General features: G+C 36.6%; 6 protein-coding genes across 14 annotated transcripts in view; 2 read left to right on the top strand and 4 right to left on the bottom strand.

Annotated features, from left to right (window-relative positions):
• Positions 1–6,829: 6,829 nt before the first annotated feature.
• LOC106076725 (uncharacterized) lies at positions 6,830–23,483 on the bottom strand. Its single transcript, XM_013237546.2, has 9 exons — positions 23,094–23,483; positions 20,264–20,522; positions 17,653–17,712; positions 16,858–17,065; positions 16,524–16,631; positions 15,958–16,174; positions 9,883–10,019; positions 9,046–9,180; positions 6,830–8,142 (listed from the first exon to the last, which is right to left on the bottom strand). Exons 1-9 carry the CDS (start codon positions 23,269–23,271, stop codon positions 7,900–7,902), a joined length of 1,545 nt encoding a protein of 514 aa, XP_013093000.2. The 5' UTR covers positions 23,272–23,483; the 3' UTR covers positions 6,830–7,899.
• A 3,917-nt stretch (positions 23,484–27,400) lies between these two features.
• On the bottom strand, positions 27,401–35,178 carry LOC106076717 (pyridoxal kinase-like). Its single transcript, XM_013237537.2, has 10 exons — positions 34,877–35,178; positions 34,188–34,242; positions 33,545–33,649; positions 32,894–32,977; positions 32,643–32,677; positions 32,429–32,514; positions 32,136–32,284; positions 30,558–30,676; positions 30,153–30,219; positions 27,401–28,810 (listed from the first exon to the last, which is right to left on the bottom strand). Exons 1-10 carry the CDS (start codon positions 34,967–34,969, stop codon positions 28,698–28,700), a joined length of 906 nt encoding a protein of 301 aa, XP_013092991.2. The 5' UTR covers positions 34,970–35,178; the 3' UTR covers positions 27,401–28,697.
• LOC106076718 (dehydrogenase/reductase SDR family member 6-like) lies at positions 34,222–55,653 on the top strand. 3 transcript variants are annotated; one of them, XM_013237538.2, is made up of 10 exons: positions 34,222–34,256; positions 37,430–37,514; positions 46,949–47,027; positions 48,121–48,217; positions 48,327–48,435; positions 49,035–49,098; positions 50,465–50,578; positions 51,781–51,839; positions 54,091–54,183; positions 54,368–55,653. In XM_013237538.2, the coding sequence occupies exons 1-10, from the start codon at positions 34,237–34,239 to the stop codon at positions 54,419–54,421; spliced, it is 774 nt and encodes a 257-aa protein (XP_013092992.2). In that variant the 5' UTR covers positions 34,222–34,236; the 3' UTR covers positions 54,422–55,653. The 3 variants fall into 3 exon arrangements, with proteins under 3 accessions (XP_013092992.2, XP_055887601.1, XP_055887602.1); XM_056031626.1 differs by lacking the exon at positions 34,222–34,256 and adding an exon at positions 35,992–36,139; XM_056031627.1 differs by lacking the exon at positions 34,222–34,256 and adding an exon at positions 36,802–36,990.
• LOC129926617 (uncharacterized) lies at positions 37,885–42,283 on the top strand. The gene is made up of 2 exons (XM_056031617.1): positions 37,885–40,947; positions 41,818–42,283. Exons 1-2 carry the CDS (start codon positions 38,141–38,143, stop codon positions 41,954–41,956), a joined length of 2,946 nt encoding a protein of 981 aa, XP_055887592.1. The 5' UTR covers positions 37,885–38,140; the 3' UTR covers positions 41,957–42,283.
• Positions 55,654–60,343: 4,690 nt separating the features above from the next.
• Positions 60,344–228,150, bottom strand: LOC106076703 (potassium voltage-gated channel subfamily KQT member 1-like). Of its 7 annotated transcripts, none has more exons than XM_056031618.1 (17): positions 227,545–228,150; positions 168,548–168,717; positions 132,762–132,943; positions 130,998–131,652; positions 115,419–115,509; positions 101,365–101,491; positions 100,248–100,326; positions 80,562–80,658; positions 76,257–76,385; positions 68,117–68,227; positions 67,919–68,014; positions 66,480–66,717; positions 64,869–64,977; positions 63,667–63,742; positions 63,464–63,558; positions 61,057–61,159; positions 60,344–60,715 (listed from the first exon to the last, which is right to left on the bottom strand). In XM_056031618.1, exons 4-17 carry the CDS (start codon positions 131,546–131,548, stop codon positions 60,614–60,616), a joined length of 2,004 nt encoding a protein of 667 aa, XP_055887593.1. In that variant the 5' UTR covers positions 131,549–131,652; positions 132,762–132,943; positions 168,548–168,717; positions 227,545–228,150; the 3' UTR covers positions 60,344–60,613. The 7 variants fall into 7 exon arrangements, with proteins under 7 accessions (XP_055887593.1, XP_055887600.1, XP_055887594.1 ...); XM_056031625.1 differs by having other exon boundaries at positions 66,486–66,717; XM_056031619.1 differs by lacking the exon at positions 227,545–228,150 and adding an exon at positions 180,397–181,270.
• A 16,548-nt stretch (positions 228,151–244,698) lies between these two features.
• The window catches only part of LOC106076721 (toll-like receptor Tollo), an 18,960-nt gene continuing 18,253 nt past the window's right edge, over positions 244,699–245,405 (bottom strand). Inside the window, exon 7 of the mRNA XM_013237541.2 lies at positions 244,699–245,405. This exon is cut by the window's right edge and continues 275 nt beyond it. The gene's annotated coding sequence lies outside the window, so the exon portion shown is untranslated.

Here is a 245,405-nt window from a genome sequence, read left to right as displayed (position 1 = left end):
AGAAGTCCCAATTGCGGAACACGGTAAAAATGTCGAAACAAAGCCTATATAAAGCATATATTTATTAGTCTTAAATATAATACTAACTCATTATCCTTTACATTAATTGTATTTTATTAAAGCTTAAGACAACACATTGTCACTTTTTTTTATTCTTTATCTCTTAATTTAATTGACGTCACACTACCCTGATTTTCCTAGCAAGGTTTTATTTTTTATTCTAATTTTTTGTTATATTAATATTATATATAAGATATTATTTGATATTATGATTTGTCCTCTTTTTACTGGTAATCATAAATTCTATATTATATGTAATATTATTCTCTAAATGTTTTTAAATTTATATTACTCATAAACTCATAATTAAACTCCAATAATCTAAATCACTATGTAAATGCGCAGGTCAAATAAATAACATCTATAGTATTCCACAATCGTGACTATCTTTAAAAAGATAAAGGTAAAAAACTGGGTAAACATCTCCCAAATTTAAAAAAATTGAATTCTTATAGTATATGGCTATGAAATGAAGTGTTTCCACATCCATTTATAAACCGAAAATTAGGTGTATCATGCAGGTGAAGGGTCATTATCATTTTTAAAAAGCCTTAAGCACTGACCCTTGCGGTTCTCCTGGTACGTGATGGATGCCTGGTCGTGCGGTTTGGGCGCTCGATGGTCCAGGGTTCAAACCCTGCCCGCTCCCCCCGTCGTCCTGCGGGAGGTTTGGACTAGGAAGTAATTATCTTCAACTCTGAAGGAACATCCGAAACATGTAAAACATTTTACGTGAAAAATAATGGACGATTCCACACCTGTCAACTTTAACCTGGAGTCAAAATTAATTTTCTGCTGTAAAAGGAAAACCCTTATATTGGAAATGTAGAGAAATGGACCATGCGCAGTGCCGTTACAGTAGTTTAGCAGAATGTAGATTTTAACTAATTTCGACGAGCTGTTCCGCAAACATGCCTGTTCCGCAATAGTGACTCTACTCTATATAGATCTATAGGGCCTACTACTATAAGCCAAAAATTCAAAGTTTGACTTTGTCAGCGCATTAGAAACTATTTTTATTTTAAAAACTATTTATCTCCGAGGAAATTAAATTACATATTTTTAATCTGCATTTTTTTCTGCATATTCTTAAAATATAAGAGAAAACTGATTTAGCGTTTCTAGTCATGTAAACTAATACCCCTGTTTGATAATGGTTTGAAATAGAAAAGAATATGAAGTATCAAAATCTAAGGATGACGGTAATCATGAATGTGAGCATCAAAAATTATTTTTCGCGACATTAGAGTAGGCCTATATATGGGAAAGGACCAATGGCGAACGCTTTTGTGCCAATTTTTTAGTTTAGAATTTATAACTCCGCAATAGTTAAACTTATTTTAAAAAAATGAAAACATCTGCGGACTCCTCAGCTATTGGGCGATAAAACTAAATTTGACTCTTTTTTCCATATCAGCTATTAAACTTATAATTCAAGTCAACTTGCGGTAGGGGTCGGACATAATCAGCGAATGCAATTTTCGCGGGAGTCATAATGAGCGAAAGGCCGTAAAAAATAGCGAAATAGCATGTTAAAATATAGGAAATTATGCTTCAATTAGTTCTATCATCTAACTTCTTCCATGAAGCATTATAACTATTGTCCTCCTTGTGGCATAGGTCTAAATTTGTTTTCACTTTTCTCGTGCTCCACATCTTCTTTCTCTGCTTGTAACTGATGTCTATATATAGCCTACGAAACTTGCGATCAATTTTTTTTCTTAAAAGAAAGAAAGAAACTACAAAATTCTATCTCGCCACATTCTTATAGGCTAGTCCACGTCGTTTTACTCTCCATTTCATAAACTCTCGTTACTGCAACTATTTTTTTTAAAGAACTTATGTTCAGTGCACTTAATCACCATCAACTCGATCCCCCTCCCCACACACACACACGCTGATTGACCCAAAGGCAGATCCCGAATGCGATGGATTGATGATGTATGGAGACAACAACTTGGGTTTCGGTCAAGGAGACGAAAGGCTCAGGCGAGATCTTGTAATTTTATACATGTAGCCTATATTATATGGTAACTCTTATATTTATTACTAAATATATAGTTCGCGTTTTTTTCCCATCCTGAAATCGAATATTTTCTCCTGGAAAACTCTTGGAAATCTCCTGAAATCCTAATCTCAGAATGGTGGGGGAACCCTGTGAAAATGAATTCTGTACTTCTTTTAAACATTTATACACATATTAATATCGTTAATTAGTAACAAGAGGTTAACCAGCCAGATGAAAAAAAAGGAGGACGGCAAAACAGAGCCCCCCCCCCCCCCTTTTTGGATAAGCGCTGTTAAGATCCACTGAAGCGTCATTTCACCCTCACTGGCATAGAGGAAAGTAACTGCCAGCATATGAACTCTGAGAGACTGTTGGAGAGCTGCGAGTCAAACATTTTAGACGGAAAGAAAATGCGGGAAAATATGCTGGTTGCAACTAGGCGTAGTCATGTGAAACACATACTGCACTCATCCTTAATCTTCGAAATCGAAGACATTGGGTTAAGGTTAAAATAGGCCTATTATTTTAATATTTCAGTTTACAAACAATAACAATAGATAAGACAAACAGAAAAACAGATTAAATCAGTAACTAAACTATTATTAATGGCTTTTTAAGCTTATATAATAGGGGTTTCGCTGAATAGGTTTTCAGTTAAAAAGGTCATTTTGAGCGAACACCCCATAATATTTTTTTTCAACGGAACGAATAGCCTCAGCTATTCTAGCTAACTATTTCCTCATCTATTTAGAAGCATAATATGCATTTTTTTTCGGCCGATGTCCATTGGTGCTTTAAAATCGCCTTAAGTTCGGACCTATATTCTCGTTTATCCGGAAACGTTTTGAGAATGAAATTCCCATACATGTCAACTTTGACCTTCAGCTATACTTTATTGTATGAGGGAAAACGAAAGTGACTATGCGGGAAATGTAGAAAAATGGAGTCTTTGTAATACCATTTTATTAGTTCTGCAGTTACTTTTGAAATAAATAAGAATGGATAAAAATTATGGGGAGGCGTTCGCTTTATATGCCATTTCGCTGATGGGCCTGTTGTCACTGCCTAACCCAGGGGTCGGCAACCTTTTGAGTCGGAAGAGCCAAAAATTACAATTAACAAAATATCAACGTTTCTAAAGAGCCACAAGATTTTTTTTTCCGAACATTTGGTTAAGAATTCTTTAAACTGACGGTGGTAGAGTGCTTTCGACAAGATGCTGTTAAAAATATTGATTAACAAATTCATGACCTCAACTACTTTGTCCAGAAATGTTTGGACACAAAGCGCTTCTTGGTATATTATGCAGTGAAACGTAAAAATTTCATGGTTTAATTTTGCGCCAAAGAATCGTAGTTGCCCCATTATTTTTTTCCTGTCATACTTCTGGCTCCATCAGTTGCTATTGAAATGATTTATTTATATCGGTTTTATTGTCTTCAATGTATTTTCGCACGACTTTAGCTCTATCTTCTCCTAAAGTTTGTCACGAGTGCGGTAGCAATCCTAGAAGTTTTTCTTTTGGAACTTGGGAACACATATACCTGACAAAAAGACCAATTTGTGCCATATCAAGTAATAAGGCAGAAGAAAATTGAATCTCTTCCACCTGCAAATATGTTACATTCCAAGACATGGAGAGGGGTGCGCTGAAAAGCGAGTACAAGTGGCTGAGAGATAGAATCGAATCAGAACAATTTTTAAAAGTTTTTTTTTCAATACAATAAATATTTGCGCATGGAACTAAAGAGCCGGAGCTTAACATCCAAAGAGCCGCATGTGGCTCGCGAGCCATAGGTTGCCGACCCCTGGTCTAGTTGTCTGTTTGCTTAGGCAACTCTAGCCCCTTGCTACCTATACAGTATTAATTAGCGACTTTCTCCTTAAAAAATGCTGTTAACAAAGTTTATGCCAGCATCGAAATACAGATAATATCTGTCCTTCGAGCGCAACATTTAGTTTAGGAAAGAAGTTCTCTAGTCCTACTATATAGATAGGTTGGAGGTGGGTGCATTGCTGGGAGAGGTGAACAGATATTTTACAAATATTATTTAGAAAAAAATAAACATTATTTTGAAGAAAACCCTACAGCTTTCCTTGTTAGGTCCAAAACGTTTCAGAACCTCCACATATGCAGCATTCCTTCACGACGACCAGTCATGGAAACTACTACAAGAACAAAGTCTCGACTAAACATGATATTTCTTTTAGACATAGCAAGATATGGTGATTTTTTAACGTGTGACATTTTACCACATGCCCTGTATCGAATTTATTTCATTTACTCTAGTTGTTGTCTGAATGTTTAAGTTACAGCATGTTAAGTTTGGTGAGAGTCATTGAATTCTAAATATGTTTAAAACATCAAAATTTGAAAATTGTGACAACAAGCCCCACCTTCCCCTATTTTTATTAATAAGGGGAATTTTTTTTTTTATTAAACTCTGGTGCTACAGATCCTTTTTTTTTCTGAAAGCGAAACTTTAAATTTTTGAAATGAAATATGCAATCAGTTGTTGTTTTTTTTTCATGAAAACAACAATTTTACATCAATTCACTGTTAACAGTAAAAACAGAAAAGACTATAATATTAAGGGAGGTAATTATGTGTACATTATTAAAACATTTATGCAAATGATTTTTTTTTTAAATGTTCTAAAAATTTTTTTGCATTACTAGATCTAAATTGCTTACTGTTACACAGCTACTTACATTATAAATAAGCATTTGATAAGCAGTGTTTCATATTATACAAGTGGAGATTAATGCACAGAAAGATATATTCAGACACCTAACACTTAGCAGTTAAAATGTTGTGATTATCAAATTGAAAATATTGAAATCTGCTAGAGCAATAGACTCCAAAACAAACAATCTTTGTCATCTTGTTTTATTTTTATTTTGAACAAAGCTATTAATAATCAGATTTAAAAATATACTAGATGTAGAACTAACCTAGATCTATATACACTTGTAAGGCATAGAGATCGATCTAGTTCTTTGTAAAAATTTAGATTTTAGTTATCTATCGTGTAGGCCTACACTTCTAGAGAAGATAACTCGATCAAGATCCAGTCTTGATGTATTATCACAATCATGATCTAATAGATTTCTTCTGTGAAGATCTGAAAATATCCTCAAACTACAAGGAGAAGAGGGGTTGCTGTAAAGGGGATGTCTGCTTGTTAAAATTTTCCTACTATAAAACTAAATTTGTTCCAAATTTCCAAGTTTAATAGATCTAGATCATTTCTAACTTATTAAAAAAAAAAAAATTCTGATTTCCTCAATATGCAACATTAGGCCTATTAGATGGAGCCCTTGTTACTAATGTTTAAGAAAAATGTCTAGTTCTGGGTTTAAACTCAGGATTATTGTGACGAAAAGTCAGTCATAAGTGTATATCACACTACCAGGCGACAAAGAGATCCACCTTGTTCCACATCAAGGAGTTTATTTAGATTTATTTGTTTCAAACAGTAATGGATTGCCTAGCTTTTAACTACTAATAAATTAATAATAAACGTTTAAATACAAGAAAAGGAATAATTTTTTCCCCACATTGAAAAGGGTGCTGGTACACCGTACCAGTGCGTACTGTCACAATAAAAAACACTGATTATAGTCATAGGATGAAATATTAATATTTGAAGTAATATTTATATTCTAAAATCAAGACAAACACATAAGCAGAGTTTATTTAATATAACAGTATCATTGAAGAGATAACTTCTAATATTATTGAAAACGAAAACAATAATTATTAGAATAATTAGTTCTTTTCTGTAATAAGAAATTCTTGTCAACTTATAATTACTTATAACACAAATGAATAAAGAATATTTAATAAAGATTACTAATGAATTAGATTTTAAAAATCTGGTTACAAACTAATAAAGGCACTTCACAACAAAATTATCTTTAAGCATGAATCAATTCAAAGAATTAAAAAAAAAAGTGTACAAATGGTAAAGATATCTTTTGATTCATGCGAGTGTTGGTGGCAATGTCATGTAAATAGAGCTGACCAAAAATACTACCTGAATACAAACTCAAAAAAAAATGTATTACATCAACTGGTATTGTGGAGATATAAAATCAATTGTAAGTCAAATGATTATAAATAAAAAAAATACCATTTGAAATGTGATTATTATTAAACATGAAAAATGATATCCTGATTCATAAATTGTTAGCACCAATGTACTAGAAAAATAAATATTGCCAAACATTCTGCAAAATTAAAAATAATGTGCAGAAAGAGACCTTTAAAGAATAGTTGCTAGTTGCAGCTTCAAATGATTTAAAATTACTAGCTGTAAATGATTATGATATATGATACATTCTTTCAAAGTAGCTTAGAAAATTATTTTTTTTAAGGATTTGAAAATGATACATCTAGTTTAATATAAAGTAAAAAAAAACAAACATTTATTAGCTCTATAACTGAACTAAACATAATGCACTGCACAACCAACATTTTCAAATTTAAATTTTTCAAATTACATTAACATAAAAAAAAAGATTAAAAAAAATATCTAGTAATTTATTTGGCTGGATTGTTAACCCACAAGTTTGTAGAGGAAAAAAAGAAAAAAAAAAATTGGTTTGTCAATTTGTATTACTGTTTCAGGACTCTAAAGCTGTTTCCATTTATTCACTTCATACTGACATCATATCTTCTCTATTCCCATCAACATAAAACCAATGTCTCTCATTGTGAGCTTTATATTGCTGGTAACATAGTTTTTGTAGCTATCAAGTTCTTAAGCATTGAACTGAAGAGTCCAGAACAACTCATCATTGACCTTTTTAATGTTAGTCATTAGTCACTACTTAAAAGTCACTATATTCCAAACATGTAAACAATTAACACACTTTTTTTAATGCACAAATATATGGGTCATGATTATGAAAAGTTATCTTGCAAAATTAAAGACTTTCTGGTAAATGAAAAAAAAATAGCCCTTATATGTCTTTCAGTGCAAAGAAATTGTTCACAAGTGAAGACCAAATTTATGACTGAAATAAATGGGCAAGGACATGAATTAATGAAAAATTACATGTACATATATTTTTTTTCCCAAATATTCAGCTATTGCACATTTTAATGCAATTTGAGTCATTTTGGTTAAAAACTGGAAAAAAACCCACATCACAATGGGACTTAAAACAGTCTCAAAATTAATATCAACAATTTAAACAAACCTTTGGGCAAATGACAACTTGTAAATAGAAATGTACATCAGGCTGTCTTGTAAAAATGTAATAAATAAATGCACAACTTCATAATAGCAAAAGGGCAAATTGAGAAGTTTAAATATCGAAAAGGCAAAACAAAATTTTAAGCCAGCTGCTTGTAGTCCTGAAAAAATGTTGAAATTACTTAAATATTTATAATCATATTTTATCTGATTAGCAATGAAAAGAAATGCTTAAAACATTTATAAATTTTATTAGAAAAGAAAATCTTTAATAAACGGTATAACCCCCAAAATTAATTAGTATCAATCTAACTTTATAAGAGTACATTTATTTCTAGAGAAATTGTAAACTAATTGGGGAAAAAAAAACGAATATAAAAAGAAAATTACTAGATCTTGTGACTTTATTGCAACCTCTATAAATGTTAGGACAAACTAACATTATTCTTCATAATAAAAATTATTGTTGACATTTAAAATAACACTAAAACTATGGTGTTGAAGCTCTAGAAATAAATGTTTCTTAGACAAAGCTGACCCAAAAAAAAATATCTTGAATCTACATTAGAATAGAAAGTGCAGGTTAGTTTGAAGACATGTTGAGGCTGGAAGGCTTTGGTGTAAGAGTCAAGAGAACCTGACTCTGCTTTCTGATCTGTGAGGAGGGGGAGGGGTGGTAATTTGAGCTTCTTCCTGTTCTTTACTATGAGCTTGCCTCAGAGCTTCCATCTGTCTGTCTAACTGTTCTTGAAGAGAGCTAGACACATGCCTAAGCTCAGGGTTGTGGTGGCCAGAGCTCACCGCAGTATCCAGCATGCTAGCACCAGTCCTTGGCTGTGGTTGGCTTCGACTGCGGTGAAGAATATTTAGCTGGAAGGAAATTTTTACAAATAAATATGTTGTAGCTGTTTGAATTTAAATCTTACTTATGAGAAAACTCATACACAAGCTTAGTACTTATCAACATGTTATGGTGGTAGAATAAAAATGGTAGCATACCTGTACAGTAAATGTGTAAGTGTGTATTAACTCATGCCTTTTTTTGAAAAATAGATTGCAAGTGCTGAGTTTAAAAAAGGGGAGTGGCTAATGAAAGGGGGCCAGAGACTGGAGTACTTTTGAATGAGTTGAAATAGAATTCAAAATCCTTTAACTTGTGAATAAATATATAGTTTGAATATTAATTATCTTCATAAAAAAAGACACATTTCTTGTGTCTTGTGTTTCTTGCTAGGACAAATTTTTACAAATATTCCTTCTTCCCACATGATATTAGACATGGAATAGATTGGCTGAATCAGCCAGGAAAACCAATAACTTGGTAGAGTTTAAGTCATTGATTAACATGCACAACTAGGTTGACTTAGGGACACGCGTAGGACGTAATCATCTTCTTCTTTTGAAATAACGTCTGTATTTTATAAGATAAGATAATGAACGGTGCATTATAGTTTTCCCTATTTTCCATGAGTTGTACAACTTTCAGATTGGGATAACTGCATATTATTTCCCGATGCACAAACCATTTGCCAATAATGTTAGACAAGAGACATGCAAACAGCATAAAGATTGAGAGAACTCTTGAGAAATTTGACCTCAATAAGAATAGACAACATAACAGACAATGGAGGTGTGGTGTTGTTGTTTTTTTTTTATCCTTTTCTTTGATGGCTGCCATGATAAATTTTTATTGTTAAGTCAAATACAAGGATAGACTGATGTGACTGAAAAACTAACAACATACAATTTATGGAGCAGTTAAAGTTAACTCACCAAACTCTTTTTTCTTTTGGCCAAAGAGAATTGCAGTTTTTGGGATATCTCTTGCATTATGTCTTTCTCATCCTCAATTTCTTCTTGCAAGAGTTCTTCAATGACATCTTCTAGTGTTATCATACCAATCACTGTCTGCGTGAGTGGTATCATCAAATGAATATTTATCTTATAAGTAACAAAGTTTTCTTCAAAATAATGTATTATGTGTACCGTATACATTTGTTAATCAGATGTCACTTCTAGTACAAAAGATATCAAATCCAATGATATGACCAACAAAACATAGAAAATGAAAATAAATCTTTCAGGATTGTTGCAAAGAATAGAATGACAATAAGCCTAATGTAGTTTCAAGAATTAAGAAGGTATGTAAAAATAAAGTTCCATTTTTAGACATAATCCACAGGCTAAATGATGTAAAGCTCATCTATTTCTCTTGACAATAATTAACAATTGTGTCAAGTGATTGGTAAAATCAATCAAATGTCTTTACTTTTCCCAAGTAGTCATTATAGTTGGGTGGCCTCGGAGATATCCTAAAAACATCAAAATCTCTGGTCAGTTATTTCAAGGGTGTCAAGTGATCGGCACAATCAATCATCCCATATAATCATTATAGTTGGGTAGCCTCAAAGATATCCTAAAAATCTCAAAGTTAAAAATCCCAGCATTTTCCAGGACTCAAACTCATACTCAATATTTTACCAAAAACCACCATAAGAATCATACCACCTGCAAGGTTTTGTTACAAATAAAGTAAGCTTAGTTATGATACTCATATTTACTTAATAAAAATGTGTACTATAAATTTTACAGATAAAATATTTAATTCACCCCTTCAGGTACATCATCAGCGCTTTCCTCAATATCAATAAGCAATGGGGCGGCGTCACTGTGATCTAAAAGCTTATCATCATCATCATCATCCAGTTCAAGTTTCCTTCTTTTTTGTCTCACAATAGCAAGATGGCCTGACAAAGTTGTTTTTTTTTTTAAATATGAGAACTTCCATTAAAAAAAAAATTGCATTCTGTAATATCTTAGATATTAAAACATAATGATACTATAACAGAACTGAACCAATATTATAAATAGTCCTCTAAAACAAAATGTAGCAGCAATAATTTTATTTTAATTAAAAGGAAAACCCTGACAGTTTTTCAAATTTTAGTTTTTGATATATTTAAATTCTGCGTAAAAAGTTTTAAAAGTAAACATTATACCATTTTTTATTCTTTAAATCTAAAAAAAGGATTATATGAGATTTTGTTTTTAGGGATCGCCTACGTCACTCCACTCAACAATAGTGAAAGCAAATCTAGATCTAACCAGTCAGATTGCTTTATTCTTAAAGGGGCTGTTAACCCTAGTAACAGTCTAGTCCATAGTCTATGATAGTCATTGGTACAGTTGTATAGATCTAAAAGCATTAGGATTATCAACTTAAGAACAAAAAAAAACATGTAACATTTTCATCTACACCCCTCCCTGAGATGAACTCCTATTGGTGACAAGGCAGGGAGACCTAGGTCTCCCGTAGTGCCCTGGTAAGGAACTCTGCTGTGTGGCGTAGTGCCTCATAGCTTCCATACAAACATAGTGAACCACTGGATACGTCCTCCCGCAGCTCGCGGAGATGCGGACACTCTTGCAAGACGTGCGCCATCGTCTCTTCTGATTCCCCGCAGTGTCGGCAACGGGCATCAAAGTTTGGCCGGAACCGGGCGAAGTACGCACCTATGGGGCAGTGTCCCGTACGCCACTGCGCTATTGTTGTTTGTTCCGACCTTTTTAGCCTCCACCACGGGTCCTCTCGATTTGGGCGACGCATGTGCTGCCAGACTCCCCTGGCAGTGTTGGAGTCATCCCAGGATTTCAACCACTTTTCATGTACCCACTCTCGTATTACTGTCGTAACCTGTTGGAACGTACTTGGCGATTCGAAAGTGGGCACGGCCAGTGCTCCTTCTCGTGCTAGAGCATCAGCCACGGCATTGCCCCTCATGCCGCAGTGCGAGGGCACCCACTGCATAACGATGACAGCTCCAATAAGTAGGCGGATGTTATTTGCGGCGCCTAATGCCTCTTCCACCAATTTGGACTTTCCCCCTAAGCCAGCCATGGCTTGGAGGCAGGACTGGGAATCGGTAACCATTACAACGGTTGTCGCAACGGTTATCTTTTCGCGCAGTTTTTGGAGCACGTGATTTAAGGTATTCGTAATCGCCGTTAGTTCAGCATCAAAACTACATGCGGCCTCGCCCGCATGTGCCTGACAGCTTTTCAGGGTCCAGGTCTGGGTAACAGATATAGGCCCCATACCCAGCTCTTACGGGGTCCTTCATGACCGACCCGTCCGTGTAGCAGTATATGGCATCGGCCGGGTAGGTCTTTAGTGTTTCCAATGCCATTTTTCGAAGTAGGTCCGGGTGTGTGTGTCTTTTTGTGGCCCCCTCCAACCCATTTATAGTGAAATTTATGGGAGGGATGGGCTGTCTCCTCCAGGGCGGGCACGTGCTTATCCGTCTAATTGGGACCCGGTCAGTGGAGAGGCCAGCTTGTGCACTCAAATTTGTAGCGCAGTGCATAAATGAGGTCCGTTTGATCCTATGTTTTTCTCTCCAATGACTGACTAAAGTGTGGGTCGGGAGCCCTGGTTCGCCCCTTTTGTAGCGTTCCAGGGCAGTTAGCACGGCGCGCTCTCTCCTCAGGCTGAGAGGAGCCACGTTGGACATAATTTCTGCAGCGGAAGTTGGGCTCGTTCTATAGGTACCGCAAATGAATCGGAGAGCCTGGGCCTGTACACGATCGAGTGATTCGAGGGCCGTCTTGCTTGCGTACACCTGCACGGGCAGGCTGTACTCAATTTGGGACCTGACAGCCCCTGTGTACAGTGTGCGGAGCGTGTCAGCTCGGGCGCCCCACTTGGTATTGGCTAGCTTTCTGAGTAACCCTAACTTCTCCGAGGCCTTTCGTTCAACATCCTGGATGTGCAAGTGCATTGAGAGCTTCCTATCTAGTGTGACTCCTAGATATTTTGGCGTGTTTTCACGTTGGAGTCGCAGCCCACCGAGTTGGAGCTCGAATGGGGCCCCAAGAATGTCGATTCCTAGGCTGAAAAGGCTCCAGGTCGTTTTGGCAACGTTTATCTGAATCTGCCATTTTGAACAATACGAGGAGATGGTATGGAGGTCGGCTTGTAGTGCTGCCTGTAGTTGGTCAGCTTTCTTCCCGGTTGACCAGAGGACAATATCGTCAGCATATAGCAGTTTGCGACACCGGAGTGAGCTGGGCAAATCATTAAGATAGGCAATGAAAAGGATACATGAGAGGGCGGATCCCTGGGGTAACCCTCTTATAGGGGTGTTTTCCCCACTTAGAGAGTACTGGAACTGTGTTCGTGTTTTCCTCTCCGTTAGGAACTGTTTTATCCAGTTGTAGGTCCGCCCGCGTACGCCCATGGCTCTAAGCTTAAGATAGAGGCCTTGCTTCCATACCCGGTCATAAGCCTGTTTTAGGTCAATAAAAACTGCGTATGTGCTCTCGGACCTCTGGAACCCGTCGGCCACCTCCTGCATGAATATCGTGACCTGGTCGATCGGGCTCAAGCCTGCCCTAAAGCCAGCCTGCTCTGGCGCTAGGATACCGGCACTCTCAAAGCTCCACACGAGTCGCTCGCTGACCATCCGTTCTACTATCTTGCCGATAGTGGATGTCAGGGATATGGGTCTGTAGGACTCCACGTTAGTCGCGTCTTTGCCCTTTTTTAGTATTGGAACAATGGTAGCAGGCCCAGGTCCGATTCGCAAACTCAAGGAGTTTGTCTTTCGCAATACCCCCGAGATGTTTTACCATCTCAGGAGTAACCTTGTCTGGCCCCGGAGCCTTTCTGTTTTTACACTTAGCTGTTCAGCTCAGCACGGCAGAAGGGCGCATTGCACGTGTCCAGGTCTTCCAACCCATCCGACTCCCTCTCGAGTCTCTTACGCTCCTTGTTGAGGGCTATAGACGTGGCAGACTTCTTTTCGGACTTGCTTATCGAAGCGAAATATTTGTTAAGCAAGTCGGCCATTTTTTGATCTTTTGCCACTAGATCCCCACTGGGTGACAATAATGGGGTGGCTGTACGCGCCGAATCTTTGGCCTCAAGATTACGAAGAAGACGCCAGGCTTTGGAAGTATCCCGAAGATCCAGCCCTGCACAGGCATCCCTCCAGTGGCCCGTACACGTTGGGCCACCTCGCTGGCCTTCCGGCATAATGCGTTAAACTCCCTGCGGCATTCAGGAGTCCCCTTTTTTGTGCTCTGCGCCTCGCCCGTTTCCTGGCCCTGACTATTCGATCTAATTCTCGGGACCAGGCGGGTCTATGCCTTATGCCGGGATAGGTCCGCGGGATATACTTCCTAGCCGCACCCAAAATCGCTGCAGTGATTTCGCCGTATTTTGTGTCGACTGTCCCTTCCTCCATCGCGATACTCGACAGGGCGGAGTCGACAGCCGCCCCGTATGCTGGCCAGTCAGCCTTAGTGTAGCTCCATTTCTTGGGCCGTTTAGTGGCTACACCCCTGGCCTCTGAGAGGGCAATAGTAATTTCTATGGGTATATGATCGCTTCCAACATCCTCAAGCACTTTAATTGTGGTTTTCCCTCTAGGTCAGCAGAGATTAGTGTTAAATCAGGTCTCGAGAGAGACCCGTTGCCAGTGTGTAGGAGGGTTGGCGGGCTGTGTTTATTCTGCATGCAGAATAAGTTTGTAGTGTTTAGAATTTCATGGACTTTTTGGCCCGAGAAGTCGGTTGAGTCATAGCCCCATGCAGGAGATTTCGCATTTAAGTCCCCAGCTAATAGAGTTTTAGATAAGATGTTCTTATTGCCGAGGTTAATGGCAAGTTCATGTTTAGGCGGGTTATAGCAGTTAATTACCGTGAGTTTTCTGCCAGCTTTGAAAATATCTAGCGAGATGGCGTCGGTTCGCCCGCTTTGAGGGCCAGGATTTTGAGAAACTGTCATGCCGTTTCTTACATATGTGATAACTCCACGGCACTCATCGCATTTGCATTTATAAGCCGTATAGCCGCTGATGTGGCTACTTCGTTTCTTGCCTACAAGAGTCTCCTGCAATAGTGCGATATCTATTGCCCTCTCATGGAGGAGTTTCGTGAGCTCTAATATTTTAGGTACTAGACCACAGATATTGAGCTGAAGTACTTTTATCTGGCTAAGTCTATCGCTCCCTAAGGTTTTAGGACTGGTAGCGACAGACCGTTGTAATGGTTGGTGATTTGGAGGACCGATGGTCCTCGCTTCGTTGGTCGTGTTTTGTTGGGCCTTTTGAGTGGTAATGGTTGGTTGGGCCTGGTGCGGGACATGATCACCAGGTTGGTGTGGTTGGCTAGCCACACCTTGGCTACCGTACTTCCGAGGGAAGAACGAATGCAGTGTAGCCTGGGAAGAGGGCTTCGTCCTGAGAAGGGGAACCTTCGCTGATTTTTCGTGGTTCGACAGGTTCCGCCGGATCGGAACCAGGAGGAGGATTTTTCGTTGTCGGGCCTGCCGCCCGCTACCCGCGCGACGGAGCCTGTTTGGGTCTGCTCGTACCCGGGTTTTCTGGTTTGATGTGTATTATTCATGTTTGTATAGAAGTCGAAGACCGTTGGCGGCCTTAGTTATTGCCGATTAGAAAGTAGTGTACACAGGGCCTGCAAGAGGGTCCGAGGTCTTTGGGTGCGGGAAGTCCGCACCACTGGTCACCACCTCCGTATGGCAAGAGCTCACCTACAGGAGGAGTGGTTGTGTAAGGATTGTTCGATATCCCCAGTATCGAAACTGCTTATTGGGAAGCGCGTTCCTCTACTACCTCACAGGGGACGGGCTAGATAGAGCCTAGCTCGTGGACGCCGACCAGTCCGCCCGACGCAGCCCGCTAAGGCCGCGCCAGTCAGTCCAGTCTTTGCCCAATGGGAGACCCGCGAATCAGCCGAGTCCCAGGAGAACCCAACCAACCCTCGAGTTGGTGTCCAGCGCTATCCGCTTTTCGGAGAACTAACCGTTGCCCCGGGGCCCCACAGGGGGGGGGGGGGGGGCTGGACATAACCCCTTTGAGTTCCTTTTACACTTGCCGGCTGCTCATTCATCAGCGGCAAGCAACCAGTACCCTTGGCCACTCCCTAAGAGCGGAGTGTTCACGCGGCGACCACGATGAGGTGGTACTGGAACGCCGCGTACACCCCTCCCTGCCCGAAACTCTAGATAGACTGTGTGTCTGACTGATTCTAACAAACTGGTCAGAGTAGGCATAGCCTAACTTAGCATGTGTACTCGGTCAGGACAAGATGGCCAGGTGTTTTTCCGCTCACATTACACAATGGTGTCTGTTGTAAGTTTAGTGGTCAAGCAAGAAAATAACCCACTAACATGGTTAGTCAAGAATGTATATCTACCCTTACACTAGTTACACGGATCAAATGTTTCTTAACACATATTTTTCTTTGCTTACTAGATCTAACTTCATAGACTTTGATCTATTCTATTTCTATTTTTGAGATTTAAAGCTTTACTGTATGTTTTTTCCTGCCGAAAATTAAATAAGCTGCAAGTGATGATGTTAACAGCATGGTCAGATTTCTGGCTTCACATAGATACCAGGTAAAAATCTGTCTTAGATGTGCAGACAAATTACTACAGAAAAACATCAATTACTAACTTATTGTTGAAAATAAAATGAAAAGAATAATATATTCCTTTTCTGTAAATGAAAATGCTTTATATTTAAAAAATTGTCAAAACCATAGAGTTTCCGTTTAAATCTTAATGACAAGAAATTCAAAATATTAACATTTTTCTAACTAAATTATCCAAGTAACATTTTTAGTTTGAAATATGTTTTAAATAATTGTTTAATGCATTACTTCTTCCTGTCTGAAACAAGTTCAGGAGATCAAACAAAGGCATGTCAGAATCAATGAACAAGGCTGGTCTAGAGTAGCGTTCATCTCCCACAAGATCACTGACAGGCAATGCATCATCTGGACTCAGCTTAATGAGAGTCTTGGTCAGCAACAGGGCCACAATATTGGAGCGCTCATTTTCATAGACAGGAACTCGTGAATGGCAATGCTGAGCCATCTTAAGGAAAAAACAAAAATTGAGTTATAAAAACTATAAATCTAGAAACTAAGTGTACCGTTACCTAGTATTTTTCTTTTCTCTTATCTAATAATTAAAAACATTCCTTCAAAAAAAAAAAAAAAATGGGGCCAACACATATCCATCTGTCAATCTAATCTTGCATGTTAGGCAATTATTATTTTTTCTAACAAGAAAAAGTCTTCTTGTTTTCAGTGCCCAAACCAAAATGTACATGAAAGGACAAACTTTATGCATTGTGTATCCAAGTTCAGATATCAAATATTTCTACTAAAATAAAATATTTAATGCTGGTCAGAGTAAGGTTAATAGTGCACTGGCCACTTACATGAGAAAGTGTTTCATAATTGAGCTTGGCATTAGTGCTTATCATAAAAGCTTTATCAATAGTCAACATGGCGTCTTTGGCAGTTTTATTCTTCATATCCAGGCAGCCCTAAAAGTAATAATATACCGATACTTTAATGTTTTCTTTTAAATAGGACAGCTGCATTGAAAAATGTAAATTTAGAACACAACAGCTGAAGTAAACTTTTTAATTCAAGCATTATAGATTCAAATTACCTTTAAAAAAACAACAAATAAACCAAAAAAAAAATGTTCTTAAAATTATAAAATAAGAATATAGAAATCGATATTGAAATGTGACAACTCAAAAATACCTTTATTATAGCCACTTCATCATGTGACAGTGATTCTTCTCTTTGTCCTAAGCCCTCAGCTTGTGAGTCCTCCCCATGAATTTCAATTAAAGCTTTTAACTGAGCTCGTCTAAAAAATGTGCCATGCTCAGTTCCTAGGCAACAGTCCAGAAGAAGGGAAAGTGGGAAGGAAACAATGAAAAAAATGCCCATCAGTAGATAGACTAATCTGGAAACAAAAAAGTGTCTTTATTGCTTTTCTGTATGTGAAGAAAGATATGCATATGGTTAGAGATAGAATTAAATTATAATAGATACTTTCATTCAATAGTTAGCCATCCATCTAGGCTTTAAAAAATGCCCTCTTGTTAAGTCCAACGCTAAAGAATGTTTACTGCCACTTTTAGTCTATGGCCTTTTGGACATCATCTTTTTTTCAATCAGCTCTAACAATTTATATTCCTCAGTTTTTTATGTTTTAAATAAAGTAAAGGTATTATAATTTCTGCTTGATTATCAAGATATATTGGAATGAAGTAACAGGGAATTTAACTTAATTATTAAAAAAAATACGATTGACTGGTCATAGTTCTGGTCACTAGACATCTCAATTAACTGATGGCAACAGGAAAGGTGAACTTTAATAAAATAAACTGTTCAATTGACTTCTACAATCTAAAGGGAAACTTAAGCAATGATTTAAATGAAATAAACTTTTAAAGTTGTTGTTTTTGTATACAAGTATCTCTGAATTACCAACATAATGAAATTATAGACTTTTTAATTAACAAGGAAAAAATAATATATTCTACGTACGGAGATAAGTATGAACCTATGGCTAAGCCATATCTTGTGCAAACTGCTTGTGGAATTACTCTGAAAAAAATATTAAGTTCCATACAGAAATGAAAGCTTTCAAAGATAATTCCAGTTCTTTTAAAAACTAGACCATTAATTACAGTTCAATTTGCTCAATTTGTACTTGGACCAATAGATTATCATATGAACTGATCCCAGAGAAGTAAAAACTAATCTTAAAATATGAAAGTTGTTTTATATTACATAAATGTTATTTTGTTTCTTTGGACCTAAATTTTCTTTTCACTGAACCAAAGAATGCTTAAGAGCAGCCAATGAACATGGATTTCAACTACTGTAGACCCTTTTTATTAAGCATGATTAGATAATTAAGTACCAGTACTTGAAAGAAAGGAAGACAGTTTGCTAATCTCAAGATCAACAGCCAGATAAGAAACAGGTAAAAGATCACAATGTAACATGTATCTATTGAAGTTTTTCATAGATGATCGGAAAAATAAATAAATTAACAGCTAGCTTTTAGGAGTATTCAGCGTAAAAAAACAATAAATATGATAATCAATATTATAAATGATTAAGTCCATCCATCCCAGTGGCAGTACAGCCCATGGAGGTTCCTGGCCTGATCTAGCACATCTTTCCATTCTGATCTATCCTTGGCTTTACATCACCATGCCCGGACACTTAGCTGTTGTGGATGATAGATCATTAAGGCACCATATTCAGGGTCTGCCTTTTGTTTTTTGACGTAGAACAATCTTTGCTGCTCTCTGACATTCTTTTGAAGTGACCTGCCCAACGCAATCTGTTTCTTTTTATTTCCATTACTATGGAGGGGGGTCGTAGTATAACTGGTATATTTCTTGGTTGGTCCGAATCCTCCATCCGGTTTCCTCATATATGACACCATAAATTTTTTCTGAGGATTTTCCTTTCTCAAGTATTTAGCAGAGTTTCTGTTGTCAGCGTCCAGGTTTTACTTGCATACATAACAACTGGTCTTATGATAGCTTTGTGGATAGTTTTCTTTGTTTTCTTAGATATAAATTTGCTTTTAAGTATGTGTTGTTTGTTATGAAAAACACTGTTACCTGCCACTAGTTGTCACATCATTGCTAGAGCTTTCACACAACTGGAAGAAGCATCTCAACCAGCAGGACTTGAAATAAATAAATGATTAAGACAATGTTGACAATTCAAAGCTCATGATCATCAAAAACATGTTCTGAATTTGAGAGGTTGATTGGAGATGCATATGGCTTCCAGACATGTGGAATCACCAATCCTAAATTTTCAGCAGATAAGCATCTGTGCTTGGGACTGAATTTTATCAAGAGGTTTGAAAGCAGTACATTTGTGTAAGCAAACTGTAGTCAAATTACGATAGGACTTCTTTAAAAAAAAGTTTAATTTTCAGCCTTAAGTAACCTCAATGTGGTCAGATACCTTTTCTGCACAGAGAGCTACCTATTCCAGCCTTTAGTGCTCAGGTAGTTTTCCTCCACAGAGAGCTACCAAGATGCCAGGAAAAACTTTGAAACTTTGCACACTATTTAATTCAGAAAAAAATAAAGTTAATCCCATTGCTGCAATAAATGTTTGTGGACTTTTTGTTTTCAATGGCAGTCTGTCAGCATGCACTGGATTAGTGCTTATTCTTTTTTTTTTAGGCTGCATTATTTTTGGCTAGGTATCAAATGATCATCATCATCATCATCATCACTCCTTTGAGTTCCTCATGGAACATAGGGCCTCGACAAAAACACGCCACTCTCCAGGATCTCTTGCTAGTTTTTTGATGGTTTCCCAGCTCTTCCCTGCTTCTTCAAGTACACTGCATCGTCATGTTCTTTTTGGTCTTCCTCTGCGTCTTGTTCCCTGGGGGTTCCACTCTAAGGCCTGCCTAGCTCTGTTGCTGCTGGTATCTTATCTAAGGGTGTGACCAATCCATCTCCACTTTACTCCACCAAAATACACTATCAAATGATAGTTGTGAACAATGTGATTCAATGAAGGAATTTCCAAAGCAATATTAATTATTAGCTGTATGTTTGCTGTACACTTACTTAGACTTAGGTCCTCCCACGCCGTTTGGCGCATTGGGCGGCAAGCTGTCTCCATAAAGATCTGTCATTGGCAATGTCTGAAGCCTCCTCCCACCTGGTGTCCACTGTTCAGAAGTCCTCCATGAAGGTGTAGTGCCAAGTTATACGAGGGCGTCCCTGTTTGTGCTTTCAACGAATTGGATGTCATTGCAACTCTTGGTATGCGTAGTTCATTTTGTCGTAGAACATGTCCCGCAAACCTCATGCAATGCTCTGTCACAACCTCACTAAGTGTTCGACTCCCAGTTCAGCATAGGATTTCCCTGTTTGAGACCTGATTTGTGCAACTGACTCCCAAAATCTGTCTCAGCCATTTTTGTTGAGCCACATTTAGTCTTTTATGTAGAAAAGACTTGCTGCACAACAAATGCCATAATGACATGTTAATACTGTACAGCAGGTACATAATGCATGCATGTGTTAACTGGACCAGCTGGTAATAGGAACAAAATCTTTGCCTAGCAAAATGGTGTGATCAATCTGTGACAATGTTATTTACTTACTCTCCAAATATCAAAACAGCAGTGACTGAAATTACAATGGCAATTATAGGGTTGGAGATTCTATCTAAGAATATAGGCATGGCTTCAACAGCAGCTGAGTTGGACAGTAGTAGCGTCACTAATAAAAGGTGATGTCTCTTCACCACTGGAAAAATACGCTTGGCATGCTTGCGTTCATTTGGAGTTCCCCCATTTATCATGGTAGCCAAGGTAGTTGAATCGAGAGACAACAGGCCCATTGTCAGCCCAGACATCAGACCTAAATAGGGCAAACATATTTTTATAGTTCAAAATTTGTCATTTAATTTTGTGCTGCAAAGATTTATATTAAATAAGTTACAGATGTTTCTTCAAAAATATCATAATATATACCGGAATTTCGTAAAAGAATGGTGGCTGAGTGGTAAAAAGCTTGGCTTCCGAACTGAGGAGTCCCGGGTTTAATCCTGGTGAAGACGGGGATTTTTAAATTCGGGATCTTTAGGGCACCTTTGAGTCCACCAAGCTCTAATGAATACCCGACATTAATTGGGGAAAAGTAAAGGCTGTTGGTATTTGTGCTGGCCACCATTGCTAACCATGGGCCACAGGAACAGATGACCTTTACATCCTCTGACCAATAGAGTGCAAGGTCTCAAAGGGAACTTTACTTTTACTTTTTATTGACATATTTAAATTCTGTGTAAAAAGTTTTAATGGTAAGCATTATACCATTTTTTATTTAAATGCTTAGAAAGGTTTATATTTTTAATAAATTAGACACTTTAGAAATTCTTGGCGTCTAAAAACCAAAAAAAAATAAAAAAGGGATTATAAGAGAAACTGTTTTTAGGGATTGCCTATATCACTCCCCATAACAAATACTTAAAGCGGATCTCGATCTGCCAATTGTATACCTTCATTCTTACAGCAGCTGTTAGGCCTATAGGCAGGGCCATATTTAAGTTATTTAGTAAATATGAATAAAGTGGAGGCCCCAGGGCAGGATTTTTGTTGAGGCCCCATACACTTTTTCCAAACTTTTAATAAAAATACACTTATTAATAATAATACTTTTATCTATCATGCTATAATAATGAAAACACATATTATATCAAAAATTGCCAAAACCATCAGAGTTTCGCCTTTTATCTCAACTGTCCTTTGACTTTCGTATAGTGGTGCTGTGACAGTTCACATAACCAAATCTCTCCACTTTATCTGGTAAAAGCTGTTCTTAGAGGGATATCAAGAGAGGCTTGTCCATTATTTTATGCTATCCAGCCAGCTTTTTATTGGATGACCCTTTCTTCATTTTCCCTCCTCTGTACCTTGAAGAATAACTTTTAATAGTGAGTCATGTCCTACAATATGACCTTTAACCTTTTATAATGCAGTTTACTTTTTCTTCCTATCTGAGCTAGCACTTTTGAATTAATTATAAAATAGATCTACCTATATAAAAAATTAATTTAAATTGACAAAGTTACAATATATTCCCTTGAAAGGTAACATTAATGGAATCGATTAATATTCAAAAGCAAGTTCCCTTTCAGACTGGTCTATAGGGCAGACGATGTAAAGGTTATCTGTTTTTGTGGCCCACAGTTTATGAGGATGTCATATGGACAGTATTATGACCAACCATCTTTACTTTTCCACAATAATGCCAGGTACCGTACCCATTAGAGTTGGGTGGACTTAGAAGCCTCCTAAGGATCTCAAAATAAGGAATCCCAGTCCTCACCAGGATTTGAACCCGGGATCCCTGGTTGGAAAGCCAAGCACTTTACCACTCAGCTATTATGCCTCTCAATTAATATTCAAAGGGCACTAAATAGACCACAAAAAAAATCTATCTAGGATACTCTCCGTGTGTCCTAAATATATATTATATATCTAGAATATATTTATTATAATTAAGCTTAAGAAAAGGTCTAGACATCTAAATCTAGATCTAATAAAATTGGATGGGCATGAATATACAGGGTGCATCAGAAAAATGTATACACACTTTGAACTGTCATAGACAATTGATTTCCCATTCTACAAGGTTAAATTTCTGTGAAAAAGTAATGTTATACATCTTCAACATGTTGCAGCAGTGGCAATGAAGTAACTGCAACATGGCGGACGTGCGTTTGAGTTTTGAAGAACGGAAGCAGATAATTACGTGGTACTGGAAGTTTGAGAATGTAGCTACCGTTTGAAGACAGTGGAGACATGATCTTGCTGGCTTCATATTCCCTGCCATTCGTGCATTATACGGTAATGATGAGTTTTATTTCCAACAAGATGCCCCCCCCCCCCACCGCACTATCATAGGGACGTAGGAGCATACCTGGATCACAATGTGACAGGCCAGTGGATAGGACGCAGGGGACCAATCGAGTTTCCTGCACGCTCTCCAGACCTCACGCCGCTGGATTTCTTCTTATGGGACACAGTTACAGATGAGGTGTACAAACGTAAACCACATCACCTGGACACACTGTGAATGAGATTCAGGTGGTGGGCGCAGAAATCTCAGTGGACACTTTGGTACGATGTTGACAGTGTTGACTCGTACACAGCAATGTATTGATGCTGATGGCCACCAGTTTGAACATTACTCACATTTATTTTTCCAATCAGACATTAAGCTTTCCATGTCCAGAAATTTAGAATTGTAGAACGGGAAATAAATTGTCTATGACAGTTCAAAGTGTGTAACATTTTTTTGACGCACCCTGTAGTGTAGATATACTACATACTATAGTTCATATAGATAGAATATAATTCAATATAGATCTAGAAAAGATTGTAATTCTAACTAATCAAAAATGAATATTAGTATTATTACAAAGCTAACCAGCAAATATGACTAGACCAACATATATTCCAATATATATCCAGAACCATTCGTCAGTGTATGTTAGAACTTTCTCATGTAAATCATAAGTGGTTCCATTGCACTGAATTACTTCGTCTGATATGATAGTGCAGTTGATATAATTATTAATATAAAATTTATAACTTTGATAAGACATTCTATTTTCTATTCATTAATCCTTATGCATATGTGAGATGTGATAATAGGCTAGATATAGAATTAATGTACACCAATAGACTATTGCCAATACTATAGCATCAAGACAAGACTAAAGTAGAGTCTACTTTTCTGGCTATAGATCTTGATTCTAAATCTACTACTAGACTCTAGATCTATATATCTACTAGAGTAACTAGAGAGCTAGGGTAAAATAAAATAAACAACAAAAAAAAAAAATAATCGTAAGTAGCCTCCCTTATGATAAAGGTCAATGTCAAATAAAAAAAAAGAAAAAAGAAAAGTTCGCAGAATAATTTTGTCATGAAAACATAATATCTCTAGTGGGAAGACTATTGATCTTTAAGATATAGAGCTAGATCTATCACCCATTAATCCAATAATTATGAATTTAGGGTGTTAGCATTAAATATATTTTCAATGTTGGCCTAGTTGTGATAATTCTTTATATTATTATTATTTTGCATATAGATCTATACGACTTAATACGAGTAGATATGTAGATTGTAGATTTATATACTTTATATAACATGCAAGACGATTTATTGCAGTTAGCAATAGTAATAAAACGCCTTTGCCAATTAGATCTAATTCCAATTTGTATTTCTAATACGAAATTTGATAAGCATAGAGGTTTGGTAGGTACACAACACCTGGTGATGAAAACAAATGAGTCACAAATTCATATTTTTATTTGGCATGAATTGAATGCCTTGATTTGGATAAGTACACAAAACTGATGTATTTAACAATACACACACACACACACAAACACTCACACATATTTATATCGTGATAGCGTACTTTTTGTTTCCTTTGTCGCATTTCTCCCCTTAAGAGGGGTTCACCTCCCCCCTTGAAATAAAAAATCCCCCCCCCCCACAAACGCCGCAGTGTGGATTTGATAACTGTAGTTTCACTCAAATATTTTAAAAAATACTACAGCAACATTACAAATACCAAATTCCATGACCACAGGATTTTAGAAGTTAAAAAAACAACTTCAAAAACAAAAACAACAACTTTTATTTAAAGAGAAGAATTAAGGACTCAGAAGAACTGTGTATTTATAGCCATAATATATATCAATACTGTAAGATTTATTTCCCTTAGTAATGGTGTGTATGTGTGTGTGTGTTTCTATAGTGACGATGGGAAGAGGTTGTGAATGATGCAAGATAAGCTGCATTTTCATCATTGGTCTTAGTTAGGAGAGACGACTCCAAAACGTGAGGCTGTAAGGTTGTGTTATTGAAGTGAGTTTGATTTTGTTAAAAAAAAATATTTAAAAAATTTAGTACATAGATTTTATTTCATATCAACTTGTAAGATGCTTAATGTTCGACAGTTACGCTAAGCCGGGCTATCTAGTACGGAGACCACTTGAATTGACATAGAAGAAAGCACATGAACGCAAATGGATTCCGAACAAAACAGTTGTAGATTTCTTCAAAAAAAACAACATCGTTTTATGAATAGCAGAAGCGCCCATCTTAATAATATGTGAGCATATAACACAAAAAAATTTGAACCAAGTCCTATAAATCTGTAACTTAGCCTAAAGATATATATTGCAAGCGCAGAGGCAGCGCAAGGCGTTGGCGACGTGGGCAACCTCACATAGCCATGCGGTCAGAGTGATCTCGCGTAGACAAGCTCCAGGCAGACATAAGACAACACATGCTTGCGACATGAAATGGGTGCTAAATGGCCAAACAAAATCTCCAAATACAGTCTTAGGGAAACAGACTAGCAAACACCAAACGGACAGGATATCCGAAGATGCAAGTGGGACTGGATTGGCAAAGAATATCGGTGAACAAGGAAAAACCTTACAAAAGAAGCTCTGAACTGGAACCCACAGGAGAAGATAAAGGCCGTGAGAACAAAGTAAATCACGATGAGATCAAAAGAACAAAAGCAAAGATGACAAGATGGAAATGGACCCGATGGAAAATGCGGCCCTATGCTACACTAAAAAATCTAAAGGTCTAAGTCAATAAAGTCAACAGAATGCATTAAAAGTTAAAAAAAATCATACAGAATAACCAGCCACACTCAGTGATTGCGTCTCAATTATACACAAGAGGTCAATTTAGAATGTGTTATATCTAGGATATGAGAAGTTATCGCATGTCAAAATATGCCATTCCATTTATTCCAATATTTTTTAGTATTTGTTGATATTTCTTGATTGGATTAGACATAATAAATGAACTTGAAGTACACCGAGTTTACTGTTATTTGTGTTGATTTAGAGCCATTTATTATTTTGTTCTCTCTCTATCGGAAAAGCTTTGTAAGATTTGTTAGAATCAGCCTTTGTCATTATTACAGTGAACTCGCCATGATATGTAAGTAATGCACCCTTCCCATACCTTACGATCAATAGGCAGATATTATACTGTATATATAATCGGTGACAGTTATCAAAAGTGTCGTGTGGCCTTCACAATGACTAACTACCTTTACTTTCATCAACACATTCCAGATACCCTCCAGGTTTGTATGAAAATTCAAAATTCCAGTCTTCAACGAGATTTAAACCAGAAGCTCCACTGTTTGGAACCAATCACTTAAATTTACCACTCAGCCAGATAGTAACAGAAAGAATCGATTGCTAAAACTACTAATATTTGAGATATAAAAATGGTTGGTTATTAATATAGTGATAGACCTACTAGAAGTTTTAATGACATTTGGAAAGATAGTCGCTATCTGCCTTGATTTCTTGTGACCTCTTCACCGTGACACCAGGTGGCGGGGTCTACAATGAATAACATGCACGTCTAACCCTACGTTGTAGCCGCATGAACTATCAACATTACTTCGATTATTAACGCATTTCCCACAGGGCCAATGAGCTTTAACCTTGTTTAGACAAGCTAAGGCCTAGAGGCTCTTATAGCTTGACTGTTGGACTTATTTTTTTCATTAGCTCGTATAGTTAGTAAATATGAATAAATAAAAAATATATATCAAAGCCCCCCCCCCCTCCATTTTTTTTTCTCTTTTTGTTTAAAGAATAAACGTTCGTAAATGAAATGCGAGGTAGGCCAATAGTTGAACTGGACTTCAATCCCTGATACCATGTACCAGTAATTAACAAACACAAGGATTCTTTTAATCATCGAAATAGTGTTATGCTGAGAGAGCAAAATCTATAGTCCTAATTCAGACACTACTATATTTATATATATATTTGTAAACATTTACTAAATGTTATCGTTAGGGGTTGTAGACTGTGTACAGGTGATGTCAAGGCCGATTTTAACACCATTCGTCTCGGGCTCCCCCCCCCCTGTTATTTGACTTACAATATATATATATAGGCTAGCTATAGCCTATATATATATATATATATCGATTTCATTCAGGGGACTGAGAACTTTGCACTGGGGTTTTGTACCTTCTTATGTTGTAACTGGTGAGACCTATGTGAGCCCGGAATGGTCGGCTGCACCCTGGCAGGTTATTCCAGCTAGTGTTTTTTCTTTGACGCTTTACTCTGTCCTTTGTAATTTTCGCGCCAGTTTTCACAGGCGTCGCCATGATGCTCTATCATGTAGTTCTGTCCCCCATGTGGCAGGGTCAATGTTGAAAACTTTCAGAGACGCTTTGACGGTGTTACTAAAGCGATTTTTTTTATGTCCACCTTGTGATCGCTTCCCTTTTTTTAATTGACCATAAAGGACATATGTATACATGGACTCAATAAGTAACTCAAATACAAATATGAACTTTATTACAAGTACATAGCTAGGTCACATGTAAAGTTTCCCTTACGATCTTTAGGGCAGATGATGTAAATGTCATCTTTTTCTATGGCCCACAGTTAACGAGGGTGTCATGTGACCAGCACAACGACCAACCGCCTTTACTTTTCCCAAACTAGTGTCAAGTACCCATTAGAGCTGGGTGGACTCCCGAAAATCCCTAAATTAAAAATCCCAGTCTTCACCAGGATTTGAACTCAGGACCCCTAGTTCGAAACCAAGCACTTTACAGCTCAGCAACCTTGCCTCCCAGTCACATTTAAGGCAGTTAATCCTTCACTCAGTCTTTATTATAAACAGTTACTTTAACAAGGAAGTGTTCAACTCAAGAGATGATATACAAACAAAAATAATTTATTCTATAGACTTTTCTGAACACATAATGTCACATTCTCAAAACTGGCAATAATTTGAAGACTGAACTGTCTTTTTTCATGCTTGTAATGTGAGGAACGTTTCTAATGATTGTAGAGTTTAATTTGAGAATTATAACATCAAATATATAAATGAAAGACTTGAAATCCCAATGATCATTCACATGTTAAGGGAAATGTCCAGTCTGTATGTAAAGACTAGATATACTCACAGACAGTGCCTAGTCTTTCTATTTGTCCAAACATAAACATGTGTTTGACTTCCCACAATGTCAAATAAATAATTTAATACTGAGGGGTATTGCCTACAGCGGACACACAATTTCATAGTAGACAGTTTGTATGACTGAAGTCTTTCACATGGAATATCAAAAGGAATAGTTATGGACAGATTCGATTCTTGCTTGTAATGTTTTGTGAAACAAAATAACTGACCTGGAATGTGCAATGCATGAATATGGGGAAAAAATGTCACAAATATAATAAAATGTATGTACATAAGTCTACATCAAAATTTTTTTTTTCCAATTTAACATGTTTGTGAAGCCTGTCAGCAATGTTTTGGGTTTAGCGACCTGAGGACTGGGTCATGCTGACACAGATCTGTATAATAACATTAAGAATTCACATAAAAAAAAAACAAGAAACAGTATTTTCGATACAATGCCAATAACAAAGATAAATAACAAAGATTATAGCATTTTATCCTCTGATTGTAATTAATGTGAAATATTGCCCTAAGAAAATTTAGACAGTGATATTAGCTCAAGACTTTCATAGCAGTGACTGTGATGTAAAAAAAAAAAAAAAGGTACAGTACCAAAGTTTCAATGAACAAGATCATAAAAACAAATTCTACTTAAAATAAAATTTGTAAATACCTATATTCCATGCTTGCGAAACACTGCTGGACTGGCATTGTTTTCTTCAATACAATTAAATATTTTTATTTTATTCAACCAAGAGCAAAAGTAAAATCAAAATTTTAAGACTTCACTTAAACTAGTATATATTTCCAAATGTCTTTCTAAACTAAATATTCCTTATAAACTATATTTTCTATTTCATAAAAAAAAAATTACAGGCATTATCAATGAAAAAAATAATTAAAAAATAAGACAATTAAGATTTGTTATAAAAGTAGAAAAAGAAAATAACAGCTCTGCATAACTAAACATGTGATAACTTAATCAATGTATCCATCTCTACAAGTGGAACTCATGTTGACCAAACAGATTACTGGCTGACAGCAGCTGCTAAATCTCCTCAGCTTCAAATATTACATAAGGTTTCTCAATGTCAGTTTTACAGTTGACTAGCTGCAACTCCAAATGTTCTGGAGTTGGTTTGTTTTCAGGACCGGCAAGGGCTATTTAAAAAGAAAAAAAAAAGCAATCTCAATTGTCATTGCTAGTATATGTTGCTTGTAAAAAAAATGTTGGTTTGTAAAATGTTTTAGATGTTTCAAATATTCCTTCAGAATTGAAGATAATCTAGTCCAAACCTCCTGTAGAACAATGGCATGGCAGAGGGCAGGATAAGAACCTGGGACCATTGACCAAATAACAGTCTCGTGCAGATAATGACCAGGCAGCCATCTTTGTAGACAGGTATATATATTTTTTAAAATAATAACCTATTCTTTTTATAAAAATTCACACTAGGCCAATGTTGAAAATCTAAACATCAACATGGCAGCCAACCAATTATTTTATTAATAGATCACAACTTTTTATTTTTGAAAGGCCAAAAATAAAAAAATACAAGTGAACCAAAACCCTTAAAGTTTGAAAAGATCTCTAAATACACTGCAACAGAAAACTTTCCAAGCAAGAGTTGTAAATATACTTATGGGCAGTGTCTTTGATTTGTACTTTCAATAAAACTACCTGTATTTCATCAACCACCTGCCCCTCTTTTGGTCACTGTATTATAGTATACATTAAGCTGGAGCCATTCACTTTGAATTGCTCTTACCAAACACACTCACTTCTGGCCTGTGAATTCTATATCACTTTTCTTTTCGCCAACCTTTCTACCCCCCTCCAACCTATAAAACACTTAAATTTATATTTGTTACCAGTACATCTAATTGTCACAGCCCATTTTATAACCTAACTCATCCTAAATACATATCTTCTGCCAGTGAATTCAATTACCAGCTTCATGTATTCCCTCCTTCAACCGTACGCCTTCGAAAATAGTGTTACATATCTTTGAGCATTCTTTGACATTTAATCAAAATAGCTGGAAGGCTCTTTGATGCTTTCAAACACCATCAATTTTTCATCAAATTTTTAAAATCATATTAAGACTGAGGTTATAATTTCCATTTCAAATTTTATGTAGATAGAATCATTAAAATTGAATTGAATTATTTAAAAAGTAGTTCAAACAGGAAAAAAGTTATTTAGCAAGATTGGAACTTGAACCCTTGACCCTCATATTGCAAGTCTGATGCTCTACCGGTTATTAATATAAGATGAAATTACCCATATAAGTGCTAATTAAAAACGGAAGTATAATCTTGTTCCTTTCTATGTGTCAGCTTAAAAAAAAACATGTTGGGTTGAAATTGCAAATAAAAAATATTTTTTTGAGGGAAATGTAACTGTTTCGATCACAAAAATATCTTGGTAGTTGTAGACCAAAGGTAAGTGAAGAAAACACATACACATATATAGAGAGATATAGATATAGAGAGCTGTTACCTATTGCACGTTCATAAGTTTTCTTGATAACATGCTGCACAACACTCACTGTCTTCTCTAGGGCAACCTGATATTATAAAATATAATACTTTACTTATAAATCTTTGAACTAATTCACAAACAAAATAGTCACATGCATAATTAATGGCTACATTAAAAAAATCAACCGAAATGTTGGAATTAAATAATAATGCAACACACTTTATTCTTCTGGACAACCTGATATTTACAAAATATACAATGTAGGCACATCTTCAAGTCCACACATACACAAACTTTTACAAAAGCTAATCCATTCTTAAGATAGGTGAGCAAATTTATGAATAAAAAACAACAACTCAAGAACATCTAAAAATGATTAATATTTGGATCACAATTTCTTTAAACATTTAAAGATAGCTATACCTTAAACTCATGTTCTTTATCCATCCATGTCAACAAAGAGGCCGCAAACAAATCCCCAGTGCCTACAAATATGGCTGGTATAATAGGAATTTTAATTCTGAACCTCTTAGATATTCCATCTACAACAAGGAAAAAAAAAACATTAACATCTTGAGAGTGTTAGTCTGTATAGATAAATGTAGAATGAATATTTCAATGTATCTTTTTTTAACAAACAAATTTAGTTATAAAAATACATAGATAATATGGTTGGTTTGTAGCTCCAAACATCTAATACAAATAGACCAATGTATTAAATTCTTAGCACAGAACTTTAAATAATTAGCAGACTTTTTCTAAAACAAATTTGAATATAATGTTTATTGTACAAATATGCACAGACACTCCCAAACATCCTCTCCTCTTTCCTCATGGTCACAGCATAACCATCTACATACACTCCATACCAATGGTTGAGCAAAAAAAAGTTTTCTTCTAAGATATATGGTTCACTTGGATGTGGTGTGATAGGCTTTGTCTTTTAGTTGTATGATGGCTGTCTGGCTTTGAGAGATTACTCAGAAGATGTTTGAGTTTCTTGTACAAGCGTATTAGATGTGCTTAAAACTACTAAAGAGCAAGGCCTTTAACAATAACTAGATGAAGCACTAAGTTCAGATCATTAGATACTTGAATGAAGTTTAATACAGAAAGGCCATAGTCGAGTCTGTCTGTAATATGATGTTGTCACCTTGAATCCCTAATACCAACGGAATAATACTAACATAAACAAGCTAAACCCCACTATCCATGATGTCGCTAAATGTTGTGTTCAAAGTCTGTCAACTGTGGTGTGTCTCTATACTAACTAAGTGCATAACAGTGACCTATTTCTATATTTTAAAATGGTTGCTATGTGGCTACCATAAGGACCCACTGTTATTATTGATAACAGAATATTCAATGACACCGTGAGAATTACAATCCCATAAAAACAATGGCAAATGGCTTTCATGCTGTCTCCTTTCTCTCATATCTCAAGTCATCACTTGATCAAAGCATTTGCATTGAGCTGCAGCAATGAACCATAAAAAAAGTACATGAAGAGCAACTAAGGGAACAGACTTGTACAATGAATCACAAACAAACTCAACGACATTGCTTTCATGACACCCGCCACCTATACTTTACTTAATATTATGATGTCAGGTTATTTTTCAAAACAATTAGATATCAGATTACTTTCCTAAACTATGTCAGGCTACTTTCTCAAACAACATGATGTCCAGTTTACTTTCCTTAGCTATCTGATAATATGTTCTGTTCCTAATAAAGTTAGACTAAAGAATGATCATGAATAAAGTTAGACTAAAGAATGATGATGGTATATATATAGATTGAACAGAGACACGATCGCCACTCTATGACTCACTAAGACAACACATCCCTTAACCATATCATTCAAAATGTAATCGCAAATGCTAAAAGACCCATTAAGAAGCTTTTCAATGAAAGTTATTGCAGAGAGTGATTAGTTTAATGAAGAGATGTCCAATGAACATAGAGCACTAACTGAAAGTATTTAACTTAAATGCCCACCTTGTCTTATGCTGGCCAGACATAACATAATATCCTTGTCTCCTAAGTTACTGCTACTCAGTACCACAGTGCCTACTCCTCTTTCATGTAATTTATTCATAGCATTGAATGCTTGCTCTTCTGTTTCCACTGGTAACTGTGTTAACTGTCTGGCAAATTATCAAAGAAAAAAAAAATGTGTAAATTATTCATAACTTATCATATGATAAAGCAACAAAACAATCATACTAGATTATTCAAAATGTAAAAGATGTCTTAATGAGTAAACATGAATTTATTCAATTTATACTAACTCTAATTCAAATTGATTAGGTGTTATGACATCAGCTTGCTCTATTATCTCAGTTCTGTACACTGGTACCAAAGCCTCACTGACATACTGAAAGGAAAATGAAAGTCCATAGACATGTGGGCTTAAGACGTTTTCAATCATGATACATGCACTTAAAAGAAAATCTAAGTAATAAAAATATATATTTTTTAAGAATTAAGATAAAGTGAACTTACAAGTTTACCATTGTCTCCCATGACTGGATCACAGACTGCCATTAAAAAAAAATAAATCTATATAACAAAAATGAACTAAACACCTACATAATTATCTTTTACTTTATTTTTCTTTGATAAATGATAAACTATATTTTAGTAATTATAAAAGTGTATTTAGATTTTGTACTATTAAAATTAATGCTAAGATATTTCTTTAAAAAAAAAGACTATAATTTAAATATCAGATTTTAGATAAGCAAAACCTTCACCATATTTTAAACTTGGATTTCTACTCTTCATTTCCTTGACAGCATCGCCAACTGTTTTCAGGAATGATTCAGAACCAATGTACCCTACACAAATATAACATACATTTTATAACAACCTCATGATTTGAAAATTATATTATATCAAATTGATAACTAATTAAATCCACAAAAGTAGAGCAGATGGGTGGTCAAGTTCTTCACCACCAATCTGAAATATGCTTGTTAACAGTTGACCTTAACATTGTCTGACCTATAGATCGCAAGGGAAAGGTAACTTTACTAATCTGAAGTATGAGGATTTGAATCCTGGTAAAAGTATAAGTATTTATATTCTTGATTCTTAGCTCTGGACCAAAGTACCTGAGTACCAACATTAATCTGGTGCTCCAGACAGTAGAAATTATTTCTTAGGACAACCTAGCTCAGATTTTACAAGCTTATAGACTTGGTGGATGACAACAATTTTTAAAGCTTCATGGCCTGAGCCTAGCCTAAGTTGGACAATGTGTAGGAATTTGTTCTTTTAACATTGAAACAACCATAATAATCATTGTCCTGGAAACAGGTAAATTAAAAACTTCTGCACCATAGACTTTTTCTACAAAAGTTATTAAACATTAACATAGAAGTCTTTGTACATTGTAATTTTACCTGTTAAAACATGTGAGAAGTTGAGCAGGTTGTTAATTCTCAGACCATCAAATAAATCAGTCACTTCCTGCGCATCAAGAACTTGACCTTTCCATTTTCCATAGCCTGTTTAAATACATGGCATATCACTAAAAAATGTAGCAGCTTATAAACTTGAAATTCATATTTTTTGGTGCATTTTACATTTCAAACATCAAAATAATTTTTAATATAAATCTTATAATTTACTGAGATTTTTTTTATAAAAATGGTTATTATCTTAGACTGTGGTAATCTAGATATAGAATTTTTTTTTATTTAAAGATATTAATTTTTAAACCGCTTTCCAATGCTAAATAAGACAAAACAAAATAACAACAAAAAAACAAAACAAATACATATTCTATTTAGTTTTATGACATATTCCTACAAAACTTTACCCACGAAGTCACAAACACTGCTGGTAGCTACAATGTTTAGATTTTGTCAGATGTTGGTGAAAAAAGAATAAATGATTGAAAGATTCACATCTTTCAGTATAAAAGTATTTTAAAGCCATGTAAGGAATTTATTGCAGCCTTACATTTAAAAATGTCATACAGTTCAACATTCATAGAATTAACAGTCAAGAAATAAAATATGAGACACTTTTTCAATGACTTACCAGTGTGATTTGAGAACTGGACAGAGTTAATGGTACTTACATCATAGCCATGAAGCTAGAACAACAAAGGTAACAATTATTACTAACTGCATTATTTATTTAGTAACAATAGTCAAAATTACTCTTCTAAATAGAGACAGTATCTTATAAATTACAGAAATTCTATTATGTATATATATATATATATATATACAAAGCTTTTTTTGTGATCGTACGCACTGGTACGGTGTACCGGGCACATTTTTTGAAAAAAATTATTATTTTTCTTGTATTTTAACATATATTATTAATTTTTAGTAGTTAAAAGTTAGGCAATCAACTACTGAGTACCAGCACCAATTTTTTTTATTTTTTTTTTTTACAAAAAAAAAGCACTGCATTATATATATATATATTATATATATATAATATATATGCCTATAATAGATTTCGAATCTTGTAGTAATTAATAATTAAATAATATTAATATTAAATATAATTATAATATATATATTATAGTATAATAATATATATATGCCTATAATAGTATAGATTTCGAATCTTGTAGTAATTAATAATTAAATAAATAATGTTAATATTATTAATAACAAATAAATAATTTTCATTTATTTTAGAATAATTAGATTAAATCTAGATCTAGCTCTAGATTAGAATCTAATCATTAGATCTAATCTATCATCTAGATCTACCTGCAGAGGAAACGCTGCGCTTTTATTTCCAACATAACCGAATACAACAGTACTCTGAATTGAAAGTACTTTTTTATCCGATGTTTCAGACATTTATTAGTCTTACAATGCGTACTAACTGTAGATCTATGTTTACTATAGTAATAGAGATTGTCTAATTTACTACTAAGGGTAGTATTTAAATCTAGAATCTAGATCTAGATCTAGAGTTAAATTGGAGTTGGGTACAAATTCTAATGACTGCCAGAACGTGAGGCACATAAGACTCTAGTAGAAAAGGTCAAAGGTCACAACCCTGTGCTTTTTAAAGATAGCTAGATACTAGCGAGAGGTAGATCTATTATCTATATATCTGATAGAGAAGTACTATTGCCAACTGTTGGGGTGATTTCATATCTCTAGACAACAATATAAATATGGTAAAAAGACCAATAGTAATTCCAAGAGATATTTAAACGTACACAAATGCTAATAAACCGTATTTTTAAGTAGGCCTAATATATTTGCATTTTCTAAAATAAATTATTATATCATAATTTATGAATTACTATTTTTAAATTAAATGTGTACAACTAGCAGCACATGACCATAGTATAATAATCTCTAAGTAAGGAATTCCAAAATGCCATTTATGACTAATAAAAAAAAAAAAGAGTCTACGAATAATTTATTTAGGGGAGGGCAGGTGGGGCTACTCGGCGCCTTCACGGAGGTCACGGGCTACTACCCCGGGAAACCCCAATAGAGATGTTTTAATGGATCCTAATTTCGACGGTTAAATCGACGGCTCAGCAACTTTAACACTTTTCATTTTCAAAACCTTTATATATATTGAGCTAAACATTTCTTAAATAGAGAGACATAGCCTAGTTTTAAAAAATGCATTAGATAAGCCAGTCCGTCTAAGCCTATATTAGTCTATTAAAAGGTGCATATGTAAAAAAAAAAAAAAAAAGAGACATAAGAGGCCGGATTTCGCCATCCTCAGCTCTTGGTGTATGCCAAAGAAAGTATAATTAAATCCCTTAAGCTCTTACAGAGGCCTATAATTCTAATTCTAAATTCTAAATATTATATAGGGCATAGAAGCTTAAATAGCGTAAAAGGAATGATTCTAACACCAATGCGTTTTCATACTAAATTGAGTTAAAGTTGAAAGTTCGAAGTTGGTTATAAAGCTAAAGTTCATGACCTAGATCTATTAAAAGAAAACAATCTGTTAGACATTGCCTTTCTTTTTAGCATTTATTTGCTTGAGATAAGGTAAGTTTTCAGAACTATAGACTAGGTAAATTCAAATTGTAACCTAATAGCATCAATTTTTAAATAATAGGCCTATATAAGATACGTGTGTGTTAATTACTTATTAGTTTGTTCAATTTTATAATAGACACCTATTATAATTCTAGCACTACTAGCACCTATTTTTTAATAACAGAAGGATAATGTAATTTATTTAAAGTTATTTACTTAATAATTATTTGTTCAGATTGACCCATCTTATATTTGTGATTTATAAATCAGATACATCTTGGTATGATCATGTTTTAGCTGGTTTTATATTATAATCAGATTAAACATTCAAAGCAAATTATTATAATCAAGTACAATCTATATTTCTATATTATTATATCTATCTATCTGTAACCTTTTATATCTTTATCTTATATTATATACATTTGTTACTTCAAAAAAGAAGATAATAGTAATATAAATAATATATAATATAACACACACATATTTTCTATCAAATTTGCCATTACGGCCGTTAGACTAAGTGGAATCTTTATCTCTTATGATAGATGACCTAGATACATACATGTTGACCCAACAAAATGTTCGTTTTTAGATAAAAAGCATCCCCAAGCCAAGACCTATTATATAATACAATAGATTTAACCCACTTTACTATGTGAAGTAGGCCTATATGCTTGGATTTAGATCTAGGCCCAGAATCTAGGCATATAGATCTAGTACAGAAAATCATGTGCACAATTTAATCATATATGTCAGCTAGCGCTTATAAACCAGTAATACCAGTGGTTAATTAAAATTAAGGCGCTTAAAAGTGTGTACGAAAAAACAACAACATAGAATCTAGTAATCTGCATAAGGTATGACTTTGGTCTGAATCTAGAACTATATCAATTATTAGGCTATTACTGGAAAACTGTTAAATGAAACATTATATATATATATATATATATAATATAATATATATATATATATATATATATATATATATATATATATATATATATATATATATATAGAGAGAGAGAGAGAGGAATATTAAATTGGGGTCAGAATATATAACAAATAAAACAAAATCTCTTTTATGATTGTTTTGAAAGCCATATAGAGTCTAATATTTGATACATTTTATAAGCCTACTGTATGATATATATATATATATATATATATATATATATATATATATTGATATTGTCTTATTGAAGCCTGTTAGCTCATAAAATAGCTATATAAATCTAAATTTTCCTTTTCAGGCTATTCAATAAGCATAATTAATTTCTTATAATTGATTTCTTATAGAGTCTATTTAAAAATGGGACGTTTGGATGGGAAAGTTTTTGTACTGTCAGCAGCTGGCCAGGGCATCGGTAAAGCAGTTGCTTTGGTAAGTGAAATATTTAGTCATGGTGTGTCATAGTATCTTACTTTATTTATGTCACAATTTACAACATGAAAAACAATGATAATAAACAAATTAATTATAGGCTACATATAACTTAAGATTATAATAGGACTAGATCACAAACATAAGTTTATATAATCATTTTTTAAAATAGTTCTGAAGATGAAGACACACTAGTCTATACTCTATATCAGTGATGCCCAACCTTACTTGGTCTGGGGCCATTTTAATTTTCGGCATTTGTGTCGCGGGCCATAACACCAAAAAGGAAAAAATATATATAATAAGCTATTTTTAATAGTTTTATTTGTGGACCTACTTACATAAATGTGGTGAAATAGTTGCTATTTGTTTATGTTTGTGTAATGTCGTGAGAATGTGTTCACAACATTGATTTAGTGTGCTACAGTCCAAGTCTCTTTCGTCAGTTCATGTGTCGTTCTAGTTTAATAAAGCCTTGTTTTAGGTTTATCTTCAGTGTTCTTTATTTCTTATTACAATTTATTAAACTAGAAATTTTCAATTTCATGGATCTATGTGCCTCACGTATCTTTTTTGGATTTTCGTTCAACACTATTCTCAGTCTGTAAGTAAAAGTAGTAATACAAATGGAACGTCTATTTAGGCCAAAAGAGCTAGACATAGAGCCTAGCTCGCCATCGGCTGCCGAGAAGTGGCTGCACTGGCTGAGAACATTTGAGAATTTCATCTCCTCAGTCTCTCATTGCGAGATTGACAAAAAGAAATTACTAGAAAACTACGTTTCTTCGAGCGTATTTCAGTACATAAGTGAGTGTACAACGTTCGAAGAATCAATCAAAGTTCTACAAAATGTCTACGTGAAGCCTAAAAGCGAAATTTTTGCACGGCACATGATAACTCTTTGTCGACAAGAGAACGGACAAACCGTTGACTCCTTCCTACTTAAGCTTAAAAGTATGGCCAAAGACTGTGACTTCAAAGCTGTCACCGCTGAAGAACACAGAGATATCTTCGTAAGAGACGCCTTCATTACTGGACTGGCTTCAAACAGCATAAGGCTGCGACTCTTAGAGAAATCTACTCTAACTCTACAGTGCGCCTATGAAGAGGCAAGACAACTCGAATATGCCCATAACCATGCCATGGCGTATAACATCCACTCTGAAATTCCCTGTGGAGCTAGCGCCGACGAGGAGAGCCTTTCTCCAATGACTAAAGTAGAACACGAGGTGAGTGCGGCGACTAGTAAAAGATGTTTCTTTTGTGGAAACAGCCCACATCAACACTTTAGATGTCCGGCCCGTGACGCTACATGCAACTTGTGCGGTAAGAGGGGCCATTTCCAGAAAGTCTGTAAATCGACCAGACAGACACTCAAATCTACAACCTCAGCCATAGTGAAAGCAGATGATGACACGTCTCGGACTACAACCGTTGGATCTTCCTGGGCATCGACACCAGCGTCCGGTCTTACTAAATCTACTATTTCAATACTCGTCAATGGAGTACCATTGAAGGCTCTCGTAGATACGGGGAGCAGTGAAAGCTATATATCTTCTTCAATTGCTAAAAGGTACAAATGGAAATTAGAAACGTCCAGAAACAGAATCTACATGGCCTCTACACATCTTTCTCGCACTACTCACGGCCATATTTTCACTAAAATAAAGTACAAAGATGAACAATATGAAAGTGTTAAGCTCTCACTACTAGATGGACTAGTATCTGATGTAATCTTAGGGCTAGATTTCATCAGCCAGCACGAAAAACTGATGATCCCATTTGAAGGAAAACGAAGCACTCTCCAGGTCTGTACGCTGAAAGCTGCACGAGTTGAAGCCCCTCGCCTCTTCGCTAATCTGGCTCCTAACTGCCATCCCATAGCCACTAAATCTAGAAAATATTCTATGCCTGACTCCAAATTCATTCAAACTGAAATCAAGAGACTTCTATCTGACAAAATTATTGAGCCTTCCACGTCCCCGTGGCGAGCCCAGATAATTGTAACAACGAATGAAAGGCACAAAAAGAGAATGGTTATCGACTATAGCCAAACCATCAATCGATTCACTTACCTCGACGCGTATCCCATGCCAAAAGTGGATGAACTGGTGCAGGAAATATCTAAATACTCAATGTACAGTACATTTGACCTCAAAAGCGCTTACCACCAGATACCTATCAGGGATGATGAAAAGCAGTACACGGCGTTCGAGGCTGGCGGAAAGCTTTATCAGTTTTGCCGCATTCCTTTTGGAGTGACAAACGGAGTCGCCGCATTTCAAAGGACGATCAACACAATAATTGAGGAGGCAGGGCTACAGGACACGTTCGCTTACGTGGATAACGTTACCATCTGCGGACTTGACTCCATTAGCCACGACCAGAATCTACAGAGATTTCTCAATGCCGCTAAAAAGTACGGTATCACCTTCAACAATGATAAAAGTGCTATTGCGACTAATAAAGTATGCCTCCTAGGCTACGAAATCTCACAAGGGCAATTAAGACCAGACCCCGAAAGATTTCAAGCATTGAGAAACCTACCTCCACCACAAGACATGAAATCACAAAAGCGGGTGATTGGACTACTGTCCTATTATTCTCAATGGATCCCAAATTTCTCCAACAAGATCCATTTATTGGTGAACAACAAAGCCTTTCCTCCCCCTGAACAAGTACAACAAGCTTTTAAACAGCTAAAACACGAACTTGAAAACGCTGCTGTGTCGACGATAGACTACAATCGACCACTAACAGTCGAAACAGATGCCTCTGACATCGCGATTGCCGCCACTCTTAATCAAGACGGCCATCCTGTCGCCTTCTTTTCAAGAACACTCACTAATAGTGAACGCAGACACTCAGCAGTGGAAAAGGAAGCATACGCTATCGTAGAAGCCCTGAGAAAATGGCAACATTACCTTATCAGTAGACCCTTCACATTGGTTACAGATCAACGCTCAGTGTCTTTTATGTTTGACCAGCAGAACAAGGGCAAGATCAAAAACGAAAAGATTCAAAGATGGCGACTGGAGCTTAGTTGTTTCCAATATGACGTCGTATATCGACCCGGGAAACAAAACGCTGCGGCGGATACCTTTTCAAGGAACCACTTTGCGTCAGCAATGACTGGAGAAGACCTCAAACTGTTACACAACAACCTCTGTCACCCAGGGGTCACGAGACTCCTCCATTTCGTTCGGACTAAGAACTTACCTTTTTCCTGCGAGGACGTCCGCAAAGTGGTAAACCAATGTAAAACTTGCGCTGAACTGAAGCCTAGATTCTTCAAACAGTTTTCAGGCACCCTCATCAAAGCTACCCAACCATTTCAGAGAGTAAGCATTGATTTTAAGGGGCCACTCCCATCTGCTACTCACAATAAATACTTATTAACAATGGTGGATGAGTACTCACGCTTCCCATTTGCCTACCCATGTCCCGATATGTCCTCATCCACTGTCATAAAGTGTTTAAATCAGCTGTTTTCCTTTGTTGGGATGCCAGAGTACGTCCATTCTGACAGAGGTACGTCCTTTATGTCGAGGGAGGTGCAATCCTTTCTGCACGAGAGGGGAATAGCTACAAGTAGAACAACCGCCTTTAATCCTTCAGGCAACGGACAAATTGAACGACTAAACAAAACTCTATGGAACGCTGTTACTTTAGCACTGAAAGACCTCGATCTCCCGATCTCGAGATGGGAGCTTGTCTTGAACCAGGCCCTATACTCGATTAGATCATTACTATCTACGGCAACAAACGAAACTCCACATGAGAGAGTTTTCCGGTTCAACCGGAAATCCTCCTTCGGGATATCTATCCCCACTTGGCTATCTAGCCCAGGTAGAGTGTTGCTGAGAAGAGAGAACCGATCTTCAAAGTATGATCCTCTCACGGAGGAAGTCGAATTGCTGATGTGCAACCCCCAATATGCTGTCGTACGGTTGCCCAGCGGTAAAGAGGAGACGGTCTCTCTAAGACGCTTGGCTCCCACCCCCTCCCCATCCACAACAACAAGTGAACCTTCGTTCTTCCCTCAGGGTGAGGATAATGAATATCCTCCAGAAACTCAAAACACGGAAGTACCAGTCAACACCCCTACGGTGATACAAGAAAGGAAAGAACCCCTGGTAGGCTCTGAGGACCTCCGAGCGCTTCCTCTTGAAAATACCCCACTTGACGCTCAGGAACTCACTAGTGACTCCCAAACTGTAGAACAGGATAGTCAACCCCGTTACAACTTGAGAGAGAGAAGAACCAGACCGAACTATAGAGTCTAGAGTTGTTCCTTTATTGCACTACATATGTTCTACATAAACTGGCATTGTTTATCTCTTGCTACTGATACTAGAGTTTACTTTTCACTTACTTACGTACATGTCTACTTACTACACTATTTGTTAATATTTAAAACAGAAACTATTAATTGTTTATAAGTCATACAACAGATACTGGTTTTTAGGTTTCTTTGCATCACCATTCACTATTGTTTACAAGAGAAATTAATATTTCGACACTATTTATTGATCTATTGTATTACAGGCACTGGCATTCTCTTTTATTTATGCTATTGGCCTACTATATTACTATACTTGCTATTTTAATTCTAGGCGGGGTGAATGTGGTGAAATAGTTGCTATTTGTTTATGTTTGTGTAACGTCGTGAGAATGTGTTCACAACATTGATTTAGTGTGCTACAGTCCAAGTCTCTTTCGTCAGTTCATGTGTCGTTCTAGTTTAATAAAGCCTTGTTTTAGGTTAATCTTCAGTGTTCTTTATTTCTTATTACAATAAATTAATGTGATGCATGAAGTTTATCCAAAATCATCTTCTGAATATCTGGCTGCATAGATGAAACACCAAGTCGGAGCACTGAATCAAGATGTTCATCTGTGAGGCGATTACGTAACATGGTTTTCACCCGTTTCATCAAAGAAAAAGTTTGTTCACACAAATAAGTGCTTGAAAACATTGTGATCATCCTTAACGCTTGTTTTTGAAGATTTGGAAATGCTTCTGCAGGTAACATGGAGTAGAAGTCAATAGTCTGTATCACTTGAAATTGGTCAAGCAGGGATGTCAGGCTTTGTAAGTCAATCAGTTCCAGTTGCAGATCTGTTGTAGCACTTGACACATCGGCAGCAAACGGATTTTGAAAAAGACGGATATCATTTTTTAAATTCTGAAAATCCACAAATCTTTCACTGAAATAATTCATCAAGAGCCTCATAAGTTGGATCATTCTTTCTTTCTTGGATCATTCTTTCATATTTAGATGCTTATCATTTTGTAGAGTGGTACAGGTTGGAAAGTGGACAAGATGCACACTTTCCACCTGTTGAATGAAGAGTTGCAATTTTGTTTGGAAAGCACATATGTCTGCATACACATGCAAAATCAATTTGTCTTTCCCTTATAGTTTGGTGTTGAGTTCATTTAGATGTGATATGATGTTGCATAAAATAGCCGAATCCCACAACCATGAGGGGTTGTTCAGTTGTGGCACTTGTTTTGATTTGTCCATCATAAATATTTCAATTTCGTGTCTCAAATCAAAAAAAACATTTTAATACCTTTCCTCGGCTTAACTAGCCCCCCCCCCCCCCAACTTTACTGTGAAATAGAACGTCTTCATATTTGGACTCTATTTCTGTCAAAAAATCTTTGAAAGTTCTGTGATTCAACGCCTGTGATTTGATGAAATTTACAGTGTTGAGCACAATCATCATCACATCGTCCAGATTCAAAACCTTTCCACAGAGATTTTGTTGGTGAATGATGCAGTGAAGCCGCAGGGGTTCAGTTCCATTTGACTCAACAACTTTTTTAATAACTCTTGCTGTTATTCCGCTGTGACATCCAACCTTATTTCTAGCGCCATCAGTAGTCACTTTAAACTAATTTATTCCAAGGAAGAGCAAGGTCCTCTATGATGGTTGACACTTCTTTGAACAGGCCTTCTCCAGTTGTAGTCCCATGCATGCTCCTCATATCTGCTAACTCCTCTGTTATATCAAAATTACTGTTTGTACCGCGAATAAATACTAAGAATTGTGCAGTATCAGTTATGTCAGTGGACTCGGTAGCGGCAATAGAAAATATTTCGAATTCTGCTGCTCTGTCTTTTAATTGTGAATAGAGACTTTCACCCACATCTTCCACTCACTGTGTAATTGTCATGCGAGAAAGACTGACATCTTCTACTGTATTCTTCTTTTCAGGACACATTTCTTCCATTACTGCTAGCAAGCACTTTTTTACACATTCGCCATCGGAACAAGACTTCATTGCTCTACTTAAGATGTGAGCAACTCTGTAGATGGCCCTTATCGCAGACACATTTTCTTGTCTCTTTTTGTTAAATATTCTTGTTAATCCCCCAATCTCTAGTCTTAACTTGTCTTCGCGGCTCAAACCAAGAATGCCACCATATGTGTTTATGTGTTTGGCTTCATAATGCCTTTTAATGTTATTTTTTTAAAAAACAGCCACACTTTCTTTACAAATCAAACATGTTGGCTAACAACCATATTCCACAAAAAAGTAAAGATCTGTCCACTTTTCATGAAAGTTTCTACATTCAGAGTCCACTTTTCATTTCTTAGGCTCTCCCATTTCATTAAATCACTAACGTCAGACAATACGGTACCAATTGCTTTGACATCAAAAGAACACGACCCAAAGTGATGCATCAATGATGCTCTATGTTGCACACACAATGTGTCAAGGACACGGCTAGCTCAAGACAGTAGCGGAATTTTCCAAGAATTAAAAATAGCTGTCTAGTTTTATCGCCATTGAAAAAAACACTTGTGTTCTTACAATACACAAAATATTTGAATATTAGAATACCAAATATAAAGATGGATTTCATCAAAGAATTAGTGAGAATCCTAACTGAATGAGAATATTTTTTCAACATTCTAATTTTTTAATTTAAAATTTTTTTGTACATTTTTTATTTTTACATTTAAAATTTTTTTATTTTTTTTTACATTTTGTTCCAATGCGTTGGCAGGCCGGATAGAAGCACGTAGCAGGCTGGATCTGGCCTGCGGGCCGTAGTTTGGGCATCGCGGCTCTATATTGTCATTTATTAATTTTCAAACAAGAAAAATGATTGTTTACCTCTATTCCGGGCTCTAGATCTATATGTTTATTGTATGGATTTGAACTTGTTCTTCAAGTACTGGTGGGTCAAGCAGCTTCAACTTCCAAAGGTAGATTTGAATGATAGTGGTAGAGGAACCAGCTAAATTTTATTTGGCATTCTTTTATTCTGGGACCAATGTTTGTTGTCCATAGCTTTCATTGTCATCATATCTCTCTCCATATACTCAATCATATAGTGTGGTCTACAGCTATTTCTTCCCAGTAGTCAACATTGATGTCCACTGATTTGAGGTCCTGATTGATATTGGAGGTGGGTACAACCAGTTTAATTATTTCCACATATTGGAGGTAGGGACCACCAGTTTTCATTGTGCTTATCAAGAGTTGTCAGTAAAGGATCATTTTCGGGATATTCAGGGCAGACAGTGTTTCTGATGATGGTAAAGATGCTTGGAAGTATCATACAAGTATCTTAGTGTTAAACAGTCTTTCTTGCAATGTGACTTTCAGGATCCTTCTGAGGCAGTGCAAGTGAAATGAATTAAATATATGCTCTTGCTTTGTGTAAGTAGTTCTTGACTTACTGTCATACTGTACTGTGCTCAAAATACATGTCTTATAGACCTTCATTTTTGTCTTTGTAGTGTGCTTCCAGTTTTCTCAAACTCTTGGTCTGTGTCTGGTAAAGGTCGATGCAGCCTTGCATATGCGTTTTTTATCTCCTCTTCTAGGGACTTCTTTGTGGAACCCAAGGAACATTATTCATGTATGGCATCTAGGTTGTTTTCATAACTTTTGTTTTCTTCATGCTTTTAGTTAGCCCATACTCTTTGTAGGCCATGTCCTGGAAACTTCTTTCAAATCAAATTCCACATACAAAGCATCTATTTCTCCCCCCCCCCCCCCCCCCCCCAAATTATTTTGTCTTTCTGTAAATGGACATTGCAAAACCAGTTTTTACTTCTTGTCTGGCAAACAGATTTTTTATCTGAATGGATTTTTCATGCACATATATTTCATATGGAAATTAATAAAAGTCACAATGCTCTTTATACCCTTGGAACACAACTATTTATTTAACCAAATCATTTGGCACACTTTTACTGCTAAAAATAACACAGTGGAAGAGGCATACACATCATCATCACATGATTGATTGTGTCCTGGAATGTGTTACAGTGAACTAATTTCAGTTGACTATAGAGAAAGGCACATTCCTCGTTTCATATGCTAGGACAAATTTGTACAAATGCTCCTTCTTCCCTAGTGCTATTAGAGCATGGAATGGGTTGCCTGAGCTAGCCAGGAAAACCAGTGACTTGGCAGAGCTTAGGTCATTGATTAATATGCATGACTGAATGCATGACGCATAGAACATAATCATCTTCTTTTTTCAAGTAACGTCTGTATTATATATGTTAAGACATCATCCATCCATCCAGGTGGTGCTACAGCCCATGGAGGGCTCTGGCCTGCTTCAACACATCCTTCCATTCAGATCTCTCCCGGGCCTTTCGTCTCCATGCCCTAACCCCAAGCTGCTTCAGATCTGCTTCCACATCATCAATCCATCGCATTCAGGGTCTGTCTTTGGGTAGCCTGCCTTTTGGTTTTTGCCTGTATACGATTTTCGCTCCTCTGTTATCTGATATTCTTTCAAGGTGACCTGCCCAACATAGTCTTTAACACTTCAGTAAGTTGGGTTAGTGCACCTGCTGTATAAAGGCTTAGCACGTTCCATGTCGCAAAACTAAAATCATGTCCTTTTCCAGGCCTAGGTCGTTTTCCGTTGAGATCTGTCCGGGTTTTCTTGTGTGTATTAGCTTTCGTAACAGTATTTTTTTATATGACAGAGTTGTTAGCCCTGTGCATAACCATCTGGGGGGCTGCCCCTTTCAGCTCTCTGGATAGCTGCCTTTATTTTCGGGTAAGGTGCCCTAGCTTTTGTGGATCCCTCTACTTCCTGCAAGGCAGCAGGTTTGATTTTGGTCCACCCCGGGTATTTTATTTCCCCGGTACCCACCATATCTGGAGGGCATTCCTCTATCCGCCATCTGGGGAGGCACTCGATGGGAGATCAAAAACTCCACTCGAGTAAGATAAGACATAACAATTACTAATAAAAAATATCTGTTGTTGTTTTTTGGTCATGACTGTCGCCAAACCAAATTTGTCATTGACAATACATTTTAGGTTTAATTGGAAAGTAACTATGTCAAGTAATATATATTGCAACAAAATTATGTGTGAGTCAATCATATCATTCCACATTCAAGGCACTTTATTTACTGATGATATACTTATGATCTTTCAGATGGCAGCCAAAGAAGGTGCTAAAGTAATTGCTACTGATGTAAATGGTGAACTTCTGAAACAGTTAGAGGGTGTTCCTGGTATGCATATTTTTTTAAAATAGTTTCTAAATCAGTGGAGAGTAAGAGTGAATTTAAAGTACTTTGCAATGGTCATGTCAAACAAATATGAGATTGGCCAGAAGTTTCTAAAAAAAAAAGGCTGTCTAGAAAATGCATCTTCCAGAAATGTCACTTGTAAAATGTTTTTAAATAGTTTTACTTGTTCCAGATGTTCCCTTAGAGTTGAAGATAATTTTCTTCATAGTGCAAACCTCCCACAGGATGCCGGGGGATAGCAGCGGGTAGGGTATGAATCTGAGACCATCAAGAAGTCATAATGACAGTCTAGCGAACATACCACATGACCAGGCAGCCATCTTGGAATCTATATAAGGAGGAAGCAAGTTATTGGGCATTTGGAGCTCAACTATTATTTTAATTTAAACACATTGAGTTCTTTTAATATATAAACATTTATTACATTTAATCTGTGCCAAGCAAAAGACTTACAATCTCACTATAAAACTCAAGTCAGTTTCAGTATTGAAGCAGCTGTGTTTGTATTATACATTGTGCTTAAACTAATTCAGTGTTTCATTATTATTATCTCCCTTACATTCCAGTGTGTTCTTTAAAGTAAAGAATGAGCTGCTCATATGTGACATCCTGATTATTCTCACAATATTATAATAGATCATTTTTTAAAATATTTATTGACATTTGCTCCATGCTGTTTTAGATATGCTCCACATATCTAGATTATGGGACTTGCTTTTATCATATCAGCTTTGTTAATAGCTTGGAATCTTCATAGCTTTGGAATAAAGATTTTTTGTTTTCATTTATTCATAAACACATTATTGAGTTCAATTAGCTGTAATAAGTAGACCTTCTTGGTATCTTAAGATGAATATGAAGGGCTCTCATTCCTTAGTACCAGGCCACAGGATCACAACTTTAACCAATAGCCTCAAAAATGACGGAATCCCTCTTCATCTATAAACTTTGTCATCTAAACAATAAACCTTTAGCTCACAATCATACTTTAATGAGTGGAGCTGATAAGCCACTTCTGCTAAAATTGCAAGGTTAAATAAGCAGTATGAAATTAATTTATGGCAAATTTATACAGGAATTCATACCCAAGTTCTTGACGTGCTGAATAAACAGGAAATTGAAAAGTTTGCCAATTCACTTGACTCCGTTGATGTTCTCTTCAACTGTGCAGGGTAAGAAAGTTTTTTGTTTTGCTAGAATTTATCTTTTGAAAATAATATAAAATCATATATCTATGTGTTTACATTTGTACTGTAACATTTTGTTTTCCACTAACTACAGTTTTGTTCATCATGGCACTCTGTTAGACTGTGCTGAGAAAGACTGGGATTTCTCCTTCAATTTGAATGTTAAAAGTGTTTACACAATGTGTTCATATTTTGTTCCCAAGGTAACGTCTATTTTAACATTCTTTACTAAGGTAACTTATTACTTCAAATTCATTACAAAGTTCAGAAAAGAAAAAAGGAAAACAAATTACATTCTCATTGAAAAGTATTATACATCCATCAAATGTTTAGGCTAAATGAGATTTATGGGAAGAATCAAACTATTGTTTTATCAGATAGGACAAAGTTATATTTTATTATCCATTTGTTTTTAGGGCAGTTTAAGTAGATTTGACCAAGTTATAAAACCCTCATTAACCATGAAATTTTTGTATACAGCAATAGTGATAGTCACATTTATTTCCATAACATAGAATTAGAAGTAAATAAATGGCAGTTCAATTTGTGCTCAATAAACTTTGCAACTCAATACAAGATGTAACCTTTTACGTCAAACTTGAAATCTGACTCAAAGCATTGTGATACTATTTAATGACTTTTTCCTCTTGGGAATACTCTTTTCATAGTTATCAAAGTAGACTTACCAAAGATGTGGAAAAAAAATACAACAGACTTTTATATTTATATTTTAGAATTATGTTGAACATCATTTTTACTTACAAAAATATTTCTCTCATCCCTTCTTGTTTATTTCAAAAAGTTGATAGCACAAGGTCGAGGTGGTAGTATCATTAATATGGCCTCAGTTGTTTCAAGTATCAAAGGTAATGAAATCAATATAAGTTAAACATTCTGTTCTTTTTTTTTTTTTTGTTTAATTTCTCTCTATTATATTTTCCTCAAACATTTGAAGATTTGTAAAAACATTTTAAAATGAGAGAATTCTTTCTTTGTATTTTGTTCGTGTATTTTTATTTTAATTATAAATATATATTAAAAAAATTATTATTACATAGCTTATATCAACTCACTCTGTCTGTCTGTCCGGTAAAAATTTGAATATATTTTTTCTCCCATTTCCCAGTCTCGGATCAAGTTGAGACTTTGCACAATTATTTATTGTACCTGGCATGACAAGAATAAATTTTTAAAAAATTAACCAGTTAGTTAATTAATTAATGGTGATTAATTTTTTTTTTTGATATCAAAATAAAGGGAATAACTGCTATTTAATGAGATATGTGGATATTGGTTTAATCCCCTTATTACGTTTTGTCACATTTTTTCTCCCATTTCCCATTCTCGTATCAAGTTTTGCATGAATCAATCTAAAAATTAAACCAATTAATTATTCAATTAGTACTAATTAATTAATTAATTTTTATATAAGGGGGGGGGGTAGCTAATCTTTGCCAATAATAGAATATGCATCCCCTGTTTGGGACCCCTCAACTCAAGAAAACATTAAGAAACTGGAGCAGACACAAAATAGAGCAGTGAGATTCATAACAAATTCATAATCACATTTGACTAGAGTAACACCTTTAGTAAAATCACTAAATTTAGACAGCCTTCAGGATAGAAGACTCAAAAGTAAAGTAGCAATTATACATAAAACACTGAACCAAAATCTTCAAATACAAAAACAAATTTTAATAAAATACTCAGAAAGACACAAAGATAAAGGCACACTCCTCGTTCTAAATGCTAGGACAACAACTTGTGCAAATACTCCTTCTTCCCTAGTGCTATTGGAGAATGGAATGTGTTGCCTGAGCTAGCCAGGAAAACCAGTGACTTGGCAGAATTTAGGTCATTGGTTAATATGCAGGACATAATCATCTTCTTTTTTGAAGTAACGTCTGTTTCATATAAGATAAGAAGAAGATAAGATTTTCAGATAAATGGCGATAGCTAGCAATTCTTCCCTTAGATTAGTTTTTTTTTAAAGTAATCTTTTTTTCTATTGCTTGTTTTATATTATTAAAGTTGCTAAACAAAAACATTTCAATTAAATGCTAAATAGCCGACTTTTTTTTCTTTTGTAGTTATTTAGTTTTGAGCATAATTTATTGCTCTTTCTTTCTTTTGTTTTAATAAGCAACTTTCATAAGATGATATTTCACAATGAAGTCGACTGAAATAATAGCGTACATTAGCTTTCTTAGATAAATTTCTTTACTTTTCCAGGAGCACCAAATAGATTTGTGTATGGTGCAACTAAGGCAGCAGTTATTGGTCTGAATAAATCCTTGGCCGTGGACTTTGTACAACACAAAATACGATTCAACACTATATGTCCAGGTTAGTAAGTACTAGTAAGTAAAGTAATGTTCCTCTTTCAGACCTTGCGATCTATAGGACAGAAGTGTTTCTGTGGCCCACGGTTAACGAGGGTGTCATGTGGCCAGCACAAGTACCTACTGCCTTTCCTCAACTAATGTCAGGTTAATTGGAGCTGGGTGGACTCAGATACACCCAAAATCCCAGGTTTAAAAATGCCAGTCTTCACCAGGATTTGAACCTGGGACCTGGGTTCAGAAGCCAAGCGCTTTACTGCTCAGCCACCATGCCTCCTAGTAAGTACTAGATTCCCAGAAATCAACAGAATGATATATGGATGCACACATATTCTAGATTTCTTATCATCTCTGTTTTCTAAAGTTATGCTCCTGTTCTGACTATGGCTCTTCCTACTATGTATGTATTTCTTTAAATTTTCAATACAAATAATGTTGTCATAAATAAAAGTATATCATAGAAGTAGATTGTTGAATCTATAACTTTCAAATTAAAAAATTGTACACATTCTGCTTGTAATGGACACTCTAAAATTAACTATAATCTCAATTAACACATCACTTTATTAAGTTTTACCTTCTTATCCTTCACTCCAGCATCCTGTTGTTTTTCTGCTCCATTTCCACACAGTCCTGACTTACACACTTTCTTAGCTGTTCACTCAACTAAGTACAATGAAGGTCAAATGGTCTTTCCATACACAGTCACACACAATGCACTTCTACTCAAAACAAACACACTTACTATAATGCTAGTTGTCCTAAATATAAAAGGTTTCATTCTAAAACAAAATTGAATATACTTAAAATTTAAATTACTTTTTATTTCTCAACAATTCTTTTCTGAATCCATTATATCTCTGCATGTTCCATACTGGAGGATGGGCTTCTGACTATATCAAAACTCCTTGCCATAAGGCTTAAGGAAATTGGTTAAGGAAAATGATCTTATTCATATAAGTCAGTATCTTTATTCAAGTTTTTTTTTTTTTTGGTCTTTGACTCTCTCTGACTCCTGCAAACTGTTCATTTTTGTGAGTTGAATGGATCTTGTCTCATACCATTCTGTAGTGTACTGCAGTGTTAGTCATTCACTCTGTTTACTCATTGATATTATTGTTACTAAGCTATTACAGTAGGAAATGGAATATTTCAGATTCATTGAGCATCATGTTTAAATTTATGTGACATATGTCTTCCCAATAGGTACAGTAGACACACCATCATTGCGGGACAGAATGGCTGCCCAAGGTGATCCTGAACAGGTTAGGTTTTTATATTTTACTGTTGAAAAGTGTTCTTCCCCCTTCTCCTTTTTAAAATTAGTTACAAGTAGCAGTAGAGAGAAAGTTAGTTGAAATTATCAGTCAAGAGAAGTTAGTTACAAGTAGCAGTAGAGAGAAAGTTAGTTGAAATTATCAGTCAAGAGAAGTTAGTTACAAGTAGCAGTAGAGAGAAAGTTAGTTGAAATTATCAGTCAAGAGAAGTTAGTTACAAGTAGCAGTAGAGAGAAGTCAGTTGAAATTATCAGTCAAGAGAAGTTAGTTATAAGTAGCAGTTGAGAGAAAGTTAGTTGAAATTATCAGTCAAGAGAAGTTAGTTACATGTAGCAGTAGAGAGGTCAGTTGAAATTATCAGTCAAGAGAAGTTAGTTACAAGTAGCAGTAGAGAGAAAGTTAGTTGAAATTATCAGTCAAGAGAAGTTAGTTACATGTAGCAGTAGAGAGAAGTCAGTTGAAATTATCAGTCAAGAGAAGTTAGTTACAAGTAGCAGTAGAGAGAAGTCAGTTGAAATTATCAGTCAAGAGAAGTTAGTTACAAGTAGCAGTAGAGAGAAAGTCAGTTGAAATTATCAGTCAAGAGAAGTTAATTGAAATTATCAGTCAAGAGAAGTTAGTTGAAATTGTTAGTTGAGGTTGTAAGTTAAGTTACAAGTCATTCAAGTACAATAGTCGTAGCAAGACAGTATAAGATAGCAAGACAGTAGGTGGTAGCAAGACAGTAGGTGGTAGCAAGACAGTATGTGGTAGCAAGACAGTATGTTGTAGCAACTTGTAATAAGTTGAATGTTAAGAAGTTGAAGCAAGTAGTTGTATTGAAGTTGATGTGAACTCATGTAATGGACTTCGTAATGGGATTGTATTATAAGTGAAGCTGGAAAATTATTATATTCATCAAATATCATCATGAAAATTGGATTGATTGTATTATAAGTGAAGCTGGAAAATTATTATATTCATCAAATATCATCATGAAAATTGGATTGATGTCCTGTAAATAAAATATTTGATCACATTCTACAAGCAGTTTATTTTAATTAACATTTCGCAAATAGTTCCTGTAGTTGTCATCCAGTCTCCGTACTGTAATACTGCTTATGATTGACATACCTATGAGAAATATGCCTACAAGCATCTTACCATTAATGTCATCATGATAATTATCATTATATACTGAAAAAAAAACACTTAAATTCTCTTCTTAAAATAAGCAAACAGAAGCTTTTCTTTGACAATTTTAAAAAGTTGATTACAAAAAATTCAAGACTTTAAACAGTCTTTATACAATTTATAATTTTTTTCATTTATGAACTTGACATATAGCTTGAATTTTTCATCATAATTAAACATGACACATCTACTCACTGGAGACTCTGCTCTGACTCATTTGAAAGAGTCACCATTTTCTTTTAAAGTCAGACCCTTTTGTTTTATAAATCATGTTTTTATAATGCTAGCAGTTAAGGAGGGCAATGCTTTTTCTCTCATGGCACAGACTGCATAAGAACAACATGCACAGATGGAGAAAAAAAAAAGACTTTTATTGCTTAAACTCTAAACTCTAATGTAAAAGATTGCAGTAACAGTCAAAAGTATAAATCAGTCCGAGGCTCATAGAATAATAAATATCCATCAAAGAATACTGAACAGTCTCAGAACAATGACCAATGAGCCTGATAGTAGTTTACAAAGATTTTTCTAGATTGTTTGTGTCACTGTTTGTATTATCTTCAACTTTCTTAAAACTTCTATCTTGACCTTTGATCTTTTCTAAATATTTTAAAATTAAGTTTGTTTACTTCAATATTATTTCTACTAGGTATTTGAGATGGTACACTTAGGTGTGACAAGTCCAACGATTAGCTCTCTGGCTTATACATTATAGTGTGATGATTTCAGTGGCATAGCTAAGGATTTGGGGCCTGGGGCTTGACCTCTTTTGGGACCACTGCATTTTGACATTCAACATCATGTCATGAGATAATGGCATAATATTCAATATAAAAACAAATTTTGGACATTAATTTGGCAGTCCCCCTCAATTTGGACCACCCTCCTCGCACCCTGGCTACGCCACTGAACAATTTGAATTAAAATAAAGAAAGATCACTTTTTAAAATGCTCTTTAAAAGTCTTGAATTCAAGTAAAGGTAACTATAGTCATTCCAATATAAATGACCAGCAACATTAAAACTATTTCTCTATATTTATAATTTTGTATAGTAATTTATTTCAGGCTTATAAAGATTTCATTGCAAGACAAAAACTGGGACGTCTGGGCACTCCAGATGAAATAGCTTATTTGGTTGTCTACTTGGCATCAGATGAGGTATATATGGATTATATAGTGGACTTCATATTTGCTTATGACTTGCATCTCTCAGACTTGTGTAATTGTTACTTATTAGGCTACTATAAATTGTTACTTATTAGACTACTATAATGTTTACTTATCCATTGCATGTCTGTACAAGAAGGTTAACTCATTTTCATGTTGTGGTTTTGTTTTTCAGTCTAATTTTGTGACTGGTCAAGACTTTATCATTGATGGAGGATGGAGCATTTAGTGCTTTGAGTTAATCTATATGATTCTAAATCTTCACTATCATGGTACCCCTTCTGCTAGTCATTTTAAATCATGCATTCCACTTTCAAAGACAAGATAATGAGATTTTGTATATTTAAATATTCTCTTTTTATATGCCAAGATTTTTTTTTTGCTTTTCTCTAAAATATATTTAAGAACTGTAACCAGATTTTAAAAATTTCATTTTGTATTAGACTTTTCAGCACAAATCTTTTTGTTGTGTGTGTCAATCTGTACAACTTACACAGAATACTTTGGAATTACTAGGAAATATTCCTTTTCTTTAAAGGTTAAATTAAAATAATTTAAAAAAATATATATTTTATAAAATGGTGAAATTTGAATTTTATTATTATTATTATTATTTTTTTTTTTTTAAGATGTAATATAAATAATTTTGCTGTAAGCTGTTTTCCTCATGTAAACCTTAAGTGATACTTTAATGTAAGAATCATGATAATTAGTAAATCTATTAGTTAACAATCATGATAATCATTGAAACTGCACTACTATTTATAAAAGATATGTTATTTTTTATTTTATTTTCAAGCTTTAAATTTGATGACTTGTGTTTGAATGTTTAAAAATGTTTTAACAAGTAGTTTTTGCATACTTACATATTTACAAGTATATTTAACAATTATTGTGTGTTTGTGCAATTAATTATACATTTACATTTACTTGTTGAGGCATTTAGTTTATTTAAAATATCTGCACAATATAATAAATAATGTATTTAAAAAAAGTGCAGATTAAAGAGCTTATTCATTTCTCGTTATACAAAGAGTAGTGATATAATCTTATATAATAATATTTTTAACAGTTTAATATAATAAATAATGTTTTGCACATGTATGGCTATCAATTTTATTTTCTGCCTTTTGCTTTGTGAGTTCAAGTAGTTTGTCTGGCTCACCTATGTTATTAATTTCTGCTTCATGCATTGCTATGCATACTACTTTTGTGCCTTTAGCATTGTGTTCATAATAAGGTCATTATGACTCTATTAACTTGCCTTACAAATTGCACTTTTAGTTTATTCTTGAATTAACAAAACAAATTTTTACATCCTGTGATATTTTTCCTTTGTTCTGCTTACTTGAGTCATTATGTTCAGCCATTTAAAATTATATTTAAGCTATAAAACCGCAATTGGAACAGGACGCTCTTGTACTTGACAACCTCCTGAATTAAAGAAATGTTCATGCATAACCTTGATATTTGTCTGCATTTACTAGAATGAACATTGACTTAATGTAGATTAAGATGCAGCATATAGTTCATAATTGAAGATGCCATTCTTATTTTTTCTAAATGTCAGTATTATTCAATCACTAATTAAAAATTCTAGTCCATTCATGACAAAAGCCTAAATTGAATTTGTTATTTTCTGAAAACCAATTGACAATTGCTCAATTAATTTTTTAAATTTAAAAACAAAATTGCTTTATTTATTGCATCTCTCATGCTTATAGCATGCGTTCAATCTCTTTTGTGGATCTGTTCGGGAGGATGTATCTACAACAAGGTTTCTGGGTTGCCATTAGGCACCCAGCAAACACAACTCTGCTCGAGTCAGGATTTGAATTGAAGCCATTTGTTAGATAGCCGTGCCATAGCCAAGCAGTTTTGACCTCTCATCAAAACATCCCCACTCATCAGCTGTTAACAAAGTCAGCAATTTAGTAAAAGTAAAGTTCCCTTTCAGACCTTGCAATCTTTAGGGCAGATGATGTTTCTTTGTCCAATGGTTAACGAGCAAAGTGTCAGGTACCCATTAGAGTTGGTTGGACTCAGGAGCACCCTGAAAATCCCTGTCTTCATTGAGATTCAAACCCAGCACCCCAGGTTCAAAAGCCAAGTGTCAAACCACTCAGTCATCGCGCTCCCCCAGCGATTTAGTAGCAAACTGAAATCTGAACATGTCATCAAGGTTCTATGATTGTCTCCAAATGGATTTTTTAAAGATTTATTTTATCACCCATTGGCACAGATATTGGAATTAGATGAAAAGTGATTTTTTTACCATTATATATTCTTTTCAAAAATTCACAAACAATAAGCAACAACAACAAAAAATCAACAAAACTTTCTTCTGTTGGAACTGATAATGTAATAAGTAACAAAACATCAGTGATTATATGCAAAGTTTAAATAAAAAATATTCTCTCATATACAAAGAAAGTTTTCTTCCAGACATGTGTTTCAATCACACATCAATAACTTAACTACATTCACATTAGCAGCCATTTGTTTTTTTGTGAAGCACACAAATGTAAGCGCACTATTCACAACCTAAAGTTTGCCTTACTTAGACACAGCCCTAAAGTTCTGCTATTAAAACACAACCTTTTGACAATGTGCACATCAGCGGAACAGTGTGTTTTTAAAGATTTCAACCATAATTCTTTTCCAGTCTTTAAATTTTAATGAGTGCTTTAGATGATTGTCACCTTACAAATACTAATAATAATTGTGTGATCAAGGTGAATACATTTTTTGGTAATTCTGAATGACTGCATGTGTCAGCCACCTTTGTTATTGATTTGACTATAAATCTCTCAGATTTGGATTTTTATTTTGTATTTGTCGCTACAAATTTACTAGCTCTAAATCTATCATCTAGATCTAAAGCCTATTGACTCTAATAAGTACTAGGACAAATTAGTATGTTGATATGACAAGGCCATTTAACTTTTGGTAATAAACGGTTCTGAAACATATTCTCCATGTAATCAAATCTACATACTGTATTTAGTACTATTGTTATTGAAATTGTTATTTATATTTATAAATAAGTAAGAGGCCTTCCAAATTATTTACCTAGCAGTGCCTAGCACTGAAAATCATAAAAAGGCATGTAGGCCTATATACTAAGAAAAAAAGCAAATTATTAAACTTTTAATTGTTTATAACTGCTAAACAAGAAATGTATTAGGCTATATAGACACCAATTCAAAATTAAAAAGAAATAGCATTGCTTTGAAAACACAGAAGTTATGTTAATTCTTGGGATTTTAAGGTCCCATCTCGGGATTTTTGTGGAGCATAAATAATAACAAAATAGTAACAAAGATGGCTGACCCATGCTGTCATTCAGAATTACCATTTTTTCTAAAACACTAGCCTATATAACATAAGGGCATGTGAAAGAGAGGTCACTCATTGCATTGCTGTGCTTATAGTTTACAAAGAAAGTGTTTGACCAGCAAGCAGCAGGAGTTTAGTATAACAAGTTGGATACAAATATAAACTCATTTTCCAATTTTGTTTTACTTGACATTATCAAGCAAAAGCCAAAGTTCATATAGTTAAAATCTATATTGAACCCAGTCAGAACCTCAGTCTCAGTAGTGAAGTGACCCACTTCTCAGCCAATGTAGTCTCAAAGAAATAAGCAATCTTCATGAAATGTACAGCATTTAAATGAATCTTGTTTTGTTTTTCTTGGAAGCCATTCTGTACTTGACATAATGATAGACATTAAAGTGTATATAATTAAAATAATGGACATAACAATCAAGATTAGATAATACTTGTGTGCAGTTCTGGGGGGTAGAAATGTGATAAACATTACTTCTAAAAAACACCTGTACATACCTCACATTGGTTTCGGTGCAGAGACAGAATAAATAACTTCTTCATTCTACATGTTAGTGACAAAAAAATAGTGCCTTAGTTCAAAATAAAACAATAACACATTTCATCTAATTTTTAAAATAATATACACAATTTTTTTTTTCCTTTGTTGTTAACTTAATTATAAAATAGAAAATATTTTTGTTTGACAGTAACTATATGTATTTGAATGCAAATTTATAATCTTTTGAAGAAAGGGTCATCCAAAAAAAAAAGCTGGCTGGATAATGTAAAAGAATGGACCGGCCTTTCTCTTGATATCCAGCTGCTTACAGGGAAAAGTGGAGGGAATTTGGTTACTTGAACTGCCATGGCACACCTATGTCAAAAGTCAATGGACAAGTAATAATGAATTAATAGGTGTGAATATATACTTAATAATCTATTGATTTGGTGGTTAAATCTATAACGTTTTGTTTTGTTACAAACTATTTATTTTATCACTTAAAAAAGTTTAAAAAACAATAGTGTAAAATTGAATAAAACATTAAATTTTATCATAAAATTGCAGATTTAACCAAGACTATATTGTCTTTTATAATATATATATATAGCAGAGTAACTAATTCCTTTAAAAATGTTAGCAGAGTTTTAAAGGTTTTAAAAAAGGTTTTTATAGAAATGAATTATTTGTTTCTTAAATTGGCCCTTTAATGCTAAGGAGGTAGATGAATTAGCACAAGTAATTTCCACATAAAGAATGCTATTTACACTGTACAGCACATTGAATTTAATATCAAAACTAGGAACCACAATTTGGTGAAATTGGGACCATGATACATTCAAACACAAAGAAACACTCATTTCTATTCATAGTGTATATAAATGTGTGAAAATATACTTTTGAGTAGGTATAATATGAATTACAAAGTGCTGTGTCTTTTTCAAACAAAATTTTTGACTGTTAGAAAAATACAATGCTTCTGGTAAAACATAAAAAATAAATATCAACAAAATACATTCTACAAGAGATGGATAATGTGAATATCCACAACAAAATAACATTGTTTATGTACAGTTAAAGTATAGAAAACCTCAACAAAATATCTACACATATAAAAACAATCAAGGTCATCTTGTCATACTGAGTTTAATACCAGCAGTGGTTTGCTGTTTTTACCGTATGCCCACACCAAACTTTGTTTTGGTAAGTAGGCTCTCGGTATTGATCTGTGAACGAGAAAGAACATTATCGCATACTAAAACATAGTAATTTGCTTTAAAAAATTGGTCTGATCTATTTGCATGCATCTATTGTTAGAAGTTTCATATTTTTAGATAAGTTTCTTTGCTCAAGTCTCCTCCACAATGGCAGAGATTCATTTTGAGATCATTGAGTCAATAGCTTCAAATGCATAGCACAACTGTGCAGTTTGAAATATAGAAGCCAGAACACAAGATCTCTCAACAAAATTTATAAACTTTTTTGCAGCCATAGGGTCTTATGTTTATACATTTTTTACTTTAAATTCAGTGGTATCTTTAAAGTATTGCTAGGGGAGCTGACCACTTGGGGTGACATCCATCAGGGAGCTGACCACTTGGGGTGAAATCCATCAGGGAGCTGACCACTTGGGGTGTCATCCATCAGGGAGTTGACACCAAAGTGATACAATTCAAGAAGCAACCTTATTTTTAAAAAGAATCTGCACACATTTTACAATGATGTCCCATTCAATGTTTATGTTTTTATGTTTCAACAAAAAGAATAAACAATTAACAGATTTTATTGGGAAAAGTTCATTTAGGCAATAGGTGAATGTAAGGTGCTGGCACCAACCCTATTGATGCCTCTGGGCCTATTTATTAAGTTGAAAAATTCTCAAGTTCTTATTTTGCATCACCAAGTCTATCTTAAAAAATCAGAAGATCTAGATGATCTACAACAGGGATTCGTACTTTCAAGTCATGTAAAGATCTAATGACAGTGTGTATTGGAAGGGGGGTGTCTGAAAAATGTCAATTATGTCAATGTTACTTCACTTATGAATACGTGTTGGACCTATGCCAGAATTTGAAAGTGATCCATAAAGGTAGAAAAAGAAACTATACATAGTTCAGTAGTGATGGCTAAGAAGGATCCTTAGCATAGTATATCAAGATCATGTCACCAATTGCATGGCCACTCACCCACTAAGCAAAGTGCAGATCAAAACATTTTATGAGATTCGCAGGACATATCCTTAGACAAAACAAAACATCCCCTAAAGACATTTATAACATGGAGGCCAAAAAGAGGAATACTAAAACAGGAACATCCCTGTTTAACCACCTTAGAAGACCTTAAATCTGTAGGCACTAGCTGTGGAAGTAACTTGGGACCAATCTCTGTGAAGAAAGCTTGCTGCCCAATGCTCCAATGGTGTACAAGAATTTCAAGTCGTAAGTAAGTAAATGGGTTAGTGTGTTTGTGGTGCGAGGATGAATCATCCCTCAGTGGAATGCTACTAATTTTTTTCAGGCAGATTATATTCATGGAGATTTAAAATTACATAAAAATGAGTGCAGGGATAAAGGCCCAAAAATGTATGTCTTAAACTTCCACTTCTTTGGACTCTTCATTGCCTCCCTTTGACTTCAGAAGGGCATTCAGTAGGAAAAGTACTTGATCCATTTTCTTATCCATATGATTCACCTGAAATATGGATTTTTTTATTTCTTTAATATTTGTAAAATGTTTTTAAGACATAAATGATTTAATACAAATACAGTTACGATGAATATAAAAAAAAATGAGTGAAAAAAAAATCCTGTGCTAATTCTGGACATGTTTAATTTGTCTTTTGTGTTAATTAGAGAAATACACCAGTAAACAGCTGATGAGTTGACATTTTTTCCTCTGTTTTTCTTACCTTTAAATCAAGACCAACCCCCCCCAACCCGCCCCCCCCCCCTGTTCCCACTCCTTCTCTTTCAAACAAATACAAATTCATGTTGAAGATTTTTATCTAAGTTTTAATAAGAAAGGTCTCCAACCTGAGTTTCCACTCTGACCATCCTGGCACCTATTGTCATTTTTTCTCTGTCTCTAGAATTACTTGTGTATAAGCTGCTAGGTTTTCCCAAAGTCTGATCCAATCTGAAATGTGTATCACATTGATTTGTCAACTTTGATTGTTTTGCAGGAACATTATTTATAAAAGTAAATATTGTTCTACAAGGTAAATATACACAAACATTGTTTAAGGACATATTCATGGGAAGAATCTTGTGGTGAACAGATAAACACATCCTAGTAGTTCAGATTAAACAAATGAGATACAAATTGTTTAATAAATAAACAGTGTTGTGTGTTATATCCACAGCCATTTATCTTATCTTATATAATACAGATGTTACTTCAAAAAAGAAGATGATTACGTCCTACGCGTCATGCATTTAGTCATGATTAACCAATGACTTAAATTCTGCCAAGTCACTGGTCCTCCTGGCTAGCTCAGGCAACCCATTCCATGCTCTAATAGCACTAGGGAAGAAGGAGTATTTGTACAAATTTGTCCTAGCATATGGAACGAGGAATGTGCCTTTATCTTTGTGTCTTTCAGAGTATTTTATTAAATTTTGTTTTTGTATTTGAAGATTATGGTTCAGTGTTTTATGTATGATTGCTACTTTACTTTTGAGCCTTCTGTCCTGAAGGCTTTCTAAATTTAGTGATTTTACTAAAGGTGTTACTCTAGTCAAATGTGAATATTCGTTTGTTATGAATCTCACTGCTCTATTTTGTGTCTGTTCCAGTTTCTTAATGTTTTCTTGAGTTGAGGGGTCCCAAACGGAGGATGCATATTCTATTATTGGCCTAACCAAGGTTAAATAACAATTTAGTTTTATGTTCTTATTTGATTTATAGAAATTTCTTTTAATAAATCCTAATGCTTTGTTTGATTTTTTTGTAGTTTCATCAATATGTGGATTCCATGATAGTTTTTCATTTATTATAACACCTAGGTATTTTGCGTTTTTAGTCTGTGTTACTGGTTTGCCATGAATAAGATAAGTGGAATTAATTTGTTTTAGTTTTTTTGTTACTCTTAACAACTGACATTTTTCTGGGTGGAAAGACATGCTCCAATTTGATTCCCATTTCTGTAATTCATCTAATTCTCTTTGTAAAATATCTGTGTCTTGTGTTGTTTTTATTGTTCTATATATTATGCAATCGTCTGCAAATAATCTGACTTTTGTTCCTGAACTAATGCAATTTGGTAAATCATTTATGTAAATTAAAAATAGTAGTGGACCCAAGACTGTTCCTTGAGGTACACTTGAGTTTACTGTTATCAGTGTTGATTTAGAGCCATTTATTATTACAGTTTGTTCTCTCCCTATCAGAAAATCTTTAATCCACTGATGCAGTGGACCATTAATGCCGAAATATTTTAATTTTTTAAGCAAACTATGGTGGTGAACTTTGTCAAAAGCCTTAGAAAAGTCTAGTAAGATAGCATCTATTTGTTCACTATTATCTAAACCTTTTGAAAAATCATCAATTAGTCCTATTAGTTGTGTTTCACATGATCTATATTTCCTAAAGCCATGTTTGTCATTTATATTGTCCAGAGCTTTCTTTTGTTTGAACTGATAATGTAATAAGTATCAAAACATCAGTGATTATGATAGAATTCATATTAATTGTTCTGTTCAGATGCATTTTTTAAAAATATACTAAGTTTCAAATCTTTTCTCCAGAAGTGGATAGCTAGGGAAAGTAGCAGGTTAAGTTTAAACTTGGGGCTAATGTAAGAACAGTCCAGAGCACTTATCACATGGCAGCAACTAAGCAGTGCTTGTGAAGATAATTTCGGAATAAATGGAAAAATTAAGATTGACAAAAGTAATTACCAGAAGATGTGATTATTTTTAAAGGCTAAGGAACCTCAATTTAAGCTCATGCGGTGAGCACTGTCTTTCCCCAATCAATTTCTAATATAATTTAAATATAATATATAATTTAATTTAAATGATATTTACAATAATTTATTTTTTTTAAAGTTAAAAACTATTTGAGATTTACATAGAAAGCAAGCATACGAACTTAATTTTCATAAAAATAGTAATTAGTTGTTTGTAAAAATGAACATTATTGTTACTTGTGCATCTCGTTGTGGTATTACCCTCCTTCACTCTTTCACCTTTTTTACATTCTACTCAAATGAAGTCAACAAGGTTTTTTTAATATTAAAGATAACTTAATAGAAAAGTAAAGAAAATAATCTAAGTTTTTTTTGTTATTTTTACTTAATGACAAAATGTGTTTATTGAACACATAACATTTTCTGCAACTAATTGCTCAGTGTCCAAACAACTTGTGATTAAATAATCACCATACCCTCACATTTATTTCCCTTTACAATTATTTTTCTTGTTTGAAGAGAAAACTGACCTTCTTTGCAGTTCTTTTATTCTGACCATCATGTTGAGGTGACCTTGAGAATATTGTTCAATGACATCACGAACATCATATGGTTTTCTTGCTTGCTATCAAAGTGAATATAAACACAATTATTAGGTTATCTTAGAGATAAAACAAACATAACACAATTCAAATATTTAGAAAATTTTAAACCTAACAAAAAAAGTTTTTACCTGAAACTTTCTTCTTGAAACAAAATATTTTATTTTCCTGATCACTCTAATAGCTGTTTTATGAGGCTCAGTTAACCTGGAAAGAAAATAAACTTTGAATCATTTTTAAAAACACCAAAAAACAAAACAAAACAGCACTATTTAACACCCATAAAGTTATACATTTCATTAAAATATTTTTTAGGACAATTTTTTTTTTTTTTTCTTTTAAATTTATCATTTTTCTCTTTGAAAGTTTATAACACTCAAAATGACACTGATGTCCAGAAAATTCTATTGTTAGGTGAGACATGCATAAATGTTATTTTTCTGTAAAGTTTCCCTTTCAGACATTGCTATAGGTAAGATGATGTAAAGGTCATCTTTTTCTGTGGCTTATGGTTAATGAGGGTGTTATGTGGCCAGCACAATGACACACTCCCTTTACTTTTCCCCAACTTAAGTCAGGTACCCATTAAAGCTGGATGGACTCAGATGCACCCAAAGATCCTGAAATTAAAAATCCCAGTTTTCACCAGGATTTGAACCCAGGACTTCCAGTTCAGAATCTAAGCTCCTTACCACTCAGCCATAGTGCCTTATTTTTATGAGCATTGCTAAAAACACACCATAACAGTGCACATAGGGCTATGAACTTTTTCCCACACTGGATTGAAATTCAGGTCTATTTTTTTTAATCATGTATAGGAAATATTTCACTAAATTGTAAATTATTATAAATCAAAGTACTATTATTTTTACTAACCCTTTACTTTAATATGTAAAAAATATTGAGCCTAGAACTATTTATTTTTATACTAATTAACATATGTCATAATTGAGCACTAAAAAAAAGAGGCTTCGGAGTATCAGTTACATTTAATTAAACAAAGCTCCATCTCAAATTGAGTTGTCTTTTTTTTTGTTACTAAATAATAAAAAAAATATTTAAAAAACAAACAAAATCCAATTGTAAACTATATTTGTATGTCAACTGTTTATGAGGCTGTTAGGTGGCCAACACAATGACCAACAACCTTTACTTTTTCCATCTCAGGCTAGGTACCTTTTTTGAATGTTCAAAACCTCAAATCACAAATAAAATATTCTTCCCAAAAGATTCAAACCCATTAGAATGGCAGCCAAGTGCTTAACCTTCAACAACCTCCATTCATGCCTGTGTTCATTGGTCAGATAATCTGTAAAGGTAATATTAGTCTTACTGTTGAACTTTCTCAGGTTCTTCTTGGTCATAATCTGTGTCATCATTGGCATTACTTTCACCAACACAGATACTGGTGCGATGGCTGTCTTTCCTGTTGGATTTATTCACTGATCAGACAGAAAAAAAAAGAAATTTTATTAGAGCAATAAAGCAAAAGTAAAGTTCTTCTTTCAGACTTTGCGATCTATAGGGCAGATGATGTAAAGGTCATCTGTTTCTTTGGCCAGCAGTTAACAAGCAGGGTGTCATGTGGCCAACACAACGTCTGACTGCCTTTACTTTGCCCAACTTAAGTCACGTACCCATTAGAGTTGGCTGGACTCAGCAGCACCCTAAAAATTCCAAAATTTGAAATCCCAGTCTTCACTAGATTCAAAACCAGGACTCCAGATTTTTAAGCAAAGTGCTTCGCACTACCCCCCATTAGAGCAATAGATAATTTTTTTTTATATTGAGCTAGCTACAAGAATAACAACAAAATAGACAATTATTTTTTTTATATTGAGCTAGCAACAAGAATATAAAAAAATAGACAATTATTTTTTTTTATATCGAGCTAGCAACAAGAATAAAAAAACCCCCAGATAATTAGTTTTTGGTATTAAAGACAAGAATAATAAAAAAGATTATACATGTTGGTTTCACTCACTGGAGGTGACTAGCAGGCATTTTTAGGACTACTATCATATTCACTGAAAACAATAGCTGATCTCTTTGTTTTTTAGATATTAATTATTAATGAAGATGATGAAGAGATGCTATAGAAAGAAAGAAAATAAATACACACAGAGTAATGGAAGAGAAAATAAAGTAAGAGAAGGAGAAATGGGAGTAAGAGAAGGAAAAATAGAAGTAAGAGAAGGAGAAATAGAAGTAAGAGAAGGAGAAATAGAAGTAAGAGAAGGAGAAATAGAAGTAAGAAAAGGAGAAATGGAAGTAAGAGAAGGAGAAATGGGAGTAAGAGAAGGAGAAATGGGAGTAAGAGAAGGAGAAATGGAAGTAAGAGAAGGAAAAATGGAAGTAAGAGAAGGAGAAATGGAAGTAAGAGAAGGAGAAATGGAAGTAAGAGAAGGAGAAATGGAAGTAAGAGAAGGAGAAATGGAAGTAAGAGAAGGAGAAATGGGAGTAAGAGAAGGAGAAATGGAAGTAAGAGAAGGACAAATAGAAGTAAGAGAAGGACAAATAGAAGTAATAAGGAGAAATGGGAGTAAGAGAAGGAGAAACAGAAGTAAGAGAAGGACAAATAGAAGTAATAAGGAGAAATGGGAGTAAGAAGGAGAAATGGGAGTAAGGAGAAATAGAAGTAAGAGAAGGAGAAATGGAAATAAGAGAAAGAGAACTTTTTTTGGTTTCCAACAGAAAGGAAATAAAATCTTTAAGAGAGCATGAGAATGAGGAAATAGAAAGGAGTGGAATAAAGGAAATGAGAGAGGAAAAAAAAGAGGAGGAAATATAAATGTAAGATAAAGAGGAAACAAAAATAAAAATGTTGAAAAAAGAGTCAAACAAATTAAAATAGGAGTCTAACAATAACCTCCTTACACTACAAGAGTATCACAGTGACCAAAACAAAACAGATAAAAGGTGAATGTCAAATAAAGTCATTTACTTTTACCCATTCTTTCATCAGCATATGACATTGAAGAAGACATGGATTCTCTGTACAAATGGTTGGGGACAGTGCTGGTGGAGTCCAGGCGAGACATCCTGCGCTTGCGCAAAGACAGGCTGGCTCTTCTGGCCATGCGTGTGAAGACAGTCTCTTCGCTGGATGGGTCATGAATGTGGATTCTCCAGGTAGCTTCAGAATTGGAATGTGGTTCTGCTGCATGACATCTCCACAAGCACTGAGAATACACAAGCATTTTCTTTTCAAGTGACCATGATTTTGAAGCCAATAACCCTCTACCTAACAGAAACACAAAATAATAATAAATAAAGGAATGAATAAACAAATAAATATAACTTTAAAAGTCGTATGTTCTCAGTTCTGAATGTAGTTCCTTAAAAGAATATAAAAAAGGCTTTGGGAAGTATAGTTCATATAAAGCCCATATGAATGCACATAATTCTCTAGATCAAACTATATATATATAATGTCATTTGTTGAGTAAAATTTTATTTTTATGTACCAAAAAATGTATTATCAGGCTATGCCCAGTAATTTGAGACCAAAAGAAAATCCAATGCCAAGGACAGATTTAGACAGCAAAAAAGAAAATCTAAATGGACCAATGGCAGACAATTGTGATGTCTGCACTAGCAATATTTGTAGGTTGCAGCTGAGGCTGCATAGCCACAGGAAATACTGTATTCCTCATTAAACTTTGGAATCAAAGACAAGTAGGCCTATTATTATGCCCAGTAATTTAAACAAGATTATTGTGTTTTAATTTCCTTCTCTTTGCCATACTAATTTTGTTTCTCAATTATCTTTTTCTGAAACCTGTTTTAAACTATAGATGTGAGATTACTTATTATTTTTCCATGTTGAGTTTACTACACACAATATAATAATACACAACATTTGATCTATTTATACCTGGCAGTGCATTATGGTGGAAATTTTACATATAGGTTTATATTGGTGGTTCTCACACTTTTAGTCTTGGCGACCTCTTTTTACAATCCCACTCTGCCGCGACCCCACCCGCACACACACAGCAATAGAAGAATGGACAAAAACAATCCATTTTTTTGAAGGTCTTAGGTGACCCCTGGCAAATCATCAATCGACCAACAAAGGGGTCATGACCCACAGGTTGAGAACCCCTGGTTTATATAGTCTAGCTAAATGCTATTTACATCTACAAAAACCTCCATTTGTACTCTTGCTATGTTTAGCAGGAATCACAACAGTTTCTTGGTGTTTAGGTACATGAATAGCTAGGACTATGTATTTTTTTAAAGACCAAAACATAAACAAATATTAGTTTTTTGAAAGTTTATATACTGTAATTTTCAGTCCACTAACTGCACAATCTGATGAGTATATGGCTGTAGGGTCCAGATAACACATAAAGACCAAACACTATCAGACCGACTTACTTGTATAAGAGTTGCAGCAGCTGGGATTTGTCTGTTGAAATGTTTCTGTCTTTGTTTTTGTTGAACTTTAAGTGCAAAACCTGAGCCCAGAATTCCCTGGAATGAAGAAGCTCAAAATATTGTATATTGAATTGAGATCAACATAATCAACTGCGAAATTTTAAAAAATCAACCTAAAAATAAAGTTTATAAACTCACAGCTGGTAAGGCAAAGAATGAAATAGCAAACACAGCAAAACAGGAAGCCACAATTTTTCCCAGCCACGTCTGCGGGACTTTATCTCCATAGCCAATAGTCATCACAGTAATCTGTGAAAAAATTAGAATAGTTTATCAGCTTTGAGAACTTCTCCTTTTGTTTTTAAACCGCAAACAAATGCAGTATTATAAAACATAGTCGCGTGCAGTTCCAAATAAAATTAGGATGAGAAAGTAAACAAATCCGTTCATTTTGTACCTTGAGTGTGACAATAGGCCTACAAGTTATTCAATATTTTGACATTTCGTTATAGGGACATCTAATGGGATCATCTTTCAAATACAATGTTAAAAGTAAAGTTTGAGTTAGATGTAGGGTTAACTTTATGATTGACGAAAGAGTGGAGTCGAAGACCCTTAGAACCAGTGTAAAAGAATAGTGGCCGGTACTCAGTGATGGATTGCCTAGCTTTTAACTACTAATAAATTAATAACAAATGTTTAAATACAAGAAAAGTAACAATTTTTCCCCACATTGAAAAAGGTGCCGGTACGCCGTACCGGTGCGTACTGTCACAAAAAAAGCACTGCTTAGAACTCTAAACACAATAAATCTTATTGCTTGTGTCCTAAAAAAAGCGCGGCCAAAGACCGATAAAACAAGGAAACTCCCTCATATTGTTTCTATGTACCACATCAGCTGTGTGGGTGTGAGCCATTAATCGGCCTCTTGGATAACTCTATGTCGGCATTTGTTGGGGTTCACTTCGATCCTCGTCAATGCAATGAACTCAGTCCTCATACATATGGATGGCTGCCCAGTCGTGCGGTTTGCGCGCTGGACTGTCGTTTGGATTTATCGATGGTCCCGGGTTCAAACCCTGCCCGTTCCAATCCCCCGTCGTCCTGTAGGGAGGTTTGGACAAGGAAGTAAACTATCTTCAACTGTGAAGGAACATCCAAAACATGTCAAACATTTACAAATGGGTATTCAGTTTTGCTATCCTATTTTTCTAACAACTCTCACAACGACCGTTTCCACCTAGGCGCCACTTTGAGGCTGAGAAGCGTTGCTCGGGGTTAGGGTACCAGACGTCCACCAAAAGGTCATTACCAGGTTAAAAAATAAATTACTATTTTAAGTACTTTTGCAGTATTTGGTTTGTCGATATGTTTCATCAGTTTGAATCACGATCAATCTCATGTGTTGTCAACGTAAATTAGAATATATATGATACCTAGCTGGACTGACAATGTTTTGATAGCTGGACTGAAAATGTTTTATGTTTTGCTAGCTAGATGGACTGACAATGTTTTGATAGCTGGACTGACAATGTTTTGATAGCAAGATGGACTGACAATGTTTTGATAGCTGGACTGACAATGTTTTGATAGCTGGACTGACAATGTTTTGATAGCAAGCTGGACTGACAATGTTTTGATAGCTGGACTGACAATGTTTTGATAGCAAGATGGACTGACAATGTTTTGATAGCTGGACTGACAATGTTTTGATAGCTGGACTGACAATGTTTTGATAGCTGGACTGACAATGTTTTGATAGCTGGACTGACAATGTTTTGATAGCAAGCTGGACTGACAATGTTTTGATAGCTGGACTGACAATGTTTTGATAGCTGGACTGACAATGTTTTGATAGCTGGACCGACAATGTTTTGATAGCTGGACTGACAATGTTTTGATAGCTGGACTGACAATGTTTTGATAGCTGGACCGACAATGTTTTGATAGCAAGATGGACTGACAATGTTTTGATAGCTGGACTGACAATGTTTTGATAGCTGGACTGACAATGTTTTGATAGCAAGCTGGACTGACAATGTTTTGATAGCTGGACTGACAATGTTTTGATAGCTGGACTGACAATGTTTTGATAGCTGGACCGACAATGTTTTGATAGCAAGATGGACTGACAATGTTTTGATAGCTGGACTGACAATGTTTTGATAGCTGGACTGACAATGTTTTGATAGCAAGCTGGACTGACAATGTTTTGATAGCTGGACTGACAATGTTTTGATAGCAAGATGGACTGACAATGTTTTGATAGCTGGACTGACAATGTTTTGATAGCTGGACTGACAATGTTTTGATAGCAAGCTGGACTGACAATGTTTTGATAGCTGGACTGACAATGTTTGGATAGCAAGCTGGACTGACAATGTTTTGATAGCTGGACTGACAATGTTTTGATAGCTGGACTGACAATGTTTTGATAGCAAGCTGGACTGACAATGTTTTGATAGCTGGACTGACAATGTTTGGATAGCAAGCTGGACTGACAATGTTTTGATAGCTGGACTGACAATGTTTTGATAGCAAGCTGGACCGACAATGTTTTGATAGCTGGACTGACAATGTTTTGATAGCTGGACTGACAATGTTTTGATAGCTGGACCGACAATGTTTTGATAGCAAGATGGACTGACAATGTTTTGATAGCTGGACTGACAATGTTTTGATAGCTGGACTGACAATGTTTTGATAGCAAGCTGGACTGACAATGTTTTGATAGCTGGACTGACAATGTTTTGATAGCAAGATGGACTGACAATGTTTTGATAGCTGGACTGACAATGTTTTGATAGCTGGACTGACAATGTTTTGATAGCAAGCTGGACTGACAATGTTTTGATAGCTGGACTGACAATGTTTGGATAGCAAGCTGGACTGACAATGTTTTGATAGCTGGACTGACAATGTTTTGATAGCTGGACTGACAATGTTTTGATAGCAAGCTGGACTGACAATGTTTTGATAGCTGGACTGACAATGTTTGGATAGCAAGCTGGACTGACAATGTTTTGATAGCTGGACTGACAATGTTTTGATAGCTGGATTGACAATGTTTTGATAGCTGGACTGACAATGTTTTGATAGCTGGACTGACAATGTTTTGATAGCTGGACTGACAATGTTTTGATAGCTGGACTGACAATGTTTTGATAGCTGGATTGACAATGTTTTGATAGCAAGCTGGACTGACAATGTTTTGATAGCTGGACTGACAATGTTTGGATAGCAAGCTGGACTGACAATGTTTTGATAGCTGGACTGACAATGTTTTGATAGCCGGACTGACAATGTTTTGATAGCTGGACTGACAATGTTTTGATAGCTGGACTGACAATGTTTTGATAGCTGGACTGACAATGTTTGGATAGCTGGACTGACAATGTTTTGATAGCTGGACTGACAATGTTTTGATAGCAAGCTGGACTGAAATAGTTTAAAGAGATCTCCTATTTAAATTCCCAACATGTTAGTCTGGATTCTAATTCTGTAGCACAATTTGAGACAACGATCGTTTGACCACTCAGCAAACATGCCATCAGTTTTTTAATTTCCATTAGGATGCGAAGACATTTTCTATAAACCCATTGACAGGAAATAACGTAACTCTTTCTAAACGTCTGCCGCCGACACAACGTTCTGTACGCTAGATTGATCAGCATTATGTATTTATAACATCAACATATTGTGTTCATTGATTCGAATCGATCAACGGACAACTCTGTTCATTTTAGACACAAAATTGTATCTAAATTGTTAGTTTCTCTTTCACATTGGATGCATTAAATACGTGTAGAAGGAAAGGACGTAATTTTGTAAGAGTCTCGATGTTTTCAACAAGAAATGACGTAGACAGCAAACAAACAAATAATTCATGATGTATTGCCATCATGTAACCTAACATTCTCCATGTAACCTAACATTCTCCATGTAACCTAACATTCTCCATGTAACCTAACATTCTCCATGTAACCTAACATTCTCCATGTAACCTAACATTCTCCATGTAACCTTACATTCTCCATGTAACCTAACATTCTCCATGTAACCTAACATTCTCCATGTAACCTAACATTCTCCATGTAACCTTACATTCTCCATGTAACCTAACATTCTCCATGTAACAAAACATTCTCCATGTAACCTAACATTCTCCATGTAACCTAACATTCTCCATGTAACCTAACATTCTCCATGTAACCTAACATTCTCCATGTAACCTAACATTCTCCATGTAACCTAACATTCTCCGTGTAACAAAACATTCTCCATGTAACCTAACATTCTTCATGTAACCTAGCATTCTCCATGTAACCTAACATTCTCCATGTAACGTAACATTCTTCACGTAAACATAATGTTCTTCATGTAAACATACTCAGAAAGACACAAAGATAAAGGCATGTTCCTCGTTCCATATGCTAGGACAAATTTGTGCAAATGCTCATTCTTCCCTAGTGCTATTAGAGAATGGAATGGGTTGCCTGAGCTAGCCAGAGAAACCAGTAACTTGGCAGAATTTAAGTCATTGGTTAATATGCATGACTGAATGCATGACGCGTAGGACGTAATCATCTTTTTTTTTGAAGTAACGTCTTTATTATATAAGATAAGATAAGATAAGAAACATAACATTCTTCATGTAAACATAACATTCTTCATGTAAACATAACATTCTTCATGTAAACATAACATCTTTCATGCTTCATGTAAGATAACACTGCTATTTATATTAACTCTTTCTCTCCTAATTGACGATGCCAACGTTGATTTGACCCCCATTAAACTTTATGGATTTTTTGGATTTATAAACTTTAATTTGTGTTGTGTAAAAAGAGCATGATTTCTCCTACAATTTAATATCAAATATAATATTTTCTGATAGCAAACAAAAAAGTTATTGAAGTTTAATCTGAATAGGATAGTGAAAAACAAATGAGGAAAATGAATAATACTATCGAAACAAGAAAAATAATTACGGAGAGAAAGAGTTAAGAAGCAGGCAAACTAGCATTTCATTCTTTTCAACGTAAAGAGAAACACAAGATAAAACTAATACTTAGATGAAATAGAACAACGATTAAGACGTTGCCTTGTCTCAAAAAAAATGACTTAACGCAAGAGGACCTATCGATAGTGACACATTGTTATAGTCACGTAAGCACTCTAATAGTAAGCGCACACTGGCTGCCTGGTCGTGCGGTATGCGCTGCGATGTCCTGTGGGAGGTTTGAGCTAGGATGTTGATTGTCTGCAACTCTGAAGGAACATCCGAAACATGAAAAAACGTTTTACAAAACATGAACAAAACTCTGTCATGTTCTACTAGATCTATAATTTGTATAGATCTACCAAAGAATTGAATCGATCCAGTACTTTGCAGGATCATTGAAGCTTGCAGTGCACGTGATCATTGAAGCTTGTAGTGACTACAATTGGAACAATGATCTTTAAACATTTCAGCGTCTTTGTCTTTCAAAATGAAGCTAAATTGAACAAAACTCTAAAGATCTAGATGTTTCCTTTGTTAGTGTAAGAAAAATATTTACATTGTCTTTAATAAAGAAGTTTAGATAAAGTGGAGTGCAACATTCCCATGAGACTTCAATAGTCTATCAACTATTCACGTTCTTGTCTGTTAACATAAAAGGATAATTGTGTTGTGCAATTCATGTTTCAATATCGAACTGCAGAAATTCAACAACCAAAACTAACATTGACATCAATATCAGTTGGGAAAGTCACACTAAACCCAGGAAGGTTAGCCTGGAAGAAGACATGAAGGTAGATTATATGTGAATGACCTAGACTTATCTTGATCTACTTTTTACAAAGCTTATATCTATTCATTCTGTCTGTCTGTCTGACCCAAGTTTGTACACGTTATTTCTCTCACACCCATTCTCGTATCAAATTGAAACTTTAAACAATTATCTATTATCAATAAATTAAAAAAATGAATCAATTAGTGAATTAAATATTGATAAATAATTATTTTGTTTGATATCAAACTTCTACATTATTATGAGATATTGTTGTAAGTGCAGCGTTCTTCCCCCTTAGATAAGCTTTGTTTTTTAAAAAGGATTTTTTTCTATTATTTCTGAACTGCCTTTGAGAAGTCATCCAATTGGTTCGTTTTTTGTTGTTGTTGTTTTTTCTAATGTGCAAAATCCTATCCATTTGGAGTTCTCCCAATTCCACAGATATTCCTTTGTTAAATCTTCCAGAAACAGCAATGATTCTGTGTTAGATGCACATTTGTCTGTGGGAGGTGTGGCCATGGTAGTTTTATCTGAATTTCGCCATATTTCCATAAACCTCCAAAGAATGCTGTGTGGACGCGTGTGGAATTAAAAATTCATCTTGGCGAAAGCTGATTTCTTATTGCCCTTTCTCGCTGCCTTTTGCCTGTGATAGAATCTCTTTTAAATGACAGGTACATCCGTTCTTTCATGTTGTCTTCCCATCACCTTCTCTGTCTGCCTTCTCTTCTTTTCATGGTTCTATTCCCTGTAGGAAGTGTTTTGCGAACCCAGAGGACTTTGTGATATGACATAGAGTTTTAGCTTTTGTGTTTTGACAGTTGTTAGCAGAATTAGCGGGCAGAACATCGTGGGGTCCGATAGCTGAAATAATCCTGACTCTAATCTCTTTCTTTGCGATGCGGTCTTTGTATGTGATACGTAGGATCTTTCTGTAGCTTCAATAGGATTCTTCTCTCTAGTTCTGCAGTCATAGTCCAAAATTCGCAAATATATTAAAATGCAGCCATGACCAGGGAGCGCATAATTCTGATTTAATGTCAAAGCGCGGGGGATGAAAAACAAAACTGCAGCAGCAAGAACAATTTGTTGTGACCTTACTATAGAGCGAAGACAATAGGTCAACAAATGTTATTACTACTTATTACAAACAAAAAAGTGCCGGACCTATCCGTGAGGGCCGTGCTAGAGCCCAAGCAACATTTCTGCGACTTTTTAAACATTTAGATCTAGATCATGTTTCATAATAATAATAATATGCTTGCTTTCATACTAAAACCATAGAAAAATGAATATCGCTAAAGTCATATACTAGATGTCATATAGCTATTTAAACATAATATAGCTTATAAAGCCATATGAACAAAAATAGGATTATATTAATAATCGTAATATGGAACATATAGTCAGACCACTCCTATTCTTCCTGGCAGTTCTTCAAACTTTATGTTATGAATTTTTCAAAAAGTTATTTTGGCAACACCAGCACATAAAAAACCCCTAATATCAGCTCCAGTCACCACCCCACTCCCCCAGTGTGGGCTCAAAATAACATTAAATTTTTTTTAACCATATCTAGATATCGGAGATTGCAATTTTGTTGAAGTAAAGTCTAAGAAAATGTGATTATTAATATTATATTCTTTTTAACACAAACATTCAATAAATGCAACGACCGTGTCTAGAATTTAAATCAATAACACTTTAGACAACCTAATTCCACATTTGGGTTAAAAGAAAAAAAATATCGACCGCCATTAATTCTGTCTTTCTCTTCCTGACGTCATTATTTTATTTTTGCGTCATCACTTTCAGCGTAGCCAAAACAGAAATCTACTTCAAAGGGCGCAGCTTTTGTGTAATAAACTTAGATTATGCCATTTTGCCACTCTCTTAAATTGCATTCTTTAATATATCTGGAGAAAATACACAGAAGAGGCTTTAAATGTAGATAAAAAATTCGCCTATACAAGACCGGCTTTAGACTTGATAAGGCCCTAAGCAATTTGAGATATGGGGCCCCTTGTAATCAATATAAAGCAATTTTTCTTTGGGGGCGGGGGGGGGGCTCTAAGCTAGAGCTTATATTGCCTATAGGTGAATCCATCACTGCGCCTATAAAACTTGGTATTGCTGTAATTACTGCCGTGGAGTGAGAGGAATATGCATTTAAAGTTTATAATCTGGATAAACCAATTTATTGGCATCTTACAGCCGCTTATAGACTAGACTATGGAATATAAAGTTTCTTTAATCTTCTTTTCTTGATTGCTCCCTATCGTTGGAGAAACACTGATGTAATAATGTAGATCTATCTCGGGATCTGATTTAAAATAGTTTAGTGTAAATACCTAATTATACCGCCTTCTAAACTTAAAAAAATACCCATACTAATCATACAAATTATCCACTTATCCGACCTTGCCTTAAAGCATCAATGAATTGGAGAAGTCGTGTAAATAAAAAAAAAATAATGGTCCACTTACCACACCCCACCATAAAGCATCGATGAACTCGAGAAAAAATAAAAATAAAATAAAATAAAATAATGGTCCACTTACCACACCCCACCATAAAGCATCTGCATAGCTGGAGAAATCCTTCCTTCCGTTTTCTCTCTCAGCAAGATAGACGAAGTAGGAAGAGAAAATTAACCCTAAAAACCCAATGTACAGCGTTGTTATAAGTTCCTGAGGACAGACAAAATGTACAGCGTTGTTAGAAGTTCCTGAGGACAGACAAAATGTACAGCATTGTTATAAGCTCCTAAGGACAGACAAAATGTCCAGCGTTGTTATAAGTTCCTGAGGACAGACAAAATGTACAGCGTTGTTATAAGCTCCTAAGGACAGACAAAATGTACAGCGTTGTTATAAGTTTCTGAGGACAGACAAAATGTACAGCGTTGTTATAAGTTCCTGACGACAGACAAAATGTATAGCGTTGTTATAAGTTCCTGAGGACAAACAAAATGTACAGCGTTGTTATAAGTTCCTGAGGACAGACAAAATGTATAGCGTTGTTATAAGTTCCTGAGGACAAACAAAATGTATAGCGTTGTTATAAGTTTCTGAGGACAGACAAAATGTACAGCGTTGTTATAAGTTCCTGAGGACAGACAAAATGTATAGCGTTGTTATAAGTTCCTGAGGACAAACAAAATGTACAGCGTTGTTATAAGTTCCTGAGGACAGACAAAATGTATAGCGTTGTTATAAGTTCCTGAGGACAAACAAAATGTACAGCGTTGTTATAAGTTCCTGAGGACAGACAAAATGTACAGCGTTGTTATAAGTTCCTGAGGACAGACAAAATGTACAGCGTTGTTATAAGTTCCTGAGGACAGACAAAATGTACAGCGTTGTTATAAGTTCCTGAGGACAAACAAAATAATCAACATTCATTTTAAATGCTTTATTTTCTATATTCTCTCTCCCCCACCCCAACCCACAATGAACAAAAAAAAAAAGAGAATGCCAAATGCTGAAATACTAAAATATAGAATAGACCTATATAACAAGAAGAAGCAAAATAAAGCTAGAAAAGAGAGATTGAGAGAGAGAGAGAAAGAGAGACAGAGAGAGAGATGAAATAGAACAACGAATACAAACATCGATCAAGATCTCCACCAAGGGGAGATAAAAAGAGAGCAGCAGAAAGTTCTAGCACTACTTCCATCCATATATGCGCATTTATCTTCTTCTATGAAGGAACGTCTGTAATTTATAAGATAAGAGACACATTGTTATTATATCATCTTGACATCGTGTCGAAAGGCAACTGAATTGTACAACGTTGCGAGCGCACAAAATCACACAAAATAGTCGGAAAAAAAACATTATAAAGGTATAAAAGACCGATGCTGGTCCCTAATCAACAATCTGTAAGCTTATAGCTAATGTACTTTCAAAGTTAAGATTAAATCTAGTAGTCATAATTTAAATAATTAAAGAATCGTTATGGTGACTCTGAGATACCCTAAAAGTTTAAAAAAAACAACAACAATGCCATAGAAGTTTTGCACTTAGACAACCAGGCAGGAGACAGAGAAGAAGATCAAGAACCATCTCCAGAGGGGCCAAGACAAAACAAAAAAACCCACGGACGCGTTAAGACCAGCACGTTGCATCGTTTGTAAACATTTAGTTTTGATCCCTGTTCACAATACAAACAACAAGAAGAATAATTTCATAATAAGGTTCCCCCCCCCCCTTTTCCAATAAATCGCTTTTATCCAACCAAGGCGATTCCGTCGAGACCCGCTGAGGATAGACGATGTTAAACAATATTTAACAAAATATCACAAATATTAACAAATTCTCTAATGCATTTCACCTAGCGCCTCCCTCGCCCATACACACAACAAACAAACATCAAGTGAAAACATCAAGTGAAAAATATTCGAGTCTAGAATCAGTGACAAAAAAAACAAAACAAAATTAATACAACCTTGACCTTCATCTAACCGCAGAACTGATGATGTCATAGTCAGGCCATTCACAAAACATAATATACAATTTCAATGAGGCACTAGAGACGAGATAGCTGACAACTTTTTTTTCTAAGCAGAGCAGGTTATATTTAGTTATCTTTTTTGTTTTGTTTTGTTTGCGAAGCAGTTTTGCTGGTGTATGTTAGCTCTGTCATTTAAATATCTAATAGTTAGGTCGATATCTCGCGAAGTCTCGTCTCCCACGCCATGTCACATAGAAACGTGTCGTATGGTTGGGGGGGGGGGAACTATCAGATTTTTAAAAACTAGGTTGGCAAAGTATACCTCACTGACAAAGGAACAATTGATAAGTTGCATAAAATGCTAAAAAATAAAGGATGTATTTTAATATGAAACTGGTTTCAAGGTTGTTATAGACGAGTAACTGAGTACAAACTCCAAACTCCCACTATTTAAAACTCCAAACTCCCACTATTTAAAACTCCAAACTCCCACTATTTAAAACTCCAAACTCCCACTATTTAAAACTCCAAACTCCCACTATTTAAAACTCCAAACTCCCACTATTTAAAACTCCAAACTCCCACTATTTAAAACTCCAAACTCCCACTATTTAAAACTCCAAACTCCCACTATTTAAAACTCCAAACTCCCACTATTTAAAACTCCAAACTCCCACTATTTAAAACTCCAAACTCCCACTATTTAAAACTCCAAACTCCCACTATTTAAAACTCCAAACTCCCACTATTTAAAACTCCAAACTCCCACTATTTAAAACTCCAAACTCCCACTATTTAAAACTCCAAACTCCCACTATTTAAAAAAAAATATTTTTAAAAGGATATGGATTTCAAAGAGTCTAGGAATATTAAGTTCGGCTCATGACATGCTCGTGTGGTTTGGATAATAAGTAAAAAAAAAAAGTAAAGTTCCCTTTTCAGACCTTGTGATCTATGGTACGATTGAGGTAAAGGTCATCTGTTTCTGTGGCCCACGGTTAACGGGGGTGTCACGTGGCCAGCAAAACGACCAACTGCCTTTACTTTTCCCCAACTAGTGTTAGGTACCCATTAGCGCTAAGCGGACTCAGAGGCGCCCTTAGGATCCTGAACGTAAAACTCCCTGTCTTCAAAAGGATTCAAACCGAGGAAGCCAAGCGCTTTACCCCTAAGACATTGCACCTCCGGCTTAGACAATAAGCTGGACGAACCCGCTATGATAGATGAAAGGGTGCAGCTGGTTAGCTGGCGCTTCTAAAACAGATGATACGGGCAGATGGAACTCGTCAGCCTAGTAAGGGCAATTCATCTGTCCGAGGAGAAATTTGATCTCATTCTTCCCATACTTTGTGGTATTGAAGCTTCTGTCCGCCTTCAGGAAAAATCAGGAAGTTTTTGGATTATCAACCGGTAATGTGCTGCATTCTTTCAGGACCATGAGTCTTCTCCTGTTGGACATCGTCCAGTGTGGTCAGCCCCCGTCGACATTCCCCCCTTTTCCTAATCCAGCGATGCCACTGTGTCCAAAACAAATTTCCCTAGCCTATTACTTCACGTTCAAATCGCATTGTGCTAGAAATGGGGTCAGACTCAAGTCTAGCCCAACCCTGGAATTCGTAGACCGCTTGTGAGACAATTAATTTAGTGAAAATGGTAAATTAGTTAGAAATAGCCCTCGCTGGAATCTATTACCACTCTGCTATTGAGCTATTAAACACATCTAACAATTAATTTAGCTTATTTGAAATAGTACACTTTAATTCATTCCTATCTCAAAATGCTGAGGACCACGTGATAAATGAAAGCAGACAATTAATCGTTTAATTTAAAAAAAGAAAAATGAGCAGGTCGATACTGATTCGCTTTTGGTCTAATTAAATGAGTGTAGATATCTATCTATCTATCTATCTATCTACCTATCTATCTATCTTTCTATCTATCTATCTATCCATCCATCCATCCATCCATCCATCCATCCATCCATCCATCCATCCATCCATCCATCTATCTATCTATCTATCTATCTATCTATCTATCTATCTATCTATCTATCTATCTATCTATCTAATGTCTACTCTAATTGGTTGATGTGTGGTTTGCATATCTTCAAAGGAAAGTTCAAGAATTACTGAGATATTTTAACTATTACCATAATTTATATAAACGTTAGCTTGGGCTTTGCCTCTCCATATAAAGAGTTAAGAATACTACTATATACTGGCAATATACGCAGGTAGATAAATCAGAAGCACTATCATATACGTCAGCAAAAACATGGAGAAAATGGATACGCGATGGCATTTTGGCGAAGCCGATTAGTCGCAGCCGAATTAGGCCCTAACCCGATTAGACAAGAACAAAATAGTTCCGGACAAGTTATTCAATGTAAAGAGAGGGCAGCGGCAACTCACCTGTCTGTGCAGGTATATGACAGACCCTAACAGTCTCCATGTGCCGCCTTGTCTGTCAACGTGTAACATTCGAAGTATCTGTAGGAAGCGAACACCTCTGAGAAGAAGAAAACAAAAGGACATAATTAGAATCGATTCCAACAGTATCTGTAGCCTTTAACTTCAGCAGAAGTAGATCTAAAGGATATTTGTTGAAATAATGTCAAGGTCACTATTATATATTTCTGCTATCTTTTCAGGCCTCGGTATTCTTTTTTTTTTGTTTCAACGTGAAAATGTAAAACAGGTTCCGTAAAATTTATCTAAAAAATCTTTATTTTCAAAATCTTTTTTAGTGGAGATTTTACTGGAAATCCAATAAGCCGTCTACTCCTCTTCTCGGGGCATTAGCTTTGCTAAATCTGGCCTTGTTATTGTAGGGTAAGGGGGGAGGGGAGGCACGCTCTATGCACAGCTTAGTGTTTGGAAGACTTACAAAAGCAAACGAAAATTTTGTGAAAGATTTTCTTCATTTTATTTCTTTCGTTATTGTTTAAAATATTGACATTTCACGTGACCATCTCAATGTAATCCGTTGCAAACATCGATTCGTTCCATCGCCTTGTAAAAAGAAACTGTTAGTGAAGCTATGTAGTGAAATTATTTAGTGAAACTATGTAGTGAAAGTATGTAGTGAAACTATGTAGTGAAACTATGTAGTGAAAGTATGTAATGAAACTATGTAGTGAAACTATGAAGTGAAACTATGAAGTGAAACTATGTAGTGAAACTATGTAGTGAAAGTATGTAGTGAAAGTATGTAGTGAAACTATGTAGTGAAACTATGCATTATACTTTGATGTAAAAATAACGAATACTAGAACCAATCTTCAAATCTAACAAATCTTTCGTAATCATTAAATTTTGAAAGCTCAAAATATTTTCCAGCGCTTGTATGTAATAATGCTTGATGTTAATAGATATAGAAATTTTATTTCGCTAATTCAAGAAACGTTCACGTTGGTTTTCCAGCATCTGTGTCGATGAATATTCTAGTACCAGTGCATCTCCAAAAGTTATTGCTATCACCTAGGCCCAGGTTATGAAATGTGTGCGCCAGTTAGTATTGGCTGATAAATTCTGATTCTTATATGCTTGCAAGTCTTGGACGCTGACTGCAGAGCTAGCAATGGAATTGAGATGCTACAGAAGGATCCTAGGTATCTCATTTAAAGACCGCATCACAAACCAAGAGATTAGAGACAGGGTTACTGCAGCGATTTGACCCCACGATGACCTGCTAGCTATTGTAAAAGAACGGAAATTCAAACTCTATGGCCATATTGCAAGGTCTTCGAGGCTAAGACCTTCCTTCAGGGAACAGTACCAGGAAAATGAAGAAGAGTCAGACAGATAAAGCGATTGGAAGACAACATAAAAAATGGACGGGCCTCCCATTGAAAGAGGTTCTATCCAAAGCAAAAGACTGAGAAGAATGGAAAAAGACGGTTGGCAAATCTTGCGTGGTGCCCCAACGGTCCATCGGACAAGGGGATAGGTGAAGATGAAGGTGAATAAATTCTGATGTAACGTTTGAGTAGAATCAATGCAGGTGATTGGGTAAAAAAAGGGGTGGGGGATGGGACCTGAAAGGTGGATGAAAGTGGAAACTGAACTTTTTATTGTCTACTAAAAGCAAGGGTTTAAAAGTGAGTTCAAGTGTTTTGTTATACTCGTTTGATATCTTATTATTAGATTTGTGTTTCTACATTGAAATATGTAAATTTTTGAATTAGTCAAGTTTATTTTTGTTTCAAACCTATTAAAAGGTTAGTGGACAAGGTGTCTGGAGCTAGTATCCAACGCATCAGCCCTATCAACAACCTACAAGAACATGCCATTTTTTCTCAAACCTGTTTGTCATTATCACTGTTATTGTTCAAATAAAACAAAGAAATATATAAAAAGTGGAAGCACTTCCCTAGATGAAGAATGTCTGTCACGCCAATCAGCAGTCCTAATGTTTACATAGGCTAGTAATTCATTTACTGAGAGGCCTGCACTAACTCAACCCCATCGAATCAATATCCGTCTAATCAATCTATTGAACAATAGCAAGTGTTACTAATAGGAGGACTCACCGGGAAACGCTGGATCAAATGGAAGCCATTTGTTAAAAGTTCGCAAATAATAGACATAGTGAAGTTTTATTTCGATCATGTCAGTGCCAGAGAATAACAAATACCTTATGATCTTAATAATAATAATAATAATGCTTTACCGCATCATATAAGAAACCATTTGAGTTAATACTATCTGCTTTTCATCATAATATAAAAATGGTTTATATGCATGTGCATAAAAAAATATATTTTTTTTTTAATTAATAAACAGCAGTGCAAGTTTTCGTAAAGTTTTTTTTTTAAAGTATCTCTTACATCAAACAACACATAGTTTACATTTTCATTGTTGCAACTTTAAAGATGCCAACGCGACAGACGGGCGGAGGAGTGAACAGCACAAAACCAATAAAAGCCACATCTAGATTTCACAATATTTCCCATGCTGAGGTGAATAGGAGACCACCATTTCACCATACTTATAATCATTTCAATTATGAATGTCAAGTCGACTTTGACCCTATTTACGATTTAATTCCGCAATATTGGGTCAAATATATATATATATTTTTCAATGACATTTCACAAGGAAAATCTAAAGTCTGAGAGCTATCGCAATGTTTGGTCAGGTAGAACCATCCAGGTAAAAGTCTTATCTCTATTGTCTGTACGACAAGTAATGAAATATTCCACCACGGAATTATTCCCAGAGGGCACAGAGGAAGCTGATTGGCAGCCAAACATTTGATGACATTCGTGCCCCAGAAAGCAAATCAAAACGTGTTCATCATTTGTCAGACTGGACCATCGTCTGCCAAAGTTTATTTATAGATTGAGCCACTTGGCCCAATCGGGTCAAATAAAAAAGGAGGCTGTTATCTAATAGATATAGATGAAGGGCTTTTAAGCACGTTTATATTGCTCCAAGTACTTTTATTTGATAACAGTATTTGTTTTGTGCATGTTAGAATTGAAGTAATAGTTATTCTTTTTAAATTCCTATTAACTTACACGTTCGTCACAGTCACAGATTTCTGGTCGTGCGGTTTGCGCGCTGAACTTATCGATGGTCCCTGGTTCAAAACCTGCCCGCTCTTATCTCCCGCCTTCCTGCGGGAGGTTCGGACTAGGAAGTAAATGATCTTCAAGTCTGAAGGAATATCCGAAACATATAAAACATTTTACAAAACTATCTGTACATGAACTAAAGGTTTGGAACCCTCTACCCATTGAGATGTGACAAACAACAAAGTTAACTGCCCTCAATAACAACACAAAAGTCTTACCTGTTTAAAACGTATTTAGATTAGTTTGCATTATTAGCCTTAGTAATTATATCTGTTATGTTCTCGAAGCCTTTGGGTGCTACTTCATGTCTATTAACAGCGCTCTATAAATTGTGACACTAAAAGATCTTTACAAGAGCCATTACTGTAGTGTTATTTTACTTTTTATTTAAAGAGGTGTTTTTTTTTTGTTTCACAAAGCTTATATCAACTAACTCTAGTAAAACGTTTGTGCACGTTATTTCTCCCACACCCAATCTCGAATCAAGCTGAAATTTCGCACAATTATTTCATTTACCTGACAACACAAGAATAAAAGAATTTTTTTTTAACTAATTAGTTAATTAACTATTGATAATTAATTATTTTATTTGGGTATCTTAAACAAGTGAAAGAAATCGTACTTGACAGATGTGGTGATATAAGTTGAATTAATCCCCTTGAGGTCAAACCCTGAGTGAAATTTTTTATATGCCTTTAAAAAACGATCATATAAGCATTCACCCTTTTACAATTGTGCTAGGATCATAGCGCATTGAGAAAGCTAAAAGCTAAACAAAAACAATTTGTAAACATATTTCTAATCGCACAGATTTGTGACGTCTAGGCCGGCATTATATATAATTACACGACCGATACAAACTAATTGCTACAATTACACTTAATATAAGCTTTGTTTTTTAAAAACGTATTTTTTCTATTTTGCTTATTTTAAGTTTATGTAGGCTACCAGAAATTTAGTTATTATAAGAAAGGCGCACGAAAAGAGTTAAAAACTGATACAATTCAGTTGAAAATAAAATATCAAGCTTGTCATTTTTAAAAGACATCCTTCAGATACATGCCGTGTTTGTAGGCTGAAGTAGACAAGGGACTTGTATAAGACAAACATATAAAAGTACCTATAACCAAAAAACCAATTATGTTTGGTTCGGACCATTAACAAAATCTGGTCAACTAAAGCCTGTCATTCTGGGAGGCTTAGCTGTCTCATTTCTCCCTTGTTAATAGGCCGCTAACTTCATGGAAAGTAGGTCTCAATTGGGTCTCAGGGGGGTCTTTCACAGTAAGTTCACTCACCAGCGACTCAACACGTAAGCCCAAGAAAGCTTGTAGGTTGAGAATGGATGTTTAGTGTTTGCAAAGAGATTACGTTGACTTCGAAAGATCTCAACTGGAAAATACAACTATAGGCTAGTCAGATTGTTGTATTCGTATCTACATTGGGATTATTTTTTCGCATTTCTATTGTGTCGTTGAAGTTTAAAAAGTTGGAGTGGAAGGAGACCTTTGAATCATTTCGTCAGGTCATTTTAGTGGTAAGAAATTATTACTGGTAGAGACTTGGTTGATAATCAGTTATGATACTTAGTTTATTAGTTGATACTTAGTTGATGATTAGTCGATAAATAGCTAATGGTTAGTTGATACATTGATGATTAGTTGATAAATATCTGATGATTAGTTGATACATAGCTGATGATTAGTTGCTAGGGCTACTAGGGTGACGCTTGTCTGATTAGTTGTGCTGTAGACTCACCAAACATTGAAGCGAATGAAGGATACAGCGTTAGGTCTCGTTACAAGATTGTGGGGCATTGTCATTGCATTGAGTCTGTGTGGAGTTGGACAATCTTGAATGGTTGCGTATCTCGAACGCTAACTGCAGAACTAGAGAGGAGAATCCTTGCGATGGAATTGTGATGCTATAGAAATATACTAGGCACCACAAATGAGGAGATTCAAAACAAGATCACATTGGCAGTAGGGCAACACGTTGACCTACTGACCATTGTAGGCCTAAAAAAAGCGAAATAAAACTTACTGGCCATATTAAGCTGTCCTCAGGGCTCGCAAAGACAAAAACTTTCCTTCAGGGAACAGAACCAGGAAAAAAAAAGAAAAGGCAGACAAAACATTGGGAAGACAAAAACTAAGATCGGACAGGCCTGTCACTGAAAGAGATTCTACTTAAGGCAAAAAGACAGAGAGAAATGGAGGAAGACTTTCGACAGATAATGTGTGGTGCCCCATCAATTCAGCCGATTAAGGAATTGGTGAAAGTTAAGGTGATATCGCATTTTTAAAAATAATGTTTGTCTTCCTTTCGGTCACATCACTTTAAAAAGTTTTTTTTATCACTCCATAAAATAAAAATCAGATTCCGAAAAGCTCGTTCTATTTTGATTTATTTTTACTAATCAACATTGCCCAAACATGGCATACGCTATTTGACAGGGGCGAACTGGGTATCCAAATCGACCTGGGCATTTTTACATAATTCTGCCCTCTTTTTGTATATAATACAATGGGCATCCAATTCTAGGTCTACTTGTCCTCAAAATCATTATAAATTTGATAATGTATCTATAGCGGAACACATGCGTACAGTGGACTATATATATATCTTTATAAGAAATATATAGGCTTTATGTCGCTTTTTAATAACAAAGTGTGTAGGTCCTAAAAGGATGGAGCCTACTGATAGCACTGTCTACGGGTGTAGGCTATTACATTGTTTCGGAAAGTGTGTTAAGATTTCATTATTATTACACTGTCGAGTCCTAAAAAGATTTTTTTTTTAAACACGACGCTCAAAGGGTCACATTTATACGAGAATGTTTTAAAACTTTTCATGCGGCCCTTTCGGTGGCCCTACCGGCCCATTTGGGTACCGGCCCACCGGGCATTTGTCCGAATGCCCATATAGCCAGTCTGCCCCTGCTATTTGGCACCTGAATTTCTAAAAGGATACTGAATCCTTTTGTCTCAATTTAAAAATTAAAAATTCTCGATAACACCGAGAGTGTGCTGGCCTAAATGCATGCCTGTGTCAGGCTGTGTGTGTGTGTATATATGTAAATCCTTCAGACTTCCATTTTAGCACCTTTGTACAATGCTGTTTTATACCCTTTACCCCAAGTGTGTAGTCTTAGGACTCATTACGTAATTTTCAGGACCTAGTTCAACATTTACCCTCGACAAATCCTCTCCTTCTAGTGGGAGTGCTTGAAGGGGGAAAGGCTAAGGAGGTGAAGCAATGATAGGAGAATCATCTCTACCTCCCCTCCCCTGAATCCTGTGATGTCTATATTATATAATGACTCTTAATCCGGAGTCATTTTTTCCACACATTCTCATGATTGTCAATTTGTTTCCGTTCTGTCAGCTTTTCTTTTGTATCCTAAAAATGCAGTTAAAATCGTTATAGTTGCTATTTTTATAACGTCCCAGATAGCCCATAGCCTAAGGATAAAATATACGTTCCAATTATTTAATTATTTTCAAAATTAAGGTCGCTAATTAAAGATTGCCTAATTTTCAGGTGCCTAATTTTCCTCCTTGTCAAAAAGTGCCTAAGTATCCGGTGCCTAAATTTCCGGGTGTCAAATTATCCGGGTGCCTAAATTTTCAGGTGCCTAAATTTCCGGTACCTAAATTCATGTAAATGGGTAGGACTGTAAGTGTATTTCAAAGTGCCCGTGTTTGTGTTTGTATGATTGTGTATTATTGTGTACGTTTGTTAATGTTAATACGTTTGAACAAATGTGTGTTTATGTATGGAAATGAATGTATGTAAGAACAAGATAAAGAAAATATCACATTAATTAAATAGATTTGTGTCTATAATATAATTTCTGAATATTTTGTTCCAGAAAAAAAAATGTGTACTTTTAATTTTTTACATGGAGAAACCTGTCTCCATTTACAAGTTCTGAAAATAGGAATGAGATTCTGAGAACCACTTAAACAATAAGTGTAAAGTTTAGGATAAAAACATTTGGACTAATCATGTTGACCCTAGGCCTCAATGACCAAATGCTCGGGTTGGATTACAGGCCATTAGCCAGCCATCGTTGGACATCTGGGGTCAAATACCAGGCAAGAGTTGACAAGGTCGCTGACAAGTTGTGACTTGCATGTAACTGTTGGTTTATCTTTCAAGCTAAGAAAGTTTATTTTCAGATCTGTAGCTGATTGCTGCGTCAGAAACCTGGGGGGGGGGGGGGGATAGAAGTGAGGAATCACTACTTGTAAAATAAACACAATTATATCCCCTTTTTTAACTCTTTCTCTCCTAACTGACGATACCAGCGTTGATTCCACCAGAATGTGGTAAATAATTACGGAGAAAAAGAGTTGATTTTTGGCTTTTAAGTTACGACTTTCATCCATCTCTTTCAGACATGGCTTTTGAGTTCCGATTTTCATCCATCTCTTTAAGACATCTGTTTAAGTGATACCGTATACTGCTTTTTAGCAAAACAACAGAGAAACAGGATTGAGATATTTATAAGAATCCATACAAAACAAGACAACTTAATTTCCAGATTTAGAAAAGGAAATTTTATCGATTACATTTTTTTTGTCTTAGGATAATATCATACTGTACACGTGAAAACAATGCTTAAAAAGACTGTCTCTTGGTATAAATTACAAACTTCAAAATCTGGTGTCAACAGAACAAAAAATAATGAATATGAAGTGACTGTGATATAGTGAAACAACGGAGTATTAAAACTTGTCCTATCTATCAAATGAAAGTTGACCACTAACTTCGCCCAGAGTTGAACTAGATCTAGATATAATTGTGGTGTTAAGGGGGCATGGTGGCTGAGTAGTAAGGCGCTTGATTTTCGAATAGAGAGGTCCCGGTTCGAATCTCGATGAAGAATGGAATTTTGATTTCAAGATTTTCAGGACGCCCCTGATTCCACCCAACTCTTATAGATACCTGACTTTAGTCGGGGAAAGTAAAGGCGGATGCTCGTTGTGCTAGCCACATGACATCCTCGTTAACTGTTGGCCAAAGAAACAGATACATTTACATCCTCTGCCCTAAAGATCCCAACGTCTGATGGGAGTACTGTGGCGTCAGTGGTAAGCATTGTTCTTTAAGGTGTACAAGTTGTACAGAGGTATATTTATGAAATAGTTTTGTCTCTAAGTATTATATGTTGTTTATATAGATGTATTCTATTTGGTCGATCTTTGTGTGCTGACTCACTGTTTGGTGAATCTTAGTATTCTGACTCACTGTTTGGTCGATCTTTGTGTGCTGACTCACTGTTTGGTGAATCTTAGTATTCTGACTCACTGTTTGGTCGATCTTTGTGTGCTGACTCACTGTTTGGTCGATCTTTGTGTTACGACTCACTGTTTGGTGGAGCTTTCTGTTTTGACTCATTTTCTGGTGAATATTTTGTTTACATTCACCCGCCTATATACTGTTATATATATATGTTTAAGTGATGTCTTAAAATTTGTGTGCCTAGACTCGGCTTGTAGAACGGTTCTTAAAATTTAAATATTATTAAGCTGAAGTTCAACCTAAAGTTCAATGTTGAATTATTTTTTTTGCTTCTTGAACACTGAAGAAGCAAACATTCTAAGCCAGTGTTTCTAAAACTTTGCCAGTAAAGCCCCATAGACGAGAAATATTTTGGTCGCACCCCCCCCCCCTAGCTAGCTGGGGACCACGGGAAACACTGCATGCTATCACTGTGGGGTCTGCGAAGGTTTTTATAATGTCATGAAAAATAAAAGAAACGTTAAGACATAATTATAACATAATTTTCCGGTTATTTTTTTTTTTCATAAATACACTATGTTTAGAGCTCAAATTTGCATACGTTCATTAAATCTAGTGCAATTATTTTTTTGTTTCGGAAATAGGGCTGATAATAGTTCAATGTTTTGTATGCTAGAAAAGGTTCTTTCTGGAGATAGTATTGGAGAGACAGCAGTTTCCCACTCCATCCAGCAAGAGAGCGCTGTAAGCTATCCAGTGGGGTCCGGGTTGGAGCCCAGGTGCCAAGCATTTTGCTGCGTTCTGAGCTTCTGTAATGGACATGATCTCGTAAGATTATCGTTTTGGTAAGTAAGATTTCTTGCCGAGTCTCTTTATAAAGCCCTACATTTCGATCCAAACCCAAATAATGTAATACATTTTGTTTCTGACTATTTTTGTGTTCATATAAAACAAATTCGAAGGAAGCGAAAGTATAAACAAAATGAACATGTCACACAAAAAGTTGTCAACATAAGATAAAGATGTGCAGTAGCTTGAAGAATTTCTAACATAAGAATATTGGAGAAGAATTAAGTTAAAGAGAGGTTTGGAAATGTCTTCTTTAAAAAATGTTTTGACTCAATATTTAATATAATTTCAAACCGAAGCAGGACGTTTTAGCGCAGCCGTTTGGCGTGGACGTTTTTCGCGCAGCCGTTTTGGCGTATGGAACTATTTTTTTATTGACACATTTCTGGGTTGTACTTCATGAATGAAAAACAATCCTGTCTGTAGTTCATGTCCCAACGTCTCGTGAGACTTATTAAAGAACGAGAAAACTCAAGAATCTGGGGAGAAAGAACACAAGCAGAAATCGATAGTTGCTGGATTTTCCACATCCTCTGGAACTCCCATCACATTTATGTCCCACGTCCGCGATAAAAACTTATCAAACTTGATATCAGGTTTTTTATAGGATAAAGACAATTTTTTGTAAGGTTTAGTTTACTTAGTATTGAGTCAGAACAACTGTGTATTTAAAACCAAATAGTTATAAGAAGGTCGGACAACGGATTTTTCTTCATCGGGTGTGGCAAAGCATGCAGATCACAACTTGGTTTTAGTGGTCAACTGGTCATCTAGTCACGTGAAACACTGCACCCATTCTTAATCTTCGGAATCGATAACATTGTCATTATATGAATAGATACAAAAATGGTTAGACCTATAAAAGAAGAAAAATAAAATTAACAAGGTTACAAAAGACAGTTTGTGTGGAAACGCAAACACAAAATCGACCCCCGAAGAGGTCCACCCAGGCAGGCTTCAATATTTTCAGAAAGAACATCCAAATAAAATTATATCAAAGACAAATGAGAGATAAGCATGGAGAAAGAAGGTTAACATATCTTGTGTAGTGCCCCAAAGGTCCCGAAGATCAAAGGATAGGTGTAAGTGAATGTAAAGTTAGATGTGAACCTGGCCTAACTAGTTCCCCTTTTAGACCTTGTGGTCTATAGGGCAGATGATGTAAAGTTCATCTGTTTTTGTGGCCTACGGTTAGCGAGGGTGTCATGTAGCCAGCACAACGACCAACCGCCTATCCTTTTCCCCAACTAATGTCAGGTACCCATTAGATCTGAGTGGTCTCAGAGGCGCCCAAAGATTCCAAAGTTGAAAATCCCAGTCTTCACCAGGATTCGAACCCGGGACCCCGGTTCGGAAGCCAAGCGCTTTACCGCTCAGCCACATCGCCTCCCCTGGCCTAACTGATGTCTTATAATTGATCTAATTGTTTTGAAAAGGCTGAATCTCTTATTCGAATCCTCAAAAAAAAAAAAATAAAAAAAAAAAAACGGGACGGACGGACAGACGGTCAGACAGACAGACATTTCGCACAAAACTAATAGCGTCTTTTCCCCTTTCGGGGGCCGCTAAAAAAACTTAAAAAAAATCAACGGCTATATTAAGAGTAATTGTATTAATTAGTTTGGATCAGTCATGTAATTAAATTGTCAATAGATCTAGACTCACAATAAACAATAAGAAAGCTGTGCGATCAGAAATATTTGTACCAATAGTTTTGTTTAGTGCTATATCACGCTTTTAGCTTTCTCAGTACGCTTTCAGGCAATCACTTATTAGTTGAGAATAAAAAAAAATATAAAATATTGTAGGACTTTATATCACATTCACGCTACAGAGGTGCTCATGAAAATATATTGGTTTTATAGTAGGGCCTATCTATTGTTAGTTTCAAGCTTTTAAGCGGCGACCTAATTTTCTAAAATAGTATAAAGGGGACTAATTCAACTGTTACCACTGCATCTGTCAAGTACAATTTCTTTCCCTTGTAATTACCAATAGTTAATTAACAAATATTTAAATTTTTAAAAAATTGATTCTTGTTTTGTCAGGTACAAAGAATAATTGAGCGAAATTTCAACTTGATCCGAGATTGGTTGTGGGAGAAATAACGTGTACACATTTTTAAGCAGACAGACAAATAAGGTAATATAGGGACGCAAACTACACATTTCTAAATTACCACATAGGTGCTTGGCTTCAGAACCTGGGGTCCTGGGCACCAATCTCGGTGAAAATTTTGAATTTTGGGATTTTTAGGTCGCCCCTGAGTCTACCCAACTCTAATGGGTACCAGACTTTAGTTGGGGAAAGTAAAGGCGGTTGGTCGTTGTGCTGGTCACATGACACCCTGCTAGTTAACCGTTGGCCAAAGAAACAAATGACATAATACATTATTTTACTTTGTTAGTGGTAAGCAGCAAAATACTTGTCAGGACTTGACATTAGGAAGCAGAAAATCAAACAAAAACTACGATATTCTATAACAAATGTGTTCATGTGAAATATTAAAATCTTATCCTCCAGGCGCAAATATTCGCGTCATTTACCTTCAGTAAAACCCAATGTAAACAATAAAAACAAAATTATATTAAAAACTATTTTAAAACGCATTCGATATGAAAAGCTGAAATGAACATATCATCATGTTACTCAGGATTAATCAGAAAAGAATTTTTACTTTGTATATGTTAAATGGGTAATGTGATACCCAATGAGTGTGCCAGGTATTTTTGTATTTGTATAAGTTATTTCATACATAAAACGTGTGCCAGGTAAACCATAAATAATATCGGCAGTTACGCCGAGGCCATTTTGTTTTTCATTAACTTCATCTCAAAGTAGTCTGTGATTAAATAAAATGTAAGAAGATGGACATTGTTTTATATGTCAATCCAAGTCTGTTCTAGAAGCATTATGACATTCGTCTTTCGTTCAGACTAGATGTCTACAATCTACAATAGTCTACAATAGTCTACAATAGTCTACATTAGTCTGCAATAGTCTACAATAGTCTACAATAGTCTACAATAGTCTACTACAATAGTCTACAATAGTCTACATTAGTCTGCAATAGTCTACAATAGTCTACAATAGTCTACATTAGTCTGCAATAGTCTACAATAGTCTACATTAGTCTGCAATAGTCTACAATAGTCTACAATAGTCTACAATAGTCTACAATAGTCTACATTAGTCTACAATAGTCTAGTCTACATTCTGGAGGCAAGTCGAAACAAGTTTCTGCTCCTTGCTGGACTTTTGATTTAAAAAAAAATTTAAACGTGAACTTTGAAGCTTACGAAAAAATTCATTGCAATGTTGAGTTAGCGGCACTGAAGCTCAATTCAGTGTTTTTGTCATTGTTTAGTTTATTGGGAAAATCCTATATGGCCCATATTTATATATAAATCATATATTGTCTGGCGGGACTCAGCGTCCCAGAATGGAGCTGTAGAGTTCGATCCAAAGCTAAATTAATGTATCTAAAATAAATAATTTTTGACTATGTTCGTTGCATGAATTACAAGGGTAACGGAGTGTTATCGTCATGGAAGAATTTTAGAAAAAAATTATTTTCAAGCAGAAAAATCAGTCGGCACAATGTTTTTCAATCTGGAATTAAAAATTTTTGCTAAATAACTTTTTGTTCATTTTTCGCGGCGCCATATTGGGAGTGTTTTACATGAAACGACACATTTTAACAAAATAATTTAAAATAACAACAAAATGATCTGTAAATGGTTAAAATAAAAGTTATTCTTTCGTAATAAGATTCTGAACCAACGGAGTGGACTCACGGGAGACAACCTGTTCATTAGAGACAATAACAAACTTGTTTCTTCAGAGTTACTCAGTCGCGTGACGTCATCTTAACGAAAAAATTGCCGTTTTTACGTGCGTGTGTGTGTGTTTGAGAGAGAGAGAGAAAGAAAAGGATTAATAGTATGTAAATGGATGGTAAACTTTTAAATTACCCCCACTAATAAAAAGTGTTGTTGGCCTTTTTTTGTGCGATTAGAAATATTTTTACCAATTGTTTTTGTTTAGCGCTATTTCATGCTTTTAGCTTTCTCAATACGCTATTATCCTATCACTTGTCTGGACCAGTTGAGAAAATGGGATGGTGAAATAGTCAGAATGTCCAGTGATCATTCTGATGAAAATAAATTAAAAAAATGAATTATAAAAACTCTTTTACCTCATGTATTTTTAAGAAGTTGTATCGAAAATGTGTTACAATTCAATTTGTTCAACTCTTTTATAAATTTTGTGTAGTGACTGTCTCAAACTCTTTGGTTTGGGTTGATATAGAGTAGAACGTAATACTCAAAACAAGTAGTGAGGAGCGTGCTATTAAAACTATCAGATCGAATAAAATGACTTTTAGAAAAAAGTTATTTTAATTTTATACAATTTTCCTCTATCTTCGGACCCGTAAGTTCTTCTCTCTGGAGGGTCCGCGAACAACAGATTGAGAACCACTTCCTTATAAAATAGGAGGGGAGTAAGGGAGGAGCTCCTCTGTTTATTCCCAGAGGAGCTGAGGTGGTCATCTATTGATAAAAATATTTTATTTCCTAGTGCTTATATCAGTGCACCAGAAGAGAACCCATCTTTTATTTTAAAAAATACAATAAACAAAAAATATTTTTAAAAATCCTAAAATCTCAACAAATTTAAATCTAGTTAATATTAACGAGCAATCAGAAAATTATCTCCATTGGTCCGCCAAGGTCACAATAAGTTTTAAGATACAAGGAAAGAAAAGAAAAACCTCTTTTGTTTCATAATCAACACATATCTAGGTTTCTAGGTTAAATGGGTCTTCTTCATTTGTGCTCTGTATGTTTGTATTGCAATCAACTTTGCTCCAACCTTGAACCTTTGCCATTTTGTTTCTCAATGAGTGCATCGATGGCCTTTATGAGCCGCTTTATTTCACTGGATTGTTTTTCTACTATGTAGGTCGCGCGAAATTGTAGAGCATTTCATCTCAGATCTTCTTAATATTGCTGGCTTAAAAGTTCTTTTAAAACAATAACAGCAAAAATAAAAAAAAAAAATAAAAAAAAAATAAAAAAAAAAAAATTATTTACGAGGGTGTCATGTGAACAGTACAACGACCAACTAATTTTGTTTCCCCAACTTTAGTCAGGTACCCATTAGACCTGGACTCACGGGCGTCTTAAAATACAGAATAAGACCCTTGCCTTCACCGGAATTCGATCTCAGGGCCCCTTAGTACGAAAGCCAAGCGCTTTATTACTCAGCCACTACACCTCATATGAAAAAGTATGAGAATGTTTTTTTTTTAAATTGTAAAATACACAATGGTTTTCAACGTGCCATAACAGTGTACCAGTCAAACAGTGAAGGGATCAGGAAGGGGTCACGAAAGGATCGTTTTACATGTTAACATTAGAATTTTACAAGCCCTCCCTCCCCCCCCCCCGATACCTAATACGTGTGTTTCCTGATGGAACACTTTGAGAGATTGGTTATCGATTAGTTTTTACTGTTGCACTGATGAGTGCAGTCGATCCAGTGCTAGTTAACAATAGGGCTGGTAAGACTGAATACCGCGGCTCCGGTTGGGGGCCACAGGGTCAATGTGTATTGCTCTGTGTTTGTGTGTGTGTGTGTTTGTATGTGTGTTTGTGTGTGTGTGTGTAGGATAACCAGATATGTCTGTGGAAATGTGACTTAAACTGGAAGGTTTGGTCGGAGGGTTTTCTTTACGTTTGAATCCTCTGGGCATTTTTTTAACCCCCACCAACCTAAAATGTCCATGTAAACGGCGGTAATATTACACTAACGTAGAATGTAAACAAATATGGCATTATATTATCTTTTTTTTTAGGACCGCTTTCATAACATTCAAATCTATAGGAAAAAGCTGAATTTGTTAAATTCACTTTTCCAACCTTAAAACTTGGCATTTGTTTTTACTTTATAAAAACAACAACATTATAACAGATGTATCAAATTTTATTTATATAATCTGTCATCTCATCTACTTCACTATATAAAATTTTGGTTTTATTGAATGTTGTATCCTAGTATGCATTTCCACTCAATATTAAAGGCTGTCGCCTACTAAACATTACATCTTAAAACAGAAGAGGTTAAAAAAATTGATTTGGCAAAGTGTAAAATCGTACAAAATTATCATTTTATTTTAAAAACAACAACAACAACAACAACAACAACAACAACAACAACAACAACAACAACATGGCTTATCAACTATTTCGTACACCCGGATGCACCAAAATGTTTGCTATATATAGATTTGCCTCCATGTGTGAAAATCTCCACATTACATATAATACAAATGCCATCTCTCTGGTGACCATGTTAACATAAGGCCAGAAACCTATTAACTAACAACAGAATGCCAGTCTATTCACGCGGAGGACAGAAAGTCCGAGGATTAGGACGCTCTCTAGCGGACTGGCCGAAATTGTGGATGCTCAGCGACCTACGCTGCAATGTGTGAGCTTATTCCCTCCTCTACATCCCCTCCTACTTCACCCCCCCCCCATACGTCAACCCCCCAATCTGTTATTGTTGGTGAACTATTCCCCATCCACCGCTTTGATCCTTACACAGAGCAGTAAGCCTGATCCACAAGTGTCCTCAAGTTCCACGCTTGGGACCAGTGTTGTATCCTTGTCCTAATCTATCTTCTCTTTAAGGGATGTGAACTAGTTCCTCACAGTGCTATCCACAACCACGAGGTTCTCAAACTTTGAATACCTCACATAAATATAACTATACACATTAATATTAATATGTGTCTTGCTAGCCTAGTGTTACAGACTTTGATTGAAGTAAAGAAGGAATTCAGGCTAAATCCGAAAGGCGCCTTATAGCAAGTATGGACAAATATTATTGCATTTGTTTATTATTTAAAGGTATAAAAAATTTAACTTTATATTAAAAATTATGAAAGTTAGAAATAAACATAAATTTGTAAGCGTTTCATTTTGTCGTCTTATTTACACTTGCACTAAAAAAAAAAACTCAAAGTATTGGGCTCTATTTTAGGACCTCCTACTGTAAAAGGCTAGAAAATTGATTTTGGTCGTTGTGGTGGCCACATGACACCCTGCTCGTTAACCGTTGGCCAAAGAAACAGATGACCATGAATACATTATCTGTTGAGACCTAAACAAAAATCCGTTGCCAAGTACATACGTAGACGGTGAAAAGAAAATCTAAATCAACCACCAACGGACAATGGTTATGCCTGTGCTAGTGGTGGCAAAATATGTAGGTCACAGCTGGGGCTGCGTTGCCACGGGAAATATTGCATTTTTTATTATTCTTATTATTATACGGCCCCTAGAAACACGATAGACGCTCGCTTCCACTGGATTCAAAGACCAGGACCAGGGTCCTGAAAAGGCATATAACCAGAAATGCCGAAAAAGGCTGGACATCAGTGGTGGAGATTTTAAGTAGTAACTAAACCTTTTAAACCTTGCAATCTATAGTGCAGTAGATGTAAAGGTCATCTGTTTCTGTAGCCTATTGTTAACTAGGGTGTCCAGAACATCCAACAACCGCCTTTACTTTTACACGAACTAATATCAGGTACCCAATAGAGCTTGGGGACTCAGAGGCGACTAAAAATCCCGAAATGAAAACTACCAGTCTTCTGAATTCGAACTCAAGAGCTTTACCACTCAGCCACCAATCAACCACCTCGCCTCCTTGTGTAGATTAAGGTACACTCAAACTCATAATAAAACAAGGTTATAAAGACAATTTGTGTGGAAACATAAACTCAAAATAAGTCCCTGAAGTGGTTCTACTCATGGCAGGTAAAAAGGCAGGTTTCAATATTTTCAGAAAGAATATAAGAATGAAATTTTATCAAAGGCAAATGACAGAGAAGAATGGAGAAAGAAGGTGCCCCAACGGTCCAGCTGACCGAATGATAGGTGAAAGTGAATGCTGTTGAGTTTAATGTGAACCTGGCCTAACTGATGTCTTATAATGAATATCTTATTGATCTAATTGTTTTTTAAATGGTCAATCTCTTAGTCAAAGCCTCAATGAAAAAAAAAACATTTCCGCAAAAAAAAAATCCTTTAGTTAAGTGTCGTAAGTATTTATTGCTAATCTGCAGTACAAGCGATAATATAAAAAAAACTAATAATTTATTGTTGTTTTAAATTATATGTTCCTTTTATTTGCATATTAAATAATTTTTTTTTGACAAAAAATCTAAAACCGTTTGCATGAATCTGTTAAAAACATGGTATAGTGAATAGTTGTAAAAATGGTGTATTTTAATGAAAAAAAACTGCTTGCATAGTTGATTTAAAAAAAAAAAATTCGTTTCCAGAAAAGAAAAAAGTAGCCGTTGAATCATAACTTTAAAAGGTCTAAAATATCATGATGTCGGATTTTAAATATCTTTTATAGTTTACGAGATCTTAACAGGATGGACGGACGGACGAACTGACAGACAGACCACAAAACTAATATCATCTATTCCCCTTTCGAGGGGCCGCTAAAAAGTAATGAACCATCAGAACTTTTTTTTTTCAGAAGTACCGCCCCTGTTTCAAGGTTTGTGGAGCGATACAGCCATACAGATTTTCTGAATATTTGATATACCTTCCTCGACTATGAATCAAAGGGGATAAAACAGTGGGCTGGAAGTGGATGCTATGCTGATTTAAAAAAGCTGGGTCAGGTCAAACGTCTCAGTCCAGAACTGAATAAATCGTTCCCATCAGGCCTGGAGAAACACATGCGCAAACACATGGCCAAACACACAGTTTATGGAGATTTATGACGACACGGTATGGAAATGTATTGTCTGTTACTGTGAATGTCTTTAGTCTGTAAGGAAACATCAATTTCTACCGTCTCCAAAATGGGAAGGAAGTTTCGTTTCGAGTTTCAAAACAATAACGATAATGTTTTATATGTCTCGGAGGTACAACCGGAACTGACGTAAGTCTATTAGCGCTCTGTAATTTGTAGTTCCCAATAATTTAATTTCTTTAGAAATAAACTAAAGAGTTCCTTTATAAGGAGAAAAAAATGGTTAAGGATCTTTGCACTATAAAGGGAAAATGAGACATGACACTTACCTAAATCGTAAATTTATTAATTATTACTAGGGATTTTCTTTTGGTTTGGTCTAAATATAGTCTATTGCCTTTTCTGAAAGATTTTTCGCCCCTCGGTGTTTTCATTCCATTGTTTAAGAACATTTTGTTTCTTTATTTACGAACAAATCCAAAAGCTCAACCGTTGGAATCGTTGAACATAATGCCTGGTTCCTAAAGTGTATGAAATAAATGCTGACCTAAAATCCAGACTGGGGACACATGGAACACCGATAGCCATTTGAAAGGATCAAAACCTGACAAGAAGAACAGAATCAAGTCATCTGGTGATACAGGGAAAGAGCTACTTCTAGTGTGTGGTCTAGTTTTGAAGAGGGGAAGGCGGATATTTTTAGATGTAGCTGTAGGCGTCATTCCTGGCATTGACATGAACTCTTTCTCAGTTCCAATGTCTGGATCAGGAGTCTTCTAATGTCCGGATCAGAAGCAAACACCAAATTTAAAAATATAGAGAGACCGATAGTTTACCTTTAAGTAGGTATGCCCCAATAAAATAAAAAACTTGAAACAACGGACTCATTCAAAACAAACACACCCACACACGCACACACACACAAAAGAGCGCCTTGCCTAATTTCTCACTATGCTTTTTTTTTTGGAGGAAGGGGCGGGGGTGTTTTGCTATCATCCAATAAAAATGATTATCATAAAGTGAAATGAGTACAATGTCACCAAAATTCTAGAAGCGCACAGAAAACGAAAACTTACTGAAATCTTACAAGATACAATGTAACTTATTATTATTATTATAAATTACAGAACTTATTTCAAACAGAAGATAGGTCTCCTACATGGATTCATGTGTTAATCTGGCCGTGCATGTTAATGAGAGACGCAAATTCTGCTAAGTCTTTGTTTTTTTCTGGCTGATTCAAGCAACCTGTTTAATGATCTAATGGCAATAGGGAAGAAGGAGTACTTGTACGAATTTGTCCTAACATATAGAATAAGAAATGTGCCTTTATCTATTTATGTCTTTCTGAGTATTTTATTATTGTTTGTTTTATGTATTTTTCCTTCTTTACTTTAATAAATTTAGTGATTTAACTTATGCGTTTCTCTAATGGAATTACAATAGTCGTTTATTATAAATCTGACGGCTTTTTGCCTCCATTTTATTTTCTTAGTTTTCTTTTAAGTGAAGAGTGGTCCCAAACGAACGACTCATTTTCTAATATTGAAACATTTGTATATGTCTCTTTAAGTCATTCATATGGCGTCTTGATTGACCTCGTAATCAAATCAAACGTATGACGTAATTAGCTTACCGAATGGCGGAGGTGGCAAACACTTGACCTTCTGAACCAATTGTAAACACACAGATGGAAGCGACGACAACAATTAAATCTAAAAAAAAAAAAGAAATAGACATATGTAAAGAGATAAAATCTAAAACAAAACAAATTCAATCAGTTTGAAAATAGAAAGTTTAATAATAGAACTATCCAACTCACAATTATACTTTTTTTTTTTTTTTTAAAGCCATATGGAATTAAAATATGCCTCAAACATTGTGCTCTCAAGACTGTTTATTGTTGTGTTAGTAAATTACTTAATTTTCTATTTAATAGAAAGAATGACTGGTCAAGCAATGTACGTGAGCACTATTGTATGCTAATGGTAATTCCCTCACGTGAAGGGAAGTAACCAGTTGCCATTAAGCATCGTTGCCCGTCTCCCAAGGGCGCAGGCTGACCTGGGAGGAGCAAGTAAGGTGGCTTCATCCCACACCCAGTCTGGCTAAAATAAGCTATTTCGAAGTTTCAATAGGGTACAAAATAGACTTTCTTTTCATTGGAGCTCAACTCCATTTGACAAAAATTAAAAAACAAAATATGTTCGGCACGCCACTGCTCTCAGTTTACAATGAAGATGGCAGTGTCGAGATAGGACACGTCAGGGAACCAATCTACACGCACTCCTCATCCATAATCTAGTTCACGTCAAACAGATGCTGCTGAATAATAAACTTCCTCTTTTGGAAAATAAATGTAACCCTCCCTCCTCCCTCTTTACAATCTTCTCGAACACTATCTTTCTCTCTCTCTCTCTCACTCACTCTCACTTTCTCTCTCTCTCTTTCTCTCTCTCTTTCTCACTTTCTCTCTCTCTTTCTCTCTCTCACTCTCTTTCCCTCTCTCTCACTCTCTCTTTCTCTCTCTCTCTTTCTCTCTTTATTTCTATCTCTTTCTCTTTCACTCTCCTTCACTCTCTTTTTTTTTCTTCTTTCTTTCTCTCTTTTTCTCCCTCTTTATTTCTCCTCTCACTTTCTCGCTTTAGCTCATGTTTTCTCTCTTTCTCTCTCTTTCTCTCTCATTCTATCTCTTTTACACACAAGTGACCAACAGACACAAAAAGAGGTAATGGAATAGAAAATCGAGTTACCTATGACAGAGATAGGTTTCCTCGCGAATCGTATCCGCCCACGTATCCCCATGTACTTGCTACGACACCCTGCTGACCAGAGGCGGATCACATACTCAAGACCAAAGAAGCACACTAAAAATATCTCCTGGAGAAAGAATCAAGAAATGCAAGTTAATGAATAATTAGTAAACAACACATTTAACAATCAATTCTTTTATTACTTCCTATTCTAAAGTAAGAAAATTTTTCGGTTTTGTTTTCTTCTTTAAAAAACATTTTCCAGACTTCCGAACGGAGGGGTGCCGAGTTCGAATCTTGGTGACGACTGAGATTTTTAATTTTGGGGTCTTTATGGCATCTGAGGCCAACCAGCTCTAATGGGTACCTGACATAAGTTAGGGAAATATAAAAGCAGTTGGTCACATGACACCCTCGCTAACCGTAGGTCGCAGAAAAGACGTTCAGATCATCCACTCCATGAAGGGGAAACTTTACTTCACGTTATTGGGTGGAGGGTTTATCTGGGAGAAAGTTTTCCGTGCTGCCTTTAGGCGCTCAGTAAACACAACTCTGCTGGAGTCGGGTGTCAAACCTCGAGCCCCCTTCATGGGTAGCCAAGCCAAGTTCAAGATAAGATACATTTTGTTTTAAAGATATACAATTTTTAAATTGTGTGTTCATAAGTATTCCGATAAAAGACAAGCAAGGCAAAACTTTGTTAACGAAAGAAGAACAGGATGTCAGATGGGTAGAGCACTTTAAAGAGACCCTAAACCTCTAGACCAGACTTACACATTCAAGGACTCCTCTCCGGATGATGATCTCAAGGTCAAGACAGACCCAATAACTGTAGAGGACGTTACCATGGCCATTGCAGTGCTAAAGAACAAATCAAGCACCAGGGCTAGACATGGTGTCAGCAGAAATGCTAAAACATGGGGGGAGGGCAGTGCGTTGTTAACAGAATGACTGATCTCTTAAATCTCTGTTGGCGAACTTCTAAAGTTCCTGAGGACTGCACTACTCGGGGCTACAAATAAATGCATACAAGAAATGACGGAGAGCCTAGATAGAGAGGCGCCCAAAATTGGTCTTCACATAAACTTGGATACCTTCTCAACACAATCGTCATCCCAACAGCAACATATGCATGTGAGACATGGAAGTCATCTGTCAAAATTAAGAAAAGACGAAATGTGGCTCAACTACAATGACTGAGACGAATTCTGGGAGTCAGTTACCAGATCGGGTCTCAAACTGGGAGTCAGTTACACAGAACGGGTCTCAAACTGGGAGTTGAACACTTAGTGAGGTTGGGACAGAGCGTCTCACGAGGTTTGCGGGACATGGTCTACGACAAAATGAACTACGCCTACCAAGAGTTGCGATGACATGGAAGCCAATACGAGGAAAGCGCAAACAAGGACGTCCTCGTATACTTGGCGCCACACCTTCATGGAGGACCTCAGAACAGTGGACACCAGGTTGGAGGAGGCTTCAGACATTGCCAGTGACAGATCTTTGTGGAGACAGCTTGCCGCCCAATGCGCCGAACGGCGCAGGAGGACCTAAGTCTAAGTCTAAGTAAGTAAAGTCATAAGTATTCATAAGAGTTCTCCAGCTGTACCTTTCGGAAGCCATTTAAGCCAGTGAAGACAAAATGGCGCATGAATTCCGTTTTATAGCGCTTCCCGGGGCACCTTTGTTATGCAGACCACCTTTAAGCAGGTAAAAAAATAGCACTTTTGGCGTGTGGTTGGTTACCCCCCATGCGGAATAGCTGTCTGAACCAGTGCATCTGTTGAATGGTAAGTTGCACTTCTTTAATGTGCATGCCGGCCTCCAACAGATGGCAACAAAAATTTTTATAGACCACCGGCGGTCAACGGTTTGTCTGCATTAGTTATGGAAAAATAAGCAGGTCGCGACTGGGTTTTCGTGGTCAAATGAAGTGCTGCACTCATACTTAATCTAGGAATAGAAGACAATGGCTTATTATTATATCAATGTAGGTCAATATTTGTCACTCTTTGTAGGAGATGGGCGGACAGAGAAACATAGAGGTGCAGAGAAAGTGGAGATGGATTGGTTACACCCTTAGAAAAGATGCCGACAACGGAGCTAGACAGGTCTTAGAGTGGAACCCCCAGGGCACAAGACGCAGAGGAAGACCAAAAAGAACATGGCGACGCAGTGTACTAGGTGAAGCTGAAAGGACGGAAAGAGCTGGGAAGCCATTTAATAACTAGCAAGAGACCGTGGAGAGTGGCGTGTTTTTACTGAGGCCCTATGTTCTATGAAGAACGCTAAGGAAAAATGATGATGATGAATGTTCTCTCTTGCTGAATAAAGCTTTGTATTCTGTTGTTCATCGTATTCAGATTACAGTGTATTATGTTGTATTCAGATTACAGTGTATTATGTTGTATTCAGATTACAGTGTATTATGTTGTATTCAGATTACAGTGTATTATGTTGTATTCAGATTACAGTGTATTATGTTGTATTCAGATTACAGTGTATTATGTTGTATTCAGATTACAGTGTATTATGTTGTATTCAGATTACAGTGTATTATGTTGTATTCAGATTACAGTGTATTATGTTGTATTCAGATTACAGTGTATTATGTTGTATTCAGATTACAGTGTATTATGTTGTATTCAGATTACAGTGTATTATGTTGTATTCAGATTACAGTGTATTATGTTGTATTCAGATTACAGTGTATTTTGTTCTTGAGTGTTTATTCTGTCTGTCTGAATGTCGGACTGTTGTTTTGTTGGCGGGCCAGATAGTTCATTTTGTCTTTCATTGTATCAATAAATGTGCCCTGTGAGTTGGCATGTTATCTTGTTTAATCGTGAGTCTTGTCAATCCTCAGCCTGAACACAAGACGCTCCGTTTGTTCTTCTGTCATTCTTACGATTTGTCTTTCGAATCATTTCAGTTTTACCCATCTTTCTATCTCAGCTGAGATCTCACGTCACGCGTGGCGGTATCCATAGTAATTAGATACACCAACACCCCCCACCCCATCAACTCCGTGAAATGATCAACAAAGCCCTCCCCCTCCCCCCCCCACCCCACGCGAGTTGTTTCAGATGGCCGTCGCGTGTGACAAGAAAATCTTAACTGACAGGGCTTATTTGGTCCTTGTAGATCCAGATCTATGTGAAAATATTGTCAACACAATCTTCCGCTCAAACTGACAAGATAAATAAAGAGAACTAGCCTTCAATCGATCAATGTCTCACATAACAAGGAGATAAAAAATTATATTAACATTTTACTGTCTACGAGTTTATTGTTATTCAGTATTATAAAATGAATACAAAATAGTTTTGCTACACAAAAGTGTTTCGGATAGGACGTCTGTTTGGAGCTCCAAACATCTAGTACAGCTAAACATATGTAGGCGTATTATGTTTAAATGAATTAACTTTAAATAACTTAAAAACATCTTTCTTGAAACAAGATTCAACTTGAGATATAGATCTAGTAGTAGAAAAATGACACCAAGTGAGGATCAAATTACAGCAGAACTAATTAAATATGTAGGGAAAGACTTACATTCCCAAATGCACAGACTAATATCAAGAATTTTAAGCTTATTACTAAGAGATTTGGAAAGTATGCAGAAGAAATCCTAGGTGACTACCAATGTGGTTTGATACCTAATATAGACACAACCGATCAAAAGTTCACCCTAAGATTTATACTAGAAAAATTCATTCTTCGAATATAGTATACCGCAGCTGTGTACCAAGGATTGGCCTCTTTAGTCACACAAAGAAGTTGCAAAGGGGAATGATAATCTCCCGAGACCTAAAATGCCACAAATCAGATAAAATGGCTTATGACAGCACCAAAATGAAATATATATATCAAGCACTACAGGACTTAGGAATACTCCACTAGCTGACAAAACGTATACATATTCCATAAAACGACTCAAAAAGTATGGAGTAGTCATGGGAATTTCGGATTAATCGAGGACTAAGACAAGGAGAGTCAATTTCATGCTTTTTAATCTATTTTTAGAAATAGTAATACGGAATATACAGATAAACACAAGGGGAACAATTACTAACTATTATACTTCTGAAGAGACAACATAGGTCCGCGACCAACAGGAAAAAGATACAGGATAGATCAGAATGGAGAGCTGTGCTAGAGCTGACCAGGGCCCCCCCTGTAGTACCACTGAGATGGGTGGATTGTAATAAAATAAAATGATATTCGTCTCTCAAAAAATATTTCGATTATCACCCACGTGACTTCTTAACATAAATTATGACAGATCCTGGTCCCATCAATCTACACCGGAATCCAACTCTCCCCCCTCCTCGCGCGTTACCTTGGAAACACACACATACACTTCCTAACACTAACACAAGTAGTATACAAATATTATACAACCTATATATCTAGCGGACTGACAGTTTAAAACATGAAATTACAAGTTATATCAATTTAAGTACAAGACACCATATTATGAGCAGGGGGCGCAGAGGCTGAGTGGTTAAGGCGCTTGGCTTCCGAACCTGGGGTCCTGGGTTCGAATCTCAGTAAAGACTGGGATGTTGAATTTCGGGATTTTTGGGGCGCCCCTGTGTCCACCTAACTTTAATGGGTACCTGACTTTTGTTGGGGAAAAATAAAGGTGGTTTGTCGTTGTGCTTGCCACATAGCATAGCTCGTTAACCATTGGCCATAGAAACAGATGACCTTAACATCATCTGCCATATAGACCGCAGGGTCTGAAAGGGGACGTTTACTACTTTTTTTAACTTACTTAATTCCAGCATGAATCCAAAGTCTATAAGTACATAAACTAAGTGTGTGTTATAGCAGGACTCCTCTTTTTCCCTTACTGGCTTTATCTCTAGGTCTAAACTGTTAATTATTTGTATGTGATTTGTATTTGAAAGAAAGACTTTATCAGGATTAGCAAACAGAAACAGCAAGTGAAACTTATCCTTGAGGGTCAGATGAGAATGAAGACCATGTCACCTAAAGCTGATTACTTCCCCCCCCCCAAAAAAAAAAAAAAAAAACACCTCCAGATAGAACAAAAAACTATGGAATATGGAAACTAATGTGCATTTCATCTCAGACTGGTTATCTGAATCCTCCATCTTGATAATGAGAACCAAAAGATACAGGAGCTACGAATTATCACCTGGATAACAATTAGCTAAAAAGCCATGCAAAATAAAGATTGCCTTTGACCTGGGAAAGAATGTTGAGTGGATTAAGTCAGTGAGATAACTTAGAAGAATGAAACTATCCTTGTGATACACGGCGCCCAGTAATGCTAAGACTTGCCATTCTGCTCACTGCCATCGAAAGAGGAGCGCACCATTGGTACAGATTCTGATGTAGAATTATAATACCCGAGTTTTGGAAGTTAATGAGTTCTGCCCAAGTGTGAAAGTTGAGAAGAAAATAGAACTTGGTGTGTGTGTGTGTGTGTGTTATTGTTCTCCATTGTGAAAAATAAACATCCTCCTCCATCTTGCCTTCCTGTAGTTCAATTCCTGGCCTAGATTCACACAAACACTATAAAATTTGTGTATAGTCTTTGTAATCTTGTTTTAAATTAACGTTTAGAGTTAATCTATGTTTCAAAGTGACTATGGATCATTTCATAGAATTATTATTATAGCTTTTATATAGCGCTACTTTCATGCTTATAGCATGCTCAGAGCGCTTTGGTCCAATCTCATTTGTGGACCAGTGGGGGGGGGGGGAGGGGGTATCTAGGAGTTGGTTTTCCGTGCTGCCTTTAGGCGCTCAGTAAACACAACTCTGCCCGAGTCCGGTGTCGAACCTCGAGCCCCCTTCTAGGTAGCCAAGACAAGCCAAGTTCAAGCGCACTCTCGACCACGATGAATTCCTGGGCATTAGCTGGGGTCAGAACGACGTCACCCACACAGCAGTTCCCCCTCTCCACACAGCAGCTGATAGATCCAAAGGAACGGCAAGTGCCGTTACAGTTTGAAATCACTTGAGACGCAGGCTCTGGCAGTGTGTAGCACTGTATGCTGCAAAATAGAATCTCCGACTCCTGAGTTTTCTTCAGGGTTGACTCCCGAAGCCTTTCACATGTTTGGGTACAGCTGCAAGGCAGAAGAGGTTTTGAATTCAGAGTTTTCCTTCTTCTAGGTGAGTGGCCAGTCAAGGCTAACAAGTTCCTTCTGCCCGAAGCTTACCTGTGCCCCTTCTCCTGTTAGTGAAAACAGTTCCACCGGACTCAATATCTGAGTTACACGTGAAGACGTGGAGTTGGATTGATTGTCAAGGCTATTTGAGACACTTGCAATTGGAAGCATTTCTAAGAGTTAGTTAGCTAATATTTGACATGCAACATTTAATAAGGCGTCCTCAAAGATTTGGGGGTTCTTACTATTTTTTTTTATCTGTGGCATTTTATGTCTCGAGAGAAGATTTTTCCCTTTCCATGTGTGACTAAAGAGGACATTCCTTGATACACAGCCGCAGTCACAGGTTGGGCATCTGTATCCCCATACGCGGTTGCACTTTCACCCTTCTTTCTGCTTACTATTGTGTATGGCATCTGCAATCCGGGACACTTCCTTTATGCTCGCTCTCCATGTGGATCTATCTAGTCCCACTTTTTTCCAACAGTTAGTGTCAATTTTGAAGTGCTTCATATCACGTTTACATACATCAGTAGACCTTAGAAGTGGGCAACCTGCACAATGTCTTGTGGAAGTCGATCTACTGGCATTCTATGAACGTGACCAAGCCAGCCAAGGCGTCTGCTGCTGATGACTGCGTGGATATCACTATTCTACAGCTATTTTTAAAATCGTCAAAGAATCAAGGCATGTCTGACCAGATGTTATTTTGTAACCCGAAAACATTTTTGTCACTAACAATTATAATGACGTCCCCTAGAAACATTTTTGGATGTCATGGTCTTACGCATTGACTATTGCTGTCATTGGATTGATTAAAACTTCAAATAATTATACTTGTTTGTAACATCTACACAAAAAAGGGAGCTAATTTCCGACGAAATGGGAATCTTTGGCTAAAGCTGATGAAATGAACGAAATTATTCTAAAATAAATATATTCATTATTTGTTTTAAAATGTTGTGAGAAGACATATTTGTGTTCATATTTTCAGATAATTGTGTTTCCTAATGAGATTGTATTCTGAACGTTTGATCGAACCTAAAAATAGATTTGGTTCAGAGCTTAGCCTTGTCTTTATAACAAAAATAAATGAAGCAATAATTGTACTTTGGAGAATTGATTTTGTTAAATGAAAACATTATAGATTTCCCAGCGGTATATAAAAAGCAGGCATTCTAACGTTCTGTATTTAATATAATAAAACAATCAAATGAATAAGTTACTACTAAGCTAAACATAGGATGAAGTGAGAAATAAGGTGCTCAAAATTTTTTTTTTATATCTATTAGTCAGAGTGAGTTTGTCTACGCGTTGAACAAAGATGTAGCTAATGTAATCTGGAAAATATTGGGAATTATTTGCTGAAACAGGATCAAATGAACTCTTCTAAAATAAATATATTAGTTATTATTGATAAAGCTTAGGCTATGGAGAGCCACAAGTATTGCTTGTGTACTGAGTTGTCTACTTGCAAGTATTGCCTGTGTACTGAGGTGTCTCTTTGCAAGTATTGCCTGTGTACTGAAGTGTCTCCTTGCAAGTATTTCATGTGTACTAAGGTGTCTCTTTGCAAGTATTGCCTGTGTACTTTAGCGGCTCAAGCGACTTACTTATCCCTCAAATCCTATTCAGGACAAGGGCAGAGTAACGCGACATCTTAGTGTGACACTATTCAAAGAGACTAAGGATAATGACAGGAGCAATCAAAACAACACCCATAAGAGCTATGGAGGAAACCGCTGCCCTGATTTCTCTGGATGAAAGAAGAGAAATAAAAATCCTTTCCCAATTCACTAAATTGGAAACCTTGGAGAGGCACCCACTCAGAACAAAAATCCACAAAACTGGCACAAAAAAAAACGTCTCAAAAGGACCAATTTCATACAGGAATCTCTAAACCTAAAAAAGAAACACCAACTTGAAAAAATTACTCTGGAATCCTCGATACACTATAATGAATCTCCACCCTGGGACGAAAGCCCTCTTCCTACTATAAAGGACCATATTGAAAACATAAAAAGAAAATCTGATTACAGACCAACAGAGCTCAAGGAAATAGTGAACTGTTTTCTACATACCAATTACCCTAGCAATCAGTGGATCAGAGTTTACACGGATGGCTCATCCCATAAAGCCACCACAAATGGAGGAGCTGGAATACTTATCGAATGGCCAGATGGAGGAAAACTAGAAAAATCCATTGCAACTGGAGAGCTCTCTGACAGTCACAGAGCAGAAAGGGAAGCACTAGCACTAGCTGCTACCATGCTAGCAAATCATCCAAGTTCCCCTCACAGTCAGATTGTCTTTCTAACAGACGCGAAAACAACCCTCCAAAGCTTGCAAAACTCTGATTCCCATTATATTAAAAACCTCAGAACAGCACTTACAAAGCTCAACAACAACAGCAAAAAAACTGTTATTCAATGGATACCAGCTCACATACAACTAGCAGGAAATGAGAAGGCTGACACACTCGCTAAGAGTGGGAGAACAAACTCACAAGTAAACTCTGCACTCTATCCAGAAGAAATGAAGAAATTAATTGTACATAAAATAAATGAGAAATGGACGAGCTCTCATCCAAATCACAAGAAAGATGACGCTTACTATAAGCTATCCCGACAAGACCAACGTCTAATCTTTCGACTCAGGACCGGACACAACAGAATGCGACAACACATGTTCCGGAAGCTCAAAATTGGAACCAGTGAAATCTGCCCATGTGGAGTATCACCAGAAAATGCCGACCACGTCCTCCAAAACTGCTTTCTCTACCAAGAGGCCCGTATAAGACATTGGCCCCAAATCACCCTAATAGAAAGAAAACTATATGGAGAGCTCCCTGATTTGGAAACCACTGCGCAGTTCATCTCATGTATTGGTCTAGTCATATGAACACTCCAACATAACAATGAGAACGATGAAGAAGAAAAAAAGAGACTATTTTTAAGGTACAAAGGTACCGGGAGCTTGACGGCTTGGTTCAAATCCCGGTAAGTATACAAAGAAGGCCATTCGTGATTGGGGTCTGGGCCAAATAGCTTCAGTTCACCAAGGTCGAAATAAATTCTCAGATTCACGTGGAGAAGGAAGAGATTTGATTATTACTCTGGTCAAATGACTACCTCGTTATCCAAAGGTTTCAAAACAAATAATTTCACCTGGTCTAACCTGGGTCTACAAATAGAATTTACATGTTCAGCTATTCCTGAGACTGACCAGCTCTAATATATACATCACAACAAAAAAAAAAAAAAAGAAGAAAAAAAACTTAATTCCAAATGAATATTTACATTCTAATTGGTTTAGCCTTAGATAATTCTGTTTTCTTTCTTGCCTGTCGTCATGCCAAAAAACATTGCATGATGTTCGAGTGAATTACAGTGAGCTTCAAGGGAAGACATAATAAAGCCTGGCGTTTCTAGACATGGCTTCAGCCGGTCTTCATATTAATATAAGCTTTTCTTATGTCTACAGCACTACGTCTTTGTTTTAATACCCTACGAGAATAAAGTAAAGTTTCCCCTTTCAGACATTGGGGGAGATGATGTTAAGGTCATCTGTTTCTTTGGCCAACGGTTTGCGAGCAGGGTGTCATGTGACCAGCACAACGACCAAACGCCTTTACTTTCCCCAACTAAAGTCAGGCACCCATTAGAGTTATCTTATCTTATATAATACAGACGTTACTTCAAAAAAGAAGATGATTACGTCCTACGCGTCATGCATTTAGTCATGCATATTAACCAATGACTTAAATTCTGCCAAGTCATTGGTTTTCCTGGCTAGCTAGGGAAGAAGGAATATTTGTACAAATTTGTCCTAGCATATGGGACGAGGAATGTGCCTTTATCTTTGTGTCTTTCAGAGTTTTTTATTAAAATGTTTTTGTATTTGAAGATTATAGTTCAGTGTTTTTATGTATAATTGCTACTTTACTTTTAAGTCTTCTGTCCTGAAGGCTTTCTAAATTTAGTGATTTTACTAAGGGTGTTACTCTAGTCAAATGTGAATATTCATTTGTTATGAATCTCACTGCTCTATTTTGTGTCTGTTCCAGTTTCTTAATGTTTTCTTGAGTTGAGGGGTCCCAAACGGAGGATGCATATTCTATTATTGGCCTAACCAAGGTTAAATAACATTTTAGTTTTATGTTCTTATTTGATTTATAGAAATTTCTTTTAATAAACACTAATGCTTTGTTTGATTTTTTTTTATAGTTTCATCAATATGTGGATTCCATGACAGTTTTTCATTTATTATAACACCTAGGTATTTTGCGTTTTTAGTCTGTGTTACTGGTTTGACATGAATAAGATAAGTGGAATTAATTTGTTTTAGTTTTCTTGCTACTCTTAACAACTGACATTTTTCTGGGTGGAAAGACCTGCTCCAATTTGATTCCCATTTCTGTAATTCATCTAATTCTCTTTGTAAAATATCTGAGTCATGTGTAGTTTTTTATTGTTCTATATATTATACAATTGTCTGCAAATAATCTGACTTTTGTTCCTGAAGTAATGCAATTTGGTAAATCATTTATGTAAATTAAAAATAGTAGTAGACCTAAGACTGTTCCTTGAGGTACACCCGAGTTTACTGTTATCGTTGTTGATTTAGAGCCATTTATTATTAGCCTACAGTTTGTTCTCTCCCTAGCAGAAAATCTCTAATCCACTGATGCAATGGACCACTATGCCGAAATATTTTAATTTTTTAAGCAAGCTATGGTGGTGAGCTTTGTCAAAAGCCTTGGAAAAATCTAGTAAGATAGCATCTATTTGTTCACTATTATCTAAACCTTTTGAAAAATCATCAATTAGTCCTATTAGTTGTGTTTCACATGATCTATATTTCCTAAAGCCATGTTGGTATGGGGTGAGGATATTATGTTTGTCTAAGTGGTTTATGATGTTCCTACATATTATGTGTTCTAGGATTTTACATGTGATGCTGGTAAGTGATACTGGTCTGTAGTTTCCTGGGTCTGATTTTTCTCCTTTTTTAAATAGTGGGGTGACATTAGCTTCTTTCCAGTCCTTTGGTACTCTGCCCTGGTTAAGCGATGCCTGAAAGAGTATTTTGAACACTGGGGCTAGCTCATTGTTTAGTTCTTTGAGTAATCTAGCTGGAATACCATCAGGTCCAGAAGCTTTAATTGGTTTAGTGTTGGCTAATAGTTTTTGGATTCCATTTTCTTCTACTACTATATCTTCTATGTTGTCTACTTGGTTCAAATTAAGTAATATGTCTTTGTCTCCTGGGGCTGAGAATGCTGATGCAAAGTATTTGTTTAGGATGTTTGCTTTAGTTCCATTATCATTATGTATTATGTTATGTTCATCTTTTAATGGCAATATGCCTGTTGTTTCCATTTTCTTAGACTTAATGTATGACCATAGGTTTTTGTTGTTATCTTTAGATATTACATTGTTTATGTATTCACTCTGCAGCTGCCTGCTTACGTTTTGGGTTAGGTGTTTTATTTTTATATACTTTTTATAAACTCTTTCTGCCTTAGTTTCTTTAAATTTTCTATATAGGTTTTCCTTCTGTTTACAGAGCTTCTGTAGTCTATTATTAAACCTGCATTTATTTATTTTGTTAAATGTGTATTTAGTTGGTATATGATTTTCTATAATGCTTTTAAGATGGTTTTTAATGAAATTCCAGAGGTCATCGACTGGTTGGTTAATGTCTTTTTCTAATAAGAATGTTTGTTGAAAGTTTAATGCAGCCTGGTGTAGTTGTGTTAGGTTTCATTTATTCCAGAGTAAGATTTTTCTTTTGGGTTTTGTATTGGCTACTGCTTTTATCTGACTGTATTTTTATGATCTCATGGTCTGATAGACCAGGGATAATATCATAATCAACTACTAATCCAGGTCTGTTGGTTAAGAAGAGATCTAATGTGTTGTTTAATCTAGTTGACTTTTTAATGATTTAATCTAAACTTAGGTTGTGTAAAGTTTGTATGAAAAGCTCATTTATGTCCTTAAGGTTTTGGTGTTTATCTATGGTTAGTGTTTTCCAATTTATATCAGGTAGGTTGAAATCACCCATAATAAAAAAAACTGCATTTTTATTTTTCTCTTTAAGTGTAGTAAGTTGATTACATAGTTCCTGCATGTATTCTAAGCAAGAATTTGGTGGTCTGTAAATACTGCCTAGTGCCTATTATTAGGGATGTTGAGGTGGTATTAATTTTACAAAATGTAGATTCTATATTTTTTGAGTTAGGTAAGGTAATTTCTTCTGCTATAAGAGTGTTTTTTATTGCTAAAAGAACTCCATGATTATCAGCCCTATCTTTTCTAAAAATTTCATAATTACTATTGAAAATTTCTGCATTATAAATTTCAGGATGTAGCCAAGTTTCTGTTCCTGCAATTATGTCTGGTTTCTCACATTCTAATAAAATTTCTAAGTCTGCTGTTTTGTTCCTAATGCTTTGAAAATTTATTACTAATGTTTTAAGGTATTTTGGCATTACTTCTTTAGTAGGTTTGTTTAGTGAGGCTTTTGTATTAATTTTTAGTAGATTTAGATTTAACTGGAGTGGATCTGGCTAGTGGTTGGTGAGTTTGTTTAGGGATGGTGTTTAGGATGTTGTATGGGTTAGAAGTGTCCGCATCAAAGGAATCAAACAGTCCTGATGTAAACTGAGGTAAATCACACGGTACACAGTGCCATGATGCGTCTTTGTTGCCTAAGGCATAATACACAGGTGTATTCATATGGAGACATGACGCATGGTATCATTCATCGCAGGTGTCACATTGAATGGCTTTCTGTTTCATGGTGCATACTTTTTTGCAGATGTTGCATCTATCTTTAGATCTAGGCCCTAGATTTGATTCTACATCTCCTGCTATTAATATTAACAGTGATAGGTATTTATTTCTGCTGTGTCTGATTGAGAATTTCCATTTGTGATGTGTAATTTTCTTTAATGTTATGGGTGGACCCAGGGGCGCCCTAAAAATCCCGAAATTCAAAATCCCAGTCTTCACCGGGATTCGAACACAGGACCTCAGGTTCGGAAGCCAAGCGCTTAAGGCTCAACCACCACATTTGGCTCTCAAATGTATGGCTCTCATGGCTCTCAAATGTATGTCTCTCGAATGTATGTCTCTCGAATGTATGTCTCTCGAATGTATGTCTCTCAAATTTATGTCTCTCGAATGTATGGCTCTCGAATTTATGTCTCTCGAATGTATGGCTCTCGAATTTACAGCTCTCAAATGTATGGCTCTCTAATGCACGCTCTGTAAAGCATGGCTCTATAATGAATGGCTGTGTAAAACAAAGCTCTCCAATTTATGGCTCTTCAAATGAATTGTTCTATTATTCATTATTCTCTAACCCCTGTCCCTCTACTAATACTAGCTAAAAAAATACTTCAAGCAATAGTCTATGAGCATGTAGGCGAATCTATAAATAGCTTTTTGGTGCATCCGGTGTACAAAATAAAGTGTTGCTAATCTATGTTTTTTTTACAAGTTATAGGATCATTTGTCTGCACTACACAATCACATTTTCTAAAAACTTTTGTTTGTGTTAAGTTGGCAACAGGAAATTAAATTTAACGTCCTTGACATTGTTTAGTTTATCTTGAAAATCTCCAATACAATCTGGTCGTCTGTTCGTGCGGTATGCTCTTCGGACAGTCGGCACAATGGTCCAGACTTCCAGCCTTGCCCGCTGGCGTACCCTGCCACTATACATCAGGTTTGGGTAAGGATGTAGCAATCGTTATCGTTGAAGGGAAATCAGAAACTTAGGAAACAATCTAGAATGTCGTAAACAACATCCTGAATAGATCAATGTGTTCTAGTTGTACACTACATTGAATACGATCGTTTGACTAATAAAGTTATCAACGTAGGAAGTACTTACCATCCAAAATAATGTTTCCATAGCAAAATCAGTGTATTGGTCAATAGTAGACAACACACTAAATATAAGGCAGATTAGGACCATCATGAATCTAGAAAAGTAAAAACAAAAAAAAATGTTCATTTAACAGTAGGCAATGAAACATTCAGTGTTTAGGCAATGAAACATTCAGTACGTAGGCAAAGGAACATTCAGTACGTTAGCAATGAAGCATACAGTGCGTTGGTAATGAAACATTCAGTACGTAGGCAAAGGAACATTCAGTACGTTAGCAATGAAGCATGCAGTGCGTTGGTAATGGAACATTCAGTACGTAGGCAATGGAACATTCAGTACGTTAGCAATGAAGCATACAGTGCGTTGGTAATGGAACATTCAGTACGTAGGCAATGGTCAATTCATTTCGTAGGCAATGGTCAATTCATTTCGTAGGCAATGGTCAATTCATTTCGTAGGCAATGGTCAATTCATTTCGTAGGCAATGGAACATACAGTATGTAGGCAATGAGCCATACAGTGTGTAGAATGAAATAATCAAGACATACAAATAAAACAAGATCGTTGCTGTATTAGTTGGAGAGTTCCATACACTGAAGCTCCTTCAACTAGAGAATTCTTTATATTTTAGTCTACAGAATAAAGAAGTATGGAGTATTCTGCGCACCTTTTAGCACCGTGCAATCGAATTTGACAGTATTTTCGCGTGCAGCACAAAGTAATTGTTATTGTTGAGTTGACAACAGTGATCTTTCAATATGGCGTCCTTCGTTTCTTCTGTTTCTAGTTGCCTTGTTATTGAAACATGTCTCCCATCTCTTTCTCTTTGCATTTACTTACGTGTTTCACTACATTTGTTCAGATCTCTTTCTCTTCTTTTCCTATGTTAATGTGTATTGTTACTTGACGTATACGGTGACTAACGGGTGTTGATAGCGTGGGGAGTGGGTTGTAGCTCCAGACCGTCCAACTAATCCCATATGAGTGTATAACGTTACCTTTCATATAAATCTTGAATAATTGTTGTAAAGGTCTTTTGCTTAATGAAAATAAGCTTGAATGTAAGTCACAAATACTGACAGTTTTCAATTTCAATAGAGAACCCATAATTAACTAAAAAGTTATTAATCGATTTAAAATGTCTTAATATACTTCAAAATGTACACTTTTCATGCAATAATGTGAATAAACAGAAGCGGTCACCCTCCGTCTCTGACCTCAACTGAATTTCCTCAGTTGTTCACCCATTTTTTTATGACTCATCTGTATCAATCCTACTCAAAGACTCCGCCGGTAAATAAAATTCTGAATTCATTAGCGAATACAACACACATACACACTCCAAAAGAACAGGGATTTTAAAAATCAAATATCTTTAGATATCGGATATCTTTGATTAACACTGAGTGTGAAAACTCCCCATACACAAGGCTTGATTAAGTGTTCACATGTAGCATATATTAACGGGGCCACTATTTCAACAATTAACCTACACCTCAGCACTTAAAAAATATAGTAATATAATATAATATAATATAATATAATATAATATAATATAATATAATATAATATAATATAATATAATATAATATAATATAATATAATATAATATAATATAATATAATATTGAAGGAAAATGAGAAGTCTATTCCCTTATTACACCTGAATATTTGATGCGACCTGTTCCCTGTAGACCTGTAAGTCTAGCTCAGAAGTCTTGCGTTGTGAGTTGTGTGATGCTGACATACTCTTTGTTACTATTGAAATGTCACTAACCAGTTAGTTCAGCACATTGCGATGTTCAGTTTCTAGTATTTCACAGTTTTCGATAAAAAGCCAAAACTAAATATTCATAATCTACTTAAGATATTGACTTAACCGGAAGTAATCTGATTGGTTTATCTCTAGTGACAATGTCACTATCATGTTTGGTTGTCACGCTGGTTTGAAATTGCCCTAAATAAACTTCGAATTCTTCGCAGTAAACCAGCACTGAGTGTTGCTACTTGATCGTTGGGCTGTAGGTCTAAACAGCTAGTACAACTGGATCAATGTATCTAATCTTATAAAATACAAAAGTTACTTCAAAAAAAAAAGAAAAAGAAGATGATTACATCCTACGCGTCATGCATCTAGTCATGCATGTTAACCAATGACTTAAATTCTGCCAAGTCATTGTTGTTGTTTTTTATGGTCCTGGCAACCCATTCTAATAACATATGGGTCTATTACAGTTTAAGGGTTATAAGTCATATACACAGATTCAACTGTATGCAGAAACACCAGTTGATTGATAATTTTAAGAAAGATATGTCCCACTTATAAGGTCCTGTCAACCCATTTTAATAGCATTAGGGTCTATTACAGTTTAATGTAACTTTAGTAAGTTATATACACCAATTCAACAGTATGCAGAAACACCAGTTGATTGATAATTTAAAAAAAAATATGGCTCACTAAAACTACACGTCTTGTCTGTCTCGCATCTCTTGCTTGTTCCTCTCTCTCTCTCTTCTACATTCACACTTGAACTACAACAGACCAACTCAAGATTTCATCAAAATTTATTCAGACTTAGCTACTAAACCATCCGCCCACCATTTCTCACGGTTGCATCAGAATCACGCAAGGTTTGAATTAAGTTTTCCTTCTCCTAAGTGGGTAGACATGGCTTGGAAGCCCCTCATGCCCAAAATTTACTGGTTTGGGCATCGCCTGTGTCCCTTCTCCTGCTGGAGAAAACGGTTCCGCCGGACCCAATATCTGAGCCACACGTGAGGGCCAGGAGTTGGACTTGTTTTCAAAGGCTATTTGAGACGCATGCCATTAAGAGGCATTTTATAGGTAGTGGAGTGCTAACAAGGCCGGCCTTGGGTCACTGCAACTTATGCGGCCGCAGTGGGACCCGCACTTTCATAGGCCCGGCGCTAATTAGTATTAGCTTAACAATGGTATTAAAGTACAGTTAAAGTGTTTTGTATAATACATTGGCAAGATAAGATAACCAATGAGGAAGTGCTACAAAGAGCAAGGTGCCAGGACATCCGCTCTGTTATCAGCAGCAGACGCCTTGGCTGGCTTGGCCACGTTCGTAGAATGCCAGTGGGTCGACTTCCACAGGACATCCTGTATCGAGATCTAATAGAAGGCAGGAGAGCCGCTGGTCGCCCACTTTTACGTTATACGGATGTATGCAAACGCGACATGAAGCTCTTCAAAATCGACACTGGCAACTGGGAAGAGGTGGCACTGGACAGATCCACATGGAGAGAGAGAGCATAAAGGAAGGGTCACAGATTGCAGATGTCATACACAACAGAAGCAGAAAGAAGGGTGAAGATGCAACGGCGCCTGGTGATTACATATGCCCAACCTGCGATCGCAGCTGTGTATCAAGGATTGGCCTCTTTAGTCACACAAGAAGTTGCAAAGGGAAAAGATCGTCTGTCTGGATTTGGATCACTACAGATCTATGTGGAAGTCAGTTGATCTTTAGCTGCTGGAAAAATGCTCGAGTGAAGAGGGTAGAGCATACGTCTGGTATTCACTGAAGTTGAATTCTATACCCGAATTCCAAGGTGTGTCTGGGAGTCTTGATTAGGTGAAGCATTGCCATAAGTTCATTTCTGGAACACCCAAACCTAACGTAATTTCAATAATAGATTTACGAAAGTAGACCTCACTTATTGACTGATTCCGCTAATTGTCTTTCCTTTAATTTGTTTTCTGTTAGCTTCTCCACCTTGGGATCTATTATTACGTGTAACACCATTATGCGTCCATCCTTAATATATACGGGCAGTGTGGCTTAGGAGGGGAAAAAAAACGCTGGTGTCAAAACGGTAGAAAAAATATTTTTTATAATTATATGAGATATGCCCTTAAAATAATTTTAATTTTTTTGTTTTCACACACCTTTGAATCCAATCCATTAAATTTAAATTCTCGTCCTAATTTAATAAAAATGCATGAAGTATATTAATAACTGTGCACGCCTGGCTTTGACTTCTGCCAACATAACGTTTGGTCATTAATCATACTTTTCGACCTGGCCGGACTGCCTCACGCAGCATCTTATCAACACGGTGTTTGCGTGAGCAGCAGGGACATCCAGCAGCGAGGACACGATCTCAAGGCCGTAATTCGAACCTAGTTGACATTGAGCTGAATCAATAGGGATGTAATATACCCCACCCCCAACCCTTGTTCATTTTCTTATCTTTTTTTCTTTTACCATTATGTCATCAATTAATATATTTTAAACTTTTAGATAATGTCATTAGTTTAAAGGTAAAAGTAAAGTTCCTTTTCAGACCATGCAATCTATAGGGCGGATGATGGTAAGGTCATCTGTTTCTTTGGCCAACGGTTAATGAGCAGGGCGTCATGTGGCCAGCACAATGTATAACCGCCTTCACTTTCCCCAACTTAAGTCAGGTACCCATTAGAGTTAGGTGGATTGAGGAGCGCCCGACAAATCCCAAAACTCAAAATACCAGTCTTCACTGAGATTCAAACCCAGGACCTCCAGGTTCGGAAGCCAAGCTCTTAACCACTCAGGCACTGCGCCCCGAATGTCATTAGTTAGTCAAGGGAATAGATGAAAATGTGCAATGAATCGGTAGGCCAACGATGAGGAATTTATACCAAGAATTTCTACAGCAGTATCGCCCCATACTATAAAGTCCCTGAGTGTACACGCTAGAAATTGTGAAGCTCGGCTTCCTAAATTAACAGAACGTTGAATATTAGCAAACTATATTACATAAATATGATTCATGATTTGTATTTTGTATGACTTCCAAAGTTTAAAAAAAGTTTTAGCAAGCGCGCTGCCATTTGGTTGTTCATGATTTCAAGTGCTGCCAACTTGGAGTATTTTTTTTTTAGCGAAGCCGTTGAGAGTTATTAGAGAACTAGATATTTTATTTTCATTTCTAAGAGAGAACGCCATCAGTTAAACCCTAACCCTGATCTGACAGTGGCCTGAACCGAGACCATTCGTTGTTAAAGGCCTCACCACTGACCTGCAACGTCACAACCAGTGGGCTGTTTAGACCAATAGTTCGTTGCCGAGTCTTACAGACCTTTGACGTGGTGACGAGTTATTCGTGTAAACGGCCCTAAGGTTGCTTGACGTTGCAGACCAGTGTTCAGGCCTTGTATAACGACTGGTCTCGCCTGAACTTTGTTTACAAAAGAGAAACACTGAACAAGCAAAAAATAAAAATCCCTTTTACAAAAAAAACAACAAAGCTTATGTAAAGGGGAAGAACTCCGTCATTAAAACTATATATACTAATGATGTGAAAGCTATTTCCCTTATTCGATATCAAACAAAATAATTAATGACCAATGATTAATTAACTAATTGAGTACTTTTGTTTATTGATACATGTTTTGTTAGATACAATAAGTAATTGTTTAAACAAAATAATGAATTACCACTAATTGATTGTCTAATTGGTTACTTTTTTAATCGATTTATGTCTTGTCTAAGTCGATGAATAATTGTGCGAAGTTTCAGCTTGATCCGAGAATGGGTATTGGAGAAAAAACGTTAGCACAATTTTTACCAGACAGACAGACAAACAGATATTAGCACAATTTTTACCAGACAGACAGACAAACAGACATAGTGAGTTGATATAAGCTTTGTAAAAATAAGATGTTCTAGTTTCTAGAGCTTGGAAGATCAGAACCTAGAACCAGACAGAACCAGAACCTAGAACCAGACAGTTCTTGACCAAAAACCTTTAACCTCAGGTGCTTGAGGATTGAAACGGCGCGTCACTAATCGACTACAAAGACTAGCTTGCTCGTATTATGTCATAATTGCCCCCTGCATGTTGGATAAGCGCCCTCATTGGACGACGGATAAGCGCCCTCATTTGACGTCAATGTCAGTCAGGCTCTTGACTTTCTCGGCCACGAGGTAAACAGGGCGCCCTGGAGTTCTTCGTTGCGTCTGCTTCATTATTGCCGTTGTTCACGTATTGATCATGGCAGATCGGGAAAGAGGTGGCTGCTGGTACTCTCAGCGAGGGTTGGATTGACACTGGCATGGAAGAGTTGAAGAGACGCGGTGCACTTACTCAGAATGAAACACCATTGCAAGGCTAAAATGGTAACTTGAATAGTTCCAGTAGGTTGTTTTATGTTAATTGTACATTCTCATTACAGGAAAGTAAAAAAGTAAAGTTTTCCTTTCAGACCTTGCGATCTATAGGGCAGATGATGTTAAGGTCATCTGTTTCTGTGGCCAACGGGTTAACGAGCAGGGTGTCATGTTGCCAACACAACGACCAACCGCCTTTACTTTCCCCAACTAAAGTCAGTTATCCATAATAGGTTGGACTCATAACCGAGATTCGAACATAGGACCCCAGGTTCGGAAGCCGAGCGCTTAGCCACTCAGCCACCGCGCTCCCCCCCCCCCTTCTCATTACACTATTCATACTTAAACTCCTTAACTTATCCACACATTAATCTATTAATTCAACAATCCATTGACCGTTATATCCAGATACCAATTTATCTAATAATTCCATTACATCCACAATCGAAAAAAAAAATTCGGGTAGTGCCACTAAAGTCATCTATACCATCTTTGGATATTTCTTATTATACTCTCCCGGGCAAGCTACCCTGCCTCAAAGTAGCTCCCAGGTGGAACTGGTCGTTTGTGGAAACGATTAGGTCAAAGGGTAGGAAAACAAGACACCCGTGGGAGTGCCTCAGGGGGCGAAAGCATTCCATATGCACTGTGAGGCGTTGTAAGAGAGCTCACGTGGTCGTGCCAATAGTACACGCGCCCTTCTCCAAGGGACCGTTTAAAAAATATGGCCAGTCCCGCATGGTAAGCGAAAGAAGAATTGCGTTAGTCGCCGGTTTGCTTTGGCCTTTGGCCACTTACTAGCCCGTGAATAAGGAGTGTCCAAACTACTGGAAATAACAATGTTAATTAATTAATCATATGCTTCGATCCTCCCAGACAGAACGTCTTGTTTAGTTCTTGCTGGGCTAGAGTTTCCTTAGCCTTGGCTCAACTCTTAATGACAGATCAAACTGTCATACTTTGGCAGTCATTTGTTGTCATTGTTTCAAACCCTAGGCAGTATAGCTACACGTTTGTTATTGTATCAAACCATTGGCAGACTAACTACCCATTTTTTGTAACTAAAGTAAAAATTCCCATTTCAGACCTTGTGGTCTAAAGGGCAGATGATGTAAAGGTCATCTGTTTCTGTGGCCTACGGTTAACGAGGGTGTCATGTGACCAGCACAACGACGAACCGCCTTTACTTTTCCCCAACTTAAGTCAGGTACCCATTAGAGCTGGGTGGACTCTGAGGTGCCCGAAGATCCCGAAATTAAAATCCCAGTCATCACCAGGATTCGAACCTTAGACACCGGTTCGGAAGTCGAGCGCTTTACCCCCGAACCCCCCCCCCCTTTCTAATTGTAACCAACCATTGGCAGTCTACTTACCCACCTATTCTTCAATGAAGGCAATCTCTCAAAAACATTTGATCTATTTCTAAAATCAATGGCAGGCTTTTCAAGATAAGACCTCCACCAAACACACACAGACACACACATACACACTCACACAACCGAAAAGCTAAAATTTGTTCATTTTGTTGAAAGCAGCTTGAGCAAAAAAAAAAAAGTTCCACCAATCGAATTGCTGGACAGGAAATGGCGCAATCTCAGCAAATGTAACCAATACGCAACAGAGCTCAAGTCTGCTTTCCTTTCTTGATCCGTTTGTCTCCCTTTATTTTAAACAAAGAAACTCAATCTAACGGGACGAAATGTAAAGTTACTTATCCTGGATAGACATGGAAGCTTTATGGAGACTTTATTTCTGTTTTATGCTGTGCACCTGAGACATCGTTTGTTTACAGTGAGATCCAGTTTATATTTACTTCAGAAATATGATTCACTAAATAAACTTTGTATGCAAGAAGGAACAAGAACTAGAGCCAATACATCAGCGGTGGAGTTGGTCCCAGAAATAAACAGAACCCGCCACAGAAAGGAGCGATAACAAGCAGGATGTCAAAGCAGTGCTTCCCAAACTGTGTACCGCGGAACCCTAGATTTCGCCGAGGCCTGAATAAGTGTTCCACAAACTATTTGAATAATTAACTAGTAGGCCACCACGTCAATCAACCTCTCTAAAAAAAAAATAGGCTTAATGCTCAGAATTTGCAAAGGATAAAGTTTGGGAAACACTGTGTTCAATGAATTGGGGATCTTGCTGAGAAGACTTTTGATAAAATCACTGTTTCTTGTAAGTTTGTCATGCAGTCTGTCAGATTTGTGCGAATGATAACTATATACACGCAAAAAATTTTCTGTCTATCTGTCTGTCTGTCTGTTTGTCTCTCTCTCTCTCTCTCTTTATTTCCTTTTTTTTAATTCTTCTTTATTATGTTCGTCCATCCATCCATTCTAGCATCATCGTCAGAAATACTTGGCATCAGCATTTTCAGCTCCAGGAGACAAAGACATATTCATATTACTTCATTTGAACCAAGTAGACAACATAGGAGTTATAGAAGTACAAGAAACTATTAGCGAACATTAAACCAAATAAAGCACTGGACCTGATGGCATTCCGGCTAGATTACTCAAAGAACTAAGCAGTGAGCTAGCCCCAGTGTTCAAAATACTTTTACAGTCAACTCTAAACCAGGGCAGAGTACCAAGGGATTGGAAAGAAGCTAACGTCCCCACCCCCACCCCCTCCCCACCCCATTTAAAAACATTTCCAATGAACAGCCTTAGATCCACTACTATTTTTAACGTACATAATTGATTTACCTAATTGCATTAGTTCAGGAATAGAAGTATATTATTTGCAGACGATTGCATAATATATAGAACAATAAAACTACACAAGATACTGAAATTTTACAAAGAGAATTAGATGAATTACAGAAATGGGAATCAAATTGGAGCATGTCTTTCCACCCAGAAAAATGTCAGCTATTATGAGTAACAAAAAAACTAAAACAAATAAAATTATCTTATTCATGGTAAACCAGTAACACAGACTTAAACGCAAAATACCTAGGTGTTATAATAAATGAAAAACTGTCATGGAATCCCCATATTAATGAAACTGTTTAAAAATCAAACAAAGCATTAGGGTTTATTAAAAACAATTTCTACAAATCAATAAAAACATCAAACTAAAATGTTATTTAACCTTGGTAAGGCCAATAATAGAATATGCATCCTCTGTTTGGGACCCCTCAACTCAAGAAAACATTAAGAAACTGGAACAGACACAAAATAGAGCAGTGAGATTCATAATAAACGAATATTCACATTTGACTAGAGTAACAACCTTAGCAAAATTACTGAATTTAGAAAGCCTTCAGGAGAGAAGAACTCAAAAGTAAAGTAGCAATTATGCATAAAACACTGAACCAAAATCTTCAAATACAAAAACAAAATTTAATAAAATACTCAGAAAGGCACAAAGATAAGGGCACATTCCTCGTTCCATATGCTAGGACAAATTTCTAAAAATGCTCCTTCTTCCCTAGTGCTATTTGAGCATTTGTACAAATACATGACTAGATTGACCTAGGAACACGCGAAGGACGTAATCATTGTCTTTTTAAAGTAACGTCTGTATTTTATAAGATAAGATAATATACTTTTCTAGAGACCTTGTGTGTTTCAGTGTCAACACTTTTTTAGTATGCCTTGACGTGACAGGATCTATAGACAGTGAATATTGGCGTACTTTGATATTTTTTAGACCAATAGATGTATTCACAGTGGTCACGTGATGAAATGACGTCACACAAGGTAAACATGTTTTCAGATCTTCAGCACGCCACATTGGAGTAGAAAAAGAACACACAATTGTCTCCTTTTATATTTATCTTTCTTGACGTTTGATGAGTCTTTTAGACTCTAATTAGTTCAATGAGATGTCTTTGTATGAGTGTGTCATATTTGCGTATCTAGGTCATCTCCGTGTCTACACGACATCCGAAGTAAAACTTCGTACCAGTTCTACAAAAACATGTTTTGAATTTTGTATGTATGTATAATAATATGCTATTTAAATGTATGGTACACACGACTTTCATACACGGAATCTAATCCTTAAATAGCAAGCTCTCTTTTGGCGTAACCGGTGTACAAAAAAAAGCGGAAGCATTGATAAGTGAAACAAATTAATTAAATACCAAACAATTTTATGCACTTCTGAGCACTAAAGAATCAAATTTCTTGCCTCTTTTGCTTAAAGCGCAAAGTAATTTTTATGTTTTAGTTGGCAACAGTGACTTTTTAAATTGGCGTCCTTGACCTTTTTTAAAAATACCTTATTTAAAATCTCTTCCGATCTTCCTCTTTTACTTTGTTCAAGTTTCCTTTCAATTTCTTTAATTCGCTTTCTCTTCTTTGTCTCTCTTAACTTCTTCTTATAATATACAGACGTTACTTCAAAAAAAAAAGATGACTACGTCCTACGCGTGTCTTAAGGTCAATCGACTCAAACATGTTAATCAATGATTCTTCCAAGTCTGTTGGTTTTCTTGGCTGACTCAGGCAACCCATTCCATGCTCTAATAATAGTCTAATAGCACTAGGGAAGTATACTATATTTTAATATTTACAGAACATAAACGGGATATTGAAAGTACATTATTGTGGTTAGATTTTAGAGTCAAAATTCCAAATAATTTGACGCTTACATTTAAGTGTCAGAATATCATCGATGGGGAAAATTTGAGAATAATTGTTTTCCTAAACCAAAAGGCAGGCGCCCCAAAGGCAGACAACGAGTTTGGTGGCTTGATGACATAGCTGCAGGTCTACAACAGCTAATAGTCCGGGCAGGGAGACGTAAAGCATTGGATGTTCGTACAATGTTTGACATGTTTCAGATGTTCCTCCAGAGTTGAAGATAGTTTACTTCCTAGTCCAAACATCCCGCAGGACGACGGGGGACGGGAGCGGGCAGGGTTTGAATCCGGGACCATTGATAAATCCAAACGACAGTCCAGCGCGCAAACTGCACGACCAGGCAGCCATCCAGGAGAGATTAGAATGGAGAGATGTGGTAGAGCAGGCCAGGGCCCTTAATGTGCTGTAGTGTCACTGGGATGGATGGGTGGATGTCTTCTCATAAAAACATTTTTTTTTTTTGTAACTCGAGAAAACAAAATTAAAATTGTTTTTCTCAGAATAAATAGAATAATTAGTATTTACAAATAAAACCGAAAACAAATGATGAAAAAAAGCGAACCAAAAAAGCAAGAAACAAATACGTGTTTCAATTCAATGAATTCTTCCTTGCAGATTCAAACAGCGCATTCGTATCAATGTCCGCTTTAACTTTGCACTCCATGAAACCGTAGCCTTAAGTTGTGCCAATGCAAGAAACCTGCATATTTCGACAAGGTCTTCCTCAAGCGTTGTCTGCCTAGGGCTGAACACGAGATGCAAAACGCGCCAAGATAAAAACCGGATATTGCGTCACAACGCCGGGAGCGTGCTTGGCGTTAGATATGAGAATTTTACAATGATTCATTTATCTTTTTTTTTTTTTCTTTTCATGCTCAAGAGGGGAGAAAAAAAGATTTTCGTGGTCGGCGATTTTCTAAGAAAATTGCTCTCTAGTGTGAGTTCTATGGCTCAATTCATATGTTCATGTTCGCCAATAGACGCCGTTATTTGAAGAGGCTGAAAACGATCGCCAGAATTTAAAAAAGAGGCGTTAGAGGAAATAAAAAAGGGGGGGGGGTGTATAGGAACAAAACATAATGACAGTCTGTGATGGGGTGCTAGAATTATTTTTTTTTCAAGTTAGAAATGGGTTGTAATGAAAAGACAACAAAGAACAAAGTAGAGTAGCGCTAGAGACAAGAAGAACAAAAAATACTTTTTTTAAACAAAGCTTATACAAAGTGTAATTGTATTAATTAGTTTGTATCAGTCATGTAATTAAACTTTTAATGGAATTAGACCACCACCAAGAAATCTGTGCAATCAAAAATATTTTTACCAATTGTTTTTGTTTAGCGCTATTATGTAGTATCTGCATTCTCAATACGCTATGATCCTATCACTTATCTGGATCTAGGTTTTCTTATTGTTTAAATGGCCGGAACACCCCATTCTTTATTTTTTTGGTTTGATAAACGGGCCACATTTTAACGATCAATCTCACATACTTTTTAGCCCGTGAATAAGTGTATCTGTTGCAATGAAATTTCACGCTCTGTCTCTCTCTCTCTCTCTCTCTGTCTCTCTCTCTGTCTCTTTCGCGCTCAGGAACAACCATTTTGTTTGTTTTTTTTTTGTTACCTGCACATTGTAATTTCTCCTCCATAGACTTTTGACTTCGAAAGACCCGCTTCATAATGTGGCCACGAGACAGACTCGCTCTCTTATGTTGGGGTCTGTTTTAGTCGTTCTTTGACTTATCCACTCCCTTCCAACCCCTCGCCAACAACAAGAAGTTAGTCCTTCGTACACACTGCCGTTCACCTTTCTACATTTCTCTTGGTATTGTGTTCTCTCCAAATAAAAAGAAATATCATTTTGGTATTATTAATTGTAATCGTTTCTGTGACCCCTTTTGAATGTAGCGAAAAGACAATAGATCGAGCGTTATCTTTTCAATGCTATTCAGATTTAGTTGTTGTTTTGACCGTGTTACTAAGTACCATTCATTACTCTCTTTTTTTTTATTCTCTTACGGAAAAAAAATAACAAGACTCTAGATCTATCTTTTTTAATGCTATTAGTATTGGTTTTGTTTTTTTATTTAGACTGCGTCTAATTGGAAGTGGAAATGACGTAAGCAATATTAAAAATAAGTAGACTTAGGAAAAAAAACGAAATTTATGTAATATCTTTAAGCTTTCTATATAGAATGTGGCCTTTTGGGGAAATACCGAAAATAGAACACAAAGGTTTGATAGGCCTTCGGTTTTTCGCAATTTGCGGCGGTCAGGTTGCGTATCTGTCTGTTAAAAACCGTTCTTAGTGAGTATCAAAGCGGTAAAAGAAACCTGTGTAGGAAATTTGATGCTGATACTTAAGATAATTGACGAGATCTCGTGATAGATAAGTGGTATTTTCACTTATATATAGTAGATTCTACTTTAATTTTTAGTCTTCTGTCCTGAAGTGTTTCTAAATTTATTGGTTTTACTAATTGTGTTACTCTAGTCAAATGTGAACAATTCGTTTCCTATAAATCTCAGGGCTCTGTTTTGCGTTCTTGTTTCTTGAGTTGTGAGGTACCAAACAGAGGAATATTGATCTAAGCAATGTTGAATAATAGCGTTATAGTGTCCTTGTGTTATCTTATTTGTAAACATTTCTTATAGTATCCTCATTTCAATAGTTGCGTCACTAAGTTGTATTTTTTTTTGTCCAGTGGAAAGTACGCTGAGGTTATTGTGACACGGTTTGTCTTACTATCATTCCCCCGCGCAGATTGACACTCACCAGCACTGGACGACAGTGAATCCTGGTAATTAGGTCAGTGAGTGTCCGTCTGCGTCTGTTCCGGAGAGCATGAACAAACACTGGGCAGTTGATTCAGCTCAAACACTGTCCACTCTCCTCTAGGCTAATGACACGTTTAGTGACGTGACTAAATGACAGTGAGCAGTTTTTTTTCTTATTGCATCTGGCCTACGCTGACCAGCTAATGGCATTGGCCGAATAGAAAAATCGGTATCCTAAAACCATAACGCTTTGTGTGTGTGTGTGTGTGTGTGTGTGTGTGTGTGTAGGAGTAGGAATAAGACGGTGGGACGGAAAGGCATTGACATTAAAAACGAGTGGGGTAGGCTGATCATGTGACCAATGTGAGCACGTGCAAAACAAAGATCACGTGACTGAAACTTTCACACTAGATTCTTAAAACAACGTCAGTTAACAAAACTACCCGAGAACAACCCAGCCAGCATACATATTAAGATTATTGGTTAAGGATTCTAGGGTATTACCTACAAAGACCGCATCACAAACGAGGAAATCTGAAACAGACCACAATGACAATTAGGCCCTCGATGACATTCTGACCACAAAATAAAACAAAACGCATACAAAGACTCAGGGCCGGCCTTAGGCCACTGCAACCTATGCGATCGCAGTGGGCCCCGCGCTTTCATAGGCCCCGCGCTAATTCTGTGTAAATTATTAAATTAAACTTTATAGCTTATATATAATGACAGGGTTCCCGCGGCCTCCTGGTTTTCAAGGGCCTCCAGGAAATCTCCAGAAAAGTCAAAATATACGAAAAAGTCCTGGAAATCTGAAATTATTAAAATCTGAAAAATGGACAATATTGTCATTTTTGAAGTGCCAAAAAAATAAAAACAGCATTGTTAGCTTTCATTTAATAAAAATTGATTGCAAAGACGAAAGTATTTTCTAATACAAAAAAAAATTATAAAAATTTGACATTATGTTTATCGCTACCCAGACTAGGCCCTGCGCAATCCGTTTCGCATAGGGCCTCACAACTGCTAGGGCCGGCCCTGCAAAGACTCTACGGAAATATCACGAGATCATTGGAACTCGAAAAGGCGATGAGTGGTGCCCCAACGGTCCAACAGACAAATGGAGAGGTTAAATTAAAAAATATGCGCATACACATATACCTATAAAATCAAAAGTTTGAGTATCGCATATCGAGAGATGTATGCCTTTACATAAGATATACCACAAATGTAATACAAAATACATTAAACGATCTCATATATTAATATCTACAATATATGGCACATTGTAAAATACAACAAAGAATATTATATTATGCAAAAAACAAAGATTGTAAATGACTAAGCTAGTGAAGAAATTTAAATCACTTAATTGGGTAGTTGTTTTCTTCTATATTTTCTTTTGTTTATAACTGTTATTGACCCTCTCTTCTGACTCTCTATTTTCTTTTTATTAAACGACCAGAATGTAATCCAATTTCTTAAGGCCTTACTATAAGCTGTCTAGACCCAGGGAACTGTATGAAGATCAATAAGATTAAAGGTCGATAAGTTTTCCTACACTAGTTTCCACAAAGACCTCCTTTAAATACAGTTGGTTCACAATTTAGATGTTGTTTTATAACTGTATGCTATTGATCTACTCAGAACAGTCAATTTGGGATTGTATTGAGTTGTATACTCGTCGACTTGTCATTTACAGTTGCCGTAACATTCAGGTAACTCTTGTCATTTAACAGTAACTTAAGATTACTTAAGATTTAGAGACTAAAAGCTGATCATAGTAATCTGCTCTTTGTTTCAACTTTTTTTTTTGACAAGGATGAATTGTAAGCTGTATACACTAGGAGAATGCATTTCTGCTTTCTGTAGCTCAGAATGTAGGAAAATGCTGAAATTCGAATACTCGAGACCGGAACCTGTTAAGGGCACATGCCGGGTTACTACAGAACCCGTAGCTGGCAACGGAATTAGGAGGGAGTGATGGTCTTGGGAGGTCGACAGAACAAGGAGCAATAACTTTAGAAAAACACTGACATTTTTAAAAGTAACTCACTGACCAAAAGGCCAAACATGAAGTACTTACACTGTAAAATGATAAATAAAGCACTTCCAGCCTGTGGGTCTCTCCAGAAAGTTGTAGATCCTCGCCTGCAGAGACGTCTTGCCATGAAGACGCGAGGCCGTCACCTTACTTTCCAGCATTTTGTTGTAGGTTTTGTCCACGGAGGCGTTGAGGCCCCTGGCTTCCACGGAAGGGGGGTAAGTGCCCGAAGAGGACGGGGAGTACTCCACCTCCAAAGAGTGTGGGAACATGCCGGGGCAGCCGTTTTTGGAGGTCTTGCTCCTCTTCAGCAAACCTCGGATGTTGACCCTAGTGGTCGCTAGTCGGGGCGGGTCAGGAGAGGATGGGGATATCCTGGACTGCTTTCTGCTGGGCCCTCCTCCTTCGTCGTCGCCTTCTTCCGCACCCTTCCCGCTGCCTCCTCCGATGCTGCTGTTGCTCCCTCTGATGTCGCCCTCTTTACCATCGCCATCTCCGCAGTCTTCGTTGTCCGCCCTGCCCACCTGTAGAGTCAACATATTCTGACTGGACCCCTCATCGCCGCCAATGTGGTGCCGATGGGGGTAGCTCATCCTCTGCTCAAAAGATGCACACTTCCTGATCTCCCCTAAAGTCCTGAATGGAATGGTCCGAATTTAGCATCATACTGAGTACTGGGTTCAGGAAACGAAGTGATCTGCAGGTAAGACAAAAATGTAAACATTTAAGCGAGCAATTTGTTATGTTAAGTTACGAGCGTAATTAATCACTTGAATAACAATTAAAGAAAGATAATTGAAGAGATATGTGAGTTTATTTTATAAGAACTTATACGTATTAAATCCTTGATAACGTTGGTATGGAAACACACACACACAGACAAGATAACCAGAAATGAAACAGATATAATTATTGAGTAGAAGCTTGTGACCAAATGTACCAAAAAAGTCTTATAGGATGTGTAATGTTAGACACCTTATTTATATAGATTAGTTATTTAGCGACGCACCATAGAAGACGCATATTGAACGGGACTAGTGACGTTTGGGATATGTTGGGTTAGAGACCGGAAAATCAGTTAGCGATATAATCCTCTAGGGTAACGACGTGTTTAGTGACAGAGACTTTTACTGTGGCCTTTTCTTGGAATTGTTACATTGTTCTTCAGCGTTGACTACATCTCTTTACTAGTTAAAACCGATGTGTTTGTTTTGTCTGGATTGTTGATCAACTACACGGAATACACCCGAACAATAACACCCAAACGCTTGCAGAGTAATTGGTTGAAATTCAACAGTCATCCATAGTTGACCTCAAGACAGCCTGAACAAGCAACATCACAGTAAACAAGATATTTATTTACACATTAGTTTCACTATAATATTCACACAGTACTAAAATACACGAATGGCTCGTTGCCACGTCACACGACGTGGCAAAGAGCTATTGGTCTAATGTGCCCACAGGTTGTGATGTTGCGGGTCAGTATTCAAGCCTTTATAACAAATGGTCGCGCCTCAGAAATCGACAATAAAATTGATTTATCCTTGTAACCTAACATGTAGCATAAATAAGTAAAAAATTATTCACAAGATGTAACAACATGTTCAACTTGTATTTTTACAGTGTGTGTTTAATAGTTATTTTGAATTATTATTTTTAAATATGTGAAGGGTCGGATGGAATTATTCACTTCGTCAGAGTTGGCCCACGGGCCATAGTTTATCCATCACTTTTCTAAAGTCCATTTTCTTTTTGTTGCTTTATTTTTAAAAAATTGAATGTAAAATGATTATTTTTGTTTACCTTATGGACACAGTGTTTTCCGAATGAGGTCAAGGTCAGCAGTTGACCTGTCACAAAGCAGATTCATCACATGGCTTAATCTGAAGTGACATAAATTTTGATGTGAGTTTGTCACAACGACTATGACATAGCTTATATAAGTCTCAGAGTATCTGGAGATAGAGTCCGATGTTCATAACATCCTGAAACATACAAGTAAAGAAAACTTGTTATGAGTTTATTAACATTTATGTTAAATGCTCTTTCAAAACAATTTGGTATATCTGCAGGCGGACTATAGGGAACGAAATGGCTACACTCAGAAGCACATCAACATCAACACACTACATTTTTCATTATTATGATTACGTCCCAAGCGTCATGCATCTAGTCATGCATATTAACCAATGACTTAAGTTCTGCCAAGTCATTGGATTTCCTGGCTGGCTCAGGCAACCCATTACATGCTCTAATAGCACTAGGGAAGAAGGAGTATTTGGACAAATTTGTCCTAGTAAATGGAACGAGGAATATACCTTTATTTCAAAAATGGCTCTAACAATTTTTCTAGGCATTATACAATTATGTAGTTCTTTGAAAACAAATATATTTAATAGGCCGCACAGTGAAAAGTCTGGTTTGACCTTTATAATATTTAAAAAATCTAAACATCTTACAATTTAATTTTGCTTCCGTCATTTTATTTTGAACAAGCTTTCAACGGGAATTCCCGAATTCAACTCCAATGTTTCTTTATATTTAGTAAATAAATAGAAGTAGATGAACATTTTATGTAGAAATCTTGAGCTGGACTTTTGTTTGTTGTTAGTTTTACATGTTTAGGATGTTCCTTCAGAGCTGAAGATAGTTTACTTTCTAGTCCAAACTTCCCGCAGAACGACTGGTATGGGAGCGGGCAGGGTTTGAACCCTGGACCATCGATAAATCTGAACGATAGTACAGCGCGCAAACCGCACGTCCAGGCAGCCATCCTCTTCATAGTAATGGTGCAGAATCGACTGCAAAGACTACTTGAAATAATGAAGCATTACATGCAAGCTTTTTATAGCTATACATCACCGTGGGAATTTCAAATATTGCAATCATGAAGGAAATAATCTCTATGAAGAAATGACAATCTCCACATAATGAGTATGACACAATAAGCCTTCTAAGATCTCTGTGGCATTTTTAGGTCTCCAGTGATAATCCTTTCACTTCTTGTGGGACTAAAGAGGTGAATACTTGATACACAGCTGCGGTTACAGGTTGGGCATCTGTAATCACCAGGCGCTGTTCCACTTTCACCCTTCTTTCTATTATTATTGTGTATGGCATCTGCGATCCGGGACACTTCCTCTCCATGTGGATATATCTAGTCCCACTTTTCTCCAACAGTTAGTGTCGATTTTGAAGCGCTTCATATCACGTTTACATACATCAGTAGACCTTAGAAGTGGGCAACCTGCAGAATGTCTTGTTGGAGTCGACCTAATGGAATTCTATGAACGTGGCCAAGCCAGCCAAGGCGTCTGTTGCTACTTACAGCGTGGATGTCCTGGCACCCTGCTCTTTTAATGAGAAACTAGTGACCATTCAATGAATACCAGCTCATATAGAACTAGAAGGAAATGAGAAGGCTGACACACTCGCCAAGAGTGGTTGAACTAACTCACTAAAAAACGCTGCACTCTATCCAGAAGAATTGAAGAAATTAATCATAAATAAAATAAATGAGAAATGGACGAGCTCTCATCCAAATCACAAGAAAGATGACGCTTACTATAAGCTGTCCCGACAAGACCAACGTCTAATCTTTCGACTCAGGACCTGACACAACAGAATGCGACAGCGCATGTACCGGAAGCTCAAAATTGGAACAAGTGAAATCTGCCCATGTGGAGTATCACCAGAGAATGCAGACCATGTCCTCCAAAACTGCTCTCTTTACCAAGAGGCCCGCATAAGACATTGGCCCCAAATCACCCCAATAGAAAGGAAACTATATGGAGAGCTCCCTGATTTGAAACCACTGCGCAGTTCATCTCATGTATTGGTCTAGTTATCTGAACACTCCAACATAACAATGAGAACGAAGAAGAAGAAGAAGAAGAAGTGACCATTGCCTCATAAAGGAGGAGTTTTAAAATTTTTTTAAAATGTTTCTTGGTTACCTATGAAAAATGCAAATAAATAGTATGCTTGCTAATAAACTCTATGTACAAATGTTTTATGAGTAGACGCTATGTATAAAATAAAACGGCTGCCTGGTCGTGCGGTTTGCGCGCTGGACTGTCGTTTGGATTTATCGATGGTCCCGGGTTCAAACCCTGCCCGCTCCCATCCCCCGTCGACCTGCGGGATGTTTGGACTAGGAAGTAAACTATCTTCAACTCTGAAGGAACATCCGAAACTTGTGAAACAAACAAACAAACATCTAACGATCCAAGCTAAATTAATTAAAGCACAAAGGGAAACAAATATTACCTTTTAAATTACAGTTCACTGATTGAGAAACAAAAATGCTATTAATGAGTTAACAAAAAGTCGATTTAAAAATAAATTGCAACTTATTTAGCCATTTATGTCATCTTTATTTGAAGTTATAAACTTATTATTTCTTTTTATATTGAGATTTGCGAAATTTATTTGAACTCTCCTTGTTTACATTTCGATTCTTTAAAATCCGGGTAACATTCTAAAAGTAATACAAATGTGATAACTTCTAAAAAGAAATGAAAACAATATGGAAATATCTGGAGGCGATGAAAGGAAACCTATAAAAAGACAGACTAAAATAAAGAACATGAATAGAGGGAGAGATTGTTTTAAAAATTGAACAAGCAATACAATGTCAAGGACGCCATATCGACAGATCAATGTGGATAACTCAACAATAAAAATGAGTTCACGCTACAATCGATAGAGATTAGAAATGTTTATAGTGCTCAAAATGTTGGTTTTTATTTATTTGTTTATCGTCAACCTTTTCAAATGTTTAGAACATCAACACGTCCATTATTTTGTACACCGGGATACACCAAAAATGAAAGTGAGCTATTTATAGTTATACACCAGAGATTGGAAGGAAACAAAAATCCAATATTGCAATCATGAAAGAAATACTATCCATAAAGAATTGCCAATGGACACACTACATTGTGTGAGTGAGTGTAGAGATCTACTTGAACACGTGTCGCCAACACAAGTCTATAGAACAAGTAGAACATGAGGAAGTTGTCGAGACTATTACTACTACACGTTTAACAAAAAAACAATGTACAAGATAAAACCAGTCTCCAAGTTATTTATAACACTCACTGAAAACATTATCTCGCGAAACAAGTTATAATATAAACACACAACTAGAGACCAGCATACAATCATACACCCTGCGCATACTGAGAGGTACGTGGAAAAGGAAACTGGCAAGAAGAAAGAACAGTAGTTTGGGACTCATAGAACTAACGTAGCCAATAATGAAACTACTTAGACTAGGTCAATAGAGCTAGACAACAAACAGCTGATTAGTTGTACTTTACAGTCTACGATAGTAATACCCATCTTTTTATCACCATAAAAATGGTTCTACAAATAAGGCAAATAAATCGTAATGGAAATATATACTATACACTTTTATAAATGTACACTGGGGTCAGAGTGATCTGACCCTCGAAAGTAACACTCCAAATGGACGCTATTTATAAAGAAGTGGACCGTTTTTTTCTCTGGTCTGCTGGCCTAGAATAACAACTAAAATAGCGGTATACAATGTGTGGAGATGTTGTCTTTTTTAGTAGCCCAGACATACGCGTAATTAGACCAACACTCTGGTTTTTTTCTTTTTTAGCCAGGAAATCCATTTAGCGTGAATTAGCGGGATGAAAATATATGGTGCGGCAGCCACTGGTAGTTCAGGCGTAATCCTACTGAAGATTTGTCGTTAAACAAAAAGAGGCTGGTATTAGAGGTTATTTTTAGACTCCATCTCTGTCTCCATCGCCACATACAGATTAGAATCCTTCCTTTTGACCCTCTCCAGACGCCAATTATTGAAATGTCTAAGACCAATACATCAGCGACAAACTTGGCTGTGTCCTCTTAGATATTAAATCCGTAACACGCAAGTTTAGGTTAGCTTTAACACCCCGAACATATTTGTTTTTTAATATTAAAAATATAAACAAGATACAAGCATCACATTAACAACATAAAAACAACATAGAAAACTACATATGTACGCCATAAACATAAACATACTAGAAACATAGAAACAGCATACAAACTACGTAGAAACATCATAGAAACAACATAGAAATAAACATAAAAAAACAACATAAAAAAATACTTTAACATAAAAATAAAGCTTATTTTAAATGTAAGTATATCAATTACTTGGGATCAGTCATGTGATTAAATTTATAATACCGATAGTTTTACGAAACTAGTTTTGTGTTTGTCCTTTCCTATTTATATTTTAATGGAACCAGGCTGTAGTAGATATATATAAGTCCCGTGTTTGAATCTATGTCAGGTAGATTTGAATCGGTACTCCTTTGTCCTAAAAAAAACACGATACGTAGCCCAAGGGTACGAGTCCATGCCTAGTTAGTACGAGTCTCTAACAAGCCATCAAAAGTTGTTCTTCATTGATAGGCGAGAGCCATTATGAAGTACTGTTCGCGCTCACCAGACAGCGTATTGTTTTACTCTGTCATTGTTGCTTGCCAAAACACATTGGCATAGGTCGCAATAACCTAACCTTTAAACGCCGGTTTGTTGCGCAACGTCACAGAGGTCAAGGACCTCAGAGATGGATGATACTAGTGTAGAAAGAGAGAGAGATTCGTGTTTATGTATACATTATTCAAATGAATGGAATATTTGTTGTGCTAAATTATGTGCTGCTTATTTCTTATTTAAATGCATTACTTTGTTTTTGTTCTTAAACAAGTGACCCAAAACTGGCCACATACTTAGGTGAAGTGCCTCAGGGTTTCAACATTGCCTAGAATAGTGGATCAAGTGAATGTATATGTTATTTCAAGGGCCTCAGGGTTTCAACATAGCCTAGAATAGTGGATCAAGTGAAGGGCTATGTTATTCCAAGGGCCTCAGGGTTTCAACATAGCCTAGAATAGGGGATCAAGTGAAGGGCCATGTAATTCCGAGGGCCTCAGGGTTACAACATAGCCTGGAATACTAGATTCCAGAGTAATAATGCAAGGGAGATAATCGTCTTACAGTAAACGTGAAGGCGGATCGTAGAAGTGTCATTCGTTACAGAGTTAATTAACTTGGATTTGTTCAAACACAAGTTTCAAAGCCAATGATTGGTTACAATTTGAATTGAATTTGAAATAGACGTAACAATTAGAAGATCATATCACAGACACTCGAAGGTAATATTTTTAAAGTTAGACCTTATGGAGTAGAGACTTGCCCTCGGCAGAACCATGAAAAAAAAAATCCAGGTATTCATCAACAGCTACGGAAGATTCTTATGGTCTCATGGACAGACACTAATGAGAAACTGTAGCAAAGAACCAAGCAGCAACCGATTGAAGTAGATATCCTTCAGAGACGCTGGAGATGGATATGTCACACCCTATGCAAAGCCTGCATTCAACATAACAAGGCAAGCCCTGACCTGGGACCTCCAAGGAGAGAGGAAGATGGGACGGCCCAGGAATACATGGCGCTGCGATTTGGAAGCAGATGGGCAAGACATGTTGACAGGTGGAGAGACTCGCCCTGAACCGAAGCGCCTGGAGGAAACTAGTTTGTTGCCTGTGCCCCAGATGGGATCACAGGCAGAGAGGCTGATGACACTTATTCAAATACTACCTGTAAGTGATATGTTTAAATGTTAGAGTATTTTTCTTCGGACTCGGACTTACTATTAGAGTATTTTTTTAGAAAATAGAAAACAAAATTTGATTTGCCAAACTGATCTCTTAACTTTTGGGTCAGAAGATAAAATATAAAATATAGGATAATACAGATTAATATTCAGCCATATACAAAAGGCAGAACTGAATGAAGTAAAAAAAAGTGAAATATAAGAATACATTTCTTGTTCATATGGCTAAGCCAAACTCATACAAAAACTATTTGTTTCACGTCATCTGAGACATACAACAAGTCTCAGTAAAGACACTCAATCAGGAAAGTGTCAAAATAAATGACATAAGACGTACACTTTTTTACTTTTTTTTTAGATAATCGTCTGTAAATTATAAGAGTTTTTTTTTTAGATTTTTGTTATGTTAAATTTGATAGCACATTTACGGAAACAAAATTAAAAACAAAAAGTATTGCTGAACGCTATTAAGTGTTCTTCTCAAACGCTTCCATTGTTCACCAGATTCGTATGTAGTAGTGAGCAAATAGAATTTCTGAACTTCACATGTTAATTTTACGTGAAACTGTGGTATAAACAAATTATGTGTGCTATAATGCTATCGTATTAGTCGTTTGTTAATATGATTATCGCTATGTCTTAGGCCAAAATGATTCTCAAGGAAAGAAAGGATTATTATTATATTATTATTTCTATATAACGCGTCTTCATTCTCTCTATCTTTAGATCATCTGTCCTTTGAATTTCGTCATAGGAGTGTTGTGACAGTTCAGAGGGGTGCTGTGACAGTTCATACGGGTGCTGTGACAGTTCATAGGGGTGATGTGACAGTTCATAGGAGTGATATGACAGTTCATAGGAGTGCTGTGACAGTTCAGAGGGGTGCTGTGACAGTTCATACGGGTGCTGTGACAGTTCATAGGGGTGATGTGACAGTTCATAGGAGTGATATGACAGTTCATAGGAGTGCTGTGACAGTTCATAGTAGTGCTGTGACAGTTCATAGGAGTGATATGACAGTTCATAGGAGTACTGTGACAGTTCAAAGGAGTGCTGTGACAGTTCATAGGAGTGATATGACAGTTCATAGGAGTGCTGTGACAGTTCATAGGAGTGCTGTGACAGTTCATAGGAGTGATATGACAGTTCATAGGAGTGCTGTGACAGTTCATAGGAGTGATATGACAGTTCATAGGAGTGCTATGACAGTTCGTAGGGGTGCTGTGACAGATCGTAGAGGTGCTGTGACAGTTCATAGGAGTGATATGACAGTTCGTAGGGGTGCTGTGACCGATCATGTAACCAAATCCATCCATTTTTCCTGATCAGCAGTCCTTCTTAGCAGGATATCAAGACAGAGGCCGTTCCATTCTATTATGTAATCCAGCTTTTCTTTGGACAACCCTTTCTTCGTGCTTCTTCCTCTGTACTTTGATGTTTGACTTTTGACAGTCTTACAGTATGACCAAATCAGCTCAGCTCTCATCTCTTCATAGTATTGAGGAGTTCTTCATTGCCAGTAACAGTGTTGACATGTGACAGTACAAACTCGTTTTCTTTTCTTGGAATCTGATACCCAACAATTTTATGTAGTAACAAACAAAGACTTGAAGTCTTCTTTCAGTGTCCAACTTTCACAACTATATAGGAGTACAAAGCCCAGTAAGAAAGAATACAGCTTTAATTGTAATGAGAAACTGATGTTACTAGTCCAGATGTTACCCAGGTCTCTCAACTACAACAGCGAGCTCTGGCCCTACCTCTTTAATGAACATAAACGGGTATTATGGGAGGTTTCTGTGCTGTCTTTAGGCGCTCAGTTCAACCCATCAATTTCAGACGAGAAATTCTTATTTTCAAATGGAGATTGAAACCTGAATTACTCTCAATTAAGACTTTAATTGGTATTTGTTATCAGTCATACAGTAGTCTCACTATAATAAAAAAAAAACAACACTTTTTTCACCAATTTGTCTTTTCAAATTTAAACCTAACTACCATCCTTCTTCAAATACCTCGGAGCTATTGTCTCAGATGAGGGAACAACAGCTTTAAATACCTCGGAGCTATTGTCTCAGATGAGGGAACAACAGCTTCAAATACCTCGGAGCAATTGTCTCAGATGAAGGAACAACAGCTTCAAATACCTCGGAGCTATTGTCTCAGATGATGGAACAACAGCTTCAAATACCTCGGAGCTATTGTCTCAGATGAGGGAACAACAGCTTCAAATACCTCGGAGCTATTGTCTCAGATGAGGGAACAACAGCTTCAAGTACCTCGGAGCTATTGTCTCAGATGAGGGAACAACAGCTTCAAATACCTCGGAGCTATTGTCTCAGATGAGGGAACAACAGCTTCAAATACCTCGGAGCTATTGTCTCAGATGAGGGAACAACAGCTTCAAATACCTCGGAGCTATTGTCTCAGATGAGGGAACAAAACCCGAACTACTGGCCCGAATAGCACAGTCCACAGCAGCCCTTTCAAAACTAAAAATAATTTGGAAAGACAAGGGCTTGGCCCTTGGCACTAAAATCAGACTGATGCGCTCCCTGGTTATGGCCACATTTTTATATGCTTGCGAGTCTTGGACACTGACTGCAGAGCTAGAGAGGAGGATCCTAGCAATGGAATTGAGATGCTACAGAAGGATCCTAGGTATCACTTTCAAAAACCGCATCACAAACCAAGAGATTAGAGACAGGGTTACTGCAACGATCGGACCCCATGATGATCTGCTAACTATAGTAAAAAAAAAAACGCAAACTTAAAATATATGGCCATATTGCAAGATCCACGGGGCTAGCAAAGACCTTCTTTCAGGGAACAGTAGCAGGACAAAGAAGAAGAGGCAGACAGAGAAAGCGATGGGAGGACAACATAAAAGAATGGACGAGCCGACCATTCATAGAGGTTTTAAACAAGGCAAAAGACAGGGAGGAATGGAGAAAGACTTTCGACAAATCTTGCTTGGTGCCCCAACGGTCCAACAGACTAAGGGATAGGTAAAGGTAAAACCATCCTTCTACTAATTTCATAAGCAATATAGTTCAAATTGATCTTATTAAAATTGAGAGACATCAAACGGTGAAATTTTTTTTAAAAAGCCCAACGATGGGAGAAAAAACCCAACTTGTTCGTCTTGTTATTGGAACCTTTTTTTTTCTCTAATTGGCTTCATTTAAAAAGCGATGAACAGGATATTTACTTCTTTGACGCTTTTTTTTTTCGCATTTTTAATAGAATTCGTTCAATGTCTGAAAAAAATGAATTTAATTACAGATTTATCGATCTTCTAGTTCACAAATTTGATCACGCTAAGGGAATTAATGAATTAAAACAGACATTTTGTTTCTGTCTTTACTGAACAGATTTCTTTCGAAAGTCTGCTGGAGGTTATCAAAGGAGACAATGTACAAAGTATTTTAAGTAGATAATTAGTGCGATTGATCAGAACATCCAAGGAGAACTAGTAGAATAAATAGAATAAGTAAAGGCAGTTGGTTGTTATGATGGTCACATGACACCCTTGTGAACCGTGGGCCATAGAAACAGAAGACCCTATAGACCGCAAAACGAATATCAACTCACTACCTCTGTCTGTCTGTCTGTCTGTCTGTCTGTCTGGGTGAAATCTTTATTTCTCCTTCTTTTCATTCTCAGATCAAGTTATCACAATTATTTATTGTTGATGACAACGCATGAATCAATTTAAAAAGACTAATTAATTAATTTTGTTTTATATGAAGATATACTAAGTTTGAAGAAGATAAGCCTTTTGTAGAGGATTAGGTCGTTCCCTAAAAAAAAATTAAATTAACAATAGTCAATAATATCTATTTTTATGAGTGCGTGGCTAACACGCCAGCCTTAGAAATCAGACTCGAACATTTTTTTTTATAAGCTTTGAAAAGGCAGCACGGATGCCCTCTCCCAGATACCCTCCCTCCCACTGATACATAACATAGATTGGACCATAGTGCAGTGAGCATGCTTTAAGCAGGAAATTTGTGCTAAGTAAAATAGTTAATAGAAGTATTTCCAATCGCACACATTTATTATTGTTAGTCTAGAACTGTTAAAAATTAATTAAATTATAAATTAAAAAACACAGATGCAATTTCACTTAATATAAGTGTTTTTTTTTTATAAAGTATTTTCTTAAATATTTTACTTGTTTTGTGTTATATTTATTCTAAAAAAATACATAGAGTATATTAACATTATATTGTTTTTATATCTATCCTATATTAACATTATATTTTTTCCTTTTAATAATAAACATTATATAATATGTTATTGGCTAGCGCCAGCAGGTTGTGTGGTTAAATAGTTATGTCATAGCGGAACCAGGGTAGAGGAAACACGTTGTTATTCAGGTGTCTATGTACGTGAATATCGAGTTTCGTGTGTGAGATTTTAAATAGCCTGCCTGGTCAGACTCTGGGCAGTGAGTGTCAACATGACATGTCACAGTGCAGCCTGTATGTCCGGCCCGAAGTGCACTACATGTTGAGCACAAGATCCGGTTACATTTGATTTAATGGTGTCAGAGGAGTGAAGTATATGGTAGACTACAAGGGTAAAAGGGGAGGTTGGGGTTGGGGGGGGGTCTTGTGATAATGAAAAAAGGAGACAGAAAAAGAAAAGCCAGACAAAGAGAGAAAGACAGACAGTTACAAATAAGAAAAAAAAAAGCGAACTCACGTGGTTCAATATAGAAAGCTAATTGGCTTGTCTGAGAGCCAGTGTGATGTCAGAACGGGTAGAGGCACACTGGACATACATTTGTCATGCATCACAATAACAGTAACTTCGACGTATACGCCGCGTTTGTGGATCTAACTAATGGTGGGAAGGTGGCTGGGCGGTAAAGCGCTAGAGTTGCGAACCTATGTTTACGCATATGGCCTGAAACTGGTGGTATGAAGAAATGTATGCGGTGTCTAATAGCTGTACATTACTTGCATTAAGGCTGGGGGGAGGGGGGGGTCCACGGTTGAAATACAATATATATTGAATTGAGAAGCCGAAGAACATTCATAGTGTACGAACTTCGAAGGGCTAACTTTTTGTTTATGCTGGGGGGGAGGGGGGGGGGGAAAGCGGATAAGTGAAAGGGCCCAAAATATGAGTGAGTGTATGTATCGGGGTCAATTATGAAGCGGGTCTTTTCAAATCAAATCAAGTCAATCAAAAGCCTAAGTTGGAGAAATTACGATGCGCAGGTTAAAGAAAACAAAATGGGTGTTCCAGAGAGAGAGAGAGAGAGAGGGGGGGGGCAGTACAATTTCATTGTAATAGATACACTCATTCTAAAACATTTTGCTAGGTTCAAATCTGGCCCGTTTACTACAAGTTAAAAAAAAAGCCTTGGAACAAATCAGGGGAGCGTAGCCGGTGTGTACTGCTAGTAAACTATAAACGTAATCTTTGTTTATTTTACAGCCAAAAAATAAATAAATAAATAAAAAACGACCGTGAGGCGTGTTGGTAATGGAAAAGAAGATAAACAGTTCTAAAGGGTCTCACTAGCACGAAGTGGATACAAAGGTCTAGAGCAGGGGTTCTCAGCCTGTGGGTCGTGACCCCCTTGGGGGGTCGATTGACCATTTGCCAGGGGTCGCTTAAGACCATCGAAACTATGGATTGTTATTGCCTACTCTTCTATTGCGGTCTAGACCGCAACAGGTGGAGAGAGACAGTGACCAAGAAAGCTATGGACAGTGAAGGAAGAAAAACGCACAATCCGAAAAACGGCCAGCTCCTCTACCACCGAAGCAAAAGCCACCTTAACCTGCGCTATTTGTGGACGGGAGTGTCTCTCCAAAATAGGGCTCCACAGCCACATGAGGAAGTGTGCTCTGAGTGTTCTACGACGGAGGCCAATGACTCTTCTATTGCTGTATGTGTGTCGGGGGGAGGGGGGTCGCGGCAGAGTGGGGGATTGTAAAAAGGGGTCGCCGAGCTTAAAAGGTTGAGAACCGCTGGTCTAGAGTCTAGACTCTCTAGAGGGTACCTAATGAGGATATAATCTGGAAAACAAAAGACTCCTGATTAGACCATTAGGATTGCAGTCCAAAATATGTCAGCACTTTACGTGTTTATATTTTATTAAGACGATATCTTACTATTATGATACACAATATTTATATATACACTCAAGCCTCCCCCTATTTCGAAACCTAAACATAATCAGATATATTTTCAGAATAATAAGATTTTTTGTAAACTCGCAACCCGTTGCATAGATCAGGTGTATAATATAAAACCTTTTACGCGATTATCTTCCCTTCAAAGACATGCGGTCTACAATTGTTACAATGTTATGGTATGTAAAACACAATTCATTGTTAGCTAAATCTCGGAGTAAACACTAGGCTCGGCCATGTTTATTTACCATGCACGTCACGTGGTCTTGCTTGTTCGCTTCATGGACACCTAACAAGACAGTGGGAACAAAACATTGAAACATTTTTAGGGTTAAAATGCAAGGCTGCCCAATGTGTAAAGCCGGACTTGAAAGTGGGGGGAAATATAAATTCATTTAGCGCACATCGCCCTGTCTCGTTAAACCTATTACAGTTGTTTTTTTTCAGCCGTTGGCTAAATGTAGAGTTTGTAAAGCCAGAAAGAATAAAATGACATGTTGTATGGACAATTATAGAATAACTTCCCAGGAGTTGTCATGTTAGAAGTAACAAGCAGAATAAAAGAAAATCATTAAAAAAACAACAAAGAACTTCATTCTTACAACTATATCTATCAATAATGTAGAAGTTATTTCCCTTTCTCGACATCAAACAAAAAATTAATTACCAATAATTAATTGATGAACTGAAATTTTTTATTAGCGTCCTCCGAAAGGGGAAAAGACGCTATTAGTTTTGTGTGACCTGTCTGTCCGTCTGTCCATCCCTTTAGATCTCAGAAACTAGAAGAGAAAATGAAAATCGGACATCATGATATTTTAGATCATTCGAAGTTCTGATGCAACTGCTATTTTTTCTTTTCTGAAAGCGAAAAATCTCATTTTTTAAAATCAATTATGCAAGCAGATTTTTCATAAAAATACACAATTTTTACAACTATTCACTATTAATATTAACAAACACTGGAGGCTTTTTAGTAAGGGAAATAACTACCCACCATTTTTTAACACATTTATGCAAATGGTTTTAGATTTTTGGTCAAAAAAAATTTTTTTAGACAGATGTATTGCTAAGTCATGTATGTTCTGTCATACTTTTTTTAAAGACAAAAAATCAATTTAGTATGCATATAAGTTGGGCATAACTTAAAACAACAAAGTATAAGTATTTTTTCATATTATGGCGTGAACTGCAGCTGTGTTGATATGCATTTTAACATTTATCTAAAAGCATTTTTTTTTCGGGTATTCTTTTATCGAGGATTTGAATAAGAGATTAATAACAATTAGATCAACAAGATATTCATTATAAGGCATCAGTTGATATCTATATCTATATATCTATATATCTGCATATCTATCTATGAATGTGAACATTGTTGTTTTACATAAATTTAATGATTTCGACATCTCACTAATTGCTTAGAATTAAATGGGTTCTAAAAATATTTACCCTCATGTTTTCTACTTGAATATCTTCTAGAGCGCTGCTTGTTTTACGAATGACAAAACTTGTATTTCATCAATCAACAAAATTTTTTTAAATTTTTCCTGACTTTGTAAATAATATGTTCGTTAGAGAAAGTGATACATACCATGTTCATCTATGGCAGCGGTTCTCAACCTTTTAGGCTCGGCGACCCCTTTTTACAATCCCCCACTCTGCCGCGAGCCCCCCCCCCCCCCGCACACACATATACAGCAATAGAAGAATGGACAAAACAATCCATTTTTTTCGATGGTCTTAGGAGACCCCTGGCAAATCGCCAATCGACCCCCAAAGGGTCGCGACCCACAGGTTGAGAACCCCTGATCTATGGTAATTAAAGTAAGTCAAGTTACTCTTTCAGACCTTGCGGTCTATAGGGCAGAGGATGTAAAGGTCATCTGTTTCTGTGGCCCACGGTTAACACGGTTAACGAGGGTGTCATGTGGCCAGCATAACGACCAACTACATTTACTGTTCCCAACCTAATTTCAGGTGCCCATTAGAGCTAGGTGGACTCAGAGGCGCCCTGAAGATCCCTAAAGTAAAAATCCCAGTCTTCACCAGGATTCGAACCCGGGACCCCGGTTCGGAAACCAAGCGCTTTACCACTCAGCTACAGCGCTTCTAATCTATGGTACTTGTTAGATAATAGATATTAGTTACAGATAAAGTTTTAAAAATAAACCAATAAAACCTTACATTATTAATCTCAGAGCCAGATAGCTAATGTCTAGAAATCAAGTTTCAAAAATGTATAGAAAACAAACATAAAAAAAAGCTCATGACTTTTAGGATCAGTAATTATTTGGACCGTAATAACTAATAAATTATAGGTTTAAAAAAGGAACTTCTTTACCCATCTCCAATTACCCCCAACCCCGAAAAAACAATCCTGGTTAAGCGAATGTTTAAATTTACTCAGGGTATATAAAACTCAACTGATAGGCCTATATATCCAGACTTACAAGACGGGTCTAGTGTGAACGCTTATTTACTTATTGAACTCTTTAATGAAGACATGCGGGAATACCCGCTGACGCACGTGTGTTCAAGATAAAGAATATATAATGTCTAAACCTCCAGATCAAATTTAATTTTTAAGTAAGAATATAATTTGAAAAATAAAAGTCGAACCAAAGTTTTTCCTGTGTGATCAATTAGCTAGTATTTTCCCCCCAAAGATATACATAAGCTGTCACATTTATAGGAAAAATACAAGTCCGCCCAGTTTCTATCCTTAACCCATGGAGAGTTTTCAAGCTGAAAAGAGGAATAGTAATAAATAACTAATAATAATAACCTTCCCTCCCCTGTATTTATGTCATATGTCCGAGCCTACTGTCCGGTGAAAACGTTTACTGAGTCCACAACATTAACAGCCAACCGTAGAGTATACGTTGGAATATTTGGGGTGGTCTGATTGCATTTTATTTCAACAGATGTCATTTTTCTAGAACTAATGTCACAGCGGCATTCTGTGGGGTCGTTGTGTTTCTTTCAGGTGAATGCTTCTGGAACGATTAGATTTGGACAGCGGTCTGCCTGACGAGCAATAATTGGAGTAGCCATTGATTACTCTCTCAACGCAGTGTGGTAAAACTTCTCTCATTGCAAGGGATATAATTTGGAGAGTGTGGGGCAACAAAGAATGCAGTTGCTTCCCCTTTTTGTGTCATAAATACTCTGTGTTCATCTGTGTAAAGGATAATAATTCATTGTATCTTGCAACCTTTGCCTTAAGTTCGTGCGAACTTCTTATAAGAGATTATCTTATATGTCAACGTTACATATGTGTTGTAAGTCGTTGTACCGACTCTCGCTCCAGTCTCCAAGCTATGGGTGGCGGCGGGGGAGGGTCGCCGGTAATAAAAGAGGCAATCGGCGCCGCAGATAACATCCGCCGAGCTATTGGAGCTGTCGTTTTCATGCAGTGGGCGCCTTCACATTGCGGCGTGAGGGGCAATGAAACGGCAGACGCCCTCGCAAGGGAGGGTGCTTTGGCAGCCACACACCTCGAAGCACCTAGCACGTACTTACAAGCAACGGCACAAATCCGAGCACTCATTCATGAGAAGTGGTTAAAGTCCTGGGAGGAATCCGACAGAGCACGTGGTGTCTGGCAGCACATGCGTCACCCAGATCGCGACGATCCATGGTGGCGACTGAGGAGGTCAGAGCAGTCAATTATTGCGCAGTGCAGAACGGAACACTGTCCTATTGGGGCATACTTTGCCCGGTTCCGCACGAACTTTGACTCTCGATGCCGTCACTGTAGAGAGAGCGTCGAAACAGTGTCGCACGTCTTGTACGAGTGTCCCCAGCTCCGCGAGCTAAGGGGGGACCTGTCTGAGCAGTCACTAGACTTGTATGGTAGCTACGAGGCACTACCCGAACGGCTAAGTTTCTTGCCAGAGCACTACGGGAGGACTAGTCCTTCCTGCTCTGATTTCTCAACAGGAGTTTATCTCTGGTAGGTCGTTATGGAAAAGATTAAGTTATAAGTCAATTAATGTTGTAACTTTCAATATCCCGTCGTTTGGTCTACTACATCCTTACATTCTTCTCAGTCCACTGATGGCCATCATTTGTTATAACATCCGAATATTGTCAAATGTTTGTAAAACGTTTGACATGTTTCGGATGTTCCATCATAGTTGAAGATAATTCACTTTCTTTTCCAAACCTTCCGAAGGACGACGGGGAATGGCAGCGGGCAGGGTATGAACCCGGGACCAACGAGACAACTAAACGACAGAATATCGCACGTTAGCTAGTGGGTGACACAGTTGACCCTGCAGTGAAAGAAATTATTCTGCCACAACCAAGTGTTTAGAACTCCGCATGCCCCATGCCACCTCCGCTTTGTAACAAATTCGCTGAACACTGCGACAAGAATATTCCCTAAGACTCGAAAAGTTTTTCTGACTATTCCGAATAAGTCTTATAGTTTGACAGCTGAACACCTGATCCGAATGGGGGAAATCCGCATGCCAAACACGAATTTTTTATGGTGACCTTCAAGGAGTACGGCTCAACAGAAATGCCCCCCCCTCCCCGAATATAAATATCAACTCGGGTATCATTTTGCCCTTATTGGCTTAAAGGAAAGCAGCTGGCAGCTAATGGGCTCTGAAAGAGACAGCTGGAGGGAGAGCTGTCCCACAAATCATAAGACATACCTGAGTCCTCAAGACCCCCTGTTGACAACGGCTTTGTTTTGCATCAATGTTTGTTTTCCATGTTTCGGATGTTCCTTCAGAGTTAAAGATAATTTACTTCCTAGTCCAAACCTCCCGCATGGGGATGGGAGCTGATTTGAACCCGGGACCATTGATAAGTCCGAAAGACAGTCCAGCGCGCAAACCGTAACCTCGACCAGGGAGCAAGATTAGATGTGGCAAAATAGGTAGGTAGATCCTAGAGAGGAAGTGGAGATGGTTTGGTCACACCCTGAGAAAAGATACCAACAACAGAGTTAGGCAGGCCTTAGAACCCTCAGGGAACAAGACGCAGAGGAGACCAAAAAGAACATGGCGACGCAGTATACTAGAGAAAGCCGAGAGACAGGAAAGAGCTGGAAAGCCATAAAAAAAAAATTAGCAAAAGAGACCGTGGAGAGTGGCGTGTTTTTACGGAGGTCCTATGTTCCATGAGGAACTCAAAGGAAAGATGATGATGATGATGATGACCTGTGTCAAATTAGTCATGTAAAATACTGAAGTGTTCTTGCATTTCGGAATGGAAGACTATGCCATTATATTAAAAAGAAATGTTTAAAACTTACCATAACTTTTGAGTGTTATTTCATGCCAATAATTAAGAAAGATAAAAAATAGTAATAACCAAATGTCAGATTATACTTTTTTTTTTCCTAAGATTTCACAAAAAAGAGCTAAGCGTCTCTCAAGAAAAAGTAACATGTACTCTTTGTTATTGATTAGACTAATCAATACTTCCGCATTGTCTTTCAAGAATTAAAAGTCAATCAACTTTCAGCACTAAAAGCAAAACGACAACAAAAGCACTGCCGAAATTTAGGAAATAAATATGCTATTTTTATCCACCAATGAAATGAAGCTTTTGACCCTAGAAGTGGGGCAACAGAATGCGCAGCTGAGACGGTTGTGCTGGGCATGGAGATAATGCGGGACTAAATACTTCCTGGGGTCAGCGTGTAGCCATGAGATCACGCGCCTCTCCACCCCCCCCCCCCCCCATCCCTAAATCTTCGCAAATCAAGAAACGTCACGCAAGACCTCTACATCAGGACAGTACAGATCGGTTGGTGGGTAACTTCTTAAGTCGATATATGTATATTTAAAAGGTTTGGAACTCGTTTCTTTAAGAGTTCAGACAGACTACAATTCTCTCTACGTTCAATTAGATCATTAAGCGTACCATTAGATTAAATGTCTAATTTTAAATCTTATATTACAGTGTTTCCAAAACTTTATCCTTATCAGAACAATTCGCATATTCTATACTTTATTTAGAGAGAGGTTAATTTACAGGTGATATACTAGTTAATAATTCCAATAGTTTTATGGAACACCTAGTCAGGCCTCGCGGCGGAACACAGTTTGGGAAAGACTGCTATACTATATAGTCTATGTTTCATTTTCAAAGTGGAATGATCCTACATTATTTTGTTAACAGCGCTTAATAAATGAACATTATTTCTAATTATTATCAAGAGGATGCGTTTTATTAATTCTTCATGCACTTTGGACCTAATGAGGGAAGTATCAAGCGTGATATTTGACTTCAAAAGACCAAAAACATTTAAATAAAAACTAAATAAATCTTTATGATCAAACAAGGATACCAATAATGTACACATTTCAAATTTTTACTTGTAATAGAACTAGTGAAATAATACATGCGCACACATCATAATATCTGGGTTTATAAAATAAAGGCAAATGCGAATAGTTACTTTCTGATAGAAGGATTTCCTGTATTTACCCTCATACCTTTACTAATCTTCTATCATAACAGAACAATACATGTTACTATTTTTTTCATCAAGATATACATATTATTAGTACTTAGCTTTTATCTTCTCTCAATGATTGTCTTCGGGTATATCAGCGGTTCTTAACCTTTTATGCTCGGCGACCCCTTTTCATAATCCCCCACTCTGCCGCGACCCCCCCACACACACACACACATACAGCAATAGAAGAATAGACAAAACAATCCATATTTTCGATGGACTTAGGCGACCCCTGGCAAATCGTCAATCGACCCCCAAGGGGGTCGCGATCCACAGGCTGAGAACCCCTGGGGTATAGGGATATTCACTGAGAAGTATGATAACCTAATACTCGCATTTTTTCCAAAGCTCGTATCAACTCACTCTGTCCGGTAAGCGTTACTTTTCACACTTCCCTTTTCTCGAATCAAATTGAAACTTCGCACAATTATTTATTGTTCCTGACAAAGTATGAATCGATCCAAAAATTAATTCATTATTTAATCAGCGGTTGTTAATTTATTTAGTTTTTATATTGATAAGGAAGAGAAATCTTACAGTATCAATATATAGGCTATAAATATACAGTTTTTCCCCTTAGCTAAGCTTAGTTTTCATTGTTCTTTTTTGTTTGTTTTTTTAAAAGTATCTTATACCTATATAAATAATTCTCTTCGTGGCTCAAGAGTTTGGACAAGAAGTAATGGAAATATCACTCTTTTATTTCTGCAAGTCGGACTAGAGTTACCCTACAAAAAAAAGAGGGGGGGGGGGGAAGAACAAGTAGTATTCACTCGTCACAAAATAGCAGGGCCGGACTTAACCGGATAAACTTAAACGGATTTCGAGGGGCCAAGTTTGGGTAGAGATACGGATAATAAGTGAAATTAAAGAGTTTCTATAAGAAAATAAATTCGTCTTTGTATTTTATTCATTCTTTACTACGAACAGAACTACTTTACGAGCCTTGCGTTTAGCGAAGTCATACAGTCTATCATAAAATTTTATTTCCTACGTAGATCACGCTCCATAGCAAGAATTACCAAATGTTTCAATCTGTCTTCGAGAATTGTTGACCTCAAATAATTCTTCATTAGTTTGCGGCGCGAGAAGCTTCTTTCACTAGATTCCAAAATTACGGGTATTGCATAATGCCGTTTTTTTATCACGCGTAGGATTGGCGTTTTCCATATTGAATGACACCCCAAAATACAATTTTTGTCTATATATTTCAGGAGATTTTTTTTTTTGAGTTTTCAAAAGATTTAATAATTTCAGGAGATTTCCATGACTTTTTCGTATATTTTGCAATTTCAGGAGATTTCCAGGAGCTCATGGTAAATCAGGAGGCCGCGGGAAATCTGTTATAAGTTATAAAATGGTTTAATTTAATAATTTATACACCTAGAAATAGCGCGGGTCCTATGAAAGTGCGGGCCCACTGCGGTCGCATAGGTTGCAGTGGCCTAGGGCCGACCCTGCAAAATAGCGGCGTATGCTAGTTTTTAATATTTTTCTTGTTCAATATCCCACACAGAGAAAACATAACCATGTTTATATGGAAACGTTGTTTGTATTAACAGAGGTATTTTTCAAGTCTGTAGAACTTGGGGTTTCCAATACCCTCTCGGCTCGAGCTCCTGTGTTTGAGGAAGACTTCAGGTAAAGAGCTGCACACGATAGCATAGATTCAAATGAAGTTGTTAAGTTTCCCTTTCTGGCTTCTTGGTCCATATGATAGATTATGTAAAGCTTATCTTCTGCTACTGTCGACGGTTAACAAGGGTGTCGTGTGGCCTGTATAACGAACATCTATACTTTCCTAAGGACCCCAAAATTCAAAATCACTCGGTTAAAAATAGAAGTTGAACAATGATAAAGAGCAAAGCTAAAGTTCTGGGCTAAACTCATTGGACTAGCTCTGGAAATGTTTCAACAATGAATGGTGATGAATAGTAGAAATAAGTGCGTTTTAATATAAGCATTATTGTTGGTTCTTTCTTTGTCACATATTATATTTCCTCTTTTTTTTCCTTTTTAGTCTTAAACTTTTAGAATCATTTTAGACTACTGATGTTTTTAAGTCATGGAGTCTAAGATTAAATTATTTAATAGTCTTTTGATATAAGGAGAAATCATTTGTGAATATTGTAATTAAGACCTGTAATTCCAACATTCAACTTCAACACTCAGGTCTTATTATTTAGGAAGAGAATTCATCCAGGTGTGTTCCTGTTTATATACCACCCACTACTCATCTCCCCTTTAGCTTAGTACATTTTCAATATAAAAACTAAATTGATTATTTATAATAAATCGATTAACTAATTGGTTGATTCGTTTTTATTCATGTGTTATCATCGAGCTTGTATGTAAAATTTGATGACGATTGGATGAGTAGAAGTTGAAACATCTATTGCACAAATAAAAAACATACCAGATACGTATGGAGTGACTTAATTTAAGCGTTGTAAAATTGAATTATGACCTAGCTCATTCAATTGTATTCCAGTAATGTTGTACAGGTCTTAAGACAACACACGTGATTAACTTTTGGTTCAAGGATGTGTTTTGTCCCACGACACCATCAGTCACCCTGGACCACGTACCCCCCGCGTGACGACAGACAAAAGCTTTTTTTTGTGTGTGTGTAAAGAGATTACAATTAGGTCTCTCGGAGTGCGTGTGATTTATTAAAGCATTGGTCGTTCTCTTAAGATATGATTGATTTAGACCCGACGCCTTGGACTGGGACAGATACACCAATGTACTCGGCACGAGAAATCGCTTCCGTCCACCAAGGCTTCTTCATTCTTCCCTTGAGTAGCAGACGACTTTAGGTTCAGCGAGTGGAAAATGTCCAAATTGATTAAATTTGTAAAGGCGTAATACAATATTAGATTTTAGCATTTTTTGTTTAAATGTGGGTTGAGGGACTTCAAGCTGAGGAAGGCTGAGATGACTGGACATGCTAAATGTGGGTTGAGGGACTTAAAGCTGAGAAAAATTGAGATGACTGGACATGCTAAATGTGGGTTAAGGGACTTAAAGCTGAGAAAAATTGAGATGACTGGACATGCTAAATGTGGGTTAAGGGACTTAAAGCTGAGAAAAATTGAGATGACTGGACATGCTAAATGTGGGTTGAGGGACTTAAAGCTGAGAAAAATTGAGATGACTGGACATGCTAAATGTGGGTTGAGGGACTTAAAGCTGAGAAAAATTGAGATGACTGGACATGCTAAATGTGGGTTGAGGGACTTAAAGCTGAGAAAAATTGAGATGACTGGACATGCTAAATGTGGGTTGAGGGACTTAAAGCTGAGAAAAATTGAGATGACTGGACATGCTAAATGTGGGTTAAGGGACTTAAAGCTGAGAAAAATTGAGATGACTGGACACGCTAAATGTGGGTTGAGGGACTTAAAGCTGAGAAAAATTGAGATGACTGGACATGCTAAATGTGGGTTAAGGGACTTAAAGCTGAGAAAAATTGAGATGACTGGACATGCTAAATGTGGGTTGAGGGACTTAAAGCTGAGAAAAATTGAGATGACTGGACATGCTAAATGTGGGTTGAGGGACTTAAAGCTGAGAAAAATTGAGATGACTGGACATGCTAAATGTGGGTTGAGGGACTTAAAGCTGAGAAAAATTGAGATGACTGGACATGCTAAATGTGGGTTGAGGGACTTAAAGCTGAGAAAAATTGAGATGACTGGACATGCTAAATGTGGGTTAAGGGACTTAAAGCTGAGAAAAATTGAGATGACTGGACATGCTAAATGTGGGTTGAGGGACTTAAAGCTGAGAAAAATTGAGATGACTGGACATGCTAAATGTGGGTTAAGGGACTTAAAGCTGAGAAAAATTGAGATGACTGGACATGCTAAATGTGGGTTGAGGGACTTAAAGCTGAGAAAAATTGAGATGACTGGACATGCTAAATGTGGGTTGAGGGACTTAAAGCTGAGAAAAATTGAGATGACTGGACATGCTAAATGTGGGTTGAGGGACTTAAAGCTGAGAAAAATTCTGATGACCGGACACGCTAAATGTGGGTTGAGGGACTTAAAGCTGAGGAAGGCTGAGATGACTGGACACGCTAAATGTGGGTTGAGGGACTTAAAGCTGAGAAAAATTGAGATGACTGGACACGCTAAATGTGGGTTGAGGGACTTAAAGCTGAGAAAGATTCTGATGACCGGACACGCTAAATGTGGGTTGAGGGACTTAAAGCTGAGGAAGGCTGAGATGACTGGACACGCTAAATGTGGGTTGAGGGACTTAAAGCTGAGGAAGGCTGAGATTACTGGACACGCTAAATGTGGGTTGAGGGACTTAAAGCTGAGAAAGATTCTGATGACCGGACACGCTAAATGTGGGTTGAGGGACTTAAAGCTGAGGAAGGCTGAGATGACTGGACACGCTAAATGTGGGTTGAGGGACTTAAAGCTGAGGAAGGCTGAGATTACTGGACACGCTAAATGTGGGTTGAGGGACTTAAAGCTGAGAAAGGCTGAGATGACTGGACATGCTAAATGCTGTAAACATAAATTCTTTGGTAATTATTTGGTAATATTTATACATGAATTAATGGTTTTTCGCAAATATCTCTATCTATCTATCTATCTATCTATCTATCTATCTATCTATCTATCTATCTATCTATCTATCTATCTATCTATCTATCTATATCTATCTATCTATCTATCTATCTATCTATCTATCTATCTATCTATCTATCTATCTATCTATCTATCTACCGGTATCTATCTATCTATCTATCTATCTACCGGTATCTATCTATCTATCTATCTATCTATCTATCTATCTATCTATCTATCTATCTATCTATCTACCGGTATCTATCTATCTATCTATCTATCTATCTATCTATCTATCTATCTATCTATCTATCTATCTATTGATCTATCTATCTAAGTGTGTCACTTAACGAAGTCACTAATAGTTCGTTGTCTTTCAAACTGAAGACCACGCTGTCTACGGAGCAGATAATGTATAACTTATTTCTAACAAGGGTGCCGTGTGTCCGGCAAATGAACCCCCGCATTTAATGCCTCTAATGCCTCTAATGTACTAAAGTCCTCTAGACAATCTTTATTTTCTACTGACATTCGTCACCAGGTATTCCCGCTTGTCTTCATTAAAGAGTTGAATTAAATAAGTAAATAGACATTCATGGACATTTAGCGAACCATCTTCTAAGTCTGGAGCTATAGGCCTATTATTAGAATCTAATGTACTCAGGATTAATTTTTTCGCGGGGAGAGGTCACTGGAGTAGGGTAAAAAATGATGTTATATAGCGCTACCTTCATGCTTATAGCATGCTCAGAGCGCTATGGTCCAATCTTATTTGTGGACCAGTGAGAGGAGGGGGTATCTGGGAGAAGGTTTTCCGTGCTGCCTTTAGGCGCTCAGTAAACACAATTCTGTTCGAGTCGGGTGTCGAACCTCGAGCCCCCATCATAGGTAGCCCAAGCCTAGCCAGGTTCATGAGTACTTAGCATCTCGACCACGCTTTTAAGAGTAAAATAATCGTTCTAATGAAAAGTTCCTGATTAAGAAAGAGGAATTGTCTTCAATAAAACTTTGTTTAAATGCTATTTGTTTCCTGCCCTAAAATTCTTATCTTTAAGTGATTGGTGTATTATTACATGCAAACCAGATAGTTTCTCTTAGAACAGGTATGTCAAACTGGGTGTTCGGGGGCCGCATGCGACCCGCGACCACCTTGCATGCGGCCCCCTTGACCACCTAAAAAATAAAAATAATGTTAAACTATTACGCTGGAAAACAAGAGATGACAAGCTACTTGAATTGAAAAATAGTATTTGTTTAACTGAACAACGAGGGTGAGTCTGCAGTGAAAACAAGCTACATTTTATCACAATTCATTGTAAGCCATTGCAAATCATTTAATAAATGTGATTTTATGAAGGAGTGTGCCGTTACAGCCGAAGTAATTTGTCCAGAAAAGGTGAAAGCATTCAAAGAAATAGCGTTAACTAGTGACACTGTGGCAGATAGAATAAATGACATGTCAGTCAGCTCGCGTGAACAATTAAAGAATAAAATAGTTGATTTTGAATTATTTTCATTGGCTCTCTATGAGTCAACTGATGTAAAGGGTGTAGCACAGTTGGTTATATTCATAAGGGCCTGTGACAGGAATGTAGACATACACGAGGAACTACTTGAGTTCTGTTCTATGCATAACACCACAACAAGCGAGGATGTTTTTGAGAAATGACAGGAGGTGATAATGCAGTACAATTTATCTTTTGGTAAAGCTATCTTGTCTAACAAAGTATGGCGCACCAACCAAGAAATGAAATGATTTTGAAGCAAAGTTATTTGCAAAAATAAGAGAGACTGATGATAATTTTAAATTTGCTCATTTTCAGTGCATCATTCACCAAGAAACATTCTGCGCACAGCAATTACAGTTTCAACATGTCATAAGACCGTTTTCAGTCGCTTCTCAATTTTATTCGTGCCCGTGGTTTTAGTGCTCGCCAATTTTTAATGTTTCTGGATGACATTGGACATGAATTTGATTGTGTTCCCTACTACACAGAAGTCCGCTGACTCTCATGAGATATAATATTGAAGAGATTGTTTGCACTGCGTGAGAAAATCGTATTGTTTCTGAACATGAAAGTTGAACCTGTTGAACATTTCCAAACTGACGAATGTGTTCAGGATTTGGCATTAGCAGTTGATCCCACTGGTCACCTGCAAGACTTGAATTTGAAACTTCAAAGTAAAGACAAAATTGTCACAACTGCGTGTAATCATGTGAAGTGCTTTCAAGCAAAATTACGACTTTGGATAAACCAAATATGAAGTGAAAATCTTGTTCAGTTCTGAACGTGTCAGGAACTAAAAAGATTAAATACGGCTACAACATTTGGTAAATATGTCCTACACCTGGAATCGTTAGTAGATGCTTTTCAATGACCGTTTCCGTGACTTCGTTACATAAGAGCAAGAATTTGCAGTTAGAATTGTAGCTATGTTTGCATGCACTGGTTTTCTTTTCCATAATAAAAGCTACAAAAACGCCTCACCGTTCGAGATTACCTGATCAAAATTTTGTCATCTGTGATGAAAGTGTCAGTGGCAAACAAATTTCAACCTGACATTAATAAAATGGTATCCCAGAAAAGATGTCAAGCATCAGGTCAAAGAAAATAATGCGTAATCAAAGTATTTTTTTATTAGCCAATAGTACTACAAATTTAGCTAAGGGATGCCATTAATTATTGTATTGCATTATTTCTAATTTACAAAAAAAATTGTAGGCTGTTTTGCAACTGATTTTATTTTTGCTGCGGCCCCTCAGGTCATAGTAAGTTTTCTATGTGGCCCATACACCTTAATGAGTTTGACATGCCTGTCTTAGAATATTGATTTCGGGTGTTAAAAATCGATCAAAAGTGATTTCTGACAAAACTATATGCACCAAAAGATTCAGTTTTTTTTTTCAAACTTTGAGGTTAATTAAAGATAGATGTTAAGAGCTTGTCATACGGATTAGAATTAATTGGATAAATATTTGTTTGCAGCCCTTCTTCTTCTGTCTCGTCTATTAATATCCACAGCCAATATCAACATCTTGGTTGGTTCCAGTGATAGTCAAAGTTGTACATATACGTCAAGATCTGAGAGTTTTAGTTGAAATATGGAATACGTTTTCAAAACCAAACTCTCAAATTCACGAGCTAGCTTGTCCCATGTCACGTATTGTATTCGCTGAGCTGCATTGCTGTAAGCCTCTCTGTCGTGAAACACAATTTCATCTCTTATCAACTGGAAGATGGCTGGTAAGTCCAAACTTCGATTTGAAAAGCCGATTACATTCAAGGCAGGGACAAGTTGGGCCTAATGCTGAATTGTCTACATTCGATCTGAGTTGTTCATCTTGTCAATGAAAACGACAGATAGATGTTTATGTCTGAAGACGATTTGGAAAGGCTGGGAATATGTTTCAGTCAAGCTTTTCCATTCTTGGTTCCTTGTTTTTCTTTGATCTGAAGTTAAGTCCTTTGAACATGGAATTGAAAACCAGCTTCTTTTGAAGAGCTTCTCTAGCCGCTTGGTAAAAGTGGATCGGCTTAAGAAGGATGTGCACGCTCAATCTGGTCAAATCCGACTTTAGTGGAGCACAAATATTTTTTTTAGAATGAGCGGAACGGGTTTTAATCCTAGACTTATCAATCTCCTGGTATGGACTTATAGTTATTTTTTTACTCCTGATCGTAAACAGCTTATTTACAGTTACTTAATTCCTATGAATAATGAACAATTAAAACTTAAATGTCGAGATGCAGTGGCGTAGCAAGGGGTTTTGGGCCCCAGGAGAGGACATGCATTTCGACATTCGACATCATGACATGAGATAAATTACTTAATAAATATATAAGTCTAATGTGTGGAATACATGCAACATGGACACTAATTTACATAACAACATGAGTAGCAAGATAACATGGCATTGGCTTCATATTTAATGTAAATACAATTTCGGACATTCATTTTAGGGATTTTCAAATTAGGACCCCCTTCACCAATCCTAGCTACACCACTGCAAAGATGTCTTGAAATAAGTGTTTATCTGAATGTAGTTTACATTTTATATAAATTCTTATAAAATTCTTCAATTTAATTATGAGTTTAACTAAACATAATTTTCTCATTTTTTAGCATTAAGATTTTAACATTCTATCGACACATCATTACTTGAGTGTTTAGCTGGGCATGGGACATGAAAATGGGTCAAATAGTCAAGCCTCTAGTGCTCACTATCAAGACTAGACGCTCTTTTCAATAGAGCCCAAAGATCTCAATAATCCAGAGGAGAATTTCATAAGGAGATTTTTTTAAAGACATATTCTATATAAAAAAAAAAACGAAACGAAACAAACAATTATTGATTAGTTCTCTAGTTCAAAATATTTTCTAGAGTCTCTTGAAACTTGATCTTCATTTTAAATTGTAAAAGTTTTATCACCAAAAAATAATAGAACAAGAAAAAAATATTTATTATTTTCAAAATGTTTTGCCAAATTAGATGTCAATCATTTAGATACATATTTTATTGTTCAGGAAGGTTGGTTAAAAATATAAGAGAGAGCGACTGATAAAGTTTTCAGTTTTCCTAACAGAAGATTTTGAGTTTTTTTATTAAGATATATTTTTTAATGTTTTTTTTTTCTTATTTGGAGTAAGTTGAACTGCAATTCCAATTTTTATTGAAACATTAGTTTAGCTCTAGACCCAATTAAATTTTAGAAGGTAATATTTTTTTTTTAAATATGGTCAAACTAGAATTCTCTCATTGTGACCAATAACATTTCTTTTCCCAAAGATATACATCAACTGTCATATTTCTAGGAAAATCTTTAGAGCCGTTTTCGAGATCCGTGTCCCTGCAGGTTCCATGTTCGAGTTTTCATGAAACTACAAGCTGAGAAGAGGAATTGTAATATATTGTTGATACAAATCATTTCTAAGTCTTAAGCAATACCTTTTAAATAAAATTTTCTAAAAATTCTAATTATAACTATACTTTATTCTTTGAAACATACATTTATTGATAGAATTGCACAAATTTAAAACATTGGCCTTTCATATCAGCTAATTATATTTCATATGTAATCATATACATAGACGCAAAATTGTATTATCTTCTTTGCTTAGGATGGCATGATTCAGTAAGGGTCATAAAATGTATAAAATATAATAAGATGTTCAATTGTAGTAGAGTAGAATATCACAAGTTCAACTTTTTCATGTCACCCAACCCTCCTTTTTAGTGTCAGTTTTAATGGGTGTAGTTCTAATTATTGAATATACCAACAAGGTTTCATTAACAAAGTAACATTTAGTGGGAGACAACTCGCCAGTTCAGTGTTAACTTTCCTTTTCTTTCAGCACTTACCTTCCCTTCCCGTATACTGTTTTGTTACACTAAACTAGAACAAAAAGCTTCATTTGTGTTCGCACTGGATGTTTGAGGGTTAATGTCAAGCTTCAGGAGGGACACACTCTTTAACCCTTACCCACCCATATAACAGGCCAGTGGAAATTGATGGGGGCTCTTTGGCCTGTTGGGGGGAATACATGTGGGGGAAATACATCTCATTGTGAAATATTAGTAGAACTCCAGCAAGATGACTCATTGCCTCAGTCTATCTAATGCATGTGTGTGAGGCAGTGTGGGAGTGAGTGTGTGTGTGTGGGGGGGCGTAGTAAATCGCGTGTGATGGGATGGTGATGGAATGGTGATGGAATGGTGATGATATTATTAGAGCTTTTACGATAATTGGCATGAGCCGTGATATTTGACAAGAGCACCGCCTCGAACGTTTAATAAAGACGTATTTCCGTAACGTTGCCACGACCGGTGGAACTCAGAGAACTGGAGAACTGGGATATGTGCACATTAGGATTTTCCGAAACAAATTTTTCCCGTCTCATATGAGGGAGATTCAGAGCCGGGTTAAATAAATTATATATATATATTATAGTTCGTCTATCGTGGTTCGATGATGACCGCTTTTGTCATTCAGAGAGCTGAGGGCTTTGCGCTGGGATTTTGTGCCTCCTCATGTGTCTCCGTTGAGACCTGAGCCCGGAATGTTCAGCTGCACCATGGTCAGGTTATTCCAGCTGGAGCAGGTGGAATTGGAGAAAGCTGAGATGCCTGTGCTCGCCTTCTTCTGGTCACTTTCTTTCATATTGCTAAAAATTATTGCTAATATCTTATCTTATTATTGCTAATATCTTATCTTATAAAATACAGACGTTACTTCAAAAAAAGAAGATGATCACGTCCTACGCGTCATGCATTAGTCATGCATATTAACCAATGACTTAAATTCTGCCAAGTCACTGGTTTTCCTGGCTAACTCAGGCAAGCCATTCCATGCTCTAATAGCACTAGGGAAGAAGGAGTATTTGTACAAATTTGTCCTAGCCTATGGGACGAGGAATGTGCCTTTATCAGAATGACCAATAATGAATATGTCTTAGAAACTAAGATGTCGTCTCATAGGGAAAAAAAAGAACATAACCTAAAACAGAAGGAAACAAAGTACAGGGCGTAATTAATAACCGGGCGTGGTGCCTGAAAGATAAAACGCTTGGTTTCCGAAGCAAGGAGTTTGAATCTCAGTGAGGACTCTAACCAGTACAGGATTTACCTTTAAGCAACAAAAGCAATAGCTTAAATATTAACTCTCTCGCCGACTTGCCCACTCTAGAGGAAGGTAGCTGGCAGCCTCTGAAAGAGAGTTGGAGAGATCTCACAAAGGTCGAGAAACAAACATTTGAGGAACAAAGAAAAGTCATTGTTAAAGACAGGCACAGAAGACAATAAGAAAGCTTAAATGGACCCCCGGCGGACAACAGCTTTGGCTGCATCAGATGTGGACAAAATATGCAAGAAAAAACTTTTGTGGTCACGTGAAATTCTGCACTCGTCTTTTATATCTGTAATCGGAAACATTGCCTTCTATTGGACACATTAAAATATCTGTAATCGGAAACATTGCCTTCTATTGGACACATTAAAATATCTGGAATCGGAGACATTGCCTTCTATTGGACTCAGTAAAATAACTGGAATCGGAGACATTACCTTCTATTGGACTCAGTAAAATAACTGGAATCGGAGACATTACCTTCTATTGGACTCAGTAAAATAACTGGAATCGGAGACATTACCTTCTATTGGACTCAGTAAAATAACTGGAATCGGAGACATTGCCCTGTATTAAAACTCTGTCTACGTCATCAATAGCATTTGAAGCTCTTGACTTCTGAAGCTGTCCTCTTAAATCAAGGCATCGTGCAGATCTCAAAATCTCGTGCGTGAGTAATAAATACATCTATATATAATATATATATATATAAGCGCGCATGTCTGCATGTGTGTCTATATAAATATAACAGCCACTACAAGCAACAGAAATAACAAAGATAATAAAATCCGTGTGACATGTCATATTGATTCGCTCAGACGACGTATTCATGTCACTCGGCCTGAGATCTGAACTAGGCCACTGCCCTGTCGTTTGATTGGAAGCAGACGGCATAATGATCCTACGTCACTGATAAGTGGTTATAAATTGGAGTATTGATTTATGCAGTTAATAAAACTATGTCATATCAGCGAGGCACGGGGAAGTTGTGGTTTAATGTGTGCAAATATAGATAGATGGAATTCACATGTTGCAATTATCTACAAGCATCTAATAGTTTAGGCTTTATTTTTTTTTTAAAGTGTACATTTTGGAAAGGACAGAAATATTTGGTCACCAAGTCGAGTAGTTCTAGTGATATTTTTTTTTCTCTACAAAAAAAAAAATAGGGCAATGACCAGACTATGACCAGATAATGACCAGACTATGACCAGATAATGACCAGACTATGACCAGATATTGACCAGACTATGACCAGATAATGACCAGAATATGACCAGATAATGACCAGAATATGACCAGATAATGACCAGAATATAACCAGATAATGACCAGACTATGACCAGATAATGACCAGACTATGACCAGATATTGACCAGACTATGACCAGATAATGACCAGAATATGACCAGATAATGACCAGCCTATGACCAGACAATAACCAGACTATGACCAGACAATGACCAGACTATGACCAGACAATGACCAGACAATGACCAGATAATGACCGGACTATGACTCCTCTAAAAAAAAAACAATATCTATGTACTGGGTAGCAGCACTAGCAGCTGACTTGGACTATGGAGTGTGTGATTACGATCTTTTTAGACTTTAAGTTTCACTATTTTAACAATTTTAACATTGTTATTCGTTTAGCCACAAAGCACAAGGGCTACAAGGGCTGTCAAAAGCCATAATACAGAGCACCATACACCCAATCAACACAAGATAATCAACATAAAAACAACAGAAAAGTAATAATGTAAGAGATAATAAAAATTATAAAAAATATATATAGCGCCTCCTTCGTGGTCGAAGATGAGCACATTTCTCATTTCCTATGGACTCGAAGATGGCTGTAAAGTCCAATCCTCGCTTTAAAAAGCCGACCGCATATGTGGCATGGGTGGGTTAGGTCAGTTGCAGATAGGCCTGCTTCTTCTCTCAGCTTTTTTTTTTATCCATAATAACAATAATAATAAACAACGGTACCGCAACTATCAGAGCACGCATGTCTCACAAACATTGAAATGGTTATCTAGCACCTAACTGTACTCTGAAGTCAGTCTCAGTCAACAACATACAACACAATATACTGTACAACCCTTATCTCATGAGTATAAATTTGACACATTGTCTGTTCGAAGTGTGTCCTATTGCGACGGTCTAATTCTACTGGGAAGTTGTTATTACTACTTCTAATCTTTAAAATAACTAAAGACTCGTATCATTTCCCTTTCTCACTATTTCGCATTATTGTTGAAGTTTGTTAAATACTTTGATCTATTACTCTGTGAACGACAGTGAAATTTTGATGTCGAAGCTGTCTGGATATAACCGCATGTATCTGTTATGGAGGGAGTATGTGTGTTTCCATGGTGACGGTGGGAGGAGGTTAGCGATTGGTTGTGAAGGATGCAAGATAAACGACACTACAGTCAGCGGTCAGACGACTCCAGAAGGCCAGAGTGAAAAGATGTGTTTTTGTAGTGAGTTAGATTTTGTTCAGAATACAATTTTATATTATTACTAAAATCTACTACATTAATGTTCCTTTCATATCAAGTTGATTTTGATGTATATTATACTTTTTATAAAATATATTATAATTATTATAATTGTATTATTCACAAAGAAGTTATTCAATCTATTTCAAGTTGTAAAAGTTAAGGTATAGTACGTCTTTAGCGGTTTAATCGTCTACTAGCGATATAGTGTGATAAGTCAACGACCGTCTACAGCAGTATCAAATACCTTTCTCTAATTGTTATTTGACATGCTATGACCATTTACATATTGAGAATTGATTGTCTTTAATAAAAAAAATACACATTATTTTAGAGATTCTATTACTTTTGTCAATAGATATTTATTTAAACAAAAATAAAGCAATCTTTTCATGACTAATGTGTCCATTGTTACTGTACCTGTTCCTACTAAAACCGTGTAATTTGGTTGTTTCTGAGAATCATTTTGAAAAAAACTTAGTCGTATATGCTCAAGCATTTCACATTTTTCCATTCCTCATAATTCGCATCCATATTATTATTATATTATTATTTATTTATTTATATTTACCCGCAAATCATGAAGTTATATAAGGGAGCCATTTCGCCCTCCCTGGCATAGAGGAAAGTCTATGGTAGTAGATGACCTTTGAAAAAGTTGGAGAGCTCACGCGAAAGTCAGGGGTCACAAGGAAAAGCCTTTGTCAAAGACAGGCGCAGAAGAAAACGCAAAGAGACCCCCAGTGGACAACAATTTTATTTGCATTAGATGTGACAAAGTATGCAGGTCGCAACTGGGCTTATATAGCCGTATGAAACACTGCACTCGTCCTTAAACTTCGGAATCGAAGACATTGCCATTATTATTTTTTTATAAAGCATAGAGAGTCTAGTTTTTACTAACATTAGAGTCTGGTTTCTACTGACATCAGAGTCTATTTTCTACTGACATCAGAGTCTAGTGACATCAGAGTCTAGTGACATCAGAGTCTAGTACTGTCTAGTTTCTACTGACATAAGAGTCTAGTTTCTACTGACATCGGAGTCTAGATTCTACAGATATCAGAGTCTATTTTCTACTGATATCAAAGTCTATTTGCTGCTGACGTTAGAGTCTAGTTTCTACTGACACCAGAGTTTAGATTCTACAGACATCAGAGTCTAGTTTCTACTGACTTCAGAGTCTAGCTTCTACTGACTTAAGAGTCCAGTTTCTACTGACATTAGAGTCTAGATTCTACAGACATCAGATTACTAGTTTCGATTCTAAAAGAGACACTACTAGTTTGCCGGTTCAATGTCAATAGTCATATGCTAAAATGAAACATCGCACTCTATCCTGAAGAAATGAAGAAAATGGTCGTGAATAAACTAAATGAGAAATGGACAAGCTCTCATGCGAGTCACAAGAAAGATGACGCCTATTATAAGCTGTCCCGACAAGATCAACGTCTAATCTTTCGACTCAGAGCTGGACACAACAGAATGAGACAACATATGCTCCGGAAGCTCAAAATTGGAACCAGTGAGATCTGCCTACGTGGAGTGTCACCAAATAATGCTGACCATGTCCTCCAAAACTGCATTCTTTACCAAGAGGCCCGAACAAGACACTGGCCCAAAACATACCAATAGAAAGAAAACTATATGGAGAGCTCCCTGATTTGGAAACCACTGCGCAGTTCATCTCATATATTGGTCTCTAGTCATCTGAACGCCTCAACATAACAATGAGGAAGAGGAAGAAAAAATATGGTAATATCTTATCTTATATAATACAGACGTTACTTCGAAAAAGAAGATGATTACGTCCTACGCGTCATGCATTTAGTCATGCATATTAACCAATGACCTAAATTCTGCCAAGTCACTGGTTTTCCTGGCTGCCTCAGGCAACCCATTGCATGCTCTAATAGCACTAGGGAAGAAGGAGTATTTGTACAAATTTGTCCTAGCATATGGAACAAGGAATGTGCCTTTATCTTTGTGTCTTTCTGGGTATTTTATTAGATTTGTTTTTGTATTTGAAGATTATGGTTAAATGTTTTATGTATTATTGCTACTTTACTTTTGAGTCTTCTGTCCTGAAGGCTTTCTAAATTTAGTGATTTTACTAAAGGTGTTACTCTAGTCAAATGTGAATATTCGTTTGTTATGAATCGCACTGCTCTATTTTCTGTCTGTTCCAGTTTCCAATACAGATATATAAGTAATGTACTATTGGAATGTGACTAATGCGAGCTTTAGCCGGCTTGAGGTTTTTAACCAATTCCCATGGTTTTATTGTTTAAACATTTACGAAAATAATGTCTAAAAGGTGAAAACATTTCAACAAATGACAAAATAAAAAAAAGTCTATTTAATATTTTTGAAATACTAGAAAGTGGGTCAAGTATTACACCCAACCCCCTACCCCCCCCCCCCCACTACCCCCCCCCCCCAAAAAAAAACAACAGATTTCCATTTCAGTTAATTCTCTTCCTTGCCACAGTCTTGTGGAACATAATAGCAGGTGACGAAACTCATTTACCGCAAAATGGAGGACAAGGATTATTTTTAGAAGCAAGGGAGACTAAACTCATTAATATAAAAACAGTAGTCGTCGGGGAGCCTAAACTCACTTAAGTTTAGGAAGAAATGTGTTACCAAGGGAGGAAACTGACCTCCATCAAAACTCGATTAAGGAAAGTGAAGTTAATTTAAGAAGAAAAAAAAAAGATTCACAGATTAAAACAAATGTGTTGACAACCAAAGTCGGTCAAACATTGGAGAAAGTGACGTCTGCTCGGGGATGGGTCCTCATTATACTCCAGAGGCCTCATTATTGAGATCCAGTGCTAAGCTTACGCCTTTGATTAAATAAATGCGACTGTTGGTTAAAACTCTTCAAAATGAGACTTATAGTAAACATACCGTAATTGCTGCACTGGGGACCCTTGATGCTGTACTAGGGCTATTACTATGCAGGATTTCATGTGATATAAACATAGTTGGCCAAAGGAAAAGTTTGAAATTCCAGGATACGCCTCTGCAAAGCGGCCTTCTCAGACCATGCGATTTATAAGACATATGATGTAAAGGTCCTCTGTTTCTATGGCCGACGGTCAACGAGGGTGTCATTTGGCCAACACAACGACCAACCGCCTTTTGTTTTCCGAACTAAAGTCAGGTACCTTTAGAGTTGGTTCGACATTCTAAAAATCCAAAAATCCCAAATATATATATAAGAAGAGCACAATTTTTTTCTCTTTGAGCCAGGGAGTCCAATGTTTGCTTTGAATAAATGACCACACACAAGGCATGGATCAGTTAGGTCTGTTGCAGAGTTACCCCATTGAGCTTTTGGTTTTATTACCTTGCTGCGTGTATGTCGATCTCAATGCCGTTATTTGACCTAATTAAGTTTTTCTTTTAGTCTGAAATAATAAAATCTAAACAATTGGCTACGTACTACATGTACAAACAAGCAGAAATGTAGAGCCTTCAGCCCCCTGGCTTGACAGCAGTGGTTGTCATCGACTACTGCGGATGAATTTAATTGCAGCTAGTCTACTGACTGAATGTGGCAATGGAAAACTAAACTTACCTATATAAAAGTTTAATCAGATTGAAGTCCTCTGTTTTATATGTAGAACAGATTTAGATATTCCAAGAACATAATCTCGAACCGAATGACACTACACAGATGCACAGAGTGTATTTGAAATGTGCTAAATAATTGGAAACCTGGTTCTTTTTTTAGTTAGCTGCACTGACCTGTAAAAGATAAATAGAATATCATCTCAAAAAAGCGATTTACCCAACTTGAACAAATGTGGAACTTAAAGCTCTATTTATAGAATAATACTATTCACTCAGAGGCAGGGTGGTCAAACTAGCCGCGTTGGGCTCACTCAACTTGAGAATTGCATCGAAAGTCTTTTAACGACCTTTTTTTTTAAACGGTCACTAGAATTAAGTTACGTATATTGTGTTCATGAACAACAAAGTTCGATCTTGTTTTAAGAGTTGTGTAAAAGCTCAGAAATACGCCTACAAGGGTTAGGACTAGGTGGATTAGCTGTCTGGAGGTACAACCCAACTACAACCCAACACAACCTCTGTCTACCCCAGGCACAACCTCTGTCTACACCAGGCACAGCCTCTGTCTACACCAGGCACAGCCTCTGTCTACACCAGGCACAGCCTCTGTCTACACCAGGCACAGCCTCTGTCTACACCAGGCACAGCCTCTGTTCATTCCTCTGTTATTATCTCTAACTATAATGAGTTCAAGGACATCCTAAAGGGCGGGGAAATCAAATGTTTGTAAAATGTTTTACATGTTTCGGATGTTCCTTCAGAGTTGAAGATAATTACTTCCTAGTCCAAACCTCCCGCAGGACGACGGGGGATGGGAGCGGGCAGGGTTTGAACCCTCGACCATCGATAAATGTGAACGACAGTCCAGCGCGCAAACCGCACGACCAGGCAGCCATCCGACCAGGCAGCCATCCTGCCAAATGACGCACGTGATGGGATGTAATACCTCGTGCAACGCGCACTGTCCAGTCTGCTAGACACTCAATAATCCGATTGGATGGACATAGAAGAAAAAAAAAAGAAACTTCGTCTGTACGACAGAAGACATTAGATCTCGCCAGGTCTGTATCTTCGAATTAAGTTTGTAAGAGTCAGGTTAGAACTTAATCATTGAAATGTACAGTTACTAATTGTATTGATGGGTAATCCTCTGCTGAGCTGTGTAAGTTGTAACCAAGTAAAATCAACAGCAAAGTTTTCTTCAATGTGTATAGAAGAAAGGATTATTTTCTCTTTATAATCTCATAATAATCGTATAAGTCTTAACCTTTGCTAACAAAAAAAGGCTCACGCTTATTTGCCAATTCGTACATTTTGGTAATTAGATTTTTACTCTATTAAGTCATTGGATTATCTAGCTGATTCAGGCAACCCGTCCCCGACTTCAAATTATACTAGAAAAGAAAATGCCCTTGTATAAATTAGTCCTTAGGAATAAAATATGCCTTTATCATTGTGTCCGAATATTTGATTAGGTTATGTAAGGTATAAAATTGTATTTGTTAGTTGATATTTTTTTATTATTATTACTACTTTAATTTTTAGTTTTCTGTCTTAAGGTATCTCTAAATCTAGACATTTCGATGTTTTGCGAAACTTGTAATGGTAGTGTTCTTTCTATAAGTTACATTAATTCTTTATTACTTTTATAGCTCTTGAATAGATTTCTCCAAGTGCTAGGTTCACAGTGTATTTGGTGTACACATCACCCTGCCGATTTTCACAACACCCTGCCTAACGACAACACACTGCCAATATAGACATAGCACTGTCTCTGTCGACAACACACTGCCAATGACATAGCACTGCCTCTGTCGACAACATACTGCCAATATAGACATAGCACTGTCTCTGTCGACAACACACTGCCAATGACATAGCACTGCCTCTGTCGACAACACACTGCCAATATAGACATAGCACTGTCTCTGTCGACAACACACTGCCAATGACATAGCACTGTCTCTGTCGACAACACACTGCCAATGACATAGCACTGCCTCTGTCGACAACACACTGCCAATATAGACACAGCACTGCCTCTGTCGACAACACACTGCCAATGACATAGCACTGTCTCTGTCGACAACACACTGCCAATGACATAGCACTGCCTCTGTCGACAACACACTGCCAATATAGACACAGCATTGCCTCTGTCGACAACACACTGCCAATGACATAGCACTGTCTCTGTCGACAACACACTGCCAATGACATAGCACTGTCTCTGTCGACAACACACTGCCAATGACATAGCACTGCCTCTGTCGACAACACACTGCCAATGACATAGCACTTGTCTCTGTCGACAACACACTGCCAATATAGACACAGCACTGTCTCTTTCTTTCATTTCTAGTGACAATATCGGTTAGAGGTTTAATGATTTATCAACATCAAAGGTCAAACCGTTAGTTTCTATGAATAAATTATAAGAACATCCAACGAAGATGTCCCCTCTTTTCGTATAATCTCTGAAAGAGAGAGCTTAATTATTAGCCCTGTGGTCAACTAAAGGACTATTGTATAATAATGTTATATATATATATATATATACATACAAAGTAGTGTCAAGTCCATAACAACGTCACAGCATCACTGTCAGTGGCCAAAGCTACGAAAACTGGACTCTATTTGCTAATACTACTTCATTTCCCCTTCCGACCTTGTCATATATGGCGAAAACGGTGTTAAGGTCATCTGTTTTTTGGGCCAATGGTTAACGAGCAGGGTGTCTTGTGGTCAGCACAACGACCAGCCGCCTTTACTTTCCCCTAATTAATTCAGGTACCCACAACTCAGGGGAGCCCTGAAAATCTCGAAATTCACAATCCCAGTCTTCACAGAGATTTAAACCCAGGACCCCAGGCTAGGAAGCCAACCGCTTAGCCAGTCAGCCACCGCGCCCGCAATTCCATTGCAAAAATGAGATTATTCTTTAGAAACAATGGAGGGAATGGTGTAGATTTCATCTTGGACATCTTTGGATACCTGGTACAAGTTGTTAGTTGGTTTTTAGGAATTATGGCCAACATTTCAAAGACCTGTGCAATCAATTCTAAGGTGTTATTTTAATAAAGTATAATGCATGTAGTAAGCTGTTCTAGATTTTGTTGTTTGTGTTCCTAAAGAACCAGCTTTAGCTGTTTGTCAAACATTTTTGCCAACACTAAAAAAAAAACAGCTGTGACTATGTTTTCCAATATTCAAACCAACCAGCTGTAGCCGTGTCACTGACACTTTTCACTCTATTGTATACATACTGGATTTCAAATATATTGTAATTTTCTGGAACAACAAAAAAAAAAGACCGGGTTTAGTGCTCTTGGGGCGGGGCGGCCCGAGCACTCGCTAATAGCCTGGTCTGAAGAGAAAGTCGTCATCATTCAGCCCTTCCGCCTCACAAGGAGTGCTCTCAGTCTCTCAAAGGAAAGCAACTCGTGCCTAAATGGTGTTCTTATATTTCATTACGGCGAGAAGATAATTCCATTATTATGTAAAATGCCCCGAATACTGATATTATCTCCCTTTCCCCCTGTAGTATATTTTTTAAAAATTATTTCCCTTTCTTCTTTAATATTTTTTTCCTTGGTGGAAGAGTCAGTCATAGTGTAGTATTTTTTTTTTAACTCATGAAAAAAGTCACATGACTGAATGACGTATGACTACCGCTCGTATGTCTCGGAGATAGAGATGTGATAACAGAAAATGAACTTAGAAGGTTGTTTTTTTTTCTAGAAATACTGGAGCGGGGCAGGGTGCCGGAGGTTGAGGGGTAGAGCAATCACGTTTCCATTGATTAAAAGATAATCATCTATAAAACGCATTACCTCAATCACTATCACATACAAATACATTTTCAAATAAACTAAATCTATAAAAACTCTATATTCAATAATATACATTAGAGTGCTTTGGTGCTTTAGTGCTTTCATTCATTCATTGGCTTCTTTCAGTCATGGTTCATCTCGAACACTTGTTCATATGGCTGTGGAGCCTATTTTAGAGAGACACTCCCGTCCACATATATTGCATGTCAAGGTGGATTTCGCTTTGGTGGTAGAGCAGCTGGGCATTTTCCGTGTGGCACGCTTTTCTTCAAGAATCGAGGCCCATGTTTTCTCGCTGTCTATAGCTTTCTTGGTCACCGTCTCTCTCCAACTAGTGCGGTCTAAGGCTGTCTTCCCAGTGGTCAGTGCTTTAGTGGTATGGAAACAAGATTTGGCGTGACTTCTTAGTGTTCGAAGCATCGTCGAAAAGCAACAAACTTAAATCTTTAAAGTACATCAAGCTCCAGTCATTCTTAGGATCTTTTAAATAGTGTTAAATTTTATTTTATCATAACTGTCAAAATGGAGTCCATTAAAAGAAGTCTCAAGAAAAAGAAGTCAAAAAAGGTTGCAAAGAAATGGTGTCAGAAAAATAGCAGCAAAAGAACAAAAAATAGCGAGGAAAAAAATCAAAGAAATTGAATCAAAAAAAAAAAAAAGAGTCAGAATATATATTAAAGAAAAAAAATATTTAAAAAAGTCAGAAAATATATTAAAGAAACAGAACCTGAACTGTCTTTATCCATTTCTGTTTCAATGTCTTTATGTTCAAATAATATTGTCAAATAAACATTTATGTTTTAGTTGTGATTGAAAAATAAGACGAAACAAAAAAATAACGAATGAACTTTACGACATCAGATTCACGACATTCACGACATTCACGACATTCACGACATTCACGACATTCACGACATTCACGACATTCACGACATTCACGACATTCACGACATTCACGACATTCACGACATTCACGACATTCACGACATTCACGACATTCACGACATTCACGACATTCACGACATTCACGACATTCACGACATTCACGACATTCACGACATTCACGACATTCACGACATTCACGACATTCACCACATTCACGACATTCACGACATTCACGACATTCACGACATTCACGACATTCACGACATTCACGACATTCACGACATTCACGACATTCACCACATTCACGACATTCACGACATTCACGACATTCACGACATTCACGACATTCACCACATCGGCTCTAACAACTTCACTAACCAACCTTACTACTTTTGTGCGACATTTCTGCTGTCAAGAAAGGATTCATTCATTTTTCTTTTACTTCTGATTTTAAGGTTGTTGTTGTTTGTTTACTTACTTTGAAGATGTTTGAACTCTGAAGAAAGTGTTAGCTGAGAGGCAGAAGTCAGAACTCTTGAGTTCAGAATCAGGGGCGTGTCACTTGCCTTTTTTTATTGTCCTGTCATCATCAACTCTACAAACTATAATTTCCTTCTCTAGCATAGATAGATGTGTGGGGTTGAAATTGAGTGTGTCTAAAAGTGCGTGTGTGTGTGAAAGAGAAAAGGAGAGAGAGAGTCAGCATGAGACTATGTGGTAACGAGGCCAGCTAATCCAATCAATCCATCCGCCTCGTTATGACATTTACTTAAGGCTCTAATTGCATTAAAAACACGGAGACATCAAGTGGAAGAGTTTTGATTTCATTGCCGACATCTCGACCAGTCTGTCGCTCAAGATTTAGTGTCAACTTTGCACTTGGTTCATTCAATGCTTGGCTCATTGATTTTATTATTGCACTACGCTGAACAAAACCTATTCACAAATATTTCTAAAAAAACCTAATTCTTCTGCAGTTCTTAACGGTCGAAATGCCAGCGGAGTAGGCTGGGTTTTTTTTGTTTTTTTTATGAACCACAGTTTATGAGGAGGAGCGGTGGCAGAGTGGTACAGAACTTGGCTTCCTAACAGAGGGGTCCTGGGTTCAAATCTTGATAAAGGGATACGTGGTCGTGAAGCTAAGAACGCTTGAACTTGGCTTGGCTGAAGGGGGCTTGAGGTTCGACACCGGCTCGAGCAGAGTTGTGTTTACTGAGCGCCTGAAGGCAGCACGGAAAAACCTTTTCTCAGATACCCCCTACCCCCACTGGTCCACAAATGAGATTGGACCAAAGCGCTCTGAACATTCTATAAGCATGAAAGTAGCGCTAATTAAAAACTATAATTTAATGACTGGTATTTTTTATTTTGGTTCTTTAAGCCCATACAGCTTTGATGAGTATCTGACAATAGTTGTGGAAATGTCAAGTGGTTGGTCGTTGTGCTGGCCACAGAAACAGCTGACCTTTACATCATCTGCCCTATACACCACAAGGACTGAAAGGGGAATAAATAATAATAAAAGAGTTTTTCATCCTTTAAATTACTGATGTGTTACTTTAATGACATTAATTAGTCTTTAAAGTTTACTTTGTCTATTTCACGGGGACGTCCTCCTTTATAAGAGTCTGTCCTCCTTTTTGTCCTTCTATTGGCGTGCAGTTCTTTGGTAGCACTTCGTAGTCTTTACCTTTTTTTTGAAAGATTGAACGTTAAAAAAAATGCTTTCTTTTTCGTTTAGTTATTGCTTACAACTGAACGTATGCAAGAGTTGTGGACATGTGACTCTGTACCCAATACTATTATTAGGGTACACGGAAGCACGCCCACTGATATTATCTTTACGTCTTTCAATTTGTCTCCCTTGGCCTAACTTTATTTTATCAATTTGTCTTCTCATATTGAAAACGTCTCTACTTTCTGCTGTCGACACATTCTCAATATTCCATGTTCCGAATCTCTTGCGTTCCAGACGTAGAAAGTTGATCAGGTCATATAGGTACTAGTACTACTAAGTGACGACGGTGAAACTAAAGTGCCACTGTCGATGGATCATTAATATTTTTCGGCCTTGTTCTTAAAGATAAAATTTCATGACAATCAATCTAATCAGTTCAACGGTAAATTACGGCAATGTTTTAACCCAGCAGCCCAGATATTTTATATCAGACACATATACAATAAAAATCAGACTCACTATAAAACGCAGCGTTCACTGTCATGTCATCAGATGTCATTATCTTTAATAGACTACGGCTTAGTGTCATTAAAAAATTAGTTTAGCACTTGCTAGATTTAAATGCTTTCTCAAAATGGCGAATGATGAATCGTTATATAAAATAAGCTAAGTTTTGTTTTTGTTTTTTGTTCAAATATAATCGCCCATACCCCGCCCCCCCCCCCCCCCATTAACACCAATCCCTCCCAACTCAGATATACCAAAGAAAAAAATGATGTATGATCTGAAAAAAATGCGGACATTTTACAATCACAATGTAACTTACAAATGTAATACTGTCCATTTAATATTCTAATTCTGTTTTTTAATCTACTTATGTATTTATTTATGTGTTGTGTTAATGTACATAGTGCTTGTATGTTGATTGGTGTTCATTAGTAAAGAACATAGGCCTTTCTTAGATTTCACTTGTACTCTTATCTTTCAAGTGTCCATTGCTAAACAAAGATACTGACATGGCTAGATCAAAATAAATGTTAACTACGAGGAGAATTTTTACGAAACAAAAAATGACGCTAATATATATAAAAACAAAAGTGGATTTTTATGAATCAATCTCTACTTTATGAAACTGGAAGCTGAAGGGAGACTACAATTTCTCATTCTATTTATTTCTTGTGATGCTTCATTATTGCAAGAAATTCTTCCAGTAAACTTTGCACAATTAAGTTCAGCTAATGATTACAAGGCATGTCGACTGGAGCTCATACACCAGACGGCGCGCAACATGTTCTTCTACGTCTGTTTATGTATTTACGTTTGTACTGAATACAAAGAAACATTCGAGTCGAGTGCGGGAATTCCCGCTGAAGTTCAACAACACACACACACAAAGACGCAAACCAAATTTAAATTTACGATGATTCTATTTGGAAACTACTTAACGGTCCAATCAGAGCTTCCAGCTGTCTAACCAATTCGGTTGTTTTATTTTCCGTTCACAAAAAAAAGTTTCCCTTTCAGACCTTGCGGTCTATGGGGCAGATGATGTTAAGGTCATCTGTTTCTATGGCCAACGGGTAACGAGCAGGGTGCCCAACACAACGACCAACCGCCTTTATTTTTTCCAACTAAAGTCAGGTACTCATTAGTGTTGGGTGGACTCAGGGGGCCCTAAAAATCCCGAAATTTAAAATCCAAGTCTTCCCCGAGATTCGAACCCAGGACCCCAGGTATGGAAACCGAGCGCTAACCACTCAGCCACCGCCATCCACCCTCCTCCCTCACTTTCCGTTCAAAAGATATACATAAAATATCAAATTTTTCGAAAATCTTTCGAGCCGTTTTCAAAATACGCGTCGACCCATTTTTCGCCCATGAAGAGAATGCAAGGTAATGGTAGAAATTCTAACCTACAGTTTTAAGACAGTCAGAAGCAGTAACAAAAAAAAAAGAAAGGAACAGAAAAAAAAGTTACTTCCTACTGGCAATTCTGTCACGTTCATCTGACATTTAAGACCGTCACTGGTGCCAAGATGTCAAGTCAGATCGATGTCATCTTGGCATTTCTTAGCACCGAAGCCCCATTTAGCTGGCCGGAGTGGACAGTGGAACATGGGCCAGGACATGACGGGTCGAGGTAACTGAGCAGTTAGTCCGAGAATGTGGGACAGAGAAGTGACTGAACCAGATACTTTCAAAGCGTTTCTTTTTTAATAATAACACTTTGTAATGAAGTACTCTAATGATGAGCCAATCAGTGGAGAGTAGATCTTAGCAGTTAGCGTGTATTTTCTACTTTTTGTGTGGTATATCATTGTAGCCTATATATGTCAGTGCACATTTGTTTGAGCGCTGGTGTAAGTAAAGTTTCTCTTTCAGAGCTAGCGATCTATGAAGCAGACGATGTTAAGCCTGCTTGATGTACTTAACATAAATATGTGTACATGAGACATGAGACACCTTGACATTGACACGAACAGCAAGAAGAAACAAACACAATAAAGATCAACTTGAGGCCTTTGTATAAAAGAGAGATCATGAGTACAAATGTTACTTAACCTTCTGTACAGATCTTACGTAACCCTGCGTAGAGAGCTTAAGTAACCTTTAGTACAGACCTTACGTAACCTTTTGTACGGATCTTACGTAACCTTGGGTACAGATCTTACGTAACCTTTTGTACAGATCTTACGTAACCTTAGGTACAGATCTTACGTAACCTTTGGTACAGATCTTACGTAACCTTGTGTACAGATCTTACGTTACCTTGTGTACAGATCCTACGTAACCTTGGGTACAGATCTTACGTAACCTTGGGTACAGATCTTACATAACCTTGGGTACAGATCTTACATAACCTTTGGTACAGATCTTACGTAACCTTGTGTACAGATCCTACGTAACCTTGGGTACAGATCTTACGTAACCTTTGGTACAGATCTTACGTAACCTTGGGTACAGATCTTACATAACCTTTGGTACAGATCTTACGTAACCTTGGGTACAGATCTTGCTTAACCTTGGGTACAGATCTTACGTTACCTTGGGTACAGATCTTGCTTAACCTTGGGTACAGATCTTACGTAACCTTGTGTACAGATCTCATCCCATACTGTAGTATTGACTCAAGCCACTTTTTATCTTTTACAAATAGTCACAAAATGTATCTAGATAGTTCGCGTTTTTACGTACTTTAGTGTGTGTGTGTTTAGGTTTGATCGAATGTCCATTCGTGTTTGTATATTTATGTTTGTGTGTATGTATGTCTGTCTGTGTTTGCATTTATGTATTTATGTGTTTTTGTCAGTGTGTCTGTGCTTGCTGTGTGTATTTGTCTACGTTTGTGTGTGTGTGAGAATTTTAAAGTGATTAGGACGCAATCTTTATTTAGATAATTAGAACATACCATTTCTGATACCACTATAAAACATTTGGTCAGCGTCGCTTGTATAATTTTTCTGCTTTGCGTTAGACCATCGACCTTTTAAAATGTTTGACATGTTTCAAATGTTCCTTCAGAGTTGAAGGGACGACGGGATGGCAGCGGGCAGGGTTTGAACCCGGGACCATCGACCATCGACAAGTCCCAAAGACCGTCCAGCGCGCATACCCCACGACCAGGTAGCCACCCAGCACATTAAGTGCACAGCCTTTATGGACAAATTCAAAAGTTGGTCATTCCGTTTCTGAATTCAATTGTTTTCATCAAATAAAATCAATATAGCTGTACAGTAGTCGAACGTAAACCTTACTGTAAAATAAGGTGCGGAAGGAGAGGAAGCTTTTTAAAGTATTGAGAACAGATTCACAAGAAGTATCTATATGAAAAATCTATTTAATGCTAATGTTCTTAAATTCCGCTAATAAATTAAGTTAGATTTCTATCTTTCAACAACTTTTAGGCGAGATCAAAGCTAACCAATGCTATATTTAAAATTACCCAAACAGGAAGCTAAAACATCTTCCGTTTATTATTGTGATAGACGAAGCGAAATACTAGCGAGATGGAGGGGTGGGGAGATATGGAAACCTGGGCCACACCCACACCTCCAACTGTAACATTGGTTCGGTCCAAAGAATTAAGCAAGGATGAATAATTTAGTTTATTTCTGGTGATAATCTACTTCATCTATCCCTTAGTCTGTTGAACCGTTGGGGCACCACATAAGATCTGTGAATCGTCTTTCTCCATTCCTCTATGTCCTTTGCCTTAGATATAATTTCATACAATGATAGGCTTCATTTGTCTTCCCTGTCTTTTTCTTCCTGTTTCTTGAAGGATGGTCTTTGAGAGCCCTGAGGACCTTGTGATGTGGCCATAGTGGTGATAGTATTTCTTATATTATTGCGATCTATGGGGCAGATAATGTTAAAATCATCGTTAAGCTAAATAATACTCGGACGTTTCTTGGAGCCTTGTGTCTCATATAACTTTGATGGCAAATCGTTACTTGCAGATTGTGAGTCGCCGAATGCTTTCAGTAAAAATGGATGAAACATTGGATTGTCGCAATAATCCCTTCAGGCGTCATCTTCATTCAAGAAAACGAAACAGTTAATAAGTGAAGAAAATCAAGATGGATCAATCGATATTAATTTTATACAGACCCTCTCTCTCTCTCTCTCTCTCTCTCTCTCACACACACACACACACTCACTGGCCATTATATACTCCACGACGCAATAAAAGCGCAATAACCTCTAGACTTCTAAAACCACGATAAAGCTGTGAAGTTGAAAATAACTCTTGGCTTCTTTCTCTAAGAGACCATCACCCACTAGACGTTACAAACCCATATAGTTCATCAAACGGGTTAGTGCCAAGGAGGCATATAGATTATTAGGACTCGGATAATTTTAGGATTATTAGAATCAAGTGGTCAAACTTTTGAGTCAACCAGTCACGTGATTTTGATATGTTTATTGTACACGAGATACTTTGGAAATGCAAGGATCAATATTTACAAATCACCCTCCCCACCCCTCGTCCTTCCATTTTATTGGATTGTTTTTTGTTTTGTTTTTTTACATCGAGAACTTAATTTTGCTGCAGTTATGGCAGGATGTGAACCAACGAAACGTCATCCTGAAAGAGGAATGTTAAATCGTTGGGCCTATGATGTTTCCTTTTTTTTATATAAAAAATTCTTTAGTACAAAAGAGGATCAAAAACTTTTGGAAACAAATGGGAAATAAAAATCTTGGCAAATCTTTAAAAAAAATATAAAAAAAAAATTCGAAAAAAAAAAAAGAAATGTTTCCATCCAAAACGACATTATTTTTAATAGCACCTTCCAGCACCCGAAACAAAAAATCTGTTGAAATGCGTTGAGTTGGAAAATAATTAGAAACGGCCCTACCATTTCAGCTAGCACAAGATAATGTGTTCCATCGCCAGTGGTCAGAGGACCCTTTATATGCTTAAATTAGGGGACGTTGCTTATATGTACTTACAGAAGAGCAAATAGAATATCCGAGTCAGGCGATGAGACAATGGATAAAGTCCTAACTGGCAGGTGTTACGTCAAAAAAAAAAATATCTGGCTTGAAAAGTGTTGGTCTGCACGCTAGTACATCTCTCTATCAACGCCAGCAGCCTGAACAAGAGCTGAAGCCAGCCCGGCGTCTCGCGCCAACTTATTCTCATTAACTGGCCATTATCACCCGGTGTGGACACTGTAGTGACGTGAGCCTGTGATGTGTCAATGTATTTACCGGACACATCCTGGGAGCGAGGAATGAGACGGTAGAGGAGAAGTTGCGGATTCATGACATCGGCACATGTTGCTGATCATTGGAGGAATAGAATTATTGCTTTCTCTCATTCTCCCGTTCTCTACGCTTCTGCAGCATGGTCATTCTCTTCCTCTGCTCGTTGATACTCTCCCTTTTTTCTGCCCCTCTCCAAAATGTTCCTTCTCTTCCTCTGCCTTCAGTCTGTCGTCCCACTGCCCATTAATTCTTTTTCTCTTCGTTACCCTGAACGTAAATGTATATATTTCTCTCTCACTTTCTCTGCCCATCAGTAAAATGGTCCTTCTCTTCCTCTGCCTCCAGACTATTGTCCCAATGCCCATTAGTTCTTTTCTCTATTATCCAAATAGAGAACATAATGTTATAGATTTTTCTCTCTCTCTCTCACTTTATCTGCCCGTCTTCAACACGCCCCTTCTGTTTATCTGCCTTCAGTCTATTGTCTCTCTGCCCATCGCTTGCTCTTCGCAATCCTAGGAACATAATTCTCTATCCCTTTCTCTGCCCATCTGCACTACATATCACTCTATTCATTCGACCTACGCTCAGCAGTCTTTCATGCATCTAACAGTTTTTTTCTATTTGCTTGTATTTATTATTGTTTTACTTCTGACTCTCTTTCCATCCTTCAGTCTGTCTGTCAGTCTATCTATCATCTGTTCACTAGCTATCCAATACGAAGCTTTTACATTACGCTGGCGAGTAATGCTGAATTTCAGATGGGCTAATTGAATGTATAAACTAGAGATGGGAAACGAACCGAACCCGAACCGAACACACCGAACTCGAACCTCACTTATGACCGAACCGAACCGAACCCGAACTTTGAAACTGCTCAGTACGAACCGAACCGAACGAACCCTCCTTATCTTCACCGAACTAATTTTGCAATTTCTACATCCTTTTTTTTTATTTTAATAATAATAATAATTTTAATTCTAATGATTCCATTATCCAAACATTTGATAGATAAAGGGGGTGGGGGTATTTTGGAAACTAAAGAAAAATAAAAGCGCGGTATTCACATGGGTTTTTCCATACGTGGCGACTCTCCCTGCCCCTGAATTTTCGCGGGCTGTTTGCAATATTTCTTTTGAACCGATTAGCCCGCCCTCTCAGTAGATCTAGTAAGTAGAAAGTCAATCTTAAAATAATGTCAATTTTATTGAAATGGCTGTTAGTTGAGAGTAGAATATTTTTGGACGACTATAGAGTGTAGATATAAATCTTCAATAAGTTCATATGTATTCTAGTTTAAAATACATTTAATTATCTTCTTTTATAGTAAAATCAGTTTAAAACGGAATCTCTTTTATAAATATTTAATATTAGAACTACTTAAAAAGCTTAATATTTAATTTCTAAATAACGGTATTTACATTTCTTTTTAGTGTTGTATGTTTAAAAATTGTGAAGTATTCTGGTTTGCATTATTGATCATCAGTATTTTTAATGCACTGGTGTGGGGATGGCGAGTACCTAGAATTTGGAGAGGGGTGGAAGCAACTTCTTGACAAATAGGGGGTGTTATAGAGTGTGTGTGTGTTTCCTGGCGGCGGTAAGATGAGGTTAAGCGATTGATTGGTGTATGCACGTATGATGAGGATGATGAGATTAGATTAATGAAAATGTGAAACGGCAGACAATGTTGAGAGATGAAAGTTTAAAGACGTTGTTTTGTGGTGAGCTAGATTTAGTTTAAATATCAGTATATTTCATTAATATTACATCTCTATCTCAAGTTAAATATGTGACTATTGTAATAACAGTTAGGCCATATTGAGCTGCTTGCATAAGAAATTTCTTTTAGAGTTTAAGTAAAAATATAAAACGTCTTTATTGGTTCAATAAACTTCAATTATACTAGCTGTTTGTAAGCGACAAACCAACTAACAAGGAAAGGGGGCGTCGAAATAAATGTTTTCTTTTCAGTGTAACTTATCTGAATATTATTAAAATTATATGTTTAAAAATTAAAATATATTAAGTAGGAATATCTTCTAATAAGATCTTGTTAAATGTAGACTGCTTTTGCGAGGCGCGTATGCAACAATATGGGTCAAAACGTTTTGAAGAACACATTTTAAAACATCTCCACTAGTGTGATGCTTCTGGATTTTTTGTCTCATAATAGTCAAATTTCTTCTGTCTATTGCTATTCATTATAATGACGACTTATGTAGGAAAAAAAGTTCGCGACAGAGACGTCTTAACACCAAGAATATTTCTGAAAAAGATCACGCCCAATACAGAAGAAGTATGTAGGCCTACCTAGAATGTCCCTCGCATAATACTATTGGTCAGGGCTGCTTCTTTATTACTAGATTTAATATGGCCCTCAACTTTTATTTTACGACTAGTGCGTTCTGTAAGAAAACATAAATATAAGCTTTTTAAAAATTCTCTCTTCTTACTATGAGATAAAGTTTACAATACGCTTAGCGCCGAGTCCCGCCCGGAATTAAACCCCTTGCCGACTTGAGCGAAAACCTGCCGCATCTTCAATTCTATCTCCATGAAGAAACTTTTACAACGCTTACAATTTATGTATGCAACACTGTTTCGAAAAAAACAAAACAACAACTGACCATAGGCCTGCTATATAGGCTATGTGTGTGACACTGACTCATTAAGAAATTTTTTACAACCCTTGAAATTTATGTAGGCAACATTATTTTGGAATGAGTATTGCCCATAGGCCTATTATATGTTGCAAAGTATTTGTTTTACGAAAAATTCAAATGAAAGTGTTTTATCTAATAGGCTACATTTCATTAAGCCTAATAACTTAATTTCGCTATTACATAATTTCATAACATCGAACCGAGCCGAACCCGAACTTTGGACCTGACCGAACCGAACCGAACCCAAACTATACTAGTCATCGAACCGAACCGAACCCGAACTTTAATCTGACCGAACCGAACCGAACCCGAACTTTAAAAGTTGGGTTCGATTCCCATCTCTAGTATAAACCATAAACGGACGTGTCAGTTCTATTTGGTAATTAAGTTAAGACTTCTCGATTCCATTTTGGCTCATTCGCGAGTGTAGAAAGTCGGGGGTACTCATCTGAATGTATCAATGTTGCATTCTGTTCTTCATGGTAAACCTATTTCCTATCCCATGTTGAATTAACACAAATATTGTCTTTCCACCTTCTTTGACTTTACGTTGAATGCTAGAGGAGAACTCTAAAATAAGTTCTCAATCATATAATCTTTTCAGATAAAAAAAAAAAAGAACTTCAAATAGTATCTCTCTTTGACTGCTGGAAAGCCAGGTGTTCTTGTGCTTTCCTCTTTTTCTTCAAGAGTGGAAGTATGTGCCCGAGAGGTGGGAGGGGGGGGGAGGGATCAGACTGTTTTATATGGGTCATCTCATTTTGTTTTTTTGTCTGGTCAAACTTTTTAATACTCACCATTTCCCTTCTTTAATTATTTGTGTTCTATGCCATTTTGAGGATGTCTTTATGGTGTAGACTTGTAGACCAATCTGCTTCTTGAATAATCGTCTCAGCATTTCTTTTACAAGCTTTTTTGTAAAACTCGTGCTCGTATTTCCCTAAAATATTTTGTTTGTCTGATTTTGACATTTCGGCAATGTGACAATAGACCTTCATTCACGTCCTCGTTTACGTTGTAGATTATGTCGTAGCTGGCGTCTTAAGTGACGTTCTAGTTGACGTCTTAACTCACGTCCTCGTTTACGTTGTAGATTATGTCGTAGCTGGCGTCTTAAATGACGTTCTAGTTGACGTCTTAACTCACGTCTTCATTGAAGTCCAGGTTTTCTTCCTAGTGTTAGTATTAGCTGTCTTTATTTAAGTTAATCAAGTTTCAGAGTTTGCGTTATAATCTTCGCAATTTCAAATACTTTATGTTTCACCATTTTAACTTCACTTGCTAAAATGTTTATCAAAAAATATTGTAAATAGAATTACAAAAATCCATAACAATTTCGTTAGTAGCAGTAATAAATTAGCATTCTTATAAATCAAAAGTCATTTTCTTTTTTATTTAATGTCTCACAACAGGCGAAAAAAGAGTTTTAAAGAAACCCAGCAGACAACGATGTAGTCTCCTTGAGATCGGACAATATAAGTAGATCACAGCTTGGTGTGCGTAGTTTACCTAATTGCTACAAACAAACAGTAGCTTTTCATTATGAATAAATAGACCCTATGTCTACGTATAGTTTTTTTTATTTGATTACATTTCCTTTAAGTTCGAACTGAGAACACAGTTTGTTTCCCTACGTGTACATCATCGATTAGAGCAGCGGTTCTCAACCTTTTAAGCTCGGCGACCCCATTTTAGAATCCCCCACTCTGTCGCGACCCCCCACCCACACACACACACAGCAATAGAGGAATAGACAAAAACAATCCATATTTTTGATGGTCTTAGGCGACCCCTGGTAATTCGTTAATAGACCCCCAATGGGGTCGCGACCCACAGGTTGAGAGCCCCTGGATTAGAGTCTATAAAAATTGGCACGCTGCCTCTATCTGCAGGCGCTGCCTACGTACGTAACATCTCATGGAATAGCATCATCTGTTAATGTCCTTTAGTGGCGCCACCCAGACCACAAACTGCTGCTTTGCATGGACATACATTTTTAATGGCCTGCGACAACGCCCCATTATTTTTATTTGTCTGTGTTTTAAGGGAAAGGCCAGATCTATTTCGTCTAGCTTCTGGTGACCACATCATTGTATTCTCTTTATTTCATCTGCCAGAGTTATAGGCATACAAATAGTTTCGTATCTAAATTTCGTATCTAAATTTTTACATTTTGCATACTAAATACAAAGTAAATATAACAAAGTAAGAGCTGGTGTTTAAACAGAAAAGTAGTGTTTTATTACACTAGAATACGTTAAATTTCGGGTAAGTCTCCAAAAGAAGTTGGGGCCTCCCCCTAGTTAAATCTGTCCCTACCTATTAAAAGCATCTCTATGTGGAAAATATAAACGGCGTCTTAAAGCAGGTGTGCCAAGTTCAATGTGAAAAAAAAACGTGATTATAATTAGTATGGTAACAAAACATTAATTGGGGATTTCCCGTTTCAATGTTTATCATAAATATCTGCTCTTTGTTAACACGTCTGATTTTTATTGCAAAGCTTATATCATCTTATATCAATTTACTCCGTCTGTCTGGTAGAAAACTTGTTCACGTTATTTCATAGTTATTACACACTTTTACCAGACAGACAGAGTGAGTTGATATAAGCTTTGTAATTACTTTGCGCTACACGCGAAAAAAAAACTAAAAAAATTCTTTCTAAATCGTAGAAAAGTGCAAAACAAAATACTTCCCTAATACTTCCCTAATACTTCCCTAAGACTTCCCTAATACTTCCCTAATACTTCCCTAAGACTTCCCTAAGACTTCCCTAATACTTCCCTAATACTTCCCTAAGACTTCCCTAATACTTCCCTAATACTTCCCTAATACTTCCCTAAGACTTCCCTAAGACTTCCCTAATACTTCCCTAAGACTTCCTAATACTTCCCTAATACTTCCCTAAGACTTCCCTAATACTTCCCTAATACTTCCCTAATACTTCCCTAATACTTCCCTTATCACTACTTACGTATTCTGTACACCCGATACACCAAAAAAGTTTGCTATTTATAGATTCTCTTCCATGTACAGAAAAATGTTCAAATCTTGAATCTTCTAATGACGACAGTCCGTTCAATCTTTCCAACACGAGCCAGTATCAGAAATCAAAACCTAAAGTAACGAGCAACAAAGACAGTCATCTATATAGTACAAATCTGACGTCACGGGAAGCCGTTTGTCTGTTTGAAGTCAGGTGACCTGGTGAGATGATGGAATTGTTTTGCATTAGCGTAGATTGCCACGTCTGCTGGTGCCTGATTGCACTGGCTGTTGTGGCTTGGTAGCTCTATTCCAGAACCGTGAATTCTGATGTATATTAATTCTAGAACAGTGCATTTTGATACATATCAATTCTAGAACAGTGCATTCTGATACATATCAATTCCAGAATAGTGCATTCTGATACACATCAATTCTAGAACAGTGCATTTTGATGTATATTAATTCTTGAACAGTGCATGCTGATACATATCAATTTTAGAACAGTGCATTCTGGTGTATAATTCAACAACAGTGCATTTTGATCTATTAGATTTTTCATACATATCGGAGCTTTTTGGTGTATCCGGCGTGTTGATAAGCTATGTTTTTTTAAGGGCATATGATAATTTTTGAGTGCACTGTGGAATTCTCTAAGCTCATTCCATTTGTAGCACAAAGTAATTTCAATCTGGAAGAAGCCTATGACTTTCTCTCTCTATGAATAAGGTTCTAATGTTATGTTATAAATGATCTCAAACAAATTGGCCAGCTAACTAGCAGTGATCAAGGAGAATGTAATACGAAGATCAACTGCCGAGCTTTGAGGTATTGTTAGCATTACAGCTCAACTATTTTTTTAATTTCATTTACAAAACGTTTGTTCGATTTAGCGTCCTTAAAATTGTTTAGTTTATCGTGAAAATCTCTAATATCAATTCCAGAACAGTGCATTCGAATGTAGAATTTAATTCCAGAACAGTGCATTCGAATGTAGAATCAGTTCCAGAACAGTGCATTGGAATGTAGAATCAGATCCAGAACAGTGCATTGGAATGTAGAATCAGTTCCAGAACAGTGCATTCGAATGTAGAATCAGTTCCAGAACAGTGCATTCTGGTGAGAGTCAGTTCCAGAACAGTTCATTCAAATGTAGAATTAGTTCCAGAACAGTGCATTCTGGTGCCAAGTAGATGAGCGAAAGATTCGTTTTGTTTGGAGATTTTTAGTGGGGAACTTACAACCTGTCACATAGTCACTTTAGTTATTTCAATATCATCAGTGTCCACTAATTCATTATTATTGTTGTTGTGACGCTGGGAGAGCATAAAGGTTACCAGAGAAGTGTTAAAGTTGTTTACATTCTAGTAGCTTCCAGTTTCATCATAGAATAGTAAATTAACGAAAGGGAGATCATTACCTTAGGTTTGAAAAAATTATAACTAGAAGAGAAGATTTTATTTTTTCAGAGTCCAAAAAATCATTATGTTTAGTCCTCAAGTTTAAAGCATCAGGGAAAGACCACTTTTTGGAAATGCTGGACTCGATTTGATTAATAAAGTGTAGTTGATTTCTACTGGAAGATTTAAATGTTTTTTCTTATCCAGATCTAACGTCAGATGATGTTATAACTATTCACCACCCGAATCTATAACTACAATTGTTACTATAATTAAACTCTCAGTCTCAGCAAACATATGCGTACGTATACATCATCTAGCAATCGGTGATTTGAGCTGTTTATGCCCATGTTTTTATGCCTTTAGGCAAGCAAGTCTATAATAAGCAAATATGTTCTTGCTTTTTGGTGCGCGGTGGTTGAGTGGTTAAGCGCTTGCTTACGAACCTGAAGTCCTGGTTTCGAATCTGGTTTCGAATCTGGGTACCTGACTTTATTTGGTAAAAGCGGCTGGTTATCTTGCCAGCCACATGACATCCTGCTTGTTAATCGTTGGCCAAAGAAACAGATGACATCAACATCATCTGCCTATAGATCGCGATTTCTGAAATGGAACTTCACTTTTTTTTTTATTTTGTTCCTGGTTTAGCTGAAATGGATTTAGGTTACCAATATCAAAATTCGGCTTTTCTCGTACAAGATCTGAAGTTGTTAATATTATGCAAAATAATGAAGACTCGACGTAGACCCAATTTTTGTTTTCGATATCACTTTTTTTTTCGATTTTTTTCACAGTCTTAGAAATGCATCTGCAAGCAATAGACAGTGGGCAGTAAGATCACTTATGTGGCCGGTATCTCTGCTATATGTGTGCTCTTAATGTGGCGTTTAGGGATAGGGCACAATATCAACAATGTCTAACACATCGGACGAGGATTCAACCATACCAGACAAAGACATTTTTTTAAATAAGTCAGACACACCAGACACAGACATTATATCATAATATGTCAGACATTTCAGACACAGACATTACTTTTTAAATAAGTCAGATACACCAGACACAGACATTATTTCCTAAATAAGTCAGGTACACCAGACACAGACATTACTTTTTAAATACGTCAGATACTCCAGACACAGACATTACTTCCTAAATAGGTCAGACACACCAGATACAGACATTATATCATAAATAAGTCAGATACACCAGACACAGACATTACTTCCTAAATAGGTCAGACACTCCAGACCCACACCATAGTTCGCCTGTACTATAGACCCGAACGTGAAAATAGCGTTCATTTGAAGTTACTCACACAATGAGACCTTGGGGACATACTCACCCATGATCAAAGATTAATTAACACTTCGCCATTTTCAGACTGTGTCGCTACAAGTATTGTATGGGACGAGCTCCCGGTACATACACCACAATGGAGTGCCATTTGATGGTGTTTATTTCAAGAACACACAGCTGGAGTAGATTGGTAAGGGACGCCAGCAACGCCTCCTGTTGATGGTATTTCAGTTCTATAACTTATTTGCGTTAGTATTAAATGGAGGCTCCAGGCACGATAGCGCTGTAACCCTATAACAAAAGCGCATTTATTGAAACAGATCGATTCTTTTATCAAGTGTTATTTTCTATTATGTATTGTTAGATCATTTTGAGTTATTTATAGAATGGTTCATTGTCTTTCAATATAACCCAAAAAAAAGTTGTGAGTGCAGAGCGTGAAAGAGAGAAAAAGTGAGAACAAGGAGAAAGAGACAAGAGAAAAGAAGAAAGAAAGAGAGTCGGTGTAAGATGAAGAGACAGAGAGTGAAAAAGAAAAAGAGAAATAGAGAAAGAATTATAAAAGGGGTGGGGGGGAAGAAGAGAAAGAAAGAGATAGAGAGAGAGGGAGAAAGAGAAAGAGCAAAAACAAAAGAAAGAGAAGCAGGAGGTGAAAAAGAGACAGTGAGAAAGAGAGAATGAAATAGAGAGCTGGCACAAGTTGATGTAAGGTCTTCATGAAGAAAAACATGTAATGGTCATTTGAAATATTTAAAGATTCGTTTCTTTACCATACTCCTAGAATTACTTTTAGGTAGTGTCCATACAAGTGACCAATATGTTCAGAACTGTCTCTAGAATTACGTTTAGGTAGTGTCCATACAAGTGACCAATATGTTCAGAACTGCCTCTAGAATTACTTTTAGGTAGTGTCCATACAAGTGACCAATATGTTCAGAACTGTCTCTAGAATTACGTTTAGGTAGTGTCCATACAAGTGACCAATATGTTCAGAACTGCCTCTAGAATTACTTTTAGGTAGTGTCCATACAAGTGACCAATATGTTCAGTACTGCCTCTAGAATAACTTTTAGGTAGTGTCCATACAAGTGACCAATATGTTCAGAACTGCCTCTAGAATTACTTTTAGGTAGTGTCCATACAAGTGACCAATATGTTCAGTACTGCCTCTAGAATTACATTTAGGTAGTGTCCATACAAGTGACCAATATGTTCAGTACTGCCTCTAGAATTACTTTTAGGTAGTGTCCATACAAGTGACCAATATGTTCAGAACTGTCTCTAGAATTACGTTTAGGTAGTGTCCATACAAGTGACCAATATGTTCAGAACTGCCTCTAGAATTACTTTTAGGTAGTGTCCATACAAGTGACCAATATGTTCAGTACTGCCTCTAGAATAACTTTTAGGTAGTGTCCATACAAGTGACCAATATGTTCAGAACTGCCTCTAGAATTACTTTTAGGTAGTGTCCATACAAGTGACCAATATGTTCAGTACTGCCTCTAGAATTACATTTAGGTAGTGTCCATACAAGTGACCAATATGTTCAGTACTGCCTCTAGAATTACTTTTAGATAGTGTCCATACAAGTGACCAATATGTTCAGAACTGCCTAACTATATAGATATTATTAATGAGGCTCAATTTGTTTTACAATTATTTCCTTTTTACTTTTTTATGAATAGGTTTCTATAGAGATACCCCCCCCCCCCCCCATAGTTCGCTGAGCGAGGACAGCAGAATGGACAGAACAGGACAATGAGTTCCCTGAAGCCAAATCGACATACTCGACGCTTGAACTTAATTAACCTCGATAAATAATTGCACAGTTCTCCTTCCAAGCATGGAGCATTGTGCATAGGCAGGGAAGGGGGAGAAATTGTAGAGCTAGGAAAGAACAATCGATAACTTACTTGGTAAGCAAAAAAAAAAAAAGGGGGTCATTGTTTGCATTTTTAAGAGAAAAGTATATTTTTGAACGTTTTAATTTTATCAAATTTCTACCCTCAAAACTGAACATATTAATTAGAGGTTCAGTGAAATATCAGTTTCATTTTCAAACACAATAGATTGTTGGCGTAGCAAGGGATATGTGTAGGGAGAGGACTTCTTGATAGAGAAGTTCAATTGAACGTTACACCAAGCCAACAATGCAAGTCACAGATCCGATACAATGATAGCAGTTAAAACTATTTATTGACTATTTATTGTAATGAGAAGGTGTTGTTTTTTTTCAACCACCGCATATCCCTTCTTTAACCTTGACCTATCCCTTAGTCTGTTGGACCGTTGAGGCACCATGCAAAGATTTGTCGACCGTCTTTCTCCATTCCTCCCTGTCTTTTTGCCTTAGTTAGAATCTCTTTCAATGGCAGGCCCGTCCATTCTTTTGTGTTGTCTTCCCATCGCTTTCTCTGTCTGCCTCTACTTCTTTTTCAAGGATCCCTGAAAGAAGGTCTTTGCGAGCCCCGAAGACCTTGTAGATTTTTAGTTTGCGTTTTTTTACGATAGTTAGCAGGTCATCATGGGCTCTTACTATACATCAACCTCGCTGTACGGAAACAACTTTCAAATTTCATTTACATAGTTGAATTTGATGTACATATACAAAGATTAGTATCTTCATAACCTATCTTCATGACCCTTTCCTTTTCATGACCTCCTTATGACCTCTCCCTTCTCATGACCTTCGCATGACTTCTCCTTCCATATATTCTCCCACATTTCATGACCCTTTCCTCCAAATGATCTCCTTATGATCTTCTCGTTCTTATATCCTCTCACTTCTCAAGGCATCTCACTCCTCATAGTCTCTCCTTTCGGCCTCTCTCTCCTCATAACCTATTCCTACTCCTGACTTCTACCTCCCAATGACTTCTTCCTTATAGTCTCTCACTCCTCGTGACCTCTCCCTCACCACGCCCTCTCTGCTCAGTTCTTGTGAATGCGTGTATTTAAACTAACTGTCAACAAATTAAACATGATCGAACAAAGAGTGTATGTTATTCCTTCATTTGAATGCGGTCATGTTCCACTGTATTCAGCTACAGATTTGAAGTGTAAAGATCACTTATGTATCGATCTCTTCTTTAGTTTTCTGGGATCTTGGGAAGCAGGACATGTTTAAGAAGAACTCCAGAATGCCTTTGAAAAAAAGTCATCTTGTTATTTTAAAAAAGAAGAATTTAGTCTTGAAAAAGAGATCGAGACTTAAACCTATACAAGGAACAGAGATCCAATATGTCATGTCTTTGTGCTGTTTTGTTTTAAAGACCGATCAGCTCACGCAAAAACCAGACATGTCGATAGCAGACATGAAAACTGAGTTGTGGTTCGTTGAGGCGAGGGGGGTGTGGGTTAGAGAGTGAAGTGGACTGTAAGTGTGGTGAATGTGACAAATGTGGTGGAAATTGTCACGAACATGTCACGGGGTAGTGTGAAGGTTCCTGAACTAATGTATTGATTTATTGACTTCAATACCCAGAGTTAGTATCTGCATTGCTATGTTTGGTACTTTAAAACAAAATCAAAGCTTTTGTAGGGAAAAGAATTACACATGCTTCAGCCATATCTCTCAATACAGTAGTATTTATTTCCCTTTCGATAACAAACAAAATTAATTAATTACCACCAGAAAATTAATTAATGGTTAAGTGTTAGATTGATTCATGTTTAGTTTAGTTAGGTACAATGTGTAATTTTTGGTGGATTTTCTCCAAAACATCCACTTGTTACTCAATAAAAAGTCAGTATAACATTAGTTTATTTACACGCAAAACGATCACTCCTTCATAGCGGCCCCAAAAGGGAAATAGCCGCTATTAGTTTTATGTGGTCTGTCGGTCCGTGCGTCCGTCACGTTTAAATCTCAAAAAACTAGACAAGATATTGAAATTCTGATATGATAATATTTTAGATCTTTCAAAGTTCTGATGCAATGGGTGCTTATTTCTTTTCTAAAAAGACACCTGAGATGAACTCCAATTGGTGACAAGGCAGGGAGACCTAGGTCTCCCGTAGTGCCCTGGTAAGGAACTCTGCTGTTTGGCGTAGTGCCTCGTAGCTTCCATACAAATTTAGTAAACCACTAGATACGTCCTCCCGCAGCTCGCGGAGCTGCGGACACTCTTGCAGGACGTGCGCCACCGTCTCTTCTGATTCCCTACAGTGTCGGCAACGGGCATCAAAATTTGGCCGGAACCGGGCGAAATACGCACCTATGGGGCAGTGTCCCGTACGCCACTGCGCTATTGTTGTTTGTTCCGACCTTTTTAGCCTCCACCACGGATCCTCTCGATTTGGGCGGCGCATGTGCTGCCAGACTCCCCTGGCAGTGTTGGAGTCATCCCAGGATTTCAACCACTTCTAAAAAGACACAGACATGGTGTCATAACTGCACACAGATATAGTGTCATTACTGCACACAGACATGGTGTCATTACTGCACACAGACATAGTGTCATTACTGCACACAGACATAGTGTCATTACTGCACACAGACATAGTGTCATTACTGCACACAGACATAGTGTCATTACTGCACACAGACATAGTGTCATTACTGCACACAGATATAGTGTCATTACTGCACACAGCATACAAGTACGGTCTAACGTTTTGCAAATGATAAGTACAGTGTATAGCGTGAAGTTTTTGATATTTGTGTTAAATTTCAAACAAAATTAATTGTCCAATTAAAAAAAAGGGGGAAAAGAACACGTATTCGTACATCTGTGTCTTGCTGCTGCCAACTTTTTTTAAAAAATTGTCTGCGTTAAAAAAAATGTCTTTGGTGGAGATCAGACCGGCCCATTTTGATACCGTGCATTTTCCCGTTTGCCCCTACAGCCAGTCCGCCCCTGCTGCATAGAGACAAAGTGTCATAACTGTATGATCATCTTATAGATCAATATTCAGCCTCCAGCCTCGTTTGGAAATTTCTAAGTGTTTTCAAAGCAACTAATTTAGCGTGGTTAATCTTAAGGCGCGGTGGCTGAGCGGTAAAGCGCTTGGCTTCCGAACCGGGGAACGGGGTTCGAATCCTGGTGAAGACTGGGATTTTTAATTTCGGGACCTTCGGGCGCCTCTGAGTCCACCCAGCTCTAATGGGTGCCTGACATTAGGTAGGGAAAAGTAAAGGCTGTTGGTCGCTGTGCTGGCCACATGACACCCGTGTTAACCGTAGGCCACAGAAACATCTGCCCTATAGACCACAAGGGGAACTTTACTTTTTTACTAATCTTAAGTAATACTGTTTTTTACTTCATAAAAAAAAAAACAGACAAAAAAAAAAGTAACAAATATAATGAGATAAGAATGTTTCAATCCCTAAAACATCAAACATCTTGTCTGAAAATCACGCTTCTGGCTCAATCAGATGTCAAGCTATACTCAAATAGCATTCGTTACATAAGGAAGACGGCGTGGACAATTAGCTAATGTCCAGCGATACCAGCATCCATCAAGCCTTCAACACGAGATCCGTTCTCACCGAAGGAGAAATATTAGGTAAAAGATAAATGGGACATCCCCATGATGCCAGGCGTGACACGTGACTTCCGTTTCTACTGACAACAATCACATGTTTCAAGATGGATGACGAGCTCAGACACTCTCTTGACAAATTCTCAGAGTGACGTCACTTGGCGAGGTAACGGAGTGCGTGCCGCTCTTTTTAAAGAGCATTTGTTGATTGGCTTCGTCTTGGTTTTTGACATGATATTAGAGAGAGCACGTTTTAATGAATGATAGTCTACAATTAGTTCCTTCTTTCAGAAATTCTTGTATTGAAATGGAGTTTATAATATCTTCTTTTCTTTTTAATTTTATAAATGATCTTTTGTCAACTGATCTAAATCTACACTAACTGAGGTTGTATTAAATGAGGTTAAATCTAAATCTACATTAACTGAGGTTGTATTGAATGAGGTTAAACCTAAACCTACACTAACTGAGGTTGTATTAAATGAGGTTAAACCTAAATCTACACTAACTGAGATTGTATTAAATGAGGTTAAATCTAAACATACACTAACTGAGCTAGCTCGTATTAAATGAGGTGAAATCTAAACCTACACGAACTGAGCTTGTATTAAATGAGTTTAAAGCAATCTTCTTCCTTAAAGACCCCACCCCTACCAAAAGAAAAGGCACCAAAAAAATCACACTTTCTACGTCTATCTCGGTCTCTCTCTCTCTCGGTCTCTCTCTCTCTCTCTTGGTCTCTCTCTGTTCCTCCATCCCTCTCTACATCTAATGTCTTTTTATCTCTCTGTTTCTATCTCTCTTTCCCTCGCTCTCTGTCTCTCTCACTGTGTTTCTCTCTTTCCTCTCTCTCTCTGAGTCTCTCACTTTATTCTCTCTTTCTCTATCTCTCTCTTTCTCTCTCTCTACCTCTCTCTCTCTATATATCTCTTCCTCTGTCTCTCTCTCTGTTTTCTCTTTGTGACTCTCTCTGTCTGTCTCCTATTTTTCTATCGCTGTCTGTCTCTGTCTCTATCTCTCTATGTCTCTCTCTATGTCTCTATCTCTCTATGTATCTCTCGCTGTGTCTCTCTCTCTCTATGTCTCTCTCTATGTCTCTATCTCTCTATGTATCTCTCGCTGTGTGTCTCTCTCTCTATGTCTCTCTCTATGTCTCTCTATCTATGTCTTTCTCTCTATGTCTTTCTCTCTATGTCTCTCTCTATGTCTCTATCTATCTATGTCTCTCTCTCTAAGTCTCTCTCTGTGTCTCTATCTATCTATGTCTCGCTCTCTATCTCTTTATGTCTCTATCACTCTCTATGTCTCTCTCTCTATGTCTCTCTCTCTCTCTATGTCTCTCTCTCTATCTATGTCTCTCTCTTTCTATGTCTCTCTCTATCTATGTCTCTCTCTCTTACTTTCCCGTCCTCCCCCCCCCCCATCATATATATTTTGTTGACTTACTGAGGAGACGTTATAAAAACTTGATGCTTAAGTATTTTTATATAAAATTGAAAAGAAATTTGACGTTACTATTTATATGACATGTCTTGCCCAGTGGCTGCCATCCCATAATTTGTCATTAGCTCAAACCGTGGTTTTATCTAGACGAAAATAAAGTGAGTCATAGCGTGTATAAGTAGCTTGCTGTTGAGTGACATGCTAATTAATAACAAATGAAGGAAAAGAAACACACACACACACACACACACACAAATCGTAGAGACCCGAAGTCGAATTTATTAGCTTAATGCACGCCTTGTGTTCAATTCGAGGTTAGTCCGTGTAAATATAACGTCATGGCTAAATGGGGAAAAAAATTTAGTTAATTGAACATCCAAAAAACTTTTTAAGATTAGAGAATGTAACAAAAAATTAATCTCTTCATTTTCTGTCATGAAAGTAATGTCCAACACGTCCACGAGGGTTTGATTTAATTGAGTTCGTGACATAACTGTGAGACATGTTTCTCTTTAGTTCATTCAAAGTAGTGAACAATTCGAATCATTTAAATTAATGGAATGGAAGGAACCAACCATTATATACAAAGACAACGTTGAGTATAAAAACAAAGTCAACAATGGGTATAAACCAAAGTCAACAATGGGTATAAACTAAAGTCAACAATGGGTATAAACTTAAGACAACATTGAGTATAAACTAAAGATAACATTGGGTATAAACTAAATACAACAATTAGTATAAACTAAATTCAACATTGGTGATAAACTAAAGACAACATTGGGGATAAACTAAAGATAACATTGAGTATAAACTAAGGACAACATTGAGCATAAACTAAATTCAACATTGAGGTTAAACTAAAGACAACATTGGGGATAAACTAAGACAACATTGGGGATAAACTAAAAACAACACTGGGGATAAACTAAAGTCAACATTGGGGATAAACTAAAGTTAACATTGGGGATAAACTAAAGACAACACTTGGGATAAGCGCTAGGAACAAACTAAAAACTCGGATTAAGGACTAAAGTTTTAGAACCACTGCAGTGAGTTAATGAGAATTGTAACCAGAGCTGACCAGATTCAAGTAGCCATCCAGTAGGGACAATGTCCTAGCTATACATTGTCGACCAGGTCAGCTTGTAACAAGATGCACAAGTCTCAAAAGTTGTTTTTTTTATTTCGTTGATTAGTTAGAATGTCAAAACAAAAGTTTGAAGTAATAAAGATCTATAAAAAAAACACATGTACACCTTTATAATGTCACATAAAATCTTTTGGCCGAGACTAGTCACTAAGTCTCACTCTTCATTCTACTAATACCTTACACTCTCTCCATCATCCATGGCATACAAATTTCTAGAAAACAATGGTTGGGTAGGTGGAAGTCTGGAAATTCTCGACATTCTCAGTGAAGTTGACGTAATAACGCGAATATCGTGGGTTCAATAATCATACTTTCTTTATTTTAAATGACGATCCCATCAGATCATTTTCGATCTGATCGAACACCATCATCAGTTTCATAAAATAGGAATTGATTTAAAACAAAAACAAAATTGTTCTATTACTTTTGAAAGTGACGACTTTACCTTTATATATATATTGGCTGACTAGCAGACGAAATCAAACTATATATATATATATATATATATATATATATATATATATATATATATATATATATATATATATATATATATATATATATATATATATATATATATATATATATATATATATTATATACTAGACATATGTTACCCGCGACCCGCGGGTCTTTATTTGCGCACTACTGTCGATATAGTCACTGAGAGTGTTTTGTAAACAATTAAACGAAATAATAATGTAATAAGTAAAGCGAATGTGTCAATGTAAAAATAGTGTGAATGAAGCTATCAAATCAAAATAGCTAATAGGCTTCAATCCATTTTTTAAAATTAAAACATTTGCTTTTGAATAATCTAGTGGATTGGATTTAGATGTATGTTAAACGTAGCTAATGATCCTTTCATGTTATTTCTCTTTCGCTACGAAAATAAAATTAGTTTTGCGAAAATGGTTTACCCAAAGTCGATACATTCTTATCTATTAAAAACGAAAAGAGCGATAGCTTTGTTAAATAAATGGGATTATAAAGTGAACAATTAAACGAAATAATTTTTAGTACGCGATTCATGAATGAATATAGATCTAGGCCTATCTCAACTCGGCTTCGCAGCTTTCGCAAACGAATGTAGCTTTAGAAAACCAAATTTGAATGTTTATTTGATCAAAATATGAAATGAATGGACTTTAATTAATATGTTTATGTTTTAAAGTATAAAACTATCTGTGCGAAGAGAAGTTTTATCATCTTAGAGTTGTAGATCTAGGGATGGGATTATAAAGTAAACAATTAAACGAATTAATTTTTAGTACGCGATTCATTACGGTATTGTCTAATGAAAGAATGTTCGGCAGGAAATCTGTAGTCACAGATGTCAGGAACTAATTTATGTAAAAAATGCTTTTGAAACACAAAATTGAAGGTTAATTTTATTATATAATGAAATCAATGGATCTTCTTTTGTCTTTTCATGTGTCAAAGTAAAAAACTATGTGCGCAAAGTGTATTTCTTAAAATTAGATCTAGGTCTAAATCCTTTCTATCTTTTCTCATGTCAACATTGTAGACATGGCCTAGATCCATAAAATACTATAGCTGTAATAGAGTCGGACAACTATATTTTTTTTGAGGGTCTTACATTTGTTTTAGGGCTACAATACATTCACTAAGGTCTAAGTTGGTACCCAAGGAACATTCCAGCCTAGTTTTATCAAGATTGGTCAAGCGGTTTTGATGTCTATAAGTAACATACATACATACATACCCCTCACATTCTACTTTATAATATAGATATATATATATATATATATATATATATAGAGAGAGAGAGAGAGATAGATAGATAGATAGATAGATAGATAGATAGATAGATAGATAGATAGATAGATAGATAGATAGATAGATAGATAGATAGATAGATAGATAGATAGAGATAGAGATAGATAGATAGATAGATAGATAGATAGATAGATAGATAGATAGATAGATAGATAGTTAGATAGATAGATAGATAGATAGATAGATAGATAGATAGATAGATAGATAGATAGATAGATAGATAGATAGATAGATAGATAGATATAGATATAGATAGATAGATCCACACTAGCTCAGCAAGAAAAATAATATTTTACTAAATATTTCTATTATGCCTTATTGTATCACTTGGTTTTTGTAGAAAGAAAGGGGGGGGGGGTATCTGGCTGAAAGTTGCCGTGATGGCTTTTTAGGTTTATTTTTTTTAAAAAGGTTTACCTCTTGAATTCGAACTCGAGGGCTCAAGCGAATACACTAACCACTGTGCCAGCGAAGTGCTTATGAAAGTAGAAGGTTTTATATCTATCTATTTTTAGTTTCAAACGTGTAAACGCCTAAATGTAAGGGGGACTTAAATTTATCTTATACCACCACCACATTTAAGTATAATTTCTTTTCCTTGTTCGATACCAAATAAAATAATTAATTTAATTTTTATAATTGATTCTTGTTTTGTTTTGAATAATTAAGCGAAATGTGGCTTGATCCGACATTGGGTGTGGGAGAAATAACGTGTACAAATCTTAAACCAAACAGACAGACAGACTGACAGAGAGAATTAACATAAGAAATTGTTACATGTCTTCAATTTTTAATAGAGCATATAGTCTCCTGGATACTGTGTTTAACTCTTGTTTAAATTATAGAAATATATGACTTTGTTTGGGTTTTGCTAATCGAGCATACATTTTAAAATAAAACCTTAAAAAAAACAAAGACTTTAATTTTGTTATTAATTGCGCAGGAATCAAAGTTTTTATTGATGCCATCGAGTTTCTTTACAAATACTACGATCCTATCCTTCCTTAGCTACAAGGAATACTTCACAGACAAGCGTGCCACACCGCAGACGAGACACACACTTCTGAAGCTCCAACAGAACATGACAGTCAGTTGCTCAACTAGCGAACAAATTGTATTTGGCCGAGCAGGCTGACATTCAACAGCATTGATCCAATCCATTGTTACATTGAATGCTGACGACCAAAATGTGAGATAAAAAAAAGTCTCTGCCCCTGTTTTCTTCTCGAGTATCAATATTGAATTTATCTTCCCCCTAATTGTTCTTCTACCCGGTATCGAGCGTTATTCAAAAAGGAAATAGCGATTACGACTACAAAATGCAAAGTAGTCTAGGCAGGAGAGGGGATAATATAGTGTGGTCATTTTATTAATAATTCTTTTGTTCTGTGAATGGGGCGTAGCTCTTCACTGGGACAAACGCGCGCGCACACACACACAAGGCTACACTTTTTTTTTGGATCGCGCCCAACCAGTATTGTATTTTTGAGACAATAGTTTATGAGCAGCCAGTTGTGTTGACCGCGATTCCAAACGTGTAATCGATCTCACCGATTCCAGATGGAAATTACAAGCTAAAGATGTCGATTTCAACAGAGGCGGCTTTAACAGTCCGCGGGGCCCTGGCCGAGTGTCGTATCCAAGGATCTAATACTAACTTTAAATAGATCATGCCTAGAGTTTGCATGGTAATTGGTATAGATGCCGGGATGGTTCTAAACAAATTAGTAAAAAGCCCTGGTTAATGCGAACTGCTAGCGTAGTAGCTCTCTATACTGTATTTCTATCTATGACGGTACGGTATAACAACCATGTAATAATGAGGCTAAGCATATCTGTCTGATAGTAACAAAAAATCTCTCTCTGTCGAGGCCTCCCTCAAGTGCAGTGCCTTGGGAGGTCATTTCTCCCTCCGCTGGGCCACCTCTGATTCCCATTTCCGTTAAGTTTGAAAATAAAAAGAGCGATAACTCAATTGCTACTTTCCTTCTCTATGAATTAGTAGTCTTCCTTTGAAAGTGTTGATAAATACTGTGTCAAGATTTGAACTCATACTCTTAGGAAATTTTTACTAGTTGGATTTTACTTCTTGTTTGCGATAAAGTTTGTTTGTTTTTTAACTGTTACACAGTCTTAAGGGTAAACCGGACTTTCGATTACATTTAATAGAGGAAGAAGCTTTTAGTTCAATTTTTTTTCCACTGATTGTTGGTGAGTACTTAAGGAATCATATCTAAAGAGAGAAAAAAAAGGGAATTGGGTGTATATATGTAATAGTTCCCTCGGACAAGCGAGCAGAAAGAGAGTTGAGGATGTATTGAAAACAAGACGTTCATATTTAAGTCATTAATTATTTCCATACGTCTTTACCGTGACTGTATGAAACTTCGCTTCGTTACAGAACTTTATTTGAAAAGCTCTGAAAAACAATGTTTGGGAGAGTGGATTGGAATAAATTAAATCTAAAACTCTTAATTTTGTGAATATTAAACAGTTTAAACAGAAACTATACGTTACTTTAGGGCCAAAGATATTTATACAATAGAGAATTGAGATTGAGAAAAGGTTGGGGAATGGGGGACTCGGAAACAAAGTAATTGGGCTCAAAATTCATCTCATTTGTTCCAATAATGCTTTAAAATTTCTTATGAATTCTAAATTTTCCGAGAACAAAGTCTTCCTTTAAATAACTGCAACAAAATCATCTCATGCGCCATTATGCCCTCATTGGCATGGCATGGCAGTAGCTAGCAGCACTTGACATCTGAAGTAGACGGTTGGAGAGACCTCGCAAAGGCGGAGAACACACATTTGAGCTCCAAAGAAAAGCTTGCCTAAGACAGGCGCGTAGATCGAAAAGAAAACTTACACCCCATAGGGGACTACGGCTTTGTCTGCATTAGATGTGACAAAATATGTAGGTCGCAACTGGTTTGGCGTATCCTTGTGATACATTACATTCATCATTCATCTCGGAATCAAAGACATTGCCATTGTTGACTAGTCTTTTTTTTTCTTGGCTATCGGCTTGCCTGATTGCCTTCAACGCCTAACCTGACGTCTCCACACCTTGTGAATGGGTTAGCTCACACACCAGACTATGCTATTCTACACATGTCGCAGATGGGAATCCATGCCATAGCAGCAAGACCGCTGGTCTGGTCATGTCATAATAGTCGACTCCCTAAAAAGCTCCTTTATGGGGAGATTTGCAATGAGAGTCGTTCTCGATGGAGGTCAGCACATGAAATATTAAGATCCTCTCAATAGCTCCCTCAAAGAATGAGGAATCGATGCGTTATCCAGCATCTTGTTATTAGATGCTAACATTTACTCTTCAATGACAGTAGAAGCCCCAGTCTTTTGTTTTCTTCTTTGAAATGTTTCAAATTCGCTGTGATCGAAGATCTTGCCAGGTCTGAACCATAGAGGTGTCTGACTGCTGAATAATTGAAACGTAGGGTGTGTGTGTGTCTGTGTGCGCACGCAAGCGTAAATGTGTGCTCGTGTGTTTGTGTGTGGGCAAATAGAGCAAAAGGAAATTTGATAATAAAAAAAGAAATGTTTCCGAGTTGTTTGCCTATATTGGTGCATTATTAATTAGAAAATAGTTTCGTATTTGTGGGCGTGGGGTAGAGTAAAATAGGGCGGAGGGCGCTTCGTGATTCAGAAGGAAGGGTGAGGGCAGAAGTAAGCTGTTACTTTCATGGACTTGGAACCGTTGAAGTTATTTGGTCAGCACACTTCTTATCTTATCTTCTTATCTTATATAATACAGACGTTACTTCAAAAAAGAAGATGATTACGTCCTACGCGTCATGCATTTAGTCATGCATATTAACCAATGACTTAAATTCTGCCAAGTCACTGGTTTTCCTGGCTAGCTCAGGCAACCCATTCCATGCTCTAATAGCACTAGGGAAGAAGGAGTATTTGTACAAATTTGTCCTAGCCTATGGGACGAGGAATGTGCCTTTATCTTTGTGTCTTTCAGAGTATTTTATTAAATTTTGTTTTTGTATTTGAAGATTATGGTTCAGTGTTTTATGTATGATTGCTACTTTACTTTTGAGCCTTCTGTCCTGAAGGCTTTCTAAATTTAGTGATTTTACTAAAGGTGTTACTCTAGTCAAATGTGAATATTCGTTTGTTATGAATCTCACTGCTCTATTTTGTGTCTGTTCCAGTTTCTTAATGTTTTCTTGAGTTGAGGGGTCCCAAACGGAGGATGCATATTCTATTATTGGCCTAACCAAGGTTAAGTAACATTTTAGTTTTATGTTCTTATTTGATTTATAGAAATTTCTTTTAATAAATCCTAATGCTTTGTTTGATTTTTTTGTAGTTTCATCAATATGTGGATTCCATGATAGTTTTTCATTTATAATAACACCTAGGTATTTTGCGTTTTTAGTCTGTGATACTGGTTTGCCATGAATAAGATAAGTGGAATTAATTTGTTTTAGTTTTTTTGTTACTCTTAACAACTGACATTTTTCTGGGTGGAAAGACATGCTCCAGTGGGAGTCTTGAATACTCAAACATCTCTCTCTTTTCACTCAACATTTAACTCTATCTCTCTCTTTTCTCTCTCTCTCTCTCTTTCTCTCTCTCACTTTCTATCTCTTACTCTTTTGTTCCCCTGGCAATCAAATAATTAAATAGAAACAATCTGATATAAACTTTTGACATGTAAATTATGAGTAAGTCTGGTGTGAATGTACACTTTGGTTTCTTATAGTTATAATGTTTTTTTTGTTTGGTGTAATGCACAAATTGTAAGACAAATTTACTTACGGACAATAAAGATTATTATTATTATTCTATCTCCCTCGCTTTTTTTTTTAATGTTGCCATGTCCAATATCAATATTTGTAAACAAAACAAAACAAAAATTTCCTCCAGCATTCAAACGTCAGATACAAAATCCTAAAGCTCAGCGACCTGTTACTGCAGACTTTTAGCGCAAAGAAAACAAAGGAATAACAATTGATGGAACTCCACTGACTTGATAGTTCTATTCAATAAGCAACAAATAACAAAGAAAGAAACATAATTATTCATGCTTTATATTGTTATTCAATAAATACTTGTTCCAAAGTCTCTTGGATGGTGGAGCAATCATACGTGTTCCAGTTCTCGTATCTATCTACAGCTATCCAGAGTACGATCAGTCAATGGATGTTTTCTCTCAGAATGATTGTCAAACCAAGATTTTAGCTGAAACCGTTGTTTGCGTCTACCTAAAGTTTTCTTCTTCCTTATTTTCAAGGAGTTAGAAAACCAAGTCCCTGTCTGAGATGAGATGGTTTCCAGGTCAGGCCACTCTACATACAGTTGTCTTAATGACCTGAGGCCAGTATCTTATTCAGGTCTCTTGATAAACTATGCAGCTTTGGCGTACATGATTAACAGTATTTAATGAATATTGATACTCCCAAAGAACTCTAGGTTAAAGTTTTATCTTCTGGAACCACCTTTATCATTATTGCCGTTCGTCCCTGTTGCTCCCCGATTAAGGGATAGTATAGTTATGTCGAGAAGTAAAGAAGGTCGAACGTTAGGTCACGTGACACCCTCGTGGAGGAATTGTGCTTTGAACTTTTTTCCTCCACCACATTTAACTGTCCTTTGTTTTCACAGAGAGTTTTCCCCCTTGCATTATAATAGAAAAACCACAGGTCAAAATTACAATATAATCAATCATTACTTTAATAACATCAGTCATCTCTATAATATTACTATAATATTGCACTATTGCTATAATTCTATCATCATTTAATACTATCAGTCATTAATTTAATAACATAAGTCATTCATTTTATAAGATACGTCATTACTTTAATACGATCTGTCATTACTTTAATACTATCAGTCATTAATTTAATAACATAAGTCATTAATGTTTATAAGATGCGTCATAACTTTAATACTATCCGTCATTTAATACTATCAGTCATAAAATTAATAAGATAAGTCATTAATTTTATAAGATACGTCATTACGTTAATAAGATAAGTCATTATTTTAATACGATCAGCCATTACTTTAAAGCTCTTAGTGATTACCGCACATCAGTACATTCAAACCATGGTAGCGCGGATGTCGATAACGTTTATATTCCTGGCTGCTACGAGAATGTAACCCTTGGATGGCTACTAGGCTAGCAGTTCATTAGGCTTACATGCACAAGTAATCTAACTATTGAAAAAAAGACACAAGCAGGAAGGAAACTTGAGTCTCCTTTGGGTAATATCTTAATGGAAGCAGATACCATTCATAATCAGTAACCTCTCTACATAATCAATTGGTTGAGTGTCAAATTTATCAATAGTCAGTCACCGAATTTTCTAGACTGTGGGCACTGATTGTAACAAACATTTTAGGCCAATGTGGAGGACACGACCCCCCCCCCCCCACACCAAAAAAAAGGGGGGGAATGTGTGTATGGGGAGGGGGTGGGGTCCGCACGTCTAGTAGCAAAGCTCATAGAATTTAATTTTACAAAGCTTATATCACTCTGTCTGCCTGTCTGTCTGTCTGTATTCTTTTACATATTTTTTCTCCCACTTTTCATTCTCGGATCAAGTTAAAATTTTGCACACTATTATTCATAGTCCATTACAATTCATTAATCAATCAAAAAATTAATCGATTATTTAATCAATTAGTGGAAATTAATTTATTTTTTATATATAGAGAAGGGGGAAATAAACCTTGCTTGCAGTATTGAGATATGGCAGTGATTGTACGGTGGTTTCCTTATCCTTTTATTATTTTGCTTGTTTCAGTTTTATTGTTTTATGTTTTTATAACTCGCGAGTGGGCCATCTAGTTGACTAGCTGCAGACCCATCGGTAAACTTGAATGTCGCTTAAAAACAATGTAATTAAGTTCATTTTATTAAAATACGCTTTCCCGCCGTTCCCAGAGAGTCTACTAAACAAATCAGTTCGCTTTATTAAGCAAGAGTTTGTTTTGTAAAAGGAGGCAAATTCGTGCACAAAAAGTATATAATGGATGAGCTTCGAAATTCAAGCGACAGACACAACGAGATGAGCTCGAAATTCAAGCGACAGACACAGCGAAAAGAGCTCGAATTCAAGCGGCAGACACAACGAGATGACCTCGAAATTCAAGCGACAGACACAGCGAAAAGAGCTCGAGTTCAAGCGGCAGACACAACGAGATGACCTCGAAATTCAAGCGACAGACACAGCGAGATGAGCTCGAGTTTCAAGCGGCAGACACAACGAGTAGAGAGCGAGATGAGTTCAAAATATTAAACTACTTGGTCAGTGCATGTCTTACGGTAACAAGATGTAATCGAAGTTGAAACTAATTGTTAGAATTACCAGTGGCGCGGTACAAAAACATGGATTTAGGTCGATTAGCTATTTTGATAGCACCAATCATACTATTCTGTTTATTGTTTAGCCAGTTTTTTAAAAAAAGTATTTATGACATGAAACAATCAAGAGTGATTGCTACAACAAAAACAATCAATGCTGTGAATTAGCAAGGTGATTATAGATAGATAGATAGATAGATAGATAGATAGATAGATAGATAGATAGATAGATAGATAGATAGATAGATAGATAGATAGATAGATAGATAGATATGTATTACGTTTTGTTATTTATCAAATTAATTAATGCAATACAAGATAAATAATTATATATGCCCAACCTGCGATCGCAGCTGTGTATCTAAGGATTGGCCTCTTTAGTCACACAAGAAGTTGCAAAGGGAAAAGATCGTCTCTCGAGACGTAAAATGCCACAGACTTTCATGCTTATAGCATGCTCAGAGTGCTATGGTCCAATCTCAGTTGTGGACCAGTGGGGGGAGGGGGTATCTAGGAGAAGGTTTTTCCGTACTGCCTTCATACGCTCAGTAAACACAAAATTGGGTGTAGTAGCCAAGCCAAACCAAGTTCAAGCGCACTTAGCCTCTCGACCAGCATTCAAATTTTTGTATTAGATTTATCAGTTACTTCTAGTCTTCCATAGTCATGCACTTTAAAAAAAAACAAAAAAAGATACATATTGTATGCAGCTATATAACGACTTTTTTTTTCAACACAATTAAATGAGTAAATTGTGTAAATGTTGAACTTTTTATCATTTCTCCCGCTCTGTCGCCTTTTAAAAAAAACAAAAAAACTAACGGAATAGCTTTAAAAAAATCTTTAATTACCTAAATTGGGCCCAAACATTTTGTCTATGTATAAGGTAAGATAACTGGAAAATAGTATATGTCTATGTTTATTTTCTATTGCTAGCCATATATTAGCCGCAACCCGCGGGTCTTAATTTGCGTATCATTGTCGATATATTCACTGAGAGTGTTTTGGAAACAGTTAAACGAAATAATAATGTTATAAGAAAGCGAATGTGTGAAAGTAAAATTAGTATGATTGGTGCTATCAAAATAGCTAATCGACCTAAATCCATTTTTTTAAAATAACATTTGCTTGTAGGCCTACATATATTTGGATCTAGATCTAGAGTCTAGATACTATTATAATAGATGTAGACTTACTATTATAAGAGTGAATTCAAGGGCTCAAGAAGTTTATTATTTATTGTTAGTATATTTCATATCTCCCATATAGAGCCTTAAGTGGCCTGTCCAATCATAGTGTGTTAGGTTAGAGAGTCGGCGTGCGTGCTTCGTGTCCCGCATGGCAGGGCGACGTTGAGAATTATATATATACAGATTACATCAGTAAAACCCTCCCTGACACCAATGTGGAAGACGACCCCAGCTGATTAGGAGGCGACGAATATTTTATTATTTGGATAAAGGGGTGCAACTGGTAAAAAATTGAGAAACGCTGTATTTGAAGGAACCCTTGAAGTCAAATATGCTTCTATTCTTAACAGCAAGGTTTTCAAAGTCTTCCTACTGTTTGGTTTGAATGATCGAGTCTGACATCCCGCCAGACAGAACAGTATATACCGTTCTCATTCAGGCCGGTGAAAGGGAGCTTTTGTTCATTTTTGCTGGCCTGGAGTTCCAAGAGCCGAAGGCTCAACTCTACCTGACAGTTTCAAGAAGAAGAATCAAAGCTACATGGCTTAAAATAATCAAAGCTACATGGCTGGAAATGATTACGATCAAATTACTATTTTAAAAATTACTAACATGTATGTATATGTATGTATATGTGTGTGTATATATATATATACACCTACAAGATCGGTTTTCATGTTTGGAAACAATCATACGCCGGAGATTTACAGAAGACAAATTAAAATTTAAACTTTGGTTAGATTACCTTTTCAAACTGATCGCCTAGAGCCTAGAGTCTTAGGGATTTATAATAATAACGAAACTCGACCCTGGCAGTGCCAGACAATGAAAGCTCGTTCGTTTCTATAATAATAATAACAATAAGTCACAGATATCTTCACGGCCCTTGACATTCCTAGGAACATTCTCGTTGCCTGTCAGAGGGCGGCACTGCTGCAGACCTGCCACATCACCAGAAAATTCCTCAGTGGAAACAGTTAAAGGAACTATAATGAATTTTGTTTCTCTTTAACGAAACTCGACCCTGGCAGCGCCAGAGAATGAATACTCGTTCGTTTCAAACATAATAATACTAACGGTGGATTGTAATCGCCCTGATCTGTTGTTTATGGACAAAAAAAGATCTACCCCCATTTACATCGTCTTACCGCTATCTCATAATCTAAGGAAAACCGAAATGAAAATAAAGAAAATATAGGAACCCAAGCATGAAGCGGTTTTAGAGGCTATCTAAAATAACAATATATCCTGTTGATATATCAACTGAGGGGATAATGACAACTGAGCTCAAGGATACTTTTTACGCGGTTAACATCCCTAAGAAGATTTTCGTCGCCTCAGTTGAAGAAACACAGTGTATTCTTTAATGGTTTCAAACGCAGTTCAATAAAATAAATGATCTAGCAAAGAAGAAAGATAAAATATAGGTTCTTTAATCATGAAACATAATTTATAATCTTACAAACCAGTAGCGTACACTCGGGTTGAATAATGTGAAAGGGACTCGCCATTCAAAGCTTAAATTCAACATATATTAAACCGATTCATTATGAAACCCAGTGTATGAATATTGGTACAAAAGCTCATTTCAGGTAATACTCATAGTAAGAACTCTACAGATTTACCTCTGCTATCAGCAGAATAAGTATTTATACCAAAAAATTGATATAGAGATTTCTCTCCCTTTTACATTTATTAGTGTCACTAACTGAGTTCAATAATGACTTCTTCATATCAGTACATGATAGAAATTCTCTACATTCAAAGTCTTACAGTTCAGCCTTTTCTTATTGTGGGCCTTATAGGTCATAAGCCATCATGATGCAGTGGGTAGAGTGAGCTGCGGTTGCTATGTTATGACGTTGCACCTAAAATTATACAATGAAATTTTGATTATTTAGTTGGTAACCGTCTTTTTCCATGTAGATACAAATGAAATAGTTTTGTTATCTATGTATTCTTACAGAGGAGGTACCATGATCAGCAAGGTCATGACCTCCTTAGCCAAGGTACAAAGCAAGCCAAAAACTAATAAAATATATTTCTTTACTCCAGAGGCATTAAAAAAAAGCTATCTATTTATTATATAGCTATTCCATATAGCTTTCTCTTCTTTATCTCTCTTACTGAATTTTATTACTTAATGAGATTTTAAAATGTAAATCGATTCCTTGAAATTAAACAGTAAACAAAAAAGAGATTACTTTGTTGACTTTTGCTCGAGGTAAGGTCTAGTTACACTCTGTTTGCGGAGCTACGCTATTCTAAAACAGGTTCTGATTTTAGTCAAATCATTTCACACTGTCCACGAAAGCTTATATTTGTTTCACTATTCTCATTAACAACAAGTTTACATCACTTCTTCATCAGTGAAACGGAATTACCTAGTGAAACAAATCCTCATTGTTTTGTACTGAATGTTACGACTGGCCTAGCAAGGAAGAACTGAACACTTGGTACAATGTATCTGGTTGCTTAGAAAAATCAATGACTGCAATCCATAAAAAGGATTGAATTTCAATGTATACACAGTCTGTGACTGAGAGAGTGATGTTTATTAAAGGTATTTATTAACATCTATTTAAAACACAGCCAAGAGTGGGCTTTGCCTAGAGATGAACAAAAAGCAACGTAGACTTTGCAGTCAAAGACATTTTGAGACTTAACGCACTTGAGAAAATTTGTGTTTCATCCATAGAACACCATCTTACGTTACGACTGGTAGGGCCTACAGTTGTGCAAGGTGGCTGAGGGGTGGTAGCTTTGTGTGTGAGTGTATCTGGCAATGAGATGTGGAGAAAAGAGTGTGTGTGTTTATGTTGATACGGAGAGATAGGGAGAAAGTAGGGAGAGAGAGAAAAAGAATAGAGAAGGGATAGAGAGAAAAAGAGAGAAAGAAAGAGGAGGAAGAGATAGACAGAAAGTAAGAAAGAGAGGAGAGAGAGAAAGAAAAAGTGGAGGAATAGAGAGAGAGAGAGAACGAGAGAAAGTGAGGAGGAAGAGAGAGAAGGAGGGAAAGTGAGGAGGGAGAGAGAGAAGGAGAGAAAGTGAGGGGGGAGAGAGAGAAGGAGAGAAAGTGAGGGGGGAGATAGAGGAAGGAGGGAGAAAGAAGACTAAGACAAAACGGTTCTTGTAAGTGATAGTGTTTGCACGTGTGTGTGTGTGTGTGCTTGTGTGCATGTGGATGCGGTTTATTGAAGAAAGAAAGATTGGGCAAGTCAAGACTCTAACCGCCATGCTCCCCCCGGCCACACCACTCCCCCTGCCTGTTGATAGATGCCCCCAGTGGGGCGAAGCTAGGGCTTGTTCCCGGTGATGGAAAGCTTCGGGAACGGGACTGGATAAACAAACGTGGAGCGCGGCGCCTTTGTTGAAGACACATAGCAGAACGCTTACAACAATAACAAGGGGAGATAAATCTGAACAGGGGCAGCAACTGGCAGATTTTTATGCTCCCTGCGTTCCTTCGGGGCATTAACCCAACCGTTCTAAGTAATACTTTGATACAGAGTCTAAAGTGACTACAAGTCTAACAAGAAAGTCTAATAAGAGTTACAAAACTTATAAATTACAGACGTTCCTTCAAAGTATAAGATAAGTACGTCCTATCCATCAGAGGTGGACTGGGTGTAAAATTCGGCCAGGGCATTTCTACACCAGTACGAGTGCAGGACAGGAGAGAGAGAGAGAGAAATAGAGAGAGACTAGTAAAGCATTTGTAGTCAGTGTACAATTGCGTGGTATTGGCTGTTATTGATTGATTTATTATAGTACCACACTATTTTGGAGATCTTGTTGTGAAGTTCTTGAGTTTGATCAAGTTAAATGTGTTGTGTTGGGCAGTGTATGCAGAGAGCCTGGTTAGAGAGGGTCGTAACAATCTATAATTACTTTGTTCCTCAATGAATGACTGTAACTTTTGAAACATTTTCTCCGAGCTGATGACATGTTCAGACACCTGTTCTAGTCCATGGATAGAAGGTTGAAAAAAAAACTACAATTAAATGCTTTTTTTGGAATCACTCACAATGACCTGTTCACATTTTTTGCTTTGTTCGGTTGAGGTTGAGGTCACCCTGTTGAAGACCAACATGCCAGTTGCCTTGATTAAATAAAAAAAAACAATAGCGGCATCCCCTGGAGACGGGAACTCGACAGTAGCCTCGTGTGTTTGTGAAAGAAAAAAATGAGTGAAAGAAGAATAAAAAAGAGAGAACGAGAGAAATGAAACAACAGATCGATGCCCTTTGGAGAAGAAAAAAGAAACGCTAAGCGTAATTCTCTAGTGGCCATGGAATTTAAAGATTAGAAATCTACATAATGTGTGTGTCTAGTCGACGGAGCAGAGGTGGTAGAAAAAAAATGATATGAGCTCAATAGCGAAAGATAAAGATCGACCTGTAGGGTGTTATGGCTGAGTGATAGAGCAATCGACAACATCTCCTGAGATGTAGCGAAACTGGGTGGGAATTTATTCTGCTACCTAAAGTACATCCAATCTAATATTGAGTCCCTTACAATAGGCAGCTAAATTCTAATATATAAAATCAACGTATCCTAAAACTGAGCTATGATACATTAAGTTACGTATCCTAGAACTGAGCTATGATACATTAAGTTACGTATCCTAAAACTGACCTATGATACATTAAGTTACGTATCCTAAAATGACCTATGATACATTAAGTTACGTCATTTCCACGACCAAGTTCAACATCTAACTGCGACAAATCCTCTCCTGTTAGTGGACTTGCGTGGAGGGGGGGGGGAGGTCTAAGGTCATTACATGCGTTACTTAGAGGTTTAAACAAGACCAATCGTTGTTATCGCTATAACAATAGGCAATAGGTCTCGGTTTTTATATGTTAATAAATTAATAATAGTATCTATTTTATAATCTATATGATAATAATTATATCAAAATATATTTAGTTCTCTCTCTTTATATTAATAAAAATAATACCAGTAATTCTTGTAGTAGGTATTGTATGAGTGTAAGCGTGTGTTAAAAATCTCTATATCAATTTTTTGGTATAAATACTTATTCTGCTGATAGCAGAGGTAAATCTGTAGAGTTCTTACTATGAGTATTACCTGAGCTAGCCAGAAAAAAACAGTGACTTGGCAGAATTTAAGTCATTGGTTAATATGAATGACTGAATGCATGACGCGTAGGACGTAATCATCTTCTTTTTTGAAGTAACGTCTGTATTATATAAGATAAGAAAAGATTACCTTAAAAAGCTCTTAATAAAACAATGAATCGGGCTCCCTTACATAGGCGACTACCTGAACAGAAATGAGCAGTATGTGCCGACCATCAACATCAACATCTTACCGCCCCCCCTCCCCCGCCATCCCTTTTAAAAGTACGACCCCCCTACCCTTTTCCACAAGCACATCTTAGGGGGTTAAAGTACAAGGAGAGAGGGCGATTATATTTCTCGCCAACACTCACCGACAGAATAAATAAATATTTTATAAGATTATTATTTCATATAAAGTATTTACATTAGTAACTCAATATTTACACAACTTGCGTAATTATCAATTTCAAAAGCTCATCCGTTAACCTTAGGGGTTGATGATGGAGGTGAAGCAATGAGAGGAGAATCATCTCTACCTCCCCTCCCCTGAATCCTGTGATGTCTATATTGTATAATGGCTCTTAACCCGGAGTTGTTGTTTTTTCCACACATTCTCATGATTGTCATTTTTAGCGGCCCCGGAAAGGGGAAAAGACACTATAAGTTTTGTGTGGAATGTCTGTCCGTCCGTCCATCTGTCTGTCCGTCCGTCCATCGTCCGTCCCGTTTAGATCTCGTAAACTAGAAAAGATAGCAAAAATCCGACGTCATAATATTTTAAACCATTCAAAGTTCTGATGCAAAGGCTACTTTTTTTTCTTTTCAGAAAGCGAAAAATCTAATTTTTTAAATCACTTATGCAAGAAGTTTTTTCATAAAATACACCACTTTTACAAACTCGGGAGGCTCTTCAATATGGGAGATGACTATTTACCCTATTTATAACACATTTATGCAAATAGATTTAGATTTTTTGTCCCCCAAATTTTTTTTTTACCTTTGTATTGCTAAGTTAAGTAAGTTCTGTCATACTAATTACTACATTTACACAATTTTTTAAACTTATTTTTAAAGAGAAAAAAATCTATTTAGTATGCATATACGTTGGGCATAATTTAAAACAACAATTAATAAGTAGTTTTTCATATTATCGCGTGCACTGCAGCGCTACATAGGGACACTAAAATACATAACTTAAGGAAATTTTTTTTTTTTCGGAAATAGTTCATTCTTGAGGATTTGAATAAGAGATTGACCCTTTACAAAACAATTAGATCAATTAGATATTTTTATAAGACATCAGTTAAGCCAGGTTTACATCTAACTTCACATTTACTTTCACCTATCCTTTGGTCTGCTAGACCGCTGGGGCACCACACAAGATCTGTCAACCTACTTTCTCCATTCTTCTCTGTCATTTGTCTTTGATAGAATTTCATTCTGATGTTGTTTTTTTGAAAATGTGGAAACCTGCCTTTATACTTGCCTGGGTGGACCACTTCGGGGGCCGATTTTGAGTTTGTGTTTCCACACAAACTGTCTTTGTAACCTGTTATTTTCTCATTTTGTCAGCTTTTGCCTAAACTCCCGGGTACCTAAATTTCCGGGTGCCTAAATTTTGTGTGCCTAAATATCCAGTGCATTAATTTCCTAGATTCGGGATATTCATATTTACCAATTGTTTTTGTTTAGCGCAATTTCATGCTTTTAGCTTTCTCAATACGCTATGATCACTTGTCCGAACAATTGGAAGGGGGTGGAGGGAAGAAAGAACGGGGGTATCTGGATGATCGCTTTTAAATGTATTTTAAAAAAGGGAAACGACCTGAATTAGAACTCCTTCTTAGGTTTCTCAAGCCAACATGGTAACCACTCTGCTAGCGAAGAGCTTTTGAGCATGGAAGATTGTATAGTTAGCTATTGTTTCTATTTCATGTTTGTGTTAACGAAGACTCAGACGACAGCCTGTAAAGGGGACTAAGTCAGCTTATACCACCGCTAGAGTCAAGTACAATTTATTTCCCTTGTTCGAAATAAACAAACTAATTAATTACCAATAGTTAATTTACTAATTAGTTGTTTTTTATTGTTTCTTGTGTTGTCGGGTAAAAGAAATAAACGGGGAAAATGTCCGCTTGATTCGAGATTGGGTGTGGGAGAAATAACGTGGACACACTTTTGACCAGACATAGTGAGTCAGCTTTGTAAAAACAATAATATTTATTATTTTCTCGACAGTAAAGATGAGTCAATACTCGACCTGTACATTAAATATACTTTGTTTTCTATACCATAAAAACAAAACTTTAAGACATTTCTTTCTGGTTAAGTTACGGGGTCAATCTAAAGAATATGTAATTAATTGCCAGAAAATAACGAAAGTATTTTTTATTATATAACAAGCACAGAACGAGCTGACCCAATTCCAATATAATTTTAACACTCTGTAGACACTATATATCTAGTTATATTTTAATCGTGTTATAATTAGATTTTTTGATCCCCCTTGGATCAATATTACTAAAGAAACCTACCCTTTTCCTGTGTAAAATAATATCTTAATTTAAATAAGTTATAAACAAACAATAATTAGGTCTTTATATAGTGTTAATAATTTACATACAGTGCAAAACAAAGTGAAAAATATTGCGTAAAATATAATGTGTTTTTCAAATCATATTCAATCTGATTTTTAGTTGTTAGTATCATTATTTAAATTAATACAAACTTTATAGTAAAAGCTATATATTGGTTAACCTAATTTTAGCTACTGTCGCTGTCAATACCTCCTTGGTAGAAACATTCAAATGAAGCAGATTTTGGGCGATTGGATGAAAAAGATTTATTCGGTTAACCCTTGACCCTTGGCGTTCGCTATTTCCTTTGGAGGTGAAGAGAGGACGGAGCATTGTGAGCTTGTGTAATGGCGCGGTGTTATTAATATTTGTAAGAACCTGTTGGCTATGTCGCTGCACGAGCTGCCTTGTAAACAGCATCACGGAAAAGGAACTGAAAGGTCAGAGGTTGAACGTGTGTTTTTGTTTTTGTTTTGGCAAGCTTACAACTGAAACAATCAATTAACCAAAAATAATTAAAAACTAAAGCTTATATAATTGAAAGCACCGACCAATCACTGCCATGGCTCAATACTGCAGGGTTTATCTCCACTTTTTCTTTATAAAACAAAATGAATTAATTGCCACTAATCGATTAGCTAACTGGTTAATTCCATGCAGTGTCTGGCTGGGGGGGGGGGGGGTCCGAAAATTATTTTTACATTAAAAACTAAATTGGAAAGAGTGTTTCCGCTGATCATGGCACAGTGGATACACACACACACACACACAAAGAAGAGAGAAACAGAAGCCCCCTAAACGAGAAGAAATTCATTCATGCCCCTTAGCTAACTGAGGGGCGCAGTATGCTCTCACAGTGGGAATTCAGAGGGAAGGGGGCTTTTATGATGTAATGACAAAAAAACAAAAAGATAATTCAATCAAAATTTTACGGTTGTTCTTTTCCTTTTTCGCTTCAACTGAGAATCTTTTACAATCGATCAACAAAATGACAAATTGTCTGCTGTATTGTGTTAATAGTCATAACTAGTCGACCGGCGACGTAGCATACGCCGCTATTTTGTAGGGCCGGCCTTAGGCCAATGCAACCTATGCGACCGCAGTGGGCCCCGCACTTTCATAGGACCCGCGCTAATGCTAGGTGTATCAATTATTACTTTAAACCATTTTATAACTTATAACAGATTTCCCGCGGCCTCCTGTCGATTTACCAGGAGCTCCTGAAAATCTCATGAAATTGCAAAATATACGAAAAAGTCCTGGAAATCTCAGGAAATTATTAAAATCTTTAGAAAACATACAAATCTCCTGAAATATATAGACAAAAATTGTCATTTTGGGCGTCATTCAATATGGAAAACGCCAATCCTACGCACGATATTAAAAAAAAAAACGGCATTATGCCGTAATTTTGGAATCTGGTGAAGGAAGGTTCTCGCGCCTCAAACTAATAAAGAATTACTAGAGGTCAACAATTCTCAAAGATAGATTGAAACATTTGGTAATTCTTGCTATTGAGCATGATCTATGTAGGAAACAGAATTCTTATGATATATTGTATGACTTCGCTACACGCGTCTCGTATAGTAATTCTGTGCGTAGTAAAGAATGAATAAAATGCAAAGACGAATATATTTTCTAATACAAACTCTTAATTTTCACATTATCCGTATCCCTACCCAAACTGGGCCCGGCGAAATCCTTTTCGTATTGGACCCCACAATGGCTAAGTCCGGCCCTGCTATTTAGTGACGGGTGAATACAGAGTAGATTACTTGTTCTCTTTCCATGACTTCTTGGTCACAATAGTTAAGTCTGGCTCTGCTATTTAGTGACAGGTGAATACTACTTGTTCTCCCCCCCCCTCTTTTTTTTCGTGGAGTAACTTGCAGAAATAAAAGAGTGATCTTTCCTTTACTTCTTGTCCAAACTGCTGAGCCATAAAGAGAATTATATAAATAGATATTGCGTCATTTTTTATTATATTTCGTGAAGACCGCTTGACGGGAAGTTAGGTAATTTCAAAAGTGTTTGATAATCATGAAGAATTCTCTTGTGATATTTATTGACTAGTTTTTGGGTTTATTAGTTAACGTAGTAGCTGTATTGAACAAAGAACTTTAAGTACTCAGCCGATGCACTTATTTTTAATATAAAAAGATGCAACAAAGCTCCCTTTCAGACGTAGCGGCGCATGGACCATTAGAGAATTTTACCAGTTTAGCCAACGGTTGAGAAGGACGCCATCTTGGTCTGTTCAAAGATGGTCACAACCCAATGAAACTCGGTGAGCTTTAGAAATGTCTCAAATCCATAATTAAATTTAAGAACTCGCGCTGTTACTTAGGTAGCCACGCCCCATTTATCATGTCAATTTAACTTTTTATACTTTCCCTCAAATACCGAGTGAGGGGAGAAACAATACAACTTTGCACCACTCTCCCTTTTACACACACACACACCATACGCACACACTTGTTACTATAGCAATACAATACGATTCATCGGACCATATCGAGACGAGATCGTTTTGTCCTGATAACCGACTGGTCCAATAAACCGGATTTGGAAGTTGAATAGGATTTAAGATTCTGGTATAAGAGTAAGAGGCTGGTCCAATATACTGGTGGTTCCATAAACCAGACGGGACTGCAATTAGAAGGCCGTAGATTAGAAAGAAGGCAGTATTCATGGTGCTGCAAAGACCCAGATCTGGCCTATATATTTTGTCACAAAGCAGATTTGTTTTATCTTATCGAGCGTTCCTTTAGAAATGAACATTATTACGTCATTGTCCCAATCTGCTGCTAGACGGCAACAGCGGGCAAGGTTTGAACTCGGAACCACTGTGATAACAGTCCGAGGCTCATACCACGAGACAGAGCAGATAAAACTGTAGTCTGTCGAGGGTTGATGTACGTTCATAGTCTTGACCATTCTTCAACAATAACATGACATAGTGTCTTGTAAGACTTCTACGAGAACATGATATAGTGTCCTGTAAGACTTCTACGAGAACATGACATAGTGTCTTGTAAGACTTCTACGAGAACATGACATAGTGTCTTGTAAGACTTCTACGAGAACATGACATAGTGTCTTGTAAGACTTCTACGAGAACATGACATAGTGTCTTGTAAGACTTCTACGAGAACATGATATAGTGTCCTGTAAGACTTCTACGCTAACATGACATAGTGTCTTGTAAGACTTCTACGAGAACATGATATAGTGTCTTGTAAGACTTCTACGAGAACATGATATAGTGTCTTGTAAGACTTCTACGAGAACATGATATAGTGTCCTGTAAGACTTCTACGCTAACATGACATAGTGTCTTGTAAGACTTCTACGATAGCATGATGTAGTGTCCTGTAAGACTTCTACGATAACATGATTTAGTGTCCTGTAAGAGTTCTACGAGAACATGATTTAGTGTCCTGTAAGACTTCTACGCTAACATGATATAGTGTCCTATAAGACTTCTACGCTAACATGATATAGTGTCCTGTTAGACTTGGGTTAGATTAAAAACAAAGCACAACTAATGAGTTAAAACAAGTAAAATGCATTCTGAAAAGTTACCAGTTCAACTAATCAGGACTTATCTTCACGTAAATACAGTTTTTAGTTAAGTTTCCAATTGTGAACAACTAAATTAAAACATTTGGCGAAAACAGAAGTTACCCTAGCCTGACAATGTCCATTTTTTTAAAATGTGTTAGGTGCTTCCGCGCAGTGTCTTATGCTGATAAATCAAACGGAGGTAACACAACCCAGTAACACAGTCGAAAGGCCAACAATTTAAGATAGTCGACGCTGATAGTGAATGGTGAACAAGTAATAATGAAAGGAACCATCGAATGTCGTGGATCTAAATTTTTACGTCTATAAAAACTGCCTCTCTAAAGCCTTCAGAAGTATTCTGTAAATGTTTCGCTATTCTTCCTCAAAACCTTGTCTTGTTTTTACTAGTCGCATCATTGTCTCTAAGCTAAAACTTCCCCAATTTACGAAACAACTAATTCCTAATTGTGACATAACAAATGTTAGTTCTGTACCTAAAAACCTCTGGAACCTACTTTGGAAAGACACAGCTACAGGACATCTTACGATGAAATGGTTGAAGAGTTACAATCTTCACTTTAGGTTTATATTATCACAACGAACATATGGTATAGCCATATGGTGTGTCATGGAAAAACAGAATTTCGTTAGAAGCGAAGAAGAGTCTCGAACAGATGTCGGCGGTTGCTAAAGAGGGCGCTTAGGGTTTCTAAAAGTACGATGGTGATTACTTAAATAGACCAATACCTGGCATATATTTTATAAGTTACAGATGTTACTTCAAAAGATAAGATAATTAGGTATGCGTTCTATCGACTTCTACCTGTATCCGTCTGTTAATCTAGTCGAGCATGTAAATTAGAGACTCCATCTAAGTCGTTACTTTTCCTGGCTGATTCAGGCAACCCGCTCCATGCGCTAATGTCAATAGGGAAGCAGAGACACTTGCAAGAATTCGTTCTAGCATATGGAATAAGAAATGTGCCTTTACCTTTGTGTCTTTTTAATTATTTCGTTAGGTTGTGTGTAATTTTATTAGTAACTTATCTTTCAGTGATTTATGTAACATTGCTACGTTACTTTTTTGGTCTCCTGTCCTGGAGTAATTCCTATTAAAATGTATAAAAACTTTATAGCGGTATTCATTTGTCCGTATAACGCTTTGGGCTACAACAAATCATTAAATGTTTATAAATCATCCAGTCAGGAGAAGTAGACTCTCAGTTTACAAACAGAAAGAGGAGAAAGAACAGAGAAATACTCTCTAAGCCTGTTGGGACAGCCGAATAAAAAACGGAATAATATGTATGATGAGTTTCTAAAGTAAAAATAGAAACAAGCAAAATACTTTATTTAAAAAAAAAAAAAAAAAAAAGGCTTATCTAAGGGGAAGAACTCCACATTTTACAATTATAGATATGTTATTTATACATAATTTGTTTCCCCCCTTTATCGATTTTAACAAAATAAGAATTGATCAATAATTGGTTGACCATTGGTTGATTTTTTACTTGATTTTATTTTGTAAGGTACAATAGATAATTGTGGAAAGTTTCAACTAGATCCGAGAATATATGCGGAGTGGGGTTAAATAACGTGTTCAACATATGTACCAGACAGACAGACAGACAGAGTGAGTTGATAGAAACTTTGCAATCAAATAATTATTATTCTGAAGAAAGAAACATGGGAATGGTAGGTAAATCTGCAAAAAAAAAGGTAGGTTAGTTGTCTCAGTTGACAAACTGTAACAGACACACTGATGAAGATATGAGTCAAAGTTTTATTGAAATGAAATGTGCTTGGGTCGATGTAGAGTGATATACATAACATTTTCTGAGGGGGGTCGCAAAAAAAAAAAAAAGTTATGTTTATAACATAAAAAGGGGATCGAGGAAATGAATTTGGTTTTACAATCTTTAGGAGGTGAAACTCAAGTATATTGGGAGGTGAAATTGTAACAATAGGAAAGAACAAAAAGGTTATACATATAACTTTGAAATACTGTAACTATTTTAACAGCCAAGAGATCGGATACACATTTGTGGCCTATTAAAAACAGTTGTTAAGTCTCCTGCATGTCCAGTTATGGCATGAGACGAGCTGAACGAAAAGAGTTATGTTTCCTTGTGTCATTTCAAGCTAGTCAAATGAAAATCTGTTTATCTTTGACTTACATTGCCTGTTCTCCTGCCCCCCCCCCTAAGTCAAACAGAGACATGAGTCATTGTCCACTCTTGACTACTTAACAGAGTGTGTATCTATGTCACGGCTTAACTTGCGAAGGGGGGTGCGTGTGTACACCAAAGGGTCATTGGTCTTAGCATCGATTGTGTCCTGCGGACAAACATAAGAACCTGCGAGTGGTCAGCCGTCGACCGGATTTGTGATAATGACAATCTGGGGCAGGCTGGAGTCTGACAGAGGCTAATAGATTCTTTCAGGCTCTGATGGCAGTCGAAATGAAAATATTCTAGAGGAGCTTGGTCTGGATCTAATAGAGTTACACATTTAGACAAGATAAACAAAAGAAAGATCTAATATAGTTACTAAATCAGCTTCGAAAGATAAACAAAAGTTGATCTAATATAGTTACTAAGTCAGCTTCGCAAGATAAACAAAAGAAAGATCTAATATAGTTACTAAGTCAGGTTCGCAAGATAAGCAAAAAACACTTATTGTAATTACAGACAAGTCAAAATTGTTCATATAGTAAAGTCTTCAATATATACATGCGGATGTTTGAGCTTGTCGCTACTATAGATTCTGACCGACAGTTTGAAACACAATTAAACATTTCTTCAGTTATTTCTGAGTTTTCCTAATGAGTGGATGTAGGCCTATGTCTTTCTTATTATTATTTAAAACATTTTTAATGACCAAGTAGTATATGGTAAGCTTTTAATACAGCTAGAAAACAATCATCTAATTATACAAAAAAAAAAAAAAGAAGCATTAAATAGCTTCTTTGAACAATATTCTTTCTTAGTTTTTATGATAAATAACATGATAAACAAAACAGAAGAACTACATAGAATGAGGTTTGGGAAACAAAATAATTGTAGCGGTACATAACTGTTGCTCTTCTCGGCTTGCGATTTTAAAATTCTGTAACTATGGAATGTAAAGATTTTAACTATGTAGCTGGACGGTAGAGGGAAGCCACCAAACGAATGGGGAATTGAACGGTCTTAACACGTTTTCTCCTGACATTGAGTTAGTATTGTTTGTATATACTCTTTATTGAACACAATAGCATTACACTGAATAAGAACCAACCTTAAAGCTTCCTGACATTGAGTTAGTATTGTTTGTATATAGGCCTACACGTTTATTGAATATTATAGAATTACACTGAATAAGAACTAACCTTAAAGCTTGTAAAGGATATGACGCTGTTCTGATCATGTGGTGTATACTTCGGACTGTCACCATGATGTCCCTAAGTTTGAACCCTGCCCGCCCCAAGCCCCAGGCAGGAGAGGCTTTGGTCAGGATGAAATGATCTTTGTTTCTGAAGGAACCGCACGATACTTGTAAAATAAAACAGAAGATGCCGCAGAGATTCGATGACGTCGTTTTAAAAAAAAAAGGTTTCGTTAATGCAAGCCTATAGTTTGTTTGTTTTTTTTGTTCTCTCTAAGATGCGAGTCCAGCAATTTATCTCACCTTAAGAGCTAATGATGGAAAACAGATGTCTGGTCTTGTTCATCTTATAAACAGGAGATAGAGAAAAAAATAAACAAACAAATAAACATTTGCAAACTTGCATTACGCTTGGAGAAAGTGACTTGTTAATGGAACCTATAGGAGGTTGTGGGGTGGATGGAGGCGGGGAAATAAGAACGTAAATTGATCGTCTACCAGACCTACATCGTCTGCTAGCGAGATTTCGAGTCTGTGAAACAAAAACACTTAGCTGGATGTACTCATTAACAACATTATTAGACACAAGCTTGATCAACGATACGATATCATAATAATATAATTAGAATAATACATGAGGATTTGTCATCAATGGCGGGAAACTATAAATAGCTAGGTTTTTGGTATATCCGGTGTATAGAATAGCACAGACCTATATATCGTCTATGAATAGGTGATACTTTCTGTGAATTTTTTAGCAATGCAGAATCAAAATTCTAAACACTTCCATTAGCTGAATACACACACACACACACACACACACCAATCAAAAATTTAGTTGGCAGCTGTGATCTTTCAATTAAGCATCCTTGACATTATTTCGTTTATTTCAAAATTTCCCCCAATCTTTCTCTCTTTATTGCCTAACCTTTTTCTGGAGTTACATTTCGAATATCGCCTCTTCGTCCAGACATGTATTCATATCGCTTTCTTTTCTTTTTCTATGTTTCTATATTTAATGGCTTTAAGAACGTAAACAGGATTTTAAAAAATCACGAGATCAAAGATCTAATTTCAGTATTTACAAGCAATCGTTAACATCACCAATTAATACTGAACTCATACAATTAAAATCAAATGTAAATCAATTAAAATCAAATGTAAATCAATTAATATCAAATGTTAATCGATTAAAATCATTAATGCTATTGACAACAACGTCCTCACTGCAATATCAACTTTAACCAGATGTTAAACCCATCCCCCCCCCCCCCCCCCCAAAAAAAAAAATACCGTAAATCTAATAGTGACACTAAACTGTTCTCTGCCCTTGCCACTACCGAAAACATTTGACTATCTTTTACGTGAAAGGACTTTTGAAAAAACACATCATTACAGAACTTCTGTTAACTCTGTGAAGTGAACGTTCGAATACGTCATTTCTACCACACCCCTTCTCGGATCAAGTAGAAAATTTGCACAAACTATTAATTCAATAAAAAAAAAAGTATTATTATTCATCAAAAAATAAATTAACCAATTAGTCGATTAATTACTGGTAATTTATTATGTTTCATATCAACAAGGAAATTTAGTCCTTCAGTATTAAGATATTGCTAAATGTTAAGTTTCTGTCCCCTAAGATAATTGCGCACATTATTTCTCCCACACCCATTCTCTGATGAAGTTAAAACTTTAAATCGTTATTTAGAGTAGCTAACAAAACATAAATCAAACAAAATACCCAAATTAGTAAATTATTTGTTTGATATCGAATAAGGGAAATAACTTCTACATTATAGAGAGACACAGTGATAAGTGGAGGAGTTCTTTCTTTTTAAAAAAGGATTTTTGTTAGATTTTTCTTGTTTGATGATAGAAATAACATCCTATCTAAAGCTAGCCCATACAAGGTACTAGTCCTAGACGCCCCTATAAAACAAACAATTCTATAAAGAGCTAGCTGGCGTTGAAATCAATGTGTAGTTTATATAGGACTCTCTCAAACGTGATCATCAGAATGCAAAAGAATAAAGCTTTTCACTGGACCTACAAACATTTGTCAAAATTTGAATGACATCCACATAGAACAACACTCTATACGACTTATCGAGATTTAAGAGTAAACTTCCAGATAAAGATATGGTGGTGGGGGGGGGGGAGGGAGTACGGCCATCAAAGCCAGGGACTCAAAAAAGCCCCTCCCCCCCATTTAGTTTCAGAATCAGAGAAATACCAATGGTATTGAATTACTGGCCAGGGCCCAAGCACAAAAGAGCTCTCTTCCGGAAGTACTGGACCTGCCATTCTTGCAACCAATTTCTAATCAACCGATCCAGATCCAGTATCATACACACGACAAAATCTTCAAGGTAGTCACGTGGTGTACAGCCAAATCAAGTTATGTCCGGCATCGTCTTGGGTTTTCTTTGGACCACTCTTTTGGGTTTTTTTTAGACCACTCTTTTGGATCTTCTGTTTGCTTTTCTCTATGGTCTTTCCCTTGTCTAAGTTATCAGTTTGTCTTCTTTTTCTTTGTCGTTTATGGTATCTTTTCCTGTTGCCCATTTTGATATTAAGTAGGTTTTTTTTTCTTATTAGTTTCTTGGGATTTGTTGAAGGGGCCGAATTCTGTCAATTAAACATGTTTGAGTGCAATTTCATAACGAGGCTTTACAGACGTGAAGCGTCCTCCATACATCTGAGCAGAAGGCGGTTCTGGCAAGACCATTTACAAACTATGAATTGATGAAATAAAGATCATAAAGTTGAATATATGGAACATACGTGTGTACGTAGAGGTCTAAAGTAGTCGGAATCAATGGCGTTTCTGATCATCAATATTTTCACATAATGATTAATATTCCTAGATAAAGCATTTTAATGTACACTGCTTGCTTAATCAAACAAAAATGTTTAAATATCAGCTTCTGTCAATAGGCCTATGTCACATAACGTAAGCGTCAAGGTCGTATATTTTTTAAAAAACTTGTTTTGTTTGTCGCTGGTGTAATTGAGAACAATGAGTAAGTTGGTAGTTGACAATTGTTTGCCAAAAATAGCTTCGATGGTTCCGGTAAGGGGAGACGACGTAGATTGTAAGAGATTGTCAATGGAGATACATTAACTGTTTTAAGGCCTCAGCGACTGTTGTAAATGTATAGAAATTCAATTGCATTGTTCATTTGTATGTTTATCACTGTAGTAATTTTAAGTTCTGAAATCAAAGCTTTGTATTTATTTACAAAGTATTTCTATTTGAGTTTATACTTTATATTAGAATCTATGGCATTACGATGGTGTACAAACGGAGGCCGACATTACAATATAATAATATTACTATTACATCACAATCTCAAGAACAATCTAAGCAATCGCATCTACACAATCTCATTTTACAGCCTACATCAAAAAACACTGGTCATTAAATCAAATACTTTGGTCAATAGATCAAAAACAGTGGCCATTAGATCAAATACTTTGGTCAATAGATAAAAAAAACAGTGGCCATTAGATCAAATACTTTGGTCAATAGATAAAAAAAAACAGTGGCCATTAGATCAAATACTTTGGTCAATAGATAAAAAAAAACAGTGGCCATTAGATCAAATACTTTGGTCAATAGATAAAAAAAAACAGTGGCCTTAGGTCAAATGCTTTGGTCAATAGATCATTTATACAGTCCTCTCACTGGCCACCCTCCACTAAAAAGTCGTAATGGACTTTTCATGCTGTAACAATGTTCACTGCCATCAAATCTTTAATAAAAAAAAAACCACAATGTGAATTGATGTGTGTATAGAAGTGTGTGTAAATATAGCCTGAGTATCACATTTCTCTAACTGTGGTAGAACAGATATTAACAAACAATCGTATAAGAGAGACTCAGCATTTAGAAACATTGATTGCACTGGATCTAGTACGCGTTATTTATATCGCACCAGACATGCGCAGAGGCTCTTCTCCGATCGCCATAGCAACACAAATAAACTAAAGTGTCATATCATATATTGTAATGGAAAATTGAATATTGACACGGCGCGATGTTCTGTCGCTCAACCGACATACTCCCTCCTCGTCTTCTGTTTCCTGTTTCGAATGGCAATAGGGCTGTCAGGACATTTTGGTGACATGGCAGACGCAATACCAAATGACATAACACTATGTCTTTTACGGGCCAATCAATGTCTGCACGTGCAGCTACACGATTTCTAGCATTTCCGGCACCTGCAAAAAATCATTTCTGTCTGTCCAGCGGTGTTTTTCGTTTACTTGTTATGGTGACAGACAAACGAAAAGGTCCACGCTGCATAAAGGAATCGATTGACTAGACTACATTATTTATTATGTTCAGAGTAATGAGAAGAGTAGGAGTTCTTCTTGTTTAATGATGCCTTACACTTCACCTACATTGTGGTAGCTGTCTGGGCGTGTACTATGCGCTCCTAACCCATTAACCAATTAGCTAATTAAATAGTGGAACTTAATTAATTTTCTTTTATATATAAAAGGGGAAATAAATCTTATAGCTTTGATATATTTAGCTGTAAATATGGAATTCTTCCTATTGATACAAACAATATACATATATATATATATATATATATATATATATATATATATATATATATATATATATATATATATGTTTGTGTGTGTGTGTTTTTAAGCATTTTTTTTTATTTTTTTGCTTAACATTTCCATCCATAAAGGGAAGTGCTAGCTAATAGGAGGAGTTGTAAAAATGTTACTAATGTGTACATTTCTTTCAAGGTATGAAAGTGTACTACATCTATTAGTTTATTCACTTGCAATTAAATGTAGAGGTCATGTGACGTACAATATACTTATATATATATATATATATATATTCTTTAATACTATTGTAATACTCCATTTTTTCTTGGGTGATAAATAGTAATAAAATAATAATGGCTAATTTTAATATCTATCTATTACACACGAAAAACAAAGGGAATTAAAACAAAAAAAAAACCAATCCTTTAAAAAAAAAAACATAGCTTACCTAAAGGGGAAGAACTCCGTCCTTAAAAATATCTACCAATAATGCACAAGTTATTTCCCTTATTCGATTTCAAACAAAATAATTAATTACCAATAATTTATTGACTAATTGAGTATTTTCGTTTATTGATTCATGTTTTATTAGCTACAATAAATAATTGTTTAAAGTATCAACTACATCGGAGAATGCGGGAAGGAGAAATAGCGTTAACAATTATTTAAGGGGACTAAACCCAATAATGCCAATAAATTTAGCCATATATGTGAATACTGAATACCTTGATAATGAGTTACCAGTAATTAATTTTCTAATAGGTTACTCGTTTTATTTATTGATTCATGTCTTGTCTATGTCAAGAATGATTGTGCGAAGTTTCAGCTTGTTCCGAGAGTGGATGTGGGAGAAATAACATGTACACTTTTTTTACCAGGCAGACAGACAAATAGACAGACAGAGTGAGTGGTTGTAAAAACAAAGAAAAACAAACTTACGTCATATGTGTATCCTAATAGAAAGATCCATGACAGGAAGGAAAAAAAACAACAACCCTGTCGTGTTTGGGTGTTATCACTACAAATACAATGAAAAAATGAATCGATGTTATCACATATCAGTCTCTTGTTAGCTGCACTCACACGCCACCAGCTGCTTAAGCAGACACGGCTACCGCAACTGTGCACACACTCTCAGCGCACAGCACGGTCCAGAGGAGAGAGTATTGACGCTGTGTTGTGTGTAACAACCACACGCACACATATAACTGGCACAATAGTATGGTATGCACGTTAGCACGCCACTCTGAACACGTGGTTTTATGCTATCCGTTTATATACAAATAAAAGTCAAAATGAGCACTGTAAATAATTTAACTCACGCTGTGAAAGAATGGGCCTAATTCTTTGAATGCAAAAAAAACAATGAATATATGTATAAACAAATGATCGTAGTTGGCAGCCCTGTGCTGTTGTCACATTTGACTATGTGATAAAGGTCAGTGCATGAAACAATGCAGGTACTATAGTTCTGTCTTAACCAGCGCACTCCATCACGCGCTGACCGAAGACATAGAAGGTTTATCTTCAGTACTCGTCAAGAGCGCGCACGTGCACCCGCGCGCGGCGTTTGATGTGATTCCCCTGTAGTCTACCAGTACATAACAAGAGAAATAGTACGGCTCTGCCTACCCGTCAAATTACACTTTAAGATCGGCACGAGGGAATAGTACGGTGCTCGGAAAGTATCATGTATGTGCAAAATAAATATAACTTTTATAAGATGTGCGTCGCTTGAAATAAAAACTAAAAACATTAGCTTCATTCTATTTGTTTTGAATTCGATTTCTGGACTGAACTATCCGAGCTGTAGAGAGTAAGGGCAATCGATCATTGTACCATCCACATAAGAAGGCCGACATCTATAACTTCTGAAAGTTTGTACTTTAATTTGAAAACATACAGGATGGCTGTCAGGACGAGTGACTTCCCTTTCCTTCTGTCGCTTGTCGTCACATTTTGTGAAGATACCTAAATGTTTTGTTAGGACATATTAATATTTATTTCTAAGGGCACTTTTGAAACATGGTAGTGGGATAGAATTTTTTTTTTTTTTTTGCTTACCATCTTTTTCATATAATCAAAATGTGAAGCGGGGGTGGGGGGGGGGAGGGAGTACAAGACCCAGAAAGATGGGGCCGGAGCCGGTCAATTTATTTTTCTAGTGAAAAATGTCGTTCTATTGTAATTATAAATCCATGTTTAAATAATAAAATCGCATTATTACCAATGTTGTTTTTAATTATATATTGTAAGAAACGTCGTGTCATCTTCTGGTTAAGACCTTCTAAATGTAAAGTTTTCGCGAGAGGCATCTGCAACAATATCAACTCAATACTATTTTGAACTTTCAAAACGTCAGCTTTAGCGCGATTCTCCTAGAACATATGACATGAGTCAGAATGGTCAAATTTCTCTCGACTTTCGTAAATCGTTCTGTTGGCGACTTTTGTGGGGCAGAAAAAAGTCCCCCGACAACGCTTAACACAAAAAAATGATCTTAGGACGATCTCGCCCATTACTGACCTACGTGCTCTATATGTACCAGGAAGGTCTCTCACATACGTCATTAGATTTCATTTTACCAGACCAAAAGTGTGCTCTAGACCCCTGGAGAAATAACTTCATAGCTCTGATTTCAAGAAAACACTTCAATTTTGTCCCGTTCTTTTTTTAATTCAACCTTTTATTTTGGTACATGCACTCCTCTTACTACGAGACAAAGTTTGTTGTAGAGCCAAGGACATTTTTCTGAGGCTGAGATTGAAGGAAAACGCATGGTACTCGTGCGGACCGAGCTGCGGGAGATTGTTTCTATTCAGTATTTCTTAAGTTGGAGGCGCGGTGGCTGAGCGGTAAAACGCTAAGCTTCCGAACCGGGGTGAAGAATGGGATTTTTAATTTCGGGATCTTCGGGCGCCTCTGAGTCCACCCAGCTCTAATGGGTACCTGACATTAGTTAGGGAAAAGTAAAGGCGGTTGGTCGTTGTGCTGGCCACATGACACCCTTGTTAACCGTAGGCCACAGAAACAGATGACCTTTACATCATCTGCCCTATAGACCACAAGGTCTGTAAGGGGAACTTTTTTTTTTATTTCTTAAGTTACATCCATATCTAATACACAACACAAAGGACAATTTAACAAAGTGACGAAGACTTCTGAGGGCGCAGTCGTCATCATTAAATGTTCCACAATGTTGGCTTCACCAGCAAAATTACCTTTGACAAAAAAGTGTTGATTTATCTTGTAGCGCGCATACTGTGAAGTCCGACTGTCATTTTTTCCCTGTAAAATTTGTTACATTAACATTGTTATACTCAATACTGCGGACTAAAAACAGTGCTATAAGGACTTTCACTTCACCGGGTCGGGGACAAGGGTTACTTGGTCGCAAATGTCGACAGTTCGTTGTCTGAGTTCATGATCAATTACACTGTTCATTGTAATGTACCCGCCGCAGCTCATCAGTTTTATAAATTCATCATTGAAAATATCAGTTTTTAATGGTTAAATAAGAAACAAAATCTCAGATCTCTGAACACACATAAATCCGAAGCTGTTCATAGTTTATTGTTCATAGTTGTACTTAAGATGATTTGGTTACTATCAAGGCCAAAGGTTTTGCACCACACTGACAGAGTTCTACGAGACGAAATTATTTTAAAGTTCATGTAATGTCTGCCAGTAGAGATTTGCTTCAAGCGAATTCCAGATATTAGCTAGAAATTGTCTCCTGTTGTCTGGCTATGTGACTGAAGACTTGCATTGAAATCTTCCAAGCAGAGCATGGTTAAAAGCACACGACAAATCCGGAAGTCCCATGTTTTCTTTTTCTTTTTTTCTTTTTTTTCTTTTTTGTTGAGAGCAATTAATGGCATTAGAAGAAAATTTAAAAAAAAATATTTTTTTTAATAAGAAACCTCAGAATTTGCGCTATTCAATTTTAGCTTTATCATCATAGGAATCCTAGGGCCTTAGGCCTCTTTTCTTTGCCTCTTTATTTGGCTTTGTATGCCTCTTTTGTGGGCTTTTTTTTGTGTGTAAGTTCTCATAATTCACAAGTAATAATCATAAACAATTGAAAAGTGATTAATCTAAAAATATAATAATAGTACTAGAAATATTATTTAATAGCAAAGACATACTACCTGACTATTGAAACCACCAGAGACAGAAAAATGATACAAGGATCCTCTACCCCAGAACAATCAACACAATATCAAATATCCCTGACCCCTACACCCCATTTCTAGAATACTGCCTGAGTATTGTACAAGCATATGAAAATCAAACTAATTCGTTTATTTTTTTGGTCAAGAAACTACAATTCATTTAATATCTACTAATTTGTAGACATTTTCAAAAAAAATAAAAATAAAACTAATTCGTTTATTTTTTTTTTTATGATGACCACTTCTATATTATAGTAACTACTTTGTTAGATCCAATACAAAAGTATTTTAATCAGATTAGATTCTACTAAAATTGATGTCCTTCACTGGAGACCAACAAATAGTGAATTGCACTTATCTAAATTTTTAGTTTGTTACTTATAAATATGGTTTTAATGTTTCTGCATATCAAATAATGAAATAAGCGCGTATTTTTTTTTTTTAAACAAAGTATAACGTTTTACAATTTATCATTGCATTGCAACCAGAATGCTACATGTTATTCCTTTCCTTACTAGTCTATGCTAGCTATGGTAGCAGGCCTTATTGCAGCTATGGTAGGTAGCAGGCCTTATTGCAGCTATGGTAGGTAGCAGGCCTTATTGCAGCTATGGTAGCAGGCCTTATTGTTTAGCGAGGAAGTTGATATCAATAATCAAGTGATGATAGTATTTTATAGTGCGAGCGTGTTAGGCCGAAAGGATATTCAGACATAAAGCAATCAAGGATGTCTTTTATGAAAGAAAGCCTTGTGAACCTGATTCACCCAGCGCTGAATGCAGTGTACTTGATACTGTGATACCTCGTGATATCTCGTGATATTTTTTGTTTCTCTTATTATATTCTCTTCATAGGAGTTTCCACGCAGGTGTTAGTGTTGGGTCAAGGAAAACATCGGCGGATCAGATAACCAGTTTTTACAAGGCTTATATCAGCTCACTCTATCTGTCAGTTTGTTAAAAGTTTATACACGTTATTTCTCCGACACCCAATCTCGGATCAAGATGACATTTTGCGCAATTATTTCTTTTACCTGACAACACAAGAATCAATAAAAAAAAAATTAGTTAATTAACTATCGGTAATTAATTATTTTGTTTATCTCGAACAAGGGATAAAATCGTACTTGACTGAAGAGGTGGTATAAGCTGAATAAGTTCTTTTTATCGGTGGCCTCTCTAAATTGAAACAAACAATATTTAACTGTGCAATCTTCTCTAATCATAAGTAGCTCACTAACAGAGTGGTTAGCATGTCTGTCCAGTCAGGCCAGAGCCACGAGTTCTGGTGGTCTCCATTTTTTTTTTGTAGTGTAAATTTTTTTATAAACCAATTACGTTAAAATCCACCTAGATATCCCCTTCTTTCTTACTTCCCCCCCTCCCAATTTTCCCAACAGGTCCAGACAAGTGACGGTATTATAGTGTATGGAGAAAGCTAAAAGCATGAAATTGAGCTAAACAAAAACAGTTGGTAAAAATATTTGTAATCGCACAAGTTTATTGTTGTCAAGATCTTTTAAAAATTAAATTACATGACTGATCTAAACTAACTGATAGAATTTTTTAGAAGTTTTTTTTTAAAGTATTTTTTTATGTCGTTCAAGTTTTATTCTTAACTCTATTTCTTTATCATTTTTATAATTCTTCGAGCACTATTTCAATTTTTAAATCGTCATTTGAGTTTTTTCCTTTTCATTATGAAGTTTTATTGAAGTCTTAGGTTGTTTGTTGTTGTTGTTTTTTTTTTAAATATTACTTTTTCCTATTATTTTGATTTTCTAATTTTTGTTTCTATTCTCTATATCTATTTCAACAGTTTTGCTTAATTCCATTTTCGTTAACGATAATGTCACTAGCGCCAAGAAGCAACATATTTATCAGATGATATTGTCCATGGTTCCCGTAGAATATCTATCAGATGATATTGTCCATGGTTCCCGTAGAATATCTATCAGATGATATAGTCCATGGTTCCCGTAGAATATCTATCAGATGATATAGTCCATGGTTCCCGTAGAATATCTATCAGATGATATAGTCCATGGTTCCCGTAGAATATCTATCAGATGATATTGTCCATGGTTCCCGTAGAATATCTATCAGATGATATAGTCCATGGTTCCCGTAGAATATCTATCAGATGATATTGTCCATGGTTCCCGTAGAATATCTATCAGATGATATAGTCCATGGTTCCCGTAGAATATCTATCAAATGATATTGTCCATGGTTCCCGTAGAATATCTATCAGATGATATTGTCCATGGTTCCCGTAGAATATCTATCAGATGATATTGTCCATGGTTCCCGTAGAATATCTATCAGATGATATTGTCCATGGTTCCCGTAGAATATCTATCAGATGATATAGTCCATGGTTCCCGTAGAATATCTATCAGATGATATAGTCCATGGTTCCCGTAGAATATCTATCAGATGATATAGTCCATGGTTCCCGTAGAATATCTATCAGATGATATAGTCCATGGTTCCCGTAGAATATCTATCAGATGATATTGTCCATGGTTCCCGTAGAATATCTATCAGATGATATTGTCCATGGTTCCCGTAGAATATCTATCAGATGATATAGTCCATGGTTCCCGTAGAATATCTATCAGATGATATTGTCCATGGTTCCCGTAGAATATCTATCAGATGATATTGTCCATGGTTCCCGTAGAATATCTATCAGATGATATTGTCCATGGTTCCCGTAGAATATTTATCAGATGATATTGTCCATGGTTCCCGTAGAATATCTATCAGATGATATAGTCCATGGTTCCCGTAGAATATCTATCAGATGATATAGTCCATGGTTCCCGTAGAATATCTATCAGATGATATTGTCCATGGTTCCCGTAGAATATCTATCAGATGATATAGTCCATGGTTCCCGTAGAATCTGAGTCTGAATGGAACTAACGAACATTTTATTACGAACAGTTAGTTTCCACCTCCTCTCTGAACGCCCCTGCCACTGTCCATTATTACAGCAATCAAATATAAATATCATGGTGTCACTTCAACCGTTCACAAACAGCCAGACTAGGGCCACTAAGTAACCTGGTTCTACTCCGAGTGGTCACTTCATTCCAAGTTAAATCGATAAAAAGCATTGCGTGGCTATTGACACAATAATTAACTGGGTTGCTCAGATATAGAGGTCAGTAAAAGTCAGACAGGGGTGGGGGTGAACAAGGTAATAGGTTCCATGAAAGTATCTGACAGGAAAAAAAATCTTTGAGTCATTTCTGACTACCAATATTACTAGTATCCAAGCCTGTTGAACAGAGACTGACTATCAAGTCAAATATAAGGACGTAATGGAAAAAAAAAAAGGAAAGTTTGTGTTTTCACATAAACTAGTAGACAGCCCCAGTGGGTCCACTGAACGGTAATCAATGCAGCTAATAAAGAAGTTTTTGCTATTTTCGACACCCTAAACAAAAAATGTGAAATCAGAAAGCAACAAGGTTTCGTCATTGTTATCTTATCTTATAAAAAAATATATAATGATTACGTCCTACGCGTGCCCCTGGGTCAATCTAGTTACAATCACTGACTTAAATTCTGCCGAGAGAAACTGGGGTATGAACGTGCATCTTGTGTGCTATTGTACAATAACTGTACAAGGTTTGCCCTATTTATGTGTTGTTGTTTTTTTGTTGTTTTTGTAATGCAAAATTGTACAACAAATTTCCTCACGGATAATACAGATTATTATTATTATTATTATTATTATTATGTTAGAAATGAACGAGTAGTCATTCTCTGGCGCTGCCAGGGTCGAGTTTCGCTAAAGAGAAACAAAATTCATCGTAGTCCCTTTAACAGTTTCCACTGAGGAATTTTCTGGTGATGTGGCAGGTCTGCAGCAGTACCGCCCTCTGACAGGCAACGAAGATGTTCCTAGGAATGTTAAGGGCCTTGAAGGTGTCTGTGAGGTCAGTTGTTATTATCCCCTCGGTTGATATATTGTTATTTTGGACAATTTCCATAGACGCTTAATCTCCAAGCCTAGGTTCCCATATTTTCTTTGTTTTTCTATCTCAGTTTTTCTTAAATTATGAGACAGTGGTACGGCGATATCGATAATGGTAGCGGTTTTTTCTTTTTTATCAATGAACAGCAGATCCGGGCGATTGAAATCTACCGTTTTGTCGGTCAGAATAGGCCTATCCCAGTACAGCAGATGTTCAGTAGACTCGAGAACCTCTTGCGGAAAGTATTTATAATAAGGGGGAGTGTCCTTACCGATCAATTTGTACGTCAAAGCCAGGTGTTGGTGTATTAACTTTGCAACTTGGTTATGGCGACCTAGGTAGGCTGATTCTGGTAGGGCTGGACATCCTGCCATAATGTGTTCAATCGACTCGCCCACATTTCCACATTTTCGGCATTTGTCGACAACATTGAGTTTCAGGATATGCTTCTCGTAATTTTTTGTCCTGATTACTCTGTCCTGTATTGCTGTAACAAAGCCTTCTGTTTCAGGGTAGAGATGACCTGCTTTGAGCCATGTTAAGGAAGCAGCCTTGTCGATGTTGTCCCCATGTAATGAAGCCGGAAATTTTCCGTGGAGTGTTTTTTCTTCCCATTGGCGAATCTCATGCCCTACGTCGTCCAAACCGACATTGACATTATTATTATTATTATTATTATAATAAAACATTCTACCAACTAGGCCAGCGGGCATTGCATATGAAACATATTATTTATTTGTACGTTTATTGCACTTAAAACTCTTAAGATGTTGCGTAAGGCAACAAGAGTGACTACTTGCGTGATTTTCTACATACAATTTTCTAGAAAGAGATGAAGGAATTGAAGTCACAAGTTGTTATGTTTGGTCACATGAGCCACTATGTAATACATTTTTGTTACAGAACTTATATTATAACCATTATGCAGTTTGTCTGTCGGTTTGGTAGAAGATTCGTACACGTTATTACTATCACTTTCCTTTCTTGGATCAAGCTGAAACTTTGCACGATTGCTCCTTTATTTAACAAAACATGAATCAGTTGAAAGATTAACCAATTATTCAATTATTTGTTTATATCGAATACGGGAAATAACTTCTACATTACAGAGAGATATGGTTGTAAGTGCGACGTTCTTACCTTGAGGTGAGCTTAGTTTTTTTTTTTTTATTTTTTTTTGTTTATGTTTTGCTTGTTTTTAAAATGCAGTTATCCCCCTTTGTGTTTTTTAAAAAATCATTTTAAAGGTCTCTGTTTAGCGAGCCGAGAGAAAAACATTCGACTATTCGACCACTGTTCACTCCCTTTCTTCCCTAGGCAGTCTAACATCTTTAAACTGACAGTCGAGTGCAACAGCATTCGTTTAGGTTTTTGTTTGTTTGTTTGTTTTCTGCATTCAGAAATGAAATGGCGATCATTCATTATGCATGTACCTGAACACCGCCCGGATGTTGTCTGCTGTAATGTTAGACCAGAAACCTCGTCACACCAATGGGCCGGGCAGAGATTACATATCGTTACGTAATAGTGCTAGCACATATAGATCTATACAGTGGCGTAGCAAGGTACCCGTGGGCCCTGGTTCAAGAATATGTTGATGTGCCCCTCACCTCCCATATGACAAATATTTTGTCTGACATAGAAATCCGGTAGTTTTGATGTATTGGTACATTTACTAAAAGACATCCCAATGCAAATTCATGATCACAGCTGACAGAATCATTTCAGACCATGTTTAAGTACTGTATAGCACAATGTGAACATAATGCGTAAGGGGCTGCTTTTGTTGAAACAATACCTGAAAGCCATTGTACTGTTGCGCTCATATTGAAAACCATCATTGCCTTGGCATCGTAAGTATTTTTTTTTAAAGATGGTGATTTTTTATTACTTAAGAGTATTTGTTCAGTCAATCCTTCAGACTTCTGGTTCTCACAAATATAAAAACCTACAAATAATTCTCTGACTACAATTTCTTTGGGTAGTTCTTCATCGGAGATCACTAAACGATTTCAGAAACTAATGCAAATTGAATAAACTTTGAATACTTCTTGAGTGCTACATGATAGAGAAAAGTAGCAAGATTGGATCTCCTTTAGTAGTTTTGCTAAAATTGTATTACCCAACAGGTCTATTATCTTGTTTTGAATCTGTGGATCGAGATAAAGGCTCTAGTTTTTGTTTTCTTAAGAATTGATGTACTGCTAAGATATTGTCGTTGTTACTTGTGTCACCTAAACTCTTCGCGATGATCACTGAATGGAAGGTTGTTGCTTGTTAAAGCTAAAACTAGCATTCACTTTGTGAAGAATTACTTTCAGTCAGTAATTGTCAACTTCTTCAATGTGCTCCTTTTTTACACCATCCACCGTTCTCAGTCGTTCATGTTGTCTGTATATTTGGCAAGCTTGTTAATGAAATTAAGTAATTAGTAGGCCTATCTTTATTTTTTTGACGATACAGTTAGAAAACAAACAACGTTGATGATGTCTCAGAGTACAAACCTGAGACCATCCAAATGACTTTCCAGTGCACTACCAGCAGCCATTCAAGTGAAAGACACTTTTCCATGAAAAGCGTAATTATCGCTCTATCTTTAAAATGTAAGTTACAACCCCCCCCCCCCAATTCAGTCACGATAAGTAGCTAAAAAGTCAACATCTTGAACGTTTCCCTAAGTAACAAACAGAATAGGATGTTTCTTTTTCTTGTTTAATATATAACTTTAAGTCAAAATCTAAATTTCTGGTAATAAAAAGATGAAAAAAAAATAATTAAAGCAGACATAAAATGTAATACTATCATCGGTTTAATTAACAGAGAGGGAAAAAACACAAAAAAAAAAAGAATAGGACCCAAACGTCACCACCAACGCACCGTCACCTCATGACAATCAACCCGATGAAAGTAGTTTCTTACACGGACTCAAGCTAAAAACACGGGTTAATGTTTTGAAGTTAATATAAAGTTTGATATGACGTTTAGGATATTTTAAGGAAACTTCAAAAATTTTTAAACATTTTTTTTTTAAATTGCATTGTAAGGCAGGTCACAATTGGTCATTAGTCATGAGACCAGGTGATATGAAACCCCTACGCACCATGCAATGTCGTATTTAGAGTTGAAAAGGCCTTAAGCTATATAGGGCCCCATATAGGTCCAGATAGTGTATGTAACTAGGCCTACTAAAATTTATTGGAGGCCCTAAGCTAGAGCTTATGTTGCATAGAGGTAAATCCGGCACTGGCCCCATGGTTGTTACACCATCGGGTGTGGGCCCCTAAATGGTCGTGGGCCCGAGTTCATTGAACCCCTTTGCGCCATAGATGCAAAGCCACTGGATCTATAGTATTATAAAGATTGTCGATGCACTTTCATTAGTGCTAAATCACTAATGCAACGTGCGCGAGCAAACACATTCTATGCATGCATACAGTGAATCAAGCACAAATGTTTTGTTTTTTTAAATTTTACCAGATCTTCTAATACAGCACTTTTACCTGACCTTTTACTCTAATACTTTTTTCTTAACAAAATAACATTCTTAGATTATAGTGCTGATGTATATAGTAGTGAATTGTGTAAGTTACTGATATAAGGGAGATAACAAAGTTTTTTTTTTAGTGATATAAAGGAGATAATCAAATATAATCAAGGAATATTTTCTGAAGGTAGCTTCCCTTCTAACAGGCATGTGCATTAAAATCGGATTTGTGTGCAATTTTTTTGTGAAATTAAATAACAATTAGGGCATAACATGGTAATTTAAAAAAAAACACAATATTTAACTACAAAACGCTGCAGACGCTATTTTTATTCATTCACCAATAAATTCAGGTGATCAAAACAGAATAAACAATAAAAACATACAAAATACTTTATTTACATGATGCTGCTTACAAGAAGTGTTGTTGTATTAATTAGTTTGTAATAGAGCTAGACCAAAAAGAATAAATCCGTGCGATCATAAATATTTTTACCAATTGTTTTTGTTTAGCGCTAACTTAATACTTTTAGCCTTCTCAATTCGCTATGATCCTATCACTTGTCTGGGCCAGTTGGTAAACTGGGGGGGGGGGGGGGGGGGTCGAGAAAGGAAGACCAACGACCGGATATTAAAAAAACATGTTCATTCCTAACTTTGACATGTGAGTTTAGATGTGTTCAATTACACTTTGTTTGCACAAAGAATATTTACAATATACAAAGACCACATTGCATGGGCGTAGCCAGGATTTTTTTTCGGGGGGGGGGGGGGGGTGGGGGGGGGGAATTTTTTTCTCCCCCCCCCCCCGACCCCCCCCCCCCCGGCGAAATTTTGTTTTCATATGTATTTATGTGTGTGTGTGTACATAATCTTTATTACATTCTGACCCTTCATTCTTTCGGAAGACGTTTAATGTGCCCTAGAATAGGTTCTTCCTGGAGTTAGTGGAAAAATTGTTGATTCCCCGCCATTACTAGCAATGGGGTCTGGGGGAACGCTAGGAGCTCCCCCAGCGCGGGGCGAAGCCCCGCCGCTAAACACTATTTCTGATATTGAAAGCCAACAAAATGCATATTCTGAGGTATCTACAGTGCATTTTCCTGCTATTAAAAATTTCTATTTTAAAATCCTAATGTGTTATTCTTACTGACTTAGATCCTCCCGCGCCGTTCGGCGAATTTGCCGTCAAGCTGTTTCCATAAAAGTGTAGACTCGCCGACATTACTAGCAAGGGGGTCTGGGGGAGCGCTAGGAGCTCCCCAGCGCGGGGCGAAGCCCCGCCGCCAAGAACTATTTCTGATATTGAAAGCCAACAAAATGCATATTCTGAGGTATCTACACTGCATTTTCCTGCTATTAAAAAGTTTTATTTTAAAAACCTAATGTGCTATTCTTACTGACTTAGATCCTCCCGCGCCGTTCGGCGAATTTGCCGTCAAGCTGTATCCATAAAAATCTGTCACTGGCAATGTCTGAAGCCTCTTCCCACCTGCCATGAGGACCTCCATGAATGAGTGGCGTCAAGTTGTCCTAGGATATCATTGCAACTCTTCTTATGCGTAATTCATTTTGTCAGAGAACATGTCCCGCAAACCTCATGAGTCGCTCTCTCACAATCTTACTAAGGGGTCGACTCCCAGTTCGGCATAGGATTTCCTTGATTTAGACCTGATCTCTATAACTGACTCCTAAAATCTGTCTTAGCCATTTTTGTTGAGCCACATTTAGTGTTTTTCAATTTCGGCAGATAACTATTCACTGCAGTTTATTAATGGAGCCCTGCCACTGGTAAAAATGTGTAACCTCTCTTGAATACGCTCTTGGAATTAAGTGACTGTAGTTTGCTTTAGATTTTATATCGAAAAGAGAAGTTATATCGTCAAAATAATCTGTTGGGGGTTTTCCACCTCAAAATGCTCTGTAGGGGGATCTTAAACTCAAAACCATCTGGAGGGGTTTTAAACTTTAAAAAAAAGCCATCTGTAGAGGAGGGGTTTAAACTCAAAACCCCCGATTGGATTGGATTGTGTAATTTGCTTTTTTTTTTATATTGAAGAGGTATTTTTAACATCAAACCCCTCTGAAGGGGGGTTTAAACTCAAAACCCTTTTTGCTCAACGCTCATAGCATTTTGAGTGCGTAATTTGCTTTTTTTCTTACACTGAAGATGTATTTTTTAGCCTTAAACCCCCTGGCGGGGGGTTTAAACTCAAAACCCCTTTGGCTACGCTCATAGATTTAAGAGTGAATAATTTGCTTTTATTTATATTGAAGAGGTACTTTTTATTTTGTTTGTTTTTGTTTGTTGATTTGAGGCACATCGGCACGATTTAGGCCATGTCGTGCCTGCAGTCCCTTAAGGACTACTCTCTCTCTAAATAACAAGGGCCAGATTCTATACAGTCATATAATTAAAATCAAGGTCTATTCACAGTTAAAATAGTAAAGGTAGTAAAAATTTAAATATTTGGTAAAAATCTAATGTAAATAGTGCATGTTCACAAATTCAGAAATCAGATCTTCGTAGATAGCCCCACTTCCCGAATAAAGCCCAGTACCTTCCCAGGGTCGACATTATTAAATAGTGTTTTTAGATTAGTGGCTCTAAAATATTTCGCCCTGACATCCTGGTATCTGGGGCAATCAACGAGGATATGTTCCACGGTGAGGCGAGAGTCACAGTACTCGCAAAGTGGGGGCTCCTCTCTCTTCAGTACAAAAGAGTGCGTGATGTAGGTGTGGCCAATCCAGGTACTTTTTAGCTTCAAACTCCACTGGAGGGGAGTTTAAACTCAAAACCCCTTTGACTACACTCATAACATTTTGAGTGTATAATTTGCTTTGTTTTTATTATTAAAGAGGTATTTTTTACCTTCAAACCCCGCTGAAGTGGGATTTAAACTCAAAACTGAGCATTTAGCTGCGCTCATAACATTTTGAGTGCGTAATTATTTTTTTTTATGTTGAAGAGGGGGTTTATCGTAAATTTTAGAGGGGGTTTTAAAATCAAAATCTTTCTTAACTGTGCTCTTGGAATTAGGGGATTTTCGTTTGCATTTTTTTGTTTTGTTTTATAGAAGAGGGGGAATTAACTGCAAAACCTCAGGTAGGGGGTTTAAAACTCAAAACCCCTGGTAGGGGTTTTTAAACTCAAAACCCCTGGTAGGGGGTTTTAAACTCGAACCCCTCTGGTAGGGTTTTTAAACTCGAACCCGCCTGGAAGGGGTTTTTAAAACTCGAACCCCCCCCCCCCTGGTAGGGGGTTTTAAACTCAAAACCCCTTTGGTTGTGCTGGGGCAAGTGATGGTTTAGTATTAAAATCTCACCTAAAATAAACAAAATCAAAGCAAAAAATCAGTCACTAAATTCCGATTCCCCCCCCCCCCGGGGGGGGATTTCATTTCGGGGGGGTTTGAACCCCAAACCCCCCCCCCCCCGGCTACGCCCATGCCACATTGCAAACTTGGAAATACGAAACGGATGACAAGGGCGATTACCTTCACCCCACAGTCGAAAAACGCAAATTAATTCTGTATGGCCATATAAGCTCCCAAAGAGCTTCCTGCAAAGAACACCACCAGGGAAAAAAAAAAGGTGAGGCAGACAGGTGGGACGGGCCAGTGTATAGAAGCGACTCTAATCCAGGCGATAGAGACGCTTGTCAGATCATGTGTGGTACCAAGAGACTAAGGGAGTAAAGATGGTGAAGGAGGAGATATTTTTGTAAAGTTTTAATTTTACTTTTTGATGACATATATAGTTATAAGGTATTTTGTTAAGAAGGGAGCATTAAAAATATGAACGTCATTAAAGCAATGGAAAAATTTCCTTTAACGGAATTGAGAAATATGTGGTTTCTACGTGTGGTTTGGTTATCTAAGATGCTTGATTCAAATGGGTATTTTTGTATGTATTAATATTGAATGTTATGTATGTCCACTTATTCTAATACGTTTAGTAACAAGGAACATAAACCATTAACGAATAAACCAAATTTCCAAAAGCTTTTATGCAACGCAGATGAGTCCCGTTGTAAGATTCTTTGGATTTCCTGTAAAGTACTAAAACACTATGGACAAATGTAGATGTAGGTCCTGGGAAAGATATTTGTAGAGCATGCTACCCTTTTCAAACTACAACAGAAATGCACTTAATTGCATTTAAATATCTAGAAATGGGTTTGCGAGGTCGCCTGTGTTATGTCCCTAGTGACACCTCATTGTTCACAAAATGAGGACATTGCACCTATCTCAAATCAGGTCAGCGTACCCACGCTTAAATGCCAGAAAGACGCCGATTAAAACTTAGTTCAAGGCTACAGCAAGGAAACATAATTAACGTAGGTTAAATTTAAAAAAAACAATTAAAAGGAAAATTAAATGTAAACGGGTCAATGAGTCAAGGATGGGTATTGAGATGTCACGGTTCTTTATTCTAAAGAAAGATATAAAAGGCGGAGTGTTATCTTGAGACGAGAGAGAGAGAGAGAAAGTTAGGCTTAGAAGTCGCTAGTTTTAAAGTAAATAGTTACTCAGTTTATTGATTATTTTTACTGAATCCTGTTTTATCTGTTTTATATATCTTTGTACAAACATTTATTGTTTCAAGTTCAAGTTTTAAATAATTAAAACTCAAGAAAACATATCAGCACTTTGTCACTTCCTTGATTATTAAAGTGTTTGAACTATAATCAAGCCACCTCCGGACCTGCATATGTCACAAGTTTATAGCATCAAGATCTGCAAGTCAAATAAACATAGTAAACACGTGACAGCGTGAAATGCTGCACTCACTCTTAATCTGCGGAATGTGTTATATCATTGCCACAATTAAACAATAATAGCATCTAACATTTCGAAATTTCTAAGACAAAATTTTATAGAAATGGAGAGTCTGTGTGAGCATTTCATTTATTTGAATAGAAGAACAACAAAAAAAAACAAAAAAACAAAACAAGTGATTCATTTAGCATTATTTATATTTATTTATTTGTTGTTTTGTTGCTATAAATAGCTTGTAGTACAATGTGGCAGTGTTGTCGCTTCATGACAGCAGGACGTATGAAGCAATAAACATTGAACAAATGTCAAGAGTGAGACTCGTCATAGTTTGAGAACATCTTTGAAATAACTCCAAAAATGTACATGAAAAACATAAGAATTAACATTTTAAGTATTAAAAACATAAATATTAAAAACAAAAGTATTATTCAGGTGATACAGACAACAGAGCTACATTTGTTTATAGAACAATAAGTAACGGCGCTACTTATAAATACACTTCGATTCAAGTAAAAAATACAACGCGCCTTGGCAACACTTTTTACATCTCTGACAACCACTCGACCACTCTTTCCTCTAGACCAACAGTAAGACCAACCACTCGTCAACCCTACTCGATAACTCATGCCACAAATAGGACTAGACTTGATCTATGACAGCCCCTCGACCTTCCATCCGATAACTCATGCCACAAATAGGACTAGACTAGATCTATGACAGCCCCTCGACCTTCCATCCGATAACTCAGGCTACAAATAGGACTAGACTTGATCTATGACAGCCCCTCGACCTTCCATCCGATAACTCATGCCACAAATAGGACTAGACTTGATCTATGACAGCCCCTCGACCTTCCATCCGATAACTCAGGCCACAAATAGGACTAGACTTGATCTATGACAACCCCTCGACCTTCCATCCGATAACTTAGGCCACATATAGGACTAGACTTGATCTATGACAGCCCCTCGACCTTCCATCCGATAACTCAGGCCACATATAGGACTAGACTAGATCTATGACAACCTTTCGACCTTCCATCCGATAACTCAGGCCACATATAGGACTAGACTAGATCTATGACAACCTTTCGACCTTCCATCCGATAACTCAGGCCACAAATAGGACTAGACTAGATCTATGACAACCCCTCAACCACCCATTCGATAAGTCAAAAATAAGACAAGACTAGATCTACAAATTACAACATAACTTTTTCAATTTTTGAAATAAAGTATCTAAAGTATGACATTTTATTTGATTGACTGTTTTGTCAGGTATGCGCTCTGGACTCAAACCCTGACAGCTGCCGTTTCCCGCTTCCAGTGGGAGGTTTGGGCTAGGATGTAAAAATCTACAAATCTGAAGGAACATCCGAAACACGTAAAAAAAAAAGCCTGAGTAAGGGCACCACTGTCGACTGTTTCACAACTTCACGCTCTGTCTCGAGGCAAGCAGCTGTTTTCAACGAGCCGGTACAGAGGCATTCGAAACAATGTTTTGTTCCCACTAACCCTTCACTTCCTTGTCCATCTTACTTCATCAGCCAGACACCGTGCCCTGTAGGATTTTTTTCTGAAAGGCCTTTTGATATCGTAATGTATTTATACTATCAACCATGAGATTAGTTTAATTCAACTCTAATATCAGTTTTAAAAAAAAAGTTCTCTTGAGTTAAACGAGATGTGAATATGAATAAGAATTAGTTTGTTCTGATTGCTAGTTCCAGAGACAAAAATTATACAGGCGAATGTCTGTTGATTCACTACAAAGGATGTACACCGCATGTAGGCCTACTGCATTTATGTTTGGCATGATTGTACTACTGAATGATTGACACTTTTCTGCACACGAGTGATCGACATTATAAATGATTGTCAAGATTATTCATATGAATGATTAACGTGACACACGATTGCAAGCAAGAACGATTGATATGATTGTACGCATGAATGATCTATTTGATCTCACTTATGAAGGATTATCATGTTGTTGGACGCATGAATGGTTGAGCCAAGAACAGTAACCACGATGCAGGGTATTGCTATGGTTTGTTGCACAACGAAATATTTTCTAAGTGCACATTGTTAAAGTTTGGTCCGCGAGCAGATTTATAATAAACATCAGGCCCTGAGCTATTTGAGATTTGGGGCACTGAATAATAAACATAAGACAATTTTTCCTTTGCTTTGTCGTCAAAAAAAAAATTAAAATATCCAAATTTTGGTTGACTGGGGCTCGTTGGCTATAGCTTGTGCAGCCTTTAGGTCAATCCAGCACTACTTTTTCAATCGAGGTTAAAGACCTTTCTATTTTAAGAAGTATTGATCCTGTAATCAGTGCTAGTGTCGGGGTTAATCTGATTA

The sequence above is a fragment of the Biomphalaria glabrata genome, chromosome 6 (genome assembly GCF_947242115.1).
Source record: "Biomphalaria glabrata chromosome 6, xgBioGlab47.1, whole genome shotgun sequence".
In the NCBI taxonomy this organism is placed as follows: domain Eukaryota; kingdom Metazoa; phylum Mollusca; class Gastropoda; family Planorbidae; genus Biomphalaria; species Biomphalaria glabrata.
Note: the sequence above shows the minus strand (reverse complement) of the source record. Positions and strands in the feature narration are given on the sequence as shown.

What these genes read in the sequence shown, in the direction of transcription:
- LOC129926617 (XM_056031617.1), top strand. Translation starts at nt 38,141, where the DNA reads ATGGAACGTCTATTTAGGCCAAAAGAGCTAGACATAGAGCCTAGCTCG. An exon ending in TACTCACGCTTCCCATTTGC is followed by an intron (nt 40,948 to 41,817) that starts CTACCCATGTCC and finishes TTCCTTTATTGC; the next exon opens with ACTACATATGTTCTACATAA.
- LOC106076717 (XM_013237537.2), bottom strand. Translation starts at nt 34,969, where the DNA reads ATGTCTGAAACATCGGATAAAAAAGTACTTTCAATTCAGAGTACTGTT. An exon ending in AAATCCAAGTTTAAAATATG is followed by an intron (nt 32,678 to 32,893) that starts GTGAAGGTTTTG and finishes TTTTAATGGCAG; the next exon opens with TCTGTGATCCAGTCATGGGA. An exon ending in CCTAATCAATTTGAATTAGA is followed by an intron (nt 32,285 to 32,428) that starts GTTAGTATAAAT and finishes ATAATTTGCCAG; the next exon opens with ACAGTTAACACAGTTACCAG.
- LOC106076703 (XM_056031618.1), bottom strand. Translation starts at nt 131,548, where the DNA reads ATGAGCTACCCCCATCGGCACCACATTGGCGGCGATGAGGGGTCCAGT. An exon ending in GAAACCTATCTCTGTCATAG is followed by an intron (nt 100,327 to 101,364) that starts GTAACTCGATTT and finishes TTTTTTTTTTAG; the next exon opens with ATTTAATTGTTGTCGTCGCT. An exon ending in TGGTCAGAGTGGAAACTCAG is followed by an intron (nt 60,716 to 61,056) that starts GTTGGAGACCTT and finishes TCCATATTTCAG; the next exon opens with GTGAATCATATGGATAAGAA.
- LOC106076725 (XM_013237546.2), bottom strand. Translation starts at nt 23,271, where the DNA reads ATGTCTTATCAAAGTTATAAATTTTATATTAATAATTATATCAACTGC. An exon ending in TGGTCTAGTCATATTTGCTG is followed by an intron (nt 20,523 to 23,093) that starts GTTAGCTTTGTA and finishes TGCCCTATTTAG; the next exon opens with GTCTGATGTCTGGGCTGACA. An exon ending in CTTGTTTCAGACAGGAAGAA is followed by an intron (nt 10,020 to 15,957) that starts GTAATGCATTAA and finishes CAACTTTGTCAG; the next exon opens with GCCATCTTGCTATTGTGAGA.
- LOC106076718 (XM_013237538.2), top strand. Translation starts at nt 34,237, where the DNA reads ATGAAGCTAGAACAACAAAG. An exon ending in TCGGTAAAGCAGTTGCTTTG is followed by an intron (nt 37,515 to 46,948) that starts GTAAGTGAAATA and finishes ATGATCTTTCAG; the next exon opens with ATGGCAGCCAAAGAAGGTGC. An exon ending in CCCAAGGTGATCCTGAACAG is followed by an intron (nt 51,840 to 54,090) that starts GTTAGGTTTTTA and finishes AATTTATTTCAG; the next exon opens with GCTTATAAAGATTTCATTGC.